The sequence below is a fragment of the Botrytis sinoallii genome, assembly GCF_014898435.1.
Source record: "Botrytis sinoallii strain Bc 23 chromosome Unknown BSIN_012, whole genome shotgun sequence".
NCBI classification, from domain to species: Eukaryota; Fungi; Ascomycota; class Leotiomycetes; order Helotiales; family Sclerotiniaceae; genus Botrytis; species Botrytis sinoallii.
In genome coordinates, this window is record NW_024066039.1 from 655,756 (window position 1) to 939,382 (window position 283,627).

General features: G+C 40.0%; 65 protein-coding genes across 65 annotated transcripts; 37 read left to right on the forward strand and 28 right to left on the reverse strand.

The window, feature by feature from the left end:
• Positions 1 to 3,551: 3,551 nt before the first annotated feature.
• On the reverse strand, positions 3,552 to 5,188 carry EAF02_007214 (uncharacterized protein; the record flags this gene model as incomplete). Its single annotated transcript, XM_038903262.1, has 2 exons — positions 3,552 to 3,582; positions 3,627 to 5,188. The coding sequence occupies 2 exons, from the start codon at positions 5,186 to 5,188 to the stop codon at positions 3,552 to 3,554; spliced, it is 1,593 nt and encodes a 530-aa protein (XP_038756741.1).
• A 764-nt stretch (positions 5,189 to 5,952) lies between these two features.
• On the forward strand, positions 5,953 to 8,145 carry EAF02_007215 (uncharacterized protein). Its single transcript, XM_038903263.1, has 2 exons — positions 5,953 to 6,441; positions 6,499 to 8,145. The coding sequence occupies exons 1-2, from the start codon at positions 6,146 to 6,148 to the stop codon at positions 7,847 to 7,849; spliced, it is 1,647 nt and encodes a 548-aa protein (XP_038756742.1). The 5' UTR covers positions 5,953 to 6,145; the 3' UTR covers positions 7,850 to 8,145.
• Positions 8,146 to 11,839: 3,694 nt separating this feature from the next.
• EAF02_007216 (uncharacterized protein) lies at positions 11,840 to 15,851 on the reverse strand (the record flags this gene model as incomplete). Its single annotated transcript, XM_038903264.1, has 6 exons — positions 11,840 to 12,764; positions 12,813 to 12,947; positions 13,004 to 14,432; positions 14,487 to 14,657; positions 14,765 to 14,912; positions 14,965 to 15,851. The coding sequence occupies 6 exons, from the start codon at positions 15,849 to 15,851 to the stop codon at positions 11,893 to 11,895; spliced, it is 3,642 nt and encodes a 1,213-aa protein (XP_038756743.1). The 3' UTR covers positions 11,840 to 11,892.
• Positions 15,852 to 16,212: 361 nt separating this feature from the next.
• Positions 16,213 to 16,895, reverse strand: EAF02_007217 (uncharacterized protein). Its single transcript, XM_038903265.1, has 2 exons — positions 16,666 to 16,895; positions 16,213 to 16,605 (listed from the first exon to the last, which is right to left on the reverse strand). Exons 1-2 carry the CDS (start codon positions 16,736 to 16,738, stop codon positions 16,409 to 16,411), a joined length of 270 nt encoding a protein of 89 aa, XP_038756744.1. The 5' UTR covers positions 16,739 to 16,895; the 3' UTR covers positions 16,213 to 16,408.
• Positions 16,896 to 17,350: 455 nt separating this feature from the next.
• EAF02_007218 (uncharacterized protein) lies at positions 17,351 to 19,057 on the forward strand. The gene is made up of 5 exons (XM_038903266.1): positions 17,351 to 17,876; positions 17,932 to 18,063; positions 18,114 to 18,244; positions 18,303 to 18,393; positions 18,462 to 19,057. Exons 1-5 carry the CDS (start codon positions 17,615 to 17,617, stop codon positions 18,743 to 18,745), a joined length of 900 nt encoding a protein of 299 aa, XP_038756745.1. The 5' UTR covers positions 17,351 to 17,614; the 3' UTR covers positions 18,746 to 19,057.
• Positions 19,058 to 20,023: 966 nt separating this feature from the next.
• EAF02_007219 (uncharacterized protein) lies at positions 20,024 to 21,168 on the forward strand (the record flags this gene model as incomplete). The annotated part of the gene is made up of 4 exons (XM_038903267.1): positions 20,024 to 20,056; positions 20,116 to 20,566; positions 20,616 to 20,699; positions 20,756 to 21,168. The coding sequence occupies 4 exons, from the start codon at positions 20,024 to 20,026 to the stop codon at positions 21,166 to 21,168; spliced, it is 981 nt and encodes a 326-aa protein (XP_038756746.1).
• Positions 21,169 to 21,648: 480 nt separating this feature from the next.
• Positions 21,649 to 23,950, forward strand: EAF02_007220 (uncharacterized protein; the record flags this gene model as incomplete). Its single annotated transcript, XM_038903268.1, has 3 exons — positions 21,649 to 22,604; positions 22,714 to 22,768; positions 22,823 to 23,950. The coding sequence occupies 3 exons, from the start codon at positions 21,649 to 21,651 to the stop codon at positions 23,948 to 23,950; spliced, it is 2,139 nt and encodes a 712-aa protein (XP_038756747.1).
• A 1,781-nt stretch (positions 23,951 to 25,731) lies between these two features.
• Positions 25,732 to 27,455, forward strand: EAF02_007221 (uncharacterized protein; the record flags this gene model as incomplete). Its single annotated transcript, XM_038903269.1, has 5 exons — positions 25,732 to 26,022; positions 26,083 to 26,211; positions 26,282 to 26,555; positions 26,606 to 26,836; positions 26,893 to 27,455. 5 exons carry the CDS (start codon positions 25,732 to 25,734, stop codon positions 27,453 to 27,455), a joined length of 1,488 nt encoding a protein of 495 aa, XP_038756748.1.
• Positions 27,456 to 28,584: 1,129 nt separating this feature from the next.
• Positions 28,585 to 32,305, forward strand: EAF02_007222 (uncharacterized protein; the record flags this gene model as incomplete). The annotated part of the gene is made up of 6 exons (XM_038903270.1): positions 28,585 to 28,782; positions 28,916 to 30,208; positions 30,287 to 30,338; positions 30,389 to 32,098; positions 32,155 to 32,229; positions 32,280 to 32,305. 6 exons carry the CDS (start codon positions 28,585 to 28,587, stop codon positions 32,303 to 32,305), a joined length of 3,354 nt encoding a protein of 1,117 aa, XP_038756749.1.
• A 2,118-nt stretch (positions 32,306 to 34,423) lies between these two features.
• Positions 34,424 to 35,018, forward strand: EAF02_007223 (uncharacterized protein; the record flags this gene model as incomplete). Its single annotated transcript, XM_038903271.1, has 2 exons — positions 34,424 to 34,645; positions 34,818 to 35,018. The coding sequence occupies 2 exons, from the start codon at positions 34,424 to 34,426 to the stop codon at positions 35,016 to 35,018; spliced, it is 423 nt and encodes a 140-aa protein (XP_038756750.1).
• Positions 35,019 to 35,219: 201 nt separating this feature from the next.
• EAF02_007224 (uncharacterized protein) lies at positions 35,220 to 36,597 on the reverse strand. The gene is made up of 2 exons (XM_038903272.1): positions 36,055 to 36,597; positions 35,220 to 35,974 (listed from the first exon to the last, which is right to left on the reverse strand). The coding sequence occupies exons 1-2, from the start codon at positions 36,163 to 36,165 to the stop codon at positions 35,279 to 35,281; spliced, it is 807 nt and encodes a 268-aa protein (XP_038756751.1). The 5' UTR covers positions 36,166 to 36,597; the 3' UTR covers positions 35,220 to 35,278.
• A 390-nt stretch (positions 36,598 to 36,987) lies between these two features.
• Positions 36,988 to 38,731, forward strand: EAF02_007225 (uncharacterized protein; the record flags this gene model as incomplete). The annotated part of the gene is made up of 4 exons (XM_038903273.1): positions 36,988 to 37,004; positions 37,104 to 37,407; positions 37,481 to 38,035; positions 38,090 to 38,731. 4 exons carry the CDS (start codon positions 36,988 to 36,990, stop codon positions 38,729 to 38,731), a joined length of 1,518 nt encoding a protein of 505 aa, XP_038756752.1.
• Positions 38,732 to 38,910: 179 nt separating this feature from the next.
• Positions 38,911 to 39,857, reverse strand: EAF02_007226 (uncharacterized protein; the record flags this gene model as incomplete). The annotated part of the gene is made up of 2 exons (XM_038903274.1): positions 38,911 to 39,345; positions 39,540 to 39,857. 2 exons carry the CDS (start codon positions 39,855 to 39,857, stop codon positions 38,911 to 38,913), a joined length of 753 nt encoding a protein of 250 aa, XP_038756753.1.
• A 761-nt stretch (positions 39,858 to 40,618) lies between these two features.
• EAF02_007227 (uncharacterized protein) lies at positions 40,619 to 42,429 on the forward strand (the record flags this gene model as incomplete). The annotated part of the gene is made up of 7 exons (XM_038903275.1): positions 40,619 to 40,643; positions 40,763 to 40,803; positions 40,904 to 40,930; positions 41,002 to 41,077; positions 41,146 to 41,676; positions 41,727 to 42,150; positions 42,201 to 42,429. The coding sequence occupies 7 exons, from the start codon at positions 40,619 to 40,621 to the stop codon at positions 42,427 to 42,429; spliced, it is 1,353 nt and encodes a 450-aa protein (XP_038756754.1).
• Positions 42,430 to 43,552: 1,123 nt separating this feature from the next.
• Positions 43,553 to 48,033, forward strand: EAF02_007228 (uncharacterized protein; the record flags this gene model as incomplete). Its single annotated transcript, XM_038903276.1, has 5 exons — positions 43,553 to 43,568; positions 43,689 to 43,840; positions 43,940 to 47,570; positions 47,743 to 47,906; positions 48,007 to 48,033. The coding sequence occupies 5 exons, from the start codon at positions 43,553 to 43,555 to the stop codon at positions 48,031 to 48,033; spliced, it is 3,990 nt and encodes a 1,329-aa protein (XP_038756755.1).
• Positions 48,034 to 48,545: 512 nt separating this feature from the next.
• Positions 48,546 to 49,879, reverse strand: EAF02_007229 (uncharacterized protein; the record flags this gene model as incomplete). The annotated part of the gene is made up of 4 exons (XM_038903277.1): positions 48,546 to 48,937; positions 48,992 to 49,541; positions 49,591 to 49,678; positions 49,737 to 49,879. 4 exons carry the CDS (start codon positions 49,877 to 49,879, stop codon positions 48,546 to 48,548), a joined length of 1,173 nt encoding a protein of 390 aa, XP_038756756.1.
• Positions 49,880 to 52,732: 2,853 nt separating this feature from the next.
• On the forward strand, positions 52,733 to 53,557 carry EAF02_007230 (uncharacterized protein; the record flags this gene model as incomplete). The annotated part of the gene is made up of 1 exon (XM_038903278.1): positions 52,733 to 53,557. One exon carries the CDS (start codon positions 52,733 to 52,735, stop codon positions 53,555 to 53,557), a length of 825 nt encoding a protein of 274 aa, XP_038756757.1.
• Positions 53,558 to 55,130: 1,573 nt separating this feature from the next.
• Positions 55,131 to 57,388, forward strand: EAF02_007231 (uncharacterized protein; the record flags this gene model as incomplete). The annotated part of the gene is made up of 6 exons (XM_038903279.1): positions 55,131 to 55,322; positions 55,639 to 55,777; positions 55,876 to 55,974; positions 56,171 to 56,212; positions 56,297 to 56,525; positions 56,593 to 57,388. 6 exons carry the CDS (start codon positions 55,131 to 55,133, stop codon positions 57,386 to 57,388), a joined length of 1,497 nt encoding a protein of 498 aa, XP_038756758.1.
• A 43-nt stretch (positions 57,389 to 57,431) lies between these two features.
• On the reverse strand, positions 57,432 to 58,980 carry EAF02_007232 (uncharacterized protein; the record flags this gene model as incomplete). Its single annotated transcript, XM_038903280.1, has 2 exons — positions 57,432 to 58,019; positions 58,363 to 58,980. The coding sequence occupies 2 exons, from the start codon at positions 58,978 to 58,980 to the stop codon at positions 57,432 to 57,434; spliced, it is 1,206 nt and encodes a 401-aa protein (XP_038756759.1).
• Positions 58,981 to 59,285: 305 nt separating this feature from the next.
• On the forward strand, positions 59,286 to 60,617 carry EAF02_007233 (uncharacterized protein; the record flags this gene model as incomplete). Its single annotated transcript, XM_038903281.1, has 2 exons — positions 59,286 to 59,796; positions 59,845 to 60,617. The coding sequence occupies 2 exons, from the start codon at positions 59,286 to 59,288 to the stop codon at positions 60,615 to 60,617; spliced, it is 1,284 nt and encodes a 427-aa protein (XP_038756760.1).
• A 338-nt stretch (positions 60,618 to 60,955) lies between these two features.
• On the reverse strand, positions 60,956 to 63,193 carry EAF02_007234 (uncharacterized protein; the record flags this gene model as incomplete). Its single annotated transcript, XM_038903282.1, has 3 exons — positions 60,956 to 61,323; positions 61,381 to 61,887; positions 61,984 to 63,193. The coding sequence occupies 3 exons, from the start codon at positions 63,191 to 63,193 to the stop codon at positions 60,956 to 60,958; spliced, it is 2,085 nt and encodes a 694-aa protein (XP_038756761.1).
• Positions 63,194 to 63,656: 463 nt separating this feature from the next.
• Positions 63,657 to 65,211, forward strand: EAF02_007235 (uncharacterized protein; the record flags this gene model as incomplete). The annotated part of the gene is given in 3 exon segments (XM_038903283.1): positions 63,657 to 63,746; positions 63,758 to 64,377; positions 64,465 to 65,211. The coding sequence occupies 3 exon segments, from the start codon at positions 63,657 to 63,659 to the stop codon at positions 64,901 to 64,903; spliced, it is 1,149 nt and encodes a 382-aa protein (XP_038756762.1). The 3' UTR covers positions 64,904 to 65,211.
• A 1,921-nt stretch (positions 65,212 to 67,132) lies between these two features.
• EAF02_007236 (uncharacterized protein) lies at positions 67,133 to 70,221 on the reverse strand (the record flags this gene model as incomplete). Its single annotated transcript, XM_038903284.1, has 4 exons — positions 67,133 to 67,381; positions 68,023 to 68,387; positions 68,472 to 69,215; positions 70,056 to 70,221. The coding sequence occupies 4 exons, from the start codon at positions 70,219 to 70,221 to the stop codon at positions 67,133 to 67,135; spliced, it is 1,524 nt and encodes a 507-aa protein (XP_038756763.1).
• A 1,156-nt stretch (positions 70,222 to 71,377) lies between these two features.
• Positions 71,378 to 73,381, forward strand: EAF02_007237 (uncharacterized protein; the record flags this gene model as incomplete). The annotated part of the gene is made up of 3 exons (XM_038903285.1): positions 71,378 to 72,135; positions 72,401 to 73,159; positions 73,209 to 73,381. Exons 1-3 carry the CDS (start codon positions 72,015 to 72,017, stop codon positions 73,379 to 73,381), a joined length of 1,053 nt encoding a protein of 350 aa, XP_038756764.1. The 5' UTR covers positions 71,378 to 72,014.
• A 4,665-nt stretch (positions 73,382 to 78,046) lies between these two features.
• On the forward strand, positions 78,047 to 80,085 carry EAF02_007238 (uncharacterized protein; the record flags this gene model as incomplete). Its single annotated transcript, XM_038903286.1, has 3 exons — positions 78,047 to 78,510; positions 78,583 to 79,250; positions 79,310 to 80,085. 3 exons carry the CDS (start codon positions 78,047 to 78,049, stop codon positions 80,083 to 80,085), a joined length of 1,908 nt encoding a protein of 635 aa, XP_038756765.1.
• A 2,731-nt stretch (positions 80,086 to 82,816) lies between these two features.
• Positions 82,817 to 84,512, reverse strand: EAF02_007239 (uncharacterized protein; the record flags this gene model as incomplete). Its single annotated transcript, XM_038903287.1, has 4 exons — positions 82,817 to 82,900; positions 82,954 to 83,546; positions 83,598 to 84,087; positions 84,162 to 84,512. 4 exons carry the CDS (start codon positions 84,510 to 84,512, stop codon positions 82,817 to 82,819), a joined length of 1,518 nt encoding a protein of 505 aa, XP_038756766.1.
• A 3,326-nt stretch (positions 84,513 to 87,838) lies between these two features.
• Positions 87,839 to 88,205, forward strand: EAF02_007240 (uncharacterized protein; the record flags this gene model as incomplete). The annotated part of the gene is made up of 3 exons (XM_038903288.1): positions 87,839 to 87,867; positions 87,932 to 88,069; positions 88,124 to 88,205. The coding sequence occupies 3 exons, from the start codon at positions 87,839 to 87,841 to the stop codon at positions 88,203 to 88,205; spliced, it is 249 nt and encodes an 82-aa protein (XP_038756767.1).
• A 2,191-nt stretch (positions 88,206 to 90,396) lies between these two features.
• Positions 90,397 to 93,257, forward strand: EAF02_007241 (uncharacterized protein; the record flags this gene model as incomplete). Its single annotated transcript, XM_038903289.1, has 2 exons — positions 90,397 to 93,060; positions 93,156 to 93,257. The coding sequence occupies 2 exons, from the start codon at positions 90,397 to 90,399 to the stop codon at positions 93,255 to 93,257; spliced, it is 2,766 nt and encodes a 921-aa protein (XP_038756768.1).
• A 5,488-nt stretch (positions 93,258 to 98,745) lies between these two features.
• EAF02_007242 (uncharacterized protein) lies at positions 98,746 to 99,728 on the reverse strand (the record flags this gene model as incomplete). Its single annotated transcript, XM_038903290.1, has 7 exons — positions 98,746 to 98,942; positions 99,003 to 99,068; positions 99,128 to 99,172; positions 99,229 to 99,287; positions 99,340 to 99,383; positions 99,449 to 99,479; positions 99,601 to 99,728. 7 exons carry the CDS (start codon positions 99,726 to 99,728, stop codon positions 98,746 to 98,748), a joined length of 570 nt encoding a protein of 189 aa, XP_038756769.1.
• Positions 99,729 to 100,139: 411 nt separating this feature from the next.
• On the forward strand, positions 100,140 to 103,090 carry EAF02_007243 (uncharacterized protein; the record flags this gene model as incomplete). The annotated part of the gene is made up of 2 exons (XM_038903291.1): positions 100,140 to 100,224; positions 100,278 to 103,090. 2 exons carry the CDS (start codon positions 100,140 to 100,142, stop codon positions 103,088 to 103,090), a joined length of 2,898 nt encoding a protein of 965 aa, XP_038756770.1.
• Positions 103,091 to 104,089: 999 nt separating this feature from the next.
• On the reverse strand, positions 104,090 to 105,221 carry EAF02_007244 (uncharacterized protein; the record flags this gene model as incomplete). Its single annotated transcript, XM_038903292.1, has 4 exons — positions 104,090 to 104,164; positions 104,352 to 104,467; positions 104,687 to 104,967; positions 105,064 to 105,221. 4 exons carry the CDS (start codon positions 105,219 to 105,221, stop codon positions 104,090 to 104,092), a joined length of 630 nt encoding a protein of 209 aa, XP_038756771.1.
• Positions 105,222 to 105,514: 293 nt separating this feature from the next.
• EAF02_007245 (uncharacterized protein) lies at positions 105,515 to 106,676 on the forward strand. Its single transcript, XM_038903293.1, has 2 exons — positions 105,515 to 105,920; positions 105,997 to 106,676. Exons 1-2 carry the CDS (start codon positions 105,722 to 105,724, stop codon positions 106,407 to 106,409), a joined length of 612 nt encoding a protein of 203 aa, XP_038756772.1. The 5' UTR covers positions 105,515 to 105,721; the 3' UTR covers positions 106,410 to 106,676.
• A 1,322-nt stretch (positions 106,677 to 107,998) lies between these two features.
• Positions 107,999 to 108,775, reverse strand: EAF02_007246 (uncharacterized protein; the record flags this gene model as incomplete). Its single annotated transcript, XM_038903294.1, has 3 exons — positions 107,999 to 108,198; positions 108,260 to 108,550; positions 108,649 to 108,775. 3 exons carry the CDS (start codon positions 108,773 to 108,775, stop codon positions 107,999 to 108,001), a joined length of 618 nt encoding a protein of 205 aa, XP_038756773.1.
• A 1,763-nt stretch (positions 108,776 to 110,538) lies between these two features.
• Positions 110,539 to 111,381, reverse strand: EAF02_007247 (uncharacterized protein). The gene is made up of 2 exons (XM_038903295.1): positions 110,860 to 111,381; positions 110,539 to 110,804 (listed from the first exon to the last, which is right to left on the reverse strand). Exons 1-2 carry the CDS (start codon positions 111,190 to 111,192, stop codon positions 110,721 to 110,723), a joined length of 417 nt encoding a protein of 138 aa, XP_038756774.1. The 5' UTR covers positions 111,193 to 111,381; the 3' UTR covers positions 110,539 to 110,720.
• Positions 111,382 to 112,170: 789 nt separating this feature from the next.
• Positions 112,171 to 112,749, forward strand: EAF02_007248 (uncharacterized protein; the record flags this gene model as incomplete). The annotated part of the gene is made up of 2 exons (XM_038903296.1): positions 112,171 to 112,299; positions 112,357 to 112,749. 2 exons carry the CDS (start codon positions 112,171 to 112,173, stop codon positions 112,747 to 112,749), a joined length of 522 nt encoding a protein of 173 aa, XP_038756775.1.
• A 202-nt stretch (positions 112,750 to 112,951) lies between these two features.
• On the reverse strand, positions 112,952 to 114,260 carry EAF02_007249 (uncharacterized protein; the record flags this gene model as incomplete). Its single annotated transcript, XM_038903297.1, has 5 exons — positions 112,952 to 113,003; positions 113,051 to 113,337; positions 113,390 to 113,619; positions 113,677 to 113,988; positions 114,047 to 114,260. 5 exons carry the CDS (start codon positions 114,258 to 114,260, stop codon positions 112,952 to 112,954), a joined length of 1,095 nt encoding a protein of 364 aa, XP_038756776.1.
• Positions 114,261 to 114,545: 285 nt separating this feature from the next.
• EAF02_007250 (uncharacterized protein) lies at positions 114,546 to 114,932 on the reverse strand (the record flags this gene model as incomplete). The annotated part of the gene is made up of 3 exons (XM_038903298.1): positions 114,546 to 114,734; positions 114,787 to 114,843; positions 114,897 to 114,932. The coding sequence occupies 3 exons, from the start codon at positions 114,930 to 114,932 to the stop codon at positions 114,546 to 114,548; spliced, it is 282 nt and encodes a 93-aa protein (XP_038756777.1).
• A 461-nt stretch (positions 114,933 to 115,393) lies between these two features.
• Positions 115,394 to 116,969, forward strand: EAF02_007251 (uncharacterized protein; the record flags this gene model as incomplete). Its single annotated transcript, XM_038903299.1, has 3 exons — positions 115,394 to 115,636; positions 115,688 to 115,902; positions 115,955 to 116,969. 3 exons carry the CDS (start codon positions 115,394 to 115,396, stop codon positions 116,967 to 116,969), a joined length of 1,473 nt encoding a protein of 490 aa, XP_038756778.1.
• Positions 116,970 to 130,245: 13,276 nt separating this feature from the next.
• Positions 130,246 to 131,385, forward strand: EAF02_007252 (uncharacterized protein; the record flags this gene model as incomplete). Its single annotated transcript, XM_038903300.1, has 1 exon — positions 130,246 to 131,385. The coding sequence occupies one exon, from the start codon at positions 130,246 to 130,248 to the stop codon at positions 131,383 to 131,385; it is 1,140 nt and encodes a 379-aa protein (XP_038756779.1).
• A 3,766-nt stretch (positions 131,386 to 135,151) lies between these two features.
• Positions 135,152 to 137,350, forward strand: EAF02_007253 (uncharacterized protein; the record flags this gene model as incomplete). Its single annotated transcript, XM_038903301.1, has 2 exons — positions 135,152 to 136,784; positions 136,854 to 137,350. The coding sequence occupies 2 exons, from the start codon at positions 135,152 to 135,154 to the stop codon at positions 137,348 to 137,350; spliced, it is 2,130 nt and encodes a 709-aa protein (XP_038756780.1).
• A 3,785-nt stretch (positions 137,351 to 141,135) lies between these two features.
• EAF02_007254 (uncharacterized protein) lies at positions 141,136 to 142,294 on the forward strand (the record flags this gene model as incomplete). The annotated part of the gene is made up of 2 exons (XM_038903302.1): positions 141,136 to 141,175; positions 141,324 to 142,294. 2 exons carry the CDS (start codon positions 141,136 to 141,138, stop codon positions 142,292 to 142,294), a joined length of 1,011 nt encoding a protein of 336 aa, XP_038756781.1.
• Positions 142,295 to 142,972: 678 nt separating this feature from the next.
• Positions 142,973 to 144,203, forward strand: EAF02_007255 (uncharacterized protein; the record flags this gene model as incomplete). The annotated part of the gene is made up of 2 exons (XM_038903303.1): positions 142,973 to 143,153; positions 143,272 to 144,203. The coding sequence occupies 2 exons, from the start codon at positions 142,973 to 142,975 to the stop codon at positions 144,201 to 144,203; spliced, it is 1,113 nt and encodes a 370-aa protein (XP_038756782.1).
• Positions 144,204 to 144,606: 403 nt separating this feature from the next.
• On the reverse strand, positions 144,607 to 145,603 carry EAF02_007256 (uncharacterized protein; the record flags this gene model as incomplete). The annotated part of the gene is made up of 4 exons (XM_038903304.1): positions 144,607 to 144,882; positions 144,940 to 145,005; positions 145,226 to 145,384; positions 145,430 to 145,603. 4 exons carry the CDS (start codon positions 145,601 to 145,603, stop codon positions 144,607 to 144,609), a joined length of 675 nt encoding a protein of 224 aa, XP_038756783.1.
• Positions 145,604 to 158,660: 13,057 nt separating this feature from the next.
• On the reverse strand, positions 158,661 to 162,607 carry EAF02_007257 (uncharacterized protein; the record flags this gene model as incomplete). Its single annotated transcript, XM_038903305.1, has 2 exons — positions 158,661 to 162,380; positions 162,503 to 162,607. 2 exons carry the CDS (start codon positions 162,605 to 162,607, stop codon positions 158,661 to 158,663), a joined length of 3,825 nt encoding a protein of 1,274 aa, XP_038756784.1.
• A 1,184-nt stretch (positions 162,608 to 163,791) lies between these two features.
• EAF02_007258 (uncharacterized protein) lies at positions 163,792 to 165,812 on the forward strand (the record flags this gene model as incomplete). Its single annotated transcript, XM_038903306.1, has 2 exons — positions 163,792 to 164,711; positions 164,765 to 165,812. The coding sequence occupies 2 exons, from the start codon at positions 163,792 to 163,794 to the stop codon at positions 165,810 to 165,812; spliced, it is 1,968 nt and encodes a 655-aa protein (XP_038756785.1).
• A 1,047-nt stretch (positions 165,813 to 166,859) lies between these two features.
• On the forward strand, positions 166,860 to 167,545 carry EAF02_007259 (uncharacterized protein; the record flags this gene model as incomplete). Its single annotated transcript, XM_038903307.1, has 3 exons — positions 166,860 to 167,013; positions 167,112 to 167,294; positions 167,457 to 167,545. The coding sequence occupies 3 exons, from the start codon at positions 166,860 to 166,862 to the stop codon at positions 167,543 to 167,545; spliced, it is 426 nt and encodes a 141-aa protein (XP_038756786.1).
• A 928-nt stretch (positions 167,546 to 168,473) lies between these two features.
• On the forward strand, positions 168,474 to 169,212 carry EAF02_007260 (uncharacterized protein; the record flags this gene model as incomplete). Its single annotated transcript, XM_038903308.1, has 3 exons — positions 168,474 to 168,686; positions 168,785 to 169,126; positions 169,186 to 169,212. 3 exons carry the CDS (start codon positions 168,474 to 168,476, stop codon positions 169,210 to 169,212), a joined length of 582 nt encoding a protein of 193 aa, XP_038756787.1.
• A 349-nt stretch (positions 169,213 to 169,561) lies between these two features.
• EAF02_007261 (uncharacterized protein) lies at positions 169,562 to 170,101 on the reverse strand (the record flags this gene model as incomplete). The annotated part of the gene is made up of 1 exon (XM_038903309.1): positions 169,562 to 170,101. One exon carries the CDS (start codon positions 170,099 to 170,101, stop codon positions 169,562 to 169,564), a length of 540 nt encoding a protein of 179 aa, XP_038756788.1.
• Positions 170,102 to 170,494: 393 nt separating this feature from the next.
• On the reverse strand, positions 170,495 to 172,027 carry EAF02_007262 (uncharacterized protein; the record flags this gene model as incomplete). The annotated part of the gene is made up of 1 exon (XM_038903310.1): positions 170,495 to 172,027. The coding sequence occupies one exon, from the start codon at positions 172,025 to 172,027 to the stop codon at positions 170,495 to 170,497; it is 1,533 nt and encodes a 510-aa protein (XP_038756789.1).
• Positions 172,028 to 172,973: 946 nt separating this feature from the next.
• Positions 172,974 to 175,554, reverse strand: EAF02_007263 (uncharacterized protein; the record flags this gene model as incomplete). Its single annotated transcript, XM_038903311.1, has 8 exons — positions 172,974 to 173,169; positions 173,226 to 173,383; positions 173,448 to 174,313; positions 174,377 to 174,703; positions 174,931 to 174,957; positions 175,021 to 175,280; positions 175,338 to 175,436; positions 175,502 to 175,554. 8 exons carry the CDS (start codon positions 175,552 to 175,554, stop codon positions 172,974 to 172,976), a joined length of 1,986 nt encoding a protein of 661 aa, XP_038756790.1.
• A 1,392-nt stretch (positions 175,555 to 176,946) lies between these two features.
• Positions 176,947 to 179,775, forward strand: EAF02_007264 (uncharacterized protein; the record flags this gene model as incomplete). The annotated part of the gene is made up of 1 exon (XM_038903312.1): positions 176,947 to 179,775. One exon carries the CDS (start codon positions 176,947 to 176,949, stop codon positions 179,773 to 179,775), a length of 2,829 nt encoding a protein of 942 aa, XP_038756791.1.
• A 969-nt stretch (positions 179,776 to 180,744) lies between these two features.
• EAF02_007265 (uncharacterized protein) lies at positions 180,745 to 183,567 on the reverse strand (the record flags this gene model as incomplete). The annotated part of the gene is made up of 5 exons (XM_038903313.1): positions 180,745 to 181,287; positions 181,338 to 181,967; positions 182,016 to 183,113; positions 183,162 to 183,236; positions 183,451 to 183,567. 5 exons carry the CDS (start codon positions 183,565 to 183,567, stop codon positions 180,745 to 180,747), a joined length of 2,463 nt encoding a protein of 820 aa, XP_038756792.1.
• Positions 183,568 to 183,907: 340 nt separating this feature from the next.
• Positions 183,908 to 185,345, reverse strand: EAF02_007266 (uncharacterized protein; the record flags this gene model as incomplete). Its single annotated transcript, XM_038903314.1, has 4 exons — positions 183,908 to 184,888; positions 184,939 to 184,988; positions 185,042 to 185,250; positions 185,307 to 185,345. 4 exons carry the CDS (start codon positions 185,343 to 185,345, stop codon positions 184,857 to 184,859), a joined length of 330 nt encoding a protein of 109 aa, XP_038756793.1. The 3' UTR covers positions 183,908 to 184,856.
• Positions 185,346 to 185,649: 304 nt separating this feature from the next.
• On the forward strand, positions 185,650 to 186,973 carry EAF02_007267 (uncharacterized protein; the record flags this gene model as incomplete). The annotated part of the gene is made up of 3 exons (XM_038903315.1): positions 185,650 to 185,766; positions 185,814 to 186,423; positions 186,480 to 186,973. 3 exons carry the CDS (start codon positions 185,650 to 185,652, stop codon positions 186,971 to 186,973), a joined length of 1,221 nt encoding a protein of 406 aa, XP_038756794.1.
• An 871-nt stretch (positions 186,974 to 187,844) lies between these two features.
• EAF02_007268 (uncharacterized protein) lies at positions 187,845 to 188,948 on the forward strand (the record flags this gene model as incomplete). The annotated part of the gene is made up of 3 exons (XM_038903316.1): positions 187,845 to 187,860; positions 188,056 to 188,302; positions 188,381 to 188,948. The coding sequence occupies 3 exons, from the start codon at positions 187,845 to 187,847 to the stop codon at positions 188,946 to 188,948; spliced, it is 831 nt and encodes a 276-aa protein (XP_038756795.1).
• A 210-nt stretch (positions 188,949 to 189,158) lies between these two features.
• Positions 189,159 to 189,812, reverse strand: EAF02_007269 (uncharacterized protein; the record flags this gene model as incomplete). Its single annotated transcript, XM_038903317.1, has 3 exons — positions 189,159 to 189,412; positions 189,531 to 189,660; positions 189,783 to 189,812. 3 exons carry the CDS (start codon positions 189,810 to 189,812, stop codon positions 189,159 to 189,161), a joined length of 414 nt encoding a protein of 137 aa, XP_038756796.1.
• A 909-nt stretch (positions 189,813 to 190,721) lies between these two features.
• On the forward strand, positions 190,722 to 194,305 carry EAF02_007270 (uncharacterized protein; the record flags this gene model as incomplete). Its single annotated transcript, XM_038903318.1, has 2 exons — positions 190,722 to 190,760; positions 190,856 to 194,305. 2 exons carry the CDS (start codon positions 190,722 to 190,724, stop codon positions 194,303 to 194,305), a joined length of 3,489 nt encoding a protein of 1,162 aa, XP_038756797.1.
• A 980-nt stretch (positions 194,306 to 195,285) lies between these two features.
• EAF02_007271 (uncharacterized protein) lies at positions 195,286 to 196,341 on the reverse strand (the record flags this gene model as incomplete). The annotated part of the gene is made up of 1 exon (XM_038903319.1): positions 195,286 to 196,341. The coding sequence occupies one exon, from the start codon at positions 196,339 to 196,341 to the stop codon at positions 195,286 to 195,288; it is 1,056 nt and encodes a 351-aa protein (XP_038756798.1).
• Positions 196,342 to 196,906: 565 nt separating this feature from the next.
• EAF02_007272 (uncharacterized protein) lies at positions 196,907 to 197,666 on the forward strand (the record flags this gene model as incomplete). The annotated part of the gene is made up of 3 exons (XM_038903320.1): positions 196,907 to 196,928; positions 196,992 to 197,050; positions 197,106 to 197,666. The coding sequence occupies 3 exons, from the start codon at positions 196,907 to 196,909 to the stop codon at positions 197,664 to 197,666; spliced, it is 642 nt and encodes a 213-aa protein (XP_038756799.1).
• Positions 197,667 to 198,227: 561 nt separating this feature from the next.
• On the reverse strand, positions 198,228 to 200,778 carry EAF02_007273 (uncharacterized protein; the record flags this gene model as incomplete). Its single annotated transcript, XM_038903321.1, has 6 exons — positions 198,228 to 198,345; positions 198,438 to 200,342; positions 200,405 to 200,419; positions 200,451 to 200,526; positions 200,581 to 200,604; positions 200,664 to 200,778. The coding sequence occupies 6 exons, from the start codon at positions 200,776 to 200,778 to the stop codon at positions 198,228 to 198,230; spliced, it is 2,253 nt and encodes a 750-aa protein (XP_038756800.1).
• Positions 200,779 to 201,561: 783 nt separating this feature from the next.
• EAF02_007274 (uncharacterized protein) lies at positions 201,562 to 202,707 on the reverse strand (the record flags this gene model as incomplete). The annotated part of the gene is made up of 2 exons (XM_038903322.1): positions 201,562 to 201,797; positions 201,894 to 202,707. The coding sequence occupies 2 exons, from the start codon at positions 202,705 to 202,707 to the stop codon at positions 201,562 to 201,564; spliced, it is 1,050 nt and encodes a 349-aa protein (XP_038756801.1).
• A 1,997-nt stretch (positions 202,708 to 204,704) lies between these two features.
• Positions 204,705 to 207,436, forward strand: EAF02_007275 (uncharacterized protein; the record flags this gene model as incomplete). The annotated part of the gene is made up of 5 exons (XM_038903323.1): positions 204,705 to 204,850; positions 204,895 to 205,996; positions 206,049 to 206,711; positions 206,770 to 207,118; positions 207,339 to 207,436. The coding sequence occupies 5 exons, from the start codon at positions 204,705 to 204,707 to the stop codon at positions 207,434 to 207,436; spliced, it is 2,358 nt and encodes a 785-aa protein (XP_038756802.1).
• A 47-nt stretch (positions 207,437 to 207,483) lies between these two features.
• On the forward strand, positions 207,484 to 208,944 carry EAF02_007276 (uncharacterized protein; the record flags this gene model as incomplete). Its single annotated transcript, XM_038903324.1, has 1 exon — positions 207,484 to 208,944. The coding sequence occupies one exon, from the start codon at positions 207,484 to 207,486 to the stop codon at positions 208,942 to 208,944; it is 1,461 nt and encodes a 486-aa protein (XP_038756803.1).
• Positions 208,945 to 210,989: 2,045 nt separating this feature from the next.
• EAF02_007277 (uncharacterized protein) lies at positions 210,990 to 213,230 on the reverse strand (the record flags this gene model as incomplete). Its single annotated transcript, XM_038903325.1, has 4 exons — positions 210,990 to 211,955; positions 212,136 to 212,842; positions 212,944 to 213,001; positions 213,072 to 213,230. The coding sequence occupies 4 exons, from the start codon at positions 213,228 to 213,230 to the stop codon at positions 210,990 to 210,992; spliced, it is 1,890 nt and encodes a 629-aa protein (XP_038756804.1).
• Positions 213,231 to 269,858: 56,628 nt separating this feature from the next.
• EAF02_007278 (uncharacterized protein) lies at positions 269,859 to 272,707 on the forward strand (the record flags this gene model as incomplete). The annotated part of the gene is made up of 10 exons (XM_038903326.1): positions 269,859 to 270,305; positions 270,447 to 270,491; positions 270,607 to 270,702; positions 270,760 to 270,867; positions 270,972 to 271,209; positions 271,296 to 271,389; positions 271,482 to 271,699; positions 271,800 to 271,907; positions 272,021 to 272,191; positions 272,388 to 272,707. Exons 1-10 carry the CDS (start codon positions 270,069 to 270,071, stop codon positions 272,705 to 272,707), a joined length of 1,635 nt encoding a protein of 544 aa, XP_038756805.1. The 5' UTR covers positions 269,859 to 270,068.
• Positions 272,708 to 283,627: the final 10,920 nt, after the last annotated feature.

The window sequence follows — 283,627 nt, forward strand, 5'->3', positions numbered from 1 at the left end:
TACAAAAGATGAGCCTCAACTTCGCCTATTATATTACTATTCCCTTTAACAATAAGTCTCCCAATGAGATTTAAAAATTTAGCGAAATATTGCGTTACAGCATATAAATCGAGAGTTCCGTTTAATTTCTATTTCTTTTTCTGTAATTATTATACAAACCAGTAAAGCTTTTGATTATACCTTTGTATATAGTAATACAAGAGAACTATATGCAAAAAGACAATATAATATATATTAATAATCTTATTGTGTATATTATCTATTTAATAAATAAAGGTATTAACAAATTGATATATAGAGTTTGTTATAGCAAAATAAAAACAGAAACCGAACAAAATGTAACATGGTGTAAACTTGCCAAAAAAACTTTTGGAAAGTTAATAGACTCTTCGAAAAAGGGGTACTTTTAAGATATAATCTCGAAAAAAAAGTATGTGAGCTACACTAAGCTAATCAAAATCTGGATAATTCGATGAAATAAGCACACATCTTGGGCTTTTATTATTGATAATAACCTGGTGAGCTTTAGGTGGAGTATGAATGGTTAAGGAAACAAACTGCTTACTGTATCCATCATTTTATATACTATAATAAAACTAATTCCTGGTAACCGTTTAAATTCTATTCTCAGGAATAAAATGAAATACAAAGATATTATAGAAGCCCACCGCGACTTGAAACCTATCTTCAACAAACACATTACTGGTAATAAATAATATGAAATTCCCGGATTCCTGGTTAAATATCACTTAACTTTACAAAACCTTGTTGAACAAGTTCTTGTTGATAAACTCTTTTAGGATAATATATCTGTTTTTAATAAGGTAATAAGACTTTTTATTATAAATAATCAGGATTTAACTAATGGTACAAAAAGTATACAAAAGTTATTAAAGTTTTTCTTACATAGATATTTGATAATATTAAGTTTATTGAGAAAAGTTATAAGAACAAGTTTTATTTTGAAATCATTGAGAATCTCTCAAAAGATGAGCATAAAAGCATATATATTGAATCAGATAGTAAAAGAGAAATCGAACCCATTTTGTTTAGTAATAATGAGAACTCTGATTCTAATCTAAACCAAGATTTAGATGAAAATCCGGATAAGAATCCAGATCCAGGTTTAAGCCAAAACAAAGCTGGATCTTCGAGTACTTCAAGATATAGGAGGCCTAAGTGTAAAGAACCCTGGAGATAGAGAAGAAATTGAAATCTGAAATATAAAAGAGAATTTTTAAGTAATGTAAATAGGATAAGAGTATTGAAACTCCAAATCGATGAAGCAATGGGTTCAACAAAGAGCTCCAAAGATAACTTTAAGCTATTAAACTATTAGTTTATTATAACTTTATTAAAATTCAGCAAAATTATATTGATTGATATTAAGAACTGATCAACAAATCACTGTTCCTGGGAGTATCAGTGTCTATATCTTTTTTTATTTGTTCTTCTTATTTCTTTTTTCTTTAAAATATGCTTTTTTTTTCTTTTGACTTGATTGGGATGATTAACCTTTCTATATAGAAAGGAATATGAGTGAAACTTAATACTAATCACGTGACCTCTTTTTGTAGCTAGTATTTATAGGTTTTCTTTATATAGTTTAAAGAAAGTAATTAGTTTCCACCCATTTTCTCGTACATTTTGTGATATGCTATGTAGAGCCTTCTCCTCCTCTCCTTTATCGGAGATACTACGTCTTAGTGACTTATCTGTAGTATTTGCGAAGGATTACTTTACGACCCTACCACCTTCTACTCATTTACAATAATAGCAATAATAAACAAAAGAGGTTTAGCTAATACTTTCGCTTGTAATTCGATTTTGCGTGTAGCAATTTCCAAATGAGTGATTTGAAAGATAATAATATTCGAAACTGTAATAAGCTTTCCCTTTTCAATATATTCTCTAAAGATCTCTAAAAAATCTAAAAGCTTGAATTGTTTTTCGCATAATTAGAAAAGAAAGGAAGCTAACACTATAAGATCTCTAGCTTTTAAAATAGTTTCCTTGGATATATTTAGGTTATTTTGGATTTTAGATTGTTTATTCTGATTATTAAAGGGTATTGTAGAGCCCCGTTTTTTATTCTGATTAAATATATAGATAGTATTAATTGTATCTTGAATAATAAAAGAGTTATTAAGTAAATTGAATTCTTCAAATCTTTTTTTAGAACTAATTGACTAATTAGTTGATAGAATAAGGCTAGAGATTTCGAATTGAGAGTTTTTAGAAAGCAAAGAAAAACTTAAAGATATTAGAATACCTAGAATAATAATAAAATAAGTGTTTAATATAATAAAGGCTTTAAAAGAAGCCTTCATCATAACCGTATCCCTAAATATTGATGAATTGTTAAAAGAGTTTATATTAAAAATCTAGTTCTTATTTTAATAATTCGGAGTGAGAAAATTTTATACGAATTTTTGTATATATTTTGTGTTCGGAGTATCGATAACAATAGTACAACAACTACTAGTCAGAATCACTGGGGGGCAATTACAATCAATTTGGTTTAATAACTATAATCTAAATCGATCACGAACAGGTCGTATTTCGAAGAAAAAGTTTCCTTCGAAATTTGTTGTGTGTCATTGTCATTGTTCTCATCACTATCTATATCGATATTTGTTGAAAGCCTCTCATCGGTTTTGAAATCCTACTATATATTATAAATTAATATAATTAAAATAAGCTTTATTTGAATCAAATATCTATATATAGCTTTTCTTTTTTTGTAGAGAATATCTTCTTCTGATTGAAGGTAATGTTGTTATTGTAGAAGGAGCTGGATAGTAAATTTCTAATAAGAAAAGAGAAAGAGGTATTATAATTTCGAAGTTGGCTTTGAGATTCGATTGCTTTTGCTATAAGTTTAGGCTTTCGTTTGAAATAACGAATTGAGAGAAAAGGACTTCGAGTTCGAGATTTTCTACCTCTTTTTTATACAGATATAAACCTTCGATTACCATCATCGTCAATAATTTTCGACTTCCTAAACACTTTCGAAATGTTTTGAATAATAATTGCATCATTAACTATTGAAATAATTTTATATATAAAAAATAGCTTCAAAAATACTTCAAAAAAAGATTCTTTCTTTGAAAAGAAAAGAAAAAAGAAAAATAAAATCAAAATATATTTCTTTTTAATTCTAAGTACTTTTTCAAGATTATTATTTTATTAAAGCTTTTTATATAGTTTTCAATTTTAAATATAGGGTTTTAATATCGAATTGAAATTTAAATTAAATATTCTAAAAAAACCACAGATTATTTAACAGATTTGATATTCAAACTATAAAACCACAGATTAATAATCCACTTTTTTTGAAGCGGATTAATATTACCGCGAAATCCGCGATAGCACAAAGTGCAGATTATTTCAGCGGATTCAGCACGGATTTTACATCCAAACTAGCCCTTAACATCTTCCACCAAGTTTCCCATCCAAATCACTCCATTTTGACACGTTTGCTACCAGACTTGTCTTTGTCTTCCTTCCTTTGCTTCTTTCTCTTCTTATTGTTGAGTAAGCTTAATTCGTTAGAGACTTGGCTTAGGAGTTCCAGCTTTGCTTTATACAGATCCTCATCCACACTGGACTCGGAGTCATCATACTCTCCTTCGATTTTGTTGTAAATTTCTTTCTCTCTCTCGCTGTCATCTTCAATCTTGATCGCCCTCTCCTTTTGTCCTTCACTGTCATCCTCAATCTTGATGACTCTCTCATTTTCCACCTTGATAACACTCTCAATCTCATCCCCACTGCCATCTTTAGTTTTGATGACTCTCCTATTTTCAACCACAATAATACTCTCATTTTCACTCTCACTTCCACTTTCATTTTCTTTGACGTCTCTTTTTTCGATTTCATCCCTCGCCAGTATTCGTTTTCTTCTTAATTCGTATCCTTTTTCCGCTTTCTTTCCTACCGGAGTCTCCTTGATGACAGATTTACGCTTCTGTGATATCGGTTTCACAATTGTTAAGATCTCTCCATCACTGTCTGAGTCGATGGTGGTGATATTGCTTCTGGTAGAAGACTTGATGACTATCGGTGTATGGCTGGTATCGATAGCCGGCTCATCCATGGTAACAGTGAGGGTGCTCTGGCTCGAGGGCTCATCTGTGAAGAAGGTTGATGTAGTGCGGACCTCCCCGTCATTACAACGGCCAAGCAACCCACATGGCATCATACTAACACCAAAGCATCTCATGAATGATAAAGTGCATTGAGGTGTCTCGATAGTCCTACTGCTCTTTAGTACCTCCAAAGCCAGCATGATATCCCTGGACAAAAGCTCAGGATCTGGACTTATCCTCCGAGGGTGACGCAGGTCGTCATACCTGATGCGGCGTGCGATCATCTCAGCATTCAAGGCTCGACAAACTTCTCGTTCTGTGCGTCGCAGAATAAAGCATTTAGCAAAGTTCATATTGAAAACGCTTTTCTTGAAGTAGTCAAGTCGGCTGTAGAAGTAATTTCGGATAGCAACTTTTCGCTCAGATGTCCCTCGGAGCCTTTTTTGCACTGATCTCATCTTTTTTCGTGAGTAAGAGTTCATTTTGGCAAATTCTGAGAATTCCCGGCTCAGCTCCTCTACATCTTTCTTTGTTAAATTGACCGCTCGGTAATATTTCATTTCTTCCTCAAGCCCCTGAAGGCTTGTCACAAGCTTGTCCCAGTCCATATCCGAAAGCTTTGCCATCATCACCACCTTTTTACTTTCCTGTACGAATAAATGCTTCTGAGTATCAGGAACGTCACAACTCTTGATATATTCGGTAACCTGGAGAAGAGGAACGTCATCATCTGCCAGTACAATTTTGGCAAATTTGTCTTGAAAGCTAGGGTTATAGTTTACGGTACGCCGATTGGAATTATTCTGAATTATATGTTTTCTGTCCACAAGTTGAGCATTTGGACTTTGGACGCGTTTGGGCTCCGTAGTATGTTCATCGTCATTGTCTTCACTTGTGTGATGTTCTGTATCAGCAACTGCTTGATTATCTAGGCTTTGGGAAAAGTCGAGCTTCGCGCTACACTGATCGGGGCTAATTTCGTTCGTGTTTGCATCTGGCGTGGGTGAGTGGGTTGAAGTCGTACTGCTGTACTGAGACACTGTTGCACAAGTCTCAGCAGGCGAAATGGCAGTCCTGAGCCATCTGAGGAAGCTCATTGTGATGTGCTTTGTTATTGAAAACGCGCTTTTCGATGGATTTGAGGGTGCGAAGACACTTATATCTGCTGTTGTTCTCTTGTTTGCCATCCTGCAGTTATCCACGAGTCTAATCGTTTTGGGAAACATGGTGGTACAAACATTTTCCTACATATTAGATCGAAATCATATTTCTCAGGCAAGTCATAATTATGTTTTTATCGATGTTGGTTTGTTTCAATGGCAATAGAAGAAATTGTTCTTTAAGATGATATAAACTAGAATCTGACAACTATCTATCTATATACTTATCAAAAACCGAAACATTCAACTGTAAATATCGCGAATTACAATACTCGACTTGTAATCCTCTAATTGAAATAACCTTGAAGTCTTTACGAATAGTAGCATTATCTTGAAGAGGAGATTAGTTGTATGTGTATTATATATAAAGTGCAAATGAGAAGATTCTTAAGAGGAAATAATTGTTTTCATACAATGTGACTACTTGAGTTATACTCGTACCTATAATGAAAGTATAAAATTACTTGAGTAGGTTAGATGAGGTCATTTCTCTACATTATCGTTGAATTGTTTTACATCTAAAAATATCCTCTCAAGTGGCTGAACGTATCGTGACGCCACTCCTACCATACGCCACATTTTGCTATGACGTTTCGGGAAGGGGCACACGAGACCTCGGTCCGTTCCAAAATAATGCCCAAAACTTTCCGATAAATTTATTTTTACCAAGTTTTTGCTCACATTAACATTAATATAATATAGAAGTCAATCACATAGCTCAAATAGCTAGATTTATAGATCTCTGAATAGATTCATATTTCTTTTCTCTTTCTCTCATCAAAAATCGCAACAGTGTCTTCAATTCCTAACCACATTCTTCATTATATCATCAAACTCCCTTTGCGACTTCGATTGCCACTTGCTCCAAACAAAACAACATTACAACCACCACAAATGACATCCTACTTCTCACGACTAAGTCCAATTCCAGGATTTCCGGAATATACTGGGCCTCATAAAGTAGGGACAATTGATGTTGAGATCCCTATTTCTGAACTCGATTCTCCAGCCCAAGCACCAAGCAATGCAGGAAATATTCCAACAATTCAATATCGAATCTTCTACCCATGCGAAACGGAAACGAAACACAAGGCAAAGAGTGTGAATTGGATACCCGCGCCCCAAAGAGATTATATAAGTGCATATTCTAGGTTTTTGGGAGCTGGCAGCACATTGGCAGAGGTTATATCGTAAGTTAGGGTGATTCTTAGGATAAGGGGCAAATGCTGATATTTCGGGCACAATAGATATTTCCCAAGATTACTTCATTATGTTACGATTCCAGTTCGCAAGAACGCGCCTCTCCTGCAACCAAAGACAAGCGATAACCGTTGGCCTGTTATGATATTTTCGCACGGATTGGGTGGTTCAAGAAATGCGTATTCACACATTGTAGGATCAGTGGCAAGCCATGGGATGATAGTTATTGCACCAGAACATCGAGATGGTTCAACTCCTATATCCTATATCCGAGAACCACCATCCGATTCTTCGACGGATAAAGAAAAGCATTCAAAGAAACAAGTCAAAAGAACGATCGACTATGTCAAATTGTCGCATACACCGAGTCCGGAAGTTGAGGAAGGAAGAAATGAACAATTGAAGATTCGACTTTGGGAGATGGGGTTGATTCATGACAGTTTATTGAAATTGGATGAAGGAAAGCAAATTACGAACCTCAATACATCTTCGACTTCGTTATCGATATTCAAAGATAAAATGAATGTTCATGAACCTGGGAAGATCACTTTCGCAGGTCATTCTTTTGGAGCAGCAACAGTGGTTCAGTTCATAAAATCAGTCTTCTATGCGCCTGACGCAACTTCTGCTCCAAAATCTTATAAACCAGTTTATGAGCCATCTCCAAATTCTCTCATCTGCTCTCAAATTACACCAAACAATCCGATCGTACTTCTGGATTGTTGGTGTTTCCCTCTTCGCTCCCAAGCAACCCGCTGGTTATGGGATCATCCTCTTCCGTCATACGCTCCCTCTGGGCCTGGCGGTTCTGCAATTCTCGCAGTCGAATCCCAAGCTTTCTATAAATGGACCGAGCATTTCAACGCTACTAAAAGACTTCTTTCTGCCGATCCATCCTCTCATAACCCTTCCAGAGATGGACAATCAGAACCACATTTCTATTATCCTACTTCGAGTGCGCATCTTAGTCAATCAGATTTCGGCGTCCTTTTCCCATGGGTCACGAAAAAGGTATTCGCGGCAGAGGAACCAGAGAGAATCATGAAATTGAATGTTAGAGCGATTGTGCAATTACTTAGAGAAAGAGGGGTAGAAGTGGGTAAAACTTGTAAAGAAGATATGGAATTAGAGGGAGGAGAAGAGGAGACAGACAATGATTTGAAGATCTTTGGAAAGGATGGGGGAGTTAGAGGGTGGAATTGGTTGAGTGTTTATGATAATGCGGGGACAGGAAAGCTGGATGAGGGAGAGGAATCGGAAGTCGCGGATAAAAAGTTGGATGGAAAACAAGTTGAGGTTGGGAAGGAAGAGGGAAACGGCGAGAAAAGTATTGATGTGGAACCCGCGGATGTGGTTATGACAAATGAGGTTGCCGCGAGCACGGAGTCAAAATTGTGAGGAACATGCTGTGGAAGACTACCTAGTTAGTGGTCTGCACACATAAGCTCCTGGTGGCTGATTTTTAGAAGGCGATTCTTTGTGGTTATTTAGATTTCATTAGGGCGGTTCTTTTGATTTATAGTTTTGGGTGTGGACCACAATTGATTCTGGCGTTGGTGTTTGAGAGAGGAGTCTAACCAGAGAGTTGGAAAGACGGAGATGATAAAGGGCTATGAATAGAGATCTTGCATATGAATTAGATGGAATAGAACCAAGCAATAGACCATATACATAAGACATTTCATCATCATATCCCTCAATGGTAGTATACCTCCGAGACGATTGTTCCGCAATGTGTGGTTCATAGATACATATCTGGGGATGGTCAATCTTCGCAACTTCTCGCTTAACCATTTAGGCTAATGACGTATCACAAGGAAATCGAGCGCTATTCTATTCCAATTTAGGAGATGCTAATACTCTTGGCACAGAATATCTAATCAGCTTGTGAATTGGAGAGAACGAGAGAAGGATGCTCTGTGCAAGGAATTTATGCATGAGAGAACAGGATCATAGCAATCTATTCTCCACAGGTTATGTGCTCACATAGTGTCTAGATAGGCATACAATAGAATCTGTGAAACACCGTCTGAGTTTCTCCAGTAGCTGCACAAACCCCCAGCGCGGAAGTCTTAGCGTCAGGATTTCCACTCTGGTGTACACTGCATTTATTGTGGGAAGCTTGGACGCGGGAATTAGATAACTGGGGATTATTTGTCACATACAGAGCTTTCTGCGTGTGATTTGGGGATTGAGTATTTGATCTCCTGCGCCGCGGAAAATGCTTCTGCATGGTGATTTTCTCGCCAGTTTGGGGGTATCGGATTTGCGTGGATTGTTAGCGTGGTTTTTTGTGGAATTGGGGGAGGAGAAATCACGTTTGTATGATACGGAGCTTTCTGCGTGTCGAATAAGGGGTGTAGAATTTGACTGTCTGCGGCTGAGAAAATGCGTCTAGAAGTCTTGGCAGGGTGATTTTTTCAGCAGCTCCGGAATATCGGATATGCGTGGATTGTTAGCGTGGTTTTTTGTGAAATTTGGGGAGGGGAGAAAAAAACTCACAAATACGCAAAAGGAGAAAAAGGTGAAATGGTTCGTTCGTGTCGATTCGTGATCACTTAGCTTCTCATTTGAGAATTTCCAGCTGGCACCAACGGGGAGGTGTGATCAAGCCAGCCGCCCTATTGACGAATTAGCAGTTAGCGGGAGGGATACTTATCTTGTCCTTGAAAAATGGGAGTGGGTGAGGGAGAGGCGCTGATGGCCCCGGAGGGGGCCATGAAAAAAAAAAGGGAGATAGGTGAGAGGATATCGCTAGAGGAGCCCAGAGGGGCTCCAGGGAAAAAAAGGATGGTTAAGTGGGAAAATATCGCTAATGGAGCCGGAAATGTCCATGGAGGGAAAAAAAATGGTTAAGTGGAAAAATATCGCTAGAGGAGCCCAGAGGGGCTCCGTGAAAAAAGAGCAAAGGATAAATAAATTAGATTCGCTGGTGGAAGGAGATCCACGGTGTGATTTTTTGTTTGTAAAGGTTTTTTGGTATGAAAGAAAGGAAAGAGCCCAGAGAGATAAATGAAGAAAAGGAAAAAAAGGAAAAAAAGGAAAAAAGGAAAAAAAGGAAAAAAAAAAGGGAAAAGAAGGAAAAACTCCAGGCGCCGATAAGAACAAAGGAAATTTTTTGGTGATTGTTTTGTATTTTGAATTTTTTTTGGTGCGGGATGGCGTTTTTTTGGTTATATGGATATGTATCTTCTGTTAGCAGAAGAAGAAAAAAAGACAGAAAAGTGTCGTAAGAGAAGAAGAGGTGGGGGATTAGTCCACCTCACAGAGCCATCCCGCGAGCTCTGTCTTCATGCCCCCGAAGAGCCACAAGGGTCTGAATCCTACGGGGAGGATTGATGACCCGCAAAGATTGCCTGCAACGTTAGGATAATCAAAACAAGGGGAATAGGGATGGTGCCACGTAGCTGGATGTTGTTTTGGGGCCTTGGGCGTGGCCCAGGCGAAATAGACCGAAGCGTATCGGTCGAAGTTGAATGTCTCCATGGAAGGCATTGTGAGATCGATGGTGGTGAAGGTGGTTGGCGTGGTTGTTGTGGTGGTGGTGAAAGATGTGAGTGAAAGAGGTGAATGGTTGAATGGTTGATTGTGAGCTTGAAAGTTTGATTGTAAAAAGAGTTAATCGTTTTCGTACGAAGAAGAAAAGAGGATTGATTGAAAGGGAAGAGCCCTTTATATAGGCAAATTTGGCCTTCTTTTGTCCGGATTCTTACGGGGCTAAATTAAAGCTAACGTTCATAATGTCGCTAATTTAGGGCAAAAAAAGTTGATCGCTGGAGCCCCGCCCTAGATCTACAAGTTAGATGTAGATCATGAGAAAAATTTAATGTGTCAATACGGCTCGGGTAACTAGCTTATTTGAGAACATAGGTTGACTTGAGATATTGAAGCACTATGAAATGCTGTAATACTTTGGGACATTTGATCTACGTAAAAAACTGAATTTGATCTGGACATCGAATGACTATGAAAATCTATACTGTTCTGAAACATTCGATCTACGTGAAAAACTGAAATGAATCTAAGTATTGAATTACTATAGTAATCTATAATGATTTGGAACATTCAAACTATGTAAAAGTCCGGTTTAAATCTAGACATTGAATCAATACAAAATATTCTCTTAACACGAGATGTTAAATTCATTTTGGATATTCAATCCATCCGCAACAATCATAGATGGAAATCCGAAGTCGTTACTTCGCCCCCACATTGTCATCAGTCAATCGTGCCGAGATACTAAAAGTACATCACGCTAGCAGTACATCACGCTAAATGATTGACAGCCGACAATCCCGTTACAAACCTAAAAGTACATGACATCAGCCCTACCATGCGGCCCCGAAACTCAATGATCTTCGTTGATACCCGTAAATCTAACCTCTACAGGAATTCATGATGACTATCCTATCGTATAAAGAATGACTCACAGAAGATTTCAAAACTTAGTACATCAAATCTCGGAAAACCCTGCGGATTCACCCGAAGATTGTCGTAACTAGTAATGAGTGTGCGCTTCGGAACGGGTTTTAGTGCATATGCACATGTCATTACGAAATCAAAGTACATCTGGAGATCCGCTAGAAAATCCCTTCAAACGAAGCACGCGTGATGATCTTAGTATAATTCATTATTTGACGTAAGGAACTGTCATGAAGATCATTGAGATTACGATAAATGGGATTCTATCTTGTGCTTAGCAATGATCATCGCGACTTCTATCTTGATTATTGAAATTTGAGTTTCAGCTCAGATAAATTTATAGTTTGAGTAGAAATGCCTATAATGAAATGTCATTGTGGCGGGTATGAGGCATCCGTAAGAGCATCGATGACGTAATGAAAGAGATGAGGATCACGAGGATGATCAGAATTTGCCAGTAAAGATGTACACACTGAGGATCTCATGAGATCTTCAATCTCCAGATAGAATGTAGATGTAATATAAGCCGCTCGCAATATGGTGTTGGTACCGTACCGTTTGTATTCAATCTCGCCGGCGGTTTAAGATATCGATATCCGTTTCTTAACCGAAAAGAGAAACACAGCCTGATGCAAAAGGCCGATAGTTTCTGCGGTCATTCAATTTGAAGTTCCTCAGATACATATAGAACACGTCGTAGAGATATAGAGAGTGAATCCAGCTCGTTCAAAACACATGCAGGACTGAAATACTGGAAACAAAAAGAATTGAAGTAGCTTCCACCACTGATATTGTGTTATATAAGGAAATAGATGTAAACGTCATCAGCTGCAGAGTCACAAATAGACCCTTGCTAGTATCATTGAAGAAGAAGAAAAGAAGAAGACTGTACTCTGAAGCTAAGTACACTTTCACTTGCACGATGAGCAACATATCATTACAAAGCTCTTAGAAGTATCAAATACTTCGAAATTAATAGAATAAGTAATCTAGAAAAAGACAGAACAGTATTTTGAAATTTACAAATCCTTATCCAAAGCTTGTGCCTGATTCATCGCCCAATAAGTCCCTCTTAACTCCATTAATTCTAGGTGTGTGCCTCTCTCAACAATTCTTCCCTTCACGAGTACTAAAATACAATCCGCGTTTCTAATGGTCGCAAGTCTATGTGCCACTGTAATCGTGGTAGTCTGACCTGAGATTCGATTCAAAGCATCGAGTACTTCCTTCTCGCTCAAAGAGTCAAGCGCACTGGTCGCTTCATCTAACAACAAAATTCTGGGTTGACGTACAAGAGCTCGAGCAAGTGCTATTCGTTGCCTCTGACCTCCGCTGAAACCGAAACCTTTCTCTCCACATTGTGTGTTGTAACCTTCTGGTAGAGAAATGATGAAGTCGTGTATGTTTGCATCCTTTGCAGCATTTTCGAGGCGTTCATCAATCGAAGACAAATCGCGAACACCAAGAAGAATGTTTTCTCGAAGAGTACCTTCAAACAAGGTGGTGTTTTGAGAGACTAGACCCGTTTGACTGCGATGATACTGGGTATCAATTTCATTCAAGGAAGATGAATTGATGAAAATGGATCCATTAGTGATTGTGTAAAACTTCTCTAGTAAGGCAATGATGGTAGACTTTCCAGAGCCCGAGGGGCCAACAATCGCTAGATTTTGGCCTGGTTCAATCATAAAATCAATCTCTTTCAGAACTGCATGTTGTGAAGAAGCTGGATAGCTAAATTCGACGCCCTGAAACTTGATAGACACTGGAGTGTTTCTGACTTTCTCGTCATCATAATTGCGTTGCTGAGATGTGGTTCCGTCAGTTATGGAAGCTGCTCTTGATCTTAAGCCGAGAATTTTGTTAATGGAATGGCCTGCTTGCGATATACCTAGAATTTTATAAGCTGATTGATTCTTGAATGCGTTGAAACACTTACTACTCGAACTTGCGAAAAATTCAGCTGCACCTTCTCCGCCGGACAATATCGCCAAGAAAACGATCCATAGTTCAACAGTTTCCAGCTTGCCATTGGCTAGTAGGTTACCTCCGTACCAGAATATCAGAGCCATACCTATATAAAAATCAGTGTTAATTGAAGTAGTATACAGAGTCAAGAAATAAATTTACCAAGAAAAGCTCCACTCTCCGAAAATGCAAACAGCGGCATTGTTACTAGAATATTCTTATAGAAGACCGGAAGAGATTCTCGCATTCTCTTGTCTAGTTGGAGACAAACTTCGTCCTCCATAGTCAAAGCTGCCACTGTTCGTACTGCTCCGATGACTTCTGACGCATATTGTGCACTGTTAAGTAGAGGCCCAGAGAGTGTTTTACTTTTTGCAGAGGCTGAGCGAACTCGAAGGTAACCGGCCAAAAGAATAACAGGCACACTGCCAAACAACCCCACTAGTGCCAGTCGCCATGAAACTACTAGTGCTAAAATGCTGCACGATGTTAGATTAGCCAAAGCGACTAAAAGAGACCCCAGAACTGTAAACAATATCTGAATGTGGCTCGTATGCAATGAAAGAGATGCTACAAGAGTTCCTTTCGAATTTTGTTCCTTGTCAAAGAAAAGATGATCCTGCCGTATCATGGATTTGAAATACTCAGTTTGGTAATAGAACTTCGTGGTAGTTCCCATTATTGAAGAAATGGTACCCATTAAGAAAAAGGCAATAATGACTCCGATAGCAACCACAAACCACATGAGAGACCAAAAGTTTTCCGTCTTCTGAATGTTGGAGTCGAAATTTCCCAGCCTGGAAACACTATGTCCAAAAAGAATTGCTTGGGCTGGGTATACGCCGCCTGCAATCACACATGTAGGTACCACCGCTACAAAAAGTCGCATGAGTACTCGATGGTCCAGTAGACTTATCCATAAAGATCGGAATAATGAAGACCTTGGTGGATCCAGCGTCATAGGGGTAGACATGCCGTCAAAAGTTTTCATCGGCTGCGCCGTCTCATCAAGTTGCAACTTGGTGGCATCGATTTTTTTGTCTTCTTGAATTTCAGATTTTTCGCCTGGCTGATCGGTGTATTGAATTGCCTCGTCGAGCCTTTGCGCCTCATCAAGTTGGGCATATTTACCGTTCATTGCCAGTAAAGATTGATGTGTGCCGCTTTCAAGCACCCTTCCATTTTTTAACAAGACGATCTGGTCCGCTTTTTGAACAAGGGATAGCTTGTGTGTTATGACAATACTCGTCATACCTATTGAAACCTTTTTTATCGCTGCCTCTACGATCCGCTCCGATTCTATGTCCAAGCCCGACGTTGCCTCGTCGAAGATCAAAATTTCCGGAGACGATATTATAGCTCGAGCTATACTGATGCGTTGTTTTTGGCCACCACTGAGGAGATTTCCTTTGTCTCCCACCTTAGTATCATACCCATCGGGTAAGCTTTCAATGAAGGCATGCGCTCCGACATCCATGCAGCTCTTGACTACCAAGTCTCTCTTGTCCTTGTCAGATGAATTTTCGAAGGACGTGCCATAAAGTCCGCAAGCAACATTGTAGAATATACTATCATTAAAAAGCGTAACTTCCTTATGGACAATTAGAAAATTTCAACTAGTCTTATTAAAAAGCAAGAGACATACCTGCTGCACAAGTCCAATTTTGCTTCGCAATGATTTCACATTCAGTTCATTAATAGCAAATCCATCAATCGAGACGGTGCCTCGTGTTGGCTCATACCATCGCTCAATTAAACCAACAATTGTGCTTTTTCCAGAGCCACTGGTGCCAACTAGAGCTGTCATCTTACCGGCCTCAAAGCGAATATTCAAGGAATCAAGTACATTAACAGAAGGCCTGGAGGGTAAAAGTAAGAGATGTCATGCAATCTAATCTCGCCCTTGATACTTTCAAGTATTACATCGCCACTGTTAAGGGAGTTAATTGTTGGCGTGCTGCTGATCACTTTATTCAGGTTTATTGAGGCTGCTCTCGCCTTGGAGAGGATTCCATAGATCGGCAAAATCTTTCTCATACCATTTGTCCCTTGATTGATAGAAAGAATCACGCTATTAATAACGTTAGTGAAAACAACTAAAATCGGGTCACAATTGAACATACATGACAATTGTTCCACCGCTTGATATTTTCCCCTGATTTAACAAAATCGTTCCATACCAAAATGCGAGAGCATAAGAAGAGAGTAGAGCAAAGTAGCTCATCGAGAACTGCACTGCAAGTATGGGACTCTTCTGCATTCTTTTTATCCTGGCAGCTTCGAGAATTGCGGTGTAATCATCAACAAGCTTCGATTCCGCAACACAAGCCATTACCATACGTATGCCGTTGAACACTTCTTCCGCCAAATTCGCAGCGCTTTCCTCAATTTGCTGTATTTTCTGCTCGAAACGTGTATCCAGAGCAGCGGTACCAAAGTTACTAATGAACAGAAGCACAATTGTAGAAAAAAGGACCAAAGTGAGCTGCCAACTGTGTACAAAGGCAATGATCAGGGAAACAATGACAGTTGAACCTGCTTGCATGACAACCCCAAGCTTCTCAGCCAATGCATCCTCAATACTATTGATACTCGTAGCAAAATTGTCGGCAACTTTTCCTTGGCTTACTAGTCCCGTATCTTGATGGATAGCTGACTTCAGATACGATGCTCTCAGTCTCCTGGAACGATTCATTGCAGATATTGATAGTAAAATACCATAAACGCAGGTAAGAAACCATTGACCAATAAAAAGGTACAACAAGTACAAAACTTCAGAATCAACAGTTTCTTTCAGAGCAGAAGCATCTTGGAAATTGTTGAATTTGTTTGCTAACCCTCCAAAAATCAGGGGCATTAATGGCCTTGCTGTTCCAGCACCAATTGCTGCTGCAATTCCCACGAGCTGGAGAATATCCACAGACCATCTTGATGCATCAAAAGAAGCCGGCCACAAACGACCCATCACTTGAGCTCTGGGTATAGCCGTATCGTGGCTAATAGTTGCCATCAAGCCTCTGTATCGGATGAGTATCGTGAATCAAAACAAAAGATAAGAATGTGCTACAGAATTTTTTAACAGGGAAACGAAATGATTTCTTTCGCCCCAAAATGATTGGACATGTTCTTAACAATCTGCTGGACTGCTGGATATATTATGAAGACGCATAGCGGACGTATAGTAACATAAGCATTATAATCTGCGGCGTATAAACTAATATCTGGTTCTGATCTTGGTACCTTTTAAGATAACCCAATCAAAGAAAATTTAATCACCACCTCCGATAGATACCGTTCTAACATCACATATAGGAATACAATTGGTGCGGAGAAAAGGTATGTCAAATGTAGCAGTTGGACTTTGTTTTTGTGGTTGAAGATGCCTGTAGTTTCTACTTCCATATATGGTGTGATACATATGTACCGCAAAGTTCTAGATTGAATTACAAATCAAGATCATGATGATTTTGCCGAAGCATTCAACCAACTCAAATCTAACCACGAACAACCAATCAAAGGCAAATTTCGCCCCGCCTCCACTCATCTCACTCTCTGGATCGCCAAAATCTATTCATCCGCATCGGACAAATCATCATTATAGGCAAGAATCATGTTCAGAACCTTGTCGCTCGCAACAGCCGCCCTAGGGGTCACATCTGCCGATTCCGGCACAGACAAATCGTCGTTGTAGGCCAAGATCATACTCGAAACTTGCTCGCTTGGGGCAGGAATTCTGCTTTTAAGTTGAGCTGCCGCGGCCTCGTCTTTAATGTGTTAGCAACGCGTCGACGGCTCCAAATCAGTGATAGCCGGCAGACATGTACCTTTAGTCAAGATAGGAGCACCCAAAACTGCCGGGACAATGGCAAAGAGGCCGATTACGAACGTGAGTTGCATTGTGAAAGACCCGGGTATATTTGGGCGGCGAAATTGGCGTCTGAATGGAGTGAGGAAGGGTTGAGAGCCGGCTCGTTATGTGTAATGTTTTGATGTTTCGAAGTGCACAAGAAACCGAATATGATCGGTCTTTATATATCTATGGGTTTGAGTTCCTATACCATACTGGCTGGTCAATTATCCAATGATACCCCACGAAATCTGAACTCGATTACAGCGCGCCGATATGCTCCATGGCAATATCCGTACCAGGACTGATGGAGGTATCAACCCGACTCAACTCCACCAGGATTGAAACCACAGGTGGAAGTCGTGTCCTCGCAAGCTTCTTGGCTCTTACTTTTAGCTGCTCATGTAGAAGGTCTGAAGTTCACTGCGAAGCAATCGTGTCCAAAAGATTTCTTACCCCTCATAATTCATTTCAATATGTGGACGGATAATATCCAATAATGGAAATCTGCACTGAACTAAACGATCGGATACCATAGCATCTACCAAGTGGCAGAGAAGCTGTGGGGCCGATAACTGCGAGTGTGATGATAAGAATTTCTCGGTCCGGACCAAATTTCCGCTCTTGATATTCATTGCCTATGTACAGAACCGCTGCAAGAGGAAACTCAAGTCTGAATAACGATTAGAACTCTTGGCCTTCTTTCTACCTTCATTTTCCATGTTTTTGGACAATGCCCTACGTTGCAAAGCTGATTGTGTTCTCGAGCGCTTTTTTGCTATCAAGTATTATATCAAGTTATTTTGATTCGTCAAAAAGAAAATCTCCCGATTTCAACACAGTTGCCAGCTACTGGTCACTTGATTTTTAAGTTTAAACTCACGTTTTCGACCTTTTCTTTACTTTGACAACTCAGCTGCGATAAAATGGAAAGAGAAAATCTCCTTTTTTCTTCGGACGAAGCTCGTTGTAGTGACGAAGAAGCTACACCAAGTCTGGCCGACTTGCAGCAGCATAAGACATCTAAATTTCAAAAGAAATGCGGGGGACGAAATGTCGTCTTTCGGAGAATTTTACCATGGGTGTTACATCTAGCCCTGCTATCTACATCACTGGGACTCCTTATAAAGACTCTCCTCATACAAAGGTCTTTACCTGCGATTTGCGTAGAGGATAGACTCCAATGGAGTATGTGCGACTTGGAATTGCTACCGTTCATGTGCGCCGTGCTAACCAATCACAGCCATCACCATGGATTCTGTTCCCGACACTCATCACTTTGAGCGCTTGGTTGGTAATTTCAATCGATCCTCATCTCCTTACAAAGGGCCTCCATCGCCAGCTGTTGATGCCGCATGGGCCGAGTTGACCGACTGTAAGACCTTCACATAAATCTCCTTCCTTGAGTCTGACATATGACGATAGATGGCGCAATCAGCATATCAGAGGAGACTTTCGGGAAGTTAAATGCTTCCAAAAATGCCGTAAGGGTTCCAGCCGAATATGGAGGTGGCAGACTAGCTTTTGTGGAAGCTATTCATCAACTGCATTGCTTGGTAAGTTGGTTATAATCACCTGTTCTAACATATAACATTACTTAGCGATTGAATACAGGAGTCACTGTGGCGACATACATATCCAGCTTATTATAAAGAAGCCGCAAGAAAAATCGAAATAAATGATCAAGAGTGGCACGACCATATGGGTGGGTGCTCCTGTCTTACTTGGACAGCTGGTTCTTCATCTTATGCTAACGATACAATGAACTTTTAGATCACTGCGTGGATATGTTGCGTCAAAAATTAATGTGCGATGCCGATGTACATCTGGTCACATATAACTGGCTGAAAGGCCACGATGCTCCGCATCCCAATTTCAATACGGCAAGGCAATGTCGAAGTTTTGAAGCCGTCAAACAGTATGTCATGGACAATGCCCTCGATGGCTCTAACCTACCTAAAATGTACTTTGAAAAGCCCAAGGACGGTTCTGTAATGGAGTACGAGGAACCTCCATACGATCCTCTTGCCGATGGATGGCCATCAAGCCACCACTAAAAGACTGCTGCGTACATTCAGATGTTCTTTTACTCTGAGAAGCACCGCGCACTTTCTGCTCTGTACATAGCACTTTACCTTGGACGGTACGGACCGTTTGTGCATGAAACCTTAGGTTCCACAGATCTTTGCAATCCTTGCGTGCTCGAACAGGGTGTTCGGAATCTGCGTATCCGTCATTAGCGATCCTCCTTCAATAGGAAGCTGGAATTGTCGGCACGAATGGTCTGAGCTTTGGTGACAATTTTGATGGCTCGAGGAGTCGAGGGGCGCCAGAATTTTGATAACACCATCTGCGGGCACCCAATCAAGTCGAAGAATGATCTTTTTATATCCTAGGCAATTAACAAATTTCTACAAAGATGGGGGATCCTTGCCCACGCTCGCGAATGGTACAAATTCTGGCTTCTCCGGCCTCAACCCTGGTGCGTGCAGATAACAGAGTCGTAGGTGGCACGTGCTCGTTTCGGAGTTATAACCCAAAAAGTATTGTCCTGACTACCTCTTACTTTGACGCCGTGTATACATACCCAATTAATGGCTTTCTTGCTGAAATGTTCTCAAATATGGGGTTGCGTGTTCAATGGCTGCTGATGACCATATTTCGTTTCGAGATAGATTATCTCCGGCCCCAGAACATATGACCTTCCAAACAAAGAAGTATCAGCAGATCTTCAACATCCACAATTCGTGTGTCTGGAATATACCGCGCCGCTCAAATTCGATTGAGCGGCACAGTACATGGATAGTTTGCAGGTAGCTAGATGTGGCAGAGAGAAACACTTACTTGTTCAAGCTTGCAAAAAAAGGTAGCTCCAGGTGTAGATCTGCCCAAATACTGGAAGTCATCCAAACGAACGAAAACAGGTCTGATTTAGTAACCCTCGCTCCCCATCTTTGAGCTGAGCCCTTCTTATATTGGAAGCATAGATTGCTATTTCCTTGCATCAATTGTCAAATTTAGAATGCATACTGGGGTCGATATCACACAACAACGATGCACACTGAAGAACGGGAAAGAAATTGCAGGATATTATTCAATTTTCTTGAAGATTTTTTTGCAGCAGGACAAGGGAGGCAACAGGCGGTACATTTCTTACACCCGTGATCGTAAGATGGAGTTAAGAAGATGAGGGGAGCGCTCATCCTACAAGGAAGCGTATTCTCCTCACACGTACACTGGCTAAGTTCGTCGACACCTCATTTATGAAATCTGGAGTCGTACTCCGCTCCCATCATTTTGCACATATCTTATATCCATAGCCGAAACCCAGAGCTATGGTTCTAGTTGTTCCACTCGAGAATCTGAATGTATAGTAGCCGCATCCTAAATTGATCCGTCGAGTACGCAATGCTAATCGTATTGGCAGGCGCTGGCATGGACCCTATTCAGTATCTCGACTGTGCTCACATTTGGCCGTTTCTACATCAGATGGCAAAAAGGAAAGAGTTTGCATCTAGATGACATATTTAATGCATTGGCTCTTGGATCCTTACTTGCTTTTGCCATCACATATCAGGTTTACCTGCCTATCCAATATAATTACCAACTATATGCACTCGGTCTCGGAGGATATCTTCCCAGCGACGATCAGTTGATGTATGCACAAAACGTGGGCATCGTCAACATTGTTTTCTTTTGGGTGACCATATACCTTGTGAAAGCATCTTTCTTAGCTCTTTACTGGGCTCTATTCTCGGTATCCAGCGCCTTTCGAAAATGGTGGCTAGCAGTCGCAATCTACACAGGGATTTCGTTTCTCGCAACTTTTTTCGCCATTTTTTGGTCATGTAAAACTCCCAGCCTACTTGAAGATCTTGGTATGATATTCCCATCTAGTAACGTTGAATTCAACTAACAAACCTAAAGAAGCATGCAATACCCTATCTGAGGAGCTCATCATTGGCCTCGAAACTTTGTGGTGTGTTCTCAACACAGTGGGAGATATATTGAGTACGTCAAAAGTCCCAGCATTTTCGATCAACGCAGCTAACAAAGTCTTCCCCCAGCGATGACATTACCTTTAGGTATGCTACGCGCAATGCACATGCCCACATCTCGAAAACTAGGTGTGGCAGCTATCGCCGGCCTAGTGATCATCGACATACTTTTTGACATCCTCCGAACCATCTACACCGTCGGAAGCTACACGAGCTCATTCCCCAATGCCAATGCAGTCTGGGCCCTTTGCGAACCCACCATTGCCGTAATGGTATGTGCACTGCCCCCATATCGAACATTACTTTTTAGAAAAAAGATCGATCCTTCGACTTCATATCAGGGAATGCATGGAACGAGGAGTACTCGGAAAACCAAGTCTGGCAATACTTCAAGGCCTCATGAAATGGATGATATGAGTGCGTATAGTCTGGCTTCTACTCGATCTGTGTTGGGACACCACGCGTATGTGCATGCTGTTTGATTGAACGCCGAGATGTACGCTTGTAGAATATAATTGGTTCTACTTTTTGGAAACACGTGTTTGTGCTTTTGGCAAAGGTGGCTCATGAAGATTGGAACACGAAATTGTAGTTTAGCTGTATTTGAGGGATAAAATATTCGAATCTCCGTAGCATGGAATATAGTCATGTTTATATACTACCCATAATGTTCAGCAGTCCAGATAGAATTTCTCGGTAGTTCGTGATGAGCATAGCCGAAATTACCAACACAAACAGAGATCAATTTCCCAAAGAATCAGATCATGTCAAGTGAACTATGCTACATAGCCAATCATAGTATGGTGATAAGTCAGAAATGCAATAGTTGGTGTGTCCCACAAAAGTCCCGTATGTATTTATAGTGTACCTAGACCCTACTAGTTTCATCGAGTCCAAGTACAACATCGATGCAGTAAATGAGCCCTGAAAACTCGACACGCACAGCAACATCAAAAATCACCATGGTGACCGTTGCAATTATTGGAGCCGGCCCAGCAGGTCTTGTTGCCGCAAAAACACTCCTCAAGTCATCTGCCAAAGATTCCATCTTCAAAGTCACAGTATTCGAGCAGGGGACCGACGTTGGGGGCCTCTGGGCTGTGGAATCAAATCCTAATGGAATCATCAATCCTGAAATGCATACCAATCTTTCGCAATTCACCGTCTGTTTTTCTGATCTTGCCTGGGATTCGGTGGATACACAACCTCCAGCTACTATATATCCTAAAGCGTGGCAAGTCCATCGATACTTGAAGGAATATGCTGCAAGATATATTCCAGCTGGTATCATTGCTTTAAAAACCTACGTCAAAGTGATTGAACACATACAAACTTCTCCAGAGGAGGAGACCAAGAAATGGAAAATTACAAGCATCGCGCTCGAAGGAGGTACTCCCATCGAAAAGATTGAGATATTCGACTACCTGATCATTGCATCTGGATTTTTTTCCCAGGCGAGAAAAATTCCATTTCCATGCACCAAGCTGATTCAAAAACAAGAAAGCCAACCATCTACCATCCTCCACAGCTCTCAATACCGGCAACTTTCGGACCTCTCACCCACCCATCCAGAACCCTTGCCAGGAAAAATTCTCATAATCGGGGGCTCCCATTCCGGCGCCGAAGTAGCATCTCTAATCGCCATGCACATATCTGACGTGCAGTATTCACCTTCTGGAACGGGGACTGGGACTGGGACTGGGACTTCCCCGCCAGAAATCATACACGTGATGCCTCATCCCCTCGTTTCCATACCGTCATTTGTTCGCAGCGGAAATGAAAAACTCCCTTCATTTGTGCAATTGGATTCGCGTCTGTACGATCTCTCTTCGCGACCGGAGGGACCCATTTCGTTTACTTTTGGACTTTCGAATCCGGAGAAGAGGAAGAAGTTGAGAGATACGCTTAATATGCTTATGTCTGGGACAGTGGATGTAGAAAATGAGGATGGATCGAGAGAGAGCGATGGAGTTTGATTTGGGAGCTCCGTATGCGGTTGTAGGTGACAAGTATGCGGAATTCATTAGGTCTGGTGCGATTAGGCAAGTGTTTGGTCGGATCACTCAGCTCGAACAGCAATCAGTAAGTCAACTCTATTGTTTTCTCCATAAAACCATATCTGACACGTGAAAGCAGAATAAAAATCTAATACTCGCAACCATTGAATCGCAATCCAAGCAAATCAAAATAGATGAGATCGCAGCCGTTGTGTACGCGACGGGATTTTCCACCTCACCAGCGTTGAATTTCCTCCCAGACGAGATTAAAGAAAGCTTAGGCTATAATGCCTCATATCCCCGTCTTCCTTTACTGTTAAGTGAAGATTGTATGAGCAGCTCTAGAGATTCACCCAGCAACTTAGCACTCATGGGATTTTTCGACGGTTCCTATTGGGGAATTTTGGAGAGTCAAGCGCGCGTGATCGCGAAGAAATGGGGGGCACAAGGCAAGGAGCTTTCTTCTGCTACTCAGGATCATGATGGAACAGATGAGGATGGTTCTTCGAGACTCCGTGTTTTTATGGAAGAATTAAGGATTATGATGGAGAAAGACCCATCATCCGTCCCCCAAAATTTCTTCAGTGATTACCCCGGCTTAATGGAAGAAACCTCTCGAAAACTAGGGCTTCAGAAAATAAACCTATCATGGAGCGAAAGAGAAGGAATGGTGAGTCCAGCTCGCTACATCGATTCACAGTGTACTTCCATCGAATCCGAAAAAGCCATGCAAAAACTACAAAAAACACTCCAAGATTCCCGGGACGGAAAAGCCATTTTCGCTAAATCTACTTTCCGTGGTCTCCAAGGAAACTGGAAGGCCTTCCACACCAACCCCGAATCTCTCGAATCCTCTCCCAAGAGCTCGAGCGCGAGCGCATTTCATCCCCGCTACCCAACAGATACAACTTCAGATCTCGAGTATCTCTGCATCACACAGTGTGAAGAACCCAGCCCTCCAATTCCTCGAACCATCTACCGCCTCCGCGAAAGCGCAAATCAAATCGAGATTTGGAGTGTAGATTCGAAAAGCGGATTGGCAGCTGATAAGATATGTTATATTCTTGATTTTAACGACGGAATCGTCGAAGATCAGACAGATGTGAATCGAGCTACTGTTGTAGCTAAAGGAATTCCTGATGCAGATTTGAGACGGAAAATTATATACTCATTCTGTTTTGCGGGGGTGGGGGTTACAGAATTCAAGATTAAGTATTTTGATGAGGAGGATGTTAAGATTGATTCTGGCTTTCATTTTGTGAGATGAATTTTCCAGGAAAGGGGGGGGGGGGTCTTGATGTGTATTATAAGATTTGTAATTATGTAGTATATCATATATACCCTCATCATCCTCCCATATAATCCCGGAAAACCCTCAAGAAATAATCCACATCTCCCTTCAAGCCCATTTTTCACTTACTTATTAGAGTACCTAATTCTTGATATAACTGTACTCGAGTATTTTTCGGTCCATTGATTCAAGGGCCATGAAGGGGAATATCTCATACTGATTCTATGCCTCAACTCCTATACCCGCTATCCAAGTTAGGAATATAAACAAACGTGATATAATAGGTACATAATCCAAAAGATAAAAAAAAAATATATATATACAACCAAGAAACCCTCAAAGCTCTGCAATCGACTCGATTAACCTTATATTATCGTATATACTATCAAAACAATGGCAACTAACAACCGTATACACACAAATAACCCTTCAAAAAATAATATCAGACCCCAAATCCGATTTCTCAAAAGGATTACTATTAAAATCTTATAACGTGATTTATCATCGAGTGGACCATATCATCGAGTGGACCACTTCAAAATACACCAAAATTAGTCTTTTCCTAATATTTATATTTTAATAATTAATCAATATTTTTTTAAAAAAGAAAAAATATCTATTAATAAAAAGAAACTTCTTATTAAAAAATCGAATTTTTATATAAAAATTTCTATTGTATTTTATAAAAAGTGGAAATTGTCACGATTTTCGTTACAAAAAAAACTATTCCTATAATAACTACTGTATTGATTCAAATTTTTGATAAATAATTAGAATTTTATAATACTTATATAATCAAATTTTATAATTTCAAATTTTGAAAATTTATATTATTAAATAAAGAAAGTGCACGGTTACGCACAGACGAATTTTGTATGTATTTGTAGTGGCCCACTCGATGATATGGTCCACTCGATGATAAACTACGTTACTAACTTAACAAGATATGAAATAATACCAATTACAACCCGCAAAGACCATCTTTCCACAAACCTTTTGAAGCGATAAAACCGTCTCGACTCGAAGTTATGTTATCGGACGAAAAATTCGAATTTATCATGAGTTTAAAGATTATAGTGTGAACAAAATTCAATGATATATAATACCTATTAGATTGGATGAATGAATGTACTGACTGGAAGTGCCAAGGAGGAAAGATTGACAACATCTCATATACGTCGTATATCCGAGAACTTCGGTAACCCACCCGAGCCACCTTCCTTTCCCCAAAATATTATATCTTCTCTTCAACAATTCTTTTCGCCCACGTTTTTACCCTCTAGATATCAGATATCCCTCCAAATTTTAATTCTCGAACGGACACCTCTACGTACAATGCATCCAGTGTAAGCAATCGGAACAAATCCGCCATGGACTAGAAATTCTCTCCCGCGGACCCGAACTCCCATCCTTCCTCCACCACTCGTAGCTCCGAAGCCGTAGAATCCCCGCACAACGTGTACATGGGGACCTGCGTTATCGTCAATCTGCGCGGATGCGCAAATGCTTTGTAAGAACCGCCTGGGGGTTTAGAAATCTACATATGCGGCTTATTTATTCACGAGTCAATATTTTATTGGATTGGGTACGGAGATGTATGTTTGATTTATAATTGTCCGGTGCTGTCGAAATTTTCCACGTTGTTTGATTTTGATTTTGATTTTGTGAGCGAGTTGATATCATTGTTGTTTGAGGGTATCGTTTTCGTGTGTTTGTTTTGTGGAATTTGCCAGGAACGGCGTGGGATTTGATCAGCAATGGGCTCCCCCGATTTCGCAGCAGCTTCTGCGCCTCGCCATTCTTCTCATGGTGATGATGAGAAGACAGCATATGCTGCCCCCGTTACATATCAAAATGAAGATGTTGACATCGATGAAGCGTCCAGGAAGAATTTGGAAAGGAGATTGGTGAGGAAGGTGGACTGGAGATTGTGTACGATCGCTGGAATATTGTGTAGTTTGAATTTGATGGATTCGGGAATCATTAGTTCGGCCAGTGTCGCAGATGATTTCTTCACGGATCTGGGTTTGGGAGTGGGAAACAGATATGTAAGTTCCTGTACTCTGTCAATTGATTTTGTTCTTGCGTACTGATAGTATATACTGTAGTCTGTATCAATCTTAGTGTACACAGTGGCAAGTGTAACATTTCAGTTGCCAGCTACGCTGTGTGTGAGGATGTGTGGACCAAGATTTGTATTCTCGTTGATTACGATTGGGTTTGGTATTATAACATTGGTATGAAAGACTCCGAGTCAATCCCATGCTTGATCTATTTGAAGAAGGAAATTCTAATGACATGGCAAAGTGTACGGCTTTCATCAATACCTGGCAGCAGATGGTAGCCCTTCGTCTACTCCTGGGAATTGCTCAATCTGCTATCTTTCCCGGATTGAGCTACCTTATTTCAACTTGGTATACTAGAAAAGAACAACAGCTTCGTTTCGCTTTTTTGCAGACGGGCGAAGTTATTGTTGTTGGTCTGGGCATTTTCCTTAACTATGGTGTGAACCATTTGAATGGTAAAGGGAGCTTGGCCGGTTGGAGGTGGATGTTTCTAGTGCAGGGTTTGCTTGCTATAGGTATGTTACTCCGATGAATGGCCCGGTGTCGAAAGCTAATTTGTTGATAGTTGTGGGATGCGCAACCTATTTCTGGATGGTGGATTTCCCAGAAAATGCTCATAAAAGTTTTCGTTTCTTGTCGGCCGAAGAGCAAAATCTGGCACTGACAAGAATATCTGACGATCGAGGCGACGTGAAGGCCGAGGAGTTCTCGTTAGGAAAATGTATTATCCATTTTCTAGATCCAAAGATCTACGGTTTCTGTGCTTTGCTTTTTTGCTTGAACTTGGTATCGACAAGTAAGTACCAACTACCAGTAACATCATTGGGACTAATATGCTAACTCCACCCAAAGGCATGTCTTACTTTTTACCCATCATTCTGAAAACTGGAATGGGATTTTCTGAGGACAGTTCCATCATGTTATCAGCACCACCATATTTCTATGCTGTGATTCCCGTCATTATCTCCTCAATAGTTGGTGATCGCTATCAACTTCGAGGCTTGGTCATAATTTTCAATTCCATCTGTACGATTGTGGGTTTCTGCATGTTGGGATTCGCTAGTCAAGACACTGCTCGATATATTGGAACATATTTAGCGACAGGAGGTTATGTGTCAAACTGGGCGGCAATGAATGCATACCAATCATCCAATATTGTCGGACAGTGGAAAAGAGCAACCTTTGCGGCTGCCGGAACTGCCTGTAATGGATTGGGAGGAATTGCCGGTGCATTCATCATCAGGTATAATGAGGCACCTCGATATCTGACAGCAATCTGGGTCAGTATTGGCTCTCAAATTTTCATTATTTCCATTGTGGGCATTTTCTCGATATATTTTTGGTATGCCAACGGCCGACAGAGAAAGGGGATGGTCTTACTAGAGAGGACTATGAACTTCAGGTATACTTATTAGAATCTGATAATGTAATGTTGGGTTACTTGAAGGAAGATTTCACAATCTCAACGCCCGTATTTTGAAAGATCTCATAAAGTAGCTAGCTATATATACTCTGAACATACAACTTCTCAAAGAACCTAGCACTACGAACAGTTGACGTATTCGATGAGTACCATTTCTATGACCACAAGAGAATGGGTATTCACTGCTGGAAATCGACTATTGGGACCAACTTCACAACGCCTATATCAGCTCAACTCTGTAAACCATAGTTCATCGGATGTTGTCTTTTCGAACGAACTTATGAAAGCAATACTCATATTGACTTCCAAGTTGTTGGCAGGTTCAATGTGTATTCAATGTGCGTTCATACCCCAGTAAAAGTTACATGATACAGTTCATGCTTGATCGTCCATCGAGACACCCCAAGATTTAATGCATGAATCTTGACATGCCAATGCCTGACGTACAGTATCGTTATGTACCATGTTGACTGACGTAGCTGGTGGATGCACCTCAACCACGTCTGTTTATCTCGATGTTTGGTGAACTGGTGAAGAGAAGAGATAAGTAGTAGCATTCTTCAACATGATTGAAAGAATTTCGACTCGAGGTACTCGAGCAACAATTGGTGAATTAGTAATTAGATGCTGCACTCTAAAATGTTTCAAGACTTGTTATGCAGAGCGAACGAACCGCTATGATTTACATTAAACAACCTTATTAGCATTACCTAGCATCTAGATGTGACCCTAGATACGGAAGTTGCCTAAGACCAACTACGCAACATCATTTCCTATCAACTCACCTCGCAATAACCAATCCGTGTTCACACTCATTTGTTGAAGCTGCCTAGGTATTGCTCCTAAGATCTTAGAATATTCATTTGCTTCGGTATCATTTAATCATTCGGCATACATAGACCACAACTCCATCAGCCCAATAGTCCAATACAACTTTGTCACTTGTTCAAAACGGCAAGCTCATCCAAATCTGGGTAAATCCGGCATCGCGAACTTGGAACTACTGAATTTCCGAAATTACATGGGGCAGTCGTTAGACCACTTCGCAGGACGATAACAATTTCGAAACCGAGCAGGAGGAGTATTCCCCTCGTAGCAACCTTGCAGACGAATTATACAAGATGGGTTTCCTGGGTGTTTATACCGCAGTATATGATTATGTTCCGGCAGGTGAGGGAGAACTTACCATCAACGAAGGTGATATCCTCTATGTGCTAGAGAAGAGCACAGAAGACGACTGGTGGAAAGCAAAGAAGAAGGCCTCTGCAGACGATGAGGATGAACCCGTGGGATTAATCCCAAATAACTACATCCAGGAGGTATGGATATTCAATTTCAATCTGCGATTCATGACAATGGCAATAGGGGATCAACATACCCGTTCAAATGAAATTATGATGATACTTGGTTTATCGACGATGGCGCAGCATATGTTAACTTCTATCTCTGTAGGCAGTACCATCTAGCAAAGCTAGAGCTCTCTACGACTACACGAGACAGACAGACGAGGAGCTATCATTCACGGAAGATGCACAACTCGAGGTTTTCGACACATCAGATCCAGACTGGATCTTGGTGGGCTTCGAGGGAGAGTATGGCTTTGTACCTGCAAATTATATTGAATTATCTGAGAACTTGGAAGAGCCCAAAGAAGCACCTGCTCCAAGTCTTCCAAGCCGACCTAGACCACCACCAGTTGCAGTGGAAGAAGAAGCACCGGAGGCGCCCGAGTCTCCTCTACCACCTCAGTCCCCCGAATCCCCAGTAGTTGCGACCCCGGCTACTGCAATCGCCGGTATATTAAATCAACAACAACAGAGGAAATCGTCTGCTCCGGTAGCTCGAGCCTCACCAGAATTCACCCCCGAAGCCTCCGATGAAGAACCACCCACACCTACATTACCTGCGAGACCGGTATCGCAAGTATCTGTACCGCAGCCTAGTCGAGAGCGGGAGCGAGAGTCTACCCGGCATTACTCCCCAAGGCTTCCTGCATCTCCCACTGGTATTACCGCATCCCCTCCTTATAATAGAGTATCTTTCGCTACAATGGGCGTAGTAGATGCCCCAGATGAATCTAGAGCGAGTCGTGCACCAGGTGGGTTTCACATGTATAACATCAGCGAGATGGTGCATGTAATGGGCAAAAAGAAGAAAATGCCTACAACTCTAGGTATCAACATCGCTACAGGTACAATCTTGATCGCCCCAGAGCAAGCCCGAGATGGACCAGAACAAACTTGGACAGCGGAGAAAATGACGCATTATTCATTGGAAGGCAAGCACGTTTTCATGGAATTAGTACGCCCCACCAAGAGTATTGATTTCCACGCCGGGGCTAAAGACACCGCGACGGAGATTGTGAGTGCCTTGGGAGAACTTGCGGGTGCTGTTCGAGCAGAAGGATTAAGAGAGGTCATCGCAGCAGGATCTGGATCTGGTCAGAAGAGAGGACAGGTTCTCTACGATTTCGTGGCACAAGGAGAGGACGAAGTAGATGTGAATGTTGGGGATGAAGTCGTTATAATTGACGATATAAAGAGTGAGGAATGGTGGATGGTACGGCGGGTCAAGAACGCGAAAGAAGGAGTTGTTCCAAGTAGTTACATCGAAGTTGTTGGTACAATACAACCACAAAGTTCGGCTGGAATAAACGCGGGGCGATCAACCGTTGAACAAAATAGACTCGAGGAGGCGCGTCTAGCAAGGGAAGCCCTGAAGACAGCGAAGAGAGACGAGGTTGAGGTAGGCCCTGGAATGCGACTACCCGAACGGGGTAGCAGTCTATATGCTCGTGACAATGGTAACCAATCTGGGCAACAGAAGAGACGAGATAATGGCCGAGAAAGCAGCTCTTCGAAATCTTCGAAATCCAGTAAGTAACATTTCTATCCGGCGCAATACATTGTAGCTAACAATCTATAGAACCTGATCCTGCCAAAGTAAGAACTTGGACGGACCGCTCGAAGTCCTTCAGTGTTGAGGCACAATTTTTAGCGTTGAAAGACGGTAAGATAAATCTTCACAAAATGAACGGCGTGAAAATTGCTGTCCCAGTTGTCAAAATGTCAGTTGAAGATCTGGAATATGTTGAACGAATGACGGGCGTATCCTTGGATGAAGATAAGCCGTTATCAGACATCAAAAAGCAGCAAAAGTCACGAGCAGCCGAAAGACAGCCGAGCAACGGTGCAAGTATCGGCGCAAGCATCGAACGTCCAGAGTATGACTGGTTTCAATTCTTCCTCTCCTGCGACGTTGCGGTGGGTCTTTGTGAGAGATATGCACAAGCATTCAAGCGAGATTCTATGGATGAGAGTGTTTTGCCTGATATTGATGCCACTGTACTCCGGAACCTTGGAATCCGCGAGGGGGATATCATCAAAATAATAAGATTCATAGACAAGAAATACATGCGGAAAGATGGGAAGCGAAACGTCAGCCTTGGTGACGATGAGGGTGAGGCTGGCCTCTTTTCTGGACCCGGTGGTACATTGAAAAATAATACCCGAAAAAGTCGCCCCGCTCCTGCTGTACAAACTAATGATGTGGTGGATGCGAACGCCTTTTCGCAGAATGGTTCCGAGAAGTCATCCCCTCAAGGTGTTGCCACACCCCTTGCAACTGCTCCAACTCCAGCAGGAAAGGATGTCAAGCGAGGAGGGTTCGATGATGATGCATGGGACGTTAAGCCATCAAAACAAGAAGCCACAAGCAGTGCGCCTGTCGAGTCTACACCGGCTCCAGCTCCCGCTCCACAGCAGCCAGCTATCACTGGCTCGATGCAAGAACTTTCGCTGTTGTCCACTCCTCTCGAACCAGTAAAAGCACAGCCGACTGCTCAAGCAACACCGCAACCTCAAGGCCCACCTGCCGTCACTCCTTCAATATTTGCTGGAATTGGAAATCAACAAACTGGGCTCCCTCAACAGCAACCTGCTCCTTCTGGGCCTTTGTTCCCAGCAAACTTAGCGCGTCAACGTCCTGGACCCCCTCAAATGGGCGCAAACACGACTCTAATACCACCACTTCCTCCTTCGCGACCTTTATCAGCTCCTCAAGCTGTGAGCGCTTACGCCCCACCTCCACTTCAAGCTCAAGCTACTGGGTATGGAGCTTTCCAACCTCAAATTGCTCCTCCTGGTCAAAGTCTGCATGACCTCAATCAACAACGCATGCAACAGCAGCAACAGCAGCAACAGCAAATGCAACAACAACAGTTTATGCAACAGCAAACTGGCATGATGCAACAACAACCTACCGGATTCAATCAATTCAATCCTGGAGCACCCAACAACTTTCAACAATTCCCCATGCAAACGGGCGCTCCTCAGCAATTCATACCGAATCAAACAGGTACACCATTTTCAAACCCTCCAGTACAGCCATTCCAACCACAACCACTTCAACCTCAAGTTACAGGCTTCCAGAGTGCATTCCCTACTGGGCAACAATTCCCTCAACCTACCGGTGTAAACTCATTCTTGCCTCCTGCCATGCAACCTCAGCAAACAGGCATGATGAATGGAACAACAAGTTTTGGTGGCCAGAATTTCCCTGCACAACCGGCTCCACCTGCGCCACAGCAACATCCATCCCCATTAATCCCTCAAGCGACCGGGCCAGCACCACCAGGTAATTTTTTTCTTCTACCATACTATCATATGAACCTGCAACTAATTTGTTTTCAGTTCGTTTTGGTCTTAATGGTACTAATAGCATCGCGCCACAACCCACTGGCAGACGCGCGAACCTCTCACAAGCCAGTAAGTTCATCTCTATGTCTCCATCAATTTCAAACACTAATGCAACACAGCTCCTCAAAATCCATTTGGATTCTAAGTTGGCAGGAAACAAATGTACACTTTACCCCGGCTATCATTGTATTTCGCGTTGTAAAATAGGTGGATAGGCATGCATAGCTAAGCATCGAGATGTTAATATCTTTTTTATTTTACTTTGACAGAAATTCGTTTACGTGGTCACGTATCCGTGGCTATGGATATATTGGGAAGGGCGTAGCGGAGCCTATAGGAGAGAGGTTTATATCGATATTATATCATATCTAATTGATCAATTTATTTGAAGGGGGATAAAGTGTGATGTGTCCGAATCTTTGCTGATGATTTTTGTTTGTGATTTGAAGTCGACACATGGAGTGTTTTATGGGTGAGTTCCGGGCACGGACTTTGTTTTTAACTGAATCCGGTTGCAACAACGGGAAATGACAACTTGGTTAGTAGCTCCACAGCCGGATTCCGAGAAGTTTCTCGAGAATATTGAAACGTGCGAAACGCCAGGGAGTAGGGAGCGTTCGAGATCTACGCACGCGCACGGATGCGCTCTTAAGCACGGACTGAAAGGTGGATGGATGGATGTGAATCAAGCTCATTTTGACGAGACGCGTGAGAGAAATGTTTGTGAGTTGTAATGTGGTTGTGTTGTAACGTGGTTGTGTTGTGTTGTGGAGGGGAAAGTTTGAGGGGAAAGTTTGAGGGTTTTGGGTTTGGGGTTTGAAGTTTGAGGTTTGAGGTTTAAGGTTGAGATGGGGAAAGGGAGAGGGAGAGGAGAATTTCGGGAGAGGATTGGCCGCGTGAGGGTTGGGACTTTGAGGCTGTGAGTCTGTGAGTCTGTGGGGCTGTAACTTTGTGAGAACCTTGGAAGAGGGTTATACTGCAGTAGCTACTAGTGTAGACAAAGATGGAAGGGGGCTTGGTTGAGGAGCGGGATGAATGCGCTGTAAAGGTTTGTGGAAGTGGAAGTGTGAGTAAATGTAAAGGTAATATCAAAAAGGCATGGTGTATTTTCTCGAGATCGAGTCAAATAGGGAAAAGAAGGAAAGGAAAAGAGATGAATTATACTAAACGATCAATCGTTTCGAGAGTATTCTGCTTCCATTTGTATTGTGTTGTATCGTATTCGTTTCGTTGTTCATCATCACACGAATCAAGGAGAGCCTTGAAAGAATCCTAAATTGCAAGTCTGGGTCATGTATCTTTCGTCTTGGAGTTTTATGGTGTGAAGTTTTATGGTATGAAGTTTGGGATTTTTTAGGGTGTGATGTGAGATGATGTGATTTGTCCATGCTTCTGTAGGTATACATGTTTATAGTTGGGCTTGTTTTTCTCTCCTGGTTTGTTTTGTGTGGTGTGGTGTGGTGTGGTGTGGTGTCTTTTGGTTTGTGTTTTCTGGGGTTTGGTGTGTTGTGGGTTAGGTGGGTGGTGGGTGATTATGGTTATGATTATGATTATGATGATATCTCAAGATAATTAAAAATCTTCGGGGAGACACGTTAATTACTGATGCGTGAGATGTTTCATGGTGGTGAGTTTTAGTTTTTGTAGTGGTTTGGGATGCTGCTACCAAGGAGATTTGGGGGGGAGGGGGGGTCGAGGATAGTGAGGGGCGGAATACTAACGCTTGTAATGTACTGGGTTGTATTGATGAATCTGTAATTTGTAGCAGGATATCGGATGTCGGGGTATCGACTCGAGAAGTAGTGTGGCAGATTGTTTTACATGAGATTGTGCGATTCGTATTGGTCTGATGTTTTGTGACTGATGCTTCTTGGCTGATGCTTCGAGGATGAGGTTTTTGTGTGTTTTGTGTTATATATAATTCGGTGTCGGTGTCGAGAGTGGTGTCGTTTTGTTAATTCCTGTGCATATATTATATAAATCATATCAATCACCCCAACTTTCTATCTGATTTTTTCTTTCGTCTCTCTTTGGTTATTTATTGACACTTTTTGAGCTCGAATTCCTATTTGATCTTTTATTTTTGGTTTGATTTTTTCCGTGATATATATATTTATATATATACGATTGACAGGTTCAATTCCATTTACCTAACAACTCTCACAAATATACATACATATACATATACACATACACATATAAACATCTAATTCTCCCTCCACCACACATTTATATATCTATATACTCCCAATCAACCCTTAAAATGCACACCCAAACCCTCTACACCTACGCGCTGGTCGCATTCACGAGTTCCGTTCTCGCGGCTCCGGTAGGAACCTCAGGATCCCTGGAATCCACATCTACATCTGTGGCCAAGAATCTAGTTGCTCGAGAGCCATTTGTGGTTTATGGGAAATCTTTTGAGGAGGAGAGTGGTGCGTTGTTTGGGACACAGACGCAGACGGAGAGAAGAGTGGATGGGTGGGTATTTTTTAATTTTTTTTTGTCAATGTATATGTATATCTATACGTCTCTCTATATTAATGTTCAAAAACAAGGGATATAGACAGAAAATAGAGTATTAGGAAGAGAAAGAAAGAAAGAAACTAACAGAATATAGATTCGCACTCCCGATATCGAAAACAACGGTTATTTAGAGAGGGAATGAGGGTGCTTCGGGTTCACCTCCTAGTGGTCAGTTGTCGGGATCGAATAATGGGAATGGGAATGGGAATAAACCGCCTCCTGGATCGCCTCCTTCGTTGAATGGACCGGGAAATAGTGGTTCGAATGGAAACGGTTCATCGGGACCGTCGAATGGAGGACCCAGTGGAGGATCAGGCGGGAATCAGTATTAAGGAATCAATTTGAGAGCGTGGTAAAGAGTCAGGGAAAACGGGAAGAGTGAGGTTCTATTGAATATGGTAATATTTATTCAAGTTAATATATTATGTTCATCAAGAGGATGACTTGCTCGCTGAGCGTATGCACAAAGTGGCGAAGCAAGCGAAGATCGAAGAGAGGGGTATTTAAATTGTATATAATTTGTTGTCAGGGATAGATGTAGAAATAGAAAACCTAGAATCAGAAAACCATTATCATTATCTCTCTCTTCCATTTAAAACATTTCACCTTCCTCTCCCATCGACTTCCCAATCTTCACCTGTGGAGCATCATCCGCAAATCTCTCATAGATAGGTAAATAGTATTCTGTCGTACTCAAAGTCATTTGAATACTCTTTCTCTCCTCGATAGCCTCGACCCATTTCTCCCATCTTCCTCTCAATTCTCCTAATTCCTCAAGATGCAGACCCCCTTTGAAATAATCAAAGACCCAGATACGGAGTGCCCAGGGCGCGAGGACATAATCTACTATACACGGTTCTTTGCCCGCGAAATAAGGTCCAATAGGATGCATTTCCTGCGTAAACTCATAAAGCGAGGTAAGAAACCTATTGCGAATCTTCAAAAGCCTAGGATCCATCAATGAAACTGATTGATACTGAAGAAATTGATCAAAAGCAGGTACAACACGTGATGTGATGTGGTCGGTCCAAATCTTCAATCTGGCTCTCTCGAATGGTTCGCGAGTGAGTAATCGAGGGTAGTGAGATGGATAGGCGTCTTCGAGGAACTCGCATATGATTGTGCTTTCGTAGAGGGCTTTGCCTTCGTAGGAGAGGGTGGGGATGAGACCGCGGGGATTGAGTTTGAGGAGGGATAGGGGCTTTTGGTATGGGTTTACTTCGATATATTGGAAAGGGATGCGTTTTTCGAGGAGGAGGAGGAGCACGCGTTGGGTGAAGGGACAGAACTGGTGGGTGGAGTGAGTGAGTGAGTGCAAGGTTGTGGAGATGGGAAAGGGGATGGGGATGAGAATGGAAGAACGCATACCCATCCAGCATAGAGCTTAACTGGCTCTTCTTTAGAATGTTGTTTTACCATCTCGGCAGCCAAGCCAGTGGCATGTGGAAAGAGATTCGCATCTGGGTGTAAAGCAGACATGATGAAAAGGATGATTGGTTGATCAACAGAACGGACTCAAGATCAGTGTAAAGGAAGAAAGAAGTGCGAGTATAACCAGAGGAGAAAATTATACTAACTTACTAGGTACTCAATAGATCCATGACTTAGCTGCTATTTATCTGTGTACCTATCTAGTAGTGCAGCACTTGCCTATCTAAACTAAACAGCGGTGGGTTTCTCACCAATTTGGGTGATGAATTCACGATGATGGGAAAGTTGATTTTCCATCCAAATCGGCCACCAAAAAGATTCAAGCCACAAATGTTATAAATGACGAAATGAGGAGGGTTTTAATTGGTTGAGACTATTTAGATGGTGGTAGTTTCCATATAGGTAGGTATACCCAGATAGATAATTAGTTGTAAAACATTACCACCTCCCTCTCGAAAAGAACGAGATTAATTAAGAAGATACAGTCAAGATGAATATATATGATATAGATTTATATATATATACACCCGTATATACAATAAATCCTCGTGAGAAAGTAGTCATGTTATATAAAATCCCTACCTAACCTCCCTTGTCCAGCTGAGAAAAGAGTCAGATTCACTTATCAATTGTGTGGCTGAATAAAACATCCATATGAACAAATAGTGGCGGGGCTATGCGGACCACCTTTTGTCCAACAGACATACATACCCGGACCTACCTAACATACCTTTTTATTACTTACATCCATTTGATTTCCACATCTTCGATTTCAATATCGATTTTGATTTTTCCATCGATTTTCAAACCCCATCATCTCTCGAGTCGCAAATCCCATCACATCACACAAATACAAACACAGTTGCGAAAATGACAGGACCTTCAACGTAACCCCTCCACTTTTCTTTCCCTTTCCCTCTGCCCAACTGTCCATCTCAACCACCGCTCACATGTGAACATTACTAACCTCTTCACCATCCCCACAGACCCGGCCAAGAAGGGCCTTCCTTCGCACCTCCTCCTCTCCCATCTGGCTGGATCGCCCAATGGGATGGCAACTCCAAGAAATACTATTTCGTGCAACTCAGCACCGGGGCTTCGCAATGGGATACACCTACGCACGCTGCACCCACGGGACCCACCCCTCAAGCGACGCCACAGGGAACAGAACATCCATATGGATTACCAGGAGAGAATGGAAGTCAGGGCCATGCGCAGGAGATGGGCGGTGATGGAACCAGAGGATTTGGAGGGGAGAATGCGGGCGGTGATGGAGAGAGAGGTATCGGGGTGAGTTTCTTTCTCATGTGCTTTAATCTGGGATGGTTATCTCGCATCATGCTAATGTCTTATTCGGTACTAGTCTTTCATCACAAACCAATATCTTAAGAAACAAACCGGAGGCATTCTTGGTGGAGGCAGTAGTAGTTCCGGTTCACAAGGTGGATTGGGAGGACTAGGCGGACTCGCCGGTTCGTTCCTTGGGGGAGGATCATCTGGATCAAGCCACAATAATAATAATTCGCATTCGACGAGTGGAGGTGGTTCATCAGGTATCGCCGGACTCGCCAGTTCATTCCTCGGAGGAGGATCATCCGGATCAAGTCACAATAACAGTAATTCGCATTCGACAAGTGGAGGTGGATCATCAGGTATCGCCGGACTCGCCGGTTCGTTCCTTGGAGGTGGATCATCCGGATCAGGTCACAATAACAATTCGCATTCGACAAGTGGAAGTGGTTCATCAGGTATTGCAGGTGCTTTGATGGGCAGTCTATTGGGTGGTGGAAAGAAAACAGATAACGCGCAAAATCAGAATCAGAATCATTCTGGTTCGCAGAGTGGTCAACACGGACAAAGTGGTGGAAGTGGATTGATGGGGAGTTTGGGAGGAATGTTTGGTCATCAGAGTCAATCTGTAAGTGAAATTACTTTCATACTATGGTATTGAGCTAAAAAATTTTTACAATAGCAGGGTGGTGGAAACTTTGGATATTCAAACAATAGCAGTGGAAGCCAAGGAGGCTATTCTGGTGCTGCTCCTCCAAGTTCCTATCAACCAGGTGGTGCAAGCCAAAATAGTTACAGCTCTCCAGCTCCTGCACAGCAATCTTATGGCCAAGGAGCTACACACACTCCGTCGTCACAGTCCTATTCTCAAGGACATGCACCTTCTTACTCTCAAGGATCTGCTACATCACATCAATATGATCCACAAAACCCATCTCATGGCATGCCACCAAAACATGAATATGGCGCTCCAGGTCAACAATCACAATATGGTGCCCCTCAACATCAGTCTTCATTCGGACAAGCACCACAATCACAACATAATCAATACCCAGGAGCTCCAGCTTATGGATCTGGTCCAAGTTCTCCAGGTGGATATGGTGCACCTCAACATCAACAGCATGGACAGCACCAACAACATCAATATGGTGGTCCACCTGGTCCAGAAATGTCAGGAGGAATGTATGGTGGTGGTCCACCCCCTGTACCACATGGCAGCCATCCTCACCATGGTCAACATCAACAACATGGCTCACAAGGTGGTTCATCTGGTGGTTACCCTCCTCCTCCTTCAGGTGGTTATCCTGGACAACCAGGATGGTAATGCTTTTTCTACTCGCGTTATGATATGATGAATACAGGTAGCAATCTAAAAAATATTGGTGTGTTTGGGATGGTCGGGTTTCTTTTGAATAGAATGGATATGGTATCCTGTAAATGTAAAACTTGCATGGCTTTCTTTGATGGCAAATAATTATAGGACAATGATAGCCTGCTGATTATTCATAAATCTTTCTTATGATCCAATTCTTCAGTGCCTATTTTGTATATCCATGTCATGACGTATCGGGAAATATACCAACTGCCAACAGCTAATAAAATTATATAGGCGATTGTTGGTACTAATGATTGAGGTAGGAGATTCAATATGTAGGGATCGAGAATTATATCAATTAAAACGGGTGGAACATTTTCCATCAGAGTTTGGTTCATGGTGTAATAATCGGCTGCTGCATAAATCTGGAGGAATAAAGTTGACGAGGTAGCATCTTTATGCTTGTGTCTGGCATCCAAATCTTGAATTTGGGAAGTGGGATCGGGAAGATCGTTGAAGAGAGGTTGATGAGTCTCGGAATATTGTGCAAGAGATGTAATTAATTCCGAAATTCCGAATACCGTAGGTAGATCATAAGTTTGAAGCTGAAATGAAGTTGGATCCTGGAGGGAAGGGAGGGAAGGTAGAAATTAGCTTGATTCAGATTTATATATATGGAATATTAAATATTGGGGTTTGGATCTTGGGAGTTGTGATGTATAAGTTGTGGAATAGGTGTAAATATGAAATGTGAAATGTGACATTAATACGAGATATGCAAGGTGGAAACGGAACAGGAATAGGGATAGAATCATACCGTAGCAGCCCAACATACTCGCACTTCGTATCGCTGTCCCTCTTTCAACCCATCGAGCAGATACCATGACGAAATCCCATTTTGTGCATCTGGTGTGGGAAACTCGGCGCGGATATGCGTGCGCAGAGTGTGGTGGTCGGGAGTGAGAGATGGGAGGTGAAGATCGGAGAGGGTGGGGTGGGAGAGCGGGATGCTGAGGGCGGAGGGGGCGAGGAAGATGGCTTTTTCGGTGTTGGCGTGGACGGGGGAGAGGTGGGTTAGGAGGAGGAGAGTGAGGAGATTGGGTAGGTTGTGGTGGAGGAGAGTGGTGGGTTGCATCTTGAAGGGAGTGAGTTGGTTGGTTGGTTGGTTGGTGTGATAGATGGATGGATGGATGGTGGTTTTTAGGTTTGGAGCTGTGTTGTGTTGTATTGCATTTTGGAATTCTCGGGTTTGGTGATATGGAGCTGTATGGTGCTGCCGTTGGAATTGTGGTATAGGATTGGGTTGGATTGGATCCGGCCTCGTATTGGATTTGATTTTCCTTCTTTAATGAAGGTGTTGTGCTGGATTTCGTATGATGATATTCATCCCAATTATGAATTTCGACCTCCCAGCTCAGCTCGTCCAGCTACTAGGTATTTACCAATGTTTCTTCTAGAAGTCAGTCAGTCTATCTTGCTCCGTACCTTCCATCGTATCCCGAGGTGTTTCATATTATTCTTTTCCACTAGCTCACCTTTTTACCAATCAATCACAGCGACTAATCCCTTCTGAGCTTAATTGATCTATCAAAGTGGGTAAATTCTAGAAGCTCTGACTATAATTTCCCAATCCTGACTAGTCCGCAAAACGCCAACGCGGTCGCCCCTTTAGATACAAATCCCGTTGTTTATTTTCTCTCCACTTTTTCAAGAAGCGACGACTTTAATTCCTCAACATCCTTCCCCTGGTGCTTTCCTAATTCCCCACTATCAAATCCTCCCGAAAAGTAGCATATTTGAGCAACATTCTTGCAAGAGATTTCCTTGCTAAGACCATCTTCCTCTTCTAAATAATCTCAAATCTACATCTACCTCTTCACCTATTTACTATTCAAGATGCGTGAAGTTATTAGTGTCAACGGTAAGATTCTTCCGACGTGTTCATACTATACACCGCTATAACTAGGGGTTGTGGTGGTATTTTGTAAACAAATACAAAATTGATGCTGGAAAGTATATACTGATATGGTTTCTCTATAGTCGGTCAAGCCGGTTGTCAAATCGCAAACTCTTGCTGGGAGGTATGTTTACAAGTCGACAAGACATGTTATCGCACTGTTGTTGTTGTAGGATGTTGACATGGAACTCGTGTGACTGACACATGTTTTTTCTCTCTTGCAGCTCTACTGTCTTGAGCATGGTATTCAGGTAAGAACCTCTAAGTCTAACAATACCCTTCGGCAGACTTTCGAACCTTTACTTACACCATCTTTCTACAGCCCGATGGATACTTGACCGAGGAACGTAAAGCCGCCGACCCCGACCAAGGCTTCAGCACCTTCTTCTCCGAAACCGGTATGCATACAAGTCCAAGTACATATATTATGATGGGTCAGATTGCTGACAGGATATATCAAATAAAGGTCAAGGAAAATATGTCCCACGTGCGATCTACTGTGATCTCGAGCCAAATGTCGTCGATGAGGTCCGTACCGGTACATACCGCAACTTGTTCCATCCAGAGCAAATGATTACAGGAAAGGAGGATGCCTCAAACAATTACGCCCGTGGACATTACACTGTTGGCAAGGAGTTGATTGATCAAGTTTTGGACAAGGTTCGCCGGGTTGCCGATAACTGCTCTGGTCTCCAGGGTTTCCTCGTTTTCCATTCCTTCGGTGGTGGAACTGGATCTGGCTTCGGTGCTCTTCTCATGGAGCGTTTGTCGGTCGATTTCGGAAAGAAAGTAAAGTTGGAGTTCTGTGTCTACCCAGCACCACAAACCGCTACCTCTGTCGTCGAACCATATAACTCCATTTTGACCACTCACACTACCCTTGAGCACTCCGATTGTTCTTTCATGGTTGATAACGAGGCTATCTACGACATCTGCCGAAAGAACCTTGGTCTCGAGAGACCTGATTACGTCAACTTGAACCGCTTGATCGCCCAAGGTATGATAGTTTTCAAGATAGGAAATTTGCCTCGTGCTAATATTTTATAGTTGTTTCTTCGATCACCGCCTCCCTCCGATTCGACGGTTCCCTCAATGTTGATCTTAACGAGTTCCAGACCAACTTGGTTCCATACCCACGTATCCATTTCCCTCTCGTTGCCTACTCCCCAGTCGTTTCCGCTGCCAAGGCATCCCACGAGGCCAACTCCGTTCAAGAAATCTCCATGTCTTGCTTCGAGCCCAACAACCAGATGGTCAAGTGTGACCCACGTAACGGAAAGTACATGGCTACTTGCTTGTTGTACCGTGGTGATGTTGTACCGAACGATGTTCACGCTGCTGTGGCCACCCTTAAAACTAAGCGTACCATTCAATTCGTTGATTGGTGCCCAACTGGTTTCAAGATCGGTATCTGCTTCCAGCCACCTCAAATGGTTCCTAACGGTGATTTGGCCAAGGTTAACCGTGCTGTGTAAGTCAAAGTAACCCCCTTTTAAATGATTTTGCTAATTTCTATCAAAGATGCATGCTTTCAAACACAACTGCTATCGCTGAGGCATGGTCCGCCCTTTCCCACAAATTCGATCTCATGTACTCCAAGCGTGCTTTCGTGCATTGGTATGTCGGTGAGGGTATGGAGGAAGGTGAATTCTCTGAGGCCCGTGAGGATCTTGCTGCTTTGGAGCGTGATTACGAAGAGGTTGCGACCGATTCTCTTGAGGGTGACGAGGTTGCCGATGCTGAGTACTAAATCATTCTCTCGTTCCATGTGTTTATCTCCTATGGGATCGAATATTTGCAGAGCTTTATTTAGTACTTGATATCGTAGCGTGTGATGTTCTTTGAGGCTTGTTTTGGAACAGGTTCATGTTTTCCGGCAAGCCTATAGAGACATTCCTCCTTTCAACGAATTCATGAAGGAATTTCTCTTGTTTTTTAATCAGAATGCTTTTTTGTAATCCCAAATACCATAAATCCTAGTAGTCAATACAGATACCAATAAGAAAAATCTAGACAAATGTGATTTTTATTTCGAAAAAGGACATTCTTCGATTTTGTGTTCATGATCAATTATGCTAACCAGGAACATGCATTTCCCATCTCCCCCTCATTAGTGATGCATGAAATTGTCTTGTATGTCATACATCTCATAAAGCTGCTAATGTATCACAATGCACGACAATGAACGACAGCAAAGTATAAAAAATGTTAGTTTAGGCAAAGTGATCCGAGATGACAGCAAAATGTGACACGGAAAAGATATATAAAAAGATTCAGCGTGGTTGAGGTTATCCAATCATTCTAAATGAAGTGAAGCAGATGATGGTATGATGGAAATTGATTTGGTGCCGATCCGATTTCTCCGCCTTTCGCTTCTGCTGGCTAATTTAATGTGAGGCCTGGGTTGGCTGTGGCTAATAATAAAGTACTAGGTAGGTCCACGGGTAGGTAGGTAGGTAGGCTCGTAGGTAGGTAGTTATTTGTAGGTACTTTTATTACTTCAGTACATTACCGGTCCATGCCCGCCTTGCCTTGCCTTGCCTTGCTTTAACCTTAGTACCTTAATAACCTTCGCTCTTATTCATAAGTACCTCCAGCTACCATCATAACACTACACGACTTCCTACGCATTAGGTTGAACTTTGAAAAGACCGTCCAACTCCCACGTTTTTTGATATTTACTACGTACGGAAGGAAGCTGCCTTGGTTTTTTGAATTTTGAAAGAGATTTCTCGTATTTGACTTTTCTGAGTTAGCGTCGGTTTAGGTATCATTTACATGCTCCAGGAGCTTCACGATTGTCGCAAGCGGCTTCAGTGATTATTGACAACTTTCTGTTTCAACAACTGTTCGCAAATACTTAGGAGAGCAGAATGGCCGACGATCCAGGTAAGAATTTCTTTATTTTCGGAGCTTGATGGCTGTCGCAGATAGTGTTGGATGGTTATTCAATAGCTATACCTATACGGGATCTGCGGGTGGATGAATGCACTTGCTAACAGCTGTCAGCGACACCAGCCTTAAATCTAAGTCCCGAGGAGAAGCGTGTCTTTGGACAATTGTTTCGACAGGCAGATACGGAAAGTATTGGGGTTGTTACAGGAGAAGTCGCAGTTAAATTCTTCGAGAAGACGAGATTGGAACCCCGAATTTTGGGAGAGGTATGTCTTATGCTATTTACTTGGCTTACTTGTTTTACTTGGTGTAGCGCAGGTGAGCTGTCTCTGTGAGCGATATGAAACTAACTCTCTGGCTATTAGATATGGCAGATTGCGGATAAGGAGAATCGAGGGCTTCTGACACCGGCGGGCTTTGGTATCGTACTAAGATTGATTGGCCATTATCAAGCTGGACGAGATCCCACCCCTGAATTAGCTCTACGCCCCGGACCACTACCAAAATTCGATGGAGGTTTGGGTAATATCAGCCCTACTGGTGGCTTTCAAGCTTCCATTGGGCCTCCTCCCAGTGCCTTGCAACCTCAACCCAGCGGATCTGGTCCAATTCGAGTCCCTCCTCTTCCCGCCGACAAATCATCACAATATGCACAACTTTTTGAGAAATCAGGGGCTCAAGGAGGTATTCTTCCAGGCGAACTTGCCAAGCAGATTTTTGAACGCGCTGGTCTACCGAATGAGATACTAGGTAGGATATGGAATTTGGCAGATACGGAACAACGAGGAGCTCTTACATCTACCGAGTTCGTGATTGCTATGCATTTAATCGCTTCGTTCAAATCCGGACAACTACGAGCCTTGCCCAATATTCTTCCTGCTGGTCTTTATGAAGCTGCTACACGAAGAGGACCTGCCAGTCGTCAATCTACTGGCAATGGTGCCATGTCGGCAATTCCAAGACAATTCAGTGGGCAGCATGGAAGGGCTAGTAGTCCCCTCAGTCGACCTGCATTCACACCTCCAATCCCACCACCTAGCGCTGGAGATTGGGCGATTAGCCCAATAGATAAACAGAAATTCGATTCTATTTACCAAGGTCTCGACAGATCGGGTAAGGGTTTTATCACGGGAGATGAAGCTGTACCATTCTTCTCGGAATCGAAACTTCCAGAGGAGGTGTTAGCACAGATTTGGGATCTTGCCGACATAAATTCAGCTGGTTTTCTCACTATGGATGAGTTCGCTGTTGCTATGTACCTCATCCGACAGCAGCGAGGTAAAAAGGATGGCAGAGATTCGTTACCAGCCACTTTACCTCCAAATCTCATTCCGCCAAGCATGCGAAATCAAGTCAGACCGGCACCCATGACTACAGCTCCAGCTTTTGAAGCTCCTCCACCCACAATGCCCAAGTCAGCTGCTGAGGATCTGTTTGGACTAGATGCACTATCATCACCACCACCTGCGCCTATCCAAGCACCACAATTAACTGGAGGTTCTGCATCTTTTGGTGGGAATCGCCAACTGAACACTGATCCCTTCGGAAATGGTGCTCGACCTTTGAGCCCAAGCTCTCCAATTCAAGCATCTCCACAACATACAGGATCTGTCTTTAAGCCTTTCATTCCATCTTCTGCATTTGGACACACCCTCACTGCACAAGCCACTGGAGGATCTAACAACTCTGGGCCTTCTCGATCATTTTCGCAGCAACCATCAGTCAGCGAGGATCTTCTTGGAGACAATGATCCGGAAATTAGCAGCAAATTAACCAACGAGACTTCGGAACTCGCAAACTTATCTAACCAGGTTGGAAACTTAGTGACACAGACGAAGCAAGTTCAGGATCAGAGGAACGCAACACAGCATGAATTAACTCAATCCGATTCTCAAAGACAACAAATTGAGGCCCGCCTTGCTCAACTTAGAACAGCGTATGAGCAAGAGGTTAAAGATGTGCGAAGTTTAGAAGAGAGATTAACTGCCTCGCGCAATGAGACCAAGAAGCTTCAAACAGAAAGTGCTATGCTTGAAGCGACTTTTGTGGATCTTCAAACTCAACATGGGCAAATTGTTACAGCGCTGCAAGCTGATCAACAGGAAAATGCCAGTTTGAAAGAGCGCATGCGTGTTGTTAATGCGGAAATCGCACAGCTAAAGCCATCGCTTGAGAAGTTGAGATCCGAAGCGCGTCAGCAGAAGGGATTAGTCGCAATTAATAAGAAGCAATTGGCAACTAATGAAAGTGAACGAGACAAGCTGAAGGGTGAGGCTTCGGATTTGACCAAAAGTATTGAGGAAGACAATGCAACCCTTGCAGCAGCAGCTAGGGCTCGTAGCCAAAGCCCCGTTCAGGCTAGAGCTCAGAGTCCTGCATCGGTTGCAAGTCCAGCACCTTCTACCATGAGCGCCAACAACCCATTCTTCAAACGCCAAGTAACTGGTGGAAGTAATAATGATATGGGCTCTCCTTTTGCTACTTCACCCGTGCAGCAGACTGACCGTTCATTCGAGAATGTATTCGGACCAGCATTTACTTCTGGTCTTCCACGTCAAGAAACAGCAGCACCCGTTACTTCCTTCAAGCAAGATCTCCCCACCCGACCACAAACTAGCGGTGGATTTGCTACTCCATCCCTTTCAGGCGAAGCACCCCCACCAATGCCTGCATCAAGACAAATAAGCTCAAGCTACTTGCCATTCCCATCCCACGACGATTCTGTAAGCTCCTCGCGACAAGTTTCTGCCCCAAACAGCAGATTTGGGGATACTCCCACGGGAGTTGATAACCCTACAAACTTTCTGGGAACCACTCAGAGTGGTTTCTCCTCCGCGAGTCAAGCCGAACCTGTTGTAACAGCTAGGGCCATTTCTCCTGATATCGATCGTCGATCGACCGCATCTCCTGCTGTTGCAGATTCCAAGGAAACAATTCCTGGAGCTTTCCCAGGTGATGATAATTCTAACATTGTTGCCACGCCTACTGGCGGTACTACTTTGAGTGAGCAAGCTGCCGCTGATCCATTTGCAACTACGAAAGAACCAGTACGATCTGGTACCGCCAAGGACGACTTCGATGCAGCCTTTGCAGGATTTGGTGGCTCTGGCAAAGCCCCAGAGCGTTCAAATACTGGAAACTCCGTGGAACCCGCTGCACCTGTAGCAGCCCAATCTGGATTTGGCCAGGAATTCCCTCCCATCTCGGAATTGGAAATTGATGATGAAAGCGATAGTGCTAGTGAAGATGGCTTTGGTGGTGGCGGTTTTGAAGATGACTTTAACCCAGCTTCTCCCGACCAAGTTAGGAAAGCCCCTGAGAGTCCTGTCCAATTACACGCTGCGGGTAGTACAACTGGAAGTGCAAAGGAATTTTTAAGTGCACCAGCTCCCGCTCCTACTGCTGGTAGTGATCCTCCAACTCCTAATGCTCAAGCTTCGCCACCTGCTTATGATAAGGCCGTTTCTTCGGCTGATCAAGCACACTCGGAAGTTCAGCAATATTCTGGACTTCTTCCTTCTCGAGAAGTTCCATCTCCTGAACATTCTACGTCTTCTGCAGCGGCCACTCCCCAGACTAGCTTTGGAGCCCCAACACAGCCAGCCCCGCCCGCCAAGGTCCCCTTCGATGATGACTTCGGTGACGACTTCGATGATCTTGAGGATGCCAAAGAAGGTGAAGCAGATGATGAATTTGCCAATGCAGCTTCATCTATCCACGAATCGAGAAATGGTTTAGATGACTTCAATCCCATGTTTGATAGTCCACCATCATCTAAACAACAAGATCATTCTAGCAATGCTTTTGGTGGTGACGGTTCTGGATTTGGAGACTTCACTGCGTCTCCAACACAACAAACTGCTGCGCCAGCTGCCGTGAACGACAATCATGATTGGGATGCAATTTTCGCTGGTCTGGATGGACCAAGTGCTGAAGGTAGTGGTTCTGGCCAGGGTAATGGTAGCGGTACGGCCTCGAAAGAGACAGAACATGCTGGTAGGTATTCAAGTCCTTGTTTTGATGGATTTCCTCCTCCTCCCCCTCCTCCTCCCCTCCCTCCAGGGAACCCAGGGATCATAGCGCTGTCCGTTGTACGGACCCGCCGCACTGGAGTGGAAGGACTTTTATCCCAACGCCAATCGTGTCCTATGGCTAACCTGGAATCTAGGAACAACATTAACTGGAGCAGCGGCAGAGAGACCACAAATTGGAAGAGCACTGACAGAAGGTGGTGAACATGACGATCCAATTTTAAAAAATCTTACAGGGATGGGATATAAGCGAAATGATGCTTTGGCGGCATTGGAGAAGTATGATTATAATTTGGAAAGGGTGAGTTTTTCAGTTTTCTTTCTCTGTCCAGGTGGTTTTGGATTCAGGGGTTGCGGGGTTCTGAAACGAACATACAAATGCTAATTATGAAATGTTTTAGGCGGCCAACTATTTGGCAGGTCAGTAGTCGATGATGAATAAGCCAGGGGTGTGAAGGGATGAAGGGATGGAAGATGGAAGATAGAGAAAGGGCAGGGTGGGCGGAGGAACGGGAAAAGGCGGAAGGAATTGTGCATACTTAATAATCTCCCCGTTAATATTGTATCGATTACGTTATACTGCGTTATACTATACCTTTTTACTTTTTGCGAGAGGCTGATGGAGCGAATATAATTTTCAAAAAATTCGAGAAGTTTTAGTCCTTGTTCTTTGTTCTGATTTCTAGAGGAAGAAGTGGGAAGGGAGTTGGGAACATAAGAAACTGCTTCACACAGTTAGAGGTGTGTAAAAATTGCTGTCCATGTACGCTGTGAGGTTATTGTGAATCGTGAGATGGGGAAATTTATTGATTATTGTTAACCTTAGGCTCACCAGGTTAGTTTATTTTAGACACCTTATTAATTCCCCAGAAGTCTACCCAAACCATCAAACTCCATAGCCATGATGCAATACAATCATATTACAAATGATATTCATTAATTATTTCATAAGTTCCGCGCCCTCCCTTACCACACCGACCAATGCTCCCGTCTGTATGACTTCGCTTCCTCCGCCACTCAATCTATATTCGACTTCTGCTAATCCTTGCAGCCAAGTTATCATAACGCTTGCTGGGACATCCAGTTTTGTGAGCTCTTCGGAGAGAGCAGTGATGATGTCTGCTAATGCGAGTCCTTGTGTGGATTTTACCGCATTGATCATTTGTAAACAGGATTTAACATCGGTGGTTTTGAGAATGGTGTTCATGATTTTGGATATGTCGGCTGGATGGGGAGAGGCGATGCAGTCGTATATAGTAGTTTCGGTGATGAGGTCCCGAACGATATCTTTTTCTTCGATCTTGGGTGTGCCTTGGATATGGATTGGAGTGCCTTTGCCTCATATTAGCATCCTCGAACTTTACAAAAATAGAAATGAGAACTTACTACTAGCATGACAAGCTTGCAAAACATTCAAAGCCCGTCTCATATCTCCCTTACTCAGTCTAACCAGAGCATCCGTAGCCTCAGCATTAATTTGCACGTTCTCCTCCGCAATCACCTTGTCAACCAGTACCCGAATATCTGCCTCTTTCAACGGACTAAATCGGAATCTTGTACACCTACTTAATAGTGCCGGACTCAATTTATGCGTGTAATTTGCAATCACACAAAATCGTGTATTGGCAGTATATTTCTCCATCACTCGTCTCAGCGCCATCTGTGCCGTGGAAGTCATTGCATCTGCTTCGTCGAGAATAATCAATTTGTATGCGCCGGGTGATGTGGAGGAAGATTTCGAGGCGAATATTTGTTTGGTAGAGGCGAATGTCTTGATTTGTTCGCGCACGACCTCGATTCCACGATCGTCTGAGGCGTTGAGTTCGAGGACCATTTGGCGCATGTTTTTGGATCCGTAGATGCGACGGGCGAGGGCGAGGATGGTGGAGGTTTTACCGGTTCCGGGGGGGCCGTAAAAAAGGAGATGAGGAAGTCTCTGAAGGGAATGTTAGGGTGGGAAGGATTTTTAGAGCAAGAAGACATACGTTTGTGTCGACGAATTTGTTTATAGTAGCAAGAATGTCTTGATGGCCGGAGACATCTTCTAGAGTATCTGGACGGTATTTTTCGACCCTGTGGTGGCGTATTAGTATGCAGAGTGATTTCAGATCTTTAACTTGATCCGACTTACCATGGAAGACTATCTTCTGCTTCCACAGGTAAATTTGCTGCGCTCCGTTTGCCCTTTGAAGTCGTAGCATCGGAGCCAAATATCATTGAATCGCTCGCGTTGGGGGCAACGTCAATTTCCATGTCATCTTCATAGTCAGACATCTTTGCGAAGGATATTTGTGGTGCTGAGAAAATTGTTGACCGTGAATTGGGAATGGGCTTATAATAAAAAGAACATTTCCATTTACCTATCTGGAGTTGTGAGACGCGTCGAGATTTTGGGCGCGTTAAGTGGTTTATGTAAGCTAAGCCTAAGGATTTTGCGGCAGTTTTGGGCGGTGAGAATTTTCGGTCGTCTCCTTTAACAACACCTGTTATCCCGAGTACCTTTTTGTGTGCAAGATTTTCTGAAACTCATTGATACCACTCTACTTAGAAGTAGTCATACCCCATTCTGTCATTAAATGTAAACATTTCTCATTCCTCATGAACGATTGAGCAATTCTTGATGTCTAAGAGTAGTAAGGCTATCAATCTTAGTTGCTACCATGGAGCGATGTGTTCACGGTACTGATTTGGCTTTGTCATTTGCAAGTGCAAAGTCAATACTTATCAGTATTTTAAAGGCCTGCTGTTTCTATAAACATTGATATTGTGCACTGTGAGTTGATTTTTAATTGGGATGCATTGAGAATCTGTCAGTGTCAAATGTTCAATTGGTTGCGTTCGTCTGGTAGATCCTGGTTGCGCCCGAAGAGCATGCTTTAGTTTTCAATTCACATTCATTTCCAATTACCTCATTATTTCTCCGTTTATAAAAGCTTGCTTTAACTCGTATAAGCTGGCGTAGCCTGTCAGAAAATCCGGTGTTATTCACGGATCCGGCGACTTGAAGTTTTTTCCCCAAGAGTTGTATTTGAATTAAGGCCGTCGAAACATCTCCTCATGCTTTTAGAAATGCCTTGCAGAATTCTTCCAGCCAAATATCTCGCAGAAATAGAATTCCTCCATAGTTTTGTAGATTTTTCGTAAAAATTTCTCGTAAACAAGGCATCAAAGAGCTTAGCAGTCTGCTGTCCCCTCCGGAAGTTAGACTTAGACCTTGGACTAGGTTGTCAGGGCTCTGAATGATATTTCAACGAATCATCGATCGCTACAACCAAAGATTGATGCCAAGGGAGGGGATTTCTAAAACTAGGATAATCCAATCAAATTTCCTAAATTTGCATAGGATACCTTTGTTGCACATCTGAGATTGTATTTAACAGGGTATATCCTAATAAGTGTCTGAATAATGTTCGGGTAGAATCTGCCCGGCAGAGTCTGGCTACCAGTTTGAATCTAGTATGGAACGATCTAGACTGAAGTATTTCAATCATGCAGTATGAGATCGTTTTGTTCCACATCGCTAACCCACAATTTACATAGCTCAGCCCAGGTGTCAAATGTCAAGGAGCCTCATACGCTAGGTTACGTCTATAAAATGGTTTCATACTAGAGTGAATCCGTCAATTATCGCTTGGTTTCTCATCCCTTTTCTTTTTATACGTCTTTTTGATTTCGCCTAATTACCCCTCCAATCAAACTTTCGTACAGTTTTGTTGCATATTTACGAGCTTTTAACAACCAGGTATATCCTAACAAATCTTTAGGTTATCGCTGATCACCCGGCCAATCTGTAAGTACCGATTAACGATTGTCGACTCGTCAATACACCATTCGCACTTAGCAGCTACTAGCTTCTGCCTTAATTGAATAAGCTATAAGTTAATTTATCTTTGTAAGGAACTCTCGAAATATGCCTTTGTCAATCACGAGTGAGTAGAATCCTTAAGTCTATACTTGAATCTCATTATTTAAAAACCACTGCCATGCAATGGCTTTCCGAAAACTGAAATTTGAGTATTCAAGGCTTTCACTAAAATCGCTAGTGTAGTACATGACATCATTATCTGCCAGTTGAACTAGTGATTTGTTTAGTGGAATTAAAGTCTTGGATGTCAGTGAAGGAAAAGTAGTGACGTTATTCTTCGATCGTCAACAATATCACATGTCATTGTCTCGCTAAATTAGTGGTAATTACCTAAACTGCCTTTTCATTATCTAGGATGCTAGTGATGGTTATCGCATAGAGTAGTGTCGGGTACTCATGCATAAAGCTAGGGTCTACATCCATACACATTAAAAGTAGTTAATAGGTTCAATTGGTAGCGCTGCTCTAGTTCTCTGTCAAGTAGATTCTATTTCAAGGCTTTCGATCGTCGGAATACTGCGAGTTCTTCAGACTTCTTCAATGCTTTACTGAAGTACATGAGCTTCAATTCAATACCTCATAGACAAAATAACTCACAGATATCATTTTGCTTTCCAGTGACTCAACATCTTAAGCCAGCTCATAATAAGTATCTTAGATGAGCTCAAAGCTTCACGGAAATTGAGTCTTTCACACAATCTCAGTATTTCAAATAATTTCGAACTCCGAATTGAGATGTATATTCCAAATGAGCTCAATCTTTCAAACCGAGTGAATTTCTTGTACGAAGTCAACATCTTAATTAAACCTATTGTCTAACATCATGTTAATATCTGAGACGTGTTGAGTAATTCAAATCGGTGCACTTCCAACATTTCACAATACTTCAATGTCCTAAATTAAGTCCATTAAATCATAAGTATCCATTTTCTGTAAAAGTATAAGGGTTTCAATTGATCCAAAGTCTCGAAGTGGTTTGGCACTTCAAATAAATTTAGCATTCAAAGTAGATCAGAGTATCCAGGGCCTTCCATTGTTTGATCGTCGTTTGATTATACGCAATGATATTAGGTGGATGAGGGATCAACAATAAGATTTTCGTCTGTAAATCTAAGTGTTACGAAATTGCAATTAGTCGCGAGTGCTAGCGAAGTTGTGTGAAGTGATGACGTCTTTCAAGCTACCCGTTCCATTGTCTATATATTCCACGCATTTCCCTCTCAATCCTTCTCTTTTTCTTTTCCTTTCTTCTTCAGCTTATTATGTCTTTCTTCTTGAATACATTTAAGTCCACCCTCGCACTTGTCGGACTCGCCACCCCACAAGTCGAAACCTCAACCCCCGCTGCGCCCACCTCCAGCAATGCCGTTCCTTCTGGTGAGTATAGCCTCTCACCACCTTTTCTAATTGACTATTCAGCCGAGGATCCTTCTTTCACCTTGGACTTTGCCAAACAGGCCCCGGTACCTACAAATACCGGACATATTCTCACCGGAATCCTCCGGCCCGGCCTTAGGCCCTCCACTGTCGTTGACCGCATGCAAATCCACGGATTTCCAAGGACACTGGAAAATTGGAAGGTTTGCCCTTCCGCCCCACTCTCATTCAAGTTCAAGAAGGTAAAAGCAAAAAAGAAGGTACACTTCAGGGAATATTACGGGAAAAACTTCCACCAATACCGTCCATTCGACCCAGAGGAACCAGCTGACTCCTGGATCCCTTACGATGATGCTATCCTGCATCAACCCAACCAGACCCCTGGAATAGACATGGTAGGCGAATGGACCTGTTCCATTTGCAAGAAATCCTGGTGCAATACAGGAAACCACCAGACCATTCCAGGATATCCGGGTTGGGAATACCGAGATCCGCCCCTGCCCTGCCCCGAACACCCATCGCCCCTTTCTTTTAGGAAACCCGAGCCCTTTTATGGATTGGCTCTCTCTCAGAGGGAGCTAATCTACCGCAGCAATCCCAAATACAAGTACCCTTACATTCTGCACGGAGGCCTCATCAATCCACCTACCTGGGATTTAGAGGATGACTCAGAGGATGAGAGCGCTAGGCTAGGCGATCTCAAACTCTGAGACATTCTCTAGATCCATATACAACATACCAAGTCCATCGCTACCTTGAGTGATTCAATTGAATCTACCAGGTCGATAGCTACTTTGAGTGGTTGTATTCTCTTTTTCTGGAGTTCTGGCGTTCTTTGCTTTCCATAAACTTTCGCGGTATCCTCCTACTGGAACACCTGGTGCCAGCCTCAGGACCCTTGGCCGGGTACCTGACTAAGGAGGGACCAGGGACTACGGGAAGGGGAGCCTTTACCTCGGGCCACCAGTCTCGGGATCCTGCTAGGGGACATCCAAGGACCTATGAGGCCATTGGCTATTCGTAACCTTCGGATGAACATTCCTGTTAACGCCGGACTGGTCTGCTGGGTAATCTTGCGATTAAAATCCAAAATAAATATAAAAATTCTAAAATCCAAAAACATTTGCGCCTTTTGCTTACTTTTCTAGCCATTCTTCTTTCCCTTCTCACTTCAGGACCTTTTTTTCCCCTGGATCCCGAGTCCACCAGTGACTCTTTCTTATTTCCTTTTTTTTTCTTTTTCTTTTGTATGGGCCTTTGGTCCACCAGCGATTTCCTTTTTTTCTTTGGACATTTGTCCACCAGCGATTTCCTTTCTCTTTGGACATTTAGTCCACCAGCGATTCTCTTCTTATTCTTCATGGCCCCATCTTCAGCGACATACCCTCAGCGATACACCTCTTTCGAACACCCTCCCTCGCCTTTGTTGACCGAAGGCCACCACAGCATTATTTTAGATAAGTATGACCTCTCCCGCTAATTGCTAATTCGTCTATAGGGTGGCTAGCCTTGATCACACCTCCCCGTTGGTGCTAGCTGGGTACCCTCAAATGAGGAGCTAAGTGATCAGAAATATCCCTGCGTGGAGACACTCAATACACGCCTTTGAAGCGAATATCTTGTTTGTCGACTCTTGAGCTTCGTGAACGTTGAACTCTTGATCTGATTTTGTGACAGTTCAATTTGAACAGCTGGCATTGGTGATGCATGGTAAGTTTGTAAATTGTGCGAATTCCACTCAAATTTGAATAATCAGCCACCAAAGTTCCCTATTTCAAATCCATTCATCAGCTAATTCGAGTACTTCAGAAGACTTTTCCGAAGTCAACTTGAGGGCATATTCAGAATCCATCATCCAACAATTCCCCACAAATCGTGATAGACTAAACTAGACTTACTTCACACACACTTGCTTTATCTTTCATATCTCGAAATTCGGAGTGAGACCTCCCTCCGAATTCCCCTTATCAAGAAATCTCACCTCACTAATCACCAACACATGCAGTTGGCTACTAGCCCGCTGTATCTTGTGTTGTAACAATTAGCTACGCCACAAACTCGCGGCACACGAAGTCACTAACGAAACTTAATTGTTGGGGTGTAACTGTTGGAGTGATGTTAAATGCGTGATATAGTGGATTGCCAACACTCGCTTATTGTTAGATATGCATCTACACGGTTTTCATCATGGCTTATATAAATTCTCCTAGATATCCCGTGGTGTACTTTTCACCATCTCATCTTTCATTCAAACATCACGTTTTGCTCATAAACCATCTCAAAATGTCTCCATCGACTGAGGGTTCGACATCCGAATCTCTTTCTTCTTTGCCAACTCATCCTACCCACCCATCAATTAAAGCACTACAAACATCTTTGCAAGGGGAAATTGTTTTCAAGCCCGAGAATGATGAACTGACCGAGGACTACAAGAATGCGATTGACAGATATAATAAAGCGTTTATCAAGGAATCTGTGAGTTGTATTGGGCTTCTTTATATTTCATTTCCGAAGAACTTGTGAAAAAGAGTATGAAGGAAAAAATGCGGCAATCAAATGTGCATAGTAATAATTGTATGAATATTGAACTTTGGCCATTATTCTTGGCCGTGTGCCTGAATTGATAATGAAGAATGAAGTTTCATTCTCACAATTCATTTGATGAACCGAGACTGTATCCTTCAATCCAACCCCAAGAGTCCCTTGGCTTCCTCAAACCGAATTTAACACCCAATCATCATCCATCCTTCCTACCTCTACTCTCCCTATTCCCTCCGAACTAACCGTCTAGTCCCTAATAATCTTCTGCCACTCTGAAAACGACATCATCGCCTCTCTTTCCTACATCCAGAAACACAATCTCGATTTTACCGTCGCCGGAGGAAGACACAGTTATTATGGCGCTAGTTCCTGTGATGGCGTAATCATTGGTATATTCTAGTTCCGTTCTCCAGCGTTCGCTTCTTTTTCATATTTCCGAATGAAAGAAACACAAAGGGATAAGAGTTTTGCTAACCTCTGGCTCTAGATCTTGGAAAAATGAGAAAAGTAAGCATCGATAAGGAGAACCTTAAAATTACAGCACAAGGTGGTTGTAGAGCTGCGGATTTGGAAACTCCGCTTCAAGGTACGTAAAGTGGTGCTATGTTATTCGATTTTTCATTCTTGAGTCCCTGTGGATTGTACAAGTTGGATTGGAATAGTAATGATTGATTGTTTGAGTTTGATTGGGAGATTAGTGGGCAATCATTCAAATGGAACATGATCATTGTCTATACATTGAAGGGAATTAATACTAATGGACATTGACTAATGTCGTACAGCGGAAGGATTATCAGTGGTCATGGGCCTAGCTAGTGATACAGGTATAGCCCCCTTCTCTTCCTTCTTCGAATTCCAATTTCCCACCATCAGCCTCTTTTCCCTGTCATATCTAACTCTCAAGATAGGAATCGCAGGTCTAACTCTAGGCGGTGGTTCAGGCCCTCTGACTGACCGATACGGACTCGTGATTGATAATCTACTCTCGGCCCGTGTTGTAATTGCCAATGGGATCGTTTTAAATTGTTCCAAAGATGAAAATTCAGATCTATTCTGGGGTATCAGAGGAGGAGGACCAAACTTTGGTATTGTGGTTGAATTTACGTATCGAGTGCATAAGCAAGTTGACGTATGCCAGTAAGTTTGACTGCGTGCATGAGGAATTGGCGGGTGAGATAAGTGGAAGAGCTAATACACTTCTTAGTGGTCCTTTAGTATATGGGCCGGAGAAGACGAAAGCACTTCTTGAATTAGTCGACACCATGCAAGAGGTAACAGAGCAAACTGACGGGAAGTTACGCATTTTTTTGGCGATAACAAAGATCCCAACTGTGCCAATGTCTGGCATTCACCCCATCTGTATCATATCCTATGATGGATCCGAGGAAGAAGCACGAAAGCTCACCGCTCCGTTGTGGGATTTGCAGCCTGTAATGTCGGCGGTATCAATGAAGCCATTTGCCAACACAACCAAGCCATCAGGACTCGTAGATGAACCGCCAAACCATCAGAACTTCTCAAGTACGAGCGTTTTTATGCCCCATCCATTCAATGTCGAAATCATGGGGAAATTAATACAAGAATTCGATGATTTTCACAACAAGCACGGAGATGCACTGGCACCTTCACGAATCATAATCGATATGCGTTCTTACAAGGTTTCTGGTGCAATCCCTGCATCGGAAACTGCATTGGCGGCGAGAGAAAAGACGGTTTCTGTTACTATGGAGGCACAGTATGATAGTTCTCAAGTTTCGCATACGGTTATGAGAGAGGAAATTAAGAGGATGATTGGGCCAGTCAAGGAAGCAGTTAAAAATCAAGGGTCTGGAAAGTTCACGAATCCTAATTTGGGAAGTGGAACGGAAAAGACTCAGGATATGTTTGGACAGAACTATGCGAGATTGAGAGAGATTAAGAGGAAGTATGATCCCGAGTTTATTTTCAACAAGTGGTATCCGATTCCACCAGCAGAACAAAGCTATAGCTTGAAGCTGTAATCTCCAGCACTGGAATACATAGGAATACTAGTCTTCTGTCTTTTCAGGTCGTTGCTTCGTGCCTATCCAAAAATGATACATTCCACTCCTGAAATTTCCTCGCACTAGGTGGTAGATACCGCATTGTACTCACTTCTAGGTAATGTTTAAGATCATGTATCACTTCTCCTGGCAACTCTAGCTCCTCCACAGACTCATCATTTGTCGATGGATACTTGGCCAAAGAAAAGGGCTTCGAAAGGATTTTCATAGCCAGTATTCCAGGTCTACCAGGTATGTCCGAGATACTCATCCGCCTACGATGGTAGAAGTATGAAGTAGTATATCTGATCGAGGGATTGAAGATCCAAATACTAAGGCATCCCCACTCTATTAGTCCAACATCGGCTGGATTTTTCAAAGGCAATATGTTCACACGGGAAACACAAGATGAGTTCATTATTCCCAATAATTGTGCCGAAAGGATTCTGGCCATCGATGGCTCAAGAAGCTTATCCGAAGGATTGGATAATGGAGAGCCCTCGTAAGTTCCCATGCGCAAACTCCATTTGAAAAGTCGGATTCCTTCGTTTTGAGGATCACTTATTCCAATCGTAGCGGTACACAATTCACATTTTATAGGAAGCTTTATCTGTGTGTGAAACCGAAGTTAGAAATGAATGAGCTAATTGAACATTGCTTGATGCAGAATACGCTAGATAAATGTCACTTGTGCTGAACCCATGACTTCTAGAATCTCAAAGAAGATACGGTGATGAGGATACCAAGGTTCGAAGACCTTCAATCAAGTTAGAAACCCATAATCTGAAGAAGAGGGTAATTAACATTGACTGCTGCCGGAGCAGAGCAACAGCAAGTACTTAATATTGGGTATTTGTATCGGTGACCAGCCTATGGAGAAGCGCCTGGTCTCCTTCTTGGTACCCACATATACTAGGACTATAAATGAAGATAGAGAAAGAGTTATAATTTACCTCGCTACCATCTAGAGAAAGCTCACAATCGGTTTCCGCCAAGAGAAGGGTTGAATGATCCATGAAACCGATTCCTGGCTGTGCATTGAACTTCGTATTTGCTCCATAACCTTTTGTTGAAGCCAAATTCTCGTTTTCATGACTGTGGTCAGCATGGTCCGATGGCTTGTGACAATGCCAGAAATCCATCATTTCTGCCCAACCTTCACTTGGAAGATCCCTCCATTCTTTGATACGATCTGCTTCCACGATAGTCGTAGAGCACCTGCGGCATTCAAAAAACTGTTTACCAATAACCATATCTTTTGCGGACCATGGTGCTTCAATGGTTTGTGAAATGTCTACATCAGCTCTTTGAAAGTCTCCTGCCAAAGGAAGACGCCATGATAATTCAAGGCTACCAAGAGGAAATTCTCGTAGTGGTGAATTTGATACCACTTGACTGGGAAGCGTTAGTCGAATATCCTGTTCGGCATGGTTCAATTTCAATATGGTTCCATCGGCCAATAATTCAGCCTTTGTAGAAGAATCAGATGGTGTGTCCAAGAACGCCAGGATAGATATCTGTCGAATGTTTGACAGAAGTTCCGCATAGATCAAGGGCTTGATTGGAGGCATTGCTTGATAGAAGTTGATAACTTCATGGGATTGACAGGCATGATTGAAATTGTGTTGAGTTTGTCGCGTCGCGTTCTATAAAATATATAAAGTTGGTTCATCACTCGGCGCGGATGATGTTCCGATGCCGTGGCTCGAGCGTGGTCCGCTCATACATGGATGCCGCAATGCGCCACGCTCAACAAAGCTCTTGTCACCGCTTTTACTCAGCCACCAATTAGATCATTCTGCCATATTTCAGCTCAAGCTTCCCCACGCTTTGACTTGCATCCCAGGACCTCCAAAGTTCAACACCACAAACAATCATGTCGGCTCCTATGATAAATTGGGTTCCTATTGTGAACAGAATCTACAAATATGTTGCAAACACTACTATCGGTTCATCAACACAGCCAATAAGTATCCAGCCAGTTGAAATTCACGACATTGAAACCGCTCCAGAGAAACGACCAAGGACGTTGAAACATCTCTTGAAATCGAACCATATTAATCATTCAATTCTTTACAACCACAATCGATTTCACAACCATTTACCACATCATCTAGGATCCGCGTATCTTCTAGGGGCAGATTACGATCAATTACAAAAAGTTTTCGCAGAAGAATCAAAACATCTTGAAGAATGGCAGGATTCTCCTGGGGAAATCACAGATGCGGATTGGAGGGAATTCTTAGGAGAGAAGGTATACCAGAGGGCGTACGTTGATTTCTTCGAGGATGAATTGGCTTTAAAATACAGTTATGATTGGAAGGTTTTGGTAGAGGAATATCTCTACAGCGGGAAAGCTCCTCTCGTCAATGGTCTGACTTCAGGACGTATGTATATTTTCTGTTGTACCGCATTTGTACTAATGAATGTTTTAGTCGGTCACCCCCTTATTCATCTCGGTTACGCAGTCGAATTGAATAGTCGCGAATTGGCCATCGAAGCCCTTTCCCTAGCGTCGAGCTGCTACGATTTTATGCACAAATATCTTGATGATCCATCTTATACCAAAGCATCTACCTATAGCACAACCTCGCCCCTAGAAATTCTTCACAAAATACATACAGATTCGCGATTAGATGGTGTATTGGATGGACCTTCGCCTTCAAATATAACCAAACTATTCAATGAACATGAGGACTTTATACTCGAGCATTGGAACGCTTGGAGCATCACCGATCCTAATAAACAATTCCAAGATTCCCAAGAAGCAGCTGTGAATCTGTTGGTACAAACTGTTAAGCCTGGCACTCACGCATACGACTTCTTCATGGTACATATCCTCACTACAAGCCATGCAGTTCGAATCCTATTACCCTTCGTTCCAGCAAAATTCCAAATAAGTTTGATACGTCAATGGTGGCTATTAACAATCGCCGTCTACTGTTCGCAGATGAGACCGGAAATAAACGAAGATATTGAGCAAAAACCAGCAAAGGGATGGAAATATGTAGAAGATAAAGCTATCAATGGTGTATGGTCAACGGATCCACATTATGTGAAAGCAATACGGGCCATGAAGGAAGCAGCTTTTACTTGGGGAGATGTACATGAGAGATACCTGTCCATGGCTGTTACCTTCGCTGATGATTTTAATGGATGGACGGGATTTGGAGCTAGCGAGTCGGATGTTGTTGGCGGGCATCTTTGATTTTGGATTAAAGTTGCTGGCTATGTTTTGCATTAGTATGATTACGATTTTAATGAATGCTTGGAAATATCATATATGGTTCAGATCTACCTAATCTTAAATGATCAGATACTCAATGATCATGTTTTCGCCAGCGTAAAATAATTCAACGGTCGTAGGGCAATGAAGTCATCGGATAGACTACATATCATAAGGTATGAGAAATACATAGTTGTGATAAATTGCCGTGATAGTTTTATATACTAAGAAATACATGATAAAGGAACTTGTCAGAGTAATGAAGTTAAAAACAGCCACACAAATCTCCAACGTTTGCTTGGAAATCATGAATACACCGCTCATATCGACCCCTTTTCTTCATCGATTTTGCGTTTCCGGGTCTTTTTGCTTGTGGGATGCTTAGTGTCATGGGCACTAGATAACTCATGTGGCCCGGAAGTATCCGATTCGGACGAGATAATATAGTCTTCGTACCCTGGAAGATTCTCAAGCTCCTTCTTGAGATGAATTGCAAGTTTTGTATCTTGGCGGACTTCGGCTTTCCTTATGATATAAAATTTCTCGGCGACATCGCGGGCGTCTTTAAGATCTTTTAAATGCTCATTGTCATTATGTTCCTCACCTGCTTCTATCAACTCGACCTCCTTCTCTTTATATCTCTGGTTATGTCTAAAATAAATTCTCCTCAGCTCCTCTTCTTCTTTGTCTGTATAAAAGTCAGTTCTCTTTGTTTCGAAAATTTCTAGTGCTCAGAATATCTCACCCATTTTGAACTCCTCACTTTTAGGTACTCTAGTGGATACTGAAACGTCTTGCGAGGGGGTTAAAGCCTTGGAGAACTCAGCGTCTGACTGTTTCTTTGCCACAGTAGATGGCTGTAATTCGGGTCTTGGAGATTTAATCGGCAATGGCGTGCTTGGTATTGGTTTCATCGTTAAATACTTAGAGTCTAGTTTGTTAAATTTAGAAGGTAATGGAGCAAATTTTTCATCCGCGTCACCATGATCTTCAAAACCTTTTATGAGTCCCTTCGGCGGCGAAAGTTTTGTTCCGGTATCGTTTGAATGAAGAATATTCATGATGTAGGCAGGAGCCACCCAGAAAGGCCTTGAGAACAACCGTACAAGTCCTTTTCTGATATCTTCAAGTGTATTATGTATTGGAACGACATATCCGCGTCCTAACACGTCCGAAGCAACGACATGGCCATACACTCGTAGGAAACTTGATGAATCAACGATCCACGCACCGCTATCACCAACATGAAGCTCTATAGTGTGGTCAGCGTCACTGTACCAAGTAGAGCCATCGCGATTTCATATCTTTTATAGACTAGATTGCGTTGAGGCGAGATTCATTCACTTACTCTCACCTTCTGAAAGTGATAGAAGACGTGTTTGGACCAATACCTTGCCTGGAGGGAGCATTATATACGACCAGGAGCCATGTAAAATCCCATTGAGTGGCCCTCGGGCAGAACTCATTTGTACTGAGGACTGTTCCCCTCTAGATTTGGTTCGTGTCGGATATGGATTGAATGCGGCATTTGGGGGGCTGTAAGAGTTTTTGTCGATAGTGATCAATCCCCAATCAAGATTGCCTTCATCTATGAAGAGATTATGGGAGGCCATTGAAAGCTTTCCCAATCTTGACCATTCGTCCATGTTCACCTCCTCATCAATTTCAATGCCACTTTTATCCAAAACATGTACATCATTCTCATCCTCTGAATTAGCTTCGACGAAATTCAAATCAAATTCGAAAGATTCCATATCCTCGTTATATTCGCTGTCGTAATCGCTTACTGGAGAATATTCGGCGTCATCATACAATTCTTCAAAGACGAAATGACCTGCAGTCATTCCATAAATTGTTTCCAGACTTCCTGAGTCAATCGTCTTGATGAAGCCCCCCATGGTAGCCTGGCGCACTCCATGCGAATACCCTGTCATGATTTGCCTGCCACGACGAGCGCCTGGTGTGACATTAGACTTTAACACATATATTTCATTTCCTTCTGAATTCGCAGAAAGATCAAATTGTGGAGGCGCATTCGCGGTCTTGACGACGGTACTGACGAGCGGCCTCGGCTTCTGTGGGTGAACGCATACTCTCAAACGGGGGAAACGATCATCGGGCTGAGGTGGTTCGAAATCACACCTAATTGCACTTTCTCGAAAAAATCTGGTAATCTTTCCGAAAACTGCCTTGTTACATTGAATGAATACCCAAGGTTCTGCGCTCTCTTCATTCTCTCCCAAGACCTGCAAAGTCATCAGGATCGAGGTGCAATTGGGCAGACCGCGTGTTAAGTTATTGAGACTTTCTGCGTATTGCTCACGTAGATCCGAAAAACGATTCCATGTCAGCTGCGGAATTGGTTTATCATACGGTCGCAGTTGTTTAGGCTTTCGAATGTAGTTAGGCATTATACTTTTCCCTTTTGCAATGGCACGATCGGTAAAAGACCTCGAACTATTCGGCGGAGGCGAAGGTTCTTGCGAAGCATATCCTGAATCGTCCTTCGGTTCATTGCGTGTGACTGGTAACGCTGTGGAGAAATTGTCTGAATTCATGGTGGGTATGCCTGAAAAAGACAAGAATGATTGCTATCGGCACTTGTCGTTCTTGATCGCACTGAAGAACTTGAGTCAAATATGAGTATCGTGGTAGCTAGCACCATAAATGTCAAGAATTACAGATAACATAGCAATTGAATGCGGGGCAGACGTAAGTAGTTCAATGTAAAGCCTTGACGACATTGTAGTGTAAAGTTGCTGGGGCTGCAATTAATTGAACAGGGGCTTCATTGGATTGAGTTGCCACTCAAGGGGTTGGTCTTCGATACTTTATTCGCTGACATGGTAGATTTTCCCAAATCATGCATCCTTGGGCCTCTGAAATGTAACATACACAGCCCATTTCGAGATAGTAGACCAGAGTCTTATTGATCTTCTCTGGGAATGATTTAACACAAATAAACGCAAATTCACAACAAAAGTGACAAAAGGTAAAATAATTTCCCTGTGATAATCAAGTATGACTTTGGAATATCCACTTGGGAAAGTCACTACCCCTCAACTACAGGCCCTTGCTAAGGTTTTGTGGTCTTGGTTCATATATAAGAATGTCTAACAGAGACGCTTTGCAAGACCCCAAATTGCTCGTGGTCTAGATCAACAACGCTCAGTCGATATTTCGAGTTTTTCAAGATATCCACAAGTGGCTACAAGTGCAATATAGTTCCTGGTCAGTCTCCGGGTCTGTCATCTTACAATGACTTATTCCGAATGATTGAACAATTGAAATCCAGCCCTGAGCTCAGCAAAGCAGAGTTACTGGAGAAATTCTTTACCGATCGACCCACGCGACCGTATCAAGAGCGTGCTCTCAATCTAGCTGTTCAGGTGGTGATGATGATCAACTGCTCTGTATTCCGCCAATCTTCCGTCTTGCTAGAGTACGGAAACGAACAAGCGCGTTGGCATCTCAATGACACGTTTTTGCAGTTTCTCAACGACGTATTCCCAAAAACATTCCATCCAAGCATTGATGAAATTAAAAGCGAACTTTTGGCGACCAAGTTGAAGAAGAATGCGCGGTTGGAATTTCGGCCAACAGACGACTTGAGAAATCATTTGAGACTTGACAGAAAATTAGGAGTTGTCGAAATTTTCCACCATACTGCTTTCTTAAAAGAGCAATTGAGGCTTACGAAAGAACAACCGCAAAGTTTATCTGTATCCGATCTAATTCGAATGTAAGTTGAGAAGAACACAACTTGGCTTTGATCATTAGCGTTGAGAAAACCAATAGAAAGTATGTTGCTGATATTTGAAAATTGTAGTGGCGGGCTACCTCGTGCACTTGTTATCGAGGTGCTGGATTCAATACAAAAGATTCTTTTCCCCCTCGCAGATGTCAAAACTAAAGAGCTTCTATTATCCCTTACTTCGCCATCGACTTGCAACTTCGATACCGATATGCTCAGGTATGAGAGCGCGTCAATTCGCAACCCAGAGGAGCAGAATATCCAGTATCATTATTTCGGGGCACGGTTGGCAGATCCATACCGAGAATTGATAAATCCCACCCCGAGAGGTCTTGAGAAATGGTTCGAGAGAAAAAGTAGCCCAAGATTCGTGATGATGGCTACCATCGCTGGTGTTATGTTTGCGATTTTCCTAGGGTTGTTGAGTCTGGCTTTGGGCGGCTTTCAGGCTTATGTTGGGTATATGGCATGGAAACATCCCGTTCAAATTTCAACTGGTTCACAACAAAGCTAATAGTTGCAAGAGTTAAAGATTATAATGGAATTTGTGTTTTGTGAAGAGTTCAGTAGAATGATTCAGGTGCACGTTTATCGCGCAAGACCAAGGTTATCATCACATGACATTGTTTGGCTTCAAGCTACTATTCAGCAACCGTGTCATGGATATGCCCACACATTCGATGATGGTACAATTTCTAGAAGTCTGCCCGACGTTAAAGAGAGCTATTCATGGTGTCGTGTTGGGACAGATAGTAACGAGGTTCGAGTCTTCAGTGCCTTTTGTGATATTTAGCCACTCCCTAAATCGCTGAAAACTCGAATTTTGTCACCATTCGTCCCAGAGGTCTTCATACTGTTCATAGTCAATGCCTAATCGATTCTAAGAATCATATGCAATTGTTCTTTTTTCCACTAAGGCCAACAACAGATAGAGGCTTTGAGGAAATCTCACAAATCATGGTTGACAACTGCGAGAAAGAAGGATTCGTTGACCTCCTCCACGAATGGAGCAAGAAAGCAAATACCCCTATTGAAATCTGTTGCGAACGTGGCAAACGTGCGACAGACAGGCACTTACAATCTTTTGGAAGATAGATGTGCTAAAGGTAGGAAGGATGGCATACCTCGTCAATACTAAATATGTATGAGATGAGAAGTTTGACTGTGCAGGCAATCAAACTAAATGGGCATTTTATCTTACAACGAAGAGCCAGGCTCCCTACTTAACACATCGAATCAGCCAAAAGGGGCTTAAAACTCTTGACCAGTTGTTGCCCAGATCTTATAGGGACTTATTTGTTATGGCAACCCCAGACGGGAACTCGCAGAGTGGTTCCAAAACTACCTTCCGAGTGATTGGCCAATTCGTCAGACTATTCGAAACCGCCTCTTTAGTTTCAAGGCTGTGGCTTGATTTATTTGCGATGCGCAGCCGTGTAACAAGTGCTACTATTGCCGTTCTAAGAACATCGTATGAAAATCTTCATCTACGATCTCTTTACTCGCTTCTTCAACGTCCACAATATGCCATCAGTGATGGAAACAGCAATTCAATGAGCTCCTACGATACGTGTTCCTATCGAACTCAGCGACGATAGATGGAGAAAAGTAGTATATACGCTCCAACAAGAATATGGATCGAAATAAATAAGGATGATCGATCAAGCTGATCACTCAACAGATTTGAAGCCAAGCGAGGAATCTGCTACGAAGAAGAAAAATGGAACCAACGAGATGAGACTGAAGCATTACAAGAGCGAGCATTGTTCTTTCTCTAGAATGCATTTGACACCATATTGCAATGGGTACAAAAGTTGAACATGTCAAGGACATCATTGCCACTTACGATCCCGCGCACGCTGCGATATCCTACGCCATACCATCGTGCTCGGACTCGCAATGGAGCACATCCTAGCAAAGCAAGCTGCACCTAGAGCCCACAAGCAATCGCCCAAGATAATCGATCAACACAGCCATATGCACGCCTCACCTCTTCTCCCCAGAAGCGAGTAGAGACATACCAATTTACAAAGACACTGCTCGCAATCCACATGAACACATCGACATCCATCCGAATCACGCCTCATTTCCCACCATCCAAATCATCAACCCACACCTACAGCTTCAAATCGCAGATATCACACACGAGAATGACCTAGAGCCCTCTACAACCAACCCACCATAACGCAAAATTTTCCCATCATCTCATTTAGTGCTAACATTCGTTTAACCATTCATCCATGTTTTAATTTATTTGTTCCTCACAGAGTTCTCAAATTCGGGAACTAAGCAGTCTGGAGTCTGAATGAATACTCATACTTAGGTATCGTCCTAATGTTATTTGTTCATTTCTTTTCTGGGGAGTGAGAGGGTAGTAGTAATGGTTAATGAATGATAAATGATGGATGATAAGTGATTGGTGGTGTGATTGATACGATTGAAAAGGATGTGGATGTATATATAAGCTTATTCGGAGATCGATCGATATATTGTTTAGAGTTACGAAATAGATATCTATAAAAGAAAGAGACATATTTTTTCTTTTTTGGGGGGAGGGGAGGAGGGATATTCAGATGTTACATCTTGTTTTGTTTCGTCTTGTTTTGTTGGATATGAATTAGGTTTGATGTTTGTATTTTGATAATATTTATTTCCAGTATCAATTTTGATTCTTTCGTTCTTTCATGTCTCATCTCTCATCATATCTATCTATCATCACGTTTCTCGTTATGTCGATCATCACTCATCCCATCAACCACCTCCCCCACCCACCCCCATTCTCATCCTCATCCTCAAACCTCATCCTCATCCTCATTCTCATCCTCAACCTCAACCTACCAATCTCCTCCCTCTCCTCAACCCACAAATGACCCCCCGCCTCCTCCAAAACCTTCGCATGTTCCTTTTGCTTCTCCCCCGCCTTCCTCGCCAAAAACAACGGGGTATTCCCCGCTTTATTACGGGCGTGTACGCTTGCGCCGCGCTTGAGTAACTATTTGTGGTTGGGGTTAGTAAGTGTTTAGTCAGGTTTTGGGGAAGTTCAGGGGACTGGGGATGGGGTTTTGATGAGATGAAAGAGGAGGCGAGGAGGTTTGAGATGGAGATGATGAAATGATGAATAGGGGAGGAGTGGAGGATTTGGGGAGTTTGTAGGAAAGTTCATAGGAAAGTTGGGGGGAGTTGAGGGAAACTCAGAGAAGCAGAATTGCGATATGCGAGTATTTGTCTGGACTAGCAGACCGACTGACATGATATTTGAAGGGTTTTCAGGCTGTGAGATGAGATTTCACTGTCTCATTCAACTGATTGTAATATCGGAAACCATTTCATAACTTATATATAAAGATTTTAGATATTTGGAGTCTTAAAAAATGATGTACATGTGCTTTGAAAACTCCTGAATCTTCAAAGTGACTCAAACTTCATGAACAAATAATGCAAAAATCACAAATGATTTGACACTTCAAATGATTTGAGTAAAGATCATTGCGTGCGTCAATGCAATAGACTGCTCCATCAAAGAAAAGAAAATCAAAACTTTCATTATCGGACAGGAATTCGAAGATTAGAAACCTGGAAAAATTTACAGGAAAAGGAAGAGAGAAAAAATCTCAAGCAGAAGCACTAACCTACTTCTCTTAATAAGTCTACTGAAGGACCTACTGCCCCCAAATGTAAAGCGGTATTGCCAACGTAATCGGTTGTTTGAAGAAGACCAGCTCGATCATGGTCGAGGATATTGATGATGGCATTCGTGTCACCCTTTTCAATTGCATATCCTAATCCCGTAAATGCTTGTTGTTGAGCTGTAACTGCGACTTCGGTTGGTGGATGTGAAAAGGCTGTGCTACCTTCCTCGGTCATTTCTCCACGAATGGAACATTGCATTTGCATGGTAACATCGTCGTATGAAAGATCAGGAAGAGCGAGGAGGAATGAAAGTTTAGTGAGGGCGGCTTCAGTTGTTAAGTCGTGACCGAAAACTACACCTGCTCTGCCTAAAATGGTGGCTGGTGCGTACAGTGGGGAGACGGAACCCGAGTGGCATTGTGATACGTTGACCTATGATACACCTCTCTCACATGCTTCTTTCATGATTTTGATCATACTTCCATCGTCTCCACTGGGTGCGTTACCAGCCCCGAAAGTTTCGAGAATCAGGCCACGGAGGTTCGGAATACGAAGGACGGCATCGATCATTTCTGGTTTGATACCAGGGAAGATACGAAGGCATGCTACGTGGGAAGTATCAAGATTTAGTTGTACTCCGAATTTAGCAATCGATCGTGGACGACGAACGAGATTCCAATTGACTGTGGCTCCTAAAGCAGTCACCTTTGCTAAAGGCTCACAATTTGGTGAAGCAAACGCATCAAAGGAGGTAGCCGAAACTTTGGTAGTGCGGTTTCCACGGAATAAATTGTGATGAAAGAAGAGACATACTTCCGGGATCATGAAAGTTCCGGCTATGATTAATGATCCAAGGAGGTTATCCACGGCATCAGATTGTAGAGCAAAGATTGAAGCCTGAGATCCCGTGAGAATAACAGGTTTTCCAAGATGGGACAGCATAAAAGATAAAGCTGAACTCGTGTATGCCAAACTATCTGTACCATGAAGAACCACGAAACCATCAAATAAATGATAATTTCTTTCAATGGTGGTCGCTATTTGTGTCCAACCATTTGAAGATATTGATGAAGAATCTAGTAAGACGGGAAATTCGTACAAGGTGTAACGAACATGTCGAGAATACGTGCTTGGAGGAGTACGTAAACTGGGTAAATATTCTTCTGTAGTGTTTGTGGTCATAACTGGCATAGGATCTGAGTACAAGTTAGTCATTAATTAATTTTCCGAAACATATTGCGTATGTGGTGGATTATCGTTGTCGGAATAAAGCAATACGTATCCAAAGCGGAGATAATGCAATGCAATGAACGACGATGGGATGCATGTGATATTTCTTAATATAGATCATTCAATGGGAGTTGATTGAGATATCACCGAAGGACTACCACTGACATCTCCCGAAATGAGATGATTTAGAGAGACTCACTAGGGCCATTCAGTGTAACTTGGAGACGCGATTATGTGTACAAGAAGTCCCTTGAGATCTTCGAAATATGTCACACTCAGCGAACACTTCCTAGCGACCTACACGACTTTCGTCATATCGGCGTAAATATCTTGATGGTGTTTCAAAATTGAAGACATTGGACGTCATTGAAGATTGTCCAGCTCTCCACGATATGAAATTATATGGTACTGGTATAGAAACCAGAAGAGTCTAGAGCCATACCATCACACAATGGACGACAGAATGAAAATAAAGCCAAAGTCGAATAAATCTAGACTTTGAGAGCAATTTCCAATGATTGACCAAGTCCATACAACCAAGTGATCCTTCAGACCTGAATGGTTCTCGATTCAATGGCCCTTTGGATTTGAATGTTTTGATGACCTGATTCACAATCAATTGAATTTCAATGTACCAACTTGGATTTGACCATGAAATGCTCGTCAATTTCGATTCACATGTGACAATCGCAATACCCCTCCATCAAACTAGAGACTTGAGATTTTGATTCTGAATTGTGTACATTCATCGCGCGTGTGATTGTGATTGTGTAACAGAATTTCACAACATAAAAAAATTCTCTTACCTGGATTTGAGCCGTCGTTGAATGATGGTCTAGTAGCCATTCCTTCTTTGAGGAACCCTCTTGCTGGAACCAAGCCTTCCGGTGAAGATTTCATACAAATGGTACCTCCTGTCATAATGATGAGAACTCTACCCTCTGGGTAAGATTGTGTCGCCATGGTGGACATGGTGATATGATGGTACGTGGTTAAGGAAATACTGAAGTGAGAGGAGAAATGTATGGATCGCTAGGAGACTGGTTCGTAAGGGCTTGTACTTGGGCTCGGAATCTTTGGGATTCAAATACAGCTTGAGCAACGAGGGGTAGGAGACTTTTAATTTCCTTGATAACACGAGAAGAATATGGTGGGATATTGATTGTTCAAATTGAAGTCAAGATATGATATTGTTTGTCCAAATTGAAGTCAAAGTATGATATCGTCTGAAGATCCAATACCACACGAAAGAGGGAAGTGATGAGATATGATGAAATGAAATGTGATGATATGGTCGTCGTCGTGGTCTAGATTCAATAAATGAAAGTAATGTGAAGATGATAAAAAATTGATTGTGTTCACATGAACGAATGAATGAAGAATGATGAATTATTCAGAACATCCACATCCATATTTTTCGATCAATCATCTTTCACGAAAGGAAAACTATAACGTAATTGACCAATTAGAGTTGAGGATGGAGGATGGAGGGAGGATATTGTTGAAATTTTGTAAGGAAAAGCAAACTTCACTTCAAGACTTCAGTCTATCAGACTTCAAGGCCTTATTAATCAGGATTTCTGTGAATGTTGGTAGTATGTAGGTTATAGACCTTGTCATTTTATGAAGAGATTGAATGAATACCTACGAGTATCTAGGTAGTAATTGATTGATTGATCTATTGTATGTCGTACCTACCCACCTACCTACCATCCTCCTAGTCTACCACACCCAAAAACTCGTGATGCACGGAAGTAAAAGTATCCATGTCCCGTCGCCAATATTGAGGTTATTCCAAGAAAATGACATTCAACCACCATCGCATGTTGGATGTTACTTTGTACACAATCAATCTTCTCTTCCTTCCTTCCTCTTCCCTTTTCATGCAACTCCGTACAAGGGAAGGAATTAACCTTTCATTTGAATGGTCTTGACACACTCGACAGGCTCTATCCATCCGTACCAAGACTTTTTTATATATTGAAGCGTTATCCTTCTTACTACGTACACACCATCGAGATTACTAATCATCACCTGTATCAAACATGATCCCTTCAGGGAGAACAAACGATGATTGACAAACGACTGGTGAATGATGTTCCTTCATTATCCCAACCCATCCAAGCATCCAAGCATCCAAGCATCCAAGGGAAAACATATCAAAATATACTTTCCTTTCCTTTCTTTACATTCATATACATGTATATTCATTCCATCTTCATAAATACCGTCCATTTCCCTTCACGACGACAATGTCATCAAATATCATCGGCATCCCGTCGAATCTTCATTCTCTATCACTACTACTACTCCTACTCTGCTTCCTCCCATTCAATTCTTACCATCCAGACCATCCAGACCATCCAGGGACCGTACCCTACCTCTTACCTACCTAGCTCACATCATTGCCAATTCCATCGAGAATCATATTAAAAGCTTCAAACTCCACCAGACTCTCGGTCCCGAGATAAAGTCCGACTTTGTACCCAAATCCAACCACTCCATCAATCCGGGTGACATACAATTTTTATTTCTTTTGCCAAGCCTTCAATTCTTTTCAATTCCAATATAAGCATAATTGTGACATTCATTCTCTTCTATTTCTCTCTTGAATTGCATGAAAAAAAGAACATCCGTACACAAGAAAGTCGAAAGTCGAAAGTGATCACCACAGTCCAGCCCTTACTTCGTTCGTTCCCGGTACCCCTCGCCCTTTCCTGCATACGCGAAATCCTCCACTCACGCGTATAAATTCTAGCTTGGCTATGCGACAAACCTTCGCATTTACAACCGCAGCCATGGCAGCAGCTTTAGAAGATACCCCCGTTTCCTACGAAGATTTGGCTGAAATTGAAAGGGAATTTGATGATGTTGAAACGGAAATCAGTATGTCTGAATATATTTCTTTTTTCCTCTTCTTTTATGACGTTGGAGGTACTTTGATGTGCCTACTTTGGAGGGGTTGAGTGCGCCACGACTTTTGGACTTTATCAGATCAAGATCAAATCGGGTCATCTTTTTGTACGACACTCCATGGATGTTCATAGTATACATTACAATCATTTTTCATTATTGCTTTGTATCTTTATAGGATCTGCCAATATTCTTTCTATGGTTTGATGTGGTTAAACATCATGACTAACTTCATCAGTTCGACAACAAGTTTCCCTCACACAACCTCTGTATACCCGTCGCAACAAAACTATCTCTCAGATTCCCAATTTCTGGGCCCTGGTACTCGAACAAGCTCCTCCAGATATAGATCAATATATTCAACCTTCCGATTCCGCTCTTCTACTTTCCTCACTTACATCTCTGCATGTATCGCATTTCGAACTCGAAGATCCACAGTCCACCAAGGGCGGAGATCCCAGATCTGTATCAATTACATGGACTTTCTCTCCAAATGAATATTTCACAGATGAGACATTGGTCAAGAAGTTCTGGTATCGAAAGAGTCTTGGAGGTTGGTGTGGTTTGGTCAGTGAACCTGTTAGGATTCATTGGAAAAAGGGAAAAGATTTAACCGGAGGTTTATTGGATATGGTTTGTGATGCTTGGGATGCAGAACGAAAGGAAAATTCGAAAATGACTCCACAACACAAATCTCTCGAGAAGAAAATGAGCAATACAAGTATGGGAGGTTTAAGTTTCTTCGCATGGTTTGGATTTATTGGTCGTAAAGTTAGTGAGGAAGAAAGTAAAGAAGCAAATGCGAGAGATTCAGCAAAGAGGGAAGCTAGAAAAAATGGAAAGAAGGTGGTTGAATCGGATAATGATGAGGTTGAGGAAGATGATGAAGATGATGAAGATGATTTGGGAATGAAATTGGAAATCTTTCCAGATGGTGATGATCTTGCTATTGCTATTACGGAAGATTTGTGGCCTGGTGCTATCAAATATTTAGTTCGTCTACCCTTTAATTCCCCAATGTGCATTACTTGCTTCTTTATTATGAGAAATGCATTACCATATAATTATAGCCGCAGCACAAGAGCAAGATGCACTATCAGATGCCGATTTTGAATCAGATGATGATGATGATGATGATGATGATGATGATGATGACGATGATGATGAAGAAGAATTGAATGAAGCAGAGAGACCAAATAAGAAACAAAGATCTTCTTAATCTTTAGGATCACATATCTTCTTGAATTAATCTGGTTCTATAAAGGGTATTTAAAAGGGTCGGTTGGGTTAGGCGATCTTCAGAATGGATATGAAAAGTTTATTTATTTTTTATATCTTTGTTGAATTTCTTGGGGTTGGTAGGAAAAGGATGGTTTGCTTGGATGGCATGGTGTTTTTTTGACTCGGAAGTGCAATTGCTATTCGATCGGGTTGATTGAGTTGTTTGGATGCAATGAAATTTAATTAATGCATTAAGATAAGATGATAGATTATCAACAAATCGCAATGGGGAGTTGGAGTTGGAGTGGCGTTGGCGTTGGAGCTTGAGGTTTGGGGTTTGGGGGTTGAATTGGAGAGGATTTTTTTTTCAACGTGTGAGGATGGTGATTACCTAGGTAGTGATAGATGGATGGATGGATGGATGGATGAGAGAGAGTATAACAGAGTACTAGGTAGTCAGAATAGAATAGTGGGCTACATGGATATATGGATATTTCTACAATTTCTCTCTCTCTTCTACGTTTACATACCTACCTAGTATACAACGGCGCTGAAGAATTCTTCATCTATCTTCGCAAGGGAAGATTGGATATACTTATATACTTATTTATTAACGCAGAGTGTATTTATAAAGATTCTTTTATTTTTCTTTCATGTTTTGGAAGCTGGGGAATCTAGATGATTGTATGGATTTGGTGTTTAGGTACTGTTTACTGCGGTGGTTTTTTGTGATTTTTTAATCTTTGCTGTGGAGATTGGAATGGGGAATGGATTGGTATCTCTTTCTTCGAGATGGATACACATCCTGATATGCGGACGGTTTAAGGAGCGAGGGGGAAATATATGAGATGTGAGATACGTCTTTTGATTATGCGAGTGTCTTTTCTATGGGAGAGTTTCTTAGGAGGAAAGGAGGAGGGGATGTTGAGTGGGGAGATGGAAGATGAGAGAAGAACAGGTAGTGGTGAGACTAGATGGATTTATTGATGAGAAGTTGTATGGTGCTAATGCAGGGAAATTAAATTGGAGAGAAAAGTGATGAAAAGAATGGAGGATGTAATGAGAGCAATACAATCAGGATATTGTAGTTAAGCAAGGTACACCAGTGGTAGGTAGTTTTATTATTCAGACAGATGGCGCTTCGAGGCATTTTCTAGTAAATTATTTCGACAATTGATTGAGAGTTCTCAATATATGAGATGAGATGAGAAGAGATAAGATATGAGAATTTGGGGGTTTGTAGTTTGTAGTTGTTAAATAGGTAGGGAGGTGCTGAGATGAGAGACGAGGACAGTCTAGAGAGAAGATGAAATAATTAGGGGATTGGAGGGATTAGATTTCTCTGGGTTTGAGGTTGTGTGGGCAAGAGGTATGTATTTATTTGTAAGGATTTGAGAGCGATGGTGTTATTCCAGAAGATAGGATAATTGTGGAAGATCTCTATGTATGTTGTTTATTTCAATTTATTTCATGTCGATGTAGATGTAGATATATGGAATAACAGTCTAGCTACAACCAGGAAGGAAATCTGGAGAGAGGTTTAGGCTTGGGTTGGTGATGTCATTTATATGATACGATATGCGATGAATAGCTGATGGAAATCTTCGAGGGGATTTTATTACACATCTACTTACGAAGATAGACTACTTAGGTAGTGTGTTTGAGAAGGGGTGATGATGATGATGATGGAAAGTAAAGAGGGGAGGAAATATGAGGGCGAGAATACAGATAGATATGTAGATGATGGTGAGGAATTATCTACTTATTGTGAGATGGAATATTATGATAATAAAATATCAGAGATAATTTCTAAGGTTCCACAGAAATTCTGTCTGCGTTTTGAAGCGATGTTGAAGTTGCTTCTACATGGGCTTTTGGGATCTCATCTTTATATTTTCTTGACTTGAATGTGTTTTCAAATAGTCACCTCTGGTGAAATGAGATGGAGATTGAGATGGAGATTGAAGTTTATATTTATATATCTATATATCTATCCTATATATCTATCTATATATCTATCTATATATCTATCTATATATCTATCTATATATCTATCTATATATGGATTCAGTTGAGTGTCAAGACGTCGGAATATTGAGGGACATGAAAATTAAAACTAAAGCAAAGTTTGAGAAGATTCGCAAAGGGAAAATCTTGTATTTCATCTTGGGAGTTAAATATGGGTGTTTTGCGCAGGGTTTTGGGGTATGTAAGAACTTGGTCGCCATGTAATCTTACTAGAGTGTTCAGGGCTTGATGTGAAGATGTTTTAGTTGTGAGATATAGATCTGGGACGGGAATAGAATTCTTAGCGTTGAGTGGATTTGAAAACATGACCTCTCTCGGGGTGATGGAAAACCTGAAGACTGTAAAGGTAAATTCCTATACTCGCTATCATTCGAATGGAAGTTTTGTTGTTGCTGTGGGTATTGTTTTAAGAGTGATAACACTACTAGCACTCCGACAGTAAACCTAACTGAGGGTACTGTACACTGATCAATTACCGCAATCCGAATGCCAAAGAAGGACATAAGATTGATTGAGTATACCAAATTGCCTCATCATAATTCATTGTCCGTAAGTAACCTCTCTCAAGTCGCATTAGCTCGAGGCATTCTAGTTAGAATATCCACATCTTTATATACCCTCCACCACACCACATTCGAAATCTGCAGTGGGGATCTCAAGCACTGATCTGAAGGGCTAAGTGAACCATCATCTTAACTTCCCACAAGAAAGGCATGAAGTAGGTATATCCAACTGCCCATTCACTCACCCTCTAACATAGAATCCCCTCATCCCCAAGTGCCAAATCACCATCTGCCACATATTTAAAACCCCAGATTTTTACACCTCAACATCACCAAATGGAAGCAAGCTTTAATCGTAGAGTATATAGGGATAATGAGCGGAAGTATTTCTAATCACCTAGTCAAACTTCAACAAGAACCACGTCCATAAGTAATCTCGCGAATAAGCGACGGGATTTTGATCTCATGTCGTCACCGAATGACTTCTTACACTTAGTACTGTCGTTGAACATTAACCAGTGAAACACAATAATTATGATAATAATAACAACGAGTAGCAAAGTAGCGACAATTGCAACGGTAAAATTGCGTGGAAGAAGTAAAATTATCTTCAGAAAGAGCTTACAATGCGACGAAAACGGTCTACATTCGATGCATACTGTAGCGTGTAGTAGCTTCATCTGAGCTTACCAGAAATCACGACTTGAATCCTCTACTCTGGGAATATCTTGTAACTGATCGTGTCCAGTAATTCCGAGTCGTCTTATATACATTTCGGTTTCGTTTTCAATGATGGGAAGTATCTCTCTACAAGTTTCATGTGACCACGCGAGGTTCCTTTTCAAATACTTATATAACCTTCAACCCTCCGAGTAAACCCTTGCACGACATAATACGACCGCAAAAGTCATATCAATACCGAAATAAGAATTGCAAAATCCCCCCCCCCCCCCCCCCCCCCCCCCTTCGTAGCAAAGATGACAAGGGGCCAGAAATAGTAAGTATGAGAAGCGATGATTTGGATCGAGAGGATTGAGACGTTACATTTGGAGAATCGAACACGTTACTCAATGATAACAATGTCATTTTAACGATAGCGCTCATAATTACGTTTCTTGAAACATCTACAAGAGTAGATGGTGGGGTTAAAGAAATGCCGACAAACACCATTCAGCACACCATCTACCACACCAGACACTCCTCCCCCTTCTGCCCCTCCGCCAGCCTCCAAACCCCAACCCAAACCCAAACCCAAACCCAAGCATCTCGAGATCAGAGTCAGCAGTCCTCACCTCGTACAAACCCTGCACATTCGGGAATTTTCCCCCATCTTCGAGTAGCACGCATGACATGCCTAGTTTCACCATCTACAGCGTACGTTACATATTTATTTCACCAAGGATGAGATATTGATATTGGATTTGTTGTTTTGGGAAGATATGTATATATACCCATCTCCATCTATCCATCTATTCCCCAGGGAATCCCTACACAGAAAAAACTGTTTACAGTAGAAAATAACGAAGAGATATTACACTATACACATTTCGAAAAAGAACCACAAAAGTTTAAAAACCAAGCCAAAAACCCTACATACAATCCAATCACTCGATCACTCGATCCCATTCACCCCTCCCCCCAAAAAAGCCTTCAGGCTTGATTCCCCAAGCTGAGAACCCATACACAAAATGACAAAAATGACAAAATACAACCCACTCCAAACGTTTCCAGCGAAAAAAAGTAAAGCCGAGGTTCAAAATATGGTTCATTCAGTACACGATGCATTCTTTTTCTCCCCAGTCAGACGCAAGCCATTCTAGTCGCTAGCGCATTGCCAAGCAGATATCCAGCTCTCCAGGTCTCCACTCCCCAGTCAGATGCTCAAATAATTACTCGCGTAACATCATGCTGTGTAAAGTAACGAAATGTATTCAGCGGCGCCTAGAAATCAATAAATTTCCGAATCGTATCACGGGAATCGGTTACGCAAGGAAAGAGAAAGCGAGAAAGATAAATACTAGACCTATAGAACTGTGAAAAGTCGTTGTGAGATCATCAAGCCATAGATCGAAATTCCTCTACCGATTTTCTATTCTTCTATACACAGGATCTTGAAACCGATTCGTGTCATAATGCCTTACAATGCTCGAGTAGAAGTTCTCCCAGAACCAGTCAGTCGCGGTGGACTAGACGACCCCCGAGCTGCAGAACAGCCGTCTTTTGGGACACGAATGTCATGTCGAGATGCAACAGATTTTCTCTGCAACATCGCAAACATCTCGCCGTTAGAGCCGGGATACCGCAAAGCGCGCCATATACACATATCAGATAGCGAGGCCCAGACAAAACTCCATCAGATTCTCTCTCGTTCAAGGGAGATTAGATTGCCCGCAAGTGAACAGAAGCTCTTATCTGATCTCGTCCCTGGACTGGTTGTAACTGGTGGTTTGAGTCGTTCGCCAGCGTTTGATTGTCTACCCGTTGTGTCTCATTGGGGTGAGCGAACGGGTGAATCCTCAGCCCCAGATTCTGCCGCTACCATTCGACTTACTTCCACGTGGGAAGCCACTCATGTAGTTGCAGAAGGAGCCACTATGTAATGTCCGCTTGGAGCACCCTCGTGGGCGTTGAAGACCCACGGAATTTCTCCTCTACATGTGAAATCTAGCAAGTTTTGCCAAACCTACTCAGCGGAAACAAAAACTCTGACTACGACTGTTGCCTTGGCTCGTCGAATTGATACCCCTCGAACCGGAGGAGTTCTGGGCGCCGCTACTGATATATCTAGGGTACGCAACGCACGCGTTGCAGATGCTGTTGATTGCGCCATGGGGATGCTCTCAGATGCTGCAGAGCTCTTGGCCGCTCGGAATAGAGTGATTGAGACAGGTATCACAGAGCGTCTCGTGTTTGCCGAGGTACACGAAGCGGTCATACCAACCTGGTGCTCTGTCCGAAAACCTCTCCCTCCAAAGTTGAGCGGAGTGGCACTTTCAACTGACCAGGATACCATTGACGTCCTCGCGGGGGAGGATTGCGAGGGCCCGCTACTTAACACCAGCATCTTCTCGATGGCAGTTGGTTATAATCGCGGTGTTTATGGCGGGTCAATATCTGGCTTATGGGCGATAATGGACTCGGGTTTCGTCCTTGATTACTCGATTGGCAAAGATAGTGCTGCAATGGCAGGAAAATTAGCTTCCACATTTTCTGAAGTGGCTGCTGTTGCTGAAGCGTCTGTCTCCGCTGGCGAGCATATCACTGACATTCGGGTTGTTAAGGGTTGCAACTACTCATGCTTACGACAAAAAACCATTATCGAGGATACCAATCCAGGTCGCTCCCGCCCGTGTATAGTTATATGGAACGATCTTGCCCGATTGGCCCGTTATAAGCCTCGCGGATGCCGGTGTTTTGTCACGTTTACTACGATGGTGGTGGTGGTGAGCAGATGGCGGCGATGGCCGGTCTGGGATGCGTAGTACACGACTGGATTGATTTGGGAGCCGATATAGCATGTGGTGAGATTAGCAACATCATTCCGACGCTTACAGGGGGATCGTTGGAGGAAGAGCCACTGGCTGAGGTGTACTCGCGTTTTATGGGGGCGATAATATGGTATCGCGATAACGACCCCTTCAATCCTGCTGCTTTGTGCATTTTATTTACACATTGGTGGCAACTTGCAAACTGTCGCCATAGACCCATTTCCCTCTTTGGTCGAACCGACCTTGACACTGTGAGCAGAGGAATTCTTCCCACAATCCCGCAAGAAAGGCCATCATTGGAGCACTTCCGAGCCTGTGGTACCAAGATCGAGCGTAGTGAGCGTGCTCTCATTAATGCTGAGGCGCGGCTTCAATCTATCGTTTCCTCGAACCCGTTGCCGGAAACTCGAAGTGTTGTTGAACTTCTTGTCAATCCAGTCATTGCGTATGTAAGAGGGGGAAATATTCTACCCTTTGAAAGCGAATTTGTTGGAGCTGTCCTCGCGGCTGAAATAGCATTGCCTCAGGGACAGAAAATCATAGAGTTGTGGGACCTTACTATTGTCATGTGGGAATCCGGGGCCATGTGGGCGACGGGGATCGCTAGCCTTTGCTATACTCACAGCGGAAAATTCAATTGTGATAGGGCTCGTGATGACTTATCGGGAACTACCTGGAGTTAAACAGTATAGCTCGTTGTTTCTAGAGCCATCATACTAGCATTTCAATGTATTTCCTTGATGAATCCCAGATAGCAGAGTCAAGCTCGTGGGAGGGTTCTCCTTTCTGGTGAATGTCCATGAAGGACTGCACCTCCCAATCGAACTAGCTTAACAATTAAATGAATACATACGTACCAAATTTTCTCACCCCACAAATTGTGTTCTAAAAGCTAGTATTGTCGACCGAGCAGCCAGAATGAATCAACTCGTAAGCATCATTCGCTTGAATAGAGACAGATGGGATACAAACCCTCACATTCATCCCAGAGGTTATTCACCCCAATGTATTCATGTCCGTTTGATGCTCTGATATGGATCTGATTTCTCGCTCTTGTACTGCTTTCGATTGCAACCAGCACAGCGGTGAATAAAACTCACACCTGATTGGGCCATTCTAAACATCATTGTTAAGTCATGGGCTTTGGACGGATGTATTAAGACATGTTCCGAACGACTGACACGGAGCTTATTTGCATCATTCGGTATCCAATCCTTCGCTTATTGCAGTCCGACCCCATCTTGGTACCCATATACACATCCCACGTTCTTCTCACGTTTTTGACACGTTCCACCCAACCCCCGCTTTAGACCTGAGTACGTGTGCCATCCAATCTCGTTTATTCCAAGAAGAAGATGCTTGATGACGATCAACATCCAATTTCCACTCTCTTCCAAAAACACCCCTCTCCTTTTCTTTTCGTTCTCCAAAATCATCTTCGAAGCATCTCCCAACAGACAATTCCACAAGTCCCCCGATACCCCCAAAACGAACTCGGGTCTCACATGGCGCTGCAATCCGAGCTCCGACATAACGGTCTCATTTCCCCAGACCACGTTTAAGCGCACGATATAAGCATGCCCAATCCTTCGCACCCAAACGCACGTGCTTATTCAATCCAGCCGTGTGGGAGACCGCATATCATACACTACCAACGACCAAAAATCTTATCTTCATGAGCTGTCATAAATCCCACGACCACGGTTCTTGCATCTTGGCAAAATCGCATGCCGTAACGTTGCGTCTTGGGCTCAATTCCTAATCTTCTCAAACCAAAGAATCCAAGCGCCCAAGCCCATAGGCGATCTCCTAGAATACCTTTTTCATGCTGTGTGAATTTAATGTGCTCTAGCACTAATCAAGACCGGTTGTACCCGCCAATGTGGAATGGCACGTTGACTTTCTCCGTGGTCCCCACCAAATCTCCGTACCTGAAGATCCATGGCCGATCCTATCACATTTCATCATTTCCTTCACGCATCCGTTGATCTATGCTCGTCTAGGTATTGAAGCCCATGAACATTTCCCAAGAGAAAGCACGGAAATTTTTCTGGAAACATGTATTAATACATTTCCTACTTTAGTATGGACCTCGGTATACACCTCGCAAGAATGTCTCAGTCGAATAAAAGAAGGATTACTAACGCTCCAATTTAAGTGGTAAGATTCTCTAATCAGCCGAGTAAATTCTCCGGACTCGGTAATTAACAATTTCCCGAATAGGTCGTACTTGCAGTTTTGTGTACCAAAAAAAGAGCTTATCAAGAGAGACAGCAAAATAGCAATAATGTGTAGTTAGGCAGTGAGAGTGAGAGTAGGTGTGGATGATAAACAAGAGACAGGAATAATGAGATATCAACTAGTCTAACCTACAGAAGGAAGGAACCATAGAATAGTATGATAATCATATACTCCATGGAATGTTCTTGCAACTAGGATTGAGATGAAGCTATTCCATCTTCGTGCATGGCAAGAAAGATTAGCCGAAATCCGAGTGAACGGATATACTACTTAATACATCAACTGCAAATTATAATGTTTGTGATAAGTGATAGAGAGTTGACCCGCCAGTAATTTGAGCAATGTGATAGTGGAGACATGATGTGATGTGACGGACAAGCTTAGACCGGATTGCAACAGGTACCACTGTAACAACGGGAACGCGGGATGCAGGGAAACTTCCCAGTATCTTGAAATCCACGGAGATTTTCTTATGCCCGGAATTCTTACCAGCATCTGAAACGTCGAGATCATCGATGAATGTAAGCAGCGAAGAAAAGTGATTTGACAGATATTCAATTATTCTCTTCCATTTGTATGTAAGATTGGGGCTAATCCCCGAGATATCTGGTTGACCGCCGTGACGATTAATCCAGGCCAAACACCCATCCATCCATTCCTCCCAATATCTCCTTCCAAATAGTACATGTACTTCTCCAACCCAATCAATCAACCAAACCTATATCTCAATAACACAATAATCCAGAAGACAAACAAAGAATACCACCACCACCGCCATCCATGATGACAATCTGCGAATTTAAAATTTTCCTTGCCACCTATCCATCCATTCATCCATTCATCCCTCCATCAGTTGCCCTGCCCGTCCAATATGTGCCGTTTAATTTTATGTATTGTATGTAAAAATGTCTTTCGTTCAATCCAAAAGCCAAGTAGTAGTAAACCGAAGTTGAAATCTCGCTCGCATCGCAGTCACAAAAGGGTATCCAGGCGTGGTTCTGACATCCTTTCATTGAATTCCAGTTCGCGCAAGTGCAAGCAAAGCAGACAGACTGTAGGAGAATAAAAGGTAAACAACTCGCATATGTCATTTTTCATCTCGTCGTAAAACCCTAGCCAGCGGTTCGAAAAAAGTAGTGAATGCGAAAAAGGGCAAAGCGAGTACGAAGCGAATTAAAAGACTGTTCCATCACTGAGGATGGCAATTGGTGGACATTGAGTGTTAGGTCGTGAGATTTCGGCCATTTCTCTGCCTCCCTATTTGATTTATTAGTACAATGATACGGAATGAATAAATCGTTGTAACATACCTTCCAGCTGCCAGCCTCCAACATCTGTGGCAGAGATAACTTGTCTTGACCAAAGAGTCCTAAACTGGCATTGACCTCTTCCAATAACAAATCTAGGAACCCAACGGTTACAGCTCTCCACTCAACGATCACATCATCATCTGGTGTGAACATTGGAACGACTTCCAAACTTGGTTTGCCTTCTCTCTCTGCATTTCGGTGGAATGCTTCGAGGCCTCTCTTGGTTTCATCTCTTCTCAGCGTCAATACGCCAGTGTCAATGAATAGACCTCCATTTCGATATTCGGGTAAACCGGTCAATAATTCAGCTCCGGCGAAATGTATGTTCATGAGCTTAGTCATTGGTTGCATAAGAGAGTAACAAAGCCACTGAGAGAGTTTGTGGAAAGGAACAATTGTCTCCCAAAGAGGGGTTGCGGCATCTGCAGGCATCGTAGTTAAACGCCATGCATCACCGATGGATGTGCCATCAACTTCTGTGCGAGATGCTGGCCAGATTGGTGCAAGACCATCAATCAGGACACTCCAAAGGGTGGGCAGAGGAACGATTGGTACAGATGCGGCTTGTGTAGAAGGATGGGAGATGAGGAAGTCTGTAAATATTAGGATTTGATTCTGCAAAATGTTGTGAAGATATTACGTACCTAGCATGTTTCCAGGTCTAGCATCTGCACCGAAGAGAGAAGGATTTCGTAAAGCTTTAGCAAGTTTAACCAGTAAACCAGTTCTACCTGCCAAACCAGCAATCGGATTCTGCTCAGTGACTTGAAGACCTGAGCTCATGATCTCCACAGTCAATTGGCACAATCCATCTGCATCGACTTTGTGTGGTTGTTCTGGATCACTACTGAAGGTACCGGCCTTGAACATTTCCAAACTGGCAATTGCCAAGCCTTCACTTCTCCTGTATGTGCGACCACTCTCAACACTCTTATACTTCCATGATGTACCGGCACCGGCATCGAGTAAGACAGATACAAGGAAGAGATCGAGAATTCGGCGACATCGTTCGGAAGGATCAACTTGGCTTGGCCAGCTTCCTAAGAGCTCCCCGATTCTATCTCTACCTCCTACGTTGAAATGTTGCCATCGACCATGAGGGGGAATGGCGTTATAATCAGGTGCAAAGTCGCGCTATAATCACAACAGAAATTAGCAACGAGATCTTTTGCACCAGTGCAATGTGTAGTGGAGATGTGAATACATACCTTGATCACAGAGACGACAAACTTTGTGGTATCTTTGAATCTTCCCATATCGACTTCAAAATGATTCAAATCATTCTTCTTAGCCTTCTCCAATACGATGCCACATCTTTCCCGTACAGCACCAATGCTTCTCAAATATCCAGCTGGGTCGACATTTGGATCTGGTGCCTTGGGAAGTGCGATCTTGGGTATGGTGGGGATAGACATTCTTGAGAAGCCAGGAGTGGAGGGTGATTTTAGTGAGGATTGTGATGAGCGAAAAGATTGAACTTCAGTTAATTGTGTAGAGTTTGTTCTTGATGATGAACCATTCGAAGGAGAAGTCTTTTCTTTGCGTGAAAAGAGGCCCATACTTCCGTATTTAAATGTCTCCCCTTGCTTGGTCGGTATGCCTTCTTTATGCAGATGCCCTGTATGATGCAGCGCAGTGCGTCCTTTTCGTCCCCTGGTAGATAACTCGTAGTTTCGTTGGCTGGCCGCACTTGGTCACAATCACCGGATGCCCTGTTAATCTGCAGAAAAGCTAGGTCGGTCTTTTTTATTTTATTTTATTTCGAATCACCTTTTTTTTTTTTCGTAACGGGGCCTTTTTGATTATCGTTGTTGGCAAATGCACAGTACAGACAGCGCTCTGGTTTCGATAAGCCCGTAGCTGATTTGGAGAGGGGAGGGGGCTTTGTAGTCCTTGCGGCCCTTGTTGCAATCCGTAATTACTTGATCCTTTCCCTTGGATAGCTATAGATTTACGGAGTAGGTCGATATTAGGTCCTTGCGTTTGAAATGTTGTCTCGGGAATGGGGATCGACGGGTTCACACCGCGGAAGAGGGAAGAAGGAAGAGAAAGATGATTTGATGGTTGCCCGAGACTTTTGGTGTGGATAGTAAGTGGGGGAAAGTAGAGAGGGTACTACTGTAGGTAGTGTAGTAGAGAGAGACAGAGAGCGAGCGAGCGAGATAGGATAGGATAGGACAGGATAGGATAGTGAGTGAGTGAGAGTCGTAACTGTGGATACTAATAACAATTTTTTCTTAATTTTCCAAAGAGGAAGGAAGGATAATCGAAAGTACGAAGGAATAGGTAGCAAGTGATAACAAATGAGGAACAAGGAGCGTTGGATGAATTATTCCGATTAGTTATATCGTATATATTTCCGTATGTGAGTAAGTATGTGTGTAGTAAGTGTGTAGTGAGTGGTACTTAATAAAGTCGATAGGACGTGATTGGACCTCAGGACTCATGTAGGTATGGATGGTATGTACGAGTTTTATATATTCCTTTAGTTGGAGGCAAAGAATATGCGTGTGTGTGTATGTGTGAGTAAGTGAGTGAGTGGATGAGTGAGTGGATGAGCGAGCGAGTGAGAGGGAGAGAGAGAGAGACGAAGAGAGATGATCTTTGGCAGGAAGAAAGAAAGGTGTTCGAATCTGCAATAGAAGACGTATGTTATGTATGTATGATGTATGATGTACGATGTACGATGTATGATCTATGATCTATGTCTGGTGGGAGTATTATTATTAGGTGAGAAAAGAGTGCTTCTTCGTATGGATTCGTATGAAGTACTAATGGGTGTGATATGATCGTCTCGTCTCTTTTCTTTTTGACCAGGTCCAGACTCCAGAATAATTTTGATCGAATTCCCACCTCCAGTTTTCTCCTCGACTTTTCCCGTAGATAAGCACAGAATAAGGTAAGGTACCAACTGTAAATGCGGTGATATTAGGAATAGTGGATTGTGAATAGTGGAGGGAGAGGTGGCTGAAGCATCATTAGTAGTGATTGATGTGAATAGTAGAAAGTACCTTGTAAGAGATTGATGGCATATAGAGTACCCGGAAAAAGTTTATCAAGAAACAAGATGGAGCTGGATAATATCGGATGAAAAGCTGCTTTACTTTACTTTGCTTTGCTTCACTTTGCTTTGCTTTGCTTCACTTTGCTTTGCTTTGCTTCACTTTGCTTTGCTTTGCTTCACTTTGCTTTGCTTTGCTTCACTTTGCTTTGCTTTGCTTCACTTTGCTTTGCTTTGCTTTGCTCTGCTTTGCTTTATATTGGACTTGATTTGCTGATATCAGGTTTCAGCAATTCTAATGCTTGAAGCTTCCAATGGCACACGAGAGGAATAGGCCTAGATGAGTAATTATATTGGTACGAGGTTCAAGATCCATCTTTGATACCTAGTGGAGACAACAGCGATTAAGATGTAGGTATTAAGTATTCGGGTAACATCTATAGTCTTCCGGTAAGTATACTTAGGGATACCGGCTGGTATGTAAGTCTTACTATGGCTAGCTTCACGTTCCTGTCTGGATTGGTACGTGTGAATTACAGGTTGAAGGTTATGATTTATAAACACGTGGTGGATGGTAAGGTAGATTCGTTGATCTAGTCGCACCAGGAGGATCACATATAGCCAATGATTACGATATCTAGAGCCATGGAGAGAGTACAGAGCTTCTTCATCAAGTCAGAAAGAAGTTGCTGGAGAATGGATACCTATGTAGGCATGCAATCTGTACCTACAGACAGATAACGTATAATTAATTGATTGTAGTATATACGGAGTGGCCATGTAGGATTAGATCATTTAGATGAAAACAAACACGAAGGAATGATGATTGAGTGCAATATGAATAAATATATTCCTGTCGGTTCTTGGGATGTCAAGATTAGCAAAGCAATCTGGATGATGCGAGATCCACACACACGACGACGTTAAGGGAGGGGTTAAACTCAGTCAGGGGCCGGTATGCTTTCAGGATCTGTAAGAGAACAAGAATACACTTCCAACAAGCCACCGAGACTACCTGGGTATTACTCCATGCAGAACGTACACCAAGATGCGTTGCGTACTTAAATTTTAAGAAAGATCCATAAACCGAGAAGGCCGGTGACATATTGATTACCGGCTAAATTCCTTTCTCCATGCATGAGGCAGTGTGAGGCGTTGATTTGTCCTCATTTGCCTATTGTATTCCTTGCGCAAAACGGGCCAAACTACGAGTATTCATTCCTGCATACGGGGAAAGTCGTGCAAACCGAGATGATTGATGGCCAGTATGAACCACCCAAGTAACGGTTCGAGCCTCAACGCCATCGTCACTCGTGAGCCTGCGTAGCATGCGACTATTACTGAAACTTCATCCTATGTGGTTAGTTTTCAGCGAGTGCCGACTAATGCTGAACGTCATGGTCCAACGAAACTTCAGAGATCGTAAATCGGCCAAGGAAAAGTCCGGGAGAAAGTCTCGAATCTCACCAAAATGGACGAAGCGACGTTGACTTACTCGTTCCCCAGTCTACATCATTGCGATTTTCCAGGGTTCAACAAAAAGAAGCGACGGCGATGGCGTACTCTGTAGGAATGGAGAAATTGATTTGTGCTTGGAACTATGTACTGCTTCCTGAGGAATAATACTACGCTGGCAGAAGTTATGGATTCACGTCTAGGATTAATTGGCTGATAGGGAGTAGTGGGCACTTGAGTCTAAGCCTACATTGTACCAGCTCGTGGGATTGGAGGACTGGATGGGAATCGCGATTATCCGAAAACGCCTCACGCCATCTACGGAACTTCCGTGTGCCATCGATGCCATGCCTGACACGATTCATGGATACTCGGGAATTTGTTCAAGCTTGGTAATAGGCGTCTAGGTACGATCGTGAAGGCCAAATTATGGTGGGCGACGATGACCATGCTTGCTTGTAAGTTGTTACACAGGATGGGTTTTCATCTATTACAATTTGCTGACTCTTCGGTACGGGTAAGCCTTCCCTCTCTCGCCTGTTCGATTGCTGGGTGGAGTTGTGGATGCTTCATAATAAGTTACAGAAGCCTCGAGGGCTCCAGCTTCAACCCTTCAAAGAATTGGAAACACGGATTCAGCCCCAAAAATACGGTACCGACGTAAGTGTCCCCCATATCTATTGCCCTTCTCAGTCTTTACTAAATTACTTCTAGTTTTCCGAGTCCGTGGACACTGCATATCTACCTTGTATGTGATTACCTACACTGTTGTGGAAAGCCTCTCATACATAAATAATGAGGCTTGACATGATTGGTATCGGCATCTTGTCCCAGAGAGTCATATTGAACCGGGATTTGGGCCTTTAGCACCGAGCACAACCATTCCATCCCCATCCCGAATATGCAGGTACGAGTAACGAATGGAAACTTGAGATCCATATTTCAAGGGTTCCAGTGGGCCGGCTCGCGGATAAATAGTGAGGATTTTAGTCTTTGATGGGCGGGATGCTATGATTATGGAAGTAGCTAAACAGTAAACGATTCTTGACGGTACCTACGAGTAGGGAGTGATGATTCACCCAAATTTCGTAATCTAGTGAGGAAGACGAAGATGAGGGAGCAGGAGTATCCTTGGATCTATTGAAAGGTGGCGAGAGGGGAGAGATGAGAGTTTCGATTAGGAGAGATATGATGACAAGGAGGTTAAAGAGGAAGGTAGGATTTAAGACGACATTAACCTTACGAAAGGTAGCACCCGTTACGAGGGATGGATAGCATGAAGAAAGAGGCACAGGTGGGCTTGTGCTGATATCGAAATCCCTCGGCACCTTATGCTAACGATCTTACCATTCGAGTATCGATCAACCATTCATTACCTATGAACTCAAAGATGGGGTTTGGAAGAAAAAGGTTTAATCACGGTGCACATCATGAACAGATTTTAACTTTGGTGTAAATTGCAACATGTCCTGAAACCGAGTATGGAAATCGATAATCTATTCATGCACCTTCCTGCATAGCTGCTGGTTGACTCACGAGCCGCTTCACTTCATTGTTCTTTCTACCAAGAGAGAAGGGGGAAGCGAAAGGTCTGCCGAAACAGGTGACGAGATCTACCTCCAAGTCTCCCTTGAATTTCATCTCATCTCTCATTACCGTTGACGTTACTTCTCCATGTGGTTACCTCTCTATAGATATGTATCGCTACGAAGTGTACCTAGTTCTACCATCGGTACGGTACGGACGACCGGTTAGCATCGATTCAACTCAATTGGGATTTTACATCCGTTCAGTGACAATTCAGTGACAATACTGACCCAAACACATACGTAATGTGATACATTATCCATACTCACATGTAATTGTGCACTCACTCCAGACAAGTTGTTGTTCTCTTGTTGCCAGAAAGCATAATTTGGATCTTCAATATAAATTAATATATTTCCCATCGGCTATGTTGGTGCTCTATTGACGGATTGAGGAATACCGAAAGAAGACCTAGTAGACCCTGGAAGACATGAAGACGGAAGGGAAAGAAGGGAAAGAAGGGAAATATGTATCATATCATATAACAATAATGTAATATGAATGTGAATATGGTCTAGAATCCTCTTGCTCTGATTTTCCCGATTTTTGTTTGAGAAAAGTGTTTCATGGAATTAATACCTCTGTTTGGCAAGATTTGCTCACATCGTGCAATGATTACTTTTGTAGTGAGTCGTGAGTATTGAGTAGTGACTGCACGGAGCAAATGGAGCAAATGGAGCACATGGAGCAAAAGAAGTTTAATCATCAAACGAAGCTTGAGCCTTTTCCACATGGCCAGACATAGCCAGACATCCATCCATATCTATGCAGCCAGACATAGCCAAACATACCTAGGTAGCCAGACTTAGCCAGACTGAAATGAAGGGGGAAATTCTTCGGCTGATCTTGCTCGGAGGCGGAGGGTCTAATGGGATGAGGGCATCTTGAATCAGCATCGATACTGATTTGATATTGATTTGATTTGATTTAATTTGGTGGACCGAAAGAGCGGAAAGTAGGTAAACTCAAACTCATCCTAAAAGACCAACTAACAGAAGCCTCCGAAGCTATCCAGGCCAAAATCGTAAAGCTTGATAAGCTTCATTTCTCTTTCGGGAGATCAACCATTTGGGCCATGGTGCTGGGAAATATTGGTTTGTGCTCGCACTCTCGCACAGAGCATTGAAGCCCAATCGTTGCAGCCTGAACTTTAAGGTCAGTCAGTCATTCCCCATTGTCGCCGAAAGGACAAAAGCGTGACATGACGTCTACGGTAAGCGAACCCGTCACCAAACGCAATATCACTTGGGGAGGAACGTCATCATGGATGTTCAATGATTTCAACTATATTCTCCCGCAAATACCTGAATATCGACTGCCCCTCTAATTGATTTCCGACGCATATCCTTTAGCCCTTTGCGCATTTCATGCATCCTGTCTTTTCCTTTTACGTCTAAAAAATGGATGATCTCAATGGTCTAGATTGGTCTTCTGCCTCGAACACGAAACAAAACAAAGTATCACCTGGCACAGGCAATTATTATCCCACGTTACGTCCAACTCCATCGCCTGCGAACTCTGGACGGAACACCCCTCTGTCTGCTCAAGCTTCAGGAGCTTCAAAATCATTTGCGCAGCCCAAAACGAAAGCTCCAGACAGTTTCTCGAACCTTGTATCGTTTGGATCCTCGAAAACGAACACGTTGACATTACAACAACAGCAAGCAAAGTTACAAGACGAAAAGAGGAAGAAGGAGGAGGAACAACGCAGGCAATATGATGCGCAATTTGGAAATACACAATTCTGGGATGGATTGGGCAATTCAGGAAATAATTTGACCGGGTTGTCGCCAGTGCCTTCACCAATCCCAGCCATGACGAGCCATCCTTCCACATCACCATTTGCGCCGACTATGTCCCCTCCGCCAATTGGAACTAGCACTGATGCTTCCGGGGACGATGATCTTTTTGCGGCCTTCAATAAAGATACTAAAGTAGATAATTCAAGTCACTATCCACCACCTTCTACCTCCTCAAGTCGTACGCATACTCCAGGATTTGACACAACTAAAATACCCGATTTAAGTAATCCTCAAGCCTGGAATCAACCTACAAGCAGTTCGGGGGATTTCGGGGACGACGATGATCCATTTGGATTGGGCCAATTGAAACAACCAACCTCTGTGCCAGTACCGATTTCAAATACTGTGGACGATGATGATTTCTTGGGAGATTTGGGAAAGCCAGTGGAAGAAGTGAGGAGGTTTACACCTGCGGTGCCGGAATTACGCGAAGAATCAAGCTCTGACGATGAAGAACCTAATGACCCTTGGGATAAAGCTGTTGCTGAGCTTGTAGATATGGGATTCACGGCAGAACAGTCGAGACGTGCTTTAACTGAAAGTGGCACTGGTCTTGATATTCAAGCAGCTGTTGGATGGATACTGAACGATGCGCATGCGCAAGCCAAAGCAAAGACGCAACCTAAAGAACCTAGTCACCGGAATGGTTCCACATCACATGGGGAAAGGAGGAATGTATCAAGTGATGGGCGGAAAGCCAATCCCGCATGGATGCGAGAAGAAGGAAGGTCTCAATCACAGCAACCTCGAAGAGAAGACAATCGTTCACCAAACAATGAAAACGACTTTTCCAAAACTGCTGCTGCTGTTGGAAGCAATATTTTTAAGACCGCGAATTCTTTTTGGAAGACATCTCAAAAGAAAATTGAGAAAGCGGTTGCCGAGTTTCAAGCAGACGCCGATCCCAGTCAACCGAAATGGATGCGAGAAGCAGCAGAAAGAGAGGCTATGTCTGAGCAACGTGCAAGGCGGGTGAGAGCTGAAGCTGAAGCTGCTAAAAGCACTCCTGACGTCACAGATGAAGCTCTTGCATTAGAAAGTGGATCTAGGCCTCAGCCAAGGAAACCGAAAGCAGCCACGTCTGATTCGGGTACTTCACGTGACAGTTCTCCAGCTGCTGCAAGATTCCCTCCCGAACGGCCTACGTCTAACCCACGCTGGCAGCAAATACGACCCCAGAGTCGACCTACTCCACCTCCAGCGGCTCCTAGGGTACGGGTGAACAGGCAAGCAATAGAAGAAGAAAGTGCTCAGGCATACGTAAGCTCTGCTCGACGGAAAAAACCCACTCCTCAACCCACACGAGAACCTGAACCAGATCTTCTATTTGGGTCATCACAGCCAAGGCCATCTTCTACACCAGCAGCTTCTAGGCCAACACCGAAAGCGACAGCCTCATCAAAAACTTCCACACCAATTCCGTCTAGGCCAAAAGCACCTCCACGTACAATCCCTGCTATTTCTCCCATCGCTCTGAAATCTTCGACACAACATCGCCTAGAAGGCAAAGCACATTTTGACCGTGGTGATTACTCAGCAGCCCACATATCTTACACTTCATCTCTTTCACCCTTACCTCAAAATCATCCAATAATCATCCTCTTACTTGCTGAACGATCTATTAGCTCGGTCAAAACCGGCCATCCACGTGAGGCCATATCTGATTCTGATCGTGCTATCGAGATCATTGGGCCTTCTCGTGGTCAAGATGAAATAATCGACTTGAGTACCGGTGCTGCAGATGACCGTAAATCTATGAAAGAATACTGGGGCAAAGCTTTGACAAGTAAAGCCGAAGCATTAGAAGCACTTGAGAAATGGAAAGAGGCCAGTGATGTCTGGAAACTATGTATTGAAGGTGGTGTCGGTGGAGCTACAGCTATTCAAGGTCGTCAACGTTGTGATAAAGCTCTCGCTCCTCGCCCAGCATCTCGTCCTGTTCAAAAATCTAGACCGCAACCCTCGGCTGCAGCATCCTTAGCTCCAACTCCCGACTCAGATGCGGTTTTGCGTTTACGTGCTGCGAATCAAGCTGCTGAAAAGGCAGACGATGAGAAATTGGCTCTGGTGGATAAGGTAGAGGAGAGAGTTAATAAGTGGAGAGAAGGAAAACGCGATAATCTGAGAGCGCTAATTGGGAGTATGGAAAATGTACTTTGGGAAGGGAGTGGTTGGAAAAAGGTCGGCTTGCATGAATTGGTTATCAACTCGAAAGTTAAGATTAATTACATGAAGGCGATTGGGAAGTGTCATCCTGATAAGGTTAGTTTTCTCTCCGTTGTTACCTTTTCCTTGCAGGTGAATATGGGTATGAGATGGGCGGAAGTGAGAACGGATGCTAATAATCATTATTATAGTTACCTCAAGATGCATCCCAGGAAGTAAGGATGATTGCCGCAATGGTCTTTTCGACATTGAACGAGAGTTGGGATAGTTTTAAAGCGCAAAATGGCATGTAGGGAAGGATATACTTTGCGAGTAGAAGATGGAATGTTGAGATGCTACATGATTGTACTTGAAAAGAAAATGAAGTTGGAGAAAAATGAAATGACAATGATGATGATGGAAATGATAAGATCTTAGATAGAATTTGCAAAAGCTTTAATTGATGATGTGGTTTTTGATTGTTCGTTCTTTTGTTCGTTCTCTTTGCTGTTGTTTTTGATACTTGGTGAGGACTGTTAGTACGAGTACCTATGCTTTCAAGTCAGCATTAATACTCAGCAGGCTCTACGTAAACAAAAAAAACAGGCGGAAATTGAATACCCTTTCAAAGGACTTTTTGAATAGATTCTGAATTTATTTTAAATTAGATATTGAAATTTGAGAGAAGTAAATGAAAATTTGAGTTTGTTTTATATTGATATCAAGTGTTTTTATCATTTAATAATATATTAAGAAGAGATCTTAGTTGTTGAAGTTCTTTTGAATAGTGATCAATTCCTGCCTGTTATTTTGCTGATGTAGAGGTAGGTAGATATCTAGTTCGAATCATTTGTAATGCAGAGATTTATATACATTATCATATCTTAGTGACCCAGTTAAGTTTGATGTTGATATTGTGTTGTGGGGAGTTTTATTTATGGAGAAAGGAAGTATGTGAGGAAGAAAGGAGGTGATGATTATTATCATCATGATTGTGATTCTGATTGTGATTGTGATATTAATTACACTTTGAAGTTTGTGGTATTGTAAGATCTTATAAAGGGTTGATTGATACTCGATTGGGGGCTTGGATTATTAGTGTAGGATTTGGATTTGCATTTGCATTTGGATTTGCATTTGGATTTGCATTTGGATTTGCATTTGGATATGGATATGGATATAAACATGAGGTTGAGGTTTGAGGTTTGAGAAGTGGATTGTGGGTTGTGGGTTGGGGATTGTGATGGGATATGGGATATGAAATACGAAATAGATGATATCTAATATATATTTATTGTATTAGGTTACATGTAATAAATATGTATATGCTGTGTTGAAATGTTTGGTAATTGTGAGATGGGGTTGGATGGTGAAGTAGTAAGGTAGTGGGATCTTTTCTAGGTTGTCCGATGGGATGGAATTTCTTGGTTTGAGATATAAAAATGATGAATGTGTATGTATGTATTTATGTATGTGTAATTCTCCGAAGATATCCAGCAAGTTACTAATTACCGGTAGGGAGATTTGAATGAAGGTTTGAATATACTTGGTAAGAAAGATTATAGATATATTACTCCGAGATATTTAAGAGGTAAGTGAGGAAATACCTGGGTATTAGAGTAGATAATACACTCTTCAATCTTTCATGTGCTCACACCTACATAATCGATCGCTCGATCTCCCCTATTTGAAAAGTTGAATTGGGGAGCGCGAACGATGCCTACAAGGCTGATGTATATATCATCTATATAAGAATAAATAACATACCCAGAGGTATCTATCTAGATTCCAGATGATCGCTTCGGGATATTTATTCTACTCACCACGTACTAGAAGTGAATACATCATGTGATTAACTATTTTCTTACAAATCGCTTCTTGAGAAGTTTTGTTGCACGTCTGAGTGCGTATTGCATATCGCTTGGAGTTATATGTCGTACCTAGTGCATGTGGTTGATTGAGCTAGCGATGAGCTACTATATACAAGCTAGCATATACAAGCTGGCAGTTTTGTGTTGAGCTAGCAGAACGCTAGCAGAACGCTAGCATATATAAGAATTCAGATATGCAACAAAACTTTTAAAGGCCTGATGGTTGTCATCCTAGGCTTGTAATTGTTTGACTCTGGGATGGAGTTTGGAGTCTAAGGAGTAGAGATGGTTGGATGGGAGTATACGATGTGTGGATCATAGTAGTTTGTTGTCGGAATAATGATAGATTTTGTTCTCGCTGGAGTATGAATTGAAAGCATTTTTTGGAACCGTCAGGAACTTTCAACGTACACATTGAATACCGTAGAAGAATGAAGCATGATATAAGATTCCTTGTTTCTTCAATTGACCCATTCGCGATTTCTTCTGTAAACGGCAAATATACTTCCGCACGCTTCGGGTGGACATCTCAACATCGGTCCTACCATTGGAGCAAAGTAATTTTGATATGAGAAAGGTCCCTTCTTCGTCTCATAAAGTGTCCAATTTCCAAGTCTTCAGTTTTCAAACATCCATTCTCGTAAACACATGATCCTCGATAACATCAATACATTACATTATTCACGAATAGCCTTATACTTTTACACTTAGCAATATCGAGTCTAGCCACTGAGCCAATCGTAGAAATATTCCGTGTCCCGAGTAGGTACGTATTAGCATTATATTAGTACGATTGTTTCACAACTCATTTCGCTAATCTTCACTTGTCAAGTTTATTACCAATATTCCAGAACAAGAATATCGTTTCCAGCGTCTTTTTTTCTATTATTGTCCCATAATCTTCATAAAAAGTCAGTCCCTCAGAAATCCCTTGACAAATAATCTTAAACCAATAACATCATATAGTGGTTCAAACAAGACTTCGCCGGGATGAACCGATCCCCGTTCATCAGCACACAAGCACCGCAGCGCCTAATACCTCAAGTGCGGTGTCTGTTGCTAATTTTGCATTTACTGTTCTCCCAGCGGACAGTATTGATTCCGTAGTATCCGTAAGTTCCAGAATTCTCTGGCCAGCCTTAGGACAGAAAGAAGAAGAATAGGATTTTGACTATTTCTCCAAGACTTCAATACAAACCACACTAACGAAGAAATGCCAATATAGATCACGATGGAAGTAAGCTTCATGGAACTTTTGGTACATTGGTTGGTGGCAGCGTCTTTTTCCATCGGTGTTTGGTTCGTCTGGCACATTTTGCATTGATCTGGAATCGGATGGCCTTCATTGAGATTTTTGATCAGATGTAATTAAGATCAGTACAAGGCCATTGAGGCAACAGCATATTGATTTATCCCACAATGTCAAACTTCTTCATGTGCGACAGTGTGCCTTTCTGCATTCGAGATACTGAAATCTGTCGTCGAAATTGAAAGCGCAGAGATTCTGAGATGTGCAACGGTGCGAGTATCAAGAGTTTAAAAAATGCGGAAGCTAACAATTGCAGCCACCTAGTTGATGAAGCTAAGATTGCTGAATTACTATGTATATAATGTTTTAATAGCGTGCCCAGAGGCCAAGTTAGAAATGAAGATGAATCACAGGTGTATATATGGGCAACAGCATTCTAGTAAAAGTATCGCTTTTGAAATCAATAGTTGGCATCAGAATTCCCGAGCCGAGCTCCTGCATGTACACATTGATTCAAAAAAAATAGAAACCACGCAGATAACTCATTAAAGTTAAGAGTGCAGAGAGCTTTTAACCAGCAATGAATGCAATTTCAAAGAATAAATTATCATTTCAAGCTAAACACAAGAACGAAAAATGTCTACTTCACAGATAGAGAACAGTATCATTTTTAACACTACATACGCCTGCGGAAGCCATTGATTATGTTACATGGCGAGAAATTTATAGATATCCAACATCTAAAACTATTTAGGCATTTCGCAATATCATGCAGGAAAATAGTGATCAATTATCGAAAGTTTCAACGCTCTTCATCTCCATATGAAGATTAATCTCATCTCATTCCCTTGGTAACTACAAGCGAGCTATTTATCAATCTCCATGACTGAGAGACGGACGTAACATTATCATTCTTGTCTCATCACACTGAAATGAAACCAAATAAATATCCAATCCAGCCATATCAAGAAGCCCAGATCTTCTTAAGTGAATAGTAATGGCAATCTCAAAATTGCAAGTCAAGGAAATTGAGATACCATTCATCACTCGTATGGATATCGCAAGACGAAGCATAAACTACCATTGATCAAGAAGACAGGGCTATGGTATAGTAGAACAGTAAACATTCAAAATATCGAGATGCAGGAGAGAAGGATGTCTTAAAGATTACCAGTATCGAAGCTAGAAGGCCGAGAACTTTCAAGGGCAAGCAATCATACTGGGTCTTGACAGCCTAGTGATACTATTCTCTGGCTCTGAGACCTGTATTTTCTTTTCTTCCGAGACAGCCTAGCTAATAGACAATCCTAACTTTCCACTTAGCTGGTATGGTAGTGTTTTTGAAGTTGAACATGGTCACTTCAAGACAAAACAAATACTCACCCTCGAGATCTTTATACGGAAAACATAAAATAATAATCAATGAATACGCGAACAAACCAAGATTCGTCTATCAATCAACCGTGACATCAGTACGCACGGCCCTAGAAAAAATCACGCTAAGAATAACCTTACATCCAAGCTCTAAAGCTAGCCTGGGAGCCTGGCTCGCCTGGACAGCTCGATGAACATTGAATCTCCAAGCTCAAACAAGCACAGCTTCTCTCTCCTTCACCCCAACACAACCCAATCCAAACAATGTAATGTCTACCCCTCAAATCTACCGTCTCCGCAGAACCGCTCTCCCATCCACCTCCAAAAAGTTCTTCACCTCCTCTCCTCCTCCCCGCCACACCCCCTCCAAAACCAAGTCCATCCGAATTCCCCAACGCTTCTTCTCCTCCACGCATCCTCTTACTTCGACCCCCAGACCACCCACTCCCATATCCGCGACTTCCTTCTCATCTTCCCGTTCTCGTCTGCAGAATCGTATGCAAACGCTGCAATCCCGATTGCCTAAATTTCTACACCCGTATACAGCTCCATTACTCAATGCGCCAAAGACATATATTATTTCTTTTTTGATTCTGCATGAAATCACTGCTATAGTACCTATTCTGCTTCTCGCGAGCGGGTTTCACTATTCGGGATGGTTGCCTTCTGACTTGATACCCGAGGAGAGAGTTGACGAGGCGAAAGGGATGTTCGAGAGGTGGTTTGGGAGGAGAGGATGGTTTGGTTATACTGCGGGGTCTAGGACGGATGGGGTTGAAGAGATTGGAGGGGGAAAGAATGTGGAGCTGGGTGAAGGGACAATTAAGGAATTGGGGGGAGATAGTAATACAAGTGGGAAGAGGATAGTACTAGAAGTTGCGACGGCTTATGTGATTACGAAGGTTTTGTTGCCCGTAAGAATAGTGGTTTCTGTTTGGGGTGCGCCTTGGTTTGCAGGTGTTATGGGGAGGATTGGAAGGATAGGAAGGGGAGGAGGGAAATGATATGTATTATAGATCGTAGGATTGTTCATGTATGGTCAGAAGGGAAATGTATATACATATATGTTCGGGTGAATTCAGAGGATAGAAGCTGGTCGTGAAATTGAGATACGACTTCGACACGAAACGAGAAAGATGGCACAGATGATTACGAAACCCAATATCACATACACATACATAGCTTGAGGTTGATTGATTGACTTTTTATTCATGTATATGCCTACCCACCATCATCAGAAACAATCTTCAGATATGGTACTTGGAGCTAATTGTTTGTTGGAGTAAATGACAGAACATCAAATCTAATCTACTTCTCGTAGACCCAGTCGTGTTGAGCGGATTTCCAAGAGAGAACCTCACCCTCCTTGAACCAGAGAGCAATCTCCTTCTTGGCGTTCTCGACGGAGTCGGAACCGTGGCAGACGTTGCGTCCGACATCGATGGCGTAGTCACCACGGATGGTACCTGGAGCAGAGGCCAATGGGTTGGTGGCACCGAGGAGGGCTGAAGAGAAAGAGTTAGATGGTGGCTGGTGGGATAAGTAAGAGAAAAGGGATTACTTACTACGGCCGGTCTTGACGGCATCACGTCCTTCCCAGACCATGGCGCAGATTGGGCCAGAGTTCATGTCTAGGTATTGTTAGATACGTGTGTGCTGTGTAGGTGTGTTCAAAATGGCAGATACGTACAGTTGACGAGACCAGCGAAGAATGGCTTGTCGGAAAGATCAGCGTCTGGGAAAAGTGTTAGCATCAACAGTGCTACAAGGTCTATTTCCTCATATACTGACAGTGCTTCTCGAGGTGGTCCTTTCCTGGGGTGGTGAGCTTGATGGCAGCAAGCTTGTAACTGTTTCCTATGTCAACAAAGCTCAAATATTCTTTGCAAAATGTAAACCTACCCACGAGCCTCAAATCGGCTGATGATTGGGCCAACGAGTCCACGCTGAATTCAATCTCAATCAGCATACTTTCATCCTCTTCTCTCTATGTAGGATAGTATTTGCATACCTGGACACCATCTGGCTTGATGGCAATGAAGCTATTCGACACAAAAACGTTAGTATACACCGCTAATACTTTGTTGACGTGGGGTAACTCTCTTTCAGGAGTAAAGAAAGCATCACTCTCATAGGAATAGATGGATAGAATAAGGAACTTACGTTTGTTCGGTAGACATGGTATCGTCGTTTAATCTGGCAGATTCTTCTCTGTGTTTTGCTGATGCTCTTAAGAGTGCTTGAGTTTTAGGATTGACGTGCTTTAAAATCGATTCGGGGGCTTCACTCATATTTTAAATTCTTTTAGGTTGAGGTGTGTTGTTTAGTGGGGTTTCCTTGGTGGGGTGTGGCAGGAGGGGCGGAGGGTACCCTTTCTTTGCTTGTGAAGCCTTAGATGTGAGGCATTAGCAAGGGTAACTTTATGTAATTCGCATAAATTCCCACCATGGTTCGTGGGCAATTGTATCGCCAATAAAACTTTATGCACATGTTATGCTAAAGGTACGACCGGGGAGCTGAGCTTTGATCGTCATTGGTGAAGCGGAACAGGACAGCTTGGAAACCTCAAACCCCCCCCAACATAAGACTTCAATTCTTTATGGTTCTGTTGTACAAGCCATTTGTTCATATATTGAGCTATTTAGCATCTTGATTTCATCTGAATTGAGTGCAATTGCTAGATATTGCATGTCTTTTCAATCATGAAGTCACCATTAAATCTGTCCTCACAATGGACTGGATATTTAGTTTTGTTATCAACATTTGGCAGCTTGATTACACCAGCTAGTGAGGATGCCAACAACAGCTTCATGTGTAGAACCCACTAACAATCTAAACAGTATCTGTTAAGCATGAGAATTTCAAAACATGCGATCAATCTGGATTCTGCAAACGAAATCGAGCATATGCGGATCAAGCAACAGTAGTGGGAGATAATTGGAGCTTACAAGCTCCTTATCGACTGGCTTCAGAGACGTTAACATGGAAGGATGGTCAGCTACAAGGAACCATCCTCAAGAAATTGAATGGAGGAGAGTCGGTCAGGTTACCGATTGTCATTTCGTTCCTCGAATCGGGATCTGCGAGAGTTACGATTGATGAAGAAAAACGTCAAACGGGCGAGATTGAATTAAGACATGGCAGTAAAGCTAGAAAGGAACGTTATAATGAGGCCGCAAACTGGGCAATCGTGGGAGGGTTGACTTTGAGTAAGGATGCAGAGTATAAGAAGTACCCTGGAGTTTCGCACATTACATTTGGCCCAGATGGCAAGTTCAAGGCGGAAGTTACACATGCTCCATTTGCAATCGATTTCAAGAGGGATGACGAGATACAAATTAAGTTTAATGAGCGGGGATTGATGAACATGGAACATTGGAGACCGAAGATTGAGAAGCCAGAAAAGAAAGAAGGCGAAGAAGAGTCAGCCGAAGTTCAAACCAGCGAAGATGAGTCGACCTGGTGGGATGAATCTTTCGGTGGAAATACCGACTCAAAACCTAAGGGTCCTGAGAGTGTTTCTCTTGATATTACTTTTCCCGGATATGAGCATGTTTTCGGTATCCCAGAACATGCTGGACCTTTGTCATTGAAGCAAACTCGAGGCGGAGAGGGCAATCATAAAGATCCTTATCGTTTATACAACGCTGATGTTTTCGAGTATATCATGGACAGTGAAATGACTCTATACGGAGCCATTCCTTTCATGCAAGCACATCGAGCAGCGTCAACTGTTGGTGTCTTTTGGCTGAACGCAGCCGAGACTTGGATTGATATTATCAAGGAGAAAGCATCCATCAATCCTTTGAGTGGAAAAACTGATACAAAAACTCATTGGTTCTCGGAGAGTGGTTTAATCGATGTATTTGTATTCCTTGGACCAACACCAAAGGATGTTACAAAAGCATATGGAGAGCTTACAGGCTTCACACAGCTTCCTCAAGAATTTGCCATTGGTTACCACCAATGTCGATGGAACTATGTTACCGATGAGGATGTGAAGGATGTTGACAGAAAGTTCGACAAATTCCAAATCCCTTATGATGTTATCTGGCTTGACATTGAGTATACCGATGGAAAGAAATACTTCACTTGGGATCCTCACACTTTCGGAAACCACGTTGACATGTTGTCGCACTTGGATAAATCCGATCGAAAACTTGTTGCAATCATCGACCCTCACATCAAGAACGAAGCAAATTATAAGGTTGTTGATGAATTAAAGAGTAAGGATTTGGCTGTTCACAACAAGGAGGGCAGCATCTATGAAGGTTGGTGTTGGCCAGGATCTTCCCACTGGGTTGACGCATTCAATCCTGCAGCAATCAAATGGTGGAAGAGTCTCTTCAAGACGGCTGCCTTTGATACGCCTAATCTCTTCCTTTGGAATGATATGAATGAGCCATCGGTTTTCAATGGACCAGAAACAACTATGCCTAAGGATAACCTACATTTCGGAAACTGGGAACACCGTGATGTTCATAATGTCAACGGTTTGACCTTCGTCAACGCAACTTATGAAGCAATGGTCGAGCGCAAGAAAGGTGAACTTCGCCGTCCGTTCATTCTCACTCGTTCTTTCTACGCTGGAAGTCAACGCATGGGAGCTATGTGGACTGGTGATAACCAAGCTAGCTGGGATCATCTTGCAGCTGCGTTCCCTATGATTCTTAACAATGGTATTGCAGGTTTCCCATTTGCTGGTGCAGATGTTGGTGGATTTTTTGGTAACCCTGAAAAGGATCTTCTTACTCGTTGGTATCAAGCTGGTGCTTTCTACCCCTTCTTCCGTGGACATGCACATATCGACACCAGAAGACGTGAACCATATCTCATCGGTGATCCATACACGGATATTATAACCCAAGCTCTCCGTCTCCGTTACTCTCTTCTCCCTGCCTGGTACACTGCATTCCATGAAGCCAGTACAGATGGAACACCCATCATCAGACCACATTACTTCGAATATCCAGAAGACGAATCCGGATTCGCAATTGATGATCAATTTTTCGTCGGTAGTACTGGTTTACTCGCTAAGCCAGTCGTCACAGAAGGTGCCGATAGCGTCGAGATCTATATCCCTGACAGCGAAATTTACTACGATTACTTCGACTATACCATTTATACCGGCGCGGGGAAAACTACAATTGCAGCTCCTCTCGAGAAAATCCCTCTACTTATGCAAGGTGGTCATATCATCCCTCGCAAAGATCGTCCCCGCAGAAGTTCTGGCCTTATGAGATGGGATCCATATACTCTTGTTCTCGTTCTCAATAAAGAAGGAAAGGCAACTGGAGAATTATATGTGGATGATGGTGAGACTTTTGATTATCAATCTGGGGCCTACATTCATCGTTCTTTCTCCTTCGAAAATGGGGTATTGAGCAGTAAGGATATCGGAACAAAGGGCAAGTTGACAGATAAATATCTGAAGAGTATGAAGAAAGTAGGCGTAGAGAAGATTCTTGTTGTTGGTGCGCCAAAGGAGTGGAGTGGATTGAAGAGTGTAAAGGTGGGCAGCACAACGGCCGAGATCACGTACCATGCCGGGGAAGGAAACAAAGCTGCTTGGGCGTCGGTTAGAGCGCCAAAGGTAGCTATTGGAGAGGATTGGGAGGTGGAGTTTGTGGAGGGTGGCAGGACGGAATTGTAGTTGTGATTTAGCACCGATGAAGAAGGGTGGAGATTTACAGCGAGAATTCAGGATTAAGATGAGGATAGTAAATGATGATCGAATTGAACTGATATCCATTTGCAAGATCTGAAATTAGCTAAGTTCTATGGAGTAGTGAAACTACCCTGGTAAGATTACTATCATGAAACCTTTCTACTCGTCACTTTAATATCATTTGCCAAATAGGAGCACAATATGCCACGGTAATTCATTCCCAGCATCATATCACCCTGAACTTAAATCTAAAATCTAAAATCCAAAAACTTCTATTATCATTCTTTGTTTATACTCTCTTCTTCTTCTTCTTCTTCCATCCAATCTCAGAAGTAATACTACAATCTTCAAACCAAGAATCAAACAAAAAGCAAATAAAACTCCTCGCTATGAAATTTGGATATACAAACGAACGAACGAACATTGGATAACTAGGTAAGTGAAATCTACCCAAATTGGTTCTCAAAGCCAGATTTAAAGTTAACCTTGGAAACTCTAGACTTCAAACCAAACACCTGAAATGAAAGAAATTCAAATCCAAATTCAAATTCAAGAACGCCCAGACTCCTAGAAAGTATCCTTGCTTAACACCGTGGGTTGTGATTGTGGTCAATTTGTCTTCCTAAACTCCTCGCTACAATTTGAGTGTGGATTTTGTGCTGTTTGTGTGTGTGTGTATGTATTTATGTACCGAGTTGTGTAGGTAGGTACATGTATACACATGTAAGATTACAAAGCTTTGCTTTGCCTCTATTGTGTATTGTGTATTGGGTTATAATTTCTTTTGATTTTCATTCTGATTGTTGGTGTAATGCATTGATTTCGTTAGGGGATTTAATGCATGTAGGTGTAAAGTCGTGTAGTTAATTGTGTACAGGGTGTGTGGAGGTTGCGTTGAAGTTGCAGAGCGCAGGGGAGAGTAGGTCATAGGAGCGAGCAAAAATGGAATGGTAGGAGAATGGAGAAGCATAAGAAGAGAAATCATCAGATAGTAGCTGCAGCGGGACGAAGATCTTCGCGGCCATCTTGCCACGAGGTGCAGAAAACGCAGCGTTGTGCCTGGGGTTTACAATTGTGAGCAGGTTTAGATTATTCAGGGAGTTGGACTTGTTTGACGGGTGGTGAAAATAGTGATAGGGAAGAGGAATAGTAAGTGAGGAGGTATAAAATAAGAGGACAAGAACTCATAAGGAGAGAAAGAGGGGGAACAGGAAAGGAGAGAACAACGGGAAGTAAATAACACCACCTTCTCGAAAATCTTCTTGCGACAATATTTACAACGGACGGTGTGTTTGATGATAGCGTTGTCTTGACTGAAATACTGGTAGAGACCTGCTATGCCGTAAAGAGCGAGACCAACGCCTATGAAGTTTATCACTTTGTTTAGGAATGAACTAGAGAGGTTCTTAGTTTGTTGCTTTATTCGTGAGTCCTAGGGGGAAGTGGGAAGAGATAATGTTGGAGATAGAAAGAATAGGAGGAACATGAAGATAATGAAACGAACTTAGAAGGAAAAAGAAGAGAAAGCGCTAAGAAAGGAGAATATAAAGAAACAAAAACCTACCCCCAAGCCAAACACACAGCCCCCGTCATCTATCGCCTGCTTCAAGGTATTATAGCCTGCTCCATACAAAAATTCCATTCCCATGTTTACGACCATGGTTACGTTTCCCTCCACTCCCTCTCCAATTCCATCACCGATCTCAGTGTGGTTGTGAAGCATACCATCATAATGAGGACCGGGCCTCAAAACCGCAAATTTCTCTTCAAGGTTCTTGTTTAGGAAAGGGAGGAGAGAGAGTGGTGGGAGGAGAACGGAAGAGACAAGTGAGGTTATAAGAGCTGTGAAGGATTGCGCTATTCTGTTTCTTGTGAGCGATTGTTTGAGGAAGTGTGTCACGTGGAGGGAATGGATAAGGTCGTGAATGCAGGGAATGCCTGAGAAGAGAGAAACATACATCAAACCAATAGCAACATGAAGCACATTATCATTGAAAGCAAAATCGACAAATCCCTCCCAAAATCCCGTAATATGTCTACGTGCAGCGTTGGCAGCATTGGTAGTTCGGAGAAGTGGTTCGCTAGAGTCGAAGGCATTAAGACGTGGTCGAGGCATGGTTGATACTCTTTCCTGTTGACCTGACTAATCCAATGTTTTTTCCAGTCTTTTAACAAAAAAAAAGAAGAAAGAGAAGGAAGAAGGAGATTCAGATGTGAGTTTATAAGGGATAAATGATAAAAAGAAAAGATGGGGAAAAAAGAAAAGGAAATGAATTAATGCAAATGAGGTTTGGAAGGAAGGATGAGTGAATCTAACACCGGTGAGATGTCTTTCAGGGATGCGTATCAGTGGCTGGCACGTGGAATAATTAGAGTTATGCGCAGGGATCATGATAAGGCGCGATAAGCGCCCCCAGATTCATCGGATTATTCTTTGGCCGACTACATGTCGAAAATTAATTTTTTTCGATGTTGATGCGGCCGCTTGGATTGACCCCTCATTGTCTTTTGCAAAAGTTTACTTATTAGACTCTCAAGGAAGATATATCACGAATACGAAGCGGAAATCATTATTGACTGGAAAATTAATAATACCATTAAGAATATTTACGAAAAATGGCACCCAAATTTTCAGAAGACGAAATCGATGATTTGATTTATTTTGCTCGGGTCGGGGAGAAAGACGAATTCGAGACTTTAAGAGAGGAATTATGTAAAAGAGAAGGATGTTCAGCAACTGAGTTGTTGGAGACTGCCAGAGATAGTGAGAGTGGAAATGGCGTGTTACATATGTCTGCCGCCAATGGTCATCACGGTAATTCCCTCCTTTATCCAGTCCAAATCTGCCTCCTCCCGAGATTGGACCTCATATCTAACTAACTCCCAAACAGAACTTCTCGCCCTCCTCGCAAAACACCTCTCTAATCCCTCTCCTCAAAACCCCCAAATGCTCAAAATACTCAACACGCAAAACGCCTCTGGAAACACACCTTTACATTGGGCAGCCCTGAATGGACATTTAGAAGCAGTTAAAGTTTTAATAGAAAATGGAGCAGATCCTACAATCCAGAATCAGAAGGGACACGATGCAGTCTACGAAGCAGAATTGGCGGATAAGACTGAAGTCGTGGAGTGGGTTCTAAAGGAGGGTGGTGAAGGACTGGAAGAGGGGATTGCGGGCGATGAGGGCGAAAGCGGTGATGGAGAAGAGGGAGTGGAAGTTGTAGAAGTTGCGGAGGGAGAGGGCTTGGTGGATAAGGTTAAGGAATTGGGCATTGGCGGAAGCGGTGCTGGGGAGAAATGAACAAGTGAGGGTTTTGAAGAATTAATTTTACAAAAGAGACTCATGACGCCTAGTTAAGCCTGTCCCGTCCTTTGTTAATGATCAGACGTAGATAGCGCTGGCATTTGGATGGCTGAAGTTGTAAGTTACATTGAATTTGCGCTAGCATTGATGAGATAGTCGGCGCTCAATGGATGTATCCGGCTCATGAGCGGGGATAACATTGGGATATCCGATGAAACCAAAACGCATAATAACAAATCAAATATAGAATACCATTGAAACCTCTTCTTTGCATCCTGCTCTCTTTTTGATGATATTTAATGTCGATAGAGTATTTGAGATAGACAATGGGCCTTGAAAAACACCTGTGTCTGACTCATTCTCTGACAGAAGGCAAGGGCTATATCGTTGATAGTTTCCGGTGTTACTGAGTTACTGGATAACTCCAGGACATAAAGATCTCTAAATTAGGTCCAAAGATGTAGCCCCCTAGATACTCTCTCTCGGAAGAATACCTCAAAATCGATTTGCGTCATAATGACTCATTGTCATTCACCATAAGTATTTACACTACATATCAACCATGTATAGCTCGACGCTAAATTATTAGAATTTGAACATCGAAGTTCTGGAGAAGAAAAATTTTCCGCCATTCACCAAAAATCCTCGAACTCAATGAATGTGAACGATAATGTCTCTCATTCATCAACGAATCCAGCGAGTTCGTCTAAACTGCACGGTAGCATAGCATAGTAAAATGAACGGCCAATCGTGGCTACAAAGTTCGAAGTGATTAAAATTGAAGTCGTAGCCGACGTCAGTGGGGACGCATATGAATTTATCTTTCAATGCTACTACCGTGACTGACTCCTAAGAGGCTGTCGCGTACATGACACTACGGTACATTCCTAGTGCGTTCCACAATTGACCTTTTATCGAAGTATTAGTACGATTCTAAGAACTTTAGGGTGATAAGCTTGAGGTTTGTTGCATATCTGGATAAGAGATAACAGTGTTTGACTTTAGAATGATGATCTAGAAGCCTTGAGTTATACTTCACAAGCTCGCTTAATTGGTTAGCATAGTTTAGTGTTGTTTAGGAGGGAAATTTGGAACATGTTGCGTATCTGGATAAGAGATAACAATAGTTAGCTTTGGAATAAGTTTTCAGCCTGCATATCATATGTGATTTATTCAGGTTCTTCGGCTGAATGTTTCCGATGCTGTTAAAATTTTGCGGGGGCTTTTCTTTTCCTAAACGCAAGTTCTCATCATTGAATAAGTCTGTTTGATAACTTTGGTTTTGGTATTCAAATTATCTTCTTTGAGCCTGATTTTATGTGCCGATATCTGGTACTGCCTTTCTCAATTAGCAATCTGGGATACCGTAATGTAATCAGATATCCGCAGTCTAGTCTGATGATCAGCAGAGCACTATATATCGAACGTCATCTCTGATAGATGCAAAATAACGCCAAAGATGTATCATGGTGTCGATGAACATGTTTTTTTATTCTGTGAGCCGCGGAAGAGCTAATCGAGAAACCAAATCTAGGGTCCAAAGTCTTTTCCAGATCTCATATCAGTATGACGATAATTAAGTAACATTAGATTCCATCATTCTCTCCTCGATTCCCCATCTCAACTTCATCATTTTGATCGTGATTGCTCTCCAGAGCCTTCATCCTCGCAATAATACCCTCCAATATCTCGACTTGGGTATCAACACGCATTCTCAAATAATGATCAGTATACATTGTGTGTTCCAGACTTCGATATACCTCAAGATCCCTCAGTGTCGGCATTCCTAAGGAGGAGTTAGCGACTGTCTACACACTTTCAAAACAAGAAGGAATCAGCTCGCATACCAGTTGCACCATCAGGTCTTCTCGCATCCATGTGAGCCACATCCCGCAAACTCTGTTCAATCGTTGGAAGATTCTCGAACCATCCTTCATCAGCCCATCCTTGCATCATTTGGTAGCAGCAGAGCAAGATAGTGTGGAAAAGAGGATTGGCTGCGCGATAGGCAGGCCGATCGAAAAGGTTTAACTCATTGCCGATTCGGACGTAAACTTTGTCGGGGGAGACAGTTTGACCGATAACAAGGAGGAGTGCGAGTTCTATTTCTCGGCAGAGCAGAGAATCAGGCTTGAGTTCTAGGAGTTGTTAGTTATTCGAAACAAACAAACAAACAAACAAACGAGCAGTGGTTAGGTAATGGGAAGATAAGTCGTCCATTGAATGGGTTACCTACCGACAATTCCCTTTGCAGCGTTGACAGCCCAAGTTATTTGCAACTTGTCCATGAATTCATCAATGGCCCCAGTAACAATCTCGAGGGAGTTGTTTGGAGAGGGAAAACTATCTGATAGTAGTGGCATTATTGATTTGGTGGATTCAATGGATCGACTAGAATTTTCTGGTATGAATCTAGTAAGAAGAAATAAGTGCAGCAAAAGGCGAGACACGGATTAACAGCTGAGCCGTTGAAACTCTAGGTTGTTTTATTATAAGAAAGCTCGAGCATCAAAGTGTGGGAAACACTTTATAGCCGAGGGCTTGAATGAATATCATTCACAAAATATTTTCAGCAAGTGTTTTTGTAAACCAGTTGATAGCAGTATAGTGAATTTCCCAAAAACTTTTGGGGATGGGTGGCCAATAAAGAAAGGTTGAACAAGGTGGAGCCAATAAGGCGGATCAATATTGAGATACGAAGTTGAATAAATAGGTAGGATATATTCCATGGTGTTGTTGTTAGCTCTGATCTTATTATAAGAGTTCATACCATGATATTCCTTAAAGTAATATATCTTTATGAACGTACACAAAGCAAGAAGCAGATTGCTGTATAATATATGTCTATGTTTACTTAGTACCACACATAACGTAAGTTTCAGATCTATATAACGATGGTTTGCCAGAATAAATATAATGCAAAATTTCTGGGAGACAATGGACAATAGCATTTTATGTCGGATGGTGTCATTGGGCAGAGAATAAATCAAAATTTTGGCCTAGATTTGAGGCAACAATGAACAACTTCTCATGCCGACTGCAAGTAATAAGTACACGAGAACCTTTTCCCCTTAGAAATGAATATTTGGTCATGAGTATTATCCAAGAAAGCTATATGAATGCGCACTTGAAAAGTTTTCATGAAATGTTCACTGTCATTACATGGTTGGTACGATCACATAATTGGATGCGTAACAGCACAAAAGTATGAAGATGTAATAACTTAATGAGAGGAGAAGGTTCTTGTTGGGATGGTAAAGCTAATTGTAAATCGTACTGTATGATGAACGAACCTCTTTGAGCTCTACAGCGACCAAAAGCCTTATAGCTAAGATCAAACCCGAGACTATACTATGCAGAAAGGGTAGAATTATCCACGATGCAACGGCACATGCGTTATTGAACGAAGACAACAGAACAGGAATTTAGTTGGGTAGGTAAGAGTGTAGCAATTGAAACTGGAATACCAGGAAAAGACACCTAACACGCATATATGCTACAAACTTGATAACATAGAAGAATGGAAATCGCTAGATTAACCAGAAGAGCGGTCCAGATGATAATGGTATATAGTTGTAGTACTGAGAGTCATGTAGTGTTCTCGATAGAGAACTTTGAAAGGTTTGAGTCATTTTGCAAGACGGTCTGGTGTGTCCGTATTCACTTCCAGAGATTTCCCCCAAAGATCACATTGAAATAATTACATGCCAAAAAGCCGTAATATGCGACTTCGCGAACTCTAGAATTGGGGGGGGGGAATATCTGAGCACTTTATCAAGTCAGATATTTATACTCCAAGTACAATTTTAAAGAACTACTTGCTTCAGCGAGTGTCTATCTCTGGAAGTGTTTTTCGTCTAGAATTTTCATGCACGCCCGTACCTTCATCATCTTCTCCTCGCCATTAACATCAACGACGAGGAATTACAGGCGAAGTACAAGGCATCTCTTAAAGAGCTAGGCTTCCCATGAACTATCTAGCCAGAATCAAAATTTGTCAGCATGAAAGATGATGTAAGTCACACAAACAATATCCAGAAGAGTCGGTGTGCCCAAAGATCGGCTGTTTCTTATTGCTAAGCTACAGCGCGGACTAGAAGAAAGTTGGGCTTTTGTGGCTAACACATATCTTTAGCATCGCCATGTTATTCTAAATATCAAAACTCACAAGGCATTGAACCAAATATGAAACTGTCTATCTCCCATCCAAAAAAAAAATCGCCAAAGCTGAGTTGGCAAATCGACTTGCAACCTAGACTAAACAGATAGAGTCAAAGCAATATACTCCCATGTAATACACCAATAAGCTCATCGGTGTAGCATTTTCGAGTAGCCGCGGCGAGAGCGGTAGTGGTGGTAGCAAACTCGCTTCTGTTTTTCGATGAATGGAATCTAGCATTGATACTTGATCAGTACGGCTAAATCTATGTCAAGCAGTCAGAATTACCGTGTCTATAGTATAACAGGCTTCTTGCTCTTCCTCAAGCTTCTTGTTCCATGCAGCATTAACTATCAAACTGTATTGATTTTGAGCAGCAGCTAATGCTATTTCATAATTGGATCTCGCTCTGTACTCATTATCGCAGACGATACAGGAGCCCGACCGATATCCGTAATCGTCTCCTAGAGCGTTCAGGTTTTCTTCGTTGCCGCAGAGTCTACCGTCTTGGGACATACTGCAAAGTTGGTAGGTCCATTTTGTCCATTTGTGTGCAAGCTCGCCATTTAGGAGAAGCAAACAACCAGCAGATTGCAAGACAATAGATGAAACCTTGCACATTTTGCCCAGTGGTGGCCTCGGATCGAGAGGTCGTGATGATGTTTTATCTTGGGATTATGTTTGAAAGTAGCTGGACTGATATGACAGCAAATTCCAGATTCTATGCAAATAAAAGTCCATCAATAAATCTTGGTTACCCTTGAGATATTATTTAGTAGGCAATTAGTCACTTGTGTTACAGTGTTATGCTCCAAGCGTGGCCCAATGAATACCGATTCGAATAGACTTGGTGAACTATGGCTTGTGTTTCTTTTTCTTTGGACCCTTGGCGCGTTTGCAGATTTGTGTAACACAAAATCGCGGTGTGACTGACCCACTACAGCCGATGTCTGTATTATAGATCACTGTATATTGTTGGTGTAACAGATTAATTCAAGCCTCACAAATTGTTAGAGGATTAGTGCTATTGCCGTGTGCAAAGGAAATAGCGTAATTATAGCATGTGTGTTCTGGAATTTATAAAGCAGAGGCGGAAAAAAGATCTATCTCAGCTATAATTGTCTTTCAGACTGACAATTCAATACTAAATAGCGGTCAAAATATTCAAACAAATCGATGCTAGCGAATGACAGCATACATCTTACTGACGATTTTCTTCCTCGCTCGTCGAGTTCATTCACATTCCTTGTTCAAAAGCTTTTTATCCCGTTTCTCCCATCAAATCTTTTGCTTATTCAGATATTGCATTTTGGTTGTTGTAATCATGACGCTTTGATCATGTCATTCAGTGGCATTTTCCTAATGCGGAAATCCCCATCTCCTATTCCGGTAGCGAGACAGAAAGCTTAATAATCTAGAAACAGTGGGTGCACGGACTATTCGTCGATATCCACCTCGACATACCTAGGTATTGTCTATATAAACCATGCTATTGACACTCAATTCCCAAGTCATTCTACTCATCATCGCAGTTACTCTTTTATTGATTTTCGATCTTCCTTACCATTAAATCCAAAGAGAATCAAGCGATTGATAGCAATGGCCGATACCACAGCTACAGACAAATCCAACCCTTACTTCCCCCTTGCCGGCGGAGCAAACGACGGCTGGTCCACTGACGATGAAGCAACGGCAACATGCTTCTGCGGTGCTGTGCAACTTGCATTCGTAAGTCGAAAATCGAGAGATTAGATACCATATTCTGACACTAACTCTACCCGGCAGCCGACCCAAGGCCCTGGCCTAGTTAACACATTCATCTGCCACTGCCACGACTGTCGCAAAATCACGGCGTCAATGTTCGCATCTAACTTCACTATCGCTGATTCTCATTTAAAACACGTCCGTGGCCGCGAAAATCTGAAAGTTTTCAGTCAATCCAAGACCATCGCGACCGGATCAACAATGGCCAATCACTTTTGTGGGACTTGTGGTACGCTTATGTATCGTGTTGGCTCGAGATTTCCAAAAATGAGCATTTTGAGAATTGGAACTGTGGATGATTTTCATTTGCATGAGACGAAGTTGAGACCCAGGGTAGAACAGTTTACCGAGGGGAGAGTGGGGTGGTTGAGAGAATTGGAGGGAGTGAAACACTCTGCAGAAGGAGCCTTTTAGTTGAAGTATATGGAATACATGTAGTGGCGATATCCAGATCGCAAGAAGTAAAGCAAGAATTAAGTTCAATATCTATTTGAAATTAAAATAAGTCGGCCGTAAATTTTTTGGACATCCTCCAGTGATGATCAAAGCTTTTCTCATTCTTTCATAAATGGAAACAATACAGTCAAGTGACTTTGAGCAAACGAAAGCCCGATTATCAATTAGCGTTCGGAATATTACTGATAAATACTACCAATACAGCACAATATCTACTTCGATTAGCCTGAGTTCAAATAGATCAGCAAGGAAGACTCACCCAGCAGCGGCGCCAAATATTTCATGTCTTTTGGCCTGAGTAAAAAGTGACAAGACAGCAGAAAATAGAAGTGTAAAAATAAGTAGCACGCCAATACTAACTGTATACGTGACATCCAGGTTATGATGCTCGGTGAGCCGGTACAAAAGAAATACTGGGAGAATAAGAAGAAGGAGTAACATGAGTACGAGAAGACTCGTTACGAATATATCTTTTCGGGATTTGCTATAGAAATGAAGGTTTGGGTCTGTTGTCTTTTCTCGGTCTTCTGTGGTGCAAAAAATTGACTTTCATTTGTTAGCCCATGGGTTTATTAAAGAGATAACGTTGGTATTGTACTTGTAAGAATGCACAATGAAAGATCTGGAGGAATCTTTCGGTCATGGTATCAAGATATGCTCCTTCTCTTCCCTCACGCAAGGTGATGAGGTCATTTTTTTCGTATATGAATCCTTGCTCCTCGTCAACGAGAGGTTTCTTGTCAAAAATGTATCGCTCGACGCTTCGATAATCACTATCGGCAGGACGGTTCATGGCATTCACATGCTGAGACCGGAGTAGTAGCTCGTCTAAGATACATAAGTTCGTGCGTAAGTTTTTGATTGTGGTCAATTGGGAATGCTCACCGTAAGCAGCTAAATTTGCTTCTATTTCGTCCAGAACTATAGTCCTCGTCCGAAGAGTTGGATCTTCAGCGAGCTCCTTTCTCTCAGCTGCTATATCTGCATTTCTAGATCGCGCCCGTCGTTTATCGGGTGCGTCTTCTGCTTCGTCGAGATCATCAAGTTCGTCTAGCTCCATTTCGAGTCGACGAATCTCATCCTGTTTGCGGAGAAGTAAACGCGAATGAAGATATCCGAAGCGTCGATAAATTTTGAAGTTTTCATCGCTGTCTAGAAATATACTTAAAGATCGGTAGCTTTTTTGATGTTCCGACACTATGAAAGAAGTTATTGGCCAATAAATTCAATGTTTATTTTTGTTACACAAACTTACGACTTCTCACATGGGGTTTTCGCAAGTCCTCATCAGTGGTAGGTTTTGATGTTTGCCAAGGGCGCCATTGAACAAATGATTCTCGATATTGAGAAACTTTTCTGGACGTAGGAGTAGATGAATTTGTTGCAAAAGTGCTCCCTTTAGAGAATTTAGTAGAAATGGTGGGTGAAGTACATGGGGAGTTGAATAATGGTAACGTGTTAGAAGCCATTTTATTTTAGTTTTTGCTGAATTAATGAGGAAGATGCGAACATCTGCTAAACAGAATAATGTAGTTTATATCAACGTTTCAATCAGACTTAGCCGTGAGGCGATGAATTCTGCCAACGCAAGCTGTACCATTTTTCTCATTTTCAAAAGATGGGCGATGGCGATGCCTGCGAGAAGCACTCAGCCTAGATACACGGCTACAAATGGCGAGTTGCATAAGAGCTTATGCAAGTATAGCCTGTCATGTACCACCAATAGAATCCCGACCCCACCATAAGCCGCATAATCAAGCTGAACTGAGCCTTTCTTGCTTGACCCATTCACCTTCCTTATACAGAGCCCCAGTCTTTGGGTCCTTGACTTGATACACGAATTTTCCCTTCTCTTGCTTTCTTGCAAAGATTCTGAATTCAAAATTCCCTTTCCTTGGAATGCTCAACCAAGCACTATCCTCTACATTGAACAACGCCATCGACTAGCTTGATAATCAGAATCATCCATCAAAATGGAATTGAGGGAGTACTGACATCCGAAGGATTCTTAGACTCTGTATAAATTGAACGGTCCTCAGGCGTCTGTGGTCTCTTTTGGAAATAAGTAAGACTAGTAATTTATCTTGTGCAAGCTGTGAACTCACCGTAATCTCTGTCTCAATTGACAGTATTTCCGACATTTTGTGAGGCGGATTGATGGACTGGTCTTTTGGAATCGTATATATTGAAGACAATGATTACGAGGTTTTGATTTGAAGAGAATTGAATATGCCCGGAGGAAAGCCTTACGAAGAGATCTTTAAATCAACCCTTCTAAGGCTCTGCAGAGCCTCGATCTGACATTACCTGCATAATGATATGGATTACAAGCAGTCATACGCTTACGACCATTGTGGTCACCGATAGATTGACCAAAGAAACGAAGGATTTACAGTGGGGCTTATCTTCAATCTGCTCAGCCACACCATCCCTCATCTTTTGTATGTCCAACCTTTCACACAATTGAATTGAGAACTCATACATAAGTGGCGATTCTCAGGAGTACCCCTCTGGTTCGTTGCGAAACACCAACCAGAAAGGATCTATCTTACGAAGCTACTAAATTGCGTTCTAGACTTCCTCGCGGTGTCTAAACTACGGAATGGCCTCCAGCAAGTCAAATTCTGTTTTGAAACCTGACCATGATAGCAGAAGAACTACAGCTCCAACCATAATTATTCCCCCAACCGACTACCAAGACAAAGAGGCATCGAATGATTCCAAATTCAAGGCGATTTTCGATGAGCATATGAGTGCAAAGAATGCCTCGGTTGCATACCGCGAAGTACATGTTCTTCTGTTGTCATGGGACCGTAATGTCGATGATCTACATGTAGAGAAAGAGGTAATAAATTATCATTAGGGACTATCTCTTCAATGATGCTGACGTTAGCAGGTTGCGGATCTCGAGAATGTATTTCGGGATATTTTCAAATATAAAACAACACAAAAGATTCTGCAGCAGAATCCGAGTAAGCACCCGCAAGTTCAAATAAACCTATATCTTGCCCAGTTCGTTGCGGATCATGATGATCCAAATACTCTTCTTATTGTCTACTATGCTGGGCATGGCAAACAGAGCGAGGATGGGGATGGATTAGCTTTAACTCCGTAAGATATGGAAGACTTACCCCAGATGTGAAAATTTCTAATAGGAAATTAGATCAACAACTCAGCCAGATGAGGAAAATGAGTTACACGAAATTGTCTGGAGCTCCGCAGAACACAACATACAGAACACCAAAAGTGACGTTCTAGTCATATTTGACTGCTGCAATGCTGGCGAAATGGATCGCAATGTTCGTGGCTCTGACTTCACCAGAAGAGCATTTGAATACATGGCTGCAACTTCTCAGAATTCAACTACGAGAAAGCCAGGTCCTAAATCATTTACTGTTGCCCTCATCTGGGCCTTGAAAGAATTAGTCCGGTCCAAGACCGGGAAGCGTTTCAGTACGCAAGAACTGGTTCGAAAGATTTACCAAGCGCCCAATTTTCCAGAGACTCAGGCGCCAAGATTAACAGAACGAGGCCCGATAGGGTCTTTGAGAAAAATTGTCCTAGTTCCTCTGGATCAACAATCAAAATCTGGAGTCCGAGGAGAGAATAGCGCTGGACAGGCAGATGAGATAAAAGAGACATTGAATCTTCGATTCGTCTTTAATGGTCGAATCACCAACAAGATAGTCAGAGAACTTGCTAAGGATCTAACCCATCTTATAAGCGGGGGAGACTTTGTGGCATCCACGGTCCTTTGGGATGGGATCAATACTTCTAATTCGACCAAGAAACGATTCCGTGATGTTGTCACCCATGTAATTGGACAGAACCACGAAAGGAATCGGAACAAATCATCAATTCAAAATGTGGATGGTGTACGATTCTCACCAATCACACCTGTAACACCCACAATACAACAAGAATTGTTAATTTCATCCGAAGATAATGTTGATTATATACCCAATCCACAGCGCTTATTCCCAAGCCCTTCACCAGAGATTGCGTTAAATAAAGGAGAGAGAATTGGAGGAGACGGTGATTCAGATTTGTCTAAGAAGAGAAAACGAGAGGAGAGTACGATTCACGACTTGGGAGCTGTTGATGCGATATCTAACTCGTCACTTACACCACGTAAGACAAGACAAAGTAAGCGTCAGTCTTGTGATAGGAAGATCTAGAGGAGCGATTGCTAGAAACTTGAGCAATGCGTTGTCAGTGTAATCGAGTTGGCTCACTTAAAGCTTTTTATTTCATTTGTAGCTTCATAGATATCATGAGAGGTTGCGTGGATCTAGTTTGGGGGACTTACAGGGCAAGAAACATTATTGCACCGGAGATAATGATCCGGGCAACATGTTGGCTTCCACATATAGATAGACAATCTTTTTTGCACATTTCAGGTTATTCATGATTTGAAGTAGAGGATCTCGCGGCATTCCAATCAGTTCATAAATATCAAAGGCGACGATACTCCGGGCGAAAATAAATACTTAATTGGCATAACCTAAACCCGTTTCAACATCGCCATGCATTTTTAGTAACCATCTTTTGGTGCTCAATGCCTGTGATTTTCGATCTGAACAACCAAAACATGTTGAGCTAGCTCGAGCACATATAACTCAGTTTGTGGGGTGGATAGACGCTGAATATATATACAGATGTGGGGCAAATGTTCGAGAATAGCATTCAGCAATCTAATACTTTGGATGTGGCATGATTTTACGTTTTGCATTTCATAGATCTAAAGTGAGACAACACCCCTAGTTTCGAAGCAATAATTACCGTGACCAATTCTTCTTTGGATGATAAGTCTTTGAGCGAATTCCAATACATGGGCCATCAGTATTTATCGACCTTGTTTCTGCCAGTCTTATGAAAGCCACGCAAATCTAACTTAGTTTGCCCCACTATCGCAAAGAGACATGAAGCATGCTTTTGTTTTTAATCAGTAGAAGGCGAGGCTTCTGGAGCATAACTTATCATTGTGGCATTTCTTTAAATTGTTCACATGCAAACGGTACTTGCTTAATCATGGTTTCCAACATACTTACCACTTAACCTCAGGAATTGACCTCACATTGCGAGCTTTTCAGTCCTCGCTTCGGCTCGCTACGCACGGAGCGTTAATCCCTATTCACCAAGATTGCCCGGCAAGTTCCTACCCAAATCTTTCACAATCCCCACCAAAAAACACCAAACTCGGAATCTTCAAAAGACCTTTGAAACACATCTAGAAATTCAAAAAAAATGGCAAAGAAATACTGCATCCACCGTGGATCGCAGTACGAAGAAACCCGCATTGGGTTTGCTTCGGGGGCTGGGGCAATCGACATCAAAAGCTCTGGGTTCTCAGTATATAACGTGTTACCACGGGGCCACGGGACCATCAGCTCACTTTGATTTCGATGAGTGATGTACTTTTTTTTTGACATATATAGTTTGAGAACTGAATATTCTCCTAAGTATGGGAATGAATACTTCCCAACTAATCACACAAATAATTTTCCGCAGTTTCTCCGAAAAGAACACTTCTCAAGATACACTCTCATCTAATCTTTTCATTTTTAAAGATAAGTTCTAAATCTTCAATCAAAGCACACCCTCACCATGCTTTCTCCAAGGTTAAATAATATCAAAAAATCAAAAGAAATACCGCCCTCACGAGCGGTACCAGAAACCGTGAACGTTTACTGTTCTAATCAGTCTCAAAGAGGCCGGGGTTCTCAGTGGACAATGTTAACCACGGGACCATCAGGAAACTTTGCATTATATTGATTGAGAGGTAGGTCCATACTGGGGACTATATTGTCTTGGTTGAAATGCTGGAATAGTGCACTCTGCCAAGCTGGAGCTAGAGCGATTTTTGATTATAGCTTAATAAGGATTCACATTCTCAGTAAGGCATTTCTCACCTTTAAGACTATTCGAAACTTCTCAGCTGTTTGATTCTCGGCCTTACTTTCTGAATTCAGCTTCTCAGAATCTGTATCGCTATTTCATATCACCTCAACGCGAAGTCGGTATACCCACTTTCAATTTCAAGTAATTATGTTGTCAATATTATTATTTAACTGAGTATACTTTCCAAAAATGGACGACATCCTTTTTGCCATACCTTCCTTTCTTATCTATTTCATCTTTTGCTCCTGCCAATTCCATTTTCTGCTTAGCAAGTCTACACAATCCCAAAAAATCTCAGTCATTACAACTCACAAACAGCTTATATCGAGGCTTGAACGATTAGTGGGAAAGAGAAACTGCTGGTATCAACTTGGTTGATAAGTGTAAAGTGCTTTAGTCTATTATGGTTGTATTCGTTCTTGATCCTTATTATCTATGGGCAGCTAGTACTTAATACAGGGAAGCGTTAGCGCCGCGCTAGCTAATACACTTCCCTCTTTGATCACATGATCGATATCCCAACAGAAACAAACCCCCATCTCACCATATATGAAAATTAGCTCCTCGAATCGCCATTTTGTACAATTCGTTCTCTCCATCTGAAAGCTATACAGTTATACTTCACCCAAGATAGACCTTGCCAAAGCAAATCCCAATCGATGTAAACTTCGTCCCATGAAATTTAAAGTCACAAATCTATTTACACAGAAAGAACTATCTCATATCCCACTGAATTCCTCTATAAGAACAATCCAAGATGAATAAACGAAGATTAGCATCAAGTCAAATTAGATGAGAATAAATCTTTGAGCTATTAATACTACACTTTTTATCATACATTTTGGATTAACTAGATACAAAACTCTTGATATTTGTATATCAAAACTACAATTATGTCATAAGAAGTGATTCAATTATAGGAATCATATTTCTACATCAGAACCTCGATTTTTTATTAAATTCTGGATAAACAAAGATTTGTATTAGATCAAACTAGATAAGAACAAGTCTTTGAGCCACCAATACTACACTTCTATTATGCATTTTGGACTGGCTAGATGCAAAACCCTTGATGTCCATACATCGAAATCATGATTATCCCATGAGAAGTGATCTAATTGTAGAAATCACATTTCTCCATCACAACCTCAGTTTTCCATCACATTCTGGAATATGTGAATAGGCTGCGCAAAAAACCATCTGTACCCGTGGGTAATCTGCAGATGATCCGCCTCATGAGTTATCCGTCAGAACTCTTAGGTCCTATCCGCCTTGCAGATTATCTGTCGAGGTCATTATCTGCCCCACGGGTACCGTTACCGAGCCTAAATGGGAATGACACTGGATACATGATTCACTTTTTTCATCTGTTCCCGTGATGACTAGACTAGAGACTACTATCCCGTATCGAAATAATAATAAGTATCTCTGCATCGCTATGGCATGTTTCCATAGAGACTTTTCATACCCTTCTTCTCTTGAGTCTATTCCCATTTCATTATCCACCACTCCATACTAAGAATTTCTTACCCCCCAACCCTCCTCGCGCATTATAGACTTACTCCTTTACACTTCAAGAACAATACAATATATCCCTGTAGGATCGACCTTCCCTGTGATTTGATCTCACACTTTCTAGGGTTGTAATATGAACATCAGATCACATCGATCTACCTCCTTTCTCTGTATCAACTGTTACATCAAAGATGATACTAATTTTGAATTACATAGATCATCTTATACCGGAATTCAATCATGTAATATCTATAGGACTGTCGAGGGGTTTATCTTTACCAGGTCGAACGGTGCTATATACTTGGTCATGACTTAACAGTAGGGTCGAATTTACAACCCCAGTACTTTCTGATACCTTTTTTATCGTTTCATATAAGATCCAGATATTTAAAAGTCTATCACAACAGAAATGGAATATGTATCACCAATATTCTTTGCGAAGATACAAAAAATACAGCGTATGAGGTATTTGACTACAAGGAAGTCGCGACTTTCCGAAAATACACACGAGCCTAGTAATTCAGTATCAAAGCATTGATAAATGAAAGACAAGCACATGGCCTATGAATAAGAAGAATGTTTGTAGACAATAACTTGTTTTCGTGTTTAACAACCCAAACGGTGAGATATAGCGTAGTGAATGCGATACGTTAAGTACTTCATTTTCGCGACCCGAGCATACTCCCGGGGACATTTCTAAATTCCAAACAATATTTTGGAATTGATAATCCACTAGCTCCAAGGCTGCATAGGTAAAGCGTGTACTAGTCATCTTCGTCGTCAGCGTTTCAGTTTCGAAATTATACTATTAGATTTCTGGGATCTTACAGTTTCACTACTCAATCTCTAATTCTAGCTCGATTTACGAATCAAGTCACATCAGTACACTGGACACGAAACCTCAAACACGGAATCCCAAAGAGCATTCAAGTACTCACTATCTTGTCATTATCACGTGTACCGTAACCCGCTCGCTTCTCCTCCACCCCCTTTTCCCATCTTACTTCATTCTCATCAATGCTTACCTAATAACATCCATCTGTAGCTAACCAAGCAACCTCCACTTCCACTTCCACTTCCACCAACTAGCCACCAACCCACCCCACTCACAGACGCGTTGCCACGACACGACATCATAATCCACACCTATCATCCACATCGGCACGACTTTCCGATCCTCCCATTCTGATGAGAAATATTAATATGGAGCCGTGATGTATCCTACGCGGACTCTACGTAGGAGAAAAAACAGGCCGGAATTGACCAATGCGTAACACCTCTCTCTATGCGTTGTTTTGGTGAGGGTGCACGTACCATTACGCAGTGGTCAATTCCGGCCTGTTTTTTCTCCTATGTAGAGGCGGAATGATGTTCCGTGCGCATACATCGGGCTATGATGAAAGGAGAAAGGACCCGAAGAACTTTTACATGCCAGACATGATGTATATACACGCGGAAGATTGCCATAGGTACGGCGCGTGATAATTCGACGCTGGTCAGCGGGGCGGAGATGTGGAACGCGAGATGCTGATGGAGATCTCGGCAAATGATCGGATTTTATGAGATGAGATTTTGCGGGGCGAGAGAGGTATCAGAACACTGTCTGCGAGAGTACTACTCTCGAGCGATTCTACTCCGTATACAATTATATTGTCTATACAATTGCCTTACTTGTCGATGACCTTGTTGGATAGATTTTAGGTAATAAAGCGCAGAGGGACGGGCCAACGGGAGCCAACATAGTAATAAACGAAGTGTGTTTATTTAATTCCGCGCGATACATTATCCGCGCAAATAACAACGCTTTCATCGATATGAACGAATCAAAATCAATACCGTAAAACCTTCTCAGCCAAGCGCGAAGCTAAATTTCTAGCATCGCCCAAGTCCGTAAATCGACGAATCGGGGATAGTGTTACTCAAGGCAGACATATTTCCACCCGCTAGAATCAATCATGAAAGATCTACAGGACTCCAGGAGATTATGATCGTATGGCATGTGGGCCAAAGAAAAAGAAAGAAACATTCATTATTCAGTTTCAGGAAACAGCAAACGAGCGCCAAGAAAAAGCGCTCGTGTACTTCGTAGATCCCTCGTCGGAAGATTGTTTATACGCAGCCCTATGATTCTATGCAGAGACGCCATTCTCAGGAACCCGGTCCAGCGGCAAGAGGCCTACCAACTGGAGAGAAAACCTCCGAAACGACCCATAGGGAATGTTTAAGTGATATCCATGGGACAAATGAAATACGAAATGGAAATTATGATAGACCTCGCCACCCCCAGGATGATGAAGAAATTCAGGCGACGCTCGATATACTTTGGACTAACGAGTGAAATGTAACGTTGGAACCGTTTTTCGAATTGATAAACAAGCGACGAATAGAAGAAAATGAGACGTTTGAAGGATGGTCGTCATGATGGCCGCGCGCCTAGTGTAACCACTGGAAGCAGATGTGGATTTGATGGTAGCACATAATCAAAAATACGGAGTTTTCTCCGTATATAAAAATCATTATCGACCCTTCGCATTTCGTGATATCAAAAGGCCAACCAAATGATTCAAAAAATAAAATAAAATCAATAACTCTATTACACAGAGTCTGAGCCCATCACAGAATTCATAAACTACGTTTCACATGAACAGATACCCGCCAAGGCTGAAAACAGCACAAATCCATTAACCCATATGCCGCCAGGATGCAACATGTACATTGAGGCTGAAGCCGATTCGGCATCAAGTGAACCGCAGCATGATGTGTAATTGAAGAAACGAATCAAAGCATGCCAATCCGTTACCAAATGTTCGGAGAGGGGTTTCGATCGATAAGAATGTGATGATGTGATAATGTGATGGTAATGTGGCTTTTGTGGCAAGTGAGGGGGTGGATGTTGGTGTTTCGATTTTGATTTCTGGTGATGAGGGGTAGACAGATAAGTAGAATTGGTAATTGAATGGGACGAGTTAAATCTCAACATATATATGAACTCGCAATGCAAATACACAGCATGAAGGAAGTTCCTCCTCCCTCCCCCACCCACACATGAGATATGCAACATGATTTTTCCAAACATAAGGTTAACATGTGCGTTTTGTATACATACCTAAGCTAACTTATCTAAGATGAATATGAGAAAAATGTCTAATGAACCACCTGAGTATAGGTTTTCCTTGTAGAGTAGAGGATGGTAATATAGGTATGGAGAGAATTCGAGTCTCAAGATATAAGAGGAGGTGATTACCTAGTACCTATCATATGAATAGAATCTAGTTACCTAGATATGTAATCTTACATAAAGGAAAGAAGCTCCTCTCACCATCTAATGAGAAATTAGATATGATATGCAACAATACAATACTTCCTTCTGGACTATATGCGATTAGTAAGAGACGACATATCTAGGCACAGCGCGAATATATCGTCCCAAAGAATTGGTATGTGAATTAATAAGTATTGTTCATACATATACATATAGTTACATCATATACATACATACAAACACCTGACCAGATGACAATGCATTCGCGCCTCTTAGCACTATACATACAAATCCATGGCGTCAATACTCAATGCATACATGCATTTCCCCTCATTATGAACAATTTTCTTGGGACGCCTATAATACAATACAATGCATTGGAACTTCTTGGCTTCAATAGATATCTGTATGGCGTAAGCTATCTGTTCGCTCTCGCCATCCCTTTCCCAAAAGTATGAAAATTTTCGGGTCGCTCGTAATGGTAGACTCGTCGCCGATATGCATAAGGAAAGTTATTCTTTATATATACTTACTTTGCTTCAAATCTCCTACATGTACCGATAGTAGTTACATATTTCGTACACATAAACAAAACAAACATCCCACAAGTCTTTCCCACCCCAGTAATCTTCTTGGCCCTCGAGTCTACGATATACAAATTGGAATTCCCAATATCCATCTCCTGTCCACTTTGGGTATGTATGCTCTAAACCTTAGACAGCTTTGTATTTAGTCTCCGATTGTCTAACCTCTCTCGTTTCCCTCTATATTCTAGGTACATATATCTACTAGATATCTAAAGCCTGTATAGTATCTATCTAGCTCAGCCAACATTTCCTACTGAAATATCTATCTACCAGGAGATTCACAAATCCCAATTCCTAGTATCCATACCCTCCTACCTCCCTCCCCCTCTAAAAATCCATCTATAATAACTCCCCAATCCCCAATCCACAATCCACACTACCAACCCTCCTACCTACCACCTCCCTCCCCCTAAACACATCTCCCACCCGCCTCAAACCAACGGACCGAATACGGTACCTCCGCAAACCAAGTTCCAACCCATCGGACAACTCCTAGCCTGATTTTCTAGTGTGCCTCTTTCTCGTTTGCGCCAAGACGCGATAAATAAGTTGGCGAGGATTGTATTCTACCCGAGCTACCTTGAGCTAGGTAGGTACTCTGTATTTTGAGATTTTATATCATGATCTTGATGATGTTTTCTATTGTGTGTGAGTGGTTTGATTTGTGGAAAGGGGATGGGGATGGGGATGGGGTTAGATTTATATATATATATATATATGGAATATGATAATAAATATATAATAGGTAAGTAAATTTGTGCAGGAGATGAACTGTGAACTATGAAGGAAAGAAGAATAAATAAATCCAAATTCCATAATCCGATATCCTCATGTCTACAGATACCTAGATACCTAGTTCGCAGTTATAGTCTCGATACATACTAGCGAAATATAGTATAGCCAGCTTCCTTACCAAGTATAGATAGACTCGTAGGTACAGGGCTTTTGAATATGTACATATGTAATCCTACTATGTAGATAAATCTTTAATTCTTTCTTTATAAGAGATGCTTGTAATATATTACCTATCTAGTGAATGACTATGGTACGGAGGAGATATCGTGGTTAGTGGGAAGATTGATAGCTATGACTAGATATGATGTAAGAATGAAGTCATATGGTTTCATGATATTATATATAGGACTTCGTTGTAGAGGAAGAAGTCTGTGGGTGGTGTGAAGCTTTGATGTTTGTGTGTTGATTGTATTGTTGATTGTATTGTTGGATGGAGGGGAGGGATAGAGCCGAGGAGGAGCTTGGATGATGGGTTTGGATTGGTATGGATTGGTATGGATTGGTATGGATTGGTATGGATTGGTATGGATTGGTATGGATTGGTATGGATTGGTATGGATTGGTATGGATTGGTATGGATTGGTTTGGTTTGGTTACATTTTGATACTAGCTGTTAGGCTAGCTGAAGTCATAGATATAAGTGTCAAACATATGGAAATGTATCTAAGTATATGATAAAACAAGACATATAATTGTAACCTAAAATCGAGGAATAAAGAAAGAAGGGAGGATTTATAGATTCATATTGAAATTGAAATATATTAGTCTTGTATTACCAATATTTTGTCTTTCGTACAGATGATATCTACAGAGTATTGTATTTGGGATTAGTATCTATCTAATTTCCAACGATGACTCGGTAAATCTTAATATATCACCTGGAGAGGGGGAAAGATACCTACATTAATTATAAATTTCTAGATCATCGCGATGGAATATTTCTCCCCATCCCATCCAAATCCTCATCATCATCCTCACATCGAATATCTCCAACAGAGCAACCAAATTCTTCTTCAGCACAAATACAAACACAAACCAAGCGCGTCTTCAAAGTTCACACCCCCACCATCCACCCACTCACGATAAGAAAACCCCCCTAAAGAAAAACCACCCTCAAAAACCCATTATGGATACTATCGAAATTCCCAATTGCCAATTCCCAATTCTACTCTTTCCTTTATTACCTACCTATTCCCTGTTCAGTACATAAATACATAAATACATAAATACATAAATACATAAATACATAAATACATAAATACATAAATACCATACACGATATTCTCCTCAAACTCCAAAACTCCAAAACATCAAAACATGGAATTCATTTTTATTTTCAATTTTTATTTTAATTTCAAGTACATGACTGACTAACTGACTAACTGATTGATGGGGCCAGGAACAGGGGTTCTGGAATGGGGTAAGTGTGTGCGCTTTGTGATCCTCCTCGAGTCCTCCACCCCCGTCCAACACCGGTCCACTCACCTAAAAAGGGTATCTCAAAAAACAGTATGCATGTGGAAAGATAGAAACAGAAGTGGAAGTGGTCTGTGAAAGAAGAGTAGAGATGCCGGTCAATAGCAGAGGTTGATAATTTCATAATGCACATGGTCGGTCTTGGCAATCACCAAAAAACGGATGATCCGGCGATACCTACCTAAAAACTGTGACGTCTTTGGAAGTTTCGAGATGTGAAAATTTGCGAGTGGTGATGTGAGTATTGGATGATGCTTAGATATGATATGATATGGTTATGATATTATTCTATTCGATGAATAAGAAAGAATGCTCCAAGTACCTATGCTTAGGATGGATGACTAATGGGTGTAATTAACTACCTAGGTATCCAGAAGTAACCATAGGATGCTTGATTCCAATTTCCAGCTGAACGAAAGCCAAGAAGGAGGTACATACGATACAGACGTGCCGATGAGCTGCTGAAAACTACACATCTATCCAAGTAGTGTAACATCAAGCCATCTGGAGATCTCCGATATACATACATACCGATACCTAGCATCATCGATCTACTAACACACATTCCACGAATATATTAACTGCACGTTGGAGATACCGTGTATAGATATACATATATATATGTATCTAGACAGTAAGGTTACACACCCATCTCATACAGTTTATCGTCTGCATATCAAAGACCGATACAAAAGAACCCACCAACCGGGATTTTTCACGTGCCGCAAAGTCCGTCACAGACTCACAGCTGAACGTGTGTACGATAGATACCGAAGCAACGGAAAGGTGTCGGGACGTTTGGTTCGGTGGGGTTGATCAGAGGTGGTGTGGTCTACGAAGGAAGCATTGCACTATGGAATTTTATGCATCGCTTACTTGGTTGGGAAGGTTTGGCGGGGATGCGATGGGAAGAGGGTGGGTGGGTTTTGTGGGAGGAATCAATGATTTTTTATAGGAATTTAAATAAAGAGGTGGTCTTTGAGTAGGAAAGTAAGAAATCATGTAGATGATATCTGGTAATTATATCAATCAAAATACCGGTAGATGAGATGTATTGATGTGTTTGAGTGCTGAGTGCTGAGTGCTGAATGCTGAGTACTGCTATGGTCATGTATTATTGCTTACATTATTATCTATCACCTATTACCTATTACCTATCATTCATCATCCATCATCCTTTTAATCCAATTCTTCTTCAATTCCTCATTAAATATCTCGTGAACTTGACAAACTCATAACCACTCGTGACCATCATCTTCTCTCTTGCTTAAACACATATATTATGACAACACCTGAATTGCTTCACATTTATTGACCCATTTACCTATTGATACTTGAAAATTTGAACCCTCGGCCTTATTCTGATGGATCTTACTCCAACCGGACCATTCCAATTTATTTTCCCAGCTTTGATCCAACGGTGGAGTATTATTCCTCCACACATATACATCCTCGAAAGGCTTCAACCCTTCATCAACCACGTGTGATTGGTCGACGGTTACGCACGTTTTCCGAATCCCATCCCAAAACGAATGCATTCAGCAAATATCGGAACGGCTACGAGATCATCTTGGGCTAGTACTCCATTCTTGAAGGAAGATACTAGTACTACCCTCCATCTACTGTAGACCGAGGGAAGAAAGGACAAGCAACCCAAGGCACAGTTCACATTGTGATCTATCTGTCGCTTGCATAAGAAGGTCCTGTTAAGACGAAACTTACTGCCTCCAATGCTCGGGTGGGTGTGCATCATGGTGAAGGATAAGACCATGCACGATACGGAATATCGCGATGCTAATGCTTAAGTTTGAGTGAAGGTTAGATCTTTGCGCGTGGCTGAACTCTTCTGTACCCATCCCATCCATACTTTCTGACATCCACGCCGCTTTGCAATCCAATCCAATCCAGTCACAAATACACGAGAGTCTTCCTTTGCATCATCCAACTTTCGAAGCGCTAGAAGAGGACGAGGAAGCGATCATTCGCGAGCATCCCAACGAGAGGATCTTCCAAGGAACGAACGATGGATGGCGAATATACTGTACATTAGCCATACTCCCTACAGGAACTTCCATGTTGGATTCTGAGGGGAAAATAAGGTCCGAAGTATTTAAGCCTTATTTAGAGGAAGAGCAAGGTAGGTATGGCATCGGTATCTGGATAGGGGTGTAATAAATATTAAGAATGATTAGTCCAGGAACAAAGCAAGAAACGACCAAGGAAAAGATCTTGGATAATGATAAATGATAGTATTAAGCCGCGATAAGGTTGTGGGTTGTTATTATCTGGGAGTACCAAGTTTGATGGTCACTCAGTTATTACCTAGTACCTAGGTAGGTAAGCAAAAGATGTTTGAAGAGCGAGCAGTGAGAAGGGAACAATCAATACTGAGAAGTGCATTTTGTATCATTTTAGCTTGTTACATACAATAATTATACAATAATTAGACAATAATTAGACAATACAACAACACCACCACTATGCGATCTCTATACAGAGTAGGATAATAAATAATCATTACCTAGGTATTCCAAGGTTCTACTACATATTACTCTCTACGCCTCAAAACCCAGCTCCATTTATCCTTTCACGCCGCTTATATAGTACTAGGTAGGCATAAAACACAGCTACACATCTATCTCTGTATTCACGCACCCACACCCACGCACCCACCTCAGCACAATCCGCCGGTATACTTACAACCTTAAAATGCCTAACTAGGGTTATCTTTCACCGAAGAAGGAAAGTACCCAAAGCGTGTTAGTGTGCACTCGAGATGTCACTAGTATACTCCGTACCGACTTATCCCTCGAATTATTCAAATCACTCAAATCGCTGCATTCACTCAATTCACTCCATTCACCCATATCACACTTCACTCACACTTACCGGTAATTATTAACTCACACTTCACTCACTCATCACTCACCCACCACTCACCCACCACCTTATCAATCAACTTCCGAACCCTCCATACTAGGTAATAAATAATCGTCCCTAGTCATAATATATATCTTCTACCTCCCTAGTAAATCATAAATCAATCAACAATCACAACAACTTGATCCTCCCTCTCCCCCCCTCCGCCCAAGACTTTTCCGATAATAATTCCTCCCAAGTCTCAGAGTCTCCAATCTCTCCAATCTCCCAATCTCTCAATCTCTCCAAATCCTCCCTCCCTGACTTCACACATTCAAATTTATACCCGTCCTCCCGGTTTATCCTAACATCCTCTTTTTCCTTTTAAACCATACCATACCACCCGGGTTCATCGCTCCTTGACTTATTCTTCAATTGAAAATCGAGTAGCAGAATACCGACAGTAGTATCTACCTAGTACAAAACACACCTACTTCTTCCTACTTGCTTACTTACTCTCTTTCTTTCTTGCTGGCTTGCTTGCTTTCTTTTTCCTCTCCTTCTTTGTATTTGGCTGGCTTGTGAGGAAAGACAGGAGGAAGGAACATTGATTATTATTATATTAATATCCCCAAAGACCGACCATTCATCCATCCATCCATTCACACCCCCCTCCCCTTCCAACCCCAAACTCAAACTCCAACCTAAGGGGAGAAAAAAAATTAAGCTTGCTCCGAGCCCATCCATACCATCCATCCCATCCATACACCACCACCACTCAATTTCACGCCAACTTCCCCCCCCAAAAAACTTACGCTTCCATACGGCGGTATCCCGATTCTTAAAGGCCTCAATTTGGGACTACTCTTTTTAGCTTCATAGGAAAAAAATAAATTCCTTGGTCTATAGCCTTGCAGCATACACTCTAGCCAACTACAGCTTACTTGGATTAATTCGAACCTCTTACGAGCCTTTACGTTTTGTTTGCGACCAATTAAATCCTGCTTCTACTTGATTCCTCATTATTGTCCCCGCAGTCTCCATTTCTCACACATCAATATGATGGCCGATGTCCCTCAAAGGAAACCAATGCCACCTGGTTTCCAAACTTCTCCTTCTGCTCCTTCATACAACAATCACAGTCGAGCTCGTACGATTTCTTCCAATACCTTTCCTTCCATCAATTACCCGCCTCAACCTCAAAATCCCCAAACTCTCTATCCAGGAAATATGCAGATAAGCGGCTTCTCTTCACGGAGAACTCCTTCGACGGGTACCTTTTCGACAACGGCGAGTAGTGGGAATGGCCCTGTGCCATATCGTGGCTCTCAAGACTTGAGGCGATCCACGTCCTCACGATCGGGAAATTTACAACCTCAAGGTTATGTGGCTCTGATGCGAAAACAAAAGGCGACGGTGTGGTGTGATAGATCGCAACATGAAGATCCACGATTGATCGCTCAACAAAAAGCCGCCAAGGAAAGAGCAGCGGCTGCAGTACTCGGTGGACCTTTACAAGGAAGGATCTCGACGGGTGGCACAAATAGTTTGGTCGGAAGTAATCGAGTGACGGCGAAAATAAGACATCATGGGAAAGCTGGATTGGTAGGATATAGTCCGGGAGATCTTGTCGGAGGTGTAGTCGGTGTGCCCATGAGATTGAGTGCTAGTGAAGTGGAAGGTGGAGACAGTGATGATGATGGAGATAGCGGCAGAATTTTATATCATCGAAGAACGGGTTCTGGACGCAGTAGTGTTGGCAGTGCTAGGAGGGGTCTTACATATTCACGACAATCGGGTGCAAGTTCGACAGCTGGCAGATGGAGCTCAGGCCACACGCCACCTAGCGAGAGAGAGAGACGGGAATCTTTCGCAGATGTGGCAGAAGCTGGGGAAACTCCTGTGCCGGCTGAACATGCGAATGCTAAGAATTATTTTGAAGGCGGTGATGGAACGAGAAGTGCAGGAGGAAGTATCAGTAGTGGAGAACGAGCAGATGGTATTGCGGACTTGAATTCGAATGATGCAGCGAGATTAGCAAGTAACAGCTTGCTTAAATCAACAATCACACGCGAAAAAAGTGTGAAGAATCCCGACGAATTAAGGCGAAGAGGAAGTGTCGACGAACGAACGACCACAATGACTCTTGGTGCGGGCCGATTATTTATTGCCAATCCCGATCATTCGGATAGTGATTGAGACGGGTTGGAGGAGCATTCGATGAGATCAAATATACGATATCAAGGAACCTGCGAGGAACCTGCGAGTACAAAAGGAGATACCTTTAGACGACGAAAATTCACGTCACAAACATCACATCACATCATTTTAGGTTGATGAAAATAACATTACTTCGTTTTGGAGCAAAAGAGCAAAGCAAGCAACTGCATTCAAAAGGCGTAGCATTGGAGTACTTTGGGATTACATGGCAATATCAATTTGGATTGGTTTATTGGGTTTATTTGTGGTTGATATACAGTCTTCCTTTTTATACATGGAAGTGGATGGTTTTGGATTGGGCATATGGTGCTTTAATCAACGTTGCTTGTTTGTTGAGGTTATTGATGGATGGAATGGATGGAAGTGGAGAGAATTGAATGGAGAACACTCGTTTTAAACGTGGTATGGTGTTTAGAGGATTGATTGGCTTGGGGGAAAAGGCTTGATTAGGGGGAGAGATGATGGAGGGATGGATGGTATGGCCTCGATGGCGCATACTGATATACGCACTGGACGCACATATACTTAGAAGGAGATAATGGTATACTGAATGACGAAGACGAATGTGTCTGGAATGTTGAATTGGCGCTGCTCTATGATGGTGCTTGTGCTGTGCTTGTGCTTGTCTTGTCCTATTCAACTTGTGATATTCAACTGTTGACTGACCTGGAGAAAGATTGATATATCAGGTTGGAAATGTTGATCTATCTATCTTTCTATCTGGTTGGATTGGATTGGAGATAGGATATGAATTAGATATGAATTAGATATGAATTAGATATAATTAATTAGATATGAATAGATATGAATTAGATATAATTAGATATGAATTAGATATGAATTAGATATGAATTAGATATGAATTAGATATGAATTAGATATGAATTAGATATGAATTAGATATGAATTAGATATGAATTAGATATTGAATAGATATGAATTAGATTTAGATTTAGATTATTCTACAATTTTTTACATATGAGGTTGATAGATTGGGTTGGTATGTACTTTTGATTTTACTAATGATATATATATATATGGATTTATATGAATTTATATATAAATATCTGGGTATCTAGGTATGTATATAAGTAACCTGTTTATGTGTTTATTTATGTGTTTATTTATGTGGTTTATTTATGTGTTTATTTATGTGTTTATTTATGTGTTTATTTATGTGTTTATTTATGTGTTTATTTATGTGTTTATTTATGTGTTTATGTATATATCTTGTTCATTGTCGAGTAGATACCTAGGTACGTTTCGACCGAGTATCGGTAGTAGGTGGATTTAAGGAGATGGGTATAAGTAGATAGGTAGATAGACTTTAATTCTGGATTAGTTACTCGAGTAGTAAGTAGTTATGAGATGAGTAACTGATGAGAGATAGTATGGTAAATGGTATGGTATGATATGATATGATAGATTTTTATATTATTTGTTTACTGTTTATTATGTATGATAGATGGGAATTTTTGTTTTGAGTTATTGGGTTTTGGGGTTTAGGGTTTGGGATTTGGTTTTGGATTTGAGATGTGGGTTCGGGATTTGGCTTTTGGTAATTTCTGGATGAGAGGAGGGGGGGTATGGTATAGCAGGTGAGCACACCTGCAGTGAGCACAGCAAGCACAGCCACGATGGGGTTGGTGGTGGGTGGGTGCCCGGGTGGATTGGGAGAGTACGGATAGGGAAAGTAGGGGGGGTAGGGGTTTCCAAGGTTGTTGGGTACGAAGTAGGGAAAGATAGGGAAGCTGGAGGGGGGAGTAGGGGTCTGTGGCTGGAGATGGATATGGAGATTGAAATGGATATGGATGGATGTGGATATGGATATGGATATGGATATGGATATGGAGATGGAGATTGAGATTGAGCGGATCGGAACGGGATTTTGGGAATGGCCTGGGGGGTTTGATGGGTGGGTGGATGGGTTGGTGATGGATGGGATGAATGAATAACTCGGGAGGTATGTTATGATTGTTGTTAGAGTCAGAGTTATGAAGATGAAGATGGAAATAGAAATAAAGATGGAAATAAAAGGAATTTGTAAAAGGAATTTGTAAAAGGAATTTGTAGAGGTAATCTTGAGGTAATGTAGAAAGGTATATGAGGGCATGTTTTTATTAAATGCTAAGTCTGTATATAAAACAGTTTTTTATATCAAAATTCATTGTTAGAGTAGATAATAGCAATGAATCAACTAGGTGTAATGTAGCACAAAGACTTTTCATTAATTCCTCTAAACTATAAAAATTCTACAATTTATAATTGTGCGCGGGTTGGCGTCGGCCCGAGGTAGGCCCGCAGGGCTACTCACGTGCCCTCGCCAGCCCTTACGCGGATTGACCGTGACATACATTTACTTTGAAATTCGATATCAAATCAATCAATATTATTATATACTTGAAATTCTGTAAAATGATATATTTTTATTTAGAATTTAACAATTTAATAACTTAATTTTAGTTTTTTTATTAAAACTTTTAATCAAATTAAAGTTTATATTGAACTTTTAATATTTAAAATTTTATAAAAAATGATATTTATTTTGGAAATCAAATTTCTATATATATTATAAATTTCAAAGCATTATAATGAATATATAGATTATTATATATTTATAAATATATAAAATAAAGCATAGTTTTGATAAGAAAATTCATTTAAATTTCAGCCCAGCATTTATCAAAAACACATCCTCATAACGTGTTTTATCACCGAGTGGATCATATCATCGAATGGATCATTTGAAAATACACCAAAATCAACTATTTTTAAATATTCTTATTTTAATAACCAATCATTATTTCTGAAAATTGAAAGATTTAAAATAATGATAATAATTTAGCTTTTTAGAAATTTAGTTTTTATATAAACATCTTTATCAAATTCGACAAAAATTCGAAAATGTCACGATTTTCGTTACAAAAAAACTATTTCTATAATAATTCTTATAGTGTTTTGAATATTCAAAAAAAATTAGATTTTCATAGTACACTTTCAATTAGATTTCATATATTAAATTTTTAAAAAATTCTATCGATAAATAAAGAAAGTGCACGGTTACGCACAGACGAATTTTGTATGTAAATTGAGTGATCCATTCGGTGATATGATCCACTCGATGATAAAACACGTTACCTAATTATCTAGTAATGCAGGTGTACCTAGTAAATAACAGGTCAAATTGAACTATACGTATCAATGCACGCCACAAAATACAGGGACAAACGGCAAGTACCGCAAACGCGAAACCCACTTTCGGAAGACGCGAAGGAACACGATAATGATTGCTGTATTGTACTGGAGAGAGAGACGCGTTGGGAATTATACTAGGTATTGATTGATATTGAGAAAGGTTGATATTTTTTGACTTTGTCATTTTGACTTTGAGAACGCGCAAGAAGGGATTTAAAGAGTGGATTTTCTGAGGGATTTTGGAAAGGGAATAGGAAAGGAGAGGTGAAGAGAGGATTTGGAGGGGATTCATTCAATTGATTGATTGATTCGATTGTGGGTTGTTGGGATTCTTTCAATTCGGTACTACGAGTCGATACGGTACGGTACGGTGCGATCTTTAAGAAGGGCTTCTTTGAGAAAGATCGATTTGCAGATTTTAGATGAAATTTGTTGGGGTTTCGTGGAAGAACGAATTGCGACGAATTGCTTTATTTGGCCTTGATTAACGACTGCGAATTCCATTCGAACGAAAACTGAGAAAGGATTGAGAAGAGGAATAATTAAAATCATGGAGACAAGGAGGGAATCACCGAGTTCGGGGGTCAAGAAGAGGGATTTCGAGGAGAGCTTTGGGTTGATTGAACCTTTTCATGTTGGAGAGGCCGAGAGGAAGAGAATCGAAGATACGAATTCACAGGCGGAAATCGATACTCCTCTTCCGACGAAAGAATCTGCAGAGCAATCGGAAGCAGAGTCTACCGCCGAATCTTTACCCACTCCACCGGTGAGCATACAATCTGTCAAGCGCGAACGCGAGAGAGAAGTTACACCTGCGGAAAGCACGGTGAGTTCGCTGAGTGATCTGGGATCGCGGAGTACGCCGAGTTTAAATGGGGGATCGCCGGTGAGGGGCTCGGCTTTTGCGGCGTTGAATGGAAATGCGAATGGGAATAAGATGCCCCCGGCGAAGAAGGCGAAATTGTCGTTTGCGGAGAAGGAGGCGAGGGCGATTGAGAAGAGGTTTAAGGAGGAGGAGAGGAGGATGGAGAGGGAGAAGAAGGAGCATGAGAAACAGGCACAGTTGGAAGAGAAGAGGAAGAAGGATAGGGAGAGAGATGAGGAGAAGAGGAAGAAAGAGGCGGAGAAGGAAGAGGAGAAGAAACGAAAAGAGGCTGAGAAAGAGGTTGAGAGAAAGAGAAAGGATGAAGAAAAGGCTGCGAGGGAAGAAAAGAAGAGATTGAAGGATGAGGAAAAGCGTAAGAAGGATGAAGAAAAGCAGAGAATCGAGGATGAGAAGAAGAAGAAAGCGGCAAGTCAAAAGACTTTATCCTCATTCTTTGGAACACCAGTTTCAGCAAAGACTTCAAAGGATGATGTATCGATCAGTCCTGCTTCAGCAAGTTGTTCTATGGCTCCAATTCCTATGTCCTCGACGAATTTGAATCCGAGTAAGAAGGAAATCTCACCATATGACAAAATGTTTCCGGCTTTCTTCGTTCAGAATGGTGTTAGGTTGGCACCGATTAATCATTTTGCGAGAGATGATGAGAGATCACAAATTGTACAGTCTACGATTGATGCATACATATTGGGCAATCGAAGTCCGGGAAGAAAACGAGAGTTTGACGCCATGGAACTTTTCCATCTGTCATCAAGCAGTTCATTCAAGCGAGGAAAATCGATTGTACCAGTTCGCGAAATCATGGCGGAATTATCGGGCAATCCTACAAAACCCATCGACCTCACAGCAGACTCGCAAAATTCTCAAATCAAACGTACCAAAGCTCAACTGAAGGATGTTCCTATGAAATTTCTCAAATTTCAAGAAGATGTTAGACCTCCATATCAAGGTACATATACACACATACCTGTAAATGGTATATCGAAATTAGCACGCAATCCTATGAGAAGGGATCTCCCGAATACGAATTACGATTATGATAGTGAGGCGGAATGGATAGAAGATGAAGATGCAGAAGATTTGAATAGTGAGGGAGAAGAAGATGAAGAAGGTCTTGATGATGCAGAGGATATGGATGGATTCCTTGATGATGAAAATGATGATCTATTGATCTCCAGACGTGCCATGGGTGGTATACAGGGAGATCTAGAACCTGTTAGTACGGGATTGTGTTGGGAGGATAGGAAGAAGAGGAGTACGAATGTTAAGATGATGCCGTTTAGGATGGAGTTTATCCTTGGTAAGTTTTTTGGCTTGAAACTTTTTCTTGTCTCAACGGATATCTGAGATAGCTACTAACGTCAAACAGATCCAAAAATGAAATCTATAGATCCTTTCTCAACACAATATTGGGAACCAATCGTACCTCCATCTCAAACAGGATCAATGGACCCTCCACGTCTTCCGTTAAAATCAACAAACACAAACACCCGCCAAACTTCCCCATCTCCTCTAGGCTCCACATCCAACAACAAAGTCTCAAACCCCAATCAAAAATCCACACCGCTATCTTTCTTTGGCACTCCGACCTCTTCCTCTACAACTACATCTCTTCCAATTCATCAAGGTCAAGGTCAAGGCCAAGAAGCAAAAGCAGACACGAAACCGAAAAAATACCTCCCGGATTCGGATCTCCCGGCGTTCAAAGAAGCAATTCAGGGAAGCGATTTGAGTAAAGTGGGGTTGGTGGAGGTGTTGAAGAAGAAGTTTCCGGGGAGGACGGGTGGGGCGATTAAGGCGACGTTGGATTTGGTGGCGAGGAGGGTGGGGGGGAAGGAGGCGGAGAAGAGGTGGTTTTTGGTTTAGGGGAGGGGATGGGACAAGTGGATAAGGAGAGAAATGGATGGAAGGAAGTACAAGAACGCTAGTTAGCAATATGATGGCATGGCATGGAATGGCATGGCACGAAACGAAACGGAGGAGTCTTGGGCGCAACACATAGATAGCTAATTACTGGCTGTTCTCTTGCTTTTATCTTGCTAAGTGTATGTATGTTTTGGGGCTGTATGGGATGGATGGCATGGCATGGATGGGATGGATGGGATAAAATGAGATAGAATGGATTGGGGTGCGGTGACGGGTTGATGGGTGGATGTAAATGTCTAGAATTGTTTGTAGTTAACTACTTAGGTACCTATTAGGTAGGTATTCTTATCTATTATTTGTGAGTGTGAATGTGTGAGTATATGAATGTGTGAGTATATGAATGTGTGAGTATATGAATGTGTGAGTATATGAATGTGTGAGTATATGAATGTGTGAGTATATGAATGTGTGAGTATATGAATGTGTGAGTATATGAATGTGTGAGTATATGAATGTGTGAGTATATGAATGTGTGAGTGTATGAAAAAGTGAGGGAGTGAGGAAGTGTATGTGTACTGAGATTCTGAGAATGGTTATATGACTTCCGTTTGGGAAGACTTTTGGGGAGTGAAGTGAAGTTGGAATTAACTTTGAAAAGTTTCGTGTGAGATGTGTGAGATGTGTGAGATTGAGATTGTTAAGAGAGCTGAGCGCACAGTGCAGTGCATATTTCTTCAATAGTTTAATGGAATGGAATGAACAGAGCAGAGTGAGAATTTGGAAAGAATCGCGTGTGTAGAAGGAATTTGAAACTTGAAACTTGGAAGATTTGTGTTTTTTTTTTTTTGTTGTTGTTTTTTTGTAGTGATGATTGACTCTTTGACTCTGGAGATCTTTTTGTGGGAGGGAAATGAATCGGAAAGGGGATTTGGGGTTTGGGGTTTGGGGTTTGGGATTTGAGCGCTGGGTTTCTGAGTGTATGACTGATAGTTTGAAATGGATGCGTGATAGTGATGAAGGGAGGAGTAAAATGATGGTGAAATTGAAGTGAAACGGTAGAATTGATTGGGTTTTGGATTATCTGAATTTAAAATTTTGAATGGGGGAGTCGGGTTTGCATTTTTGTGGTTTTGTTTTTGTTTAAAATGCTTGGTGAGAGGTGGTTTGTAGGGCTAAGGGATGGCTGGGAGTGGGGAGGATAGGATAGGAGAATGGATGGGATGATTTATAGTGGAAGGGGAGTGAAGGAGGGAGGAGAGAGTAAGGGATTGCGTGAGTGGATTGGTAGCTTGTGGCGGAAGCGGGTGAAAGATTGGAGGGGGGAGGTGAAGCGAGATATGAATAGAGTGAGGAATGTAATGGTTTAGATTTCAAGAGTGTCAAAAGGGATTTAGAATAAGAAGAAACTGTGTAAACAGAAAATAAGAATGATATCATTATTCTTTATTTCATTTCCATTCTCAAACACCTTGAGATTCAATATTCTTATTGTTAATAGAGTCTTGTGGTTAGAAATAAAGTTGTAATATTTTCCATTTGAATTTTCTCGTAGTTGATGAATCCCTTTTCGCTCCGGGATATTTGGGTGATCTATTTAAATCGATCGATTCCGTTATGACGATTATCTTCAGATCTTTTCTCTAAATTTCTGGGAAATACAGTCTCAAGGTATCGTAGCAGTAACGCAGTCGGTAAAAGAGGAAACGATAATTGTTGTGCACCAAGGCTCATCTCTCGCTAAATTTTCTAAGGGTTCTCGTTTGCGAGAGTAGATAGTAATCTACGTTGTCTGAGAGTAGTTCAAACCCCAGAATAAATTTAGCGGTCCAAGCTGATAGTATATTCCGAAAGGTTGATGACTGAAACGTATCTGGTTCTCCACAGTACTGTACACATGATTGAGAGGAATTTCTTGCTCGTGACATTTAATACTAGCTCTAGTTAAGAGTGGAAAGTTTCAATATGAATTTGGTAGATAGATGTTGACTAGATAGTGCTGTTAGCACTTACATCAAAGTCGTGTTTGAATGGATGACGATGCTTTTTCAATTTTCATGGGAAAGGGTACCTTACTCAAATGAGAGACTGGTGCCAGCTTCTCGTACTGTCTTCTTCCACATGTGAGGTCAATTCTTAGCTGGCGGCTCTTGTGAAGATCTGGAGCGTAAGTACAACATGAGATACCGGAGCAAAATAAAATAGCTTCAACTAAATGATGAGCAGGCTTCTAATTTTAGAACCCAAAATAATGAATCTATAAATGTTCACCTGGCCACTCTCAAGGATTATTTTTCATTCGGATAAATTCTGTTTTATCATACCATATTTTAGCCATCAGCTACACGACCACACTTCACTACACTGTCTAAAATCACTCAGGACAGAGCTCGATCTTGGAATATCTCAAGCAGCTCCCAACACGCAATGTAAGACGCAAATCCTGCTCAAACATAAGTGTTACTCAATACGTTTGCTGATGTCTTTTCAAACTGGAAACAGATTTTCTAAACTAATCATCAGCAAATATCTGTGAACAGCAGAGACGTTCAATCTCAGATCTTTATGCAGGTGAACGATCGTGAGGCTATTTCCACGTTCTATGTACTGCTTGATACTAACTTTTGAATAGCTAGAGTAAGAGTCAAGTGATAATCTTCGTTTTTTCTCGGTACTCCATTATTCTAGATCTAATTGAACAGCCAGGAACATCCATCACGCGAGAGGGGGAGCGAGAAGGAGACTGAACGGGTTCTGGCCTATAGATGAATGAGCTGATTTTCGTAAGGAATTGGCGTAGTACTCGGTTGTCCCAATTTTGATTTATCATTATTAGAACCATAAACTCTGAGATTCGGGTCTGAAATAAACCTTGCGTGACCGGGAACGAGATCTCCTTCAGCAGCGAGAAATGAACCTTGCAGAAGATCAATGGCGCCTTTGAGCAGAACAGTTGCTTTGGTGCTCTTCAAAAGTTTCAGCTTCCTTCAAGCTTGAATGGTAGTGATAGGGGCTGAAGGAAGAGGTTGGATAGGGGTTAATACAGTGTCAGTGCTTTGATAAACCAAGTCAGCACTCTCTCATTACGGGGGGAAAAGGAAATTTTTTTGAATTCAGGATGAGCTCATACACTTTTTCGACATCTCCCTTCGTCTATCGAATCATTTCGATGTGAAAAGGATTTTCAGGCACAAACTCAGAAGTGCCAGAGATTGATTTAAGAGTTGTGAACCTGCTTACCGCACATGTAACGTTTTTCCTGCTAAACCTTGCGTTACAATAGGTCCAAGGTCCGGTTGTACCTCTATCTCCTAAGACGAAATCGGTTGCATTATAAACAAAATTTGCTGATGTGAGCGATAGGACCATGGTAATACCAACAAAAGTCCCATCGGCGGGTAAAGCTGCCTTTATATTGGCAACAGTACAAAGTTGAACAAGCGATTCCGTGATATTAGTCGCGGCACTAGCATCTGTTGCAAAAGTAGCGAGCGCTGTGAAAACGTCTCATGACGAGTTGTTTAACGTTAGGAAATGAATATGAAAGTTGGCTGTGATGCTTCGGGTTTTCTGTAACTCTCATGAACATATATAAGTATTCAACCGGTCGAATTGAAAAGTACACGCGTCAATCATATTCAAATCAGTATTAGCTGAGCTTCAACGTAATCTCACAGGGGGTATAGTCCGAAATCGCCGGTATCACCAGCATAGTTACGAAAACCTTATTCTAGAACAATGAATGGTACTATAATTCACATGTCAGAGGAACTATAACTAAGAATGCCATGCTTTCTCTTAGCCCCGAGAATTTTGAGCAGCTGAAGGGTATGGATGAAATCTGAAGAACTTTCACGGTTTGATATCTAGCATGCCAAGAATTATTCAAGACCGGCAACTCAAACCCCATATCAACAAATTTTAAGGCTTAAATTAAAGAAATCCCATTTTAGGGATAATTTTCAGGTCGTCGCAGAATTCCCAGTAAGAACAGTTTATCAATTCGCGTCCAAAGATACTTGGTTAGAAAACCTTGTTGTTCGATCCGATGGTGTCATTCTTGCTACCGAGATTGGTCCACCCGCAAGACTTTTGGCTTTTGATCCAACCCAAGAAACCACTGAAAAGCAGGTCGTTGCTACCTTTGCCAACGTTTTGAGTCTCACTGGAATCACTGAAGGTGCTCATAACGTTTTTTATGTCACTGGCGCCAACACTACTTCTGCTACTATTCGCGATCCGCCCAAAAACGCTCCCCAGGTATGGCGTGTTGATTACTCTGGTAACACAACGGAACCGGTTATAACTCACGTCGCAAGCCCTACTTATCCGACCATTGTCGACTTCAATGGCCTAGCTGCATACAACGAATCCATCATCCTCGCTTCTGCCAGCCACGACAATGCCATCGCTGCCGTCGATGTTGAGACTGGGAGAACTTGGGTAGCCTTTGAGGATGATTCAATGAGCGATATTAATGATATCAAGATCCAAGTTGGTTACATATATTGGACTGCTGATTCCGATTTTTGCCGGGTAGAATTGTATTCCAATTTTACCATCAGTACTGCTGAAGTGATTGCCCTCGGCTTCGAAGACGATTCTTCTTTAAACTTCGACGATTTCGCCCTATCCCCCAACGGCTGGAAGACCAATCAAACTAATAGCAAAGGTCATAAATATGCATACCTCGCTACATCCGTCAACAATTCAATTATGGAGATCAGCTTCGATGCTAAGACTGGTGGTAACAATGAGACTGCTATTATCGCTGGTGCTCTGGACTCAACCGAGATTGCCGAGCCGACCGGTGCCGCATTTGGTCGTGCCCAAGGTCAACTCAATAAGCTGTACGTTACAACTGGTGGTGGTAGTGGAATGAATGTTGATGTAGATGGTGTTGAGACTGCAGTAGGAGCTCAATTGCTTGAGATAACCCTTACTTAGAAAGCATTAAGCTATATAATTTACTGTTGACTTGAAGATTCAAGGTTATTAGAGTTGTGGTATAAGTCAATAATAGAGCTCTTTTATTATAAATTAGATCCCGAAAGTTTTGACGAACTTCCTACTACTCAAACAGAAACAAAAGCGCCTACAGATTTCCAAAGATCCAACCTTTCATTCTTTCAAACAACAACCGAATGAAGTTTCCCTTTTAAATCGCTGAGGATCTTGTACTTGACCCAGCACCAATCAATTTTCGTTCGATGGATAAACCAGAGAGGTTTCGTGTAAAACGTCACGAATTCTTCATAATAAGTGAGGACCCCGGAGAAGCTTTCGTTCACAAGCTCTAGATATGTGAGACAGTTCCGCCAAGGCTGAAAAAGGAATGTGGGTATTCTCCTGACTTCCACCAGAATTTTATGGGATATTACACGCCAAATTGACCTATCATATCAGCATACACTCATAGCGGGGTTGGCGATTCTTGTAGTTGGTATCGAATCATCGCTACTGCCACGATAAAAGTCCTCAGCAACGACCCGTGCGACTTTGGAATTTAGTCAAAGGTTTCAGCACCGCCTACATGCCTCAAGTCCAGATATATAAAGATCGCGATGTATCCTTCAATCATGAAGATGCACACACGAGTGTCTGCTACAAATTCTCTCCTTCAATATGCCACGAGTCTCAAATATAGCTCGGCTCTTTTGCACGTTCGTTTTTGCGGCTCAAGTATATGCTGCTAATCTTCCACCACCACTACAACCTGATAAACGACCTACAATTCGTCCCTCTCCGATTGTAGACCCTATCCCTATAACTTGTACTACATCAACCGTTAGTATAGGATGTGGAAGTATGTATATCGGGTTTGTATTCTCTCTTCGTCTTAATTAATATCACTCACTCATTTTTCAAACTCCAAAACTCCATATCCCTTTCCCTCTGTAGCAAACTCTAACTCTCCCTAATAGAAAACGCTTGTCAAAGTACTTGGGCAACAGCTTTCACATCCTCTAATGCCTACGTACAATCATTCTGTTCCTCATTTACCTCCCCCGGCCGCAGAAATACGCTTTCATTTGACAAGAAAGGACCCGCAGGCGCGTGCACAAAAGGTCTTGGCAATGCTGCAATCCAATCCTCCATCTCATCAGTCTGTTCTTGTTACGCTGGCCCCGGAGTTCCCACCACAGCATTCGTAACAATCTGTCCTACCTGTCCACCTATCCAAGCCCAAACCGTCACAACATCTGTACCCACTACCACTACTATTGTTCGAACTGCCAATGGAATCGTCAAGACAGTGACCACTATCATAACACTAGTCGCCGACCAGGTCCTATCAAATCGCCTTACCACCACAACCACACAATTCATCACGCGTTCCGATCTCTCGGCCCCATGTACCACTACCACAAATGTCCTAACCACAACTCTAGTAACAGCCATCTACGACTACTTCACCTACATAATTACCACCTACCAAGCAGGTCGTTATCCATGCGATACCACTCCTGGGCCATCACCGAGCGCCACCACCATGACAGTATACACACCATACTGTGATCAAATATCCGAACGTATCATTACAGTAACCAGTACCGTTACAGCCGGTCTTCCATTCTTGCCTCCCTCGTCCGCAACTTGTGGACCAACGACTACAACAACGGTAACTTTAGTTATTGATCCTATGCCCATCGAATATACAATTACCGAGACAATAACGGCTGGAGTCTGTACGGCGACGACAACAGAGACTAGTACTACTACCTGGGATGATGATGGATTTTGGCCCACACCTACTCCGTTGACTTTCTCGCCAATTGTAATTGATGATGGGGGATTGACTTGGAGGGAAACTTTGGTGGCGCCAAGTCAGGCTACTAGCACAAGTATTCAGTAAGAAGAGAAAAGTTAAGCCTTGGAGCTAAAATGAGATACCTATCATTGAAAGTGAAAGATGGCTCTCGAGTCTCGAAGGAAGATATGGGGGGATGACACGATCTATGAGATTTTAGTATGAACAAAGGGAGGATATTGATTTTGAAATGCTTGTGATTCTGAGGTTTGATTTCTTGAATTGATCTTGTTTACTTAACTTTGAAAGATCATATATCTTACTTATATGGGATGTCTATTGTGCGAAATTGAAGAACTCACTTTGATATCAGGAAAAAATTGATTGAAAAAAGAAGAGGAAATTAAATACAGAAAAAGCAAAAACGCCAAACTCCAAAATGCCAAACACCAAACGCCAAACGCCAAACGCCAAAAAAACAAAAACAAAAAGAAACGAAAAAATAACACTATAAATCCACATCCACCCATTCCCCCAACCATCCATCCACCTCCACCACCTCATCCACCCACACAACCCCCGTAACATAGTTGTTTGCCCGAAGGCGGAGAAACAGCAGCATCATATAAGCTCCGAAGAGCGCCAAAAAAGTGAAGAAAATAATCTTCTGTGCCCGAAGGCGCCACTGACGTTCCCGAAGGCCCATCTCTCGCTCCCGAAGGAGGAGTTCCCGCTCCCGGAGGCGCGCACGAGTCTCCATCTCCGTTATCCGGAGATAATGATTCTAATTGTGCGATTAGAGATTGGGCATTCAGCGGCAGATGTGGAGTAGATTGCTTACAAACTCCATTTGCTCCAGTTGGAGCCCGGCAGCCCGCACCGTCTCCCCCTCTCGCAGCTGGTGTTCCTGAATGTACTGTTAGCCTTGGAACAATATAGGAACTTCAGATGATGAAATTGTTTCAATCAATTTGATCATTTCAAACAACTACGTGAATGAGGTGAATTGGACCATTGTGAACAACCACTTGATTTTATACCATCAGAGCAAATTGAACAATTAAACGTGTCCATACCACCAGATAGATTAGAACAATAAGAAAGACAGAGAGACAAAGGTAACTTACAAATAAAAGGAGATCCCTCTCCTCCTCCACGGAACGACCATCACCTTGGTTCGTCAAATGTATGTGGTGATGGTCGTTGGTGAGGGTCGGAGAAGGAGAGGGAATCTCCGCCGCGCCGGCCCGACGAAGTTCAGAGCGAGGTTGGTGTCTTCGACGGTTCTATATAAGACAGCTGTCAGCAATGTGCAATGCTGAGTAAGACACCAATGTCTGACCCAAAGCCCAGCATCTCAACAGAGTGTTCAAGATCGTATCTGAGCCGGCGACACACTCACAGCCCAAAGGGACGATCGGAAGCGGACTGGCCGGTGATACACGCGCAGCACAGGACCATAGTACTCGGCAAGCTCCTAACGCTCCGCCCGGGTGAAACTGCATCCCGAGCGTCCAACTATGCCTACTTTTAAAAGTAGGATTTCGCTTCTTTTTTGAAGAAATGCTTCATACAAGGCAACTGCTCCTTGAAAAGTCTGAGGACGACTCCCCCATACCAAAGTAGGCTGGTTTGATGATCCCACTGATCAATAGGAGTCGTACATGCCCAAGTCATTCAAAGAGGAGGAATGGTAATGCAACTCCCATTGGGGATATTACGCCATGTATATAGAGAAAGTGAAGGCTGGCAGACCAAGGGAGAGACATTATGAAAGGGTGTCTTACCTCTGATCCCGACATGATGGTTGTTGTTATTGCTATTGAAGTTCTTTTGTGGTTGTCATGGACTGTTGTGCATATAAATTAGCAAAGTGAAATATCACAGAGAGAGTTGGATCAGTGAAAAAGGAGGATACGTACACTTTGAAAATCGAGATCGGGCCAAAAAGAAAAAGAAAAGAAGATCAGAAAAACTGAAGGGGAGATGGGTACTTATAGGTTCTGATTTTCCAGACCACTAGAAGGTTGTTGAAAGCGCGATGTACTACGAAAGTATAATTTTGTTAGTTTTGTGCTCCTAACCCGACGCTAGTAGTTGTCATGCAACGGATAGTCAACATAGCTCTCACCTTCAATAAGTCGGGCACCCTACTTTCGGGCCACCCCTGTTTTGGGCCACCCTTTCGCACCAAAAATCACTTTTTAGGCCTATTAATATCTCTATCAATATATAATATAATTTAATGAAAATTTATATATAGATAATTTAGATCGTTTTAAGCTTATTATGAAATTCTTAGATATTTAGGACTATTCTGGACTGAGAGCTAAAGGTTCAAAATATCGATTTTCAAATTTGTATGGGAATAACATACAAATTTAGAATTTTTATAAACCCTTTAATAACTTTTTAACAACAATTATTAAAAGAAAACTATATATCTTTTTGAAAGACTTGAACTTAAATCTATATAGAAATTCAAAAAAAAATTAAGAAAAATCAACAGATATAGAGATATAGTATACAATGAGTTTAGAGTAATATAAATAATGTCACGGATCGCACCCAATCGCAGCTGTGATCGCTCACGTATACACTTGCGCACATGCACAATCACATGTATATAGCTAATATATAGAAGCATTCTACAAATACTTTATTCCTAATTCTGTAATTGTAGATTCTAAGGATAAATTGTACCTTGCTTTTACAGTTCTTTTAAAACAAAATATTACATTATCTACAACTTATTATATAATCATACAATCATCTAATAGCCAATCAAATAATATCTTATAACTATAATACCTTCTTGGGTATATTGAGGACATTCGATATTATTTATAGGAAGAGGGCTAATTCCAAGTAAATCTACTTAATAAAAAACAATAAACCCTTAATATACAGAATTACAAGTATTGTTATCATATCCAATCTATTTACCTTAAAGAAACTCTATTACTCTCCCCCTTTCGCTAACTGAATGCCCTCAGCTAATAATAGTTAATCTTAATAAAGCAATGGTTATAATTCTTATAATTCTAATATAAATACTGGTAAATATGGAAAGGATAAACAGCCTGAAAACGACTCCTCAATCGAGATATTAACTCTCAAGGATAGCATACCGACACACACTCTCTCATCATAAAAAAAATAAATACCAATTCTTAAAGACTTTGAGAACTTATAAAACGAAATTGTAAAACTCAAAAACAAATTGTTATAGCGTAATCTTAATATCGCTTACCCATTTCAATCTCCAAGATACCGATAACAATATCATATAGATTCCCTTGCAAATCGCAAAGTCCGGACTCCTAATATTCTAGTCGATTTTATTGAGAGAGTATCTCCTATTACCAAAAAAAGGAAGAACAAGAAAAACCCCCGTTCGTAAAGTCAGTCTTTGTGACAATCCCTTTCAAATATTGATAGCAAACCTCTTTCAAACCCGATCGCCCTACCAAACAACCCACAAATTCACCGAACACCCCACTCTCGTTTACCTACCACTATAATAGAGCGTCCATATATTCCGAAGCCCACCAATCTTTCATCCAAACTCAAAAATGATATAAAGCCGAAAACAAATCTTTGATAGCTATTAATTACCGAGCAACTCGAACTTTACAAAAATTCACTCATTTCGAAAACGCAATAGTGATTTTATATAATAGATCAGATAAAAGGAAAGATATAAAAACACGTATTCTCACTATACACTCAAGTCCCCCGCTTGACAGGATAGCAATTAATCGATCAGCTTGCAGTTATTTACAAGAATCTGGTCAAAGCTGATTATATACAAACTAAGTATAAACACTAGGTTATACCTAATAATACTCAATGAAAAAACTTTCTAATATAGTATTGTAGATTTAGACTATTAGCTATATAAACAGAAATCATTGATCTAATAACTCTCCTTTACAATCTGGAAAGAAAAATATCCGATTTCCTTCAATAAGCTATTAGCCTTTATATTAACGAATACTACACTGTTGAGAATCTGACTATCAAGTTTATTAAAATCAACAAATTCGAAGTTATATTTTAAGAACATAATTATTATAAAACAATTAAAAAGATATCTCTTAAAAAGCTATTTAATAATACCGATTTGTTGACTATCCCTAAAAACACTCTCTGCTTATCAGGTAATTCGAATCTATTTACTTAGTTTCATATCCAATATCCTTCTTACACTTTTACTAGTTATATAGAAACCTTCAAGCCAAACAATACTCTATCTCCAGAAAACAATTTCAATTATAGTACTATCACTTCTACATCAGGAGTGAATTGCAGTTTTATATTATATATAGATAATATAAATACTATAACCGAGATTCAAGAGATTGAAGAAGATGAAGAGTTTTATAATATAAAAAAGAATGCTGAAAAGAATATAAATCAAGAAATGTAAGTGGAAGCTATCGAGTCTATTCGTATTACCGAAAACCAATATTTAAATCAATACGTTTAGGTAGAAGTTCTCTTCTAAATGCAATCCGGGATATGAGATTCCTTAATTTGACAAAACTAATAGGAGGTGATTCCATAAACCTACTATGCACATTTTCGAAGAACGGATATTCATACAATACTCAATCTCTTATAGATTCCGAAGCGAATGGCTTTGCTTTTATCGACAAAACACTTCTTTCATTATTATTCCCTATATTCAAATCCTGCTTTATATTATTCGAACTATTGATTGAAGTCAAAAGCTATAATGATATACGAGGTGAAGCTATTACTTATTTTATATTTCTTAATTTCATAATTGATATTCAATAATAGTCTTATTTGCTATTTCTCATTACCGATTTGGGTTTATATAGTGTAATCCTAGATTGCAAATGGTTGGCAAAGACTCGAATTAAAGTTGATTGTTTTAATCAACACTTTGAATGGCCTTTTGAATATCCTCCTACTGTTTTCTTATTAAAAAATATACTTTTAATTAAAGATAGTCTTTAATAACCCAGAATCAATCATTTGAGATAGAAAGATGTTGATAATCGGAATGCCTAATTGGAAGAGATGTATTATCGATTTGATAATGGATAATCGATTATAGCATTGATTGTATCTGAGATACTTATTACTTCTCCCTAAGAGACTAATACAGTAATCTCAGATGTAATCGAAGCTCAGGTTCTAGTTAATCTAAAGAAGAAACTTATTCTTGGTCAAATCTTTATTCAATCTGTTTATGAATCCTTCCCGCTTTATATCTCCGACACGTTTGATATCTATATACTCAAGCCGACTCAATTTCAATTTACCTATAAGAGAAGCAAGGATTATGAGATCTTTATAGTTATATATATAGAGATTGATGACATTATCTCGATTCATAAATCTAATCAAGATAATAATTATCGAATCTCAATCGCAATTGTTGTTTTAAATAATTCTAAACCAAAAACTATCGCTACTCTTAATCACATTATTATAAACATCGAGATAGAACCTCCGATCCCTAAAGCTTATTAGTAATATCATTAAGTATTCTTTAAGCACAAATCCAATATTCTACCTCTTTTTCAATCATATAATCACAAAATTATACTTAAAGGAAAAAGTGAAAAAGCTCTCAAATACAGTTCCCTATATAAGATATCACTCGAATAGCTTGAGGTTGTTAAAGAATATATTATAGAGAACGTTGTTAAAGGATTTATAGAATCTAGTCAAACACTATTCACAGTGCCGATTCTCTTTATAAGAAAACCAAATGAAAGCTTAAGATTCTATATAAACTTCCAACTACTCAATTCTTTAATACACAAAGACAGATACCCTCTACCTCTCATTAACGAAATACTCGCACGATTTGCTGGTACAAAGGTGTATACCAAATTAGATATTCGATAAGTATTCTATTGTATTCATATAGATCCAGCTTTTAAAGAATACATTATCTTCCACACTCGATATAATTCCTACAAATACAAAGTTTTACTTTTTGGATTAATAAATAACCCTATGATTTATTAACAATATATAAACAATATTCTATTTAACTATTTAAATGATTTTTGTATTACTTATCTTAATAATATTCTTATATATTCTGAAAACAAAAATGAATATAAGAAATATATTAAATATATCTTCGAATAACTTGAATTCGCTAGCCTTCAGGTAAACCTTAAAAAATGTGAATTCAATATTAAATATATAAAGTATTTAGGTTTTATTATCTTTATAGATAATATATAAATCGATTCAGAAAAGATTGAAATAATCGCTATTTGAATTTATTTTATTATTATAAAGGGTATCCAATTATTCTTAGATTTTTATAACTTTTATTATTAATTCATTAAGGATTATAGTATAATAGCAAAACCTCTTTATAAACTTACAAAAGCAAATATCAAATTCCATTTTGACGAAATCTATCAAATTGCATTTAATATACTCAAAGATAGACTTATCTCTACTTCTCTCCTGCAGTATTACAATTATACACTATCTTATATACTGGAAACCGATATATCCGATAATATAGTTACTAGTATGCTATCTCAGAAGTACGGTAACAAATAATTATTAATTGTCTATTTTTCGAAAACGATAATCGCTGCTAAATTGAACTATAAAGTTTATAATAAAGAAATACTTGTAATCATCAAATCCCTAAATTACTGGAAAGCCAAATTTGCCGGATTCCTATATTAGATCAAAGTGTATATCAATTATAAAGTATTCAAATACTTTATATCAATTAAATAGCTAAACACTTAATAAATGTATTAAGCAAAACTACTTGCTAATTATAACTTTATTATTATATATTATACTGAAAAGAACAATTTACTTACAAATATGTTTATATATTATACTAACAAATTGAATCAATAGAATAGTATTAAAAAAAAGAATTGTCTTTAATAGCTTATAAAAGATAATTAGGTGGATATAAAGATTATATACAAATCTTTATAGTAAGATTTAAATGTAATTATAAATATCAATATATATATAATTATATTGCTTTTTAATATTATAAATTACATCATTAAAGTAAATAGATTCTATCCGAGTTTAGAAGCTTTATATATTCAAACTATCAAATTATATAAGTATTTCATACTCAAAAAGAACTCTTACTTTACAATAATCGACTTTACATACTGGATACTGAAAATCTGCGAACCTATTTGATTTGCGAAGTTCATAATTCAGTTTCCACTATATATCCTGATATTAAAAAGATCTATGTTCTTTTAGCTAATCAATACTATTAGAAGAATATAAACAATATAATTAACTAATATATACAGAATTACTATAAGTGCAAGCGCAGCTCTGTATCAAAAGATTGCATTCTCGATCTCCTCTACCCGCTTCCAATCCCTATACGAATATGGTAATATGTTATTATGGACTACTATAATTTCAATAAGGATAAATATAATTATAATAATGTATTTGTCATTATCAACCAATTAATTAAACAAGCTATTTCAATACTCTATTATAAATCAATCGATTCGAAAGATCAGGCCTGCTTATACCTATATTATGTATATAGATATTATAGTGTTTCGGAGATTATAATTTCTAATCGTGATCCTCAATTCAAATTCAAATTCTAACAAGAATTCAATAATATCTTAGGAATACAAATCAAGCTATTTACTGCTTACCATTTACAAACTAATGATTAAACTGAGATTTATAATTAATATCTTTAATAACGCTTGCGATTTTTTATAAGCTATTATCAAGATAATTAATTTAAATTTCTATTAATGATAGATTATGCTCAACTCACACTTCCCTATGAATTATTAGGTGGTTAAATTCTATATGAGATCTTGTATAGCTATTTATTCTATAATCCCTGGGATTGGAAATTCGACTCTATTATGCTTATCGATGATTTGAATATAACTAATGTTAGAGAGTATGCCAAATGCAATAAACTAGTATTCAATCGAGTAAAAGAAAATATCTTATATATGCAAAAAAAGATGTCTCGATCGGTCAATTTGTATTGCTGTTTAGTCGATTTCGATATGGGAGATTATGTATAGCTCAGTATAAGGGACTTTCTGATACAACGACTATCCAAAAAACTGGATTACCCTATTCAAAGTAGATTCAAGATTATTGGTCGGGCTGGAGATTCCTTCCAATTAAACTTATTGCTTATTATAAAAGTCTATCTTATATTTCTATCTAGTAAGTTCTGTAAAGCGGTAAATAATCTACTTCCCAAACAAATCCTTGAACTATTATTTCTAATAAATATCACTGGTGATATTGAATAAGAAGTAAAGTGTATTCTAATTATAAAGAAAGTATACCGATAGTTTAAATATAGAGTATTATAGCTGAACGCTGATGATAATCTCATTTGGTACCCTGCCTCTGATTTAAAAACTGCTTTGCATCATCTCCGTGATTTCTATCTACAAAATCTCATTTTGCCAGAACCCTCTATATATCTATCAAAATGGATTCGTTTTTATAAGAATGAAAAGGATAATTATGATTTTTACAAATAACAATTAATATATAAATAAAAAAACAAAAGAACTTCTTTAATTTATTATGTAATAAAGAAAATTCTAATTGTACAAAAAAGCTAAAAGTAATTGGATAAAGATAAAATATCAATAAAGAAAGTCTTTTCCTTTGTCTGACAGACTTCAAACCAAGTTAAAAAGAAAAGCCTTTATAGATATCAATAATTAATAATCAGACAAAACACAATAACAAAAACTGAATAGTTTTAAATCGAATATTAGCCGAATCCCCAGCCAATAGTGACGATAAGTATATATAGGATAATTACAAACCAAAAAACAAAACGACCTTTAGTTACAGCATGTGCGACAACAAAACCGAGCTAGCGCTCAATCATACCCAACTGCTTGCAGCTGCCGAAAGCTCTACTTCTATCTGAATTACACAAGCTAATACTACTATTCCAATTCGTTTCTCTATACTTGCAATTTCCACCATACAACACTCCACAACTTCTCGAACAAGAATAAAGAAAGCATTCTTTCAAAACACAACTCTTAGCTCCTTCTATATATCAAGCTATCTCAAGAATTAATTTTGCTAAAAACTAATAAAGTTGTAACTTACCTCTACCATATTATTGTATTTAGCAATAGCTAATTAATATTGAAAAAACATCTTGTGCATATCCCCATCAGGCAAGTACTTATACTTATATTTGTTAACCAACAAAGCAAACAGTGAGATTGGACCGAACAACTATTCAGAAAGTCGATAGCAGATATTATCTCTCTTGCTGAAAATACAATTGTATATACAACCAGCACAAACCCAGCTATCCTTTCAAATATATTGTTTTCACTGTGGTACTGTTTTTTTTGATAATCTTTACTTGAAGATCTTATTTATTAATATTAATAAAGCCAATGCTTTTATAACAAGTATATCGAATTTGCAATTAGATTGATTTTAATATAAAACCTCCAGAATATCTTCCTTAATTATCTCACCATCATTTTCGAAATCATAAAAATAACATACCGCTATAATCAACTTGTCAGCAAATTTCTTTTCATAATTATCAACACAATCAATTAAAGAATCATATTCTTTCTCCAAATTCTATCTCAAAAGACAATAAAACAAATATATCCAATAAGCATATCGAAAATCGACCCCACCCTCAGACACATTGCCTTAGCATCTGTAATCGTACTTGTTAAACAAGCCAACCACAAGTTAAAGATATTAAAAGAAAATCTTATTTATATGTATCTTCATTGTTCAACTCATCTTCCTTATTATCCTCCTTCTCGTTAACAGAATCACTATTACTCCCACTATAGCTCGACTCCTTCTCTTCCTCAACAAAACACTTGCCTCACATAACAAAAAAGGCAGATACTTTTTCACCATAAACTATAAAGAAATATATCAACAAAACAAACACAAAAGAAAAATAAACAATTCACCACTATATGCACATCCTTTTGTTACTTCAGCTACACTAACAACAATTTGCTCTTACTACTGCATTTTCTTGATGATATAAAAGGTATATTGATTATTGATCGAGGAATATAAAAAAGATAAATGACCAAAAAAGATTTAAAAGAAAAAGGGAATTCGGGCGATCTATATACTTCGAAGGCTTCGCGTTGTTGTTAGGCTATAGAACGATTTCCTTCCGTTTCCCATGTGCCTTCCCGTTATGAAAAAAGCAAAATTTGTGTATATACCTGTTTACTATGCCATGCTATAATATAAACAATAACGTTTTCATTAGGATCGCCGATGCATCTACAAATTAGGTAATTGTGAAGCTTGAGGGTAAGCTTTTTCGAAAGGGGGGGTAGTGTTACAGATCACACCCAATCACAGCTATAATCGCTTATATGCGTGCTTGTGTATATGTATAATCATGTGTATATAGTTAATATATAGGAGTGCTCTACAAGCACTTTGCTCCCGATTCTGTAGTTGTAGATTCTAAGGATAAATTGTACCCTGCTCTCGCAGTTCTTCTAAGGCAAAGTGTCACAAATAATCCCTGTCATTTTGAGGGTACCACTATAAATATTTATTTATAAGAATTTTTCTATTTTTTCTGAATCTCTTATATTAAACATATTATAAATTTATAATAAAATTTTATAACATAACTTATGGTGAACCGGGTCATATAGAGAACCGGTCACAAAATTCAATTCTCTCTATATGATCTTATTCTACAAACTACACATTCATTTAATTCCAACTCTAAATCACTTGAACTACTCTCTAACTCTTCTTCTTTAATCTCCTCTTCTAATTCTTCAATTGAACATTTACATGATCGTTTTTGTAGCTTTTTCTTTTTAGGTTTTTTCTTCATTTTATATATTATTTTCAGTACTTCCTTACTACTAAAAACAAATTGACCTTGTAATTTGACTCTTTTATCTTTAATTCTCTTCTTTCGAATCTCAATTACCTCCTGAGTATTAGCAAGCTATTTCCGAAGTAGGGCTATCTCAATATTTTGAGATTTTACAAGCCTAGTCATTCTCTTAATATATCGATGAATTAATGATGCAAAAAAATTATTATCTACTAGAGCTTTATTAAAGGTCTGATTTGCTTACCCTAACTTTATTCTATCTGGAGGAGAGTTTCTAAGTATAAATAAGTCTAGATCTTGATTGGAGGTTCTCATTTGTAAAGTGGAAAGTTGTTGGGAGAAGTTAAATAATAATGAATCGAGTACTTTTTGTAGGGTAAAAGGTACTAAACTAGTTCCTCTTCAGCCAGCTTTAATATTAGAAGAATTCAATGCTTTTTTTCTAATATTTTGAAAGAATTCTACCTATTCAGCTCTTTGGATTCGCTTTACACCAGCTCGAGAATATCGATCGACCTCTAAAGCATGATATCGTTTCATTAACCCATATACTACAATATCAAGTGGCTGAAGCAAGTAAAAGCAATAAGGAGATAATATAAGTAAATCGATATCATTCTCTATACAGAAAGCAATAAAGCTACCTATAATATAACTTGAATGACCATCCATAATCAAAAGTCGAGGTCGGTCATCTGATACTTTCTTGGATTCTGGTTCGAAAACCCTTTTTAGCCATTCTAATCTATAGCTATTTGAGGTCTATCCATTTGTACTAATAGAGAACTGCCAGCTTTGAGGTGTATCCTTTGGAATCCATACAGAATTCGTATTCTGAGCCTTGAAAATGACCATAGGTGATAAAGCCTTTCCAGCTGTATTGACACATTCAAATACAGTTATCCATTCTTGCTTGCCAGCTATAACTTTCCAATTCGATTTCTGAGTAGAATCAACTATAATACACATACTTTGAATAATTCCAACTCCAAATCCGGTTTCGTCCATATTATACATATCATCTAATTCATACTTTCACTCAATGAACACATACGAAATGCATCAAACTAAACCTAAATATTCTCCGAAGTTGCTTTTTTTAGCCCGATTAGATTCTAATTGATGTAAATAATATATTTTAAGTTCTAAATATTGTTTTTTGGAATCTATAGATCCATTCATAACCTATAAATGGAATTTCTATTGAGATAGGAATTCGAAATAATATAACCTGAACATACCAAAAACGAATTTTGTTGGCCATTTCCTTTACCAATATAAATGTAATAAAGAATCCAATAATAATAAATTATGAAATCCATTGTATAAGAGTATTTTCTTTTGTGTTTAAAAGAATTTGAGCCATTTTGTAAGATTGAGTACGTGATTTCCTTCCAGCGATTCTAGCTATAAGAATTGATTTAGGAACTCCAAAATACTCTACAGCCTTTCTAATTGATTTAAATTCCTTCAATTGAAATACAATAATAGCATTCTATATCTTCTCTTCAATTTAAAAAAGCATAAAAAGTGATTCGATATGCATAACAAAATTTATTAAGGTTTGAAGTCAGTGATGGGCTAAATGTGACCCGGTTCCCCATATGACCCGGTTCACCATAAGTTACGTTAGTTTATTTTTAGCAATTTTTATTAAAAAGTTATCAAAGATTTTATAAAAAATTTAAATTTGTATATGATTCCCATATAAATTTAGAAATCGATATTTTGAAGCTCTAGCTCTCAATACAGAAAAATCCTAAAAATCTAAAAATTTCAGAATAAGCTTAAATCGATCTAAATTATATATATAAAAACTTTCATTGAATTCTATCCATAAATAAGAAAGTTAAAAATTCCATTTTTGGTGTATTTTGGGTATAAAAAGTGGCCCAAAAGGGGGGTGGCCAGAAAGTGGGTTATCCGACTTAGTCCATAAAGTGAGATGGCAGTTTGAACTTAGTTGACCATTCCATTTCTTTCCTACTCATCAAACTCATTCGAGTAGGTAGAATATTCTAGACTGCTGAGAATATTTAGTGCATACATACCTTTTACACTCATAGATCCCAAGCCATTCGTAAAAATGTGATCTACTTGCCCATCACAAGTTTGATGACTTTTAAACCTGAAATGGATTGCGAAATCATTCGATACACGAGGAGATCTACATCGTAGCGTAGAAGAAAGACTCCAATGTGTACCGTAAGACTCCGTAAGTCAAAGCCCATTGGAATCATTTTGTCTAAATGATTGATGATCACACATACCCGTTCCTGACGATTGCAAATTTGAACGTATACAAACTTCTAAGTCCTGCAAAAAAAAAGTATGCATCTAAAAACTGAGTTTAGAAGATCGAAGTATTGGAAACCTGAAGTATAATTGCTTAGCTTCCGAACGGACCGGTTCTTTCCAATGACATTTAAAGCTACCTAGAATGGCGCTAAATAATACTAGTACATCACACTAATCAAAGTGACAGAAGCCAAACGCGACTAGAGTTTTTTTAAACGCGTCGCGTGGATGTCAAATCCGGCAGGCGCTTATGTTGACACGAAAGTATATCGAAGGAAGAAGATACCTAGTAAGAGCTCATCTGATCTGATACTGCGAAACAAAGTAAGCTCAACTACGAAGCTGAACGTGACAAAAAGAGAAAGTACCTAGGACTAGTCTACATTACAAAAAAGACTCAATTTTGCAATGTGAAATTACTGATATACTATTCAGATAATGCTGGAAGCAAGAACCCGCACAATATACCTGAGTAAGTACCGCACAGAGTACTCTTCCATAAAGAATGCTAGAGCCATACAACCTTAAAATGACATTGAGGTTGTCTCGCTTAAAACAAAATCTTACATAAGCATTACATAAGCATTACACAATCGTTTAAGTGATGTTCGTTGTAAAAACCAAAGTATATATCCCGGAAGGTGAACGATACAAAGGTAGAACAGAGCTAACAGAGCTGAGAATCCGATGATTAATGTTAATGTTGTTTTACTTCCAATTGATCGATCGAGTTTGCATATGAATCCACTCAACTTCAAAAAGACACCCAATGCGTCATCAAAGTAAATCAACATCATCCTGCACTTCCAGCTAATAAGTGGTATTTAAAACAGAACCACTAAAGTTCGTCAGAAATTTACTTGAGTCTTACCTTGAGTTACAATCCTTTGAGAGCGCTTGGTACATTGAAATATCGTTGTTGTTGATGAGGGGGTGCGTAAAGCATGCAATCTGAATAAGACTTTATCCTAATGCACTGTACTCAAAGACTAACAAATTCTACACCATCACAAAGGGAACCAATACCACTTTCACATTCAAGTATTGCACCACTCTCAAAGCTTCGCGAAGTCAGAACATCAACTGCATTATTCGTCTGACTATTTTCTAGAAATCTGCAGCTCGCGAAATATCTTACACTTCGACTGTATATCAATTCCCTATCGTCCTTCTAGCAAAACGCCCAAAAAGTAAATTGGTATTCCCACCCATTCATTAATGCAAGCAAGCTCTCCTATGCAATCCACCTTTTAATGCGCCATTTATGACCCAGTTATCCATGAATCTACATGTCCATGGTCTGCCCCGCTATATAAATCATGCAAATCGTAATCGTACATGCTAATGTGATAGCTCAAAAAGAAGTTTGAAAAGAAATTTGAGGGCTTTTAATCCTCGATAAGTTGACCTAATATCAAGCTTTGAATCATGACTTCGTCATTGACAACCCTAATGCGTTTAGGCAATGGTGGTGAAGCATGCTCTTCCTGTATCGAAACTCTCTTTCGCTTTCGGCCACCGCCTGAGGTGCTTGCTGGGGTATTTTCGAACACAACTGCCTCCACATCCTGCTTTCCATCCACATAAAGCCAATCATAGCTGGCGTTTTTGCTCTCCGCATCGAGAAGCATTTCTCTCGCTTGTTTGAGATCTTGTGCCTGGCCAAGGCGGGTTGGGCCAAGAGCACGAGTCAGAAATGTGTAGGGTTTCCGCTTCTCGCCAGCTTTTCCCTTCCCGGTAACGATCAAAATAGATTTCCCGTCGAGTAGCTTTAATCTCTGAGTGAAAATGTCATTGAGATTCGCATTAGAGGCAGAATATGGGCGTAAATATCGACTCTTCACAGCTCCACCTAGGAATGAAGAGTTCCCAGCTGAGAGAAGATATGGTAGCCAATCGATAATAGCACATTTTTCAACACAATGAGAAATCCATCGTCCTGAAATACACGGGAGCCCAAGAGCCAGCGCTTGCATGTACTTGGCCTTTCTCGAATGCTCATCCGCAATCAATGCCACGAAACCAATATTTACCTCCGAAGAGGCAATCTCAAGCTCCGCCTCTCCAGTCTCACTATTACCGGTACGAGATTTGGAGGGTGGAATTATCGGGGTAAACAAGTTCTCGAATCCGTCATCTAATATTCGACCACCATGTTGTTTAATTAAACGGATCGCAACTTGCTTATCCTTTTCTGCATCCACGTATGAGACAGCGAAAGCCATTCCCTCGAATAGATTGTCCATTGACTTCTTACTATTCAACGAAGTTTTTGAAGGCGGTGTTGATAGTGCCAGTGGATCTTCACTATCTTCTTGTGATGGCAGGATTGATTTTCGATTTAAGACAGGTGCTGGAACGGCATCTTCTTGCTCTTCCGGGCTCATAGAGCTTCGGGTACGGTGTCTTTTCGTAGCTGGAAAAGCAGTTACACTGATTGATTCCTTCGCCTTGGTAGCAGCACTGCCTCTCGGGCGACCTCTTGAGCGACCTCTTGTACTTGAGTTAGAATTAGAAACGGATGGAGATACTAAATCTGACTCAGCAGTGGATGAAAGAGGATTCGAAATTGTAGACGACACACTCGAAAGCCTAGTATCTCGAGCAACTCTTGGCTGTTGCTGTGTGATAGGCGGCTTTCCGAATTGGCCCTTTGAGAATCGAGTAGATTTACGTGGCGTTCTTTGATGTACGCTTTCTTGCTCTCTTTTTGTCGATGAAAGTTGTGGCTCCTCAATCGGGATTGTTTGGGAAGGCTTCGCATCATGTTCAGTTGAGGCCAATGGAGGAAGTACATCTTTTGAAGCAGTCTTAGAAATATCTGCTGAAAAGTTCAATTCAGAAGGCTCAGTCGACAGCTCTATTCCAGGTGAGTTGCAATCGACTGCTTCTACTTCAGACACCTCCTGAACTGTGGAAGTCAAAAGATTTCTTGCGACAGGAGTGGGTGGCTCTATTGTACTGGGAGCAGATGAAAGTCCCGACGAGGCTGTAGCAGCAGAGCCATTGGGTATTATGTCAAAACGACTAGGCGTAGTAGCTAGCGATGGTTGAAACTGAGATTGGCGTTTCGGGGTATGATGACTAGATACACCAATAACCTCGTTAAACTCATCATCCATGTTAAATCCTGGCAAGTCATCTAACTCATCATTATTCCCTATACTGAGAGAGATTTCTGCGATCTCAGTCATAGGAATTAATCTATCAGTGGCTGGACTAGTCTCTGGGACAGTGGAGGCGACACCATCCGAGGGTGGATTCTGTATTTGGGTGGCGGGTTCTTTAACAGCGTCGCTGAAAGATACTTCATTAGGTGATGCAGTCATCCTCTGGTCGGGTGGGGCAGGTACAGTGGGATCTTTTTCTTGAATTCCATCGGCATGATTGACGTTTTTGCTTTCCAGAGGCTGGCTTAGATCCTGGCTCAGAGGCTGTTGTAGCTTTTTTGGTAGCCTCTGAGCTGGGCTCGTTGATTCTGGGTCCGCCTTTTCAACATCAGAGCAGGCTGGCGCTCGATTCCGTGGTCCGGGCACTGGAGAACTTGTAACAAGGTTGCTTGACAAAGGAATACCTTGAGAATCAGCAACCATATCCTGTTGTGTTGGTTGAGTGTCTCGTGCATCAAAACCTTCACACTGGGCTACGTAGTCCTCCTGCATGCTTCGGCGTCGTCCACTTGCAGGAACCTCCACAGCAATCGGAGTTGATTCGAAGGCCTGGGGTGTATGAGAAGATGTCACTTCTGAAGACTTGCGCTGATGATTAATTGACCTTTGGTGTGTACTAGCCGTGGCAGAAATTGAACTGACTTCTTTTGCGGAGTCCGATCTATTGGATAGAGTTGGTCTTCTCCCAATCAGGGCTGTCTGCGCGCGTAACTTATGTTTCTCTCTCGCCGCCTGTTGGAACTTCTTGGGTAGTGCCTCAATATCAGAATCTGATTCCGAGCCAGAATGTACCTGACGTTCGATGAAGTTATTTCTTCTTTCTTGGGACTCTTTCATGGGTATGTATGTATCCTGAGGTTCACGTACTAACGTTAATTTTCGAAGAGCGGAATTAAAAGATTGTATCTTAGTTGACACTATGGCAGATTCGACTGGAACAGGTGTCTCAGTAGATGTTGAGCGGCCAGAAGATCGCTCTAATTGTTGGGTAATCGCGCCAGCGACCTCCGAGCGTCGTACGAGTGGTGACGGTTCAACTTCTTGTGAGGATCGATATCCCTCATAAACATCAGGCGATGGCCTAGAGGATGTAGGACTGCCACCAAGTCGTCCAATCGATGATGGCTGGGTTGCGCCAAAGAGCTCATGCTGCTTCATTACACTACCCTTCTCAGAAAATGGGTTGACTGACGGAGCCGGAGTCTGAGGGTCAAGAAGAGTGTCTTGCACAAGATCTTGAGTGCTATGAATAGCAGGCGGATCTTCCGATTGGAGATAACCTTCATCAGGTACCGATGCTGGTTGAAATGTATCAAAGTTTATGTGACCCGTGTCGTTCTCCTCATATGTACGTGCAGTCGACTCAGTATGTGTAGAATTGGGGTCTACAGATAAGCCATTTGATTGTGGACCTGGCAGATCATCTCGTTCGATCGGAATTGGTGGGCTTGAGGAAAAATCGTTATTCGTTCCAAGAAGAGCCTGGTCTCCCAATCTTTGCAATTCTAAGGCTTCGTAAAGTGACTCAGGATTCTCTTGAGTTAAAGATAAATTACTCTTTTGAGTATATTCCTCACCCTCCATTGCTCTCAACTGGGCACGAGGCAAGGGAAGTAGGTTGCCGGTAATATCGGATGGCCTCAATTCTTTTCCATTGTCTCGCTTTACTGTTGGCAATACTGGTGGACCATCTCTCGTCCGTTCGGATTTATGTACAGGATTTGAAGGTAATGGACTTTCTCCGTATGCTTGGGCATTAATATCGGATTCTCTGACGGCCTCTATCTCATGAACAACTTCCTGGGCTTGATTGTGGTGTTTTCCATTTCCTGTAACATGACGGAAATTGTTTGTCGCGTCGATATTACAATTATGATTGCTTGACGCGACGACGGGAAATGACATATTGTTATCCGCGGCTGGTCTCGCCGGACTACTCTATTGGTGAAGATAAAATGTCAGTGCTGCCCTTGTAAGTTTTTGCCATGCTGCGATTTGTGGAATGGTGATTGTAGAGTGTGAAAGCGGAGATCAATCAAATCAGTACATATGTGGCTTACCGATAGTATTTCTTCTTGCAGTTGCAGACACCTCTGCGTATCAAATTCCTCTGCACCATCTCCATTCAAAGCCGCAATGGCGGCCAAACTAACAGATTTAAACATGATGATATTCTCATATTCAAGATCAAATTGGTCGTTTAATTTAAATTGGTAGTTGAGGTCGTAGTATAAGTGAAATGTTGACTTGAGCAGAATGATGAAGAGAAGATGCAGGTGCTGTAAGATAAGAGTATCGTGGCGAAGGAAGTAAAACGCGACGAGCTTTTAAGATTTTGGTGCGTCAACACGTGATCGATTAAATGTTTCTGTTGCTCCAGCTAAAACCAAAAAAGAAGGTACTAACATAACAGTACAAGGGAATCTGGACAAACCACTTTGATTGGAACAATGCAGGACATCTGCAGTACATGAATCTCTTCATCATATTCAACTTCTGCACAGTAACAAGTAGGAACTACATTGGATATTCGAGACAAAGTCAAGAAGCTTCTGATTATCCCCTCGATCAGAAATCTCCTAGTCGTAGTTGGGGATACACCTATAAACTTATCCAATTTCTTGCTAGATAAGGGGAGTACCCCATGCTGGCACATGTTTCTATAGAATTTGGCTATACGTAGAGCAGTCTTTGTTGCTGACTCAATATTCCGTTGTATCGTCCACTGAACACTTATCATTGTTGACCGAGAATCAAGCATCTGAAGATCTTTCTCAACAGGCCCATTCCACATATATATATGATTTCCGTATATCGAAAACATTTGACAGCGTCATCCAGTTGACAACGAACTCCCCTTTTGCGGCTTGCTCTTTGTATTATGATGTGATCAAGTGATCCATTCGTGTGAGAGACATATCTTCCACTTCACAAACTTAAATTATTCCAAAGGCTGATGTGTCGCCAATCTCTCTTGTTTGACCAGTGTCACAATAATATGATTGAGAGCTCTAAATATAGCTTAACATAAGAGAGGGAAACGCCTATGGCGTGAAAGTACAAATCCGAGTCAGACTTTGGACGAAGGCTACCTAGTTACCAGATTCACTTACCAATATGGTATGTTGGTGTTGTCAAATGGTTCGATGGTCCTCCATATCGAGTCACACCACCATATGTTCTCACCACCTTATAGTTCACCACCTCTTCTTCTTTTCGAACCCACAATCTGCTCTCACTTCTTCCTCACTTCTTCTCCCTCAAATATCCACCATCAAAGCTTCGCCCTACGTTCTCAGCTCTTGTCCTCTTTTCAATCCGTTTTTGAGATTACTGAAATCACTGCGAAATGTCAACAGAAGCCGAGAGCCAAGACATGCCGAATTCTACTCCTATCAATGACAGCATGGTGTGTGATACTAAGGAGATATATGAGGTCAAGAAAGATCAATTCGGCCAGATCACTTGGTTGGCCAAGTATCCCGATGATGTGGAAGATGCTGCTGAGAATGCGGAGACCGCCCGTTGTGCCATTCTTTTACGCTACAGGAAAAGCTTCGATTCTCGCAAGAAAATGGAAATGGATAGCATCATCATCCAGAGTCCATTGCTCAAGCAAGTTTTGAACAAAGTTATGAAGGATTATCCTGGTGTAACTACAAGCTTGCAGAGACTCGAATTCAAATCCCCCTTCAATCCATTCGTTCATCGCTGGATCCAACTGTTGCAGGCCATCGAGAACGAGAACGATGAAGATACAAAAGCTCATCTTGTTCTTTTACAAAAGATTCTCGAACCAGAACTCAAAGACGTGATCGAGGCCAGAATTGACTACATCGAGAACAAGGTTGTTACTTACGATCACCTTTGGACTATTTTCCAACCAGGTTGCATATTATACAAGCCAATATGGGGTCGTGATTCTGCTGTAAAGTTTTCTCATGGCGTTGCTATCAACGATGAGAAGAAAGGTCACGTCTATCGAGTATACTGCTATATGGTGAATTGGGATGGTGAAAAATTTGGATTTGACTTGGGTCATTGCGATATTTCAGAGTTTATAGGCACGGCCGAGATCGATACACTCCCTGTCTTTCCACTCGAGTTTCATCCAGATGAAAAGAAGATTAAGGCTAAGCTTTTCAAACGCGGAAAACTATTTGAACAATATCGTGGTCATCATTTTAGATATTACAAGTCCTTTGCCATTGGTGAAGATCCTGAATGTGGCTGCCCTATCAAGGTAACCGTTGATAGTCGTATCATTATGTAAGTATTTCTTTCCATCGCAGCTGACAATCACTAATCAATATTATCACCAGTGATACTCGTGCATATGGCAAATACAACCCCAACAAAGTTTCACCCCTCAAGGCGCTTAACCATAAGAGGGCTTCTGAAATCGTCGATCTAGAGTCAGACTATGGAAGCGATGAGTACGAGCTATATGAGGACGATATCAATTACTCCCCTAGAAACCCAACTTTGAACAGAGATAAGGATTCTACCTGGTCCACCATCAAACCCCTCGCCTCAGAACATCTCATCATTTGTTCTCCTCTTCTCAAAGGATATGCTCTAAAAGAGAAACTTTGGCTTGAATTTTTGGTTGATGTTCCTACCGACATCGCCTGGAGCAATTCTGCATTCCAAAATCTCGTCCTTCCGCCAGCACAAAAAGAACTGATTCACGCCATCGCAACTTCCCATATCTCAAACTCTTCGAAGTTCGACGATGTCATTAGCGGCAAGGGCAAAGGCATAATCTTTCTGCTTTCAGGTGGCCCCGGTATTGGGAAAACCTTGACTGCCGAATCTGTTGCCGAGCAAATGCAAGTTCCACTCTACGTGCTTTCGGCCGGAGATTTAGGCACAGAATCTAAAGATGTTGAGTCAGCTTTGCGTTCAGTCCTTCAGATGGTCACCAGTTGGAATGCGATCTTATTGTTGGATGAATGTGATGTTTTCCTCGAGGCACGAACTTCAAATTCGCTTGAACGCAACAAGATTGTTTCGATCTTCTTACGAACACTTGAATATTATGAAGGGATTTTATTCATGACCACAAATCGTGTCAACAATATTGATCCTGCTTTCAAATCACGCATTCATTTAAGTATGGATTTTAAAGATTTGGATAAGAACGCTAGAGAGAAAATTTGGAGAAACTTTCTATCGCGTGGAGAGGATCAAGGACATCATCATCATCATCAAATCACTGATGTTGAGATTGGCAGATTGGCGGACTCAAACATTAATGGAAGACAAATTAAAAATGTTTTAAAGACTGCTAAGTTGCTCGCTAGTCACAAGGGTGAGCTTCTCAAGTTCGAACACGTTGGAACCGTTATGAGTGTGGAGGGAAATTAAGCACGTAGGCATATCCCTATGCATATTCTGAAAGGAAGTTATCAGCTTAGGATTATAGGAAGTCGATTTGACAAGTTTCTCGTCTCGTATTTAGCAAGTTTAGGATATTACTAGACAATACACGCGCGTTTATTTTTGAATTTTTGAGGAAACTTCATACATTTAACTCCAAGACAATTCACAAGTTTGAGTGATAATCCACTAAGTTCTCAATACGTACAATTTTTAAAGTAAATTTAGTATTCCAAACTGCTCGAGTCATTCAATCAAATCCAAAAATTGAAAGTTTCTGACCGCCCAATCTCCATTTTCCACCCCAATGCCGCCATTCGTATTTTTCTTCTCATTCTCCAAGTCATCAGCAACCCAATCTCGTATCCTTCACGTGAATCACGAACCATATCGTATCGTAGCACCGCACGCTCTCAGCCTCAACGCGGATCCGTCTTGGCGGTAAGCGGGACATCAGACCATGACTTCATCGCTTAACAGAACATCGCGAATATCACTAATCCGCCCGCATCACCTGAAGAACAGTTTCTCCACATCACGCCATAGCGTGTGGGTTGTCAAACTATTTATAACACTCTCGAATGTTTTCATGATTTTAAGCTTTTTGCTGCTGGGGAATTTTACTAGTTTGTGTTTTTTACGATGTTTGTGTTTTTGGGGGGAGAGCTGAGTTTAGGTGATGATGCTCGTATTTTGGATTCGATGATCGTTACATGGAATTGGAACACATTAGTGAGATATGGGGAGAGCTTGGGTCTCGGATAGCTAGTAGTGAGTGACGGGTACGAGCGATGATCTGACAGCGCAACGACATTGGGTTGGTGACATCAAGCTTATGATGTATTCTTATTGGTATCTTGGAGATGGACTAGCTGGATATATGTAAGTAAGAATGATATGACAATCTGGGGAAATGGAGTATATAAACTCTTGATACTTCCTGAGGTCAAGTTTTTTTTTTCGTCATCATCACCATTACAATCTCATATATTTAATCATCAACACAAGCTCTTTAAACATATCCAAACAATCAAAATGCAATTTTCCACCCTTTTGACTCTTGGTCTCGCAGCTATCAGCGGAGTCGCAGCTGCGCCTACCAGTTACTTCGATGTGGATATTACATTTATCGGGGGTCCAGCAAGTTACAATTTGACTGTTCCTGCGGATGGACAATTTCACGCAACCAGTACTTGTCCCCTTCTCTCTCTCTTAAGTTTCTTTACTCCTATTTTCCTTTTCGCTTCCACCCCTTAAGCCCCAAGAAAATCTAACTTTTACTCCCAGACAACCCCCTCTCCATCTCTCTCATCCGCTCCTCCAACTTCGACGTCTATAATCTCTGCACCTTCTACCATGATAGTGCGGTTGCATTAGTGAACAATGGAGGGATTGTTAGTGTGGGTCCTCCAACACCGATCACTGGGGTGAGCTGCCAGGTGACGGATGAGAGGTGCATTCCTAATTATAGTGAGTCTTTCTACTTTTCCTCTGCAATTTTATGTTTGTGTTTGGAAAGTTGTTCAGCAAGTGAAGAAGGGAGGAAGTGATATACGAGAAGAGAGAGAGACAGGGATAAGTGATGGTGAAAAGGAAAATTTGGTAATAAAGATGCTAACCTCATAATAATAGGCGATTGCTACAGAAACGGACAATTCCTCGGATCATGCTGTGATGGATTCTGTGCAGCGAACAAATGTAGACCTTTCTCTGGAGTTTAAGTTCTTACTCTCATGATCGATTGCACTGTAAAGGGGATGCAAGACAGGAGTACGTTATCACAGGCGTGGAGTTGTTAGGAGAATTGAGGAAGTGGAGGGAATTGAGATTTGCACATTCATTTGGTGTTCTGGAATTGAGGGGTTTTCATTTAAGCTTTCGAATCTTTATTTGTATCGTTTCTGTCAACTTTAATGTAATGAATCTTGGAATAACAGCATTTATAAAACAATTGTTTAGCAAAAGATGTGTAAAAACTGGTCGATTCAAATCTTGTTCCTCACATGTATCTTTTTCAATGACATGGATTTGACTCTTACAAAGAAGTTCGAGCAGTGAGTAAGATGCAGTAATTCGTTGCTTAAAGCAAATTTTGGATTTAGCAAAATATCTGGGATATGATTCAATCGTCCCCTGTTCGGAATTTATGGTAGAATTCCAGCGACTCATCAACTCAAGATGGAACTTTCCAGGCAGTAACAATGCAACCATTACCTTTATTCTAAAACAACGATTCTGACTACATCAATATCTTGCTGGGAGATTCTAAAATTTCTACTCTGATGAGATCAAAAAAAGTGTAGATGATATTCCTCACGAAGACCTGCCTTGCGTAAAAAAAATTAGCAACCCAGGACCAATCAATTAACACTCTTAATTGAACAATGCTGGGTGATCTTGTAAATCCCGTGTAGAACATGAAGGATTTGCCCGTCTTGCCTCGCCAAGTATATGGGGAGCTCTGCCGAAAGCTTCATGGATCTTATTGGCTGCAAGTGGAAGTAAGGGATGGTATAGTTACATCGCGTGAGGTGGGATGAGGGGTAAATGACTTGAGTATATTACTTTATAACCACTGTAATCTTCCCGGAAATACCCAACTAGATCTCACTCTCTCCTAAACCTCTTCAACACCCATCTTTTCTCAAAATGCAATTCCTCAAATTTCTTATTCTTTTAACGGGACTAATATCTCGTACCGTCTCCTCAGCATCATCAAAATGTCCCAACATCTCTCCCGGTCCAGCATCCTCATTCCAACTCGCGGAGCTCCTTCCCATATCCCCTTTGACAGATCCAGTCGCTATAGAAACTATTCGTAACACACTGTCTCTATATGCATTTGCCATTGACGGACGAAATGTAAGATAAAGATTAAAAGACCTGCTTTCCCTATAACTTCTCAGAATCTTACAAATCCACCATGAATCCAAATCCTAACAAACCATTCTCCAACGCAGTGGCAAGCGTTCTCTCGGGTATTTGCCCCAGACGCCCGAGCAAATTATTCAGAGCCTATTCCTGTTCTCTATGGACTACAAAATATCACCGATGCTATTGCAGCCCAAGTTACTCAATTCACAGGGACGCATCATAGATACGGTACCCAGTATATAGCGATATGTTCGCCTACCTCAGCAATCTCCGTAACTTATCTTGAAGCTAGTCATTTCTTCTTGCCGCATACGTCGCCGGTTATAGAGGATGATAGTAATACCCTTTTTGCGACGGGGAGGTATGAAGATACGTGGAAGAAGGCGAATGGAATTTGGAAGATTGTGAATCGAAATTTGGTTTTTATTGTGAGTAAAGAAGGGAAGAATATTGATAGTGAAGAGGCCGGTGCTAATACTCTGAAAAGGGACCGTTTATCTTGGATACTGCGTAGGAGCTTAATGTTGGGTTTCCCAACTCTGCTTGAAGTTAGCAGCTTTGAAAGTATTGGAAACCAAGATTCTCGGACCATCAGAGGCATAGACATTGGGTAGAATATGCTTTGGAGAGTCGTATAGAAGAGTGACCGGAAAAGAACTCCCTTATATTGAAATTTCAGGACTGGTCTTGACAATGGCTTTGCAATGGAAGAAATGACCATCATTGAATGTGTGGTCAAGTGTTGCGTGGATGTCTTTGCTTTGAGATATCAAATATCTCCTCAATCATTTTTCGCGAATGGTATCTTCCAGATCTTGTCGTACAATGACTCTCCTCACTCCTGCACTCCATTTCAATTTCCATTATGCAAACTCATAGTCCTCCAAATGCGTCCACTCCCCACTAACCTCATACCTCCAGAGACTAATCGCCTCGGCCATTCCCCCTATTCCCCCATTTCCATCCCCGTTCATCGTCCACTCCCTCCTCACCTCCTCCAACGTTCTCTTTGCCTCCTCCTCTCCAACCTTATTCTGCACCGTAACATGCGGTCTAATTTTCTTATCATCTTGTTCCGTCAATTGTACACCTTTCTCTCTAAATTCTCCAAGTAATTCTTCATGAATCTTCCGTAATTTGAAAGATGCAATATTGAGCGCTACACCTTTCCTCCCCAAGGGAAAGGGATCTTTAATACCGACTTTGAATTTTTGTTCTCGTGATGAGAGGGAAGTGAGAGTGGATTTGTAAAGAGAATGTTGGGAAGAGGGAAGGGCATGGAAGAGAGTTATATGTGCAGAGAGGTAGTTGCGGGAAGAAGGAAAATAGCGGGCCCGGAGAGCAGTGAGGAGTTTTTCGGAGGCGGCGTCGAGGCGGAGGGTCAGGATAAATGGTTGAGACATTTTTCAATGTGTGAGGGAAGAACATGAAATGGATGGTTGTTTTCAGGTGAGTTGAGGGACTTGGTGGAGTCGATGATTCGGGAAGATAATGAGGTCATGGATTTAGGAGTGGGAACCATAATTAGCGTAGAGTTACATAATGGTGTTTGGAGCGTCGACGTTAATTCAAATAATTTGATTATTTGATAACATCGCAGACTTGTGATAATTTTCATCGAGACGCACAATTCAATCAGTATTGAGGTAGATTATTTGATCCAAGATTTGTTACCGATCCAATCGTATCCTAGATACCTCCCCTTCCTGTCGCCTATCGTTGTCAAACCCGAGTACCAAGTTATTGAAATCAACAATCCTAATCGAAACATTGCAAACATAAAACAAAGTTCTATCCTATTCGATCTTACCGTCCGTCCTTTTCAAAACTCTTGCTCTGAAATTCTGTTGCTTGACAAACCATCTGTTCTTACAAACTATCCCCCCATTTCGCTCCACATCCGCATCCAACTCGAAATCAAATCTCCTCACCAATCGCGGTATCAGCTTGTTCATCTCCAACAAACTAATATTCTTGCCAATGCAAGTTCTAGAACCCATGCCAAAAGAGAAGAAATACTTTTCTACTTCTGCACCTCGACCTTGCTCCTCAATTTCGAGCCATCTTTCGGGTCTCCATTGATCTGCGTCCGAACCCCAGACAGAAGTATTATGATGAGCTACATATGCATTGATGCCAACTGCAGAGCCACCTGGTATGAATTGATTTGCGATGGTAGTACCTTCGGCTGGGACGATTCGTTGTAGCCCCAGACCCACAGCAGGGTGGACTCGCAATCCTTCTTTGATAACCGCTTGTAGATACGGCAGTCTTTGGGCTTCTTTAAAGGTAATGGGATCTGATATTCTTCCCTCCCTTGCCGCAGTTTCGATCTCGTCTCGCAGGGTTTGATAAGTATGTGGGTACTTCAACAAATGGTAAAGCACACTCGAAAGGGTAATAGCTGTTGTATCACTTCCTGCAGCAACGTTGGACTGGCATGTGGTAACCAAATCGTGTCTCGTAATCTTCTCAGGGTCCTCTTGAGAAGCCATCAAAATCCTCGTCACAAAATCTGGAGTGCCCTCTTCTTTCTCGTCGCCACTTTCTTTCAACACCTTTTCTTTTTTTGCAATACTGTCGGCTGTGAACTTGACAATAGATGCAATCCCGCCAGTTTTAGGCAATAACGGAAATATCCAAACGTGAAGCCAGCTCCAAATCCCAACGAATGTAGAATATTGCCCTCCTTTATCAATTGCCTCGAACACACCATCCTTATCCTCTCCCATATCCAAAAATCCAAAGCGTTGGCCAAATGTAATCTCTCCAATAACATCAAACGCATAGCATTGCAACCAATGCTGCATATTAACAAAATCTCCCGAAATTGCCGATTTCTCGAAGTGTCGTGAGAGTAACTCGGAACAATTATCCACATGGCCCTCATATCCAACCATAGAACTCATACTATAGTAATTTGCGACCTTACGTCGTTGTGCAGAGTGAGTATGTGGATTAAGCTCAGAGAATAGCGAAGCTGGGAATAGATTCGAAGGCTGCCATGTTGAATACCATGATGTTTTTGGGAAACTAGCTCCACCAATAGAGTAGATAACTTTGGCAGCATTGAAATCATCAATCAAGTATTCATGCGGTGCGATGCGGACAATAGGGCCATAGCGAGAGTGTAGTATTTGGTTAGTACGTTCGAAATGACCTTTGTATATTTCCCAACAATACCAGACTCGAGTAAAGCGTGCGAGGAACGGTCCTGGAATATGGCGGAGAGGGTCTATCGTTGCGAGGGATACGGTACTTAGGATGTAAATGGATACTGGGATCGTAATGAGTGCCCATATTGGGAGGGAGGTAGTTTCTTGAAGCATGCTGTTTTGATTCCCCGAAAGAAAAGGAACTAGAACAACATAAATAGTGACGAGAAATGGCAAGAGATTGCAAGATATATATATCTAATTATTACCACATGAACACACTTCGGACATGTTTCAGCTTGCAATGCATGACTAACACATACATATACGACGGAGTTTTTGAGCGGTGGTTCAAATGCGGGGAGCTCGTGTTACGGAGAAATGAAAAGTGCGTCTATGTAGAGGCCGCGGACATTTTACAACTTATACGAGCTTTACAACTCAGTACCGTGCAACATCAACTAAATGGAGTTAAACAAGAGAGGTCAATAATATATGCCCATCATTATCACCGTCATCGATATTGAAGATATAAAACTTTCTTGCAGAATGACTGCGACCTCGGTGATGGATCAATATATACTCTAGATCCATAGTATCGATCATGCTACACCCCTTCCACACCTACAAGAACGACTCCTTTATCGGTTAACTAACGTCTACCGAGTGGTTGGGTTGCGCAATGGGCCTGGTCTGGAGGACTGGCGGCGGACGCAGATCGGATACATCTAAACTTCTTCAGTTATCTGAGTAGTTAGATCTTAACTAGATCCTAGCTACTTGGTTGATCACCTCAACATGCACTGGAAATTGAAATCATACTTACATCAAAGTGACCAGCAACTGTTGATTGTTCCACGCAATTTTATACCTTGAAGTTGACTCGAGATAGTGAAACCAAGGATCATGGGTTGATACACAGTATAAAGTCACATAATGAGTGATTTTATTCTTTTCATCTGAATGATAGATTGAAGATCGGGTTGATTAGTGGATTGGCTGAGATGAGAGGGAAATACCTCATTCGAAATTCCGAACTTTATAAACCTGTTTGACATAAAATACAGTACCTCTTTGATAATTCATCATAGATCCCTCCTGTCGATCGGAGTGCCTCCCCTCAGGACCTCCCCCCTCCAACAAAGCTTTGTTTTTGACGCTTTGCCATCCACTCACTATCCTGTCTCCTCTGGGCTCTCAACCTATCATTTTCGTATAATTCGTCGATTTCTCGTTGGCCTATTGGTTTTTCAAAATCGTATAGTGGTTCGAGGGTTGCGTATTTCTGCTGCAATAAATATCGTTTTATCCACCATCTATTTGATTTAGTCAATAATGCTATCTGGTGTGAAGAGAAGAGTAGATAACTCACGGTAGGGCTCTAGTAAGCTGGTAATGCATATGTGTACGCGTGGGAACAGCAAACACAAAATTTAATTCTTCGAGTGTACGTTGCTTGGTCTCCGGTACCCACAGGAATATCATGCATAATGATATGATATTTAATCCAGCGTAGAAACCGAAAGTTCCCTGTATGATCAATTAGCAACCAAGCCAATAGAGAGGTCACGATTCAGATGAGTATATATCTTACGGCAACAGTAAAGAGATCAAGCATTCTAGGCAAAGTAATGCTTAATACAGCGGCCCAAAAGAAGTTCGTAGCAACAGCCCAACCCATTCCAACTTCACGATGTGATAGCGGAAACACCTCAGCAGAGTAGGTAAATGGAACTGGACCTGCCCCGGGGCTATAGAAAGCAGCATAGACATATATAAACAGTGCCATAAGGCTTAGATGTGCTCGGCTGGAGTCCGGTATCAATGAACAAAGTGCCACGGCAAGTATACTCCAAGCCATGTTGGGAATCGTAAATAACAACAACGTTCGTCTGCCGTAAGTATCAATTGTCCATATAGCTGGCCATGCAAAGATAAAATTAACTAGACCAAACCCCCATGAAGCTAAAAGTGCATTAATCCTGCCAGCACCAGCTTTCTGAAAGACAGTCGATGAATAAAACGCAATGACATTGATTCCACACATTTGTTGAGCCAACATGACTGTAAAGCTAGCTAGCGTCGCTCTTCTTAACCGAGGCACTGTGAACAACTGTGTAAACCGTGTCAAGTAAGTATGGTTTCCAACAATCTCTGCCTCCAGTTCAAGCTGGGAATGGATATAGTAGAGGTCACGCGCAGCCTGTAGAGGATTGTTACGAAGTTTCAACAAAGATTGATATGCTTCTGGATATCGTCCCTTCTTCATATACCAGCGGGGACTTTCTGGGCAATAAAAGATAAGGATACAAAGAGGCACAGCGGGTATGAATGCAGAGCCGAGTTGAAGACGCCAGGCTATTCGAGGAACGTTGGCAACTATTAAATTTGCGCAAAAGCCAAGAAAGATCCCGAAAGCATTCCATACTTGCCAAGACATAACGAGCGCACCTCGAATGGCTAACCGAACATTAGCTTTCAGGTCAAAATATCGAATCGGGGGGGAAAAAAGAGCGAGCGTACCTGCAGGTGAGTTTTCCGCCGCATATACCGGAACTGTCGAAGCCTTCGCACCCATCCCGAGTCCGAGTATAAGACGGCAAATAAAAAGTTCTTGCCATGTTGTCGTGAACGCACTGCCAATCACACTCCACAGACAGAAGTTTCCGGCAACAAAGATGGTTCCCCGGCGTCCGAAATAATTATTGAGAGGATCAGAAATCCAACAACCTACAAATGCGCTGCTGATATATGGGGCGGCATTGCAGAGTCCGACCAGCATTGTATCGCGGGTAGATTTCCCTCCAATGTCGAAGAGGTCCGGGAACGATAGATTTGCACCGTTTGAGCCTGTATTTGTTTATCATTATTTATTGTTTCACGACAGATAGAAGTATTTAGATCACAGCTATAATAATTATGAGCCCACTAGGACAGTGAGGAGACAACCGAGGTTGCTCCGATTTGAGTCGTTGTAAGATTTGTATTTGGCATAACTTCGAATATTTGAAATCACCTTGATTCTTGTTCTCAAGCCCCATTTTCAGCGCCAGCATGAAAGATTGTAGTTAACTAACCTGTTTGGTCCCATCCTTGAACGGCAGCTCTGTTACGATGAAAGTCAGAGAGCTAAACAAGTAAAGTGCTCAGGTAGGGTGGAGACATACCAATGGAACATGTAATAATAGTGATATACAACGCCCATGGCTGTTTCCATTTATGAAGGATTTCGTCCCTCAAGCATTCAATCTCTTCTTCATTTAGGGCATTTTCACCTCTAATATCTTCGTAATTTGTTGGATCTTGTGCCACCAGCGCCCCTTTAATCAATATTGGAAGGACACTGAGCAATTGATGCTTAGTTGCAAATGCTTTAACCTGATCGTATAGTAACGTCGTTGGAATTCCAGATAATGGATTCTGGATCCTGTTTTGAAGGGTCAGTAAATTTTAGAGTATTGTGAGGGTTCGAGGCAATTCTCACTTAGCATCTAAATTGCTGTTCAGGTTGATATGGCGCTGATTCGCTTCGATTTCGACGGTATAACCACCCGCATCATTACCAGTAGCCTGCGACCGTGTCCTTGGACTTTTATCAGTGAACATGAAATATGAAACTCGCCACAACGAATATCAAATGCAACATACCATTCCGGATGAACAAAATTTACATGTTCTTCGAGGTATTTTGGTTCTGGCATTGTACACAATTTCCGTCCAATGTCTTGAAACGAGCGATAAAATGACAATTTATGAAAAGCGGGGATAAGACTTACATTTATACCACCAGTAATGCAGCCTCTTATCGTTTCCATACTACCCAAGCGACCCTGAGAAACAATGGCTGCCCTAATATGCAAAATACTGACTTAATCCTGGTTTGACGTATTTGCTCTCATCAATGTGCGTGAACGTAAGGCACGAGAAGGCTGCAGTCCAATCCTGAATGGCACAGTTTGTGTGTAGTCTGACATTATGAATACAGCATCCCCCTTGTACCAAAGGAAAAGGGTGGTTTCTAGAAGTTGAGGCTGACAAGTCACTAGACTCTAGGCCAATTGCCTCCAAGGCAGTACGTAGGGCGGGTGAATAATTAATTTGCTTGTCTAATACTTCCAATGAAAATCAAGAGCGACAAGCCCATCCTGCAAGGGGAAGTATCAATGTGAAAAGAGAGTTATGAAAAAACACAAACTTCGAAATGGCTTGTTCGCTTGCGCTGAGATGTCCCGTCTCTATTCGCATAAATTAATCATATGCTTTATATGAAGGCAACAGCACAAATATTCCCCGACGCGGGGCCCCGCCAAGTATGCAGAGTTAGGCTGTATAGCCACGATTCGTGGTACACTGTAACTGAACCACATGTTTTCCACAACAAAATTCAGCCTCCGTCATTCGCATAGCCTAGTGATTGCTGACCACACTGGAAGTCAAGGAAGTAGACAAGCTTCATGCGACCACTTACAAGATACAGAACAGATAGCCACTACGTAAAATCCTCATGGCAAAGTCGTTTGGCCTCGAATCAAAATCAGGTAGATGAATAAAATCTCAATTCTCTAATCAAGATTTCATCAGCTCTCGTCCAAAAACAATAAGCTTGCCTGTAATTCCGAGTGATTTGAATCCTCTTTGATTCAAACCACCTCTTTCAAACACTCCCATGATGCGTCATGCATTTTGCTGCACAGGGTTTATCTCTCTATCGAATGAGTGATCCAGAAGCAACTTTGTATCCGATCTATAAAAAAAAGGCATGATGATAGAAACGTGCAGCTAATCGTACTTACGGTAGTATGATAAATGAGTAATGGTAAAGTAAACAAAATTGGATGAGGAGTTATTGTACCGGTCTGACAGTTCTATAAGGAATTGGCTATAGGTCGAATTAAGCACAGATTACATAATAATCGTTCAGTCATGTGACTCAAGATAAGATAAGCTTTAATGTTTGATGTTGCATTGCTTAAATGCATTTCAAGATTGAGATTTCATTCGATCCTCTAGGCAACTATCACGTCGACCCACCATACTTCAGGCTTTTTGATGAGTAAGGTTATGTTTCCCGGTAAGAAGATATTGTTGCCGTCATGGCACCTCCAGCTAAGAGACGGAAGCGCAATGTCATTGAATCCTCTCCCCATTCCTCTGATAACGAGGACAATGAATCGATTCAGGTGAACAAGTTCAAAAGTCGATTGAGTAGTTTGGCACATTCTCCTCCACCAAGATCGAGCTCTTCTGAGCCTGCCCCAAAGTCTATGTCGCAATCCAGTAATTCCACGAGATCTTCTTCTTTTTTGAAACCTCCAACAAAAGCGACCATTCAACCTCCCAATGCTGCCTCGATCCACTTACCAAATCATCGCAAGAAGTCCATTACAAAGAGTCCCAGTACAAGTCCAGAGAAACCAAGAAGTAGAAGAAAAGTTGAGGAGAAGCGGCAGAATGCAGATATTAATACACTGTTTGCAAGGCAATCACAGAGGCAGCAGGCACAAACGGAAGGCGAGACGATACCTAAACAAAGAATTAAGGTTCTCAATTCGAGAGATATTCGACAGGAGGCTGATTTGCTAGATGATTTAATATCAGATGATGACGATGTTGGAGAGAGTCGAGCGCAAGCAACTAGCATTGTTGGGCAAGCCGCCAAACGGGGAATTGGAAAGAGCGTATTCACAAATTCAGGTACAAACACACCCAGCGCTAGTCAGAGATTTGTAAGACCGTCTCAGGGTTCCATAATAGAACGTGTGGCCGAGGAAGAGGATATACGACCTTGGGCTGAACGCTTTGGGCCAAATAATCTGGAAGAGCTTGGAGTTCACAAGAAGAAAGTAATTGATGTTCGAACCTGGCTTGATAATGTTATAGGAGGGCAGATGAGACAGCGGTTATTGATCTTGAAGGGTGCTGCCGGAACCGGTAAGACGACGACAGTACAGCTGTTAGCTAAAGATATGGGGTGTGATGTTCTAGAATGGAGGAACCCTGTTGGAACAATCGCTTCCTCAGACGGCTTTCAGTCAATGGCTGCACAATTTGAGGAGTTCATGGATCGGGGTGGAAAATTTGGTCAACTAGATTTATTTTCCGACGACCTTGGAGATACTCCAGCAAAAGCAGAAGTAAAACCGTTGGATCGAAGGAAGCAAATTATACTAGTCGAAGAATTTCCAAACACTTTCACACGTTCTTCGAGTGCCTTGCAATCATTTCGATCTGCGATACTTCAATACCTTGCCTCTAATACTCCTCCTCTCTCAATGCCATACAATCCTAAAGCTAAAAGTGATCCTATCACTCCTGTGGTAATGATTGTATCAGAAACATTGCTTACAACAACCTCGGCGTCTGCAGACAGCTTCACTGCTCATCGTCTTCTTGGGCCAGAGATTCTTCAGCATCCGGGAGTAGGAGTGATAGAATTCAATGCTATTGCCCCGACCATATTAGCAAAAGCTCTCGAGACGGTGGTACAAAAAGAGTCGAGAAAATCAGGCAGGAAAAAGACACCAGGACCTCAGGTATTGAAAAAGCTTGGCGAGGCAGGCGATATCAGAAGTGCAATTGGCTCTCTGGAGTTTATGTGTTTAAGAGGAGATGTCGATGACTGGGGAGGCAAAGTTGTTTTTGGCAAGGGAAAGAAAACAAGCAAAGATACATCTTTGACAAAAATGGAAGAAGAGTCGTTGGAACTGATCACGCGTCGAGAAGCTAGCTTGGGAATCTTCCACGCCGTCGGAAAAGTTGTTTACAACAAGCGCGAAGGAAAGGTATCAGACGATGTGGAATCTTTGCCACACTTCATATCCCATCACTCTCGCCCCAAGAAATCTGAAGTAGGCATAAACGAGCTTATCGACGAGACTGGCACCGACACACCAACCTTCATTGCTGCCCTTCATGAGAATTACATCCTTTCATGCGAAGCACCACCTTCTTCCTTCGAATTCTCATCACTCGATCATGTAAATGGTTGCATCGATGCCCTCTCTGACAGTGACCTCCTCTGTCCCTCTTGGGACGGTTCTCTCCAATCTTCCGGCTTCGGTGGCGGCATTACAGGAACCGGAGGCGACATTCTCCGCCAAGACGAAATGTCCTTTCAAATTGCCGTCCGCGGTATTCTCTTCTCACTCCCTCACCCCGTATCCCGAAAAGCACCCGCCGCGGCCGGATTCAGAACTGGCAAAACAGGCGATGCACATAAAATGTTCTATCCCACCAGTCTCAAACTCTGGCGCATGAAAGAGGAAATGGAAAGCACATTAGATCTCTGGGTTACACGGTTGATGAAAGGAGAAATTGATCCTACGAATACCCATTCGTCAAGTATTACATCTGGCGCTGCAGCATTCGCTCGTCCAAAAGCTGGCATAGTCGAAAGCTGGAAAATCAAAAACGCCGCTCCACTGCCCTCACAATCAAAATCAAAATCCAAGCCCAACACCCCAAAAGAAGAAGACAACCAACCGCTCCTCACCCTCGGCGTCTCCGCTCGTACAGAAATGCTCCTCGAGCGCCTCCCCTACATGATCCAAATCACCAAATCCAGATCCACCCCCCACCAATCCCGCAACCCCTTCTCCTCCTCCGCTTCCACCATCACAAACTTCCAAACCAACCCCCTTCTCGCCTCCCTCTCCAAAATAACAACCTTCACCGGCATCGGTCCCGCGCAAACCTCCGATGATCCCGCCTCCCTTTCCGACGACGAATCTCCCGACCCCAATTCTGAAAATTGGGCCACCGATAAACCAAATGGTGATGGTATGGGTACACCTCGGAAGAAGAAGCGAGGTGGAAACATGGGGATCATGATGAAGAAAGGGATTGGTAGTCAGAGAGCAATGCCTGTGCAGCAATTGGAGCAGAAATTTGTTTTGAGCGATGATGATATTGAGGATGATTGAAATCTGGATTGGGAGTGATGTTTGGAAGGTGTGATAATCACGGAGGTCTTGGGTGGTACACTTGAGGTGTTGATGGATGAAGGGCATGTATTTTTATGACCGGGGGCGAGATAGTTTGGCGTTTACTTCTTTGTACTGTACCTCCAAAATTAGGATTAAGATCGAGTTTTCACGGTGTTTCGTTTCTTTTACTAGTTGTCATTCCCCAAAATATCAAGCTGCTTATCTCTATACACTGCATTCTTAGTGAACATGTATAACTGCCTGAATGATTTCGACCAAAGGCTTTATATTTACTAATGAGTGACTATATAACAAAGCTCTAGGTGTTTCTTTGGTTGTTTAAGTACAAGCAGAAAAAGCACAATGAAGTATATGAGTATGATCAAACCTCTCCACCACATTAATTTCTACCACACCGAAACATTTTTATCTGACAAAAAAGAAGGGAGAGACAGTGTACCCGATCTGAGAACAAACACTAAAGCGGAGTAAACCTCCACACAATGGATGATTCAAAAGTCGATAAAAAGAGAAGATTTTGGCGATAACAGCCTCGAAAATATATCACCTCTCGCATAACATAATGCAAAAGTAGTAACTATGATCTGTCCAAAGTACTGAAGATAATCCTCAGCTTAGGATGACTCGTTATGGTAGAATAGCTTTTCGAAGATAATGTTGATTAAACAGAATGAACATGTCGTAATTCGACGAAGGGAAATCCCAATTTACAGCGAGAGTGTGGACAATACAAGCTTGACTTTGTATCTGCTGAATGATGTAGAACCAGTGTAAGGTGTCCATAGATATGAGAGACTGAAAACCGGAAAACAAAAGGCCCCGGAGGATATGTTGTACTGTTATCTTGGTTGCATAAAATCTTGTCTTTGTGAAGATCGTATGAAGACCTGAACACAAAAGGCAATATGACAAAGCAGGAAAAGCAAATGATGAGTTGTAGGTAACTTAGCGGTAGGCACCACCGTATCGAACGTTGGTTGGTGGCATACGTGGTGGTGGAGCGCTGCTGATTGTAGGGCCAGAGCCTGGGCCTGGACGAGTTTGAAGGGCAGGGTTGGTGCAGAGCATACCAACTCGGGAGCCGAATTTCGAACCACGAAGAGAGACCATGTGCTTGCGAATATGGGAAGCAACAATTTCCCGATGTTGTGGGTTGGAGTGCTGCAAAATGTATTGGATCAAGTAATTGCCATATTGATCACTGGCAATATCAATCAAAGGAATGCGGGGACGATCGAGGCGACCTTCACAGACACGATCAAGGTAACGACCAAGAAAGTCGACACCGCCAATCTTGAGACACTTTTCGACAACCTTGGAAGCAAATTGATCCATGCTGTATTCGGAAGCGTAGCGGATAACATGGTCAATAGCCCGGCTGCGATCAGCTGGTGCTCCATGCTCGCAGATATGTTGAATACACCAATTACCGAACTGTCCATGGGCGACAATGTCAATGCTAGCAAGGACTTCTTCAATACAAGGACGCTGTGGTACAATTAGTCCCAATCCGATATGAGGTGAATATACAGACATACCTTGTCTTCTTCCAGGCAGTTCTCGAAGATATTCTGAACAACCAAACTGCCAGTCTCACCAAGAGCGACCTCATGCCACATACCACGAAGAGCTTCATTGACGTACTTCATGATCTGAGGTGGAGACTCAGTCCAGCGAAGTTCAAACAACTTCTGCCAGACATGGCAAGCGTATCTATGAATGACAGTTTCTGGAATTCTACGGAGCAGTTCATGGACCATAATAGCCTTGTAATCTTCTGGAACAGAATCAAAAGCCTTTTGGACAACATGGCAACCAAAAGCATCCATAGAGAGATTGAGAGTATTGCCACGTATAGCCTCTGCGATCTTGATGACTTGCTCTGGAGTACCGTGCTCGAAGCATCGTTGAACCAAGAAGTTTCCAAAGCGATTGACCATTAGAGGATAAGCCTGGGCAACAATAGCCTCGACAATATCATATTTCTGCTCAGTTGTACCAACCTTGAGCTTCTGTTGCAAGAAGATCGAAGCTTGCTGATCATTATTGCAAACAATCTTGTCAACAATATACTTCCAGTTACAGTTGACGGTTCTGTCCAGAAGACGACGATAGTTCAATGGCTCGGTGGTTGGTAGATAAGTTTGGTGACCTTCATTAGCAACCGACTGAAGATGAGTTAGTGAATGTTGCCTAATCAATCGATTGATGCCTACCTCAGTCTTCCATGTTCCACTTGCTGAAGTGAACTCTGGTGCATGTGGCGAAAGAGGTGTGCCTATTGGCTGAGGCTGGTAGCCTGAGTACATTCCACTTCCCATGTTCATACCCATGTTCATCTGATTGCCCAGTGGAGTTGGGATTCCCCCCATTGATCCGTAAGCACTTGAAGCTGGTGTAAAACCTTCAAAGGAACTTGAGCTGCTCGAGTAAGGAATGGAACCTAGATTACGATTGTTATTGAATCTGTTGCCATTGTTACGACGGACTCCAGCACCGGGCATTGCCATATCATGCTCGTATCTCTCGCCACGAAAGGCATTTGGAGGTGGTCCACCAAATGCCATGTTTGGCTCAACGAATGGTTGATTGCAACCACTACGACCCATCCATTGTCCAGAAGTATGTGGATCAGAAGGTTGAAAGGAAGGCATTGGTGGAGCATTCGAAAAATTTGGTTTATTGTTGCCCCAAATAGCCCGAGTACGGTTGTAGCCACTTGCGGAAAGAGCATCACTATGGTCCGAATGTGCATCTTCCTGGTTGGCCCAGGAGCTTTCACGAGTGACGTGAGGACGAAAATGATTTGGAGGGATACCGGCAGAGGGGTCAGAAACATTTCCGAGAGGAAAGTCGGCTTCAGAAACACTACCAATAGCTTGGTCAATAGTGTGCTTTGTGATACGGTTTTGTGCAAGCTCTTGGTCCATGCGTGCAATTCTTCCTTTTGCAGCCTCCAACTCAATCTTGAGACGTAGAACCTCTTCAGCACTAGGCTGATTATCCCCATCACCACGACTCTGAGGACGAGTAGTTGGAGCAGTTGTCGCTGTGCCAGAGTCAAAATTTTCCGTAGCAGGTGTGATTGGGACAGAGGTAGGAGCAGAACAGTAGTCGAGGGTTCTTGAATTGTTCGAGCTATAGTCATCTGAATTCCTCAAAGCTTCATGCTGGCGATTGAGAACCGCTTGTTGCTCCGAAAGCTTGGCCAATAATTTATCGACAGGATTTGGCGAGTTGTCGAAAGTGGGACATTGGAACGAAGGAGCAGTGGTAGTAGGGGCAATGAAAGTCTCGTGGCTTAACTTCATCTTCTGTATCCGTTAGTATGCATTAAAGTATTGAGTGGATGAGATTTTTACCTTAGGAGCAGCTTGGTTGCCCAACTTGTTTGTAGAAAGAGCTGTAGCGGCCTTCTTGAGAGTATTAGCATTGTCCTGAATAATATTGGTCAGTAAGATATGCGAGATATTTAGAAAATGAGATTGCATAGACGGCGTTTGATTGGAAGGTAAGCAGCAAGGACTCTGCTAGTGAGCTCACTCAAGAAGAAATGGTCAAATTTTATTAGAAGGGGGTGGGTGTCAGATGCACAGAAATGGCAATCAATAAGGAAAAGGACGGGAAGAATTGAAGAAGATGCAAACTCACCATTCTTGTTGTTAGTTTATCAACAGCATCGTCACCGAATCCAGGGTTTTCATGGCTGCTACGATCAATTGTACGACGAAGGGTTGGCGATCCATTGGAAGCGACTGAGGAAGCCATGTTGCTTGTGAGATATCTTGATGAGTGGCTTTGAAAGGAAAGTAACGATCCAATGCAGATTGTGCAGACTGAATAGATCGGAAACGATTGTTGAATGGCTCACTCGTAGATGAGTTGAAAGTAGATGAAGAGAAATGAAGGTATTGAAGATCAAGAAAACAAATAAGAGTCGTAGCTCTATGGGAGAATTAGATAGAGAAGTAACGTCTATCCTTGGCAGCTGCTCTATCCTTTTTATCAAATGGCATGCAAAAAAATGAAAGTATAATCCACTATATTTGGAATTGAGGTTTAGAGAAAGAATGAAGGTCCCGTCGTTGTTGGAGAAAGAAAAAAAAGGGTCGAAAGTGATTTTGTGCGGGTGTTCGGCAAGCTTTATATTCACTCAGAGAATCTTACACTCACCTCACTCTATCGTCTCGCATATTTCAACTCTAAAGTCTTTTTATGATTGGATGGGCAGATTTTTTCATCGATCAAATAAATATGAGACGCAAGTAGAGTAAGAGGCTCTATGAAAGAGGAAAGAAATTCAAGTATTGCAAGAGAGAAAATCCAGAAAGCTCGATGAATACAAAGTTCCAGCATGGTCGCTCTTGCCCCTTCATTTCTGTACTAGTACCGCTCAAATTCCCTCATGAATAACTTCTCTGAAAGAATCTTAACTACTTCCAAAGTTTACAGGCGATGAATCTAAATTACCTTTCGGGCTGAAGTATCAAACCAAGATTTGTTGCGAGAATACCGTCTGCCCATGATGGTCATATAAGGAAATAGCAACTTGTATAGAATTGTAGAAAGTACGACAGATCGTTATGTCCTCTGATCATGCCTAAAGATGGTGGTAGATATGAATAGTACTTAACACATATGACCCTCTTTGATTATGTATACTTCCACGTTGAATAGAAAGATATCATATATGGCTCAAACTTTCATCATGGCCTTGAAAGTCTAAGCCATAAGCTGACAGGGAGGGATTTGAAGTCGAAATCGGCGTAATCTCAATACTTCATAGCCATGGAAGGAGCTAGTTGATTCCAAGGCTGCAATCACTTGCAGTATTGTGACTTCTAGCCGAGATTTAAATGCTTTCAGGAGCAATGTATGCAGATTCATAATAATCTTTCTCATTTGACTGAGCTTCTGCAATTTGCGTTCAAGGTCCTGGCAATAGTTCAGGAAACCCTCCACCAAGCCCCGTCCCAAGAGCTGAGCCCAAACGCCAGTAATGCTACAGTTGTAAAATGCTGTACAAGTTTTGTTCAGGATATAACGCTTATCCTCATCTACCTCTTCTTTCCCTTGAACTTCTTGGAATCTGAGTAAATTTGTTAGTAAATGCCATCATGCCCGCAGTGGACCACATACCTTCTGCCGTCCTCTTCTTTTTTGGTGCTCCCTTTCCTCTAGCTTTCAGACTACATTACTGTTAGTAGGAGTTTCCAGACACTGATCTAGATGATACACATACATTGTAATATGTTCAAATCTATCTTCCTCAGCATCATCATAGGTCTCGACGTCATATTCGTCATAAGCTTTCTGCAGATCCTTGATTGTAGCCATCTTTCGTGGGTAGTATGCAGCCAACGCCGGTCCCTTTAATCTTTGTCGAAGAATCTTGTTTCCTGTTCGAAGTCTATCAGGATTGAATGTGGTTGAGAAGATCCGGCATTGGACCTGTACAACTGAGATTAGTCCTGAGTTCCCGGCTTTAATATTATATAGACCAATACCTTCATCAATTCCAGCACTCTCGACTTCGCGACCGACATGTTTATTGGTGATATAGGCTTGGATTTGCTCTTCAAATCTAGTTGTTCATCAATTCTATAGATTTTAGCGGCCCTTTCCGGGATTTCGGGCCTTGATTGATCCGGGTATCACGTGCCATCCTCGAAGTTCTGGTTCGCGACTTTCAAATCTTCTACTTTGTCGATTGTTGACGATTTTTTTCGGTTTTTGATGGAATAATCTGAACCCATTTTTTTCATTGATCGATTAAATCATCTTTCAGCAATTTCCTCTTCATTTCATTGAGATTTACTGTGAACAATTACTTGTCCTTCAAGCATTGTAATGGTGCATGCATCCGACTCAGAAGCAAATTTGGGAAACCCAGTCAAGTTAGAAATGACATCTAAACGTCCATTTCCCTTCGAGAATGTCAGCGGTAAGGAGCACAAGAAAAGAAACGTAAGTCAAAACTCTTAAATACATCCACACTCTAATTCAAATATCAGATCAATTCTTTATCGCATAAGAAAATCTCCCAATTATTGGGTGCATTAGAAGAACTTCTTGGGGAAGACGATGTGGGCGAAGTTGAGGCCTTAATGGGTGGTGCAGCATTTTCGGGAGCAACCGAACTTCGTAGTACACTACGAGACCAAGTGCAGTCAGACTTGAATAATACCAGCCATAGTGGTTCTGGGGACTCTAAGGTTGAAAGTTCATCTCAAGAACCTGTCATTGGAAACCCGGGGACAATATTAACAGCTCTACAAATTACACCATGGACTTTGTCTTCCATTCCATCAAAACTTCCGCCCCTTCCAGAAGTGTATGATCCTACTCTCGAGCTGGCTTCGTTCACTCACCATGGCCGTACTAATGGTAGCGTTACTGATTTAAGCTATGAACGCCTAGAATGGATAGGAGATGCATATATCTACATCATTTCTACCCTTCTCATATCACAGACATTCCCTGCCTTACTGCCTGGAAAATGCTCCCAACTTCGTGAAAGACTCGTCAAAAATGTCACTTTGGCTGATTTCGCACGAAAATATGGTTTCGAAAAGCGCGCGAAATTGCCAGAAGATATTCTTCACCCTATGAAGAACGGAAAAAGTCAAAGCAATGGGAGATATTTTTTGAGGCATATGTTGCAGCTATCGTGCTCTCAGATCCGGAAAATGGAGTTTCACGTGCATCAGAATGGCTAAAGAGTCTCTGGGCCATGGTATTGTCGAAAGAAATCCAACAAGAAGAGCGGAATGAGGATAAATTGGATAGCCCCTTATGGAGATTAAGAGGAAATGTTGACCATGTCCAGACCAAAACTAAAAGCGTGCTTAATCCCAAAGAGAAATTACAAAAGGCCCTCAGTTCGAAAGTCAGTAAATTGACATATAAGGATATTGGAACAGCCAAGAAGGACAAGAATACTAAACTCGCAGTGTTTACAGTGGGCGTTTTTCTTAACGGATGGGGTGAAGTTGACAAGCAGATTGGGTTTGGAAGTGCCAATGGCAAGAAAGAAGCCGGCTTCAAAGCCGCGGAGATGGCGTTGAACAACAAGAAGATGATGGCCAAGTACTTGGAAAAGAAGAAGATCTACGATGCACAACAGGAAAGAGAAAGAATTGCGCTTCAAAAACAAGAAGAAAATCGATCATGATCAACAACTACAAAAGGAAAATTATGACCTCTAAGTCAGGTGGTCAGTAAGGGTTCTCATCTTGAGGGACATTGATAGACAAATAAGGATTGCTTGGATTGCAGCGGTCAACATGAATTCGGGTTCATTGCAGTGCATCTCTTTAGAAGTTACTTGTTGGCAGAGAATAGATACCCAAGAATTAAGTTTTCAGATAGGACACGAAATAATTAACATAGCCGCCTCTTCATGAGCTACCTGTGTGAAGGCGTTCATGAGGTGTTCGAATGCATCCATCATACATACTTTCAGCGACCTTGGATCCATTCTCAAGCAATCAACTAATGTGTGTTATCATTTTACTGGTTGTTCCCCTTGCGCTGAAAACATCATTGTGGATCATTGAGTGAAAACCCTCGAGAATCCTTACAAACACTTGTCAATTGACACTTCTACATGTCTCATATTCCCGTCTCTCAGGAACTGCGATATATTCTGTTCTTCAATATTGTCACTCAAAGCAACCTTTCACAACATATACAAAGTCCCCGAGTCAGGGGTGTGAGTAACGATCTCAAGGTAAGATTACTAGCGCGGTCCTTTCCGGCACCGCTGATCCTTGTAATTTCTCTATTTCCTCGAGCCTCGGTTGGTCATTGCAGGTACAAACGCGAAAAGATGCGCATGATTATCATTTAATATTTGCATTTCCTTTCATTTCAGATCTCCCACTTTGCTATCTAGAATAATATTCCTTTACTTTTTGAAACATTTGGTCCAAGTTTGTGAAGATCGCATTTCCTGGCCGAGAATCAAGTCATTGATTTATAACATTGGGCTGGGACATTTTGTGCTGAATAGATGAGAGAGGGAGGAACGCTCTGGAGATAAGATGGCGGATTCTGTGGGTAAGTAATGCGCTGTCGGTTTCCTGATGACGATACATATCTGCCCTATCCTACCAAATCTGCCCTGAACTGCTGCAGAGATTCCCAATTGTACAAGTCTGACTCTGCCCAAAATGCCAGACCGAGTATCGTCCACGCGCTCAACACAGTAAAAAAGATACCCAAGACTGGAGCATCGCGGCCCGCCTCCTGCAGATCGATTACGTCTCTATGGATTGTACAAACAGGCTATGGAGGGGGATGTGGATGGTGTCATGATGCGGCCGAGTTCTAGGGGTGAGGGTGAAGATGGGGAGGCGGGACTACAGGGAGAAGAATTAAAGAGGGAAAGGGATAAATGGGATGCGTGGGATGCGCAGAGAGGGGTCAGTAGAACAGAAGCGAAGAGGAGGTATATTGAAGCGTTGATTGATACCATGCATAAGTATGCCAGTACTACTGCGTAAGTCATGGATCTCCTGCCTTTGGAGCGCAATCCGAGGGGGTTGAGAATAAGCTAATTTCAGATGTGGCAATGCAGAGATGCGAGAGAATTGGTTGCGGAATTAGAGTTTGTCTGGGATCAAATTAAAAATAATACTCCATCATCCACGGGATCTTCGCCCGGCCATCGCGTGCCATCGTATACGACTCAACCGAGACAATATCTAGAACCAGTGTCAGGGACTGACGGCGCAATGAGAGTATTGAGTCCAATGAGCCAGGACGATGAGGCGGAAAGGGAATCTGAGAGACGATTGGGACGCAATGGTGAAGATGAAGAGGTATATACCGACGGCAAAAACAACAAGACGAAATGGAGGAAGAGTGTGGAACAAGCGCTAGTGAAGATGACAGCTGAGATCGCAGCATTGAGAGAGCAGATTGCTACGGGAAGAGAATACCAGGGCAAGAAGTCAAGGTCTCCAAGAAAATGGCTGGCTTGGTTTATATGGATCGCCATCAAACATCTTCTGGTGGACATGGCGCTATTAGGTCTCATTCTATTATGGATGAGACGAAAGAAGGACAGGAGAGTGGAGGATCTCGTAAGAGAAGGACTGAGGATTGGGAGGGAATACGTGAGGAAAGTCTTACCTTCTCGGTGATAAGAGATCGATATTTGAAAACTTATAACTTTATAATAAACGACCAAGAGCGAATACAATTGTCGGACGTTCTCGCTTCACATTGGACGACACAATATTCAGAAATCGGTCAAAGACTCCTTACTAAAGATTGAATTATATTATACCCATCAAAAAATTCCAATACATATATCACCACGATCTATCAAGTCGCTCTTCGCACAGAGGTATCTACGAAGGCATACCCTCCATCTGCGCGGCACCAGGAATCTCGGAAAGCCACTTCACCCTCTCCTTAACAAACAATTCCCCCTTTGGAACATTCTCATTCGGCCAATTATCATCATCCAAAACGCCAGCTTTGAGAATTACTTGGTTGGGGAAAGAATCACCGGTGCGGTAGAGAGTTGTGCCACAATCACCGCAGAAGTGGGAAGTGACTTGATTGCCGGAATCGGCTTTCTTGCTGATAGTCTTGGGGTTTCCTGGAGGTGTTAAATGGTGGACTTGTGGGATTGGATATGAGTGCAAAAGGGAAAGAGGGGAAGAACGGGGAAATGGGTGGGGAATGGGAAAACGCTGGAAGGCATGGGAAATACAAACCAGATTCAAGTTTGAATTGTCCTTCGGGTAATACGATGTTGTTACTATAAGTAGCACCTGTAATCTTTCGACAATCGGTACAGTGGCATAGGAGATGGGCTCCTGGCTCGCCGGTGTAGCTTATGCGGATCTATGAGATTTTCGCAGTCAGCATACATGGAATAAGACGGCGGTGGGCGGTTGTGTAATATATATATTGTAATCTTATAATGACCTGAGGCAGATAGGTATTGGGAGGGAGGGGCAAAATACCGCATAACAGAAACATCCTCCTGATGGCATTTTCGAATTAATGGTATATTGCAGTTGAGAAAGGTTAGACGTAGTGTTGAGTAGTTAATAAGATGATTGTAGATATGGATTGCTGGCTGTCTGTTTAAGAAACGATATATATATACCTCCTCCTTCCCCTACCAAACCCATAATATCAAAGTTCCAAAACATGAATACAAATCATCCACTGCCTTGTTCCGCTCATCCTGAGCTCGGCAGCAATACTATCAAGACAATGGGGGGCGGTAGAGGTCAAAACTCGAGCTAAGGGGTGCGGAACAGATGAAGCTAGGCGTTAATATTCCTTTCTTCCGAGACGGGAGATCTTCTGTGGAGTCTAGCGGTGCATATTTGGAATGAGATTTGGAGGGATGTGAAATGGCAATTTGGCAGTTGGTGAGATGGGATGGGGTGGACTATTAGATGTTATCTGATATTATGATATTGGATGAAAGGAGGAGGAGAAAGGATGGATTCACTGGGTTGGAGTCTCTGGTAGATACCCAATTAACAGAAAACAACAAAAGTGAATTTCGATTTTTAAAAATCTTTGGTAATATAATAAAAAGTTAGTACAGAGTGAATCAAAACCACTTTCATGTTCAATTAATAGACAAATTCAATACCTGCAAGAACAACAATGATAGATAGCAAACTTGATCGAACAAAGCGCATCGGCAATTCTTTGGCCCCTCTATCTTCCTTCCCACAACTGAAATTTATTATCCCCAGGTACAGAGTAACCTTAACTCACCACAAAATTCTAGTCCTGAACACAGCGTTTCGGCGTTATCCAGAGTTACCCAGCGATTCCTGGAGTTTAAAGAAAACCGTCAAAGCATAGAGATCAATGGTCGAGCATATCTGTGTAAGAATTCCAGGCTTTCTATTGGAATAGTTCCAAGCCCGCGTTTCACGATGGGTCAAACTTCGGACTTAGGAACGCGTCCACGAGATGTAAGTTGAAACCTCACGTTCACACGTGATATTGATTACATTCCTACTCCTCTCCTTACTTGATCTTCATTTTCGTATTTCATATTTACCTTCAGAGAGTGAAGACTAATAAATTATCAGACGCCTCTGGATACCCGCAATCAACGCTTCAATCTTTGTCGCTTTCAACGGATTCCCAACTGGACCCCCTGCACCCACTGATCGCGAAACTAAGATCAAGAATCTCAAACGGCATAATCGTCTTGTTCGTGCGAATATTGTTAAAAGCTTTCGTGGCTGAGAAAGAGAGGCTGTTAGAAAAGTTTAAAGACGATGTTGCGAAGCAGAAGGATGCTATTGCAAGAGGAAGAGCTAATCGAGTCGTAATTTCGATCAAGCAGGATGCGAGGGAGAGGAAGAATGGAAGGGAACTTGAAGATCTCTCGTGGTTGAGAGGTCCAAAATGGTTGTTAGAATTGCAAGCACAGGATAGGAGGAGTGGAGTCAATGAAGTTTCCCCACAGGAACTGCAGAATAGGGATAGGCGATTGAGGAAGGAAATGGAGGGGCATAAGAGTGAAGAGTACGAGTGGAATTCTAAGGATTTCCGCGGCTCTGCTCCTGAGAGTGAGACTGAGGAAGATATAGATGGTAGTAGGGATAGCGAAGGAGATGTTGTGATGGGAGGATTGGATTCATCGAGTGTGTCGCCCACAGAACTCAGTACTCCGTCTAACACGACGGCACTTTTTGAGCTCGAACAAAAGCTGGACCAAGACCTTCAGCGATTATTGAAAAAGGGGATCAAGAAGATAAAGGAGTACGATGCTCATGCGGAAAATTCCTTGACACAATTTAAAGACAAATTGGCGCAGGATATTATCAATGGCCTTGGATTGGACACAACGGAGGGTGAACCATTGAAGTACACAGGGTCGAAAACCAATCTACCAACTCCATCCGGGCCTCATGTGGGTATACTGAAAAAGAAGTCTGTTTCGATGCAAACTCCTATGGATTCACCAGCGAATATTCCGAAGAAATCAGTATCGATTCAGACTCCATTGGAGGGCGGGGCTGATTGTGGTAGTACTTCGAAGAAGTCGGTATCAACCCAACCTTCAAAAGAGAATGGTGGTAGTCCTTCAAAGAAACCTGTATCAATTCAAATACCATCCAAAACTCAGAATGGAGTTTCGGGAAGATCACTTGTACAAAGTCCAATGGATATTACTGGTAGCGCTTCGAAGAAAGTCCGTCTTGACGATCCCTTCTGGACTGGCCCTTCAAGTTCAAGTTCAAGTTCAAGTTCAACTCCGCTATCCATGAATACTCCAACCAGTGCACAGAGCCAGGTTTCTTTCCCGATGAATGCTCCTACGGGACCAGCAAAGTCCAGGCGTCCCTCAAATTCTTCGAGTGGGCCTCCTACTCCCAATGCACCAAATGTTCCGACAAGTCCGGCAAATCTTAAACATTCCAGGCGTCCATCAAGCTCGTCGACTCGACCGCAGAGTCCCAATATGTCGACCTTCCTCGCCGGCTCTGCGAATGCCAATTCATCTACACCTCGTCTTTCTCATTCTCGAAGTGCGCCAAAGGACTCTCCTTCTCCTCGTCGGCCATCTAATGCTGGTCTGCGAGGTGGTTTAGCTTCGCCGTCAATGGTCTCCACACCAGCGACAGATTCTAAAAGCACTGATTCTCACACTGGTAAAAGTTTCATATCATCATTCAACTGGCTTCCGGAGCTTGATGATCGATTTGATCTAAAAACTCTAATCGGGGATGAGATTGAAATCATTAAACATGAATCAAGGGACGACTATGTTGCATTTAACAAGACTTCGGGAAAGACGGGTCGTATCGATATCAAACATTTCATGCAGGACATCGAGCCCATCGGACTGCTTGGTTCAACTTTCATATCTTCAAGCCGATATGTTCCAAAATCTTACAACAACTTTTATGATTTAGAGATTGATCATGGTGATGAAGTCAAAATCACGTCGCATCACTCCGCCGATGCATTTGTAGGCTTCAATATGAGAACAAAAAGGGCGGGAATTTTGAACGCGAAATATTATCTGAAGGATATTGAAGACGCCGAACTTGGTAACAAAATCGCCACGCGATTTGGTCCAAGTTACAACGATAAAGACGATCCTCCTATTTCACATATCGGTAAAACCTTCAGAGCAACAGATACCCAGAGCCCAAAACATCCCAAAGATGTGGCTACTTTAAATATTAGAATTGGCGATAAGATTGAAATTACCAATTATACCAATGGAAACACTTTTGTGGGTTTCAACAAGAGGTCAAAAGAAAAAGGGCAATTCAATATGGACACTTTCTGGAAGGATATCGAGAAATCTAGTCTTGACCTTATTAGCGGACCATCCACATCCAAGAAAAACTCCCAAAACAGCAAGCATGTACACGTTGGCAAAACTTTCATTGCATCACACGACTATTATCCACGTAGTGATGCAGCTGATGACCTGCCCATAAGATATGGTGATGCTATTGAACTTGTCAGACATGACTTTGGTGACATATTTGAAGGATATAATACCAGAACAGATAGGATGGGGCTAGTCAATATCTTCTACTTCAAGAAAGACATCAATTCTGTTGGTAAAACTGGAGAATCTTTCTCAGCAACAGGGTCTCGACGTTCCGAAAATTACTCATATGATATTGGTATTCCACAGACTGACGGTAACAACGACTCCGAGTATTATCCCCAAATCAACCCCGCTGCACATGTTGGCAAAATTTTCATCTCATCACACTCTTGGCTTCCTAATAATGGCATTGATCTAGCAATACGTCTTGGCGATGCTATTGAAATTATCAACGACAATTTTGAGGGAAACTATGAGGGTTACAATACCAGAACTAAGAAGTATGGCCGATTTCAAGCCAGATACTTTCAGAAGGATATCGATGCTCTTGACTATATTGGAAAGATTTTCACAGCCACAAGCAGCCTATACGATCCGGATTTCAATGCCCTACAGATTAATTTTGGTGATGCCATTGAAATCACGAACGTCATAGGCCGAGATCTGTACACGGGAAACAACCTAAGCACCGGGCAATTGGGAGGCAAGTTCTACATTGATCAATTTCGAGAAGATGCCAAACGTGGTCATTATGCTGGTATCGATGAAAACCGAGGAAACGACGAACATCGCCACTTTGCTGGTGAAATCCCGGGCGACCATTCCGCTCATGAACCTCGAGATAATGATTCACCTGACAATTACATCAACAAAGTCTTCACAGCAACAAGTAGCCAAAGTCCTCGCGGACCTTCAGACCTCGTCACGCTATCCATCTCCATAGGTGACATGATTGCAATCAACAAATTCGTCTCCGGCTCCACGTTTCGCTGCTTCAATATTACGACTGACAAAACTGGACATGTCAAAATGGATAATTACTGGAAGGATATTGAGGCTAATCGGAGATTGAGAGATGCCATGGATGATAATTCGCCTGCTAGTCGAATCTCTACACCAGGTAACTTGGGGGGTGCTGTACACCAACAGCAATAGCAGCAAGAACAATCGGATAAGATTGAATTCACCATTAAAGGGGTTTCGCGAAACTTATCGCGTGGCAGGGGATCTTTCTAGCGAAGTGAATTGTACGATAAAGCGAGAAATGGGAAGAGAGATGGGGATTGGAATGAAAAGCATGGTGCATTTGACCAGGGGAGATGTACATATTTGGGTCAGAAATGGAGTTTTAGAACTGTGGTTCCTTCTCGAGGAAGAATGTTCGAAATGGGATTGGGGCGTCAAAAGTCTTTGACTTTCGGTTTAGAAGACAGCGGGTGGATTTTGTGGTGTTTTGCGTTGCATTGCATTGCGTTGCATGTGTGGGGGAATTTGATCGTATATCTCGAGAGTAGAGTAGGGGGTTTATAGATATCTAGATACTTAGATATTGAGATATCGAGTGAGATTTTTGCTCGCTTCTTTTCTCGTGGATGGATTGTTCATCTCTGGACTTTTATTAGTCCTTCGATGGAGGAATATTGATGGTGAGCGGGTGTGGATTTTAGTGGTTGGTAGACTAACTGACTGGCTGACTGGTTTATAATTTGGAGATGGTGAGTGTATAGATTTAGGTTTCTTGACGATAAACCTCATATGCTTCAGTATAGACTTGATTGGGATTGTTGATTTGTGACCCATGGCTTCAGAGGGTGAGATGAAGCAGGGGGCTTTGTCTTAGAAATATCAATCAGCTTGACTGTCATTGCATTGGATCTTGAACAAATAGTGCATGCAAAGCATTTCTGTGAAAGATTCTAGAGGAATGACTTCTTGATCCTATGAAACTCAATATTCGGAAGTCAAATTTAATAAATTAGTCTATCGATTATTTAAATTAATACCAGACACTATGTGCATTACTTTAAAAAATGTGCTACGCTTTAAAAACTGCTCAACTCTTAAAATCCAATCATCCTGAACGCCTTCGCTTAGAAAAACATGCACCCAACTCAACCATAAAACTATCCATATGCTCAAGCAGACCCTTCACCCGCACTTCCTCCCTCACCACCACTCTGTTCCCTCACCTTCCTCATTCTCTCCTCCGCAGCCTTCGCCAAAACCTCCCTCCTACTCATTCCCTGTCGCGAGGCCGCTCCCAAATTCGTCCCCGTACTTTCCGCGCCCCCCGAACCCCCAATCCCCAGTACAAATTCCCCTCCACTCCACCCCCCATGATCACCCACTTCCTCTCTACTATAATACTCCTCTTCCCCCAGCGCATGGCCTCCACTCCTCCAATCATTGCCCTCCACCTCCTTCTCAATCTCCTTGCACAGATTCCAAAAATTCCGATCATGCGGTCCCCAGACGTTATGCGCCAATTCGTGACAGAGCGTCTTGCGAATAGTTTTATAATCTCGATATCCATCATACGCATCTGTTCTCAGACGTAATTCAATCACCTCCCCTTGATTTCTATTCAAACCCAAAGTGCGCGATGTACCTTCATGATTCGAAACCGTATGTTCGATGGGATTCATTTCCGTAAGCAGAGGAACAGTGAATTTATGTTTGCGCATCGCGGCTTTGATGCCCGCGTCATCTTTCAGGCGTTGCAGAAATTGGAGAGATTTCGAGGGATTGGGGAGGTACGGAAGCGGACGCAGGGTTTGGAATGTGTATTGTGCTTCTTCTTGCTCGCGCTTCCAGTCTCGAGTTTTGTAGGCGGAGACTTTTTGCGCGGGACGGGTGGAGGGGCCATTAACGCTGCGCGAGGCGGCGAGTGCGCCGGCGGCAACGGAGGTTGCTTCGGCAATGGTGCTACCCATGAGGGTTATCTTTTTGTCGGCGAGGGATGTTATTGGGAGGGAAGGGTCCTTGAAGGGGAGTTTTAGAAGACCGAGTTTGGAGACCATGAGTTTTTGGTTTTGAGGGGGGATGGAGAGGGTGGTTGAAATGGAATCTGAAAGGTCGGTGATGGTTGCTGTGGGGGGTAGAGAGAAGATGTGAGGTTTGCCATGATGAGTGATGGATATGGAAACTAGATCTTGAGGATTAGTAGACATATCGTCGTTGTTGGTATCCATGATCTCTGCGATTTCCAAATCTTATAGTTTTGTAATTCACAGCACAATGCGAATGAATAGCACGACTGCAATAGATACCCAGTATGTGTAGAAAGAATGTATTATTGTATTGGAAGCTAAATAATATACATAGTTTATGTTAATACAGTAGTAATCATAAGTAGAACTTTCTAGGCAAAAAACCGCTTCGTAATCTCAGACGTCTTGCCACAAAAGTAAGCTAAAGATTACATAATCCACAGCCGTCCTTTGCCAAGCTTTCCGATCCGCCGCCGCCAATAACCTTACTTCATCATCCCTGGCCTGGTTGGTACCTTATTACAAGGCTAAATCGAGACTCAGAGTTAGCACTTAGCTAAGCTTCAAGTTGCGTGTCCTCAATCCCGTCCATCAACTACAACGACAACTGTGCGATTGAATGTGCTATATCAATTGATTTATTGATTTCAATTGTTTTGTTTGATTCTTGACTCGGTTCTATATCTCTTTTCTTTGAACCTTTGGGTCTTGAAACAAAGTATCTGCGATTGCGCATGTGTAGGGAAGCTCCCTTGACTTGCTCATCATGAATCTTTTTCGAATCCTGGGTATGTTATCCCCCAATTATCTTCGCACATTGAGATTCAAGAGCTGATTCATTGCGCTTGTAGGGGATTTCTCCCATCTGCTTTCAATCCTGATTCTCCTCCATAAAATGCACCAAACAAACGTACGTCTCCCGCCCTTTCCCCTCTCCACCCACCCAACCATCTAACCCCCTCCAGTCCTGCGCCGGTATATCCTTCAAGTCTCAAGCACTCTACCTCCTCGTCTACGTCACCCGCTACCTCGATCTCTTCTGGACCTTCACCGATTCCCTCTACAACACCACTTTCAAGCTTCTTTTCCTCTGCTCCTCCGGCTACACAATCTATCTAATGACCACCTCCTTCAAACCCACCCACGACCCCAATCTCGACACCTTCCGCGTGCAATATCTCCTCGGTGGTTCCCTCGTCCTCGCTTTCATCTACCCCTACGCCTATACCCCCTCTGAAATCCTCTGGGCCTTCAGCATCTGGCTTGAATCCGTCGCTATCCTCCCGCAACTCTTCCTGCTCCAGAGAACCGGAGAAGCCGAGACGATTACTGCGAATTATCTCTTCGCGTTGGGAAGTTACAGAGCATTATATATACCAAATTGGTTGTGGAGATATTTCCAAGAGAGCCACTGGGATGGAATTGCCGTGTTTGCGGGTGTGATCCAGACGGTTCTTTATTCGGATTTCTTTTGGATTTACTACACGAAGGTTATGAAGGGAAAGAGATTTACTTTGCCCGTATAAATTCCTTGGAGGGTTCTATTGCGTCCAAGCTTTATTTTACGAAAGCAGAGATCGACACAAGAGGAAAGAGGATGCGCAAACAAGTCAGTTCGCGAAGGAGGCGAAGACTCACAGCAGAAAAGGAAACACCTGTACGACAATTGGCTCTTTGTCAAATTGGAACCGCAGACAAAATGAGATACGATGAGCATGGTTTGGCGTTGAATGGAGACGGGTCTAGATTCTGCTCGAGGCATAGCAGGGTATGGAAATGAGGCTCAAGTTTTCTCCGGCAATTTTGTACAGTATTTGTAAAATGCATAGAGTATGTTCTCTGACCCATTGAAAGTGTAAACTAAGCCCTAAAGTGATTGAAAAGGTAAACGTATTGGTCTACTTCATGTCAATTCACAAGCTTCACATTATCGTGCATTCTATCCACCTCCCAAAACCCGGTAATAGACATCATCATTTTCTTAATTTGTCATTTTTTCATTTGACTGCCTACAACCCATATATACACAAACACCATCGTTTGACGCACGCAAGAAACCCAAATACAAAAACCCATCCAGATCAAGATCAAGGACCATAAGCGACTCTTCCACGAGGATTTTCGCTCGAATAGCCTGGGGCCAGGAAATTAGTTTCTGGGTTCCCTGTCTCCTTTGCTGCTGAACATCTGGCCATTGTTGGGGAACTGTATCTTGTGTTAGTTTTCGTGTCTCCGGTGATTGAGGGGCGAGAAGGGTGAGGGTGGGGAAAAGGGAAATAAGATGTGTGTGAACTAACCTTCTTGAAATGACGTCTGTGAAGTAAAAGTTATCAATAACCTTCTTCAAAGGTGCACCTGTTGGCTTGCTACCCTTGTTCTGATCTACCAATTGAACCTTGCTCAATTGTCTAAGAGCAACTGGTTCAACGACATCATAGCTAGCTAATGAAGGACTAATCTCTACCATACGATCACGCAGAGCAGCGACATCATCATATGGTAATGGAGCACCCAAGAATTCACTGACTGCTCGGATAATCTTCCAATCAGTTCTTGCGGCACCGGGTAATGAAGTGGCGGCACGGGTCATTTGTACACGTCCTTCGGTGTTGACATATGTTCCGGCCTTCTCGGTATATGCGGCACCTGGAAGAACGACATCGGCGATTTGAGCCCCACGATCACCGTGATGACCTTGGTAGACAACAAAGGCGTTCTTAGGGATATCAGCAGCATTAAATTCATCAGCACCAAGTAACCAAATAAATTTAGGCTTTGTCTCGGCAACAGCTTGGGAAGGTGTAGTGAAGCCAACTTCGAAAGCACCAGCTCTTGAGGCAGCACGTTGAAGAACGTTGTATCCATTCCACTCCTCAGTCAAGAAGTTCGAGGCGTGTTTCTCAACGAAGGTACCAACTGTCTCGTACATAGCCTTGGCATCAGCGTGGTCTGTGACACCTGAACCAACAATAATCATTGGTCTCTTGGCCTCTGCCAGCTTTTTACCGAAAGGTCCAGCCAGAGTCTCCTTCAAGGCGGCAGCATCAGTACCGAGATGCTCAAATTCGAAAGTTGATTCCCATGCTTCACCGACGACACCAATCTCAAGGTCAGAACGTAACCATTGTTTGCGGATACGAGCATTAAGACCAGCAGCTTCGTGTCTAGTGTTGCTTCCAACGATCAAAATAGCATCGGCTTCCTCTACACCCCAAATCTTAGAGTTGAACAAGTAATTCGAACGAACGTCGATTCCGTGTGGCATTGGGGCATTTCCAGATGGTTGATCAAGAGCCAAGTTCTCAGAGCCAAGCTTGTTGGCAAGATCCTTCATAGCAACCATAGATTCAGTCTCAATTAATTCTCCAGCAATAACTTTGAATTCGTTACCCTTTGGAGCAAAATCTTTGTATGCTGCACCAATCTCAACCAAAGCTTGCTCCCAGCTGACTGGAAGGAATTTTCCATCCTTCTTGATTAATGGGGTAGTGAGTCTTTGAGTTTTCAATCCATCACAGGCAAATCGTGTCTTATCGTTGATCCATTCCTCGTTGACATCGTCGTTTAATCTAGGGAGAATTCGCATAACCTCGAGACCTCTCGAATCGACTCGAATGTTTGATCCTAAGCCGTCCAATACATCAATAGATTCGGAGTGCTTCAATTCCCAAGGTCTAGCTCTGAAAGCGTATGGTTTTGATGTAAGAGCTCCAACAGGGCACAAATCTATAATATTTCCAGACATTTCGGAATCCAGGTTCTTCTCGAGGTATGTTCCAATTTGTAAATCGTTTCCACGTCCAGTCGATCCAAGTTCCGGTGCACCGGCAATATCGTTTGCGAATCGAATGCATCTTGTACATTGAATACATCTGTTCATCGAAGTCTTGATGAGGGGTCCAATATTTTTATCCTCAGAGGCACGCTTGCCACCAACTTCGTGGAATCGGCCACGATCAGCTCCATATCTCATAGATTGATCTTGCAAATCACACTCTCCTCCCTGGTCGCAAATAGGACAATCTAGCGGGTGGTTGGCCAATAAAAATTCCATAACTCCTTCTCGGGCTTTGTGTGTGAGGGGTGAACTGGTCTTGACGACCATGCCGGGCTGTACCGGCCATGCGCATGATGCAACTGGTTTTGGTGCTTTTTCGACTTCAACTAGACACATACGACAATTTCCAGCAATCATAAGCTTCCTATAGTAAAATATTCGGATCAGTGGGGTTCGTTCGTAATATGCGCAGTCGTGTCGACTTACTCATGATAGCAATATCTATGAAAGTGTTAGCAGAAAACTTCAGCACATAGATTTTCTATTAGAAGCTTGCCTTGGGACTGTGACTCCTGCCTTCTCACATGCTTGAATTAAAGCAGAACCAGCTGTGGCGTGTCAACAACTTTTTCCTATCTCAATTGTAATCATTCCCAGCATACCTTCTATAGAAACTTGTTTGCCATCTAGTATAGAAATTAGCCAAATCTTCTGTGATATCCTTCGCAGATCCAATGCCGCTTACCAACAGTGAGAGTAACCTCTGCCTGTCTTCTATTTGTAGTCGCGAATGTTCTTGCAACATATAAACTTTGTCTACTGCTTCGTAGAGCGGATCTCGATAACGTTGACCTCAGCATGGTGTGTATGTAGAATCTGGGTATGAAAAGAAGAAAGAAAGAAACTCCGCAGTACAAAAGAGGTGGCGAGGGAGACCCTTCAATTGATTAATTATCTACTTCTTTACCCCAAATTCATTTGAAGCTCTCGTCGTTCGGATGTAACTTGTTAGCGTATATCGTGGAATTTACTAATCCCGTTCCCCGTCATCATGATTGGTTCTCCCAAGATGACTAATATTTCACACTATAAAGTTCTTCACATTCGGAAATTTTTTAATCTTTTTCTTCTTCTCTTCTTCATTTAAATTGTAATGGACACTTTTATTGTGGGTGTACTTGAGTGAAGCAATTCACAATCAATCGAGTCTTCCTCTATCTTGTGTTCTAGAAGAACATATACTGAGCGCTGGAATGGATGCAAATGAAATCTTTTCTACAAAAAAGCTTTATGAATGCGCAACTTACCGCCGGCTGCTACATACTACTTGAAATTACCTATATTCTTGTGCGCCGTTGAGGAATCCAAATCGACAACATGAACGGCCAAGAATCGAGAATAGTCGTGAATTAGATATGGTGACGGTGATCAACCTCTTTCTGGATCGTGGTTTGATTTTGGCCTGTTGCTCTATATTATTTTGATTGTTGTGCTTTATTGTATTTTCTTGGCCACCACCTACTAAAAAAAGCAATCGCTATGTCAAAGTCACTCATCCACTTGCTTGTTGATGTGGCCGTCAGAATCTTGTTCGTCTTGAGGACCTCAATTCCTCACAATTCATCCAAAAAAGTAAACACCGTTCATCTAGATCTTTGCGCCAATGACAATGGAAAATTGCCAGTTCCAAATACACGAAATAGTGCCTTCTCGCGACGATCTCTGGCACGTTTATTCCAGTAACCTGAATATACGACTTGCTCCCAAACTCTGCACCTGGTCCAGGAAAGCACCTCGTCCTTTCCGTTGAATGGAATATTGCTATCGATGGAAGAATCATGTCTATTGTTTTGGACGTCTTCACACGACTTATCCAAAGCTGATAACAGATTAGCCATGCATCGCTGACATATGTCAACTGCCGTGGAATGACAGCTTGCCTTGGAGTTGTGCATTTCTGAAGGGACATACTAACTTGGTTCAATAAAAGGAACGATTTTACCAATCGACATGTAATATCTACCTCTTGCGTTCTCGAAATTCATTCGATGATCCTCGCGATCCCTCCTACCGATTGTAAAGTTTGTCCTCTCTTTATACCCTAGTTCAAATAACTCCTTGTGAGCAACATTCATGTGGAAGATAGGCATCAGCGCCTCGAGATCTTCCGAAGACGAATTATTAGCATGCAAGCCTACCTCTAATCTGCCTATGCCTGGCAATTCCAGACTTGGGAACGAAGTCGTGATGACCTCAGTCAATTTTCTGAGTTGTCCAAGTTTATAATGTTGCTGCTTTTTGATTGGAACCTCTGTTTTGTGGTATGGGAATTCAATATGGATTCGGACGTCTCGGACTCGCCTCAAGAGTGGTAAATACGTGCGTAGGACCGTTTCTACGTCGTCGACGAGCATACTAGGCGGCCACATATTCTTCCAGGGTTCCCCCAACCATGATCTGAGCTCAGGCTTAAATACGTGCACGATACAGAAACGAAGTCGAAGCCTAGCTTGGCCATAGATAAAGTCTTCAAACCTGTCGTGTATCTTTTTGTTGACGTAAAGGAGAGCCATCTCACTCCGAACATCGTCGGACTTAACCCTATCATAACGTTCATCCGTCACATCCATCACACGCCTTTCTACTGCGTTCTCAAACTTGAGACTTCCGAAAGACCAGTAATGCGCAAAGATACGCAGATGGATTTCGGTAGGAAGCAAGCCAAATGCTGGCATCGATTCTGTACTTTGAAATTCCGGATCACTTGCTTTCGGAGGTAGTGAAGACATTGCGAGGAGTTCACTGAATCCAGATTAGCAAACTCATGAGTAATAGACAAGCGGCTACACTCTTCGAAGGCGGTATTCTCAGCTAGTAAGCAAATCTTCACTGTGATCTCTTTTTCGGGGCCTCAAGAAGGTTCTTTGCTGGAGCGGCAGATCGATGGTAAGATGACAGAAAGTCAAGATGAAGAACAAGAGTCAACCCCCTATATTTCGGAATCTACAATACATTTCTGCTTACTTGTTTGCTGCAAATGATGTCCTCCACTCACCTGCTAGAGGGAATCATGAGAACTAAGATGATAGCAACAAACAACCTGGGAACTTCTCTCTCAACAAACAACTGAACTTCATCCCATGTATCCAACAGTGTCAGGTGATACTATCCCTCAATCTTCTCGAATGATCTTGCAACCATAAACACAGACACAAAAACGATAAGGAGATCCTTTGCTACAAGATTTGGATTGGGCATCTTGATTTGGATATTTGCCTTTGCCTAGACATGTATCAGGACCTCACAAACAGCTAAACTTTGATTGTCAAATTTTCAAGCTCTTTTCAATTTCTTTCTGGGATTTTCATCGCAGATAGTTATAAGATACCAATGCATGAAGGGGAGTTTAATGGCATGATGTACCAGGGCTATCAGCAGCATTCAGGTTGAGTCTGTAGTGTTCGTTGAACTACTGCTCTGGTAGCTCTGGTAGATTCATAGTTGATGAGGGGCAGATCAATTAACAAGCTGCATACTACCAGATACGTACATTCACCAGCGCTTTCTCAATGCATAACGTAGGATGCTTAAGAAATTGAGAAATTTTGCTTAGCAGCAGCAGAGACCCGCAAAGGAATCAGATGACAAAGGCGGCTTAGCTGCTTGGCTCTTCTACCCCCTCACTTCAGGTCCTCAAATCTTTTCAATCTAGTTGATTGGTTTGATCTTAGACAGCTAGAATTTCAGCAGAGTTTTATTATATTGATAGGTAATCGGATAAGGTATGTGATTTCATTCAGGCTTTCTTTGATGGAGGAAGGGGGAAAGCGGGGAAACTGTTTGAGATTCACAAGGATGAATGGCCTCCCGAGGTCGTGATTGAGAGCAATTTGCAAGTGAAGACCGACAGAGATTTTCCCGTTAATTCTATATCAGGTTAAGGGCTGTTACTGTATTGATTCGAATCAGTGAATCTTCCCACAGCTAGGAAGATGAACAAACTTGAAAACTTGACGAGAAAATATTCAACAATCAAGAAAGCTACTGAGATCACTTGCAGATGGATCTGTGTAACATTTCCTATAGTTCTAGTACACACATTCCACAGATGGTTAGAGTATGCAGTATACCTGGGTAATAGAAGCCAAAGTCTTGTTGAACTGAGAACCCAGTTCACAGAGCCAAAAACAAAAGACCTGTAGACACGTAAATACACAGGCTCTGCATAATTGTGATGAATGTCCCATTCTTGGACAACCTTGGACAACCTTAGAAAGCTTTACTTCACTCTTTCTTGTTTGAAACTCCATATGGTCAAGTATGATTGATGTCTTTCATCTTCATGTTATGATAGAGAAGGAGGAAATAATTAGGCGAGGCTCGAGTGAAACTTCCAGGGGAAACAATGAATGGCCAATGTGAACACTGAACTTCAGTACATTCACTTTTCAAATTTACTGATCGAAAACAGACGAAACTGAGAAGTCCGAGGTCATTGAAAAACTTTTCATGCTCATTTCATTCTGTACTAGCGTATTCTATTAGTTCGGGCAACATTCTCGTGACCTTGAATTATATTCTCAGTAGGATAAACAGACAAGTTCTCAAAAAGATAAAACAGAACAAAGTCTTCGACCATACACAACAAGCCTCAAAACTTTCTGTACTTCTTCTCTTAAGTTCTGTATTCGAAAAATATTAATTGCTGCGCAATAAATTCTTTTTCGCCAAACACAAATTACCTCAACCTCGAGGTTCGAACTGTCTATTAGACAAATCATACAAGATGGATTACAGCAACGGTCTTGGCATCTCATTTGGCACAAACTATTCAGAATTTGAGGAACGTGATGGCAGTTACGAAGAAGCAATTGAATCCGACAACCATCGTCAAGTTCACAATGGCCAGCAGATGGAAGACAGTGGAGAGACGTCAGGATATCAACCATCCTTTGAGTCTCAACTTGCCGATCCAGACATTACTCCCCGACCAAACTCTTCTTACCAAACCAGTTCACCCCTATCAACCAAATTTCAAGTGGTGCACAAGCTCAATCCTATGGTCAACCATATCAACACAGTCAGCCGAGCACTTCCTTCCATCCTTTGGAAAATAATGGACATCTTCAAGATCACATGAACGCTATTCTTGCTTCACACAACGACTATGGCCAACCCATTCCTCAAGCTTTGCAATTTGGCGCAGATCCTCAATTCAATAATCATGGTCATCCTGATTATGGCTTCCAGAACATGTCGGATCAAACTCGAATGGATACACAACATGGCTTTGGAAATTCTGATATGCGACCTCAGCAATTTACACAGAACATCAACCGGCAGTATGTGTCTCCTGCAGTTATGCAGCACCAAGAAGATCCTACTCATTCCCCATCCAATAATCTTCAGACGTATAGAAATTTATACAGGAACCAAGAAGATTTCACCAAAGTGAGCGATTGTTTGAGCTTTCAGCCAAAGCCCGGTTCTTTGAGACCCAGTCGCTTTCGTCCAGTGCATGATAACACAAGTCAGGTGCGAAATCAACTTGGCGACCAAGTGCAAAGTTCATCTTCTGCAAGACAAGGGAATATTTCAAACAAAAACAACAGAACGTCCGGTCGTGCTCCCGGAAAGAAGGGTGGATCAGCCGAAGAAAGATACTGGAATGGATTCGACACACATCGCTCAATGTGGTCTGTTCAATGTCATATCATCGAAAATATCTTACCTGGATCATGTATCTCTCACTTAACTCCGGGCGAGCAAGAAGGCGTCATTACAATGATGCAACGTTTAGGGTTGGACAAATGGAAGATTACATGCAATGAGGATATCCAAAAATTCTTGGATCAAATTGAGTCATTCAAATCGCATCTCTACGCGAAGCAAGCCCGACTCAGAGCAGAAGCAGGTTTGCCTGAGCTTCCTCCGCCTGAAGAGTATCAAAATCTTCAGGGGGGTGATGACCCTCCTCTACAAGATACATCTTCATTTCCAGAGGTATCACCAAATTATGTTCTTACCTCCGATCATGGAGGACCGATCTTTGGTCAGGATCCAAGAGACTATCGCCTCGTAGGCAAGGGTCACTCGCATCATCCAGATGATGTGTCTTTCATACCAGTAGGCTCGGAACAAGAGGTCGTTGCAAGTCACAAGTTTGCCAGCTCAAGAATTCAACTCGCAAATTCGTCCTCCACCTCTCATTACCCAACGTTTTCTTCCTCCAACTTTCCAATCACATTACGGTATGCAAAATCAGCAAGGACATCCATTGGTTCATCCAAGTGATCTACTTCATCCATCGATGGATCAAGGCATGGATAGACCTTTGGATTTCTCGTATCAACCTGTCGAATTCAATGGTGGTCCACCACAGCAATATCATCACCACGGTCAACCTTTTGAGTACAGCTCCTTTCATGGTCATTCTCCTCGCTCTCTCCATCTCTATCCAAGTAACAACGCTGACCAAAATTTCCATCCAGCTCCACCCCCAGAAACAATTGAAGAGTACGAGGAAGATGACGAACAGCAAGAGGAGGTAACGGGTACTGAGTCTCAGTCTCAGACCGCAAAACAGGAATATGGACCGAAAAAGGAACAGAATCAAGAGCAATCCGAACCCCCACAACAAGAAAACCAAACCGCAGAATCCGAAAGCGAACTCGACTCCGATGGTTGGTCTATCCACGCTGACGAAATGCGTTCTCCACCATCAAACATCTATTCCATCCCCGACCCGCAAATATGCCACCCTCACCTCCACGACCACCACATCGTTTTCCGAGTAATGAGATCAATCCCTTCGGAGCGATAAATAAGCCTCCTCCGATTATTGGGCCTAGAATCGCGTGTGGAGTACTGCTCTGGGTGCGATTGATGAGAATGGGGTAATTAGAGATTGGGATAAGGCAGAGAGAAGAGAAATTGTTGAGGGGAACTGCGGATGCAAGGGTTGGTTTCATGGGAATGGGAGGGATTTTATTATGTGGATGGTGGCGGGGAGAGGATTTGTTGTGATGGGGGAGAAGGGGAGGATGCTTGGAGGAAGTGGGGAAGAGGGAGACGATGAGGACAATGCTGAAGATGAAGGGGAGGAAGATGAACAGTTAAGAGGAGTCCCGAAAGGGTTAAGCAGGCCATTAACTCATGGACCAGAATTAGATAAGGTCGAGGAGAGAAGAAAGAAGTGGAGTATCGCGCAATGATGGCGAGGAAGGTGAAAGAATACTCGCTAGGAAGAAAGCGAAGGAGATAGGAGAAAATTCCAGGATTTGGTTTTGATGGGATTTCGAATCGATGGATGTCGAGTCATTATTCGATGATTGCTGAGCACTTTGAGGGGTATGATGCGAATCAATTCGATCCAAAGTCAACCGGTAAGGGAAACGCAAAGCGAGAACTGTTGATTCAGAGGAGGATCTCGATGAAGGCTCACCAGTCAAGAAGTGGAAAGGAAAGGGGAGAGCTGCGGAATCAGATGAAGAATTGGATGAGCAGGAAGTTTGCTAGAAAATATGCTAACAAGGAAAAGAATAAGGGAAAGGAAAAAGGAAAAAATGTTCGAACTTCCAAAGGAAACGGGAGTTGAAGATTATCTGTTTGGAGATTCTGCAGAAACGGCTCGATGGGCTGAGGGATTGGGTCTCCAGCCTCTGGGGAACGAAGAGGAAATGGATGAAGATAATAACGATTCTGACTTCAAGAACATCAATCCTTCACAGGGTGGCTACGATACCACACGATATCCCAATAACTCCGAACTTGAACATGAATCCGCCACCGCAGATCCCGAGCTCGCAGCAACCGGCATCATCCTCCCGGCCACATTTCCAAATCCCTCCCATCCCTCTTCCGAAGAAGAAATCGAAGCCATCCCCCGACCAGTACCCTACCTCTCTCTCCGCAACCCCGGCCCCTTCAACATCTTTCAGTCCCTCCTCCTCACACCCGAAATAATACTCGAATTCATCCTTCACCTCTCCCCCAAGAACCTCCTCACACTCTACTCCATCTGCCGACCCTTCCACACCATCCTCTCGCACTGGATGGCGCACGCCATCAAATCCATCGTCAAATATCAAGCCCCCTACTCCTACACCATCTACCCCTTCTACCTCTACCGCGAGCTCAGCATCCCCGACCCCCTCGGCACGCCCCACTCCTCCGGTCAAATACGCCGCGTCCCCAGCCTCAAATACCACCAAATGGTGCTCCACCGCTGCCGCGTCATCCGCGACATCCTCGCCTCCCTCGCACGCCACCGTCTGCGCTGTCCCCCCGGTACAAACCACTCCCTCAAAAAAGTCTGGTTCCTCATGGACCTCTCCACAACCCTCGACCGTGTCCGCCTAATCCACAACCGCACCTTCTTCACAGACCACGATCTCTACAACATCCAACACTTCATCGTGAAACTTGACATGCGCCTCAACTGTCCCACCGACGGACCCGGCTCCGATTTCCTCCGCAAACTGATGCTCGGCCAGCGGGGTCTCACCCCGCTCTTCCGATTACTGACTCGAACCGGTTTTACAGATCTCTACGAACTGTACCAATACAGCGTACGCTATTCCTACACTCCCCTCACCCCCGCCCCCGATCTGCACCTCGGACTTTTCGACGTCCCCGCGAATGAGATCGGGATCGCGCATCTCGAGGGCTGGGGAAAAGGATCCAAACATCTCATGCGCATCGATGAGCTCGTGATGCGGGAAGCGACGCGCAGAGAATTGGGATTCAAAGAACACATCATGATGATGCTACTCTGGGGCTATGTGGATCCGCTAACGGGGGAGAATCTGCAGCCGAGCAGAGAGGAAATGTATATGAGTGATGGGGAGGACCAGGAAGCGGAGAGTGAGGGGGATCCGTGGGAGGGGACGGGGATGAATATGCAGAGGTTGGAACAGGTTGTTTTGGGGAGGGCGGAGGAGAGTGATGCGGATGGGGATGAGGAGCAGGAGGGAGAAGAGGAATGGGAAGATGAAAATGAATTTGAGGATGATCCTTGGTTGTGAATTTATGAGTTTGATTCGGCGAAAAGGAAGTTGATCTTCTGAAATACAGAAATGGCTTGAGGCTATTATACTATATCAGGCGAAAAAACAGAAAAGAGACATACCTTTTTTGTCAGATCTCTATTGTACTATAGGAAATATCTATATGAATAATTCACTGCTGAATACCTACCTGATTATCAATCCTAATACAAAACATACATACCCTACCCTAATAATACACGACCACAAAATGACCACAAAAAGAACACAGTAATACATCCCAATCTCCATCCCAATCTCCATCCTTCACACCTTCCACCAGCACATCTTCACATCTTCACATCTCCAGCTTCCACCAGCACATATAAACCTCACCAAACACAACCTCAAAAGCCCAGGATCAATAAATAATCCATTCAATTAATTCAGCCTTTAATTTTTACAAGAAATACCACACACTTTCTTCATTCAAATCTTCAAATCTTCAAACCTTCAAACCTTCAAACCCTCAATCTCTCAATCTCTCAAAGGTATTCAGAATTCCCCCTTTCAACTCAAATTCCATAACCACCAAATTACCTAGATCACAGCACTCCGTCCTCACAAGCACTCACTCCATCGTTAAAAAAAAACCTGGAAAATCTCTTAGTTCACAGAAGAACAACAATCATAGTAGGTAGGGTGTAGTAGTAATCACAAAAGTCACCATCACAGCGAGATATAAAGTTCTAAAAAGTTCAACTTCAACCATATGTATTCATTGGAGAAGCAGAAAAAACGAGAAGTGTTATCTGCATCCTTCAGCCTATCTACTATACTACTGATTTTACCAATCCAGCAATTCACTCCTCTCCTCCAGATCCCATCACCTCCACCCGCCACCACACAATAGAAATCGACGCACATACTAACACAACACCAAAAAACAGAAAGAGTAGACACGAGGAAAAGTAAGCTTGCTACAATGAAAGAAATAATAACAACCTAATCACATCCATCCATCCATCCATCCATCCGTCCATGCATACCATCCCCTAACCATCGACCGTCATCAGACCGTCCACACCCATCCAATAAACTACCATCCTTCCATCCGTCCACCCCATCCATGCCCAAGTACCCCCCAGCCCAGCGACCAAACGATCAAACCTTCTAGCAACCCAGCCCCAAATGTCCTAAATATCCACCTACACCCCCACCCAAACTAACCAATTACCGTATCAGTAAAGAAAACGATAAATGCTTGAATGCTAGTATGTGTTTTCCCTTCTCCCAGAAATGTTACGAAGGAAAAAAAAAGACAGGAGAAAAGACGCAAAGTATTCGACACAAAGTGCTGGAGAAGCCGAAACAAGGTAAAGACAACTTCATCGCGAGCACACACAAACCGAAAGGAAAAATACAAGAAAGCGCAATAGAGAAACTTGAAAACAACATGCAGAAATCCTAACCCTTCTCAAAAAATCCCCTTTGCCAATATCCATCACCATCGCCATCGCCATGCTTTTTTGTGATTTGATCGAAAATGCGTTCGTCATATTTCCATACTCCGGTACGAAGAAGGAAGATCAGACCAGATATTAGACAGAGAAGACCGAGGACCCCGTCCAAACACCCCAACCACATTAACGACAGCACTCCTTCGCTATGCACCAAGCCAAGATCCAACCGATTCAAGTCGAAATCGTCCCTTTATACACCATCAAGCATATTTCGATCCGTTTCCATTTGCTCGCTTTCCCTTTGCAGCCCTGAAGTCAGAATCCACCTTCCGCATTAAAAGAACTCCGCCCTCCAAACTTTGTTCCATGTCAATTTTCCACATCATATAAATTTTCCCTGCCATTTTCTTTATACCGCTACCGATCCAACCGACTACCCATCCCAACCACCCATGTATGCGCTAAATCCACCTTATAAACCATTGTAACAAATCCACAAAGCCCCGACCGATAAATGTCTATCTTTCATTCAAACCCCAAAGCCATCCTGAAATATAGTCACAGAAGAGATAGTCGAAACGTATAAATGGAAAAAGGATGAGCGCAAAGACCAAGAACGCCTTAAGCTGGAGATTTGCTTGGAGCAGCAGCACCATTTTGACGAGCATCACCGCTACCCATAGACAAGTTGTTGATTCCAGATGAAAGGAAAGCGAATGGATCACTTTCACCTTGGTTAGCATAGAAGTTGTTTGAAGGCCCTGCGGATGCTGGACCATTGCTGGCTGATTGGAATGCTGCCTCTGCAGATCGGCTATCAAATCCTCCTGCGCCGGCAGAGTGAACACCAGTTGCAGGTCCGAAGTGAGTATTCAATGAGGGGTATGAGCCAGTTGGTGCGCCAAGACCGGATGGAAGAGCATAAGTGCTAGGTGGGCCACCAAAGTGTTGACCACCATAACCACCGGATGGACCGAAGCCACCAGCAGCTGAGGCAAAAGGACCTGGACCAGGTGTACCAGCCATGGAGTTGGAACCCATGCTATAGTTGTTCGCAGCATCCATTGGGGAAGGATAACCAGAATCGGCAACGACAGCGGCACCAGCACGACTTGCGCCACATCTTAAACAGCTGACATTCTTGGCAAAGTTGTGGTAACCACACCCTTCAGATCCGCACTTCCAATCACCGGCACGGAAAGGAACAACGCCACCACCACCACCCATCCTTCCACCTCCGTGGCCACCTCCCATACCTCCGTGATGACCCATGTGTTGTGGAGGGGGCATCATTGCTGGTGGACCATAGCCGTAACCACCACCACCACCACCATATCCACCACCCATCTCAGCAGCTGGGCCACCACCCATGGCTGGGAATGAGCATCGGAAACAAGCAGTTCTACGCTGGAAGTTAGAGAAACCACATGATGGACATGTCCAGTCTCCAGGGCGAGGTCTGTTCTTGCTAGGTGGGAAAGGAGTAAGAATTTCTGCAGCACGGTCAAGAACGCGACTTGAAGATGGTGAAACCTCGATAGCTTTCTCATTGAGAGCTCGTCCATTCATGCAGAGACTTTCAGCGGCCTGAAATTGTGTTAGAGAATGACCACGAATGTTAAAAAATTTGATAAGTGAAGCAATAGAGAGCCCAAGTAATTTATCGTAAAGTAAAAGAATGAATTCATAAGAAGCTGAAACCACAATTTGATGTTCGTGGCACAACACACAAGATAGGAAAAGATGAGTGGGGGAATTTTGGCTGACCTCTTCATGGGATGAGAATACTGCGAATCCAGAACCAGTTGGTTTGTGCTGATCTGGGGTTCGGAGCGTCCAGAAAGCAATGGGGCGACCACCGAATTGGGTGAACCAGCTCTCGAGCTCAGATTGAGTGGTATCATGGGGAAGTCCTGCCATGTGAAGAACTTTGCTGCGTTCCGAAAGAAAAGCTCTAACATCAGCACGGGCATCCATAGGTCTGGTAAGAACATCAGGATGTTCATGAGGAGGTTGTGACTTGCGAATCAACCCTCTGAGGACTCTAGCAAGTGTAACCGCTTCTTCCATTGCACGACGAGGGGAGGCCGGGGCCAAAGCTTGGAGGTGGAATGGAAGGTTGTGCTTGATTGGAGCACTAGCTTGAACAGGTTCGACTTCCAACGCAGCGCAAATATTTGAAAGCATGGATGGACCGAATGGCAGAGATTCAGGGTGATGTTGTTGCCATCTTTGGTACTCAGTTCGAAGGTCAAAAGTTCTAGAATGTTGTAAATACGGAGGCAGCACAACAGCTTTGTCACGAGCTTCGCGGGGAAGCTGGACTCGAAGATCCCATGAATCAAGTGTAACAAAAGAGAAGTCTAAATTTTGAGATGTGAGGTGCTCGGCAGCAAACGTATCGAATCGGTTGATCGCATCGCGGAAGGTACCTGCAGTACGGACATGTTCCCAAGTAAGAGTAGTCAAGCTCGCTGTAGATAGTTCGTTAGCCAATATTCGGAAGGAACGGTATCAAGGTCGTCCTGAAGGATTGAGGTCCGTATCTGATAAGATGGTTCCGTTCGGCACTTACTACATAGAGGAGTAATTGGAGTGTTGATGGGCTTAACAAGAACACTCTCTCGGTGAAGCTGGGAAATTTCTTGATTAGCAAGTTGACTTCGGCAGATAGTTGGAAGCTAAATTAGGATGAAAACTCACCTCGTCACAAGTTTTTGCGTCGAGTAAAATCCACCCAAGCTCTATCACCTCAGCGGAATCTTTGGTAACGTAAACGCCATGTTCATCGCAAGTGGTAGCAACGTGAATGACAACATATCGATCTAAGTTGCCTTGCTGGCCTTGAATAGCTGTCGACATTTTTTTTTGGAAGCTTTAAAAGTGTGCGAAGTATAGGAATTGAACTATTCTTCCGAATTGAGAGAGATGAGTTGTTGGGGGGAGGGGGGTAGTTGATGTAATCGATGGGACCTCCGAAAAACGAATAGGAGGGTGAGGAAGAGGTTAAGAGGTGAAGAGGAGAAGAGGTACTCGGCAACCAGATTAAGAACGAAGAGAAAGTTTCCAGAAAAGTGCTTTAACCTTAGGTATTCAATATCTAACCTTCGGGAAAGGAAGGTTGGTTGAGAATTGGAGAAAAGAGGGAAAGGAGGATGTGGAGCTAAAAAAATCTTGTGGTAAACGGTAAACAGCGAGTTGGAAATTTGACGGGCAGGGAACATACATTATTTTAGCGGGACGTGAAAAGAAGAGTCTTGTCAGTGAAGAGGAGCTTTGGGATTATAATATGGAGTGAATATTGGAAGAAGAGAGGATGAGATGTATAAATGTTTATTGAATATTGAGTATCAAGTATTAATAAATGTTAAATAAATAAATATTAAATAATCAATATTGTATTTTTAATATGGATGTAAATATATAGACAACCCAAATTACACTTTGCTTGTATTTTAAATCAAAAAAAGAATATTGTATACGGCATTCATCACATTACAGATTAATTATTTATATAATATACATATACACACAGCTACCTAGATAGGTACATATACACATACACATACACATATATATTTAAGAAGAGCAATTAATCATTCATGTACTCGTACTCAGATAGGTATAGAGAGATACTCAAGTTGGCAGCAGTCGAATATCATCACTACATTCATCACGCCTACTCCGACTCCATACATTCAATTGTTTACATATCGTGAGTAATGACATCCTCTTACTACCCACCTGCCTAGCAGGCAAAGTTTACTTTTTATATCGCGCCTTAACACAAGTAAGAGTTCAGGGACGTCCGGATTGGCCCTTGATCCTTTGGGGGGATATTTACTTCTTGTGTTAGTTATGACCTCAGGGTTTTAGATGATTCCTAACTTCATCTCTAATACCTACAAAGGATAGTTGAGGTCTATCTTTCTACCCCGGCCCAGCGGTAACCCTCCCCATACATACGTACATACAATACACGGAGCGTGTCGTAGTAGTAGTGTGAAGCTTATTTGTTCATTCAGCAACCCGTTCCGAGCCAGATATCGCCCTCTAGTACATTCTTATTATTCATAGCTTCCGGACGGATGAAAATCGCAATGTCTAGTACCTGTACTATACTTAGCAGTTCACCAGTTGCTCATCGAAAGAGGGTTTGGAAAATATACTCTGCACTTATACTTCCACTTCCACTTCCACTCACCTACCCTTCCTTACCTAGGTATCATTTTCTCTCTAGTGTCCGTCATTCTAACCTAATCATGCTAGCTGCCATCGATCATTACCTACTTGAGTATATCATGTATGTCAACAACAACACCTACCTAGTGCTCTGCACCTTGGTATTGATACTGGCACTTACCTAATCAGGCTCAGTCGATAACGGATTCGTTTGTACCTGTCAATCAAAATGGGATATAAAATGATTCAGATGCGTCTTCTAGAAAGTGTCAATTTTGACTCCTCCTCCATCTCCCTGTCTGTCAGTTTCACTTGAAAAAGTATGGGGAAGATGAGGAAAAAGGGTTGAGTTTCCCGGCTATTCTAGCCCTAAAGAATTGATCGGTGAGTCTTCCGTAGCTACCGTTACCACGACTTCGATACCTCGTTGGCTCTTCTAACCTCCTAGGTATGTAGGTACCATACTATGCTTTTTGCACGGTTCTTCTATCCGGTCTTCTAAATCACGGACCAGGGGGCGTTAGAGGATAAGTAAATATATCTTTATTGATTTCTGTCAAAACTGTATGGGTCCTTGTCTCACATATACATCTTCTTTTTGTTCCAAACATCATCCCCAGGGGGCTCATCTCTACCGAGTCATAACTTTACCACATAAGAGACCAGACCAGGTACCAACCCGTTGCCAGCGAGTTACCACCCAGTTGCAAAGTATGGTATCTCGAAATACATGCTACCTGCTTCCGATTCACCGGTCAGATATCTTCAACACTTTGACCCAAATTCACGGAGTACAGAGTAGTAAAGCTTGGAACCATATTTACATGGGAATATCCAATATACCGGCATCGATCAGATGATTTTTTCAATCCACTTCTCTGGAATTGACCCATATCTTTTTCTCGTAGCATCGGGAACAAAAAGGGGATCCACAGTTCTACAAAGTATCACCAAGGGGGCCGCCAGGGCGACGGAAGCTTTCTTCTGTGAACTTCTCATTTCTATCTGTGTGAGAGTGGAATTTCATTGAAGTAGTTGTACAACCCGTGGTAAACACGATACACTGCGTGAAAGCCACGATGCCACGAGTCACCTCTATTATCATCCACCGCTGTCGGTCCTTTCATTCTCCTACAACCAATCGGTTTCCAATGCTTGCCCAATTGATGAATCACAACGGCTTTCCATCCTGCTTGGCTGCCGTTGATTAATCAGCTGAGATGTTCCACTGCATCCAAAATGAACCCAAAATACGCAACTGGTACACCGTCTTTCAAACAGAAATCCATACCGGTACCGTACCTGTACAACCTCATCATCATATTTGAATACCCGGGCTCCATCCGGGTTCACCAAATAGTCATCATATCAACCAACAATATGTGATGAACCAATGGGTAATTAGAAAATCGGAAAGGACAACATATCAAATGTTCAAAACAAGCGGTAACGCAAAGGGTAATATTACCCAAGGGAAATGTCCAACGCAATGCAATTCAATTTGTTAAGATCTATTGAAGCCCCTATCCATTCAACAGTACATCATCGTGGGGGTCCATAAGTTTTCCATCCCATTCTCATACGATTAGGAACCACAGTGCCACTATACTCAGCATGATCACCATTCAAGCCTGTTGTAATCCACCGCCACTTGTTCATAACCATAACGGGATTATTTATCTCAAAACGTTGGTCCCGATATGACTTAATAATGCCTCTTTGAAGGAAAATTAAAAAATGGCTGGCGATTGAGAGAACCCCTTGGATTCTTTCTTGTGACTGCGATTCGTTCGTTGCCACCATATCTTGAAGGATTCGATAGGTCTGATATCACCAAACGGATCATCACAAATTTCTATTTGCAGAATACGGCATCCAAAATCGGCTCGGAGATTTGATCAAGGGAAGAACAAACGAAAGTATAAAAATGAACCTTGACGCGATAGCCGCCGTTCCACACATATTTTTCGAGGGGAAATCTTATGTGACAGTTGGACCAAATTCATGATGAAAATGGAATTGCCTATATGATATTTAGACCCCCTGACTCCCTAGTAGATTCTCGATTTGTCCTTTTTGTTAATGTTACCATCAGTTCGGGTTCGCACCGGTTTCCGCAGACATCATGATTTGATGAACCTTTCATGCTCATGCCTCATGCCTCATGCCTCAAAGCTCACGATTGGATCTGACAGTGAGATTTTGATTTGATCTTGACTTACACGTTGTTTCCTCCAGAGTTACTGGCTTCCAAAACGACTTAATTTGGGAATTTCGTCATTCTATTCTTATCACTGATGATTCCGGTCACCAATAACCGATATCCCTGCTACGTGCACGCCCCTACTATATGCACGTTTTTTTTAATCAAAATAAAAATCAATTTAAAATTCAAAAATCATTAAAATAAGATAAAATTTAGTTTTAGAATTGAATAATATTATTTATTTTGATTCTCTAGAATTTCAAATTATTAAAATAAAAACTGATTGAATAATAAAATAAAATAAATAACGTAACGTATAGGGAACTCGGACATATAGGGAACTCGGACACTTTTAGCCTATTATCAATTTGAAACTGCAATAACTTTTATTATATATATCCAATCACCTTTTATATTTATTCAAATTAAAGAGAAACTTTAAAAGACTATAATTTCATTTCAATTGAAAGAATTTAAATTAATTAAAAAAGCTATAAAGCATTTTAAAATTCTTAAATCTACTCTAACTAATAAACTAGTTAAAAAGAAAATATATTCCCAAATTTATAAAATAGTTCAAATTCTTTTAAATATAAAAGAAAATACTTTTATACAATAGATTTCACAATTTATTATTATTGGATTCCCTATTATATTTATATTAATAAAGAAAATAGTCAATGAAATTCGTTTTTGATGTGTTCGGGTTGTATTATCTCGAAATCCTATCTCAACAGAAATTCTATTTATAGACTATGAATGGATTTATAGATTCCAAAAACGATATCCAGAACTTAAAACATATTATTCATATCAATTAGAATTTAATTGGATTAAAAAAGTAATTCCAGAGAATATTTAGATTTGATTTGATGCATTTCGCATATATCTTATTAAACAAAAGTATAAATTAAATAATATATATAATATAAATAAAATCAGATTTGAAATTAGAAATACTCAAAATACTTATATAATAATTGATTCTACTTAAAAATCGAATTGGAAAGTTATAGCTAGCAAATAAGAATGTCATGGTACAGGTAAAGACTTATATTGTACCATAAGAATAGAAGAGCTATGGAAAAGTGAAGCCCTACTTATAGGAAATAGAGCACACTAGTATTCTATACCTGAAATACAAAGGCAACTATAGATTATATAGTTAGCATTATAACAATACCCCTTACTCAAAGTAATCGATTTACAATCACAATATTAATTAATCTTTTAAAATACAAAATAACACTAAAATACTTTAATTTCTATTATTAGATTAAAATAAACTTTTTTAAAAGTAATAATCAATTGATAAAGCTTTTTAGATCTACTTCGATTTCGATTTGGGAATATACTTAATATAAATATTAGTAGGGGATTAGGAATAATAGATCTTTTGAAATTTATTCAAACAAATGATTCTGGTTTATTTGGATTTGCTAAATAAAAAGTAATAATTATATCTTCCTGATTACAAAAATCTTTAACAGATTATTAGAATACTAGGTGATATTTCTATTTAATTTAATAATGAAATCCATTTTTATTATAATAATTGAATAATTTATTGAATTTCTATTATTTAGTTTCTTTATTCGTTTCATTATCTTTTTCTAAAATGTATTCTTAATTCCAATGGGATTCAGTATTGTTGATTGTTTCTTAATCAGTTAATTCGAATGAGTAATGGAGTGATCGGAATAATAAATTATAGAATATTAAAAAGATCTTGAAACTAATAGAAAGCTGAAATAAACAAGCTTATTTATAAACTTTAATAATCTTATAGGAACCATTTCATTTGTTATTGCTTTTTTTTATCAATCAATTAGTCTTTATATTCTTAATACTAATTTATATTCTATTACCCTTTTTATATAGAAAAGTATCGATATAAGTCTTATTAATATAATCTTTATATTTCTGAATAGATTAAGCAGCTAGGGCTTTCAATTTTATTAGAATAATATTAAATCGATTTGTAATTTTATTAGTTTTCAGAAATTTGTATTTATATTAATATAACAAATTCGGGGAAATAGATAAGGAGGATTTAATATTAAAATATAGATAAAAATTATAATTAATAAAGAATGGGGATATATTAGTAATCTTTGAGATTATATTATTAAGCATAAACTTTATAAGCAAAAGCTAATTATATTAATTATCTTAATAAAAGTTTATAAAAGCTTAAAGGTATTATTCTATTATAATATTTATTCTCTTTATTTGTTTATTGAATTCAGAATAAAACAAGAAGAATTGTTTCAAAGTAATCAATAAATACTCGAATAAGTATTTCTAAAATTCTAATACAAATTGCAAACCTCTATCGAATATAATGTTATCGGGTAAGCTGTATAAATAATAAACTTTCTTAACAAACTAATCAGCCAGCTTCTCTACAAAAAGTCCTATAATCAAAATAAAATAACATATTTTTGTTAGGCGATAAACGATTATAATAATATATTGATATTTCTTACCATAATATTTGCTGATTGATAGCGGTGTAATGTAGTTAATGGAGATGTCGAACTAAAGGCGAAATGATATAGACAGAGATTCTAGAAATCCGGGTATAACAAGGTAGGAAGCTTTAATTTGAAAACTATTAAAAGGAATAGAAGTTACCGGTGCTAAGCACGTGTAGTGATTAGTAATACGGCTACCTAAACGGGCTAGATTAGACGAACCATAGACAGGCATATTGATCCCCTTATATAATACTATAGGGAGATCAATATGCTTACACACATAATTATATAGTCAATATAAAAACCTCTTCCACCCAATCTTCTAATAGATTATAAAACCTGGTTAGTATGGCCTCTAGATAGAATTGATATGATCAATATTATATCCAGCTCGCAAAAGCTGAAAAGTGTGCGGCATTATTTTATATTCAGTTTGTAGAATTGAAAAGTATATAACATTATTTTATAATCAGTATACAATATTACAATCAATCACTATTATTAACTTGCAGAGTTGAAGAGTATACAATGCTATTTATATTTATATATTTATAATTACAAATCTGTATAGTATTATTTATACAGAAAAAGAAAAGGAAAAGAAAAAACTCTGCAAATTCTTTATACAAACACCAAAATGGACGATATTAAGAAGCAAGTCAAGCACATCCCAATTCTCATTCAAGAGATTTACAAAAGATGGTTCCGGTAAATGAAAATATAATTAAAAGAAAAGGATTGGTTTTATACAATTGAATTTACATTTTAGGATTATGTAAGGATTAAAGAACTTAGGATGGAGATCGATAGCACTAAGGTTTTCTCGATTATTAAAGGTATTATAATAATGTATATCAGATTTAATATTGAAAAGAAAACTATATATTTAAAGAATAAAGCTAATATACTTTTATATATATATAGATTGCTTAATAATAATAATAAAATATTAATCAATAAATATAATACAGTATATATATTATAGAATTATTTGAAATCTAAATACTCAAGAACAAATAATATTATAGCAAACTTGTATTTAATAATAATCTAGATATTTATCTTCAAATCCTCAAATCAATTGGAGATGATCATTATTAAAGTCTAAGATAAGCTTAAGGAATATTAATATAAACTTAATATAGCTAATTCTGTATTCAAAGATTTATATAAAGATTAAGCATAGCAATTTCATGATATATATATATGGACTCGATTCAATCTTACAATACCATGATACTGTTAATGTGCAGTTGTGAGCAACCTGTTGCGCCGCTGAGTGTATCGGATCGCGACTTAATTATTTTAATGATGATGATAATGACTATATTGATAATTAAAGTGAATAGAGATAGCGATATATAATTTATTTATAAAGTAATAATTGATTAATTCTATAAGGAGGACGGAAAGCGATAAGTAATCCTAAAGATTGTGAGTGTAATCGATATATACATTAAAACTCTGAGCAAGATAGAACTAAGCTATGCTGACATGCTGAGATCTGTATGTATCGATGGTATAATCAAGATTATAAGACAAGCCGGGCTTATATAGAGAATCCCTATACTAATCATAAGAATAATTCCAAAGGGAATTGCTAAATCCTATACTGATACACTCAAAACTGGGAGAAACGCTTTAAGTATCAAAGGGCGCTAAAGTGAGTATGCCCAAAACGATGGAGATGATATAGGAGCGCAAACAATAGAAGCGAAATAGTTGTATAATCCTTATAAAAATAGGAAGTAGGTAATAGATAATCGTTAATAATCTTTCGAATTGTAACTAAGATTATAAAAACAGTTTCTGAATTAAGATCGAATTGATCTCCTTGCTTTATTACAATAGAACAAGATAGACCCTGGAATACAAGATACTAGAGGAATACAAGAATCTCTTGCGAAACGAAAATCGTATACAACTAATCACTACGTTGGTATAAATAATACTCAAGTCGCGGAGATCTGGTATAACTATGTTGTACCTCAGATCCTTCACAATATACTGGGCATGCTTACAATACTTTCAGATATGATTATCGAGAAGAGATCAAGACATAGGCAGGAGAGGAATCAATGTAATATAGAGTCTTTAAGTACGGAGTGAACCCTTTTATAGGGAGGGCTAATTGAATTATTAGTTTCAAAAAGAACATAAAACCATTCCAGCTATTTAATATCAGTAAATACTCGAAGCCCCTTAACAGATCGCAACGCCCTCAACCACAACAGTACTTCAATGGGTGCCAGCTATACTATAACCCGTATATGTGTTATCACCCAGCTCACTGTTCTAGGTACAGCAAACTAACTGCTAAATACACCAACGGAAAGATCTATAAGCAATGCCAAAACGATGTTCAATGTACGAGATGCCTAGAACCCTTCCGATCCGTACACAGCAACTGCCCAACAACACCACAATCAATCAATAGAAAACTAATCAGGCTTACCCATTAACAAATAAAAGAAGTTAGGATTACTAGTCAAAGGAAGATTCAGGAAATATGTAAGGGAAAGGTATCTACTCCAACACCAGCCAAACAACCTCAAATGGTTATCCCCAAACCCCCTGTACCGGGGGCCCGCATTACTGTCTACAAGAACAAATAGTAATTGATAAACCAATCATCTAAACAGGCCCGATTAGGGAAGGGCTTCTTTAACAGTCCGATTTACACCCCGGATTATAACTCTTTATATCATACTAACAAAAGGGTAAACTATAATATAGCAGTTATAACTAAAAAAGCCTTCTTACCTCCCGATTCTGAAATAAGCGAAAGGAATAAGTCAAATACCAACAAAACCGCTACTACCTCTATATAAGTTATACAATTAGTATAAACTTAATAGAAGGAAGAGGACTTACAATCACATAAGTAAATATAGGGTGCGGATATTCTAATTATATTACCCTCTTATAGGTCACTGGAGAAGCTGATATAAATATCATCTGTATCCAAGAACCCCAACTATACAATAACTCAGCAACCCAAAATCATACTGCATATAACCGATACCAGCCAATCGATATCTAGAAAGCAGCTGATAGCCTTGAGTATAGGCCATAAGTGATTATCTATATACAAAAAGGAGGCAACTTGAAGATCAGATAAATGAGGTAGATTGGAAGTAGGGATCTATTTTGGATTAATGTTAATGGGTATTCGATTCTCAATACCTATCAAACCCCGCTTGATCCGCTGATAATAGAATACATACTTGGACTAGAGATCGCCTTAGGGATTGGTATGGTTATCGGAAGTAACTTCAATACTAAGTATAATCTATGAGAACCGGAGTAGCAATTGCCAATCAAGGTGATACGCTTGTATAATAAGCTGCCGAACAGAAAATGGAGTATATCAGAATTCCTGGTGCCCCTATATATATAAGGAGACACATTCTGAATCTAACCTTTTTCAATCTGATTACTATTACGATGGTGATTGATAACGATCTGTATAGCAACTCTGATTATGTTATTCAAATTATTACTATTTTGGATAAAGAAATCTCTGAATACGAGCAAGTGTATATTCGGATATGTAATTCAGATTTTACCCTGCCTGGTAGGCATAATGACCAACTGCTTAGCAAACCTCCAGAACCCGGATCTCCGATTTACCTACAATATCGACAGATTGATCGCCAGACTTATAAGCGTACTGAGCGTCTTTGTAATAGCTATAAAACAGAAAGGCTATAAACCCTATCGATTATCCTTATGGTGGATCGATGAGTGTAAGGAGGCATATTGAATATATATATAAGCTAGGAGAACTGGAACTACTAATAGAATAGCAATTGCTCAGTAGGATCTACAAAGAGTTGTGCGAGCATCGAAACGAGTCTATTGGATTAAGCGCTTGGATGATGTATAGGACGATTAGGAATTATACAAAGTCATGAACTGGTACAAGCTGATCCCAGAAGTAGGTCTCAAGGCTTTTTCTCTGGTGATTGAAGGCCAGGAGATTATTGATATTAGGGAAAAAGCCGAAGTATTCTTTATAATGGTATTTGACTGTTTCAAAGTATTGGACGATTTACAGCACGACTCTTTATAGGAATAGGGCTATCAAATGATTTTATTATAGAAAAGAACAATCACTACAAAGAAAGTGAAAAAACATGTAATAGGAGTTAGGAGTATGTCACCCGGAGTCGATTGGGCAACCGTTCACCTCCTCAAAGCGTACTGGCTTAGTACAAAGAGTGTAATATATAAGATTTTCGCAGCCTGCCTTAGGTTTAGCTATTATTTTAACAAATGGAAACTCGCTGAAATAATCATACTGCCTAAGGTTGATAAGAAGGATAGGACATCCCCGAGATCGTGGAGGCCGATTGCATTGATATCGTGTATTGAAAAAGGACTAGAAAAGTATATCGCCAGTCAAATTACATGAACAGCCATAAGATACAACGTTATCAGCCTTCAGCATTGCGGAGCGCTGCCGAAAAGAGCCGGTATTAATCTCACAGCTGCCTTCACTTATGATGCTGAGCTTGCTTTAGTAGCTGGTAAAGTGGTCACACTAGTAATAATGGATATACAAGGCGCCTATAATGCACTCCTTAAAAAACGGCTCCTACAATATATAAAAAAACAAGATTGATCTATAATACTCTTACAACTCGTTGATTTATTCCTAACTAAAAGATGTGTGCATATAAGGCTTAAGGGGATCACAATACAGGATTTCCCGATCGCATGCAGTACCCCCTAGGGATCGCCACTCTCCTCTATCCTGTATACCCTCTATCTTGCTGAGCTTTTCAATTAAGATAGAGCACAGTGTTTCGAATATGCTGATGATATAGTTATATATCACATATCTAAGGACCTATCTATGAATATATGTATACTCCACCAAACTGTTTGATATATTCTATAATAAGGAGATCAGAATAAGATCTTTTTCGCTCCAGAAAAGTTTGAGTTATTTCATATATCAAGGAAGTATGAAATTGCAAACCTAGCTATAAGAATAAGTTGGGACCTAGTTATTATATTGATTTCTCTAGGGCTTATTAACGGAGTATAACTAATCTTATATTAGTTTGATATCTTTTTTGATTAGTATCTAATGTTCTTATAGCATATCAAAATGTATATCGTGAAAGCTATATGTGTTATATCCCATATCCAATCAATAGCTTATATAGCCTACAGACCATCTATAACCTACTTGCGAAAAGCAATCATTACCTATGTACTCTCTGTTACCCTCTTCGGTTTCAAAATATAGTTCGATAGGCTATACAAACAACACCCAAATACAGACCATATTCCGATCAGTACCAGAATCAAGAAACACATCGATCTAATCAGCAAAACGATTTACAATACAACACAGGGAGCTTTATTTATCTACAAGACAATCTCGATGACCGCACTCCTTGTAGAAGCTGGTCTCCCAGTTGGAATTATTGTATTAGAGCAAGCTAGATTGAGGTTCGCGTTTCGGCTTCAGATAGTAAATGTATAATATTTATTTGTAAACCAATTAAAGCTATATATCAGGAAAAAAGGATAAGGTATAGATACTCTGAAAGATCTTAATATAAAACTGTAAAGAATAGGATAGGCGATCCCTGCCACCAAGCACCCCAAACTCTTATAGCCTCATTTCTCTTCTGAGTGCCGCATTGATTTAATAAATGATATGGACAAAGAGAACACCACAAAAGCATTTAAGAAATGATAAGACTTAATCCCCTAAGAAGATTATTTTGTGTTTTCAGATGGGTCTGAACAATACAACGAATACGATCACCATATAGGATACGGCTTTGCAATCTACTGCGGCAAGCAATAGATCGATATCGGCTATAGCCGTATACACAAACAGTCGCATATTTTTGATACTGAGGCAATCGGTATGTGACGGGGATTAGAATGCCTCCTGAGTATTATTGATTGCCTCTACCAGGGACGAATATGGTTATGTATTGATAGTACCTTAATAATCTGGGGAATATGAGAAAGCGCCGCTATCTCCTTTCAATAAGCATATCACAAATGCTATCAAGTAATACAATACTACAATATTGTAATTAAGTAGTTCTTTAAGTATACTGAGATTGAGGGCAACGAGGCAGCCGATCGTTTCACTAATTAGAGCACAGCTGGGCCGCTTGATCCTAGCCTATCCTGCCTCCTCACAGTCAGCAGTTTTCGCTCTATCCTACATGCTAAATATCAGCGCTCCGAAAACAGATAATAAAAGGAAAAAAGGAGCCTGATCTCCGAAACGTATAATACATAAAAACCGATATATAATACCTCAGAGCCAAAAAGCTTTAAGCTCCCTCACAGAATACTATACAAACTCATAGCAATACAGACCGGATATGGTGACTTTGCAGTCTATTATATTAGATTCAATTACGAAAATAGCATGAATATCTGTATATGCGGGATTGAGAAAAGCCACTGTATTTCTTTTAATGTTCAATTAATAATCAGACGCACGGCAACTAGTCGCTTGTATCAAATCAATTTCGATTCAAATGGGATGCGATAGTATATGTCAATCGCATTCTGTGAATATAATATAGCTTTATTGACCTTCTCACTAAATCCAGATTCTATATTAGGATATATTCAAACTACACAAAACTACACAAATTCCAATTTGCTTTAATACTTTGAGGATGAGTTTTTCATTCTAATCAATCTAAAAACCTGTATTGAATAGTTATAAGTGTTTCAAGCGCTCTCCCAATCGATAACGATCGACCTAATTATCCGCTGACATTCGGATAGTATACGAAACAAGGCCCTCTGAAACAGAACCACAAACCCTTAGATAAAACAGCCACAGGATTGCCATAAGCGGTACTGAGCGGGGGAATACTAGAGGCAAACAAGCCCCTGATTAGCTAACATTACATTACTATGAGCAGCTGGAACGCTAGCGGCCCGTAGGCCCGCTCCTTAGTACGTCTAGAATACCCCTTTGGGAGGTCAGATATTAGACGTTAATCACTATAAATAAATAAATAAATAAAATAAAGATTAAGCTTTCTTTTTAGTTTTTATAAAAAGCCTATCAATTGATTACCAAATAATAATCAATATTATAAGTATTTAAAATATACTAATAATTGGAAACAAGATTAAGTATCTTATAACTAAAGAACTCAGCATCAAAAAGACAGAATAAGCTTATATCGCTAGTGGAAAGTATGTGATTCTGAATCGATAAAAAGAATATAGAGGATCAAGCTTATTTGAAAAGCAAGAACAAAATAATAATATAAAATCTTCTGCTTATTATTTATATAAATAAAAAGAATACTTTTTATATAATTATAAAAATCTCTTATTTGTATAAGCTCTAATCTGTAAATATTATAGAGCCTAATAATGAAAAGCAATATTTAAAAAGATAATCAAAGTATTATTCTTTAAAAAAAGTAATCAAGCTTATTTTACAGATAACAAAGTCTTTTAATTAATTTTGATTTATTAGAAAGCAAAAAAGAATCTAATAATGAAAGTGTTATATATTCAAAGAGCTTGTTTATAAGATTATTCCTTTTTATTGATATGTAGATAGTAATGCTTTCTTTATATATCTAATCAACTTTTTCTTTTTAGAAATATTAAGAAATAAAGAGAAAGATAATAAAAGTCAATAAAGGAGTTATATATCTATAATCGAATAGGTACTATTATAATAAAGCTAGAAAATGAAGGTATAGTTTTACTCTCAAAAATATTATATATACTGAGGATTAGAAGTTAATCTTCTCTTTAACAAGAAAATCTATAAAACTGGATTTAAAAACAGATTTAATTTAGATTATATGTATTTTTTGAAAGAATAGAATAAATATTATTAAAGCAAAAATAAATAAAGGAATTTATATAATCTTGGATATTACAAAAAATACAAAGATATTGCTCTACTAAGTATAGAGATTATTAATAATATTGAGCCAAATAAGATTATTTTAGATATCTCTTTAGATAAAATCAAAAAGAATCTAGAAACTTATTTATTATAGTCTAAATGATTAACTATTTTGGTTTAAGAAAATACAGAAATCGTTATAAAATTATTATATTGGGAAAGCCAATCAAAGTTTTATTCAAAATTTCTATATATGAAATTTGTATATTTATTAAAATAAAAAATCTAATCTCAAAATAATTTAATCTTTATAAAACAAAAAGATTAGAGTTTATTTATTTGATATCACTAGTTTATTCTCAAGATTATTATGAGAAACTACTATTTCCTATTAATTATATTTATTTATTTATTTATTTTAATTTACATCCAGAGAGCAAGCTGCAGGGGCCTCGCCATAACCTCCCAGAGGGTACTAGGGATGGACTATGCTAGCAGGGGTGCCGGTATAGCTACACGTTCCGTTCTTCTACAGCTATAAATATAGATTGGGAAAGAAGCGATTAGGAGTACTATACACGTTTTTACTGTTTGTCTCCTGCTTACAATATCAGTATTGTTTCAACTCACTTCATGCTGGGTAATTTAGGTTTGCAACTAGCCAAAGGGTTTTATATTGTTAGTTTTTGTTTGATGTAATTTGTATACAGCGGTAGAAAGGGGAAAGCAGCTCTAAAAGGAGTACAGTCCCGATTAGTAATATGAAAGTGGGAGATCAGAGGATTTCTGGAAAAACTGAAATGTAATTACTTGAAATGATTGATGATTGTTAGAAAGATTATGAAATCTATTGGGGTTTTTCAGAAGAAGAGAGAAATAGTCGATTGCATTTCTTTGTATTTTACAGGATTAAGCCGGGTTTGTTCGGCTAGTTATCAAATTAGATATAAAAGTATTGGTAGAGTACCAAATACTCAGGCTCTTTATTATATCCGCAAAAGCATTTTGAGATAGTGTTGTTGTACTGAAAGCGTTGATGATAAAATACGAAGTCCCTGTATCCGATTTCGAGTGCTACTAGTTACTAAGAATAGGGCGGGGAAGGGCAGTTCCTCAAATTTCTTAACTTGATAATTGAAATGCTAGTAACGGTATTGGCCAGCAAAAGTAACCTCATTTCGCTTCCACCATCTCTATTTTGCCTTTTATCTAAAAGTTCTGACTATTAAGCTTATCCTATTGATAATAGAAAGCAATGAATTATCATTCTCGATATAACTATTGCAAACACTTAGATTAACAAACCAATCGACCTTCTCGTTTCCAAGAATTCTAGTATATCCAGACAACCATCGGATCGCTATTTGCCTATTCCTCATAATCTCATGACAGCACAAAAATACTTATTGGAATAATCGGAAGCATTGCCCCTAATACACCAGATGACTAAAATACTATCGATGTACATAATGATCTACCCAACCAATTCCAATCGGACAGCACGCTCCAAACCTTTAGAACACCCACTACCTCGACATCGAAGATATACAAAAGCAAATTGATCGCCCCATAACCGGATACTACTAGAAATTGTTCCCGATAGATTGCGTAGCCATAGCCATCTATCTTTTGCCCTCAATAATACTATTCAATACTGTCCGAGAAGACTGTGATATGGCTGTCAGGCAGACAGTTCCACCATTGTATGAATTCAAGCGCGGCTGCTTCTTTCTTTACGCCTCCTGTAGGGTCTTTGCGGCTCCCTGCGGAGAAGTGCGGCGGGGAGAGTATTGGTCTCGGTGCTTTCGGGATCAATCCGGCTAGTCTGCGGCAGAAATGAATTATATTATAGCTACTTTCTAGAATATCTTATAATATAAAGTAGGTTCGCTACACCTATAAACGCTTTCCCAGCTCACTTGTGATAAAACCACTAGTACTAGACCTCTATAGAATCTTCTGACTATATTAAACCACCTATTGTATGATTACCTTCAAAAGTTCTGATTAAAACCAAAACTATTCCTTTACACCTTTATTTCTATTTACTTCTTAAATCTATTTAATACCTTTATTATATTTTCTACCCTATAATATCCAATTATAGATTGATACATATATCCGTCCTCTTGAGTTATATAAATAATATTGCTATTGCTATTATTATATACTATACCTTACAGCTAATAGTTGTTTTATATTATCTTACTGGATCTCTCCTACATAACAAGGCTGATTATATCTTGCAGACTTGCTATTTCAAACCCTTAGCCAAACAGCCTTTCTATAATATTTCCAATTCACTAATTAAAGCTTTACTTGTAGAATCTATTTCTTTAATATATAATTTATAATCAAAAGTAAAGCATTAAAAGCACATTGCATATATATATTATAGAATTAGCCTCTACCTAAGATTCTCCGTTGTTATAATATCAATCAAGCATTATCGAGTATGGCTTACTAAAAGCATCCTTCCTATATCGGAGCTTCTCCATTGCCATACTGTTCCCGCATACTCGAAGGTAAGGTGCTAAAAACGTTCCTCCTCCTACTTCATATATGCTTCCGCCGGTCCTAGTAGACATTATTTTAGCCTTTATATACTTCTTATTACTCCCTTTATTATTTATAAATATTCAATTTAGTATACCTGCAGATTATATATATTATTGAATTGTGAAAACTCTGCATACTAATATCCCAAAGGTGTTCTATCGATTTTTGTTTATCAAGTTGAGAATATCGGCCCTACTCCCAACATAGGCTTCAATCAGATTCAGCTATATTATAAAAGCTTCATTATCCGTTATTTCAAAAACTAATTCCACTTCACAAATACTCTACCGCGATATACTCTAGCTCTACTCCCCATACAGATTCGTAAAGATATAATTCCGTATCAATCCCACTTTTATCTTCTTTCTATTATCGAATAGTTTTTATCTCCGTTATACTAATAATCCTTTATTCCAAGCATCTTCGCAATCACTCTCTAATGATTAGCTACGCATACCTTCACTCCCAATACAGCCTCCGATTAATATACAACCACCACCCGGCTCCAGCTGACTCTACTTAGCTCTCCGATCGCACGATCGAAGGTTCGTAGGATACACCACGTACAGGTGAGAGTCATCGTATCCCTCCTATTGATTATAGATAGCTGGACAAAAGTAAATTGAATTTTGATTTTAAAAATAAAAGATAAAGTTATATCAAGATTAAAGAAATAAAAAACCAAATTGGAATTTGATATTGGTGATAAGATAGTAGCTATTTGAATTGATAATGTATTAGAGCTAATCCAAGCTGTTAAAAAATAAAACTCTGGGATTCAATCAGAATTAACAATTATAACATTATCTTATTAAAACAGAATTACTAAAAGAAACATTAATATCGTTGAAGCTGATATAAGAGCTATATTAAAGGAAATCCAGATTGCCATTGGAATTCTGGGATAAAGCTATTGAATATAATGTATATTACAGAAACAAACGAATATTGAACTAATCATTAACAATAGTATAATCAGTCCGATCGAAATATTCACAGGATTAACCTTAGATATCAATTATTATAGAATATGAGAAAGCAAGTGTTATATATATATCAATCCAAAGACAATCCTAAAGGATTAATATCACGCTAAAAGTGATATCACCTATAGCATTAAGCTAATTGGGTTTATATAGGCTAATTCTATCGTGACAATTAATGATATAACAAGTTATAAGATATGATTTGAAAAGGTATCTTTATAGAATACTCAGCTATAACTAATAGATATATTAAAGTATACTTATTGGAATTAGACTATATTGTATAAATAAGCTGAATAATTATAAACAAATCCAAAAAGGAAGGAGATCTAGATTTGAGAATAAGAAATTCAGTATTAGATTCTCAAGATATAGAGAATATTGTTTCTAATAGGAGATCTAGAGGTAGATTTTATAAAATACAAGAAAAACCAGAATATCTATTTGATTTATTACAAGATATTACTATTCCCAAGACTCTAAAGGTAATAATCCTTAGTGTATTTAAAATAAATAATATTTAGAAATTCAATAAAGATAGCAAAAGGAATATTATTGAGATTAATTTATTTAAGGATCTAATATTATCTTTAGGAATAATAGAGATAGAGATATTAGATATTGTATCTACAATTCAATCCTCAACCAAAACCCCAATCATATCTATAAATATAGATATTTCTGAAAAATACTCTTTTCGAAAATGTAAACGAAATAATAATAAATCAAATAAGTATATCCAGAAACTGATCAAAGCAATAATAGTAATGCTCATAGCAGATTCAGATAGAAATACTATCGAATATACTATAATCTCTATACCACTTATATTAAGAATTAATACAAATATTAAACAAAACTATCCGAAAACCTATAAGTAATCTTAGGAAACCTTACAAACAAGGATACAGCCTTCCTGTCACGGATCGCATCCAATCGCAGCTGCGATCACTCACGTACACGCTTATGCACATGTACAATTACGTATATATAGCTAGTATATAGAAGCACTTTATGAATACTTTGCTTCTAATTCTATAATTATAGATTCTAAGGATAAATTATACCCTACTCTTGTAATTCTTCTAAAGCAAAGTGTTATATTATTTACAACTCATTATACAATCGCACAGCTATCTGGTGGCCGATCAAATAATATCTTATAACTATAATACCTTTTTGGATATATTGAGAATGTTCGATATTACTTATAGAAAAAGGGCTAATTCCAAGTAAATCTATTTGATGGAAAATAATAAACTCTCAATATACAGAATTACAAGTACTACTATTATATCCAACCTATTTATCTCAAAGGGATTCTATTATTCTTTTTCTTTTACTGGTTGAATATTCCTAGCTGATAATAATCAATCTTAACAAAGCAACAATTATAGTCCTTATGGTTTTAATATAAATACTAATAGATATAAAAAGAATAAACAATCTGGAAACAATTCCTTGATTGAGGCATTAACTCTCGAAAATAGTATACTGATATACATTCTCTTATTACAAAAAGAATAAGTACTGATCCTTAAAGACTTTGAGGATTTGTGAAATGAAATTGTAAGATTTAAAGACGAATTGCTATAGTATAATCTTAATATTATTTATTTATTTCAATCTTTAAGATATTGATAATAACATTATATAGATTCCCTTACAAATCGCAAAGTTCGGACTTCTGATGTTCCAGTTGATTTTATTGAGAGGGCATTTCCTATTATTGGGAAAAGGAAGAACAAGAAAAACCCTCGTTTGCGAAGTCAGTTTTTACAATAATCCCTTCCAAGTATTAATAGCAGATCTTTTTCAAATCTAATTGCTCTATTAAGTAACCCACAAATTCATTGAACATTCTATTCTCGTTTATTATTATTATAGTAAAATATTTATATATTTCAAAGCCCATTAATCTTTTATTCAAATTTAAAGATAGTATGGAGTCGAAAGCAAGCCTTTAGTAAATCGGGTACCCCACTTTCGAGCCACCCCTCTTTTGGGCCACCTTAAAAATTCATATTATATAGTTTTAAAACATCATTTATTCAACAACTACTCGATATCATAATAAATACTTGAGGCTACACTTTCATTATTATTATTAGCATCTTCTATATCAATTTCACAATCTCCCGCTGCAATTTGCACCTCCCTAATCTCTTTAATTTTAGAAAACTTCGAATTTAAACTAGTTTTTACCTTGCACTTCTTTTTAGGAATGACTTGCTTCAATTGATATTCCAATTGCTTTATTTAATACTCAGACTGCAGAATTTCATAATCCTTAGTATCGAATCCCTTAGTAATTTTTCTAAAAAGCTGGTGGCGAATATAAAGATCGGTCTCTTCGCTCCAAAAGAATATATACAAATATGATCTTAAATCATTAGTTTTTCGAGGCGTTTTAAAAGTTGAAATTGCGGATTTCTTATTCTATTAATGTACAGGATTATTATCAGAATGTAAATTCTGATTTGTAACTTCCTTATTACTATTCTCAAGTAATAATCTGGATATAATAGGTTTAATGCGGTTTAGAGGCCATAAATCTGAAGCTTTCTATCTAGATAGTATATTATGTTCTATTAAATTATTCAATCATACTTTCTGATAGTATGTGAGGAAATTAGTCTTTCTAATTACTCCAGAATCCGATAAAGAAACCAATTTATTAAGGTAGTGCCTGTATACTCTTTTGAGAAATAAGAATATAAATAAATCAAAAGACTGTAGGATGTGTGATGTATATGGTGGAAGGAATAAGAGATATATGTTGTGCTTAAAGTATTTATATATAAATTCAGTAGTTTTATAACTTCCATACCCGTCCAATATAAGGAGTCTTGGCTCATTCAGTGAGGGGGGGGTTGTCTGAGGTATAAAAACCTTTTTAAGTTATTCTAGGGCAGTATTATTTGTAGTCCACCCATTATTTATAGCAATAAAATGCCACCCTTTATAGGACTTTAAATCAATTGGAAATCATTGTTGTTGTATTGATTTTCCCTTTAATATAATAAGGGAATCAAGAACTCTCCCCACAACTGAGATGTACTCTATAAGTAACATCCAAGCTTTAGAACTAGACTCCTTTTTCTGAATAAAACAATATTTTGAGCTTTTTAGAACTAGTCCATTTAGTCCCTGGCCTTTTTGTATGCCTGTTTTATCCATATTATACCGATACTGAGGCTTAATATAACAAATTGAAAACAAATCCAACTTTGGGAACCATTGACTAATAATATCAATAGTTGCACCTTTAACACATACTAAATCAATCCTAACTTGTCTTTTAGTTCTAATTTCTGGATTTCTTTGAAGAAAGTTTGTAATCTATTGTTTTTCAAGTGTAAAATCATTTCCTTTAATATCGAGGAGGTGCTCCCCAATTTCCCGAATTTGCCGATATATAGGACTAATACCCAAAAACTCTTAAACTAATATCCAATCTGCCAATTGTTTTTTCTGTATCGGGGCTATCTTTTGCATATATTGCGCACCTTTTTTATAAGATAAGTAACCATTTATACGGTTTTGAAGAGTAACCCTCGGAATCCTATAATCCGAAGCGGCTTGTCGAATTGAATACCTATTCACTACTGCACATAAAGCCGAATTAATGTCAACTTCGGTATATATCTTAGGTATAATGTAAATAATGATATATCAAAATTTTAAATCAATTGATTCAAGCGTTGTGAAGTTATTAAAGAATAAATAAAAGAGGTCCCTTCTTGCAGTGAGCTTTTTTAAGGTGGCCCAAAAGAGGGGTGGCCCGAAAGTGGGGTACCCGACTTAGTTATTAGTTATTAAGCGACTCGAATTTTATGAAAATTCATTTATTTCAAAAATGCAATGACGATCTTATATAGTAGATCAGATAAAAGAAGAGGTATAAGAATATGTGTTTTTATTGTATACTTAAGTCCTTTATTTAATAGGATAGTAATTGATCGATTAGCTTGTAGCTATTTACAAGAATCTGATTGAAGCTGATTATGTATAAATTGAGTATAAACACTGAGTTATGCTTAATAACACTTAACAAGGAAACTTTCTAGTATAGTATTATAGATTTAGATTATTAGTTATACAAACAGAAATTATTAATCTGATAATTCTCCTCTGCAATCTGAAAAAAAAAATATCCGATTTTCTTTAACAAGCTATTAACCTTTACATCAACGAATATTATATTATTAAGGATTTGACTACCAAGCTTACTAAGATTGATGAATTTGAAGTTATACTTCGAAAATGCAATCATTATAGAACAACTAAAGAGATACCTCTTAGAAAGCCATCTAATAATACCGATTCATCAACTAACTCTAAAAACACTTTCCGTTCATCGGGTAATTCAAACCCATCTACTTAGTTTCATACCCAATATCCTTCTCGCACTCCTATTAGCTATATAGAAACCCTTTAAGCCAAACAACACTCCATCTCTAGAAAACAATTTCAATTATAGTATTATTATCCTTACATTGAGAATGAATTATAGTTTTATACTATATATAGATAATATAAACACTATAGCCGAGATTCAAGAGATTAAAGAAAATAAAGAATTCTATAATATAAAAGAGAATATTGAAAAGAATATAAATCAAAAAGTGCAAATAGAAGCTATCGAGTCTATTCGTATTGCCAAAAATCAACATTTAAATTAATATGCTTAGATAGAAATTCTCTCCTAAATATAATTCGGAATATAAGATTCCTTGATTTAATAAAACTAATAAGAAGTGATTCTATAAATCTATTATATATATTTTCGAAGAATGGATATTTATATAATATTCAATCTCTTATAGATTCTAAAGTGAATAGCTTTACTTTTATTAATAAAATACTCCTTTTATTATTATTCCCTATATTCAAATCCTGCTTTATATTATTCAAACTATTGATTAAAGTTAAAAAGCTATAATAATATATAAAATAAAGCTATAGTTATTTTATATTTCTAATTTTACGATTAATGCTCAATAATAATCTTATTTGCCATTTCTTATTACCAATTTGAATTTATATAATATAATCCTAAATCGCAAATGGTTAATAGAGATTCGAGTTAAAGTCGATTATTTTAATCAATATCTCGAATAGCCTTTTGAGTATTCTTCTATTATTTCCTTATCAAAAATATACTTTTAATTAGAGATAGTTTTTAATAATCTAGAATTAGTTATTTAAGATAGAAAGATACTGATAATCGGAATACCTGATTAGAAGAGATATACTATTGACTTGATAATAAATAACCAACTATAGCATCAATTGTACTTGAAATACTTATTATCTCTCTTCAAGAAACTAATATAGTAATCTCAGATGCAATCGAAGCTTAGGTTCTAATCAATCTGAAAAAAAAATCTATTTTTGGTCAAATCTCTATTCAGTTTATTTACAAATCCCTCCTGCTTTGTATTTCCGATATGTTCGATATCTATATATTTAAGCTAACTTAATTTCAATTTACTTATAAGAAAAGTAAGGATTATAAGATCTTTATAATTATATATATAAGATTAATAATGTTATCTTGATTTACAAATCTAGTCAAAACAATAACTATTGAATTTCAATCGCAGTTATTGCTTTAAATAGTTTTAAACCAGAAACTATTGTTGTTCTCAATTGTGTTATTATAGATATCGAGATGGAGCTTTTGATCCCTGAAGTTTATTAGCAATATCACCGAGTGTTCTCTAAGTGCGAGTCCGATATTCTATCTCTTTTCTGATTATACGATTATAAGATTATATTGAAGGAGAAGATAAAAAAGCTTCAAATACAATCCCCTATATAAGATATTGTTTGAATAGCTTAAGGTTATTAAAAATATATTACAAAAAACCTTACCAAAGGATTTATAGAACTCAGTCAAACATTATTCACAATGCCGATTCTCTTTATAAAAAAGCCGATAAAAGCTTAAGGTTCATATAGACTTTTAACTATTCAATTCTTTAACATACAAAGATAGATATTCTCTATCTCTTATTAACAAGACATTTGCACAACTTATTGATATAAAAATATATATCAAATTAGATATTCGATAAGTATTTCATTATATTTATATAGATTCAGTTTTCAAAGAATATACTACCTTCCGCATTCAATATAATTCCTATAAATACAAGTGTTATCTTTTAGATTGATAAATAGCCTTACAACTTATCAATAATATATAAATAATATCCTATTTGATTATTTAGATGATTTCTATATTGCTTTACTTCAATATAATTCTTATATATTCTGAAACGAAAATAAACACAAGGAATATGTCAAGTATATCTTCGAACGATTTGAGTTTGCTAATCTTCAGGCAGATCTCAAGAAATGTAAATTCAATATTAAATATATAAAGTATTTAGATTTTATTATTTCTATAAATAACATACAAATCAATTCAGAAAAGATTGAAGTGATTGCTATTTGGACTTACCTTATTACTATAAAAGGTATTCAATTGTTTTTTAGACTTTTATAACTTTTATTATTGATTTATTAAAGATTATAATATAATACCAAAACCTCTTTATAATTTACAAAAGCGAATATCAAATTTCATTTTAACGAAATCTATCAAATCGTATTTGATATATTCAAAGACAGATTTATTTTTGTTTTTCTTCTACAATATTATGATTATACATTATTCTATATACTGAAACCGATATATCTGATAGTATAATCGCTAGTATGCTATTTTAGAAGTATAATAACAAATAATTACCAGTTACCTATTTTTCGAAAATAATGATTACTGCCAAACTGAATTATAAAATTTATAATAAAGAAATACTTGTGATTATCAAATCCCTAGGCTACTGGAAAGCCGAACTTGCTGAATCCCTGTATCAGATCAAAGTGTATACCAATTACAAAGCACTTGAATACTTTATGTTAATTAAATAGTTGAATATTTGATAAATATATTGGATAGAATTATTTGCTGATTATAACTTTATTATTATATATCGTGCTGGAAAAAACAATTTATTTGTAGATATGCTTATATGCTATATTGATAAATTGGATTAATAGAACAATATTAAAAAGAAGAATCGTTTTTAGTAGTTTATAAAAGATGATTAAGTGAATACAAAGATTATATGCAAATCTTTATAGCAAGATCTGGATGTAGTCGCAAATATCGATATATATATAATCATATTGCTTTTCGATATTATAAATCGCATTATTAAAGCAAATAGATCCTATTCGAGTTTAGAAGTTTTGTATATTTAGACTATCAAATCGTACAAGTATTTTATACTCGAGAAAGGACTTTTGCTTTATAACAATCGATTTTATATATCGGATATCGAAAATCTACAAACCTATTTGATTCACAAAGTTTATGATTCAGTCTTTATTGTATATTCTGGTATCAAAAAGATCTATACTTTTTTGGCCAATCAATATTATTAAAAGAATATAAACAATATAATCGATTAATATATACGGAATTACTATAAATACAAGTGTAACTCTATATCAAAAGATCGTATTCTCGATTTCCTCTATCCGTTTCCGATCCCTATACAAGTATGGCAATACATTATTATGGACTACTATAATTTCAATAAGGATAAATACAGTTACGATAATGTATTTATTATTATCAACCGATTAATCAAATAAGTTATTTCGATATTCTATTATAAATCAATCGATTTGAGAGATCAGGCTTACTTGTATCTATACTATATATATAAATATTATAATGCCCTGGAGATTATAATCTCTAATCGTGATTCTCAATTTATATCCAAATTCTAATAAGAATTCAATAATATTTTAGGAATGTAAATCAAGTTATCTATTATTCATTATTTGCAAATTGATAATCAAACTGAGATTTATAATCAATATCTCTAATAACGCTTGTAACCCTTTATAAGCTATTATCAAAATGATTAGTCTAAATTCCTATCAATAATGGATTACGCTTAACTTATGCTTTTCTATAAATCATTAGATAATTAAACTTTATATAAAATCTTATATGGCTATTTACCCTATAATCCCTGGGATTGGAAACTCGATTCCATTATATTTGTTGACGATTTGAATATAATTGATATTAGAGAGTATATCAATGTAATAAACTAATACTCGATCGAATAAAAAAAAATATCTTGTATGTGCAAGAAAAGATATCTCGATTAGTTAACTTGTATTGTTGTTCAGTCGACTTCAATATGGGAGATTATATATGGCTTAGTATGAGGGACCTTTCCGATATAATAATTATCAAAAAACTGGATTACTTTATTTAAGGTAGATTCAAGATTATTGGTGGGTTGGAGATTCCTTTCGATTAGATTTATCATCCACTATGAAAATCCATCCCGTATTTTCCATCTAACAAACTCCGTAAAGCAACAAACGACCTACTTTCTGGACAAATCCTCGAACCACTGTTTTCAATAAATATCACCAATAATATCGAATAGGAAGTAGAATGTATTCTAACTATAAAGAAAGTATATCAACAGCTTAAGTATAAAGTATTGTAGCTAAATATCAATAATAATCTTATTTTAGTATCCCGCTTTTGATTTAAAAAACTATTCTGTATTATCTTTATGATTTCCATTTATGAAATCCCACTCTGCTAGGACTCTCTGTATACTTATTGGAGTGGATTCGTTTTTATAAGAGTGAAAAGAATGATTATGATTTTATAGATAATAATTAATGTATAAATGAAAAAGATAGAAAGAACTTCTTTAATTTATTATTATAACAAGAGAAAATCCTAATTGTACGAAAGACTGAAAGTACTGGATAAAGATGAAATTTCAACAAAGAAAGTCTTTTCCCCTATCTGATAAGCTTAAACCAAGCTAGAAAGAAAGCCTTCTAGACTATTAACAATTACAATCAGGCGAGGTATACAGTAAAGATTGGATAGTTTAAAATCGAAATATCAGTCGAGTCCCTAGCCAATAGTGATGATAAGTACATATAGAACAATTATAAGCTGAAAAACAAGACAACCCTTAGTCGCAGTATATGCGATAATAAGACTAAACTGGTGTTCAATCACACTCAATTGTTTACAAGCTGTTTAAAAGCTTTGCTTTTATTTGAGTTACAATAAGCTAGTATTGTTACTTCAATTCGTCTCCCCGTACTGCAATCTTTATTATGCAATACTCTGTAAGCTTCTTGAGTAAGGATAAGAGAAAGCATTTCTTTCGAAATACAACTCTTTAACTCCTTCTGCATATCAAATTATCTTAAGAGTTAATTTTATTAAAAACTAATAAAGTTGTAATTTACCTCTGCCATATTGCTATATTCAACAACAGCCGATTAATATTGGAGAAATATTTTTATGTGTATCTCTGTTAGGCAAATGCTTATACTTATACTTACTAATTAGATAAAGCAGGTAGCGAGATTGATTAAATGATTATCCAGAAAGTTGATATAAATGCTATTTCTCTTACCAGAAATACAATTATATATACAATTAGTATAAATCTAGTTATTTTTCTGAATACATTATTCCCATTATAATATTATTTTTTTTTAATAATCTTTTGCTTGAAGATCCTATTTGTTGATATCAACAAAGTTAATGCTTTTATAACAGAGTATATCGAATTTGCGATTAAATTGATTTTAATGCAAGGCCTTCAGAATATCTTCTTCAACTATCTTGCTATCATTTTCGAGATTACGAAAATGATGTACCACTACAGTCAACTTGTTTAGTGAATTTCTTTTCATAATCGTCAATATAATTAATTAAGAGATTATATTCTTTTTTCGAATTCTGTTTCGAAAACGATGAAACGGATATATCCAATAAGTATATCGAAGATCGATCTTACCCTCAGGCATATTGCCTTTAGTATTTATAATTGTATTTATTAAATAAGCTGATTACAAGCTGGAGATACCAAAGAAAGCCTTATTTACATATATCTTTATTGTCCCAACCCATTTTCCTCATTATCCTTCTTTTCGCCATAGGATCATTACTATTCCTGTTGTAGCTCGACTCCTCCTTTTCCTTAATAGGATACTTGCCTTATACATAGAAAAGGCAGATGCTCTCTTCGCTGTAAACTGTAAAGAAGTATATCAGTAAAGCAAATACAAAAGAAAAATAAACAATTCATTGTTGCATACATGTCCTTCCGCTACTTTAGCTGTACTAACAACAACTTGCTCTTGCTATTATATTTTCTTGATAATATGGAAAGCATATTGATTATTGATCGAGGGATATAAAGAAAATAGTGATTAGAAAAGATTTGAAAAAGAAAGGGAAATTCAGGCAATTTATATATTTCAAAGGCTTCGCATTATTGCTAGGCTACAGAACAGTTTCCTTTATTTCCCATACGCCTTTCTATTGCGAAAAAAGCAAAATTTGTGCATATACTTATTTACTACACTATACTACAATGTAAACAACAACGCTTTATTGGGATTGCCGATATGTTTACAGATTAGATAATTGTAAAGCTTGAGGACAAGCTTTTTCGAAAAGGGGGGTAATGTTACGAATCGCATCCAATCGCAGTTGTGATCACTTATATACACACTTGCGCATATGCCACGATCACATATATATAGCTAGTATATAGGAGCGCTCTATAAGCGCTTTGCTCCCGATTCTGTAGTTGTAGATTCTAAGGATAAATTATACCCTGCTCTCGCAGTTCTTCTAAGGCAAAGTGTCACACTTCCCTGCAGAACAGATTCTAGGAATCCCCATTCCTACTATATATTATCAAGCAATCTTGAACCCCAAATATGAAAAAAAAAATGAAAGTAAGTTATTAAAGAAGAGATTAATTCATTAATTGCAAATAGCATCTGGAAAGAGTATATTCTATGAAAGAAGGGAATCTTGTTTCAACAAAATAGGTATTTACAATAAAGACAAAGGACAATAAGATTGAGAAATTCAAGGCATAATTAGTAGTAAGAGGTTTTAGTCAAATTTTGGGAAAAGATTATAATAAAACCTTTGCTTTTATAGTGCGATTCGATACGCTTTATTGTTCTTAGTGATTATTGCGAAGAGAATTCGGAATGCTGGTATTTTGATATAAAGAATACTTTTACAGAATCCCATTTTAAGGAAGAGATATACTTTATATTATCTTAGGGATTCAAGGTATTAAATGAATGCGTTTTATGTATATTGAGAAGCTTGTATAACCTTAAATAAGCTGGACGAGATTGAAGTCAATTTCTAAAATCTCAATTGATTAATTGAGGCTTTACCCAAAGTTTTATTGATTTGTGTTTCTATATGTATACTATTTACCAACTCAATCTACTAGTGTATATCGATAACATAATTGCTTCCTTAATCTCAAAAGATTAACTCAATTGGTTTTTTATAATATTCTTATTGTGCTTTAATATTAAAAACCTAAAGAAGATTAATAAGATTCTAGATATTAGGGTTGTAAGAAATCGAATAAATAGATCTTTTATATTAGATTAAAAAGAATATCTGGAAGCTATACTCATAAAATTCGGAATCTCATATATTTAGTATTATACTAAAAAGATATCTGCTATTGATTATTTATATCTACAATCTGCTATAGAAAATAATAAACTGATTAATATTATTAAATACCAACAAGCTATAGATAATCTCATTTATCCAATGGTGTATACAAAACTAGATATCTCCTTTGTATTAGACCGACTGTTATAGTATATGGCAAAGCTAGCGAAATATTATGGAATAGGAGTAAAGAATTTAATACAATATCTAAAAGCTACAATTATTCAGAAACTCAAATACAAGCCCGAGGGAATACAATATCAAATCACAAAGGAATATAATCTATTAGTAGATATTATAAAAGTCTTCACTGATATAGATTAAACAGGAACTGCTGACGGAATGGCAACTGCCCAGCAGGACCTATAGAGGGTCGTGCGAGCATCGAAACAAGCCTATTGGACTAAGCGCTTGGACGATGTATAGGACGATCAGGAACTATACAAAGTCATGAACTAGCACAAGCTGATCTCAAAAGCAGGTCTCAAGACCCCTCCTCTAATGATCGAAGGCTAGGAGATTACTGATACCAGGGAAAAAGCCAAAGCACTCTTTACAACAATACTCGATCGCTTCAAAGTATCAGATAATCTACAGTATGACCCTCTACAGGAACAGAGCTGCTAGACAACCTTATCATAGAAAAGAACGATCATCATAAAGAAAGTGGAAAAATATGTAATAGGAGTCAGAAGCATGTCACCCAGAATCGATCGGGCAACCGTTCGCCTCCTCAAGGCGTGCTGGCCTAGCACGAAGAGTGTAATACATGAGATTTTCGCGGCCTGCCTTAGGCTCAATTACTACCTTAACAAGTAGAAACTCACTAAAATAATTATACTTCCCAAAATTAGTAAGAAGGACAGAATATCCCCGAGATCGTGAAGACCAATTGCATTGATATCGTATATTGGAAAAGGACTAGAAAGGTACATCGCCAATCAAATTACATGGACAGCCATGAGATACAACATTATCAGCCCTCAGCATTGCAAAGCATTATTAAAAAGAGCCGGTATTAATCTCACAGCTGCTTTCACTCATAATACTGAGCTTGCTTTAACAGCTAACAAAGTGATCACACTAGTAACAATAAATATACAAGATACCTATAATGCACTCCTTAAAAGACAGCTTCTATAATGTATAAAAAAGCAGGGTTGATTTATAACATTCTTACAACTTATTGATTTATTTCTAACTAAGAAATATATATATATAAGGCTTGAAAGGATTACAACACAGGATTTCCCGGTCGCATGTGGTACCCCCTAGGAATCGCCATTCTCCCTTATTCTGTATATTCTCTATCTTACTGAGCTTCTTAATTAAAATAAAGTACAATGCTTTGAATATGTTGATAATATAGCTATATATTATATATCTAAGGATCTATCCACAAATACATATATGCTCCGCCAAATTGTTTGATGTATCCTATGATAAAGAGATTAGAATAAGGTTTTTTTTATTCCAGAAAAGTTTAAGTTATTTTATATATTGAGGAAACATGAAATTGCAAATCCGGCTATAAAGATAAATCGGGATTTAGTTATTATGCCGATCTTTTTAAGGCTTATTAATAAAATATAACTAATCTTATACTAACTTAGTATCTTTTTTGATCGGTGTTTAACATTTCTATAGCATATCAAAACGTATATCACGAAAGCTATACATATTACATCCCATATCTAATTAATAGCTTATACAATCTACAAACTATCTACAGTCTGCTTGCAAAAAGCGATTATTACCTATATACTCCCCATTGCCCTCTTCAGCTTCAAAATATAGTTTAATAGGCTATACAAACAACACTCAAATGCAGACCATATTCCGATCAACACCAGGATCAAGAAATATATCGATCTAGTCAGTAAGACGATTTATAATGCAGTATGGGAAGCTTTACTTGTTTACAAAACGACCCCAACGATCACACTCCTTATAAAAGCTGGTCTTCTAGCTGAAATTGTTGTATTAGAGTAAGCCAGACTGAGGTTCGCGTTTCGGCTTCAGATAGTGAATGCACAATACCTACTTGTAAACCAATTGAAGCTATACATCAGAAAAAGAGAATAAGGTATAGATACTCTAAAAGGTCCCAATACAAAACTGTAAAGAATAGAATAAGCAATCCCTATCACCGAGTATCCCAAACTCTTACAGCCTTACTTCTTTTCTGAGTACTGCATTAATCCAACAAATAATATGAATAAAGAGAATGCTATAAGAGCATTTAAGAAATAATGGGATTTAATCCCTTAAGAAAACTATTTTATGTTTTCAGACGGATCTGAACAATACAATAAATACAATCACCGCGTGGGGTACAGCTTTGTAATTTATTACGGTAAGCAACAGATCGATAGTGGTTATGGCTGTGTACATAAACAGTCATATGTTTTTGATATTGAGGCAATCGGTATATAGTGGGAACTAGAATGCCTTCTGAGCATTATTGATTATCTCTATCAGGGATGAATATGGTTATGTATTGATAGTACCTCAGTAATCTGAAGAATGCGAGGAAGTGTTGCTACCTCCTTTTAATAGGTATATTATAAGTACTATCAAACAATACAACATTATGATATTGTAATCAAATGGTCCTTTGGATATACTGAGATTGAGGATAACAAGACAGCCGATTGCCTCGCTAATTAGAGCACGGCTGAACTGCTTGACCCTAGCCCATTCTGCTTCCCCATAGTCAGCAATTCCTGTTTTGTTCTATATACCAAATGTCAACACTCCGAGAGCAGATAATAAAAGGAAAAAAGGGGTCTGATCTTCGAAACATATAATATATGGAAACTGATATATAATATCTTAGAGTCGGAAAGCCTCAAATTCCCTTGTGGGATACTATACAGACTCATAGCGATACAAACCGGATACAGTGACTTTGCAGCCTATCATATCAGATTCAATCACGAAAATAGCACGAACACCTGTACATACAGGATTGAAAAAAAGCCCATTGTATTTCTTTCAATGTTTAATCAATAATCAGATGCGCGGTGACTGGTTGCTTACACCAAATCGATTTCGATTCGAATGGGATGTGATAGTAATATGTTAATTGTGTCCCTGTGAATACAATATAGCTTTATTGACCTTCTCGCTAAATCCAGATTCTATATTAGGATATACTCAAACTACACGAAACTACGTGAATTCCAATCTGCTTCAATACCCCGAGAATGAGCTCTCCACCCCAATCAATCTAAGACCCGTATCGAACAGCTATAAGCGCTCCGAGTATTCTCCCAATCGACAGCGATCGACCTGATCATCCGCCGACACCTGGATGGCATATGAAACAAGACCCTCTGAAACAAAACCACAAACCCTTAGACAGAATAGTTGCAGGATTGCTATGAGCGGTATTGAGTAGGGGAATACCAAAGGCAACAAGCCTTTGATTAGCTAACATTATACTACTATAAGCGGCTGGAATGCTAGCGGCCTGTAGGCCCGCTCCTTAGTATGTTTAGAATACCCCTTGGGAGGTCAGATATTAGACGTTAATCACTATAAATAAATAAATAAATAAATAAATATAGATTAAACAAGTAATCAGTATGATCAGAAAGTATTTCTGGGGGAGTTGCTATGTTTTATGATGGACTAATATTGTGGGTTAATAAGAAGTAGAATTCAATAGTGATATCAAATACTAAATCCAAATATATATCAATAGCGATGTTTACCAAGCAAGAGAGATGGTTTAATTTAAGTATTCAAAGATCTTAGAAAGACTGAATATATATCTGCATACGGAGATACTATTCAATTGTTAGGCGATAATCAAGGAGTAATTGGCTTTAACCAAGAATCCGCATTTACATAAACAATCAAAGTATATCAATATATGCTATTACTTCATTAAGAATCTTATTGAAAAAGAAAAAGTGGTAATTAGTTATATCAATACATCGGATATAGTAATAGATGGGATAACTAAACTCTTAACAAAAGTAATATTCAAAAGATTTAAAACATACTGGAATTGAGACAATAGAGATGTGGAAGATTAGGGAGATCAAAGGTGGTAACTCCTATGGGGGAGTGTTAAAAGGAATAGAAGTTACCGGTGCTAAGCACATGTAATGATTAGTAATACAGCTACCTAAACGGGCTAGATTAGACAAAACCATAGGACAGGCATATTGATCCCCTTATATAATACTACGGGGAGATCAATATGCTTACACACATAACTATATAGTCAATATAGAGGCCTCTTCCACCCAATCTTCTAGTAAATACAGAATTAATAAGCTTATATATAAGTTTCGATTTCTCTCGATATATTAAGCTATTAGTATATACAAAAGATAAAATCAATAGTCTTAACTCGACCAGGGTGCTCAACGAGTTCGGTAGAGTATATTTAATATATAATTTGGATATGGAATTTAATAAAAGAGAGAATAAAAAGGTAATCGCGATAGAAGATTTTATTATTAATTAATTTATAATTTTGAAGGACAATTTGGAGATCTTTTTGAATAGATAATAGTTAATAGTAAATAATTGAGTTTCGAAGAGTTTTGTATATAATAATAATCAATTCAGATGATTTGTATACTATATTGATGAGATTGTTGATTGGCTTTTCGATATCGGGAATGATTATATTTATAGGGATTGCAATGAGATCGATATTATTGTTAACTTGTTGGATAAGATCTTTGAATATAATATTATCGAATACTTTTCTAAAAGAATTGTCTATAGGCGATTTTTGATTCGGTTGTTATTGAGATTAGTATAAGCAGGGTGTCACGGGGTGACACTAAGCCCTTTCTGTCCTGTCCTGTCCTGTCCTGCTATATATGTGAGAGTAAGGTAGAACTTCCAGTTCTACCTCCTAGTCTTTTGGGCGTTTAGCTCAGCGGTAAAGCTTCTGAATACTCCCAGAGGTGATCCCGTGACACTATATATAATCTCTATATTTCTTTTCTATTAATTATAGTACTTATAATCTAGTCTCAGTTCTAATATATATCATTACTTATAAGCATCTCTACCCTTTCTTATATATCCCGCTCATCCTTCAGAAGATTATTAAGAATAGATATTAATATCCGTTATATATTTGAATATGTATATTGAATACTCAGGGCTCTTGTATATATATTATATTAATCTTTTCCTTAAATGCTTACTATAATATTGCTATATACAATATAAAGCTTTTCCATATATTTATCCAGATAATAAATAGCGGATTCGATTTATTTATATAGATCTTCTATTATTATATTATATTCTCTAGTTATAGTCTGATTACTTAGAACTTCAAGATTAAGATTCTTATTGATCTTTACTGCCCTACTATAAATAATACATTGATCTTATATATTCCGCTTTTTATTTATTAAGCTTCTAGAGATATCGTTTGTTTGCTTTTTTTCAATATCATTTTTCGAATTATTATTATCTTTATGTCAAAAAACTATATCTATTTTAGATTTCCTTTTCTTTTTTTACATTATCACTAACCGATATCCCTACATCGTGCACGTCCCTGTATCGTGCACGCTTTTTTAGCTTTCAAAAACATCAATATCATTATCTAAATATCGCGACAATATGTTTTCAGAAAGCTGTATGGAGTTTGCACTAGATTATATTAAAGATCAAGAATGTCTTAAATATACTCAGATAGCTTATTTATACAAAATCGATTATACTATGCTTTCAAAATGGTATAGAGGTAAAATTATCTCTTGCAAGATAGACTATGCCGATATATACCAATGTTTTTCATTAAAGTAGGAGGAGGCTTTATTAGATTAGATTAACAAATTAATATAAAGATCTATGCTTCCTATAAGTGTTATAATTAGGAATTTAATAGAAGAGATAAAAGGGTGCTTTATAGGGAAGAACTGAACGATCAACTTTGTTAAGCAGTATAAAAGTTGTATTCAAAGTCGGTATTTCTGTTGTATTGATAATTTGCGTGTCAAGGCCGATCATATGGATATATTTGAATACTTTTATAATCTTGTTAATATTATTTTATATTATTATTGATTTATATTATTTAAAAAAGCTTTTGCTAATCTCTTTCTTTTATTTATTTAGTTAGCAAAAGCGATTATAAAATACAATATTGTATTGAAAAACATATACAATTGAGACGAGAAGGAATTCCTAATTAATCTTGAAAGAATTATGAAAAGGATAATAAGTATTAATATATATAAAAGAGATAGAGTTTATGAAAGTTAAACAAAACAAATCGAAAGAGTTTATTATTTTCTTAGTATATATAGCTGCCGACAATACAGCTTTACCATCTACCTTAATCTATAAAGGGGAATCAGACGATTACAAGATACATAGGTTGATAAGGTAGGCATAAAAGATCAAGCTTATTTCAGAGCCTCAAGCAATAGATGGTTATCTAATGCTTTTGGGCTTAATTGGCTTATAAAAGTCTTTCAATATCATATACATCTAAAAGCAGGTAAAGGATACCGACTATTGATTGTAAATGGTTATTCTAGTTATATCAATATGGAATTTATATCAAAATGTAACGAATTGAAGATTATATTGTTGATTCTGCCTCCCCACTTTATATATCGATTACAACCACTCGATGTAGACTACTTCCTCCCCCTTTCGATGAATTATAATATAGAACTCAACAATTGAATGTATAAAAATGAAGGTTTAATTAGTATATCGAAATGCAACTTTTAGGCTATCTTTAAAGTGATTTAGGCTCAATCTGCGACTTCCCATAATATATTACAATCCTTCGAAAAAGCAGATATTTATCCACTCAATAAGGAGGCTACTATACCTAGTATAAAGCCAGAAAGAGTTACTATATTATCTATCAATACAGCTTATAAGAGATAAATTTAAAACATTATATATATTAAAAGCTCTATGTCGACTTAAATTAGAATTTCGATGAAATCAGAATCTCGAGATCATTTCGAAGCTTTTTAAGGCTGCCTTTGCTAATGCAGCTAAAGCTGATATTCAATTGTATAGAGCAAAAGGTCTAGAAGAGACTCTAAAAATGGAAAAAAAGAAAAGGACTCGTTCCAAGTGTTTAAATCTTGTAAAGGAAGAGACTAGTAATACTTTTTTATACTTTCTCTTTCAAATTAAAAGAGCTAAGATTTTCTAATCAGAGAAAACGCTTGCTATAGAGTAGGAAAAGGAAGCTAAGATACAGGAGAAGGCTAATAAGAAAGCTAAAAAGGAAAAGGAGATAATTGAAGCTAAAGAGAGGGTAGTACAAAGGGAGATGGATCGTCAACTTATAAGAGATATTAAAGAGGAGATTAAAAGAACTCGTAAATCAATAGGATCTTTTATTAAAAGAAATTTAAAGCTTCAAAAAGGTTCATATACTATAAATCTAACATTTAAGAAAGCTATAGAGCCCTTTAATATAATAATGGTGGATAAATCAATAATAAAAGAAGGGGAAAGGGTTTATACGGTCGAAACGAGGCCGACAGATCAAGATTCCTATAAGGTTTAAATAAGGAAGTTTTAAATCTTTTTTTCTAATCTATTATATCTTATTATACTTTTAGACAACTTATAGCTTTATATCTTATTGAATGTATTTATTATTAAATATTGAAGTTATCGTAGGGTGAGTTTAAAAACGTGTACGATACAGGGACGTGCACGATGTAGGGATATCGGTTAATATTTGAATTGTTATTGTTAATATCGTAGGTCATGAGCTAGTATATGAGTATATAGTATATAAGAGGGAATAGACTAATATTAGTCTATTATGGGAAGCTGGCTCGTATTAACAACTAAATAGCTATGAAACACGTGATTTTCATGAAACAGTATATTGATATTCTTATTTTCTTTTTCTATATTCGAGGGGAAAAGGCCTTATTTTATGCTTTTTCCTACTAATCTAGCTTTCCACTTTCGTTTATTTCTCGTAGATCTCTTCCTAATCCGGCCATTCCATCAAATAAAGCTTTTCTTTCTTATTCCTTATTCGATTTCGCTAGTACTATGTCGATCTTACTACGAATGGATTGAAAGAACTAATAAAGAGCTAATAAAGAATTGATTTTCAGGCCGTTCTAGGCTAAGAGCTCTCTTAAGCGACGATCATGTGATCTGATCATGTGATATTGTGATTTGCTCTTAGTATACTATATGAATATAGAACTATATATATATATATATAAAAAGATATATTATTATATTATTTTTTATATAAAAACAATAGTTAATACTGAAACGATAATAATACTAATCTTCTTTATTTGTTGAATAATCTGGATCTGCTTTCGATTCGAGTATACCGTCTTACCGTTTACCTATTAGGGCTTAATAGGATAATTGTTATAGTTTATTGAGAAGAGTTTGTAATATTCTGTATATTATATTAAATAATTATAATTCCTAATTGGCTTATAAATAAATAGTGAGTGTGCGTACTTTCTATATACTATTTCTCTTTTGTATTTCCAGCTTTCACAATATTGCTGATATCCTGGGTTATATCTTTCCAAGGCTTGTCTTCTATTTGCTGGAAATATTCGGATTTTATTGAATAGGTTATAACAAGATGATTGTTCCTGGAAGAATAGTATCCAGATGATCCGATTCTGCTTATCTGCTCCAAGCTTGGATCTCGCTACCCGTACTGGATATAGTTCTGTTTAATACCAGATTTCTTCTCTTATTTGTTTTTCCCTAATCCCTATAAGTATTCCCAGGAGATTGGTAATAATTATTGGAATCCCTGGTGCTATATATGTATACTATAGCTTACTAATTACAAGATCTATAGCTTTAGTAATTATTATAGTCTATTACTTATTTATAAAAAGGACTACACAGGCTTCTAGAGAAGCTGTAATTGCCTATCTAGTTCGAATGGATGTTATTACTGTAATAGCTTTAGTTTCTAGAATAGCAATCTTTAGAATTACTTTTATCAATATCTATCTAATCCCTTATAAGAACAACTTCATTTTGGTTTGTTTGTTGAATTGAAGAAAGAATCTTTTATCTATATATTCTAATCTCGATATTTCATTAATTATCTGCTTGGGCCTATTTACAATCCCTGCTTTCATAATTGAGCCAAAGAAAATAGCAATTACGATTTTGGGAATTCGAAGTATTCCTATATATATCTATATAGTTGACTTTATACTTTCTATTGCTGACTTCAAGTTATAGGTCCTTTTTGTATTGTTTATAATAACTATTAGTGCTCTATATATTAGTTCTTCTGCTAATCAGCTCAGATCCTGTTCCGCAAATTGTACTGCAAACTATACAAAGATTATTTCGAAATTAATAAATACTAAAACCTTATCTGCAATACACTTCTATTACATATCGATCTTCTTCTAAATAACTATCTTCACAACTATTTCAATAATATTCTGACCACTCTTAAACAAGCTTAAAAAAGAACCAATACTTTCATTACTAGTCTACACTCTCTTTAAAACAACAATTGAAGAGTAATTATCAAGATTAATCAGAAAACCCACTATCCCTATAAATAACAACTAGCTCTCCGGCCCTCTCTGATTCTACTGCAACAGCATTCTCGAACCAAACAGCTCGGAGCGCTACAGCAATCGCGTTGATATATATTGTATAATATGATTTCGGGATATCCGTAGATATGGTTGTTATGAGCTCGTGTGTACGGAATTCCGTTGAATTTGCATTTGTTTGATTTGTATAGCAAATCTGCTTTGACTAAACTTTCGAGGATACTATTAATATTCTTAATATATTAACTCTTGTTATTTGAATATATTAGGATATTATTCAAGTAGTATATACAACAAGTGTCTAAATATAATAACAGTACATTATTTATGAATCTTATAAAAGTAACTAGTGTATTAATTAGCCTGAATAGTATAACTTGATACTCATATAGCCTATATTTTGTTTTGAAAACGGTTTTCTATTTCTCGCCTTTTTTTATTCTGATCAAATGATACTTATTATACAGATTCATTTTAATAAATATAATAACTCCACCTAATCGATTTCTTAATTCTATAGCTAATAGAAATGAATATCAATCCTTCTTGATAAATATATTAAACTTTCTATAGTCTACAATTAATCTCTTAATATTATCCTTCTTAAATACCCATATAATTAGATTTATTATTTAAAACATAGATTCCCTAATCTATCCCTTAGCCAAATTGTTATCGATATATTCCCTAAGCATCTTCAGTTTATCAACTGATATTAAATAAATTAGAATATACACAAATATCTTGCCTTCCTTCAATATTATCTTATAATCCCATAGCTTATATTCTAGTAAAGCCTTATAAATCCCTAATTCCTTAAACACATATTCATATTTCTTATACTATTCTAATATTATAAGTTCCTCTATCTTGATTACGATTTCCTACCATATCATTAGCTTCTGTATTTGTAGAAAAGATATACTAACCTTCGCTCTTAATAAAAGACCCTAGACTAGATATCCTACATCGCCAGGATTATTCGCGTTCAACTCCCCTTAGTATGTATTCCGTTTCGCAAACACCTTGAACATATCCTTGTAACCATTCTTGCACTAATCGAATATCACTATCTCCTGTAACCAATCTATCCTAGAATTGTATATCTTCAATCATAGCATCCCTAAGATGATCTATTATTGACCCAATAGCACAACATCAAGCTGTATAACCTCTGAGTATTAGGTTATATTCATTTGTATTGATCATATCTCCTATAAAAAAACAATAACCCTAATCCCTCAATTCATCATTTCAACACATTAGCAAGCTTAGATTGTACTAAGCCGCACCTTCCGACTATGTAAGCTCTAGTATTAGATACAACTATAATCATCACTAACGGCGTGAGTACTATAACAATTACTTCTATAAAAGTACCAATCACAACCAATCCCCGATTTACTTGCAATTAATTATTATTCTCATTCTTATTATTCAATTACAGTAGTATAAACATTTATAGCATAAAAGCTACAAGAGTTATTGCATTAAGCCTACAAACAACAAGAGGATCCTCTATTACAATACAATTTAATACTCTCAACAAACAAATATAACTCAAATATAAGATCTATAAAGTGTTCAAAACAATACTTTATCAATTCGAAATCGATAATATATTAGAGAAAGCAATCTTTAGCAAAGAAGTATATAATATAGTAATAAACAATATCAAAGCTAGATTATTATAAAATACGATACAATCTATAGCTGAAAATAGAAACAGTAATAATTCAAACCACATTTATGCGGATATTACAAAGATCTTGAAAAACTCAAGTGTATCTATAAATGCAAATACATATATACAAGGGTAGACTAATAAATGGAAATCGGTTAAATCCCGAAAAACCAGAATGGATATCTATCTACTAGTAACAGGAATTGCTGTACTAATAATAAGCCGCCCGAGTGTTTATATATTAAAAAAAGCAATAGATAAAGCTATCCCTAATCTGAAAATAATCGATATAGTGGCTATTACCCCTATAGCTACTGATTAGATAATATACATTACTAATAGTGCTATATACAATAAACTCCTTAAAATCAAGAATACAGAAAAGATCAAAAAGATTTTAAACTATAATAGCCTAGAACAATCTATAACCTAATATTATTATATATTAAAGAAGTTCCCAATTTCCCTTAATAGCCTAAATAAAAATAGAATACTTGTTACTAAAGAAATAATAGTCAAAAAAGTATCAATACAAACAGGCACTCCCTTGATTGATTATTGAACTATTATCCGAATAACTGATTTCTATAAGCAAACCTGGATTGTTAGTTTATTGAGAGAAATCTCTTCCTTTAAACTCTTTAATAGTTTTAAATAAGCTTAATATATTAAGCCAAAGCAGTATATCACTTATTATAATTCAGGGTATCAGGGTTTCTATAACCTAATAATATATAAGAGTACTTCAAGATATAATAACTGTAGTGTTCTATAAATAAATCACAATAATCTATTTAGATTTAAATATAAGATCAAAACTGAATATACAAACTATACAGAACTATTTTAGACTGGGTATAATAGCTATTCTATAATACTGTATCGAGTTAATAGGAAAGTTGTATATCTTATAAAATCCGAAGTTTATAAAATTAAGAAATACAATCGAAAAACTTATCTGACCGCTAAAGTATTAGTCAACAAAATACTTACTTTGATTACAACAATCTTTTAGAGCATTGTAATAAAGATCCCCCTTCTAATTTATAGGGAATACATCACTATATATAAAAATCTGAGTAGCTTCTAATATACCTTTCAGAACATCTCTCCAGCTAGTAGTTTACCCGAGAACCCTTATTATTCTAAAAGGAAGTATTCAAATAAAAGTAATCTGAATAAGAAGATGCTTTTTAATATTATATTATTGTAATATATTAATATAAATATCAATATCGATATAAATAAGTAGTTATTCCTTTTAATATTGTAATACCAATTATTAGATAGCTGCAGCCCGATTTATATAGATCGACTAAGCAAATATACAGAAAAAGATAAAAATATATATCACAATACTGTAAATAGTATATAAATAAGACTTGAAGGTTTTATATATACAGAAACCCTTCATATACCCTAGAATTCAAACCCAGAATTATTCGGGGTACAACCTTTTTATATTAATGAATAACTGGAATAGTCTAAATAACCTTAAAAGAAAAAGAGAGAGACTAAGAATAATAATATATATATACAAAAGCAAATAACTACATACTCAATAAAAACATATTTAATTATATCAGGATCTTCTTTAAATAAAAGTAAACAGTGTATAGATTATTAATATATATCAACAGCCAAGCATTAAGGAGATGGTAGATCTAGTAATCTCTATGGTATTCCCTAATTATATAATAATAGGCAATAACTTCAATATCAAGCATAATCTATTCAAACCTAGTATAACTTCAGTTAACTAAAAAGCTCTTCTTATAGAATAATTCATTTTGAGTGAGATAGACTTTATTGAGACCTCAGAAGTCCCTATCTATAAAGTAGGTTACACAATTGATCTAACCTTTTCTAATATCCCTTTCGCTAACACTATTATTAATACTAATCTGAAAAGCGGCTTCGATCACAAAACACAAATAATTACAATCCCAAACCTTACCTTATCCATTGCCAAGCCCTTTGATTGTATAATCAGCAAAAAAGGCCTTTTAGTTTTTCAGAAAATCATAAAAAACGGAGTTCCCTATTTTCCAAATTTAGTAAATATGCCTATTAGGCAGATTAATAAATTAATAGGAATACTGGATTCTTTATTTGAATCAACAATTTGTTTAGTAGGAAAGGAAAAAGGTGTTTCCGGATACTCTGCTTTCTAATGGATAAGCGAATACAGAATAACATATCAAAACTATAGAATAGCCAAAACTGAAAATATCGATCAAGTGGAATAATAACAACAGGGATTAATAACTACAATCAGAAAAGCAAAATGCTAATACTAGCACAGAATTATTGATGGGGTAAACTGTGATAAAGATCTATACAAAGTGATTGGCTGGCATAAGTTTATTATTAATCTCAGAGTACTGTTTTTGATTGTCGATAGTATAATAATTGAAGATATTGTGGAAAAAGCTTGGGTTCTATAAAAGAAGGTTCTCAAATGTTTCGATAGCAGTAACGATTTCACAATAAACCTATTCCAGTTAGGCTGTATATCCAACGAACTTTTATAGAGTATGGAAATATCCCTTGAAAAAATGAAAAAGAGTATTATAAGAATTTCAAGCATTTTATTGGGGCCCGACCAGATTACTATTCGCCTTCTGAAGGCTTACTGGGTGTCACGGGATCACTTCTGGGAGTATTCAGAAGCTTTACCGCTGAGCTAAACGCCCAAAAGACTAGGAGGTAGAACTGGAAGTTCTACCTTACTCTCACATATATAGCAGGACAGGACAGGACAGAAAGGGCTTAGTGTCACCCCGTGACACTGGGATTCTATTAAATTAATAATCGCTAGGATCTTCAATAAATATCTATAATTTAATTACTTCCCAGATAGATGAAAATGGATAAAGATGGTAATAATCCCTAAGATTGAAAAGAAAAACAAATTGTTAATACAATCCTAATGACCAATAACCCTATTCTTATATATCTCGAAGAATCTGGAATATATAATCACTTAATGTATCTTATAGACCGTAATAATAGTAAATATACTCAGCCCTCAATATAATAGAACACTCCCTAAACAAGCAGTAATGGATCTAGTCATTTCGTTTGTATACAATATCGAAAAAATCTTTGTCCACAAACAAGAAATCATAATAATTATATTGGATATACAAAGTGTATTCGATGTACTCCTGTTAAACAGGCTATTAGAATGTATATACCAATAAGAGTGGCCCTATTTTCTTCTATAATTAGTTTAAACCTTTCTGAATAACCGTTTAATAAAAATTCAACTGGAAAATACAATTATAGAATACAGTTATATCAAATACAATATTCTGCAGGGCTCCCCATTCTTATCTATACTATATATTCTATACCTTACTGAGTTTTTGAATTAAGATATTAAGTTGCGCTTTGGATATACTAATAATGTTTGCATTTATTGTGTATCCAAAAACATTCACAAAAACATTGATTTCTTCAAATACAATCTCCACCAGATTTTCTAATGGAATAAACAAAACCATATAATATTTATACTGGAAAAACTAGAAATAATATATCTCTCCTAAAGGAGAAAGATATACACCCTACACCTAAAGGTGAACAATGAGATAATAATCTGTTTAATTAGCAAAATGAATAATGAAACTGTTTAATTAGCTTTATACTGGCTGGGAGTCTGGTTTGATTGGAAGCTTTCCTTCAAAAGATATATAATAAAATAAAAAACGAAAGCCTATAAGGTTGCGAAATATATCAAAGGGTTTGTATAAATACACCACGGCCCGCTAGCTATAGTACTACACAAAAGAGTAATCACCTGCATTCTTTTCTTTACTCTTTATAGATTTGAGATATAGTATACAAACCAAACAAAGCCAAACCAAACAAGGAGAGCCGCCTATAGTATAATAATAAATACAAGGCTAGATAATTATATCACCAAGATCAATCGAACAATCATTCTAATAATAAAAAGAATTCTACTTACTTAGCATATAACTTCGATTATTACAATCTTGAGAAACTCTGAACTACTATTTAGCAAACTAATACTCGAATAGATATGAATAAGATTCGTGTTCCGATTTCGCAAAATGAATGAAAATTATTTATTAACGATTTGTTTAGTATAGGCATTTTAATACAAAATGAACAATATCAACCTCCATAGATTAACCGGATTAATCCTGAAAGCATTGAGATTAATACTCTCCCTGCTACATTTCTCTGCAGGGAGTTATAACAATCCTATAAAAAGCATAAAGAAAAAAGTAGTTATACTTGAATTCATATAATAGTAAAACTATTTGCCTGATAGCTATATCACAGTTTTCTTGGACAACACTGAACAATATTACCAAAGGCAAAAGATAATCGGCTATGGCTATACAATCTATTAAGAACAATTTCTAGTGGCATCCGGTTATAGAGCGATCAACCCGCTTTTATACATTTTCGATATCAAGATAGTGGATGCTCTAAAAGGTTTGGAGTGTACTATCCGACTGAAGCCGGCTGGGCAGATTACTATATGCATTGACAATACTTTAGTTATCTGGTATATCAGGAGCAATAACTCCGATTTATTCTAATAGATATTTTTATACTGTTATAAGATTATAAGGAATAGGCAAGTGGCGATTTGATGGTTGCCTGAACATACTGGAATCTTTGAAAACAAAAAGGCTGATTAGCTTACTAATCTAAGTGTTTATAGTGATTATATTGAAAACAATAATTTATTGCTCTTTATTATTAATAGAATAAGCTTAATAGCTAGAATCTTTAGATAAAGGGCGGGATACGATAACTCTCACCTGTACGTGGTGTATCCTACAAACCTTCGATCATGCGATCGGAGAGCTAAGTAGAGTCAGCTGGAGCCGGGTGGTAATTGTATACTAATCGAAGGCTGTACTAAAAGCGAAGGTATACATAGCTGATCACCAAAGAGTAATTACAAAAATACTTGGAATAAAGAACTACCAGCAAAACAGAGATGAAAACCATTCGATAGTAAAAAAGAGATGAAAACAGAATTAATACGGAATCATACCTTTACAAATCTATATAAAAAGCAAAGTCAAAGCATATCGCAGCAAAGTGTTTGCAAAGCGGAACTAGCCCTTGAAATAGCGGATAATAAAGTTTCTATAATATAGCTAAATCTAACTAAAGCCTATATTAAAAGCAAGGCCGATATCCTTAACTTAACAAATGAAAATCGATAGAATACCTCTAGAGCACTAGTGTATAAAGTTTTTATAACCCAACAATACATACAATCTGCAGATATACTAGATCGGATATTTATAAATGATGAGGAGAGTAGTAAAAAGTATACAAAAGCTAGAACAGTATCTACTAAAGCCGGTGGGAGTATATATAGAGTAGAAGGAGGGATGTTTTTAGTATCTTATCTCTAAGTGCACAGGAGCGGTATAGCGGCGGAGAAGCTTTGGTATAGGAAGAACGCTTTTAGCAAGCTATATTCGACAATACTCGATCGGTATTACAGCGATGGAGGATCTTAGGTAAAGGCCAATCCTACGATATATATATGCAACACACTCCTAGCGCTCTACTTTCGACTACAAACTATATATTGGGGGAATGGATTTTACAAGCAGAGCTTTGATTAGTGAATTGGAAACACTATAAAAGGACTGCCTGGCTAGGGATTTGAAATAGCAAGCCTGCGAGATATAATCGGCCTTGTTGTGCAGAAGAGATCCGGTAAGGTAATGCGAAACGGTTATTAGCCACGAGGCATAGCATATAATGACAGCAACAACGATACTGTCTATATGGCTCGAGAGGATGGATACATGTGTCGGTCTATAATCGGATACTATAGAGCAAAGGGCATGATGGAGATATCAGATAGGCTTAAGAAGCAAACAGGAATAGAGGTGTAAAGGAATGGTTTTGATTCTGACCAGAATTTCCAAAGGTAATCATACAATAGGTAGTTTAACATAATCAGAAGATTCTACAGAAGCCTAGTACTAGTAGCTTTATCACAAGTGAGCCGAGAAAGCGTTTGTAGGTATAGCGAACCTACTTTGTATTATAATATATTCTAGAAAGTAGTTATAATATAATTCATTTCTGCCAGTCAAATTGCATGAACGGCCATGAGATACAACGTTATCAGCCCTCAGCATTGCGGAGCGCTGCCGAAAAGAGCCGGTATTGATCTTACAGCTGTCTTTACTCATGATGCTGAGCTTGTTTTAGCAGCTGGCAAAGTGGTTACACTAGTAACAATGGATGTACAAGGCGCCTATGATGTATTCCTTAAAAGAAGGCTTCTATAATGTATGAAGAAGCAGGGTTGGCCTATAGCGCTCTTACAACTCATTGATTCATTCCTGACTGGGAGACGTGTGTGTGTAAGGCTTGAGGGGATCACAACACAGGATTTCCCGGTCGTATACGGTACCCCCTAGGGATCACTACTCTCCCCTATCCTGTATACCCTCTATCTTGCTAAGCTTCTCAATCAAGATAGAGCATAGCACTTCGGATATACTAACGATATAGCTATATATTATATATCTAAGAACCTATTCACAAATATATATATATGCTCCACCGAACTGTTCGACGCATCCTACAATGGGGAGATCAGAATAAGGTCTTTTTTATTTCGGAAAAGTTTGAGCTATTTTATATATCGAGGAAGCATGAAATTGCAAACCTGGCTATAAGGATAAGTTGGGATCTAGTTATCACGCTGATCCCTTTAGGGCTCATTAATGGAGTATAACCGATTTTATATTAGCTTGGCGTCTTTTTTGATTGGTGTTTAATGTTTCTATAGTATATTAAAATGTACACCGCGAAAGCTATACGTATTGCATCCCATATCCGATCAATAGCTTATACAATTCACGGACTATCTGTAGTCTGTTTGCAAAAAGCAATTATTACCTGTATACTCTTTGTTGCTCTTTTTGACTCCGAAGTATAATTCAATGGGCTATATAAACAATGTCCAAATGTAGGTTATATTCCGGTCGGTATTGGGATCAAGAAATACGTTGATCTAGTCAGTAAGATGATTTACAGTACGGCATAGGAAGCTTTATCTGTCTACAAGACGACCCCGACGACCACACTCCTTGTAGAAGCTGGTCTCCCAGCTGAAATTGTTGCACTAGAGTAAGCTAGATTGAGGTTTGTGTTTTGGCTTTAGACAGTGGATGCACAATACCTACTTGTAAATTAATTGAAGCTGTACATCAGAAAGAAAGAACGAGGTACAGGTATTCTGAAAGATCCCAATACAAAACTATAAAGAATGGAATAGGCGATCCCTGTTACCAAGCGCCCCAGACTCTTATAGTTTCACTTCTCTCCCGAGTGCTGTACTAATCTAATGAATAATATGGACAAAGAGAATACCGCGAAAGCATTTAAGGAATAGTGGGATTTAATCCCTTAAGAAGATTATTTTGTGTTTCAGATAGGTCTAAACAATACAACAAATATAGTCATCACATAGGGTACAGCTTTGCAATCTACCACGGCAAGTAATAGATCGATAGTGGTTATGGCTGTATATACAAATAATCGTATGTTTTTGATACTGAGGCAATCGGCATGTGGTAGGGACTAGAACGTCTCCTGAGCATTATTAATCGCCCCTATCAGGAACGAATATGGTTATGTATTGATAGTACCTCAATAATCTAGAGAATATGAGGAAACACTGTTGCCTCCTCTCAATGGGCATATCACAAGTGCCATTAAGCAATGCAATATTACAATATTATAATCAAGTGGTCCTCTGGGCATATTGAGATTGAAGGCAATGAGGTAGCCGATTGCTTTATTGATCAGGGTATAACTGGGCTGCTTGACCCTAACCCATTCTGTCTCCTCACAATCAGCAGCTTTTGCTCTATCCTACATACCAAATATCGGTGCTCCGAAAGCAGATAGTAAAAGGAAAAAAGGGGTCTAATCTTCGAAATGTATAATATATAGAAACCGGTATATAATATCTTGGAGCCGGAAAGCTTCAAGCTCCTTCGCGGGGTACTATACAGACTTATAGCGATACGGATCGGATATAGTGACTTTACAGCCTATTATATCAGATTCAATTATAAAAATAGTACAAACATTTGTATATATGGGATTGAGAAAAGCCCACTGCATTTCTTTCAATATTCAATTAATAATCAAACGCGCGGCGACTGGCTGCTTGTATCAAATCGACTTTGATCCGAATAGGATGTGATAGTATATGTCAACCGTATTTTGCGAATACAATATAGTTTTATTAATCTTTTTGCTAGATCTAGATTCTATACTAGGATATACTCAAACTATACAAAACTATATGAATTCCAATCTGCTTTAATACTCCAAGAATGAGCTCTCCATTCTAATTAATCTAAGACCTGTATTGAATAGCTATAAGCACTCCGAGTACTCTTTCGATTGATAGTAATCGATCTGATTATCCGCTAATACCCAAATGGCATACAAAATAAGGCCCTTTGAAACAGGACCACAAACCCTTAGACAGAACAGCTGCAGGATCGCCATAAGCAGTACTGAGCGGGGGAATACTAGAGGCAACAAGCCCCTGATTAGCTAACATTACACTACTATGAGCGGCTGGAACGCTAGCGGCCCGTAGGCCCGCTTCTTAGTACGTCTAGAATACCCCTTGGGAGGTTAGATATTAGATGTTAATCACTATAAATAAATAAATAAATAATTTAGATAAAGGGCAGAATAGAGATAGTAGAAGTGAAATAAAATTATTCTCGTTGGCCGATATTATTGTTAGTACCTTAGCTATCAAGTTAAGGAATCTGAGGAACTTGCTTTCCCCTATCCTATTCTTTAGTAACTAGGTAGTACTCAAAACCGAATATAGGGACTTTGCATCCTACTACTAACACTTTCAGCACAACAATATTATTCAGAATGCTTCTGTGGATACAATAAAGAGTCTAAGCATCTAATACTTTATTAACACTCTTATATCCAATTTGATAATTGACTGAATAAACCCAATTCAATTTTATAAGATATAAAGAGTGCAATTGATTATCTTTTTCTTTTTCTTTTTCTAAGATCCTAATAGATTTCGTAATTTCCTAATAATTACTAATTACTTTAAGTAACTACACTCAATCTCTCCGGAGATCCTCTGATTTCTTATTTTTCATATTACTAATTAGAAACTGCATTCCTTTTGGAATTGCTTTTCCCTTTTATTATTATATATAAACTACACTAAACAAAAACTGACAATATAGAGCCTTTTAGCTAGCTGCAAATCTGAATTACCCAATATAAAGTAGATTGAATAATACCAATATTACAAATGAAAAACAAGCAGTAGGAACACACACAGCACTCTTAACCGCTTCTCCTCTAGCCTGTATTACAGTTATAGAAAAACGAAACGCATGGCTATACCGGCACCCCCGCTAGCATAGTCCATCCCTAGTACCCCCTGGGAGGTCGTGACGAGCCCCTGCGGCTTGCCCCCTGGATGTAAATTAAAATAATAAATAAATAAATATCTCCTATAAAACATTCCCATCAGATCCTACTAATTAACTATCAACTAGCTGCAATTGGTAAGGTTGTTGTTTCTTTTGAAATAGAACTCCCAAGTATTTTGCAGCTTCTAATACAATAAAGTTTCTTATAATCCCTGAATCTATTATGGCTTATTATATTTGTCTGTTTATTTTGATCTTACAGTATATCTATCCTACTTGTCCTATAGCATTCAATTGCTAAGTAACTGTTTTTTGTCTGTTTCATTGGATTGTTGATTTCTTATCTTTCTTTTCTTAAAAAACCATCTGATTACTTCTTTATCTAATCGATAGATTCCATAGAATTCATCATAGCAAATAATCCAGTTTATTATTATATAATCTGCTAGTATCTCTCCCTTAATATATTCTTTTATTACCAACAATAATAAAGTTCAGTAGTACTCCTATTCCTATAAATCTACTACATTCATACCTCTTGGTTTCACAATAATCCATTCAATAATTTCTGGAATTCTTTACTAATAAAAATCTCAATTTTTTTGATCTTAACTAAATATTCCTAGAATACAAAGATAATATTAAATTAGCCTTTACCAAACTTAGATTTAAAATTGCCTTTCTTTCTTTTATCTTCGTACTTCAGCAATCCATTACCCAGTACCCTACTTTTCCATATTCAAAATATAAATTGTTTTTCTCGCCTTTATTTTTTCTCTATATCATCATTCCCATTCCTATAATATATAGCATTTAGTTCTATAAGATCCCTATAACTCTATATACTATAATATAGTCTACCCTTATTCTTACAATAACACCCTTGCTTATAATTTGTCTAAAGCTTGTATAATCGTTGAGTTTGTTTATACCTATATAGACAATCATCAGCATTAATAGAGCTTTTGATTAATCTATTCAAATCATTATCCTCCCCTTCCCTATCAAATTCCAAACATACTTCTGATTTGAGTTCTTTATAATAATAACTTATAATAGCAACCTCATCCCATTTAATTATCCCCACATATCTTCAGAACTCCATAGCATACTTCAATGCTAATTCTATCTGTTTGAAATTAAAGATCTTCTCTTCCACTACCTCTAACTCATTAGAGTTTCCAAAGATCCTACAGATTTCTGTCTTGAATCCTTCAAAACTATTGAAGATAATCTTGTAAGCTATATACATTCCCTATTGTTATACTCGAAATAGTCACACAGATATAGCTAAATCCATTTATTTATTTTACCTTTGAAATACAACACAACCCAAATACTCTTAGATTCCTTTTCAGTAAACTTGTTTTGATTAAATTTAAAATAGATTTCGAATTGTAATAAAAAGATATCGAGTTTTTTATCAACTTCCTTAATACTTGTCTAATAAGGCAATTTTAAATATTTCGTTAATAATAATCTTCTTAAAAGCATTAATTATTTTGATATTATTGAAATTGCTTACTAGAATCTATTAGCTTCTAGAAAACCATTGACTGCTATACTAGCAGTTGGTATTGAATCGGTACTTGAAGCAAAAAAAATACTTAAAGTATTACAGAAGCTGCCTCTAAAATCATATAAAAGTATCTAGAGATCTCTCGAGATGATTTAGATTAAACTTCAAATAGGAATTCAATAAGGTTGTAATTGATTGCAATTCTTATAACTATAATAATAAAACTAATAATTATTCTTAAGTATAAAGCTTTATATTATAATAAAACCTATTCCCTTATATAAATCTTCATTTTATTTAGATAACTGGAATAGTTAGTTACTCCTGAAACACTATCGTTCCTGAACTATCCATTACAAAACACTAATCCCATAACTCTTGATATCCTAGCTTATTCTTTTGTCCTAAGGCTAATCCCCTAAAACATTACTAATTCTAGTAAAGCCTTCTTGCTTATTGTATTCTATCTTTTCTAGAACCTATTATTCTGGAAACTATATTCTAGATTTCTAAAATATCCTATAACTAATATTATATATATACCTAAGGCTTTCCTTAAATACCTAGTGTCTCCTGGTATATTGCAGCTGAATCACTGAGGCCTATAATACCATTATAGCCTATAAGTTGGTGATTCTACAGCCTGTTACTAATCCGTTGTAACACCCAAGCGATTACATGAATTACCTTGGCATCATCTTTACAGCATCGATTCCGATGATTTTACTCGCAATTGTCCAATCAAAGATGCAGCTTCGAAGTATAGAGTATTGGTGTGATAAATACAAGCTTACGAGTCAGTGGTGATTGTGTAGTAGTCTTATCACCATCCAATTCCTCCGAGATTTTTGGATTCCTTTCTACCAGTCGATGGAGAGTGCACGTATCTTCTTAAGGATATCTGCATGGTGATAGTATCACCTATGTGATATTGGTTTTGATTCTTTTGCAACATAGATATCAATGGTTCGGAGACGCCGTGCTTTACGGATGATGGTGATGGATTGGGATCTTGATACTTCTCTTGTTCATCATCCTTAATTTCTCATTTGCAACCCATTTAATTCAGCGATCGAGTGTTTGCGTTGCTTCTTACTAGATCCATGATCTGGAAACATCTGTTCAAGGGAAGTCTGGAATTCAAGTCAAGTGCTTTGCAATTCAGTGAGGAGCAGTACCCGATGTGGTTCGTGTCATGAATGTTAATGCAGTGTTCTCTTTTTTTCGTTTTATTTCCTCTTTATTCTGTGTGCGGCATACACATTTTTAGAACCATCAACCTTTCTCAGTATGAGAATTACGCACTCAAGATATTCACGAAGATGGATATCGATTTTCGCACAACTGAATCACAAACATATCCAGATCCAGCACCATATTCCAAGAATATCGGTACACCGAAACTCTGAGATTAGTACATGTGCTCACATTTTCGATAGAGTCTACTTCGACCATCACATTATCTCTCCAAAGCAACGTTCACAAATTAAAGCCCTGAAAGAGTTGCGATACATCGATTTCTGCAACACCAAAATCCATGCATGTGGCATATATGAAGCGCTGACAATTCAACTCTCTACCACATGTCTTCAACTCAAAGCACCACCCACCAGCCTCATTACCATCTATCCAAGCAACCCATGAACAACCTCAACGTTGATACAGGAACCAGGGGTTCACTATCTCGGCTGTTTTCCCTCTCCAACGAACCTCTCAATACCTAAAACATTCGTGCTTGGATCATCCTTGCACGCCTGCACTGGGCATGCCAAGCTTCCGGATAAAAATGGGCGGCTGCCGGAATACGAAAAGCTGCTGTGTTTTGATTCGTCAATGGGTTGGGTTTTTGGGATGTTGGATTGGAGGTGTTTCATGGATTAGCTTGTTGTGCGTTTTATTGCTTCGGTAACCTTAACGGAATTCTTGATTGTGAGGTCGGGGCCAATATGCTGATTGCTAGTTTGGATGTGTTAAGTTTATTTCTGGCTTCGCTGCTCTGGTTATTTCAGAGCTTTACTTTGACTTTGCTATTATGTTGGGTTTTATTGCAGGCGGCATATCCTTATGGTGAGTAGGTTTGTCAGCTAAAGCGCCTGAGATGGAAGACAGATAACGCACACATTAAGCTTTCGCTCTCCCGGTCAATTCATTTCAATGCAATTCAATTCAATACTTATATCTATCTACCTCGCATCTCTAGAATTATCTGGTATAAATACCTACTCAGCCTTGTGTACAATTTGGCGATACACATTCTCCCCTTCACCATTTCGCATAAGCGCGCGAAATGTTGGAGATTAGTAGCCTGGGACTATTTGATTTCGAGTCTGGATTTGCTCTGCTACGAGAGGTTTTCTTTAAAGCTTCATACAAAAAATTGTTTATATGATGAAGTAGCATCGTCGCGGGAAAGAGATGGAGGTTGCGAGAATGACGTACATGATATGGTATGAGATGATATTCAATATCAGTATCCGGCAAGCGATGCACATCTAGTAGATAGTGAGAGGTGCGATGAGAATACATGTGGATATGTATATATCATTCAGTCAAGCAGATGGGAAGCTTTATGCATAGAGGTAGGTGAATGGTGCGATGTGTAATAAAGCGCATTTTAATAATTAATGGAGTTTATATGGAGAAGGGTGGGTGAATGATGCGATGTGCAACAGAGATATGGATGGATATGGATGGTAGTGTAGAGTAGGTATGGTGTTGTGTGGAGATGGGAATGGAGGTGGTGGATGAGGATGTGTGAATGAGGATGTGTGATGGAGTTGGAATGGTGAGAATGGTTGGTGTGTGGAAATTGGGGGGTGGAGTTGATGAATGAGGGTTGTGTAACAAAAGTGCGAGTTATATCGAGATGGAAGGAAGTTACGCTGCCTAATTGTATGGGGAGAGAAAGAAGGGGGCAGGGGAAGCGGGGAGTTTCGGGTGAATGGTGAGGTTTGTAGGGGATTTGATTGGGTTTTCTTTTGTGGGTTGGTTGCTTTGGGGGAAATGGAGAAAAGAGGAGAGGAGGTGAGGGGAGAGGCGGATGATGGGATGAGCGATGTTTGAAAGGTGTATCCGGTTTCTTCTTGTGGGAGGGTGTGTGTGGCGTGTTTCTGTACGTGGAAAGTGGTGGGATTTTAGGGTGCAAGATGGGTGATGTGTGGTGTGCGCTGAGAGATGAAGAATAGACGTGCGAGTAGGTAAAGTGTTGATTTATTTTCATTTGGTGAGGTGGGTAGGTAGGTAGGTAGATAGGTAGGTAGATACTTTAGTCTGTCTGTCTGAATGGATGGATGGATGGATGGATGGATGGATGGATGGATGGAATGCCGGGAAGTACAGGTACAGATATGATATCCTTTCTATGGTATCGCATCGTACAATTGCTGAGTAGCATAGATGGAAGATGCTATTGCGAGGATAGTAAAACGATTATCGAAACCCCAATGTCTATACAAGGAATAGATGTACTGCGATTGAAGAGGAGAAGAGATGATTGAGAATTTGTTTTCTCGATGTGTATCAATCCCATTAAGATGATAGAGGGTCTCTCTCCAAAGATCTTCATTCTTTCTAAGCTTCGATGGAGAGTTTATGAAATGTGGAATTTTGTCAGATCTCTGTCTTTGAGTATTTGTATTTTTGTGGGTTTGTGAATTGTTTTTTGTGCTGAAGTTTGGCATGACAAGGTTTTTTCTTCTCAACTTATCTGCACATTTTCCTTCATTTCTTATTCTTCAGAGTGAGGGCGAGTAGGAAATCCATCGGGAGGGACAAACCAGTTCCTTCCTTCGCACCGTTCAAAGTTCAAAAGTCGCGACGATTTATCCCGACCATGAATTCAAATTCCGTTCTTAAAATCCTGGACCAAAGCAACAATCAATATACACTCTTCCAATGTAAACAAGTCCTGATTGTAGCGCATAAACGGAAATCCTTTTCCGACGCGGTTCAAAGCACGTGGTTTATGATCCGGGTGATCAGGTACCATCGTGCGCATTCTGCAGATGTCAGGGAGAAAGTCATGGGAGATGGACCACGTTTATTCGGTCCGTTTCGGAGACCCAAGTGATTTGTTCTTCTTTCGTCTGCAGTTACTGATGATCTGGATCGGATGGCTTGAAGATGTGGTGTAAAAACCTTCTTTCGGAAGGTGCGGAAGGGAATTTTGTCCTCGGTATTTATTTGTGATTTTGGGTGGGGAGAAGGGTGACGGCATGCAAAAGGGAATTGGGTTGAGAATTAGATATGTTCAATTGATTTGATTTTGAGAGGTAAGAATTGAGGATTGAGAGGTAAGAATTGAGAATTGAGAATTGAGTGCAGAGAGGAAATAGATAATTGATCAATTGAAATCAATAAAAATGTTTGATCACGAATACAATGCAGATAGATCTTTTTGGAAATGTCCCAAGTCTACACTTACACTACATTTTGACATCTGATTTTTGTTTTTGGCTGTTACCCCACCATTGTGGGGTGCATCCCTCTCTTTTTTCCTCGGGAGTTGCGTGGTCTGAGATGGATTTTGGACGGCATGGGAGACTCAACTAGGATCCATGGATTTTATGGCTTTAACTTGATCCATCATGATTATAAGAGTGATGATGAATCCTGAGATGGAAAGGACCGAGTACAATGAATGGAAAGAATCCAAAGGTTGGATTGTGCAATTGAAGAAGTCTTCAACAATCATCATGTGCTTTCACGGATCGGATGGATGATGGATACTTTGCAATGATAATGATAATGATATGATTAACATATATTGTTAATTTGATGGAAATTAACATTGACCAGGCATGGCCATGTAAATCGAAGTTTATACGTTCTTTCCCAACGGTTTGCAAATTCTATTTGATTGATGATATCTTATCGAAACTCTAACTTCCTGCGCTCACATCTGATTTATTTGAGTTTAAATAGAACCACTATCACGTTGAAAGATCGGCGAGATAATGTCTGACTTGAAAATTCCTTCGTATCTATCATGACAACGTGGTAAGTATTCTCATTCTTCGACATGATCTTTCTAAACCCAACACGCTTGGGTTATGGAGCCTATAATATCGACCATCCTTGAATTCTCTTCCCGTGAGAAAAATCTCTCGTACTCGCATGTCATTTCATCACTTTGAATTTTCTACTATTCCCCTTCAAGAACGGGACGGGTATATACATACATACATACATACATACATACATACATACATACATACATACATACATACATACATACATACATACGCATACCCAGGCACACATGAATATATCCAGACTCGGGGTACATTTATATGCACTTTATGGTCGACTGCATGAGTGTGAGTGTTTGAGGGTATAAGTGTGACAGGAACCCTCGGGTGATATGTGCTTTTTTTGACTTTCAGTTCATTTTCCCAACAGGGATTTGTGTTTCACTTTTTTGGTCTCAGGATTACCAATATCGATTTCTTCTTCTTCTTCTCTTAGCTCCGTCTCTGCTCCGTCTCCGCTCCGGGATTCTGGATTATATTCTGTTTGTGTGTGTGAGAGAGAGATTTTTATATCAGACTCTCGCATCCCATCACATCCATTCAATCCCATAGTATACCGACCTTCACCCCCCTCCTCTCTTCTCTCATCTCACCATGAAACCCATCATCTTCCTCCAGCATCTCCTCCTCCTCTCCCTCAATCTATCTCCCATCACCGCCCTCTCCGCCGCAGACTGGCGCGCACAATCTATCTACCAAGTTGTCACAGATCGCTTTGCACGCACAGATGGATCGACAACTGCGGCGTGTAATGTGAATAAGTATTGTGGAGGCTCGTGGAAGGGGATTGTGGCGAAGTTGGATTATATTCAGAGTATGGGGTTTACGGCTGTGAGTTTTTTTTTTTCTTTTTTCTTTATCGCGGGAGTATGTGGGATGGGGGTGGGATGGAGTGGATGTGCAGAGGAAAATTGGGAAGAGGATGGGAAAATAGGGAAGTCTAGTGGAATAATGCTGATACAATCTTGATAGATTTGGATTTCCCCAATTGTGAAAAATATCGAGGGAGATAGTGTGGTATGTTCTAATCACCTTTTGCTCGTTCCCGATTTGGACTCGACGAAGCCTGAATGATTGTTTCAACCGGTCCCTGAATTCGGAGTTAATGGAAATATGTTAACACACGAATTAGGATGGTTCAGGTTACCATGGCTACTGGGCCCAAAATATTTACCAAGTAAACCCCAATTTTGGTACTTCGGCAGATCTTAAAGCGTTGTCTGCTGCTGTGAGTATTCTCTGATATATATGTTGAGAGTGGTTTGCTGATGTAATTGTGAAATAGCTACATGCTAGAGGTATGTATTTGATGGTTGATGTTGTGACAAATCACATGGCATATATGGGTAGTGGATCGAGTGTGAATTATAGTATCTACACCCCATTTAATTCTGTGCGTTCTTTTCTTACTTGAATCCATTTCCTCAAGATTTTCCCCGGATACACCCCCAAAAGCTTTTGTGAAGTCTCCACACTCTCCAAATCTAACACAAACAGAAATCATACTACCATTCCCCCTGTCTCATAGACTATAACAATGTCACCTCCATCAAAGTCTGCTGGGAAGGCGATAACATCGTCTCACTCCCTGATCTGCGCACAGAAGATGCAAATGTACAGGCAGAGTGGAATTCGTGGATTGGAGAGTTGGTGGCGAATTATTCGATTGATGGGTTGAGAGTTGACAGTGCGCAACAGACGGGAGTGGGATTTTTCCCGAGCTTTCAAAGTGCTGGTGAGTTGTTTTTCATTTGTGTCGAAAAATGGAAGAGGGATAGTAGAAGTAGAATGACGGAAGGATTAAGCTAATGGTGAATATAGCGGGTGTATATATTGTTGGAGAAATTTACAATAGCGACCCGACATATGTATGTCCGTACCAGAATTACATGAATGGAGTTCTTAACTATCCTGCGTAAGTTTTCGAGATATTTCTCCACGATCTCTCTTTACTCCTCTCTCTTTCTATGAGAGCTACATAAAATGCCGCCACTAACTTTCATTTAGCTACTACTGGATAACCCAAGCTTTCCAATCCACAACCGGTAGCATATCCAACCTCGCAAACGGAATCAACACGATGAAATCCACCTGTTCAGACACCACGCTTCTCGGTTCCTTTATCGAAAATCACGATGTAGCTCGTTTTGCCTCTTTGACATCCGATGCTGCGCTTGCGAAAAATGCGATTGCTTTTACGATTCTAGCGGATGGGGTACCGATCAGTAAGCAAATTCCTATTTCATTTCCCATTTTTCTAGAAAATAAGTATCTTCGATCTTGAAACTTGAGAGGCAAAACTAACCGTGGGATTTTTTTCCACAGTATACCAAGGTCAAGAACAACATTTATCCGGAAACGGCGTGCCCAATAACCGCGAAGCCCTCTGGCTGAACTCAAATTCATATTCCCAAACAGGAGTATACTACAAGCGTGAGTTTATCCCTTCCGATTATCCTTCTCTAATCCCAACCTCACCTTCCGATCCCCCTCTTCAAAATTATCATCTCACCAAGCGATTCCATTAACACCACTCACAACCATAGTCATCGCATCCGTAAACCAAATCCGCAACCAGGCAATCTATGTAGATCCCACCTATCTTACATATAAAGCATATCCGGTCTATAGCGATTCGCATACGATTGTGATGAGAAAGGGATTTACGGGAAAACAAATCATTGCGGTGTTTAGTAATGTAGGGGCTTCGGGGAGTGGTATGTGGTTATTTCTTTTCATCTTCATATTGATTTACATGCAGTTGCATTATTCTCTACTGTATATCCCTCACATCATTTCCTTGCTCTCTATCCTTTTATCAAGATCTAACCTCCAATTCAACCTCATCTCTATTCATATATCACTTCTCCCCCCTAAAACAGAACCTCAAACTAACACTCCCTCCTCTCAAAGCGTCCAACCTCACTCTCACCACTTCCCAAACGGGATTTTCAGCAACATCACAAGTCACGGAAATCTTAACTTGTGGATCATATACAACGAATGGGAGTGGAAGTTTGGCGGTGCAGATCGTGGGGGGTGCGCCGAGGATTTTTACCCGAGGGCGAGGTTGGTGGGGAGTGGGGTTTGTGGGTTGTAGGTTGGAGGGTTTGGAGGAGGGGGGAGGAAGGGGAGAGGGAGGGGAATGGAGAAGGGGAAAGGGAAAGGTGGGGAAGGAGATTAGCGAGATTTGGAATCGGAAAAAGGAGTACAGTTTTGAGGGTTCTTTCTAGGGAAGGGGAGGGGGTTTGTGGACATACATATTGTCACGGATCGCACCCAATCGCAGCTGCGATCACTCACGTGCGCGCTTGCGTACATGCACGATCACATGTATATAGCTAGTATATAGAAGCGCTCTACAAGCGCTTTGCTCCCGATTCTGTAATTATAGATTCTAAGAATAAATTATATTCTACTCTTGTAATTCTTTTAAGGCAAAGTGTTACATTATTTACAATTTATTATATGATCGTATGGCTATCTGGTGGCTGATTAAATAATACCTTATAACTATAATACCTTCTTGGGTATATCGAGGACGTTCGATATTACTTATAGGAAGAGGGCTGATTTCGAGTAAATCTATTTGATAAAAGACAACAAACCTCTAATATACAGAGTTACAAGTATTGCTATCATATCCGATCTATTTACCTTAAAGGGACTTTATCGCTTTCTTCTTTTATTAGCCAAATGCTTTCAGCTAATAATAGTTAATTTCAACAGAGTGATAATTACAGTTCTTATAATTCTAATATAAATACTAATAGATATAGAAAGAGTAAACAATTTGGAAACGATTTTTCGATCAAGGTATTAACTCTCGAAAATAATATGTCAATACATATTCTCCTGTTATAGGAAGAACAAATATTAATCCTTAAAGACTTTGAGGATTTATAAAACGAAATTGTAAGATTTAAAGACGAATTGCTATAGTATAATCTTAATACTATTTACCTATCTCAACCTTCAAGATACTGATAATAATATTATGTAGATTTCTTTGCAAATTACAGAATTCGGATTTCTAATATTTCAATTGATTCTATTAAGAGGGTATTTCTTATTACCAAAAAAAGAAAGAATAAGAAAAACCTTTATTCGTAAAGTCAATCTTCATAATGATCCTTTTTGAATATTAATAGTAGATCCCTTTCAAACCTAATTATTCTATCAAGCAACCCACAAATTCATTAAACATTTTATTCTCATTTATCTATTATTACAATAAAATATCTATATATTCCAAAGCTCACCAATCTTTTATTTAAACTTAAAGATAATATAAAGCCGAAAGCAAGTCTTTGGTAGCTATTAGTTATTGAGTAATTCGAATTTTATAAAAATTCGTTTATTGTTATATGGATATATATATAGTAGTAAGCTATCAGGAAACAATCCCTGATACTGTGCCTTTTGGACAGATTGCGTGTGTGGCGTAGTGGTAAAGCTTACAACTCCTATTGTGTCCGCTTACGTAACATTTATTTTGAAAGTGTAATGGCGATTTTATATAGTAAATCAAATAGAAGGAGAGGTATAAAAACATATATTTTTGTTATATATTCAAGTCCTCTATTTAACAGGATAGCAATTGATTGATCAGCTCATAGCTATTTATAAGAATCCGGTTGAAGTCAATTATGTATGAATTGAGTATAAATATTAGGTTATGTTTAATAATATTTAACAAAGAAACTTCCTAGTATAATATTACAGATTTAGATTATTAACTATATAAATAGAAATCATTAATCAAAGAACTCTTCTTTATAATCTAAAAAGAAAAATATCCGATTTCCTTTAATAAGCTATTAATCTCTATATCAAAGAATGTTATATTGCTGAGAACCTAATTGAGAAGCTTACGACGATTCATATATACTCCTTATTTATTTCCCCTGCCCCGGCAGGCTTAATTCTATCAAACCTTGTAACCACAGGAGGCTCTCACTACGCTGATAGCAATACACACCTTTGGCGTATTGAGTAATTCCTCAACCTAGGGGGCATTCTCCCCTAAACAGTTATCAATATCTTAGGGGCTGGTATATAGCCCTTACCAATTATAAGATCACTTACAGACTCTGCCCTTAGTATAATCAAGAAATAATTTGAAAGGATTGATAAGATAGAGGGGGAGAGATGGAAGGTAATCGAGACATTTATGATGCTAATAGATAAGCTTGTATAAGGGTTTTAAAGCTAACAATGCAATTCACCGTAAAGTTTAAAAGCATAATCATTTCTGTTCTACTAGGAGTAATAGAAACTACCCTTGATTAAGGGAGAAAGTCTGCAATGGAGTAATTACAGTTAGAAAGCAATACACAGAAAATCTATATTGATATACTGAAAACTCAGATAAGGCCTGAGACAGCAAACCCTATTACAGGCTTTATTAATATAATGCGCTCTACTCCTAATAGAAGTATGAACACTAATCATTCGGGAGCATGCAGACTCAAAAAGGAGAATGATTGGATTGAGAAAACGATCCTTATAATAACTGGCGGGGAAGCTCTGTTTTCAGAAACTAGCCTATTTCTATTAAGACTTAGAATAAAAGAAATAGTTACTAGGATTATACTAATAGAGATTCCTTTTTTTCAGAGAAACAATATAGACTGGATATTAAGGTATAGTTTTGGTATTAGTTGGGAGGAGATTATAAAAACAGAAAATGTTGAGCGGGTACTTAAAACTCTTTATATAATAAGTATATATAGATTAGAAAAATGGTTTATATATATAGTCCCACAAATACCATACGATTTCTATCACATCAAAGGTGCTCCTGCTTTTATATCCATTAAGCTTATCAAGAAGGAGATTACAGCTCAAATTGGTAAGCAGTTAATCAATTACAGATTGACATATAGCGGGGTTAATCTGATTACTAAAAGAGCTACCTGGATTATTAATTTCAATATTATAATACCACAATTTCGACTATTCAATAATAGCTCCTACTTGATTCTCCTAGACAAACCCCGGGAAATTCAATTTCATAATACTAACTGCCTAGAGTACTGTAACCCCTTTATCTATAATAAAGCCCTAAGATACTTGATATATAATAAACTAAATACTAAGTATAAAGAGGTACTTATATATCAGTAATATACTAGAGTAGCTCAATACACTAATTGTCATAGGCCCTTCCGTGCTGGCTATTCTAATTGTCCAGTTGCTTCTAGGGTCTACACTAAACAACGAATCGAACAAAAAGATCATTGTTCTCTGTAAGGAGTGGCTGGCTTAGTGGTAAAGTGATTGGTGCCCACTTCTGCTCAGAGCCATATCCCGATCGATATCTGTCTTTTTGAAGCCTAGTTATTTACAAAATTATAGCTTATTATCCGTATACAATCAAAGAAGGGTATCGTACCCCCTTCCCGATCCTCTAGCCCTAATATAAAAAAGCCTCCGCTCTACCGCCACCCCATCTCCTTATCAAAAAGTGGTTTTATTTATATTTGAGCGAATATAATATACCTCTTTTTCTTGACAATAATAATTGCCTGCTTATAACAGTCTACAATCACCTCAGCCTTCAATAATCCAATCACTCTAGCCTTTACCAGCCTATAATCATTTTAGCCTTTATTGGCTAACAACCCTTGCCTTTTCATAAAGGCTTCAAACAACCTCTAAACTATTTAACATAAAGTGAATTGGACAGCCCGAACTTACAAATTGGAATAAAGTGGAGTGGCAAGAGCGCTTGTAGCGTGGCCGCTCTGCTTGCTATTAGCATCATAGCTGTAGAAGAACGGAACACTTAGCTATGCCGGCAATTGTATGTATATAGAATTGTTAGTTTAATCCATCCCTAATATTCCCTAGGAGGTTGTGGCGAGCCCCTGTGGCTTGCCCCCCGGATGTAAATTAATATAAATAAATAAATAAATAAACAACGAATCGTTCTGATCGCAAAGGAATTAGCTACAATCAGAGCTGTTGGCAGAAAAGACTATAAAACACTACACAAAGCAGATACAAACAAAGCGGATTACACTTCTAAACCATCTCTACCTTCTAAAATAACAATCACAGAAACCCTGGTTACTCTGGGGGCGAGGATTATAGTATATAAGAATGAATGCTTCAGTAAATATCTGTATAGGCTTAGTATAAGTCTGCCGATTGCATTAATTATATTATATATATATTCAGCTTGTAGTCAAAGCTAGCGGAATTTTAATATAAAAGCTTTAATAGAAAAAGTCTTTATTTTAATAGATTTGGAGATAAACAATATAGAGATTTTTATAACGATAAATATTGTATCTAGATTCTCTTTATAAGTAGTATAATTGATAAGTATACTTAAAGGAATAAAGGTCTCACTATTGCTTGGGCGAATGTAGACTGGGGATATGCGAATTATATTATATTATTATAGCTAGCAGTTGAAGCTTAGCTGGATATAATCTGTTTATAGGAATCAAGACTATACTGAAATTCAATTATACAAAATCACAATATATACAATCAATATCAGCCAATCGATAACTAAAACCTTCAAGAAGATTTAAAGAAGAATGAATAAGGCCCTTAGATTATAATATATATATAAAAAGGTGTATACTTGAAAGTAGAGCAAATAGATCAACTCGAAAATAGAGATCTATTCTAAATACAAGTCAATAAATACTCGATCCTGAATATCTATAGAGCTTTATACATTTTGAATATTATTAATTATATTATATACTTGATCTCAAATGAGTATATATCACGGAGGTAATAGCTATGTCTAATGGTCACTTTGATCAGGAGATAGGTATATAGAGTGATAATAAACTAGATTGACTTGAGGTGTGATCATAAGGATCATACCTGCTTTATATACCCTGATCAGGCGATGGAGTCGCCTAATTAGGTATATAGGGTACACAAATGAACTGAGTGAAATAGTTTTAGTAATCATGGGAATGAGTACTCCGGAGGAGTACTAGGATTAATACCGTAGGGTTACACTATACGGTGAATTCCGTGACACACCCCCCAGATCGCTCGGTGCTTTGATGGTTACACTGAGGGATCTGCATAGCAAACAAAGGAAAATTTTTTCTGGCCGTGAGCGGCGTAAGCGTTGGTGAGCGCCTTGTTCGGGTAGTTGCTGTGATTTTACCTGCCGGGCAGGCTTATTCATCAGATAAAGGAGCGTGAGGCGTATAAAGCGTATGATTTTTCAAGAAAAGAAAAGAGTGAGTTGTATCGTTGATCAGGAAAGCCTGTGAGAAAGTGACGATATTCGAGTGAGGGAATTAATCCTTCGGATTGTTGCATATCAGGAGGCTTGAGTCATTTTGATTGTTATGCGGTTGAGTGTTTGTATCAATTGATTCGATCGATCCGCGCATACGACGCTCTGTGGCGGAGATGGAATTGAGTGGAATTCGATGGATTTTGAGAGAACTTAGTGGATCGATATGATTATAAGAGGGAGACAGTTCCCCTTCCTTAGATTCATATTCGATAATTCCAATACGTTCTTTCATCATGCCTTCTCCTGTCAGAGAGTCCCCGGCCTCTATTGATCTTGTGGATCGATATACAACCGCCTCCCCGCATACCTCACCGAAGGGTGACATTCAATCTGGTGGATCTAATGCTCAGCGTTCTCCTGGTCAGTTATTGCCTGCAGCTGAGGTTCGATCGCCCTCCAACAAACAGTTTTCACGGACAAGACCATCCTTTGGTGAACATCACCAAGATCTCGATGATAGCTTTCTGAAGAAGGTTGAAGCTGTTCGAGATCGCCGGGCTGATGCAAACAAAGGTCGTACAGTGATAACTCCCGCGGATCGTGGTAATCCTTTTGTCGATAGCGAGGAAGAATATCATCTTCCTGACCTTCCTCCCGACGGCGAGAGTTCCTCATTGGAGTCACCTTCCTCTTCTTCCACCGATCCCACCCCCGCTCCTAGATCAAGTAAGAGCCGGACACCTACTCGCAAAGCTCGTGATGAGCGCAAGCGGAAGGGCCCAAAGCGTGATCTTAGGAATAAGGGTGCGCAAAACGCTGTTCCCTGTACGGAGTGTGTTCGTTCTCTTCTCTCTGGTCGTCATGAGGAACATGGCAAGTGTTTCAAGCGGAGAAATGCGTCTTCTCTTCGGTGCTGGAAGTGCACCACGCACACTTGTACACCTCTCCCGGTGTATTTGAGACCTTTGGGTGTTCGACTGTTGGAGCTTTGCGATCCTGAGTTCGTGGTACTTCCTGGAAAGGTATGTTCTGATCTTTTTTATCTCGTTGTGATCTGCTGACATACTCTTTAGAGGACTGTCCCGAACCAGAAATCGGCCCGTATTGCGATGACGGTTATGTTGGCGATGACTAAAGAGGATAGCGAGTTCATCGATCTTGACTCTCTCTCATCACCAACACAGGTTATGTCTCCTCCCCCTGCTCGATCGTCGCGATCATCCGTTCGTCCTTCCCCCGCCACGAGATCATTACCTCCCTCTCCGACTAGGAAACGGAGATCCTCTCCTGCTCCTCAATCTCCTGCGGTAAAGCGTTCGAAGGTTAATACGAGGGCTCCTGCGGCAAGTCCTAAGACTCGGTCACAGCCTGCTCGTGCTGCTTCGAAGGGTAAAGAGAAGAAGGTTGAGTTTGATATGTATGATGATAGTGATCTTGATGACGAGTATAATGCTGTTGGTGAAGGGGACGTGGTTGACTCTGGTGACGAGCTTGCTGAGAAGAAGCGGAAGCTTGAATTGATGCAGCTCGAGATTGAATTCGCTACAAAGAAGCGTGCTCTTGAAGGAAAATATGTCGTTTGATCTTGTTGATCCTGGTGCTCACGTCTTGTAGGTTTAGGAGGGATATAAAGTGATTGAACTTTTGTCGTGATAAGTTCTTAGTTAATCCATCTGCTGTCATTTCTGCTGTGGGCAAATATGTGAGATGGAAACTCCCTTTTGAATATTCCTGACGTAGCCACATGTTCTGTATATCGACGTGTCTCAGCTTAGTAGTGATCCTTTCGTTCTCACCTACTACTAATCTGATCGTTTGCTGGTTGTCGCAGAAGATCGTGACTGGTTGCTTGACTACAAGATTGATCTCTTTGAGAAATCGAAGGGTAGCTAGTGTCTCTTTTGATGTGCGCTCGACACCAAGTAATTCGGCTTCGGTGGTAGAAGTAGTGATGGTATCTTGTCTTGAAGCTTTCCATACTACTGGTCCACCGAACAATGAGATCACGAAACCTTGAGATGATCTTCGTGATTCCTTGTCGTCGGCGAATGAGGCGTCTGAAAATGACAAAAGCTGTGGGATCTGTTCTCGACAGTATCCAATTGAGTAGTATCTCGTGTTCCAGAGATACCGAATACAGTGATCAACTGCTTTCATGTGATCCGGAGATGGGTTAGTTAGAAAGTGACTGAGTTGCGATGCTGCGAATGCGACATCTGCTCTAACTGTGATTGCGGTATATAGCACTGATCCTACCTTTTCTTGATAGATTCGTATGAATGTGATAGTAGCAGTTCCATCATATTTCACGAATTCCATGATTGGTAACGGTGTGCATGCGTTGCCATTATTGAGATTAAACTTCTGTGCAATCTTCTCAATGTAGGTATCATGTGCTAACCAAAGTTTTCCCATTTTCCGATCGCGAATGATCCGGATACCCAAAAACCACTCTGTATCGCCTAGATCTCTCAATTCATAGGCCGCCTTGATACCAGAGATGATACCATCAGCTGTTGATACATGCTTGCGATGATACACGATCTGTATATCGTCCACAAAGAATAGTACCAAAACAGTCTGATCTGGGTTTGTGAAAAGACAGGGTTCCTCCTTGCATTGGTTTTAGACCTAGATTCTTTAGTGTCTTGCTAAAGTCCTTGAACCATAATGCAGGGGAATCTCGGAGACCATATAGTGCGCGATCAAGAACTACGCACTTATTTGGTTCCTTGAATCCATCCGGTAAGTAGCAAACTACAGGTACACCTGATGGATCCCTATGAGCATTGACAAATGCATTAACGACATCAAATTGCTTTGTTTCCAGATCGTATTTTGCTATCAGCGCCATTACGATCCTAAATGATCTTCCGGCGAGTGTCGCGGCGTAGGTTGATTCGATCGTGTCTTTAGCTTGAAGATCACCACGAACAACCAGCCTAGCTCGACATCGCGTTAAGAATCCCTGTTCATTGCATTTGTATGTGAATACCCATTGCAATGGTATAGGGGCAATTGGTGCGTCTTGTGCATTGATTTCATGCCATGTTTTGCGATCCTTCAGATTGTTGATCTCAATCTCACACTCGCGTTTAAACCATTTCCCCAAGAAGTGATCCTTGAGTTGGTGGTAACGCTGAGGTGGTTTGGGCAATCCTGATAGATGCAAGTTGGGTAGCTCCTCTAAGGCTCCATTTTCAGGTGCTTTAGGAGGGCTAGGTTTTGTTCGTACGGCGGAGGCGATCACGCTGTGTACGGTAACAAATGAGTGTTCTTCCCCCTGTATATCCATATTTGGGTGGCTAGGCCAAAATGTTGAATGGAAATCTTCGATACGGGAATCACCTTCGAGCGACAAGTTCGCAATAAGAGTGCCTATAAGCGTGTGGTCGCTTGTTGACGGATTGTTTTGCAGTCTCTTTTGTTGTCGAGTTTGATGGTGGTGATCCGTAGATGTGTTGATATCAGGAGTTGTATCATCAAAATCAAAGGATTGATACTCAGATGGATTGAGAGTTGGGCGAGGAATTTCGATCCTCATGATCCTTTGTCTTTTGGGTTCTCGATCAGGAAGAAATGAAAGTTGATCTTCCTTGAATTGATCGATTGTGCGTGTCGGAGGAGGTAATCTTTCCGGTGATGTTACTTCCTCTACGACGTAGGCGTCCATAGTATCAGTAGGATGAGTGTCTGGATCGCTCTCGTACTCCCCGCGTATGACTTGGGTAGCACTACCAGTGTGCTCATAATCCATACTTTCTGGTTGATTACTATGGTTGCTCGGTGATGTCGGAGTAGAACTTGTAGACTCCTGTGCCTGATCAGTGGTGGTTCGTTCTTGAATTCGGTCTTCTGCCTCTAGGGCCTCTTCAGAGTGCAGAACCTTGTGCGTACTACTACTTTCGGTATTCATGTGTGAGCTCCCACCCCCCAGAGACACCCCCGAGTCCTGCTCGTCTTGAGGTGTATCTGAAGTGCGCATGGTGGTGTCAACAGAACCAGTAGTAGTGTGTGTCGAAGCCATCACATCGTCACCTTGATCAACAATAGTACCATCGATATCGATTATTTGCTGAATATCGAGAGCTAGTGCAAATTGCTGTAGCTCTTGATCCGTGTGTATATCGATGGTTTTATCTGTTTGATCCATTTTGTATGTTCTTTCCTCAAAGAAAGTAACGTTTCGAGTGACGATGACCCGCTTGAGCTTGGGTATCCAGATACGGTAGATTGGAGAACCTGGTACGTATCCGACGAGATATCCAATATTTGCTCTAGGGTTAGTTTTGTAAATTCTCTTGTTTATACCTAGTTCTCTTTCCTTATCCAGAGGGTATGCCCTACACCCGTATCGATATATTCTACTCCAGTTTGGGCGGAGATCGACAGTTAAGTGATCCGCGACCGCTGGGGCAGATGATCGTAGGTATTCATGAAACCAAGTATCCAGCACCTCATTTGGGGATTTGAACGATCGAGCTTTAAGAGGACTAATGTTATATAGGTAGGTAGCAGCTTGCACTGCTTCAACCCATAAAAGATCAGGTATGCCTGCGGAGATCCGCATCTTGATCTGTTTGGTGATTATCTCTTGTCCTGCTCGTTCCGATCCTCCATTTGATTCGTGCGTATTTGGTGGAGATAACTCAAGTTCAATACCTTCGGTTTTGATCCAATTTTCGAATACGGTGTTTCCCATGATACCAATGACTGAAGTGTCGTTGTCCTGCTTGATACAGACTACTGATAGACTGTACTTTCTGAGTACCCAAGCAAGGAAGTTCTGGATTGTGTCGAACACTTCAAAATGAGTCTTTTGGTATAATGGAAAGCTAAAGATCTTTCCACTAAACATGTCCTTGATTACCAGGAGCCAGGATGCTCCGGTATATGCGCGTGGAAAGTCGAATAAATCCCATTGAATTTTGTAGAAAGGACGTGGTGATCGGGATTCACTAGGAGCTCGTGATATTATTTGCTTAGCATGTGTGCGTGAGCAATCAATACACTCAATCCTAGAGAGTCCTTTTATCTTCACGTTCCTTGCTGAGAAGACGAGATGTTCGAGCGCTTCTTTACCCAAATGTCCTGATCGTTCATGCCAGAGTTCTGCGGAATCCTCTCGAGGTTTAGGTGGGTCCCTCGATCGGCGAAATGGTCGTTTGACGTTGGTATTGATCGTGGGACACATCAGAAGGTTTGGATTCACAGGTATCGTGCTTAGGTTGATCAAGCAGGAGGAAAGTGGTTTGTATTCTAGGAACAAGAGGTTATCTTTACGAGTACAATGAGCGACAATATGACTGTTCTCAAGATTGCCCTTCCGTAATGTAGAGTCCATCCCTAAAAACCATATTCCTGCACCTAAGAGCTTTGTTTCCGAGACGATATTGACGTGAAATCCAGGAATATATGCGACATTTGAGAGAACCAGATCACCTTTTGAACCTTGAGGTCTTTGGAGGATATTCTTGATCGTGCGAGTGCCTCGTCCGACGACCTGAATTTTTGTTGTTCCTGCCTCAACGTAATCTGATGCTGGTGAAGGTGTATATTCATGTCCGTCAAGAAGATCGATATTGTTAACGAGGTGCATGGCGCCACCGCTGTCAAGTATAGTACTGTCAGAGAGTTGATGGAGTGGATCAGAAGTAGTAGTATAAATCCCATGACTCGTAGAGCCTTGGATAAGACAGGCAACTGTTCTTGATCCAGGGTCTCTTGAATCATATGATTGAGAGGTACTACCTCTTGAGTTGATCCATCCCTTCTGCTCCCAGGCTTTGCGTATATTCGACCATCGATCTTCCTTGATCCTTCCTCGTATGTCATTGCATTCCTTCTCTGTCAATGAGATTGAATTCCGGGAGTCGCATTTTCCGGTGAGTGCGAACTCAACTAACCAGCATGTCTTGGGATAGTGACT

Excerpts from the sequence above, each read along its gene's own strand:
- EAF02_007215 (XM_038903263.1), top strand. The coding sequence starts at position 6,146 with ATGACATCCTACTTCTCACGACTAAGTCCAATTCCAGGATTTCCGGAA. Across the intron at positions 6,442-6,498 it reads ACATTGGCAGAGGTTATATC|ATATTTCCCAAGATTACTTC; the intron begins GTAAGTTAGGGT and ends CGGGCACAATAG.
- EAF02_007217 (XM_038903265.1), bottom strand. The coding sequence starts at position 16,738 with ATGCAACTCACGTTCGTAATCGGCCTCTTTGCCATTGTCCCGGCAGTT. Across the intron at positions 16,606-16,665 it reads TGCTCCTATCTTGACTAAAG|ACGAGGCCGCGGCAGCTCAA; the intron begins GTACATGTCTGC and ends AACACATTAAAG.
- EAF02_007218 (XM_038903266.1), top strand. The coding sequence starts at position 17,615 with ATGGAAAGAGAAAATCTCCTTTTTTCTTCGGACGAAGCTCGTTGTAGT. Across the intron at positions 17,877-17,931 it reads AGAGGATAGACTCCAATGGA|CCATCACCATGGATTCTGTT; the intron begins GTATGTGCGACT and ends AACCAATCACAG. Across the intron at positions 18,245-18,302 it reads TTCATCAACTGCATTGCTTG|GAGTCACTGTGGCGACATAC; the intron begins GTAAGTTGGTTA and ends GATTGAATACAG.
- EAF02_007224 (XM_038903272.1), bottom strand. The coding sequence starts at position 36,165 with ATGTCTGCTTTACACCCAGATGCGAATCTCTTTCCACATGCCACTGGC. Across the intron at positions 35,975-36,054 it reads TTAAGCTCTATGCTGGATGG|TTCTGTCCCTTCACCCAACG; the intron begins GTATGCGTTCTT and ends TCCACCCACCAG.
- EAF02_007245 (XM_038903293.1), top strand. The coding sequence starts at position 105,722 with ATGGCACCCAAATTTTCAGAAGACGAAATCGATGATTTGATTTATTTT. Across the intron at positions 105,921-105,996 it reads TGCCGCCAATGGTCATCACG|AACTTCTCGCCCTCCTCGCA; the intron begins GTAATTCCCTCC and ends ACTCCCAAACAG.
- EAF02_007247 (XM_038903295.1), bottom strand. The coding sequence starts at position 111,192 with ATGTGCAAGGTTTCATCTATTGTCTTGCAATCTGCTGGTTGTTTGCTT. Across the intron at positions 110,805-110,859 it reads CCTGTTATACTATAGACACG|ATTCCATTCATCGAAAAACA; the intron begins GTAATTCTGACT and ends TATCAATGCTAG.